Raw genomic sequence first — 222,411 nt, forward strand, 5'->3', positions numbered from 1 at the left:
TGGATGCCGCAACCAGATGCCACAGACCAGGCGGTTACACAATAGGCATTTATTTTCTCACAGTTCTGGAGATTCAGAGTCCAGGATCAAGGTGCGGACAGGTTTGGTCTCTGGTGCGGACTCTTGTTTCTTCCTGGCTGCAGACAGCCACCTCTCACTGTGTCCTCACACGACCTTTCTTCTGTGTGTGTGTGAGGAGAATGAGTGAGCTCTGGGTCTCCTCCTCTATTTCAAAGAACACCTGTGACGTCATTTAACGTTAATTACCTCCTTAAAGGCCCTGCCTGCAAATAAAGCCACATTGGGAGTTGGGGCTTCAACACAGGAATTTTGGAGAGGCACAGTTCAGTTCATCATACCCGTCAAGGCATTTGCCAGCTCATAGCAGCACTGGCTGGCCTGCTCGCAGTGTCTTTTAAAGCCAAAAGTTCTCAGCAGAAATGTGTGTGTATGTCTTATCCGTAGGCAGGAGCAGAAATGTTTCTAAAAGCACTGTTGTAATAGCCCCAACTTACAAATAATCCCTGCCTATTAACAATGTGATATAGAAGGAAATAACAGCCCACTCCAGTATACCTGCCCTGGGAAATCCCATGGACAGAGGAGCCTGGCGGGCTACAGCCCATGGGGTCAAAAAGAGTCAGACATGACTGAACAACAACCACTACTTCTATTAATGATGAAATAGATCTGTTATAGGATGTTTGCAAGTGGAACACTATATAGTGATGAAAAGCCTCACACAGATCACAGATAATCTCACAACCGTAATAGTGGGTTAAAAAAAAAAAGCTAAATACAAAAGAATACATACTATATTGATTCCATTTAAATTCAGAAATAAGCAAAACTAATCTATGATCTAAGAAATCTTGATAGCAGTTCCTGTGCAGAGTGGGTGGCTGGTGACCACGTGGTACAAAAAGGGGCTTCTAAGGTGCTGGCTGTATTTTTTTTTTTTTTTACCCAAGTTGGTTATATGGGTGTTTATGAAAATATACTGAGCCACATACACAGGATTTTTCACTTTTCTGAATATACATTATACTTCAACAAGTTAAGTTTTTTTTTTTTTTTCTTTTTTTTAATTTTATTAGTTGGAGGCCAATTACTTCACAACATTTCAGTGGGTTTTGTCATACATTGACACGAATCAGCCATAGAGTTACACGTATTCCCCATCCCGATCCCCCCTCCCACCTCCCTCTCCACCCGACTCCTCTGGGTCTTCCCAGTGCACCAGGCCCGAGCACTCGTCTCATGCATCTCACCTGGGCTAGTAATCTGTTTCACCATAGATAATATACATGCTGTTCTTTTGAAACATCCCACCCTCACCTTCTCCCACAGAGTTCAAAAGTCTGTTCTGTACATCTGTGTCTCTTTTTCTGTTTTGCATATAGGGTTATTGTTACCATCTTTCTAAATTCCATATATATGTGTTAGTATGCTGTAATGTTCTTTATCTTTCTGGCTTACTTCACTCTGTATAATGGGCTCCAGTTTCGTCCATCTAATTAGAACTGATTCAAATGCATTCCTTTTAACGGCTGAGTAATATTCCATGGTGTATATGTACCACAGCTTCCTTATCCATTCGTCTGCTGATGGGCATCTAGGTTGCTTCCATGTCCTGGCTATTATAAACAGTGCTGCGATGAACATTGGGGTGACGTGTCTCTTTCAGATCTGGTTTCCTGGGTGTGTATGCCCAGAAGTGGGATTGCTGGGTCATATGGCAGTTCTATTTCCGGTTTTTTAAGAAATCTCCACACTGTTTTCCATAGTGGCTACAAGTTAAGTTTTTAAAAAGAACACAGATTCTAAACCCGTGGTTCAGCCTCTTCATCGAATGACTTTGTTGCCCCAACTGCCATATGTTATCTTTGCTTGAGTTTATCCATTTTCAAAATGGGAAAAAGTAACCAAACTGACACTCAGGGCCCGTTTTTAAGGTTAAATGAGGTAATGTGTCTCAATGACTCAGCGCGGCGCCTGGCGCGCGATGAGTGTTCACAAGCGCTTGTTACTGTTTTCAGTGACGGAGTTCAGACTCTCACTTACTCCGCCGCCAGGACGGGCCTCGTCAGGAAAGGGTCAGGAAAAGTAAGCCCCTGGTTTCCTTTGGAAGAAAGAGCATGGGAGCCAGGGCCAAGGGCAGAGACTGGAGGGTTCTACCAAAGCTGTTTGTGAAAGCTGCCCTGGTTCACGGTGGAGAGGGGGAAGGAGGGTGGTGGGATTAGAGAGCGCACTTCCCTGGAACAACCATTTTATCGCTGACATCAAAGTGAGGCCTGTCGTCGGCGCGGGAGTCCCGGAAAAGTTTCTCGATGCCCGCAGAACCAGATCTCAAAACACTTCCATGTGCGGAGAGTCTAGTCGGGGGGGAGGGGCTTGATTGGGTGCTATATATTAGGATAGTTTTCAGCTGCTTCAGAGCGTTTGGGGCCAACACCTTCATTTGCGGTAATGAGTCGCATGAGAGCGCAGGAGGGCTGGTGGCGAGCCCATCCGCAGCTCTGCCGGCCGAGGAATAGACAAGCCAGGTTCCCAGAGACCTGTAAGTAATTCCTTTGTGAGACGGATGTTCAGAAAAGTGACTGTAAAAGTAGCACCTCCTTACCGTCCATATTTACTCCATATGTGTCTTGAAAACAGTTTATTTCATTTGCTGACTAAAAGTTGGACTTTTACTACATCAGCCCCACGGGGCCAAGGTTGGTGGGAAATTACTGAGAGGCCATTTCAAATGGGGGTAAGAAAATCAGTGGTGGCAATCCAGAAGTATATATACTCTTTGTTATCGAAGCCAAGCTACCAATGTGGATTTCAGACATGGGCTCCAGAAGCAATTAAGAGATTTGCTTCAGCAAATCAAATTTATTGTGATCAGGATATCATGGCAGACATTCTCAGGACAACCTGAAACTCACATTCTTTACTCAGGTCTAAAATCTCATACCAGAGTCCAAGGACTTAAAGTGTTTTTCAAGTCCAGGTAATAGATCTCATTCCATACATAATAAATTTTAGGTCTGGTAACTCCCGATCATCCATATTAATGAAGGCAAGGAGTAGTGTGAATAAATTAAAACAAATGATGGATCCAGAATCTTTTGTATGGGATGCTGGGGTGACGTTTACATTCACATTTTTTATACAGTTTGAGTGGAGGTTAGGTAAATTTACTGTGTGTTAAATAGGGACTCCTATGAACACTGTCTTTGAAGACACTGGAATGATGATAATAATACCATTTATGGTTAACTAATGATAACTGCTGTTTGGAGTGGGGCGGGTAGCCTGACTCAAAGTGTGGTCCCTGGACCAGTAGAGGCATCAATGTCACCTGGGAACTTGTTAGGAATTTGAGTGGAACACAGAGGTCTGTGGGGCTTCCCAGGTGGGACCAGTGACAAAGAACCTGCTTGCTGATACAGGAGACGTAAGAGACACGAGTTTGACCCCTGGGTCAGAGAGGTGCCCTGGAGAAGGGCATGGCAATCCACTCCAGTATTCTTGCCTGGAAGAATCCCATGGACAGAGGAGCCTGGCGGGCTACAGTCCATGGGGTTACAAGGAGTCAGACACGACTGAAACAACTTAGCATGCATGCACAGCAGTCTATGGATTGATGAACCAGCCCTCTGGGTGGTTCCAATGCAGTCTAAATGTTGAGACCCACTGTTGTAAGCTGCGTGAAGAGCTTTGGATTCCATCCTCTCTTAGAACCAGCCTTTGGATTTTTGGGGGTGCCAAAGAAGGCACATGTTGAAAACTAGCCCCCCACTCTGTCTCCTGTGGGGTGACTTCCCCTTAAGAAGCAGATTGGCTGGGCCACCCCTCCCACAGGGCTCCAGCCCTACCTTCCCACCCCCCTGCAGCCCACCCCCACCCCCTGCCGGTGGAGAGGAAATTGCTCATGAAAGGCCAGATTTCTGCGGGAGAAAACTCCTTTCCAGCAACCTAGGATGCTGCCGCCACTTAAGCTGACAGGCTTCTGACTCTCCAGCCCTGAGGTTCCCCTTCCTCCTCCTGCAGCTTCTTTCCACTCAGTCCAGATCTGCCTGCCAGCCCCACAGACGCATCCCACGTTGAAGGTGGCCGTTTTCTCTCCAGAATCCTCCAGTTTCTGTCTCTATCTCTGCTGGGCGTTTCAGTGACCTGTCCGGGTCCTCCCGGGGTACCACAGTGTCACCTCTCCCAAAGCAAAGCTCAAAGGCAGCAGAGATGCGCTGGGTGCCCCACAGCTTCTGTGGGCCCCGCAGGGCTAGTCTGGGCTGTGATTTTCATAATCTTTCCAGGCGCTGAGCCTGTAGGCACGGGTGAGGGAACCCCAGAGCCACCAACCTTGGAGCTGTTGCTTGAACAGGCATCGGCAGTGGTGTTACCAACAAGGAGGGAGACAGCAAGCAGAGCACTCTGCCCCTCCTGCACTGTGAGCACAGCCGAGGCGACACCCGGCCCTGCGAATCTCATCTGTTCTGTAGAGTAGCCTGCCTGCCTGCCTCCTCCCCCCGACCCCGGCTTGTGCAGGAATGGGAATAGTGCCTACCCCACAGGTTTGGGGTGAGATGAGTTAATTCAGGTGAGCAGCGCCTGAAAGTGAAAAGGTTCCTCGCTCAGTCTTGTCCTACTACTTTTTGTGACTCCATGGACTGTAGCCCGCCGGGCTTCTCTGTCCATGGGATTCTCCAGGTAAGAATACTGGAGTGGGTAACCATTCCCTTCTCCTGGAGATCTTCCTGACCCAAGGATCGAACCTGGGTCTCCTGCATCGTGGGCAGATTCTTTAATTCCTGAGCCACGAAGGAAGTCCCTCCTGCCCCCCTGGTAAACCCTCAATAGAGGTTAGCTTTCCTCTCCCCATATGTGTAAACATCAAACTAGATCAGTTTCTCAACCTCTGCACTACTGACGTTTTGGGCCAAATAATTGTGTGTGTGTGTAGGGGGTGCTGACCTGTGCACTGTAGTATTGAGCAGCACCTCTGACTTCTACCCACTAGATACCAGTAGCTTCCCCCAGTCTTGATGATCAAGAACGTCTCCAGACAGGGCAGATGAAAGCGGTTTAATGACAAGGCAGACGAGAACAGTTTCAGGCTGCATCTGTATGGATTGGCCCTCAGACGGGCAGCTCATATGCCTCTGGATGATGGAGTGACTATACTGACACATGTTAACCCAAACCACAAAGCCCTTGTCTTCAATGTCCCCGTCGTAAATGACATCGGATAAAACACGTCAATCATATTGGTCATTACATTGTTTCATTCCTATTGTAAAATGTGCTTTTATATATCTGATGATGATGTTACAGATACCAAAAAAATAAGATTCGTTATAATCTACATTTCTATTCACATCTGCCCACAGTCTGACGTTTTAGATTTCGCCTATTTTTTGTTTTTGTCAAAGACGCGTGCTGATTCTCATCTTTTACCCAAGCAAACCTCAGCTTTGCATCTGCCTGCCATGTGGCAGGGACTCTTTAGCCCCCCATCTACTCCAAACCCAAAGACTGCTCTTCCTTTGAGTAATCCTAGGGGAGTAAACAGGGTCATAGCCATCCCAGCAAGCCAGAGTACCGCCTGCCCTGTACGGTGACAGCCCTGGGCCGAGGACTGGAATCTCAGCAGCAGCAGCTGTCTTTCTGAGTTCCTAGAAATTTTTCTGAGTTCCTAGAAATTTTCCTTCATTGTTACTCTGGGTCTTGCACGTCCCATGTAGGTCTCCAACCTTTCAGAAACTGAGATAATATCAACATCAGGCCAGAAAATGAAACACAAGGCTCTTTGTGATCCGTTACCTGCTCTCCCTACAGGGAGAGTTACTCTAATTACCTTCCTCAGTGTCACATGTTACAAAAATCTAGGAGTGAATATTTGCAGAGATTGAGACAGGCATGGTTCTGATATCACAGATGTTGTAAGACCTTTTTCTTTTCAATAAAATCAGGGATGCAAGTACCACCCATGTGCTTCTTTTCTGTGTCTGCATCCCTTTGGCAGCTCTCTAATTAATCATGGCAGTCTACCCTGCTAAACCTGAATTCGGCCTCAGACCTACGGAGCTCAGACCGCCAGCCCCCACCAGCTGGGAGGCCAGGACCATGGTAGGGAGCTAGGATGCTGCAGTCACACTGCCTGCCTTCAAATCATGGCTCACCACCTACTAGCTGAATGATCTTGGGCAAATTATTTTGCCTCAATTTCCTCATCTGCAAAATGAGGTGAAAGTGGCTCAGTCGTGTCCAACTCTTTGTGAGCCCATGGACTATACAGTCCATGGAATTCTCCAGGCCAGAATACTGGAGCAGGTAGCCTTTCCCTTCTCCAGCGGATCTTCCCAACCCAGGGATCAAACCCAGGTCTCCCACATTACAGGCAGATAGATTATTTACCAGCTGAGCCACAAGGGAGGCCCAAGAATACTGGAGCAGGTAGCCTTTCCCTTCTCCAGTGGATCTTCCTGACCCAGGAACCAAACTGGGGTCTCCTACATTGCAGGCAGATTCTTTACCAACTGCGCTATCAGTGAGGTAAGAATATTCAATTCATGTGACCCACATACATGAGTACTCGATAAATATCAGCTCTCATTATAATTGATTGGAAGTGGCTTCCGTATGGAACCTATTTGCCTTTCCTGTATAATAACATATCTCCTCTTTCTGAATCAAATCCAGTTCAGCTGTGTGATTTGTTACCTGCACGCGGCAGCCTATAATACCGATAAAGCAAGGGTTTGATCTTAGTTGGAGCGGTAAGTTTAAATTGCCTCTCACTTCTATTCAGACACTCCCAAGTGTGTGCCTTGGTTACAGTGGAGACTGGGTCAGAGGGTGTGGTTGACTGAAAATAAAGCTGTTTCCACTCTTGGAAACAAACAGCTTCAAGTATTTTAACCCTAACCCTAATACTGGCTTAGGAGCGCTATCTTTGGATGTGAAAGAAATTCAGCACATGCCCATAATGTTGCTGGTCTTCCCATCCAGCATCCTGACATCCTCAGTTACTAGGTTTTATATATTTATATTCATATATATGTATTCATTTTCAGCTGTGTGCATTGAACTCCATATTAATGTCCCCCACGCAAGAATCTGATGACCTGCGTAAGAAAGAATTTGTGCCTGAAAGAATCTTTGGCTTATGTGCAAAGGAAAAAGTCTCCCCTGGAAAAATGCAGGCCTTACACATTTAACAGACCCTCATGTCCGCAGAAACAGTCATTGGCAATTAGGCGGCTGCCCAAAGATCAGAGGCAGGAGCCCGCACATGAAATAGAGGCGGCGTGCGGAGATCGCCGCCTTCTATCTCTGAGTTATGGGCGGCCCAGGCTGCTTTCCCCTGGGCCCAATCTACTCTGAGCTTTTCCTGCTGTGGACGGAGGCCCCAGGGACTTTTACGCACCCCAGTTTTCTTGCAGCTCGCTGATCCCTTTTCACATGAATGAAAACCGCCTTTGATTTTGAACACTCACGTCTGTTTTGTGTAACACTTAACTGATGTGCCAGAATCACTCTGTACCTTAAAGGGGGTCTCGCACTGGGTTATTAAAATCAGTCCTTCTGTGAAGAGTCACTTTGCTCACTTAAAGGATAACTGCCCTGGCTCTCTTAATGATGCTCATCTCGTTAAATCTGGATTAGGGAAAAGAGGGGCAAGCAGACCAGTGGCTGGAACACGGCCAGAGCCCATCGATGGTTTGGTCCGGCCACCAGAGAGGCTTCAGAGAGATAATATCTGCTGATCAGCTGATCTGGAGCCCTCTCTGCCTTTCAATCCTGCTCCTCTCTGGGAACCCTGCTTCAGAGCATTAATTGCAGTTAGAATCCTGGAAAGGGACTAGAGACCCTGAGCCAGTGGATCTGCTTCATTTGTTCAGGTGACATAATGGGCTGTTTCACTGTCTGTGGAATTCCCCACCCCTGGAGAGGTCCAAGAAGTTAAACCATCAGTTCATTCAACCAACATTCTCTGTTTCTTCTAAGTGGAGGGCTTTCTCCTAAGTTCTGGGAATATAGTCATGAGTTAGATTCTCAAACTGGGAGGGAAGACAGAGAAGATACATGCTTCCCCAGTGGCTCAGCGGTAAAGAATCTGCCTGTAATACAGGAGCCAAAGCAGACGCAGGCTTAATCCCTGGGTCAGGAAGATCCCCTGGAAGAAGGCTTGGCAACTCAGCCCAGTATTCCTGCCTGGAGAGGAGCCTGGCGGGCTACAGTCCGTAAAGTCGCAAGGAGTCAGACACAACTGAAGTGACTTAGCACACACTCATCCACAGAAACTATAACACAAGGAGGGAGGCTGCCCTTTACATACATAGCTTTGGCAAATTCAACTACATGCTCAGAGTTGGAAAAGAGAGGGAAGGGTAATATTGCAACAAGGCAGACAACTCCTCATCTGGATTAAATGAAACATAATCTGCCATCCCCTGTGCCCCTCACACTGGGTGAATCTCTGCTCTGGTGTGAGTTTCTAGAATTAAAATTGTAGGTGATTTTTTTTTTTTTTTTTGTACATTCTAGGCCCTGAATTTAAGATACTGTCTTATTAGATGGTCAACCAAAGAAATAGCCAGTTGTTCCAATGCTGAGGAGTCTATGTGGTCTTCAGGAGTAATTTTGACTTTTCTTCCCCCTTCTGTGCTCACTGTAGAAGCTAATTCCCTAGTGAGACTGGGTTCCTCCATCAGACCTCAAAGGGGGAAGCCGGCCTGTGACATCACAAAGTGGGATCTCCCAAGCAAGTTTCCCAGAGGATGAAACTCCCAGAGTGATTTTTGATGAGTGAATGGACATTGGCCAATGGAAGGACGGTCTAGTTGGGACTGGAGGTGAGAAGGAGGAGGAGGAAGAGGAGGGTGGGTGGAGAGAATAAGGAAGTAGAATTGATGTAGGAGGTGAGAGAGAGAAAACGGAATCAACAAGAAACTCAGGAGTAGGGACTTGGAAAGGCAGCTGGGTAGTGAGCCACAGGATGAGGAGTGGCTGGCAGAAAGCTAGTGGTGGGGGAAGTGGGTGATGATGTGTTTCACTGGGAATGTACTGAGCTGGGTGCCTATGGGCACCCAAGTCAGTGGCCCTTCCCGAGATAAGAGGCCAGGCTGCCAAAGTAGACCTGGAAGTCACTGGGGATCAATGTTTCCACTGACAGTGTACAAAGTTAGGTTAATTGGAATTTGGTTTTTAAGACTTTTATTTAATTTTGTGTGTGTGTGTTTTTGTTTTTTAATTTTTAAAAATTTTTTTCATTTATTTATATTAGTTGGAGGCTAATTACTTTACAATATTGTAGTGGTTTTTGCCATACATTGATATGAATCAGCCATGGATTTACATGTGTTCCCCATCCTGAACCCCCCCTCCCACCTCCCTCCCCATCCCATCCCTCTGGGTCATCCCAGTGCACCAGCCCTGAGCACTTGTCTCATGCATCCAACCTGGACTGGCGATCTGTTTCACAATTGATAATATACATGTTTCAATGCTATTCTCTCAGATCATCCCACCCTCGCCTTCTCCCACAGAGTCCAGAAGTCTGTTCTATACATCTATGACTCTTTCTGTCTTGCATATAGGGTTATCGTTACCATCTTTCTAAATTCCATGTATATGCGTTAATATACTGTATTGGTGTTATTCTTTCTGGCTTACTTCACTCTGTATAATGGGCTCCAGTTTCATCCACCTCATTAGAACTGATTCAAGTGTTTTATTTTTGATGACTGAGTACTATTCCATTGTGTATATGTACCACAACCTTCTTATCCATTCGTCTGCTGATGGGCATCTGGGTTGCTTCCATGTCCTTGCTATTATAAACAGTGCTGCGATGAACATTGGGGTACATGTGTCTCTTTCAGTTCTGGTTTCCTCGGTGTGTATGCCCAGGAGTGGGATTGCTGGGTCATATGGCAGTTCTACTTCCAGTTTTTTAAGGAATCTCCACACTGTTCTCCATAGTGGCTGTACTAGTTTGGTTTCCCACCAACAGTGTAAGAGGGTTCCCTTTTCTCCACACCCTCTCCAGCATTTATTGCTTGTAGACTTTTGGATAGCAGCCATCCTGACTGGCGTGTAATGGTACCTCATTGTGGTTTTATATTAAGTCTAGTTTCTATCGCTGTCTTCTCCACCTTATGTACTTCCTTCTCTAGGTAGCCATTTAAATGTTACACTTCTATTTATATATTTTTAACTGTATACATATATCCTCCTCCTTGAAAAACAGAAACAACTACATATACTTCTCCACCTTGACTTTTTCTCATTTAAAACTGTATCCATGAGACCTCTCCATGGTAGTGGATAGAATAAATGGGTCTCTGTGTAATCAGATATTACACACTACTTTGTAGGCTGCCTTTCATCACCTGATATCCCAGATGCCTCCTTCCCGCTTCCCCTCCTGCTCTGGAAATACAGTCAGATGCACACCACTTTGTGGGAGGATCCCCAAGACTACTTCTCAGGATTTCATTTTCATCCATCAGCTAACGACTACACATATGCAGCCCATCAGTTTTATGTCAAATAATACATAGAGTTTCAATACATTTTGTAAACAATAAAAACAATATTTTAAAATTATCTCCACTTGTTTTAAATCTGTGAAAGAGACGATATTTGCCTTTTTTTTTTAACCCAGATTTTATATGCAGCTTGATGATGAATGGCTGGAGACCTAGGTGAGGGTTTCCATCAGTTTTTTCTTTTCTCACTATTAATTTTTACTCAATTAGAAAATCCTAAGTCACAAGTCATAAGTGGTTCTGATAGGTAGTTCTGATATTCATTGTGGAAAGTGTTTCTATTGCCACCTTGAACCACCTCAGAACTCAGCAGCTTAAAGCAACAGTTTATTTCTCATGATTCTGTGGGTCAGGAATGTGTGCAGGGCTCAGCCAGGTGGTTCTTCAGCTCCCTGCCATGTCAGCAGGCATCTCTAGACTGTGTTCAGCTCTGTCTGGTCCAGGAAGGCCTCACTCACATGTTGGGGCCTCAGCTGGAGTGTTTGGAATGACTGACAGCCTTTCCCACCATGTGACTTCCCAGCAAGTGTCCAGACAGTTTACAAAGTCAGCTGGGCTCCAAGGCTGAGTGTTCCAAAGGGACAGCCCAGGTACTTCTCAAAGACAGCTTATTTGTTCATATCCCATTGGTCAAAACAAGTCACATAGCCAAGTCCAGAGTCAGTGTGGGAAGGACCACAAAGTGTGTGAACCCTAGGAGGCATAACCAGGAGCCACCCATGTAACAGTATACACAGGAGACTTTCTCGTTTCAGCCTCCTTTTAGCACTCTGTGAGACTAGCTTCCAAATGTTTCCTGCCCAACAGCTGGAAGGGTCACTGTTTCAACTTGGGATGTAGTGATCAGGGCACCCTTTGTGGCAATCTTAGGATTTCACCCTTGAAAATGTTTCCTTTCCTTTGCAGCACTGGGATGCGGCTTCTTTGTTTGTTTGTTTTATGCATGGCTTGTAGGGTCTACCAGGGATCAAACCCACGCCCCCTGTAGTGGGGGCACTGGAGATGCAGAGTCTTAACCACCACACTGCCAGGGAAGTCCCTGAATGTGCTTTTTTTTCATATAAAGATGCCCTGATTTATTCTGACGAGTCAAGAAAAAGGAAAGGGACTTCCCTGGTGGTCCAGTGGTTTAAGAATTCGCCTGCCACGCAGGGCACACGGGTTCTATCCCTGGTTCAGGATGATCCCATATGCCGACTGAGCCCATGTGCCACAACTACTGAAGCCCACGCCCCCTAGAGCCCCTGCTCTGCGACAAGAGAAGCCACCGCAGCGAGATGCCCAAATACGGCCACTAGAGAATAGTCCCTGCTCACTGCAGCTAGAGAAAGCCCATGCACATCAACAAAGACCCAGCACAGCCAAAAGAAAAAAAAAAAAGGGAGGGGAGGGGATTGGAAAAGATTCACACTTAGCATTTAAGTCATCTGCACCAGTTGTCCTTAAGAAGTCTTGATACCGGCTCCTCCTAGAAAAATTCACGGAATCCTAGCCCTGAAATGATAGGCTCTGGCTGCACAAAAATACTTCCTGTTTCACTGAGGTGCCCTTGAGCAAGACACCTGTAAATCATCAAAACAGTCCTTTCTGGCATTGTCAGCATCATGAAAAGTGTTTTATCTCATCCCTCACTTTAAAAACTCATAATAGTAATTACTCCCAGGGCAAGAGGATCAGGAATGGTTGTCAGAAGTCTTTAGCTTTGTCTGTCCTTTTTGGTTTTCTATAATCAGGGGCTATTTGTATAATTAAAGATCAAATTAACAGAGAAGAGGCAATTTGCATGAACACCTTCACCTCCACAGCCAGCACACTTCACTTTGGAAAAAGCCTGGTCTTGGGTTTATATTTCATATGGGTCCTGAGATTGAGCCCTATTCAGTTTTCACTCTTTCCCTCAATGCTGAGTCCAGATTCAGAAGCTTATTACACTGACTGTTTTCTGTAATTCCAGGACTGTGTGTTGGCTTTTATGGGCAACTCCTTGTTAGAGTATATTTCTCTTAACCTTTTTGTCACTTCTAGTCCCTGCATACCTTATCCTATCCACACCACCTCAGTTAGAACTAGCGATTAATCAAGTGGGTAAAACATCTTATTTCTTGTGTCAGTTTTCACTAATAAAAAAACCCACTTTCAATATGCAGTACATGTTTGTCTCTGTGTGTACTGCGATACACTGTGAGCAGGACCGTGATCTGTGATGTTTTATCCAGCTGTGTGCACATCCACACAAGGACTGGTTCATGTTATACATCACTGTTAATATCTACACCCTTCAGGTCATTTGAGAAAGGAAAGCCGCCAGATGATCACACCACTCTTTTTCAGAACATAATCTTTTTCTTTTTGACTGCATCCTGTGGCATGTGGGATCTTAGATCCTGACTAGGGATTGAACCCACGCCCTCCTGCATTGGAAGTATGGAGTCTTAACCACTGGACCACCAAGAAAGTCCTTCATGCACACCAAGAAAGTGCATGCAACGCTCAGTTGCTAAGTCGTGTCTGATTCTTTGCAACCCCGTGGACTGTAGCCTGCCAGCCCCTTCAAGCATAATCTTAATAGTGCAGTTGGTTTCAGGTAGAGTGACCTGTGCTGAGGGCAGTTGAGGAGGAACTGCAGCGTAAAGCTTCAGCAGGCCAGAGGACCTGGGTTTGAAACCCAGTTCTGCCACTTACTAGCTACACACATGGACCATTGGATAGGTGACCAAGGTCAACCAGTTAGTAGACCCCATTCTGAGAACTACTGCCTGAAGCATAACATAAAGAGTCCTTGGAACAGCTCATGGTGGTGAGGACTGAGGCTGAGTCCCCACAGTCATACACTTCTCAAAAGTGTTTGCAACCATGAAAACCTTTATTCATGTAAAGAAAGAATGCTTTTTGCAATCATTCTTACCTGGCCAGCAGGAAGAGAGGCCTCAAGAAAGAAGATACCAAAGATGATTTTTGGTGTAAACAGAAGTTAAAATTGGATATTTTGTGACCCAAAAGGCAAGAGCAATGATGTGTTCCCATTTCCCAAGTAAAGGTGCTAGACCCTCTCCACAGAATGTACTGAGATTATGAAACCATTCCATCAGTAGCAGGAATCATCCATGTCTAGCCTACAGAAGGAAGGGGTGGAAGAGGCCAGAAGGAGAGAGTTTCTTTGGAGAGAGGAAGTGGATTGTTGCATCATTTCCCCTTCCCCTCACCTATGAAAGCCAGTGAGATAGGGGATTCCTCCCTCCTGTCAACCCCAAAGAGAGGGACTTCAGAGGTACAATTTGGAGGCTTCACAGTGGTCCAGTCTGAATCCTGATACATGCCCAAGAAAGCAGAAAGTGAGAGACTGTGGCCTTGGGGCTGAGGGAGCAAAGGAGAGGGGCAGGGCTCTGCACTTTCACTGATGACAAGGACAAGGAAATGGTGAGTTTTCCCAAGGGCCAAGTGGACCTACAGGAGGAAGGCTGCCTAGTGATACTGTCACAGGGACGGCAGGCACGAGGACTGTTTCTAGAACTGAGGCACAGGCTTCCCTGGTGGCTCAGTGGTAAAGAATCCACCTGCCAAGGCAGGAGACATGGTTCGATTGTTGGTTGGGAAAGATCCCACATGCCACAGAGCAACTAAGCTTGTGCATCACGACTATTGACTCCATACTCTAGAGTCTGGGAACTGCAACTATTCAGCTCATACTACTAAAGACCGGTCACCCTAGAGCCCAACCTTCGCAACAAGAGAACCCATTGCAATGAAAAGCCCACGCATTGCAATGAAGAGTAACCCCCACTAGCCACAACTAGAGAAAAGTCCAAGCAGCAACGAAAACCAAAAATAATTAATTAAAAAAAGTTTTTAAAGGGTTGATGCAGCTCCGAGAGAGTCAGAGTAGGAAAGCATTAGGTAAAATTTGTTTTACTGCAAGTGAGGGCAAATTAACAATGGCAACACTTACACAACAAGGAAGTTAATTTCTATCAAGTAAGTATAAGCAAATGAGGGCTAATATGGTGGTTCCAAAATCATCAGGAGTCCAGGATACTTCTGTCTTGTTGCCTTGCTATACTCAATACATGCCTTGCACCAAAGGACCCAGCATGGCTATTCTGGCTCCATCCGTTACTTCTGCATTGCAGACAGCTGGAATAAAGGAGAAAAGCAGCCTTTTTGCATTTGAGAACAATTCCCAGAAATTGCAGATATGACTTTCATTTACAAATCATTGAATCGAACATGCTTATAGGCCACAGACAGCTACAAGGCAGGCTGGAAAATGATACTACTCCAAGATTCCATGTGCCCAGCTAGTTGGGGATCCTGAGTAAAAAGGGTAAAACTGATATTGGGAAATAATTGGTAGTCTCTATCACATTGGTAGACTGCCCATGATTAAGAATTGAGATGTAAGAGTCTAGGCATTTGAAAGGCATTACCCAGGTCAAAAAAAAAAATTGCAGGAAGCTTCCATCAAAAGCATTGCCAAGGGCTTCCCTGCTGGCTCGGGGGTAAAACAAAACATCTGCCTGCCAATGCAGGGGACATGGGCTCGATCCCTGATCTGGGAAGATCCCACATGCCATGGAGCAATTAAGTCCATGCCCCACAAGTATTGAGCCTGTGCTCTAGAACCTGGGAGTCACAGATACTGAAGCCCATGTACCCTAGAGCTCACGCTCTGCAACAAGAGAAGCCCTCACAATGAGGAGCCTGTGCACTGCAACTAGAGTAGCCCCTGTTCTCCACAACCAGAGGAAGACCCTCGCAGCAACAAAGACCCAGCACAGCCAAAAATAAATAACTTAAAAATAAAAAAGCATTGCCAAAAACATTCTCAAAAGCACTCCTCAGTGGGAGGAGAGGGTGGGATGATTTGAGAGAATAGCATTGAAACGTATGTGTTACCATACGTAAAACAGATGACCAGTGCAAGTCTGATGTATGATGCAGGGCACCTAGAGCCGGTGCTCTGAGACAACATAGAGGAATAGGGTAGTGAGGGAGGTGGGAAGGGGGTTCAGGATGGAGAGGACACATGTATACCTATGGCCAATTCACACTGATGTATGGCAAAAACCATCACAATATTATAAAATAATTAACTTCCAATTTAAAAAAAGTCTGAGTGCCAAAGAAATCGATGCTTTTAGACTGTGTTGCTGGAAAAGATTCTTGAGAGTCCCTTGGACTGTAAGGAGATCAAATCAGTTAATCCTAGAGGAAATCAACCCTGAATATTCAAATACCCAACAATTCTGCTCCTAGGTATACACCCAAAAGAACTGAAAACGTAACCACACAGAAACTTGTCTGTGAATGTTCCTAGCAGCATTATTAATAATAACTAAATATTCTGAACAACACAAATGTACATCAACTGATGAATGGACAAACAAAATATGGTATATATCCACAATGGAATATTGTTCAGCCACAAAAGAAAGAAAGTACTGATGAAATTTGAAAACATTATGCTAAGTGAAAAAAACAGACACAAAAGGCCATGTATTATATGACCCAATTTACATAAAATATCCAGAATAGGCAAATCCATAGAGATAGAATGTTGATTAGTGGTTGCCAGGGACTAGGGGGAGGAGAAAGTGGAGAGTGACAGCTATGGGTGTGGATTTTCTTTTTGAAGTGATGAAAATGTTCTGGAATTGGTTGTGATTCATTATAAAACTTTGTGAACATATTAGAAACCACTGAATTGGACACGTTAAGAGGGTAAATTTTATGGCATTTGAATTTTTAAAGTTTAATATATAATACTAGACAGGAAGTTATTAATCCTGCCTGAGGTTTCATCCAGAGCTGGGAAAAGAATGAGCCCACAGGCATATCTAAGGGGACAGTGGGAGAAAGAATTGTTCTTTAATTGTACTCAATAGAGCCCAGTCCTGTCAGTATAATGGTTACATCTGTGAGAGCTCATCTAGGATTCTTTGTATTAAACAGAAGTGATAAAAGTTTTTAAAAGATCACTTGTCATTAGATATTTCAAATTAAAACAATGAGATGCCACCACATACATATGGAATGGCAAAACTCCAAAAAAAACCTAAAACTACAAATTGCTGGTAAGGATGTGGAGCGGGAGGACTTCTCATTCATTGCTGGTAAAATTGCAAAATGGACAGCCACTTTGGATGACAGTTTGGCAGTTTCTAACAAAAGTATACATTGCCTTACCATATAATATAGCAATCATGAGGCTAAGAATTTATCTAACTGATTTGAAAACTTATGCACAAAGGAAAGTCTGTATAGGTATGTTTATAGCAGCTTTATTCATAATTCCCAGAAGAAGGGAAGCAATCAAGATGTCCTTCAAGTCAAACTATGGTACATACATACAATGGGATATTATTAAGCAATACAAAAGAGCAATCAAGCCACTAAAATATAAGGTTTAATCTTAATTTTATATGGCTAAGTGAAATTATCTGGAAAAGGCAAAACTTTGTAAAAATGAGATGGTAAAAATATCACTGATAGGTGATTGGAGATAAAGTAGGAGGTGGAATAGGGGATATGAAGCACAGATATTTTTAGGGTGGATAAATTATTATATGTGATACTGTAATTGTGAATACATGTGAATACATTGACATTAGGCACTTGTCAAAATACGTAGAACTTTATAGCATAAAGTGTGAACCTTAATGTGTACAAAGTTAAAACATTATATATGAGGTTAGATGTGATATAAATGTGACTAAACAATCTCCATTACAGATGAATGAAGCAACTTTATTGAAGGGAGTGGGTAGGAAAGGTACCGTCCCAAGTTACTTTGGAAATCAGTGGTTCGTAAGACCTAGGCCCCGTCCTCTAGCTGATAAAGTTGTTTCCTTTGGGGGTATAGGTTAACGATTTCAGTGCCACTATACAATACTGGAATTGAACAGTTAAGAAAATGATGGTATATGGTGAGAGCCAGATTTCTCACTGTTGGAGATGGAGGGGCAAGAGGAAGCCAGAAGGACCCTAAGGAGACATGATTACCAAATGTAATGTGTATTTTGGATGGGATTCTGAAATAAGAAAAGGACATTAATCAATACTGAAGAAATGTGGATAAAGGGCTGACTTTAGTTAATAATTATGAATCAATGTTGGTTCACTAGTTAACAAGTATATTATACCAGTGTGAGATGTTAACAAGGGAAAATGGTGTGTGGAGTTTATGAACTCTCTATGACCTTCGCAACTGTTGTATAAATTTTAATTCTTCTAAATAAAAAGTTTTTTTGGAAAAAGCATTGTAGAAAGTAAGAGTTCCTCAGAACTGTAATTAGAATGATCTAAACTGATATTTCGAAGAAGGTGATGGCAACCCACTCCAGTACTCTTGCCTGGAAAATCCCATGGACAGAGTAGCCTGGTAGGCTGCAGTCCATGGGGTCGCAAAGAGTTGGACATGACTGAGCAACTTCACTTTCACTTTATACTCTCATGCATTGGAGAAGGAAATGGCACCCCACTCTAGTGTTCTTGCCTGGAGAATCCCAGGGACGGGGGAGCCTGGTGGGCTGCCGTCTGTGGGGTCGCAGAGAGTCGGACACGACTGAAGCGACTTAGCAGCAGCAGCAGCAGCAGCAAACTGATGTTTACTCTATTTATGGCAGTATAACAATAAATGAAACAATATTGAATGCTAAAATTTTAAAGAATTAGAGAAAACATAATGAAATACAAACAAGCCATTATTAGGATGACTAAGAATGTTTAAATTTGACAATGTCAAGTGATGATCTGAAGATGTGGAGACACTGGAACTCTCATACTGATGGGACTGTAATATGCTACACATGCTTTGGGAAACTATTTAACACTTTTCTCATAAGTTAAACCTGCACCAATCCTATGGCCCAACAATTTAATTTCTAGATGTTTCCCCAAGAGATATAAAAGCATATACATACACAAAGACTTATTGTGAATGTTCGTACAAGTTTTACTCATACTTGCCCAAATCGGTGACTGACTAAACAAAGTGTGGTATTTTTATGTAATGGAATACTACTCAGAATTAAAAAGGAACAAACCTATTGTATATGCAACAAAGTGGATCAATATAAAAACCATTATACTGAGTGTAAGAAAGACTTGAGGAAAGTGAAATCTAATCTATAGTGCTAGAAAGCAGATCAGTGGTTGCTTAAGGCTGAGGATGGGAGGTAGAAACTGAAAAGGGACAAAAGGAAACAAATGATCACAATAAGACACAGGCAAAAAGTATTAAATGTGAGTAAATAAAGGCAATTTAGAATAAAGGGCAAACTGCACAATGCAGACCTTACATTTATGTTTATTTATACACCAATTATAATATTCTAATTCATAAAGCAAAAATATTTTAAAAATAGAGAAATAGAAGTAGGATACTTCTCTTTTAGCCTAAGAGATAAAGTTCACAAAATAATAAATAAGCTAAGTAAAACACATGCAACAAACTTAGAACTGTATACAACCAAAGCAAGTAATTGTTATTTTCTTAAGAATCATGCAACATATGACATTCTCTAGTCCTAATGCAATAAAACTAAAAATCAATAGCAAAACTAGGAGACAAAGAAAAACAAAAAAAAATCACCAACTGTTGAGTCAAAGAAAAAATCAAAGAAAAAATTAGAGAATATTGAAAAAATAACAGTAATGAAAATATATTTAAGCTGATGGTCTAGAGAGAAAAAAATAATATTTATAAATAATTTTAAACACTAATAATCTAACTCAAGAAATTAAAACAAAATAGAATAAATATAAGGGGAACAGAAGGAAAATCTAATTTAAAAATAGAATTTAATGTATTGGAAAGTGAAAAAGGTATAATTAATAAGTAAAAGGGGTTATTTAGAAAGAAAAAAACAAGAATCTAATCAAGGGGAAAAGGAGAAAGCATACATACACAAAAACACAAAATGTAAAGAAGAATGATAAAAGATAATCTTAGCGTGAACTAAAATAATTATGTCTAATTTGTTTGTTTCAAAATAAAATTATTTTCCAGGGAAGCATGAATGTCTAATATAAACTTTAGAAAAGAAAAAAAAATCTGATAAAATCACTAGATAGAAAAAAGTTAAATTTTAAAGATTTAGTCAGCTTTCACCAAAAAAAAAAAAAAAAGGCCCTCATGGTTTTCCAGGGGGAATTTAACTAAAATTTTAAGGAACTGCAATGCTTTAAATTTTCTTCTGGAAAATTAAAGAATATTGTTCTATAAATGTATGCATTGAGGTACTCTTTTTTTTCCCCCAGAGATAGCAACAATGGACAAAATACTCAAACACAAAATTAAACAAACATAACCAGATTAAAAGATGAATCAAATATGTCTTTGCACTGGGAAACAGGACAGTGATACATGAAATGCAAACCTCACCTAAAGAAACTGGGAAACTGGACTCAGACCCTGCCATGGCAGCCGAGAGTTTATCCTTTGCAGGGTTAACTGGGTCTAAACGTAATCATATGTAGTCAAAGTCATGCCCAGAAACCAGAGGCTGTACCAGGGCTCCCCCATCTGTGTCAGGAGACTGAAAAGTCATTGCCAACTGCTGCCTTACAAGGCTTGCATGAAGCTGTGGTCCTGGGCAGGCACAGCTTATAGCCAGGAATTAGACCAAGCTTTCCACCAACAGCTTGGCAGCAAATTTCCATTGCTTCAATATCACCATGGGTTAGGAACCCTGCATTGCTAAATAAGACCTGATTCAGGACCAAGACGATAGGGTAGAACCACTAGTCTGGCTGGCAAGAGAGTAGAGAAACGGGAGGGTGGGATAGGGAATGATGGCAAAACAGACATTTTCCAACATACAAAGACTAAAAGAGTGTGTTACCCATTAAATGTGTTCTTTGTCTGTGCTGTCCTTAGTCACTCAGTCATGTCCAACTCTTTGTAGCCCCGTAGACTGTAGACCGCTGTGGGGATTTTCCAGGCAAAATACTGGAGTGCGTTGCCCCTCCTTCAGGGGATCTTCCCAACCTAGGGATTGAACCCAGGTCTCCTGCACTGCACACAGATTCTTTACAGTCTGAGCTACCAGGGAAGCCCAAGGATACTGGAATGGGTAGCCTGGCCCTTCTCCAGGGGGGCTTCCCCACCCAGTAATCGAACCAGGGTGTCTTGTGTTGCAGGCAGATTCTTTACCACCTGAGCTACCTAACAAGAGGAAAGCTGTTCATTCAAGAAACAATGGTGAACATAGAAATTAATAAACGTGTGGATAAACTTAATTAACTCTAGACTATAAAAGTCATTAACATTCTGTGTATAGAAAAATGAAACATGGGAATCAATATTAGGTGGGGTTACATTCAATGGGCGGTTAGCATGTTAAGATTCTTGTTTTATCTGTGACTCTGGGATTTGTATAAGAAAATTGACTAAATATATTTGCTAAAACATCAAGGGCAACCATTATAAGAAGAGAAATACAATCAGCACAGAGGGAGGTAAAAGAATATAGAAAATCTTATTTGTTATGCCATAATAAATTACCACAAAGTCAGTAAGTTAAAACAATTGAGGTTTATTCTGTCTGGGTTCTTGAGGCCAGAAGTCCTCAATCAAGGTGTCAGTTGGGCCGTGCTTCTTCTGAAGTGTCTAGGAAAGAAAGCTTCCTTGCATCTTCCAGCTTCTTGTGGCTTTAGGAGTTCCTTTGGCTTGTGGCTACATAACTCCAACCTCTGCCTCCTTCACATGGCCTTCTCTTTTCTCTGTGTCTGTCCCCTGTATGTGTCTTATAAAGACACTTGTCATCAGATTTAGAGTGCCTCTGAATAATCCTGGTTGGTCTTATCTCAAGACTCTAAACTTGTTTATATCTGCAAAGATCCTTTGTCCAGAGGAGGTCACATTCACAGGCTATGAGGGTAAAGAAGTGGTCATGTCTTTTGGGAAGTCACCATTCAACCTACTATAAAGGTTAACATGTTCAGTCTCTCAATTGTGTGTGACTCTTTGTGACCCCATGGACTCAGCACGCCAGGCTTCCCTGTCCTTCACCATCTCCTGGAGCTTGCTCAAACTTATGTCCATGGAGTTGGTGATGCCATCCAACTGTCTCGTCCTCTGTCATCCCCATCTCTGTCTGCCTTCAATACTTCCCAGCATCAGGGTCTTTTCTAATAAGTTGGCTCTTCACATCAGGTGGCCAAGGTATTGGAGCTTCAGTTTCAGCATCAGTCCTTCCAGTGATCATTCAGGACTGATTTTCTTTAGGATTGACTGGTTGGATCTCCTTGCAGGCCAAGGGTCTCTCAAGAGTCTTCTCCAACAGCACAGTTCAGAAGCATCAATTCTTCGGCACTCAGCCTTCTTTTTGGTCCAGCTCTCACATCCATACACGACTACTGGAAAAACCATAGCTTTGACTAGACAGACCTTTGTTGGCAAAGTAATGTCTCTGCTTTTTAATATGCTGTGTAGGTTTGTCAGAAGTTAACTTACCTATTAACAAAAACGGAGACTATCAAATTGGATTTTTACAATATAGCTATACACATTTTACATTTATAATATAGCTATACACATATTACAAATCACATATAATGACCAAAAATCAAGGGATTTTTGTATCCTGGTTCCTGGTTCACCTCAGACCATTCATTCTTTGATGACTCATTTCAACTCTGTATCAGTTCCTCATCCTTCCATCGAAGTGAATCCTTAGTTTTTATGCAGGGACATTAATGCTCAGTTTAAAAACTAGAGTTTCCAACCTCCCTTGTAGCTAAGAATGGGCATGTAACAGTTCTGAGTGATAGGAGGTAAGCAGAAGCATATGGCAACTTACAGGAAACTTCTGTGGTTGTTAACCTCCAAAGATGGTCCCCAATAATTCTCCCTCTCCTGTATATACCACTCTTCACATCAAGAGGTGGAATGTGTCCATCCCCTTCTTTGGGCTTGTCCTGTGACTGTTTTGACCAGTAGAATGCAGAGAATGGACATTTAGGCACTTCAAAGCTTAGGTTTTAAGAGGATTTGAGCTTTCATTTTCTTCCTCTTCAGATATCCATGCTTGGAGTGATATTTTTTTAAGTGCTATTCATTTTTCAAAAACAGTTTAATTATCTGGCTGCATCAGATCTTGGTTGTGGCACGTGGGCCCTCTCATTGCTGTGCTAGGGTTTCTCTCTAGTCGTGCCCTGCGGCCTCAGTAGTTATTGTATGTGGGCTTAGTCGCCCCACTACAGCTTGTAGGATCTTAGTTCCCCGACGAGGGATCGAACCTGTGTTCCTTGCATTGAAAAAGGAATTCCTCACCACAAGCACTGGACCACCAGGGAAGTCCCTGGAATGATACATTTTGAATGCAACTTCCATGCCGTGAGGGACCCCAAGCAGCTGTGAGGAAAAATCCTCAAGGAGGAGAGTTGAGGCTTCAGATCATGGCCCCAGTGAGCTTCTAGATAAAAGCCAGTGGTTGGGGTCACCTTGGATCTGTCTTTTGTCCCTGAATGCTGGCCAAGAGCAGGTGAGGCAGAACTGAGGTAGTCTGCTCACAGAATCATGGTGTAGAATAACTTAATAAATTATTGCTGCATTAAGCCACTAAGTTTTGAGGTGGCTTGTTATGCTTCAGTAGAAAATAAAAAGACTTTCCTTAAATTATGGTTATCATCAAAAAGTTGGCAGTCTACAACTTGGAAAAGGACGGTGACAAGAACCCAACCATGCTGGCCCAGGGATCTCATACCTCCAACCTTCAGAACTGTGACAAATAAATTTCTGTTGTTTATAAGCCTATATATACATATATGGTTATCATATGCTCTTTGCCTCTGTTTTTTCCTGTAGCCTTCGTACATGTAGGAATATATACATGATAAACAGAGCTAAAGCATCCATGCTGGCTATGAGGTAATCTTAGGAATGTAGGTCATGCAAGAAAAAATAACTTGAAGTATCTCTACTTCATAAAAGAAGCTTCTGCCTTAAATAAGCCTCTCCATTCAAGTTGAACCTAATTCTAACTATATTGACTCATTCTTAGGCACTGCTCAAATGATAACTTTCGCACATCCCCTCAGATTTTTTCAATTTGCTTGTTCTTCTGTTTATTTTTAAACTCAATTTTATCAACTATACATGTGTATACAGTTTTAAAATCTGAATAATTTGGTAGTTACAGTCCCTCACAAGATGAAGGGTCGGTTTAGCCTCACTAATTCCTTCCTCTAAATCCTATTTCATAAAAACCAGGAGGAAATTGTGTGACTCCTAACATAAATGCATGAGAAATCTCTGGTTCTATAGGAAGTGTTCAGGTCCTGATGTGGGAGAAGTGAAAACCCAGAACGGAGCATGGCTGAGCCTCAGGGATGCAAACAGGGGCAAGTGGATTGCAGAGACTTTGAGATATACCTTCTGCTCTTCAACATTGTCCTGGGCAGGCTTTGCTCATCTCAACGCCGTGGTGAAGCAGGAAAAACAAACAAATAACCAGTGCATGCTGTCAGACTACCAACATAACATCAGAGTAGGCACTCCACCCAAGCTGTATGGTTAACAACTGGTTAATAATATGTGCAAACAGACTGGCTAACTCCTTAACATTCCTTGCTAGGGGAAGAGGGAGACATCAAGTCAAAGTCTGCATCCTGCAAGAATGGGTGCATGCTTCAGTCACGTCCAAGTCTTTGCAACCCTGCTGCTGCTAGGGACTGTCAAATCTACCAGAACCTTGACCTTAGACTCATAGCCCCAGACTGGGAAAAAATAAAATTCTGTTGTTTAAACGACCCAGTCAGTGGTATTTTGTTATGGCAGTCTGAGCTGACTAGTTTGGTGGGAAAAAAATGGTTAACTCTATTGAAAAGGAAAAAAAAAAAAAATATATATATATATATATATATATATATATATTATATATATAAAATGAACTGCAGATGGATTAAAATTTTGGATGGAATGATAAAAAGAGTAAACTAATGAAAGAGGAATAGAAACTTTATAATTTTGGAGAAGAAAAGATTTCTTAAATAAGATCATTAAAGCATAAACCACAGTGTGGGGGGAAAAAATGAAGTGACATCCCACAACTTGTGCTGAATTCCATTCATTAGAAATGAGTCAATAGGTCCAGCGCACACTCAAGGAGAGAATTACATGAGTGTCTGAATTCCAGAGGTGGGGATTTAAATGTTGCTTAACAGAACAGAAATAAGCAATCCACATGGGACAAAACGTTACCATCTAATCAATACAAGAAACGGTGCTGAGCCTCACTAGTTAAAACAGCAATTATTCACCATTTTTGCTCCCCATCTGGCTAAAAAAATTTTTTTAAGTGATAACATTTAGCACAAGCAAGGGCATGCATGTATTTTCATTCACAGGTGGTGGAAGTGTGAACTGTTAAACTTCTGAGGAAAGCAGTTCATCCAGGTCCTTCAAATATTAAATGACTAAGCACTCCTGTTCATGGCAATCTCTTTGATAGAGTACTTAAGTACCAGTACTTAACATAAGTGCAAGGAGGCCTGTTGTAACATTATTCATGATGGCAAAAAAATTACAGCAAAAAAACCCCAAACTGGAAACATCCCTAAAAACCTTCAATGAAAGAAACACCGGTGAAATTATAATACATCTGCACTATGAAATAATCTTACCCAGTTCATTTGCTTCTGTTTGAGCTTGGAGAAATGTGTAGAATCACGTATGCTAAACTATTAATATATATTATCAAAATAGAATTATGGGGGATGGAGAGTATTAATACATGCTTATATATTTAATTAATATAATTTATATTAATATATTGATTTATATATTTATATATAATATTATATATATTTATAAATATTAATTTATATATTTATATTCTATTTTTATATAATTTTATATATTTATTAAATATATTTAATTTAATTAATAATATTTAATACATGCTTATATATAATTTGAGTTTTTATTAAAAACATATTACTGTTGTTATTTGCTTTGTTGCTTAGTCACTAAGTCATGTCTGACTCTTTGTGACCCCCATGGACTATAACCTGCCAGGCTCCTCTGTCCATGGAATTTCCCAGCCAAGAACACTGGAGTGGGTTGCCAATTCCTTCTCTAGGGGATTTTTCTGACCCAGGAATCTAACCTGTGTCTCCTGCATTGATAGGAGGATTCTTTACCACTGAGCCACCGGGGAAGCCCTTTTGTTATTTAGCAAAGATGAAAACTCATTTTTAAAAAAGATAAATTTATATTTCCAGATGAATTAAAATTACTTTGGCATTTCTTTTAGGATTGAAGTGCATAAATTATTTTCTACCAATCACTTATACCTTTTTAAAGCTTTATGTAGTCCAAGGCTGACCTGTCTACTATATGTAGAAGGACCTCCCAAGAGTAAAACATTTCATGGTGGTAAATCAGTTCTTCTGATGAATAACAACAGGGAGAGATTTTTCAGGACTTGGGACGTGGGTCTTCTTTGCACCTGTCAAACCAAACCAAGCAACTGAGTTTTGAAGATTCTATCTTGAAAAATGGGTGGAGCACAAAGCTTTGTGCCATTCTCAGTGAATATCTTTTCTGACAAATGAACTGTTGATGGGAATCAAACAGGAGAGTGTTGGAGGTCATGTGCTCCAGCAAGGCAAAGACCTGGAGCAAAGGAATTCATGGACAAGATGTATGTTTTGTTAGTTGAGTAGAGGGCCCTTCCCACTACCCAGCGTGAAGTTATGCAAGGCTGATCCTCTTTTAAATGGTATGGTAGACACTATTGCCTCCCTACCCATTCCTCTCCTTCTTCCTTGGTAACTGAACACAGATTTGGCTCATGTGTCTGGTGTTTGTGTCTTTCAGAGGAAGATGGACCCCTTTCTAGCCCCAGGGGAGAGTTTTGGTTCATCTTAGCCTATTATGGTATTTATATTATTTGCCCTTTGTCTTTCATTGGTTAAGCAATAAACAGGCAAATCAATTGCCAATAGGACAGGAGGAAAAATCTTTGAAAATGTTTTTGAGAAAGTTTTCCTACTTTTAAGAAAAGACAAAGGAAGAGAGAGATCCTCTTTTCTCCTTCCTGTCTTGGCAAGAGGTTATTTATCTTATAATTCTCTTTATTGGCAGTTCATCCCTTTCTCTTTCCATTCCTTTCATACTTTCCACAATTAATGACAAATACCAAATCACAGACCCAGGAAGCTCAGAAAACATCAAGCAAAATTTAAAAATCAGAACAGAAAACCATGTCACACATAGGCATATCATACCCTAAATGCAGAAAACCAAGGACAAGGAAAAGTCTTGAAAAAAGTCAAAGGGGAAAATAAAAACACCTTACCTAGAGAGGAACAAGGAGAGGAATTACAATGACCTTCTCATCGATACCATGCAAATAAGAAGAGAATGAACTGATATATTTAAGGTTGGTTTTGCTTTTTTCTTTTAAAGAACACCAACTTGGAATTCTGTTTCTAACAAAATTATCCTTCAAAGTGAAGAAATAAAGACATTGTCTGACAGGCAAAAACTGAGGAAATTCATTGCAATAAATATAAAAAGAAGTTTTTCAGAGAAAAACAACAAAAAAAAAAATAAAAAACTTTGATCTGTGTATAAAATGTAAGAGCACTGGAGGAGGAAGAAATACAGGTAAAATCAAATCTTTTATTTTCCTTATTTTTAATTGATCTAAAAGCTCACAGTTATTTAAAGGAATAATGGTAACAATGTAATGTTAATGATACCATATGAATAAGTGAAATAAATGCCAGCAATGCATAAGAGATGGGCATGATCGGGATGGGGAATGCGTGTAACTATATGGCTGATTCATGTCAATGTATGACAAAACCCACTGAAATGTTGTGAAGTGATTGGCCTCCAACTAATAAAACAATATTTTAAAAAAAAAAAAAAAAAGAGATGGGCAGGAAGAATCGGGACTACTCTGTTTTAAGGTGAGCGATGGCCACCCACTCCAGTACTCTTGCCTGGAGAATCCCATGGAGGGAGGAGCCTGGTGGGCTACAGTCCATGGGGTTGCAAAGAGTTGGACACGACTGAGTGCCTTCACTTTCCCTTGTGGCTCAGCTGGTAAAGAATCTGCCTGTAATGTGGGAGACCTGGGTTCGATCCCTAGGTTGGGAAGATCCCCTGGAGAACCTGCACTGCGTGTTAAACAGAATAGTGTCATTTGAAGGTAGATTAGATTAGTTAGAAATGTATATTTAAAACTCTAGAGCAGTTTCCAAAAAAAAAAAATGTTTAAGGTATAATTTACTGAGAGAGGAGATAAAATGCTTAATTAAAACTTAAAAATGAAAGAAGGCAGAAAAAGAAGTTTCTGGCAATGAATAGAAAACGGTTACAAACGTATTAATGTTTGGTTGATGTCAACCCAAGTACATCAATGATCACTTTAATATAAATATTTAAACATACAAATTAAAAGACAGAGATTGCCACAGTATGTTAAAAACATGAGACTCAACTATATGTTGTCTGCCGAAACACACTTTAAACACTCTGATAGGTTAAAAATAGAGGGATAGAGAAAGATATAAGCACTGTGCTAACACTAATCAAAAGAAAGCTGGAATACTATTAATTTCAGGCAAAGCTAACTTCAGAATAATAGAAATTATTAGAAGGGTACAACTTAATAATAAAAAGATAAATTGTCTAAGAAGCTATAACAAATGAATAAAGGTATAACAAATGACAACTTATCCACAGATACCCTTCCCAAGGAAATTTAAAACAATTATTTGTACAATCCTTGAAAAACATGCCCTAATAACCAAATGCACCAAAAAATCTTAAATGACATTCACTAAGCACACTGTTAATAATAATATAAATATTCTGAAACTATCACACACACAAACAACTATAAAGAGCAGTGTCCAGTCATTCAGGGACTTGGGACCAAATGCGAGAGACAGACATAAAAGCTATTAATCATGAACGTGACAAGTAATGTAGGATGTGAATAAGATACTGGGGTAATAGCCAGGAGGAAACACAACTTTGCATAATAAGGTCAGGAAAAACTTCCTAGAGGAAGTAACAACTGAACCATTATTTTTCCTTCAGTTCAGTTGCTCAGTCGTGTCCGACTCTTTGCGACCCCATGAATCGCAGCACGCCGGGCCTCCCTATCCATCACCAACTCCCAGAGTTTGCTCAAACTCATTTCCATCGAGTCGGTGACGCCATCCAACCATCTCATCCTCTGTCGTCCCCTTCTCCTCCTGCCCCCAATCCCTCCCAGCATCAGGGTCTTTTCCAATGAGTCAACTCTTCGCATGAGGTGGCCAAAGTACTGGAGTTTCAGCTTCAGCATCAGTCCCTCCAATGAACACCCAGGACTGATCTCCTTTCGGATGGACTGGTTGGATCTCCTTGCAGTCCAAGGGAATCTTAAGAGTCTTCGCCAACACCACAGTTCAAAAGCATCAATTCTTCGGCACTCAGCTTTCTTCACCGTCCAACTCTCACATCCATACATGACCACTGGAAAAACCATAGCCTTGACCTGACGGACCTTTGTTCACAAAGTAATGTCTCTGCTTTTTAATGTACTGTCTAGGTTGGTCATAACTTCCCTTCCAAGGATTAAGTGTCTTTTAATTTCATGACTGCAGTCATCATCTGCAGTGATTTTGGAGCCCCCCAAAAATAAAGTCAGCCACTGTTTCCACTGTTTCCCCATCTATTTGCCATGAAGTGATGGGACCAGATGCCATGATCTTAGTTTTCTGAATGTTGAGCTTTAAGCCAACATTTTCACTCTCCTCTTTCACTTTCATCAAGAGGCTCTTTAGTTCTTCTTTGCTTTCTGCCATAAGGGTGGTGTCATCTGCATATCTGAGGTTAGTGATATTTCTCCCGGCAATCTTGATTCCAGCTTGTGCTTCATCCAGCCCAGCGTTTCTCATGATGTGCTCTGCATATAAGTTAAATAAGCAGGGTGACAATATACAGCCTTGAAGTACTCCTTTTCCTATTTGGAACCAGTCTGTTGTTCCATGTCCAGTTCTAACTGTTGCTTCCTGACATGCATATAGGTTTCTCAAGAGGCAGGTCAGGTGGTCTGGTTTTCCCATCTCTTTCAGAATTTTCCACAGTTTATTGTGATCCACACAGTCAACTTTAGCATAGTCAATAAAGCAGAAATAGATGTTTTTCTGGAACCCTCTTCCTTTTTCGATGATCCAGCGGATGTTGGCAATTTGATCTCTGGTTCCTCTGCCTTTTCTAAAACCAGCTTGAACATCTGGAAGTTCACAGTTCACATATTGCTGAAGCCTGGCTTGGAGAATTTTGAGCATTACTTTGCTAGTGTGTGAGATGAGTGCAATTGTGTGGTAGTTTGAGCATTGTTTGGCATTGCCTTTCTTTGGGACTGGAATGAAAACTGACCTTTTCCAGTCCTGTGGCCACTGCCGAGTTTTCCAAATTTGCTGGCATACTGAGTGCAGCACTTTCACAGCATCATCTTTCAGGATGTGAAATAGCTCAACTGGAATTCCATCACCTCCACTAACTTTGTTCATAGTGATGCTTTCTAAGGCCCACTTGACTTCACATTCCAGAATGTCTGGCTCTAGGTCAGTGATCACACCATCATGATTATCTGGGTCGTGAACATCTTTTTTGTACAGTTCTTCTGTGTATTCTTGCCACCTCTTCTTAATATCTTCTGCTTCTGTTAGGTCCATACCATTTCTGTCCTTTATCGAACCCATCTTTGCATGAAATGTTCCCTTGGTATCTCTAATTTTCTTGAAGAGATCTCTAGTATTTCCCATTCTATTGTTTTCCTCTATTTTTTGCATAGGTCGATGAGGAAAGCTTTCTTATCTCTCCTTACCATTCTTTGGAACTCTGCATTCAAATGGGAATATCTTTCCTTCTCTCCTTTGCTTTTCACTTCTGTTCTTTTCACAGCTATTTGTAAGGCCTCCTCAGAGAGCCATTTTGATTTTTTGCTTCTCTTTTCCATGTCAGGCTCTCTGTCTATCAGATCTAGTCCTTTAAATCTATTTCTCACTTCCACTGTATAATCATAAGGGATTTTATTTAGGTCATACCTGAATGGTCTAGTGGTTTCCCCTACTTTCTTCAATTTAAGTCTGAATTTGGCAATAAGGAGTTCATGATCTGAGCCACAGTCAGCTCCCGGTCTTGTTTTTGCTGACTGTATAGAGCTTCTCCATCTTTGGCTGCAAAGAATATAATCAGTCTGATTTCGGTCTTGACCATCTGGTGATGTCCATGTGTAGAGTCTTCTCTTGTGTTGTTGGAAGAGGGTGTTTGCTATGACCAGTACGTTCTCTTGGCAAAACTCTATTAGCCTTTGCCCTGCTTCATTCCGTACTCCAAGGCCAAATTTGCCTGTTACTCCAGGTGTTTCTTGACTTCCTACTTTTGCATTCCAGTCCCCTATAATGAAAAGGGCATCCCTTTTGGGTGTTAGTTCTAAAAGGTCTTGTAGGTCTTCATAGAACCGTTCAACTTTAGCTTCTTAAGCGTTACTGGTGGGGCATAGGCTTGGATTGCCATGATATTGAATGGTTTGCCAAACGAACAGAGATCATTCTGTCCTTTTTGAGATTGCATCCAAGTACTGCATTTCAGACTCTTTTATTGACTATGATGGCTACTCCATTTCTTCTAAGGGATTCCTGCCCACAGTAGTAGATATAATGGTCACCTGAGTTAAATTCACCCATTGCAGTCCATTTTAGTTCGCTGATTCCTAGAATGTCAGTGTTCACTCTTGCCATCTCCTGTTTGACCACTTTCAATTTGCCTTGATTTGTGGACCTAACATTCCAGGTTCCTATGCAATATTGCTCTTTACAGCATCAGACCTTGCTTCTATCACCAGTCACATCCACAACTGGGTGTTGTTTTTGCTTTGGCTCCATCCCTTCATTCTTTCTGGAGTTATTTCTCCACTGATTTCCAGTAGCATATTGGGCACCTACTGACTTGGGGAGTTCCTCTTTCACTATCCTATCATTTTGCCTTTTCATACTGTTCATAGGGTTCTCAAGGCAAGAATACTGAAGTATTCTATTTTTCCTTAGGGGTTGAAAAATATATTATTTAATTCTATCATTCCTGCTGCATGTATTAACTGGAATTCTCAATTAAAAATGTTTCCATCAACTGTTTTGTTGCCTTGAGATAGATTTCAGTATGGCAAAAACCACTACAATATTGTAAAGTAATTAGCCTCCAACTAATAAAAATAAATGAAAAAAGAAAGATAAAGATGAGATAGATTTCATATAGGAATATCAGGACAGATGTTTGACTTTCCCACTTTACTTACCAGTGTTTAAAATAGTAATTCTATTCCCTAGATTGCTCCAAAGGTTAATCTCTTAGGGTATTTTATTGTAGAAGTGTTATGACCTCATAACATTAACATATTTGATATGCTTCAACCCATTGTGGTGGTTTAGTCACTAATCGTGTCTGACTCTTGTGACTCTATGGACTGTAGCCTGCCAGGCTTCTCTGTCCATAGGATTTTCCAGGCAAGAATACTGGAGCGGGTTGCCATTTCCCTCTCCGGGGGATCTCCCCAACCCAGGTGTCAAACCCAGGTCACCTGCACTGCAGACAGATTCTTTACCGATTGAACTACCAGGGAAGCCTGCATCAACCCATTAAGTTATTATTTTCAAAGCTAAAATTGTCCCATTTTTAAGTTGGCCTCTGTACTTTTTGACATGACCCTTGTGTTTTTTCCCTGTCTTTTTTAAAAGTCTTTATTGAATTTGTTACAATATTGCTCCTGCTTTATATTTTGGTTTTTGACCCTAAGACATGTGGGATCTTAGGGACCAGGATCAAACCCACCCACTGCATTGGAGGACAAAGTTTTAATCACTGAACTGCCAAGGAAGTCCCAACCCTTGTGGTTTTCATAGCTTCCTTTCTCTTTGGCAGGAGCAAATGATCCAGGATCATCTTATGCATTTCTTGCCCCACACATGGAATCAATCGTTTCTCTAAGGAACTTTGGTTCCTTCAAAGGAAATGATATTTAGAGCATTTCGTAAGTTTTGTTTTTTTCCATTTATTTTTATTAGTTGGAGGCTAATTACTTTACAGTATTGTAGTGGGTTTTGTCATACATTGACATGAATCAGCCATGGATTTATATGTATTCCCCATCTCGATCCCCCCTCCCACCTCCCTCTCCACCCGATTCCTCTGGGTCTTCCCAGTGCACCAGGCCCGAGCACTTGTCTCACGCATCCAACCTGGGCTGGTGATCTGCTTCACCCTAGCTAATATACATGTTTCGATGCTGTTCTCTCAAAACATCCCACCCTCGCCTTCTCCCACAGAGTCCAAAAGTCTGTTCTGTACATCTGTGTCTCTTTTTCTGTTTTGCATATAGGGTTATCGTTACCATCTTTCTAAATTCCATATATATGCGTTAGTATACTCTATTGGTCTTTATCTTTCTGGCTTACTTCACTCTGTATAATGGGCTCCAGTTTCATCCACCTCATTAGAACTGATTCAAATGAATTCTTTTTAATGGCTGAGTAATATTCCATGGTGTATATGTACCACAGCTTCCTTATCCATTCGTCTGCTGATGGGCATCTAGGTTGCTTCCATGTCCTGGCTATTATAAACAGTGCTGTGATGAACATTGGGGTGCACGTGTCTCTTTCAGATCTGGTTTCCTCGGTGTGTATGCCCAGAAGTGGGATTGCTGGGTCATATGGCAGTTCTATTTCCGGTTTTTTAAGAAATCTCCACACTGTTCTCCATAGCGGCTGTACTAGTTTGCATTCCCACCAACTGTGTAAGAGGGTTCCCTTTTCTCCACACCCTCTCCAGCATTTATTGCTTGTAGACTTTTGGATAGCAGCCATTCTGACTGACGTGTAATGGTACCTCATTGTGGTATTGATTTGCATTTCTCTGATAATGAGTGATGTTGAGCATCTTTTCATGTGTTTGTTAGCCATCTGTATGTCTTCTTTGGAGAAATGTCTGTTTAGTTCCTTGGCCCATTTTTTGATTGGGTCATTTATTTTTCTGGAATTGAGCTGCAGGAGTTGCTTGTATATTTTTGAGATTAATCCTTTGTCTGTTGCTTCATTTGCTATTATTTTCTCCCAATCTGAGGGCTGTCTTTTCACCTTGGTTATAGTTTCCTTTGTTGTGCAAAAACTTTTAAGTTTCATTAGGTACTTTGTAAGTTTTTAAATGGCAGTCTCCTATGTCTAGTTTCCCTCTCTTTGAAAGCATTCTCCATCCTTTATGCTGTCTGATGATCTTTCTCTAATACAAATTGTGTCCCATACCTGATGATAATCATCCATGCTGCATCGTCCTCCACAATTTCAAGTCTCCGCCCCTTAGACTGGCACACAGGACCCTTGTTTTGGTCTGTCTTTGTGGTTTACTTTCTATCTACCTTTTTAACCTACTTTCCTGGTCACACTCTGTCTTCCAACCATGTCAAAGTATTTTGCAGCTTTCCAACTGAGATGTGCATTTTGTTTTTACAATTACATGCTTGTAACCATTTTCTATTCAGTGCCAGAAAATTCTATTTCTACCTTCTTTGGTTTTCATTGATCGTTTTCTGACTATCGATGACAACTGTAGGCAGAAATCAATTTAGCCCTCAGGTGATTCCAGAGACAGAGCTAGGGTGTCCCTTCCTCCCGTAGCAGCTACAGGCACCCTCCTTGTAGATTCCCAATCCCACTGTCTTATAGTTGTTCTTGACTCACCTTCGCTGAAAAAGACAATGTAAGATAAACACACTCTCACTGGATTACTTATCCCACCTTTGCAGAGGTGCATAGAAGGTACCCCAGCAGTGTTTGCTGAAGTGATTATTTACCTATGTCAATAACAACTGAATCATTAATAAACACAAGTTTGGGCTCATATCTTTACTACAAGATCCACGAAAACAGGGATATTGTTTATCATTTGTTTATCATCAGACCTCCTAACAGCATGTAAACTCCGGGAGGTGCAAGCGAAGGGAAGGGAAGGGAAGAAACTTGTCTATCCTGTTCATCTCTGAACCTCTACTTAGAACAAGACTGATTCTTCATGTATTGGCTGAAATAAAAAAAGAAAGATGGAAGGAAGAGTCAAGGGAGGGAGGGATGACGGCAAGGGAAGGGAAGGAAGAGTGAATCTTATTTAGCAGAGGTTTCTCTACTGAAGGTGCTCTGGGCCTAGAGCCACACATAATGCAACTCTAAGATATAAGTGTGCAATTGGAGATGTTGATAGAGGAGATATCATCTTGCAGATTTCATTTTTACAGTCAGTTGCACACAGGGACTTCCTGGTGATCCAGTGGCTAATATTCTGCACTCCTAATGCAGGGTGCTCAGGTTTGATCCCTGGTCAGGGAACTAGATCCCACTTGCTGCAACTGAGAGTTCACATGCCACAACTAAAGATCATGCATGCTGCAATGAAGATCAAAGATCCTGTGTGCTGCCACCAAATAAATAAACTAATTAAAAAAATAGCCACACAGGGCTCTGATTTACACTTAGAGCATTTCAGTTCTGTGCCAAGTATGAAGCTCATGTCCAGGGACTTCACTGCACGAGGCAGCTCCATTAACCTGTGCTCTAGCGAGTCTGTCACCAGCAACCAGTCAGACCAGTGGATGGACCATTCACAGGGATCAATAAATGCTGTCCAGAGAGAGGAAGGACAGCAGTGAGCAAGAGGGACAGAGTTCCTGCCCTCTTAAAGCTTGTGTTCTGGAGTGGAGAGGCATACAGTGAAGAAGGAAACAAAACCATTTTAGATGGGGGTAAGTTCTGCGGAGAAAGTGAAATCAGACAGGTAGTTACAATAAGGTGAGTGTTAGGACTGGGAAGTACGAGGCCCTGTGCAGACTGTAGCGGTGGAGGCAGAGCATCCCAGATGATCTCAGAGGGATCCGCCCTGCCCGTCCTCTTCTGTGCTGCTCCTTCCTACATTCCAGGGGCTTCAGCCGCCATCCGGGTTTACACAGCAGTGCCAACTCCGCTCTTGTGTGGGGCTGCCTGCTCTCATTGCTACTGGGCTGCTGGGAAATTTTACGAGCTCTTCAAGTCACCTCTCTGTTGCTGCCAGATCCTCCCTCCTCCTGCCACTCCCTCCCACAACTGGACAGTCTCTGTGAATTGTGTCAATAGCCCAAGTAGGAGACCTGGCCATCACTTCACCCTGACCCTCACTGGCACATCATCCAGTCAACACCAAGGCTGATAAATTCGACCTTCTCAGTGTCTCCTGAATTCAGTCATGCCTTCCTTCCCCTACTGCCATGCCCCTATTTCAGGCCGTCAGGATTCCCCCCACCCCACCCTCAGTGACCACCACCTCTAGCAGTCTCGTGTCACACTGTAGCCACACTGGTATCTGCAAAATATGAATGTAGAGCTGACTCTTTGGAAAAGACCCTGATGCTGGGAAAGATTGAGGGCATGAGGAGAAGGGGACCACAGAGGATGAGATGGTTGGATGGCATCACCGACTCAATGGACGTGAGTTTGAGCAAACTCCAGGAGATAGTGAAGGACAGAGAAGCCTGACGTGCTGCAGTCCATGTGCGATTTGGATGTGACTTAGTGACTAAACAGCAACAACAAGTCCTGTATGTTCAGATCCCTTCCAGGATGGGGTTAGCATGACCCTCCTGATCTGATTCCCCACCTATCTCCCAAAGAAATCACCTGTTCTTCCTTCCTTCCATTCTATGTGCAGCCACGCCAGGCTCCAACCCCCAAATATACCACACACCCTCCTCAATATATATACTCTCCTCAGTATATAACACCCTAAATCCCCTTGGCTGGCGAATCCAGTTCCTGACTTAGTCATCACTTCCTGGAGGAGGTTGCCTTGACACCCGCCTCTCGGGCTGAGCTTCACTCCCCACTCTTGGTTCCCACAGTACCCACACTCTCTCCACTGCCCCATCACCCATGTATTTATTTTGGAGGATAGGAGCTGCATCGCTCATTGTATTCACAGTGCCTGTCAAGGGCAAGGGAGCTCTACACTGCTCGCACATTGTCCTCCTCTCTAAAAGTGGGGGCAACAATAATACTTATATGTTAGCTGTATTGTGAGGGTTAAACAAGATAATGAGTAGAAAATACCTATCACAGTTAATACATAAAGAGTAAAGGATAGCTATTATTACTAGATGATGTTGCTCACACAATTTAAACAAGCATTGACGTTTGAAATGCATCCAGGAAAATGCATAAAATCACATGTGTACAGAGCTTAATGAATTTTCACAAATGAATGCACCCTTGTCATCAGCCCCCAGATAGCACTATTTTATTTTTTATGGAAGCATACTTGATTTACAATGATATGATAGTTTCAGGTGTACCACAAAGTGATTCAGTATTTGATGTTGTTTAGTCGCTCAGTCGTGTCCAACTCTTTGAGACCCCCATGGACCACAGCACGCCAGGCTTCCCTGTCCATCACCATCTCCTGGAGTTGGCTCAAACTCATGTCCATTGAGTTGGTGATGCTATCCAGCCATCTCATCCTCTGACGTCCCCTTCTTGTCCTGCCTTCAAACTTTCCCAGCATTGGGGTCTTTTCCAATGAGTCAGCTCTTCGCATCAGGTGGCCAAAGTATTGGAGCTTCAACTTCAACATCAGTCCTTCCTACAAACATTCAGGGTTGATTTCCTTTAGGGTTGACTTGCTTGATCTCCTTGCTGTTCAAAGGACTCTCAAGATTCTACTTTGTATATACTACTGTGTATCTGTTTATCCCAGGCTCCTAATATCCCTCACCCCCTCCCCCTTTTAGTAACCATAAGTTGGTTTTTTGTGAGTCCGTTTCTGTTTCTGATTGGTAAGTTCATTTGTATCTCTTTTTTAGATTCCGCATATAAGTGATATCATATAATATTTGTCTTTGACTGACTTCGTTTAGTATGATGATTTCTAGGTCCATCCATGTTTCTGCAAATAGGCATTATTTCATTATTTGTTATGGCTAGTACTTCATTGTGTGTATGTGCCACATTTTTTCATCCATTCATCTGTTGATGGATGTACAGGTTGCTTCCACCTCTTGGTTATTGTACATAGTGCTGCTATGAACACTGGGGTGCATGTGTCTTTTCAAATTAGTTTCCATCTTTTCAGGATATATGCCCAGGAGTAGGATTACTGGATCATATGTAACTCTATTTTTAGTTTTTTAAGGAACCTCCATAGTCACTACACCAATGTACATGACCACCAACAGCAGACAGCACTTTAAGGTTCAAAGGTTACCTTCTCAGAGAGGCCCTCCCTTATGTCTCGCCCCCTACATAGAACTCATCATCAGACATCCTAAAGAATTTAACTATATATTTTATACATTATCGATCTCACCTGACTCCAACATAAACTGCAGGAGAATAGGATTTTGAGGCGGGGGATCTATTTTGTTCACTGCTGTATCCTCAGCTCCTAGAACAGCGTGAGACACAGTAGGTGCGCATTCAGAATGAATGCATAAATGCTTATATTCATTTCTTTAAGATCCCTGGTGCTGCCGGCACTGTCCTATCTGAGAAACAGTGCCCTCCCAGGTTAGACAGCGCAGGGCAGGGACTGGCTGCTCCTAAACTGCCCAGGGCACACAGCCCATCCTGCGTGGTCCACCTATGAGTTCTTTATCCTCACTACTCCCTGGCGAGCCTGGTCCACCCCGCCCCAGTTCTGCGTGCCTAATAATTAAAATAATACTATCTACAGCCATCATAATAATCTGGTCCGCCTTTTAGACACTACCGGCCCGGCATCCCTCAAGGGTTCCCCCCCCCACCCGGACCTGAAGCACTCCGGGTCGTGGTGGTTCTGACACCTCCTCAATGCACCTGGTCAGTCTCCCAGCCAAGTGTTCTGCCTTCCGATGGGTCGCCCATCTGGCTGATGGAGAGTTTTATCATTCACCCCATTTCGTCGGGGGAGAAGCTGAGGCTGAGAAAGGACCCGGCCACTGGGATCTTCGGACTCCGAATCCCGCGGTCTTCGCCACCACGCCCACCCCGACCACGTGCGGTGATTCACCGCGGGCGCCTTTGGTTGGTTTCATACCCCTTTCCCCTTCACCAACCATCGCGGCCGGAAAGAATGTGCAGGTGCGGCTCTGGGCTCAGAGCAAATGGCTGAGAGCAGAGCTGCTGCAGAAGCAAACGCGTAAGGAACCAGGCGCTGGCGGGACCAAGAGGGGCCCCTCACACAGGGAGGTCAGGCACACTCCGAGCGCGCGAGGCTTGGCTGAGACCCGGGTGGTGGGAAGGAGCTGGTCCCGCGGGGTACGTGTTGGGGACGGGCAGATGGTGAGGAGGGGTCCACGCGGAAAGAACAGCAAGTACTCAGCCCCTTTTATATCCACTTCTTTGATCGACATTTCGGCCCCATTTTACAGACGAGGAAACAGAGGCCCATAAAGATGAAGACTTTTACCGAGTTGGGATTCGAACTCGGCTCCCTGAAATACACTAAGCTGAGGCTCTGTCCAGCCCGCATTCCCCGCCCCCTCCTCCCCGCACCGCGGCCTTAACTGGCACGTGCTGGCCCCTCGCGCTCCCCACCTCCCCGCACCGTCCCACTTAGCCCCGCTCGGGGAGGGCAGACTGGGGGTGGAGGCTCTCTCAGGGACCGCGGGAGCCGCCAGGGGCTTGGGGTCCCGGGTTAGCAACCCCTGGAGCCGGCGCGAGGGACCCCGCCGGCGCGCCCCGCCCCGCCCCTTGGGCGGCCGGCCGGCGCTGCCTCTGTCCATGGTCGGAGCGCCCGGGTAATCCGCCTTTCTCTCCGCCCGCCGAGGCCCATTCATATTCTAATCACAGCGCGGCCGGCCCGCGAACGCCCGGCCACTCTACCGGGGCCCGCGCAGACGCAGGCTGCCCCCCGCCCCACTTCCACTTCCAGCCCCCCACCCCCAGCTCCTCGCCACCCCCCCTTTTCTGCACTTTACACCCGGCAGAGGAGGGGGGTGCCTGGGAAAACCGCGTCCCCCCCTTCAGACGCCGAGGCTTCTCACCAACTTCGCGGCTGGCTGGGGGCGGGCGGGGCGGGGGAGGGAGGGAGGAAGGGCCGGAGACACAGACAGACTGACAGACAGGGTTACGGGAAGAGGCGGGGGCTGCGGGGGGTGTCCGAGAGACCAAGGGGGATAGAGACCGAGCAGGGTAGAGCCCCAGGGGGAGACAAAGAGATGAGGGAGCAGGGCTAGACAGAGAGGCCGGCAGCCCGGCCCGGGGAAGACGCGGGAAGAGAGGGGCAGAGGGACCGGGGAAGGAGACAGATATGCCCAGAAGACGGAAAGTTCTGGAGGGGATGAGTCAGCCCCCCCGCCCCCTCCCGGCCAAGCGGCCTGGTCGCCGCCCAGGTTGGGGATGGGGCGGGGGTCCTAGGGCCACCGTGCCCCCTTCCCTCCCCCCCCTCCGCTCTCCACCCTCCCCACGCGTGTCCGCGGATCCCCGTGGCTGGGACAAGACTTGCTTCATCCCCAAGGCTCCCACTGAAAATCTAACCCGGGGCCAAACCTGGGGCGGGGCCACAAGAGGAGAGGGAAAGGAGTGGGGCCCACTCGTGGCCGCGAAGGCGACTCCCCAGGCTCCTCGGGGTCCCCTGCCGCTGCCCCCCCCCTCACCCCCTTCTCATGCCTGCGCCGTGCCGGGCCGGATCGGGGGAGGGGTAGGCAGAGGGGGAGGGGGCCACATCTAAGCCAATTTTGATTTCGCCAGTAATGAGTGCCGGGCGAAGGCTGGAGAAGGCCTCTGGAACTTTAAATAAGAAAAACGTTGCTAATGCTATAATAGAAGGGGGAAGTCGGAGGGCTGGGATTGCGTCGCTCTGAGCCCCCCTTTTCGGAGGCGGCTTTTCTTATTCAAAACAGGCCCACAATGGGCTTCACAGTGCGCCTCGCCACGGCCCCATCTGACGAGCGGCCATTCATCAGGCCGGCTGGCCTATCAATGACATTGCTCCCATCGGGGCTCCTATAAAATGATGCTTTTTCCCATGAAACATCCGCAAACATTTTGACGGGTTTGGCTTTGCCCGGCTGGATTACTGAGTGTCCCCTCTCTGGCTCGCTCTTTCTCGCTCCCCCTTCGAGCTCTTTCCCTTCTCTCTCTCTCTCCTTTCTTCTTTCTCCTTCTGCCTTTTCCTTTCCTTCTTTCTATCCTTTCGTCCCTGCACTCTCTGCGTCTTCCCTTCTCTCCTTCCCCCCTTCCTCCCTGGGCAGCTCTAGCACAGGGGATCCCCAAACATCAGGATTTTTGGGGGGCGCCTGTGCTGTCCATGGGAAGAGCATGCATTGTGGGTTACTGGAGGAACCCGACATGGATTCCACAGGTTAGTCCTACTGGTGGGGGTTGGGGGTAGACATTGGGAGGGAAAGGAGAGGTAGAAGGGGAACTTCAGAAAGAGTCGCAAAAAGTTCAGAAGGGTCAACTTGACAGTGGAACCCCAGGAAGTAATGGAGCGTGCAGAAGTTCTCAATCCCGTGCGATGCGCGATGTGTGTAAGCGGATGCGTGGAAGTGTGTGTGTGTGTGTAAACGTGTGATTGTGTGTGTGTAAATGTGTGTGCGCGCGCTGTGAAGTGCGCTTTCGCTTGCCCTGGACATAAAGTTACGTAAAGATTCGCTGGCTCGCGGCGAGCTCGAGGTGCCACTTGCAGAAACTTTGCGAGCCGACCGCCCCCTCCCGGGTCCAGCTCCTCCCCCGGTTTGGGGGTCCCGGAATAGCGGTGCGTTCCGGGGCTGGTGGCTGGGGCCAGGAAGCCGAGCGGAACGCCCCAGAGGCGGGGGAGGGCGACGGCTCTGCACAGCGCCTGGGAGGTGGGGACAGAGGCTCCAACTGGTGGAGATGCGCAGCTGGAGGGAGTGGCAGAGGCGAGCCCGGTGGTCCTGTGGAATCCGCGCCCGGTCGGGAGGAGGGAGCCCCGGGCAGTCCGAAGCGCGGTGCAGCTTCCTTGTCCGGAAGGAGTACCTGACGATGCGTTCTGCTTGGGGACAGTAACTCTACGGAAGAGAACAGGATGCTGCGCGGCTGGCAAGGCCTGGCGTCTGGGTCTGCAAACTGATCGGCACTTTGGGGTCTGTTGGCTGGAGGCGCCAGGTTTGGGGGTCGCGGCTGTCCGTAACCACGGAGAAAGTAAGCCAAGGCATCTTTTACAACGAAAAAGCCCAGCGTCTCGGTTGTTTTTCCAGTAGAGCCTCGCAGCTCTAGTACGTTTGAGGAGCCGCCAAACTTCTAGATAAGAGTTGTGCTCCCTACGCCCCTTCCAGGTGGAAGAAATTCTCCGGAAGTTCACCTCCTCCCTCAGTCGCAAAGAGTTGGGCATGACTTAGCGACTGAACAAGGACAACCCTCAGTTGCAGTCTTCCAACCAGTGCACTCCTATCCCGGCCAGGTTGCAGCCTCGGAGTTTCTTGGAGAGGCAGAAACAGCAGTGAGCGCAGCCTGGGCCGAGACAGCAGCTAGACGCGATGCTTGGGAGAACGCCTACGAGCATCCGCTGCAGGACTTTGCCGCGCGGAGCAACAAGTGCCTTCCAGCCGCTGCCATCCTTAACACACGCGCCTCTTCCTGAGCAAATAAACAAACAACACTCGACGGCTTCCCCACCTCCACCTGCAGGCTGGAAATGAATGTGGACTGGGAGTAGGGGTCATTCGGGCATCGCCCCAGATGTTCTTCTTCCCATTCTTGCAGAAAGGTTTCAGCCCCTCCTAGCTTCTGCTGGGGCCCTGGTGGCCAAGATGCCCACCCCCCTCTGGCCAGGGGTATCTTTGATTTTCCAGGAAAATTGTCTATTTCTGATCTAAAGAGATCAAACCTCTCCTTTGCAGTCCCCGCCAAGTGGGTGTGGGCCCCCTGGGAGTGGGATGGGCTGACCCCGGCAGCCTTCCTTCCTACATACAATGACAAATGAAGGCAAGGAGAGCGGTTAGGGTTGGCTACGGAGTGCGGGGCCAGCCCTGACCGGGTTCTCTCCGCTGGCGGTAAAGAGGGAGCCCAGAGAGAGAAAAGATCCTTTCCCTCCATACTTCCATGAGAAGTATTTGTGCCACCATGCATGTCCTGAGCACCCCAACTTTAGAGATGAATACCCTTGAACAAAAGTAAACCCATGTCTGCATGGTTTGGGGTCAAGTGTTGATATTTGAAAGGGGTCCAAGCAGGACTTGGGGTGTCTGTGCGCCACACCAGCCACAGCCCAGCTGAGGGTTTTAGCAGCCCCCTCAACAGGACTGGAACTTGTCTGTGCGTCCTGGGAGAGCTGCGGGGTTGTGGAGGCCTTCTGTTTTCTGTTCTACCTTGTAGTCATGGAGACACCTTGTCACATTTACTTAATGCAGACACCCTCAACGGGTTCTGAAAACTTTTCTCCCATCCACCAAAGGGAAGGGCGTGGATGGCTAGATGGCCACCCTGAACTCAAAAAGTCCTGGGAAACGGCAGCGAGATGAAATGACACGAGGCGCACCAAGTGACATTCTCCTGCGGGTTTGCAAAACGAACGGCGAGGGAAGTGCAGCTGGCTCGGCGCGGTCCGGTCCAGAACCTTCCCTCACCTCGCTTCCAGAGAACTTAATCCCATTAGCTTTTCTTTGGAGTTTCCCTTGTTATGTAAAGGTTCCTTTCTTCCCGGCTAGCTGGGACCAGCGCTCCTTGAAGCAGTTTGATTCTGCTCCTTTAACGGCAGATTGTGCGCAAATCTAGGGCCCAACCACGAATATTATTGTTAATATTTCATTCCGAAAGGGCTGGCACAATCGATTAGCAGCAAGTGCTGAGGCGAACTCCGGAGCATCCCGGGACAGAGAGGCCGGTGGGCCAGGCCTCCGTCCCCTACTCTTAAGAGGAAAATTCCCGCAACGTGCCTCGGGCCCTGCAGGACCGTTTTGCAGGGGCCGGGGCTCTAGTGTTGCGCCCGGGGGCCACTTCAGCGTGACCTGCGGCAACGCGCCCCTTTGTCCCGCGCACGGAGCCGGTAATATATTCCTCGAGTTTTCCCCAAATACTCAGCAAGTGTAGGTCTAAGACAATGGCCCCGTCGGAGGAGGTTGGGGAGCCGCCGGCGCGCGCCCCTGGGCCCTGGGCTAGCCCGCCGCCGAGCGCCACAAAGCAGAGCCGCTCTCCCCGGAGCTCCGCGGCGCGGCCGAGCCCGGGGAGGCGGTGGGGGCCTCAGGCGCGCGCGTGGGGCCCGGGACGCGCCGTCCGGCCGGTGCGCTGGTGGCAGTGATATTGTTCCCGGCTCGCGCAGAAGTCCCGCACCGCGCAAAGCCTCGCGGATCCCGGGGTGGCCAGCCGTCCCCACGCGGGCCGCCGCCGCGCCGACGTGTTGGTGGCCTGTGGGTCCAATCCCGGCGGTCCTGCCAGGCGAGCGCGCTGAGTTACTCAAGGTGCCTGGAGATTCGAGAACGAGAGGGGGAAAGTAGGTCGAATTTTAGGCCACAGAGAACTTGTGCAAAGTGGGCCGGGGCCAGGTTGGTCGCCTACGCAACAGAAGAATTGTTTCTTGTTAAACGGGATGGCGCCTTAGCGACGGGCACTGATGAGCCCGACCTAGAGACGTCTGCCTCTACCCGCTTTTCCTCTACCCGGAACTCCAAAATCCAGAGCCGCCAACGCACCCCTAGAGCCTGCTTTGAGGCCCCTGGACCACAACGGCGGGAAGACACTCTGGTCTACAGGCTCCCGGCTCAAAACAAGGCCCGACCTGGCTCCGTGGGCCTGCAGGTGGGGATATTCAGTGATTTTGGCGTGGGGCAACGGGACAGAGAGCGCCCGGGTGGGACGAGGCTCTAGGCCTCCTCCATCCTCTCCCAGGCACGGCCCTAGGAAAGGAGCCGCCTTCTCTGGCCCTGGGACCCTGACTGCGGGCTTGGGGAACAAGGATCGGAGCTCTGAACTTGGCCCTCACGTCCAAACCGGACTATCTCGCCCTCCTTGGACCTGTGTGTGTGTCCCGTAAAGGAGGCATGCTCGCCCCACCCTCGCCAGCTGCCAAGTACCGGCGTCTGGGTTTGGCACCAGGATCCAGTAAGAGCCGCGCGGTCCCCAGGTCCCCAAGCCGTGTGGCTGCAGCAGTAGGCAGCACGGCGTGCCGCCGGGGATCCTGGAGTCCGGCTGGCGACTTGGTGCAAGTGGCCCAGGACAGCGCGCTTTCCCACCCGGCCTGCAGGGCCTGGAGACCCGGAGAAGTTTGCTGTGGCCGCCGCGCGGCTAGGCCCTGGGATTTCCATAGCTGCGCGCGCCCCCCTCCCCAGCGCGTCGCCATGGAGACTGCTGGAAGTTGGTGGTGGAAAACAGACCCAGCGCAAAGCAAAATATTATGAGTGCAGTTGGGGTGACTTCAGCGGGGCAGGGGACCGGAGGGCATGAGCGGGAGCCAGAGGCAGAGGCCGACAACAAAAGGCCGAGTACGCGGAGAGAGGAGTTCGCACGGGGCCTCCCTGCCGCTGTGTGAGACCCGGACCGTCCTGCTTCCCAGAGGCCCCGAGGTCTCTAATTTCTCTCCAGCAGCTACACCTTTTCTCATCCCGCTTGCGCCCCCACCCCGCCACCCCTCCTCCTCCGGGTTCTTGTCCAGCCTCCCTCCCCATCCCAAGGGTAGGCGCCAGCTGGGCAGTATGCCCGCCTCCCCCACGAGCCACAGGCTCTCCAACGTGAAAGGTTCTGGCATTTCTTCCCCAGGACCCGTGGGTCGCCCCGGATGAATTTCTCAGCCCCGCTTCTTAAATGGTATCCGAAACAGTGAGGGGTTAGAATAATGTGGGAAAGAGAAAAGCAGGAGGTGCCTGGTCAGAAATTTTGGAAGACTAGGACGGGTAGTAAAGAGAAGATTCTATGGATTTTTTTTACTCCTTGTGCAGTGGGGAAAGCTCCAGGTTATAATTCTGATTGAAGCACTTTGGGTAAATCTTTGAGCTTTTCCAAGATTAATGTTAATTGTCTGTAAAATGAAGGGCTAGACAGCTCCCAGACTGGGATTCTCTGACAAGTTAGACGGATCCTTCTCTACCATGGAGGCCAGGTTACCACTATCCCAACTGTGATCTACTGCACAATTAGGGAATCTCTCCTCAAACTAATAATATACTAAAATAGTTTTTACAAGTCATTTAGGATTTTAAGAGTCAAGAACCTTGGATAACCCCTTTTTAAAGGCCTATGCTTGCCTTTGTCAATTACACCTAAGGAGCATTCCTTAAGGCATTAGGTTTTATGGGGCTGTGCCCAGGGTCGATTTAAGAAACACTAAAATGCCTCTAAGTGGTGAAGGCACCATCACAGACCCTCACCTATGCTGGATAAGAAGACACACTGGCCCATGTGACGAGATGCTACCATCCAAAAAAAAAAACAAAACAAAACAAAACCAGACCTTACTCTCCATTGCTCAAGCTTTTAGGAAGAGATGAGGTTCCTCTCACACCTGGCCACTCCTGGTGATACATTCAGCAGAGGAGTCCTTCCCTTCTCTCCAGATTCTGTGGCCTCATCTGTAAATGAACAGACTGGATATAGAGACTGCCATGGTCTGAGAGTTTGTAGCTCATTTACAGGCCTGTGTGTCTGTGAACTCTGCCTGGGACTTGGTTTATAAAGTCGTTAGTTTATCACACACTGGGCCTCATAGACGCCCCACGAGAGGGGCATTTTTTGTGACCTGCATCAGACACAGGGTTTCTCTTCCATTTTCAACACAGCAAGGTAGTAATTCCAAGTCAAGCTGATGCTTGTGTTTGCCTGGTGTCCGTGCAAGAAAAAGGCTGAAAAGATATGGAACAGTGACATCACGAGTTGGATGCCAGAGAGTCAGGTCTCCACTTGCCTAGACCCCTGATTGCTTGCCCCCGCCTGTTGTACAGGCCTTTGGGGACACTCTTCAGCTGCCCCTGGGGCTCCACGGCTCTGCAGGATAGAAAGGTGTGTGTGTGTGTGTGTGTGTGTCGGGAGTGGGGGGTGGATCTCTGGTGTTGTTTCTTTCCCACTCAGTACGAGATACTTGCAGTTTTATCACGGTTAGGGGCGAGAGTAATGCAAAGATAATGTGGAGGTGTTGGGTAAAAGTAAAAAAAAAATACTTTGGATGAATTTATCAGAGTTTTTATTTTATTTTATTGAAATTTTAGTCTGTCTCACTCACTGAGCACCTGTTGGGTGGCAGAGCCTGGAGAGGAATAAGGCCAAAGTCCTCGCTGCTAAGGATTTGTTGATGAGGGAAGGTATGGGCATATTCAGAGTGGTGAGCGCTACAAGGGACGGAAAAAGAGAGTCCCCTTGGGGCCTGGAGGAACGCATGCTCTGTGTTGTTGACTGTCTACCATATGGCAGCCGTGTTTAGGGCATTTTCCCACGCATTAGCCATTTATGTGTGTGCTCAGTCGCTCAGTCGTGTCCAACTCTCTGCAACCCCATGGACTGTAGCCTGCCAGGCTCCTCTGTCCATGGAATTTTCCAGACAATACTGGAGTGAGTTGCCATCTCTTCCTCCAGGGCATCTTCCTAATTCAGGAGGTGAACCCATGTCTCTTGCATGGGTTGCCATCTCCTATTCCAGGGGATCTTCCCCACCCAGGGATTGAATCTGTGTCTCTTGCATCTCCTGCATTGGCAGGCGGATTCTTTACCACTAGGGCCACCTGGGAAGCCCTTGGCCACCTAAGGCTGATCACAGTTCTGTGTTGTCCCATTTTAGGATGAAAGAGTCTGGAACTTCCGCGGGGGTCACAACTAGTACCTGGCAGAGCTAGATCAGAGGCCAGGTTGGGAAAGCCCATTCCCTCTCTCCACCCAGGCTGTTTCAGCTGGACACTCATAGAGTGCTAGGCTGGTGGGGCTTGGTGATGACACCGGCCACCAGGTGGGATTGAATCCCACTTGGTGAGAAGGGAAATGCATGGATGAAAGTGAAAGCACAAAGAATGTTGTGCCCTTGCACTCCAGAGAAAACCTCTCGGAAGCTGTCATGTGATCTGGATTTGAAGAGGATTTTAGATGATGGCAGTGATAGAGAGCAGTGCATCAAAATGGTTGAGTATAGCCTTTGGGTAAATGTTAACTTGTTTCATTCCTCCATTCAAGAATTCTGTGTGTCTTCTATGTGCCTACCCTGCATTCTGCTAAATGCTGGGCTTAAAAAATGCCATCTCTGCTCCTCTGGAGCATACATTCTAGACAGACAAACAGATAAATACAAAAATAATCTCATCCAGTGATACATACTATGAAGAGAAAATGTTCTCTAGATGAATGAAGATAGAGCGTGGTGGTGGGTAGGTTGCTGCCTTTCACAGGGTGCCCTTCTGCCTCACGGAGCTGTGTGTCTTTGGTCTGGAAGCTTGATATTGCTGGGCTTCAGCTTACTTATGGAACTGATAGAATAGTTTGATAGGACTGTTGTGAGCGTGTGACGTGAAAGTGGTATTAGGTAGTATATATTCAATACTTACTATATGTCTTTGATAAGCATTTTAACTTAAATGCATTATCTAAGTAATGCTTACAATAATGCTATGAAGAAGAAACTATTATCACTCACAGTTTGAAGGAAGAAACTAACAGGCTCAAAACAAGAAAGTTTCTGAACTCTAGAAGCCAAGCTGAGACGCACCTTGACAGCATGGGAAGCAAGGTTGATCTTAATTGTGTGTGTTATAGTTTCCTGGGAAAGAATGCAAGTAATTCATCTAGCCTTTTGTTTTCATTTTTAAAGCTAATGGTTGTCAAATGCCTTTCATATGCCAGGCATGTACTAAGCACTTTAAATTCATTACTAGTTATATTTTAAAATATATATTAGGGGTACTATTATTATACACTCCATTTTATACATTGGAAAATGGAGGCAGATAAAGGATATCCTCGAAGTGGGTAAGTACCCTAACCAATAAGTATTCCACACTGTTGGTTACAAGGCTGTACTATCTTTTTCTTCTTTTTTGTTTTAGCAAGGGAGAGGGTTGTGTTGGACACGATGTCCAATGAAGTACATATCATTTTAGCAAAACATGCTATTATCTCTCCATAAGAAAGTGTAAGGATAGTCCTTTATACTGTGGAGACAAAATTTTAAATTATTGTTGGCAAAAATAGGGACAAAAAAAGGACATCTCTTGGAGAAGGAAATGGTAACCCACTCCAGTATTCTTGCCTGGATAAGTCCATGGACAGAGGAGCCTGGTGGGCTGTAGTTCATGGGGTTACATGACTGAGCATGCATGCCTGAGGGTCGAGGGAGATGGGTTGAGAGCAATAAACTGGTAGAACTAAAAAAAAGGGACATCTCTTTACTCCAGTTGTGAAATGCACTGTGGGGATTCATCTGAAGTTTAGTTATCATTCATTTTGTCTCTGTGAATGTCTAGGCTTCATTCATGCTCATATATAGACACAACCAAAATATACCAATGAGACAGAAGCCATTAAGTACTGTGATTATTTATGTAACCTTTTGGTAATTTAACAAATGATATATTGCAGCTAGAAGTCATTCACACATATGTGTGTTAATCCGTGACTTCAGGTGGATGTGGGTGTGACTTAATGAAAAGGACATGGGCTTTGGCATCAATAGACCAAGGTTGAAATCTCAGCTCAGTCACTTGCTCGCTGTGTGACCCGGGGAAAATGACCTAACTTCTCTAAGCCTTGCCTTCCTTATTTTTGTGTGAAAAATCCTCTCCTTACCTTCCAGTGTTCTTCAGAGGATATAAGTGCCCGGGGAGGGGGAGGTTGTTGGGTGAAATAGGTGAAGGGGATTAAGAAATACAAGCTCTGGCTATAAAATGAATAAGTCACAGGGATGTAGTCAATAATACTGTAATAATTTTGTATGCTGACAGATGGCTACTGGACTTGTCATGGTGATTGTGTGGGGATGTATATGATTGTCGGATCACTGTGTTGTACACTTGAAACTAACAATATTGTATGTCAAGTCTACTTCAATAAGAACAAAAAGAGGATATGATGAGATTGTGCACTTTAAGCTTGGCTCCTAGAAATTGCTCAGTAAGTGGCAGATCTTATTATTATTAAAAATAGCTATCTGGTCTTTCTCTGCTAAATTCTAGGTGTCTAGTTGGGAAAAGGGGATAAGAATCCTGAAAAAATTTAGATTGTTTCAGTATATCTAGATGTTTTCTGTACTAAGTGTGGTGCGTTGCTCAGCTGCTTCAGTTGTATCCAACTCTCTGCCACCCCATGGACTGTAGCCCACCAGGCTCCTCTGTCCATGGGATTCTCCAGGCAAGAATACTGGAGTGGGTTGCCATGTCCTCCTTCAGGCGATCTTCTCAACCCAGGGGTCGAACCCATGTCTCCTTCGTCTCCTCCATTGCAGGTGTATTCTTTACCACTGAGCTACTGGGGGAGCCACCCAATAGTCTCAATTCTCATGTCAGGATAAATAATTCTTTACTAAGAGGATTGGACTGAGGGATTCATGTTATTTTCATTTCTCTACCTTTTCCATGAACAAGGCATTTTCATGCTTCTGTTCGACATAGTTTTACCCTTGTGTTTTCCAGTTTGTTAAAGGAAGAGGAAAATGTGTCTTTGTAGAGGCAACACCTGTTGATGGGGATGTGACTCCTGGAAGAGAGTTGCATGGCTCTCGCAGAGCAGCCTCTGGTAGAGGTCCTTGCACAACCCCGATGCCCTCTCAGTTCTGGAAGGTGATGGCCTACGTTCTTCATCCACCCCCTCCATACTTGCAGGGATCACTCTTCTAAAGACTGAACCATTTTACACTTGGCTTTCAAGAAGTAAAGAATTCAGTTTCAAGTGAGCCTTTCTCTGAAACTCGTTTTAACAGGAAACCCGTTTAGTCCTTTTTGCCTTTCTTGCATGTTTTTCTACTGTGAGGAGAAAATGTCCATTTGTTCTCTTTCTGTTTTTACAACTTGATTTTATCTACCTTGTGGTTTTTTTAGTTTTTGAAATATTTAACAACTTTCTTTAAGAGAGAAAAAGATCACACAAAGCAGAAAAGAATGAAATTTGGCCCTTATGTTCTCACAGAGTCCAAATTTGGGCAACGAGGACTAGATTGACCTGTGCCAGTAGGTTATGTGGTCTCTGTTGTCAGTTCTGATCCTCAGAGCAGAAGTTCTTTAAAATAGGTGTATAGTTTCCGCTTTTGTGGTTGGTTAATCCTCAATGAAATATAAAAGCATAATTTGCCTCTGAGAAATCAAAAATCATTAGCAGACAGGTGAATCTGGATGTGTTGGGTTTATATTGTTGTGATTGTTTCGCTTTAATTTAAGGGGATAATGAGAAAGGCTTTGAAAAGGCTGCAACCCAGAGAAGGTTGTTTAGGGCTTAGTGTCCTGCGTGTTTTCTGACTACCGATTTGTGCTAAAGGTCAGCATTGTTTAGACGCAGCCTAAGTGAGATTGATGAATGCAGCAGGTTTTTATTTAACTGGAAAGGAGAATTACTACTTCATAAGCACTGATCCTCTGAATCCATCGTGTTGAAAGAAATGCACTATCAGTGAACACACAAGTGAACTACTCCTGAACTAGATTTTGGACTGTCATTTGAATAATTTTAAGAGTGATTAGTGATTGCTAATCATGCTGGCAACTAATTTTTGAGGCACAAGTGCATCTGGTGGAGAAACATGTCAACACGTTTGTTTTGAATCTTGTGACTGCTGTGAAGTCATTTCAAGCTAGTATTAGACTTTTGAAGAAGGAAGTGTGTCTTTGAATGTTACAATTACAAGATTTATAATTTTTCAAAAATGAGTGTGGGATATATTTTAGATATATTGATGATGTTCCACATCGTCTTTTTTTCCAGATGATTAGTCTAAATTAGTGTTCGTGCATGTACTGTATTTATAATTTGTGTACTGCTTCTAAATGCTCGTGGGTAAGTGAAATTCCTATTGAAGTTATTGGGGTCTTATAAAGTTCCAGAATTGGGCCCATGGCATAAACTCACATCTATTTATGATGGAATTGATTGATTAAACATTTTGACATGTTTCCTTTGTGGTGTTCAGTTTCATTGCTGATAAAAAAATCTAGAGTTGGGGGAGAATTTGGATGCCTCTTTAAGCTCTTTATCCGACCAAAAAAAAAAAAACCACTTATTTTATGTCATCCTTATGCAACTACTAAAATAGCTAAAATTTCTGTTTTTAGTTTTTTTTCTTTTACTTGATGACTTCTTTTACACAACTAAATAGTTTATACATAAAACATTATTAGGCATCATAAAAAATAAATAACTTTGGCTGAAAAAGCCTTGGGAATTTTACAAGGAAAAAGATTCCAGAGGGTTTGAGGCCCTCAGTTAAAATGTTCAAATTTTTAAACATTGGAGAGAAGATTTCTAAAGCATTGAGCTGTTGTTGTGAGAGAGCCTTTGGTCTCCATGAACTTTTATTTTCGACTCAGTGGGCAAAGTTTTTGAGGTTGCTGTGGTTTGGGTAGGGGACCTTTTCAGAAATGCCAGCCTTTTAGGAAAAAAAAAAAAAAAAGAAACAAACCCACAGCTTTTCTTCTAATCAAGGCTTGTTTTAAAGTTTGAAAACTTCGCTGTGATTAGAAGAATGAATTATTTCTCTGTTTCGTTGGGGTTTCCTCTGGGTGCCCAGGCTGAAGAGTGTTCTCCGCCTGGGTTACCTTGCAGGGCACCCCAGAGGCGCTGGGAGCCAGGAGGGCTGCCTGCCTGGATCTGGTCCCTGCCGCAGCATACCGGGCCATGAGCATCGCTCAGAGGCAGGCTGAGCCCTGAGCATAGCTGGGAAATCACACTGGGCAGAGGGGGTCCAGAGACATCCAAGAGATGAGGAACCTAAAGATAGCATTCCCAGTGGGTTTCTATTTTGTTTAAAGTTTTTCTTGGTATTGAAAGGTGATTTAAAAAGAAGAAAGGGAAAAAACACACAAAATCCATCTAATTGTACATAGTACCTGGAGACTATATATTGATACATAGATTATTTTCCGGAAGGGAAAGGGAATGAAGAGAGAAAGAAGGAAGAAAGAGACGGAGGAAAGGAGAAAAGTACAGTGAAACTATATTGATAATCAATGGCAGGCTGACCTAATGAGTTATTTTCAAAATTATTCATTGCTTTTTTAACAAAGAGACTCACTTTTTGAAATTGGATGACAGGTTAGTAATATTTATAGTATTTTCCAATCACTATGGGAAATGTTAATGCATGTTAACTCATTTAATTCTCATACCCACAACTTGTGGCATTAGTTACCCATCTTGTAGAAGAGGAAATTGAGGTGCAGAGAGCCCAGGTAACATCTCCAGGCCAAACGGCTAGTGGCAAATGAAGATTTGAACACTGATTTTTCTGATTTCAAAATCAGGCTGCCTCCTTGCCGCCTAAGACCAGGAGTTAGAAGGAGACCTAGAGGTGTCCATCCTAGCTCACCTGCTCTACTACATAAGGAAACTCAGGAGGTCCGGTCACCCCTGAACCTGGGGGAGACAGCAGCTCACTTTGCAGTTTCCTGGAGTGCACTGTATGGCTGTCCCTGGGCTTCCGGCTGCCATGGGCACCAGGACATGACTTTGGCCAAGGCTGCTGACTGCAGGCAGTCAGGGGCTCCTCCTGTGGGGGTGCCTTCATACCGTGTGTTCCTTTCATCTGAGTTCCACCTGGCACCACCGCTGGGAAGGTATTCCCCGCCTGCCAGTCACTCTGGCCAATTTGACATCTTCCATCATCACAAGCTTCACACCTGTTTACTCGCAGACTTCCTGCTTTTCCTTATAATGCATGTGTGCGTGCTCAGTCAAGGCCAACTCTGACTTCACCGGCTGCAGTCCACCCAGGCTCCTCTGTCCATAGTGTTTTCAGGCAAGAATATTGGAATGGGTTGCCATTTCATACTCCAGGGGATCTTCCCAAACCAGGAATTGAATCCGTGTCTCCTGCATTAGCAGGCAGATTCTTTATCACTGCTTGGTTCGCCATAAAAACCTTGGTTGCTAAAATAACAGCCAGCCCCTTCCATTGCATGGCAGGTTATTGTTTGCCATCACTGATATAATCATTAATTGCTCTGGCTCTGGAATCCCACAGGCTTATTAAGAACTGGATTTGCCATGGGCTAGATAATCTGAACTCAGCAAGTCACATGACTGCTCCGAACCTCAGTTTGCTTGTCAGTAAAGTGGGGCCATGCATAGCACCTACCTTATAGGGTGTTGTGAAGATTAAATGAATTAGTGCATATAAAGGCGTCTGCACAGGGCATTTGCATGTTGTAAAAGCTCAATAAAAAAAGGGGTTTTGAGGACTTGCTTCTCCTTGAGTCCCCGTAATAACTTCCAAGGCCCTCTCTCCACTCCCTGTCTCTGCCCTCCTCTCAAGACTGCACAGGAGAAGAAAACACTTTCTACAGCACTTCCGCTACGTTCAGTCTTTTCAACACATGACCTCCATACGCCTGTGATCTGGGTGGGATCATTCCCTTCCTGTACTTAGGGAAATTGCCACTCCGTGGGATTCAGTCATGTGCATTGGTTCATTTTTGTTGTTGCTGTTTAGCTGCTAAGCTGTGTCTGACTCTGCGACATTGTAGACTGTAGCCCACCAGGCTCCTCTGTCCATGGGATTCTCCAGGCAAGAATACTGGGGTGGGTTGCCATTTCCCTCTCCAGAGGATCTTCCTGACCCAGGAATCGAATCTGCATCTCCTGCATTGCTTCATACGGCAAGAGTATCCAAACTGAGGTTGTTATGCTACCAAAGCTAATTGCACTTTTTAAAGTCAGGCCATCTCCACGCCAATTAAAAACATGCAGTTGCAGGGAAGGGGCTGGGGGTTTCTCTTGTGCCTCAAGTTCTGACAGCCTTGACTTTGCCTCTCAGTGCTCTTACCCACGTGGGCCTACAGTGTACATACTTCCCATCCTCGTTTTCCCTGTTTCCTTGATGCTTCTTCCTTTCTCAAGATTTCCACCCATGTCATTCTTCTCTGTGTTTAGTGAAGTGCAAAGCACCTGCCAGAGTGTCTGACACAAGTCAGCACTTAATAAGTGTTTATTTAATATAGTTATCAACACCTGTTTCATATTGTGAGGAATGCTGCATCTCTTTGCTTGCCTTCTAGAAAGCCTGACTCAAGGCTCTGTGCATGCAAGTCCTTGACAGATTAACTGCAGATTCACGGAGCCCCTGTGAACCAGGCATGGAGGTGGTGCTTCATTCATTTCTTTTTTTCCCTTCCTCTTCTCTCCTCATTGATCTGCTCTTCTGTGCCAAGCACTGTCCTAAGAGTGGGGAATCAGGTACAGTCAGCTCTTAAGGAGCTTATACTTAGGAGCATATTAGTACTAAGTACTAATATTAAGTACTAAGCAGATTAGTACTAAGCACTAATATTCAGTTCAGTTCAGTCGCTCAGTCGTGTCAGACTCTTTGTAACCCCATGAATCGCAGCATGCCAGGCCTCCCTGTCCATCACCAACTCCTGGAGTTTACTCAAACTCAGGTCCAGTGAGTCGGTGATGCCATCCAGCCATCTCATCCTCTGTCGTCCCCTTCTCCTCCTGCCCCCAGTCCCTCCCAACATCAGGGTCTTTTCCAATGAGTCAACTCTTCGCATCAGGTGGCCAAAGTATTGGAGTTTCCACTTCAGCATCAGTCCTTCCAATGAACACCCAGGACTGATCTCCTTTAGGATGAACTGGTTGGATCTCCTTGCAGTCCAAGGGACTCTCAAGAGTCTTCTCTAACACCACAGTTCAAAAGCATCAATTTTGCGGCACTCAGCTTTCTTCACAGTGCAACACTCACATCCATATACGACCACTGGAAAAACCATAGCCTTGGCCAGACGGACCTTTGTTGGCAAAGTAATATCTCTGCTTTTTAATATGCTATCTAGGTTGGTCATAACTTTCCTTCCAAGGAGTAAGCATCTTTTAATTTCATGGCTGCAGTCACCATCCGCAGTGATTTTGGAGCCCCCAAAAATAAAGTCTGACACTGTTTCCACTGTCTCCTCATCTATTTCCCATGAAGTGATGGGGCCAGATGCCATGATCTTAGTTTTCTGAATGTTAAGCTTTAAGCCAACTTTTCCACCCTCCTCTTTCACTTTCATCAAGAGGCTTTTCAGTTCCTCTTCACTCTCTGCCATAAGGGTGGTGTCATCTGCATTATCTGAGGTTATTGATATTTCTCCCAGCAATCTTGATTCCAGCTTGTGCTTCTTCCAGCCCAGCGTTTCTCATGATGTAGTCTGCATATAAGTTAAATAAGCAGGGTGACAATATACAGCCTTGACATACTCCTTTTCCTATTTGGAACCAGTCTGTTGTTCCATGTCCAGTTCGTTAGGAGCATATTATTCTCTTAATCCTCGTAATAACCTCATGGGGTAGATATTTTTAATATAGGAAAAAAATTGAGGTCCATGAGGTTAAGTAATTTTCCCAGGGTTGTGGAGTTTACCTAGTCCTTTTTAAGGGGAGTGTTAGAATTAATGCCCTCCTGTCTTCCCAGGCCATGCACCAAGAGATCCAAGTATCAAACAGAATGATAACAGGAAGGAGCTAAAGAGTAATGCTGGGGAGGTGGGCCTGATATAAGAATTATACTATTGGTAGCTAAGACTTACATAGTGCTTATCATGGAAACACTCTATGTCTCACGGCACAAATCCCATGAGGTGCCATTATTACCACTCCCATTTTGCAGATTAAAAAAATTGAGGCTCAAGGAAGTGGAGTTGCTCACCCAAGGTAATCCAGTAAGACAGTCTGACTTGAACCTGGCAGTTGAGCTCACGGTCTGTGTCCTTAACTACTACAATGTTAATTCAAACGAACCAGAAAAGTGCCTCAGACATAAACAGATGCCTGGGACTCATGGTGGTTCCATGTGTCTATAACTTGCTCTGTGCCACCTGCTCTCCAGGTATGCTTTCCCCACTGCTAGAAGTGGAGAGAAAATGACATTTTTACAACCTGGTTATGCAATTATGTACATTAACTCCAGTGTTCTCAGGGATATTTTCAGAGCAGAGAGCTGCTTTTACATTGCGTTTACCTTTGACAGGGGATGGCACTGAACATCTTAGGTTTAGTTTTCTCTAGTCTCCAGAAACTGTTGGTGAATTCAGAATCTGTGAAATGTCGGCATTGGTGTATCCTTGGGCTTCCCTTGCTAATTCTTGTTATGTTGCAAATAATGACCTCTTAATTAATCTTTGCTCACTTCAGAGTTTTCTATATTGAGTTTCCCTAAAGCAAGAAGTGGTGGTAACATTTTTGAGCACATATTGTGTGTCTGGTATTATCTTAGTTAGACACAGCTTAGTGCTCACAATGAGACTTTAAGGTGTGTGATTATGGGTCTCATAAGATTGCCAGGAGAAATATCAACAACTTCAGATATGCCGATGGTACCACTCTAATGGCAAAAAGTAAAGAGGAACCAAAGTGCTGCTTCATGAGGGTGAAAAAGGAGAGTGAAAAAACTGGCTTAAAATTCAATATTCAAAAAATTAAGATTATGGCATTCAGGCCCATCACTTTGTGGCAAGTAGATGGGAAAAAGTGGAAGCAGGGACAGATTTTATTTTCTTGGGCTCTAAAATCACTGTGGATGGAGACTGCAGCCATGACATTAAAAGATGCTTGCTCCTTGAAAGGGAATCTATGACAAACCTAGACAGCATATTTAAAAGCAGAGATATCATATAGCTGACAAAGACCCATACAGTCAAAGCTATGGTTTTTCCAATACTCGTGTATGGATGTGAGAATTGAACCACAGAAAAGGCTGGACACTAAAGAATTGATGCTTTCAAGCTGTAGTGCTGGAGAAGACTCTTGAGAGTTCCCTGGACTGTAAGAAGATCAAACCAGTTAATCCTAAAGGAAATCAACCCTGAATATTCATTGGAAGGACTGATGCTGAGGCTGAAGCTCCAGTAATTTGGCCATCTGATGCAAAGAGCTGACTCATTAGAAAAAATCCTGATGCTGAGAAAGACTGAAGGCAAAAGGAGAAGGGGGCGGCATAGGATTAAATGGTTAGATAGCATAGCTGACTCAATAGACATGAATTTGAGCAAACTCCAGGAGATGGTGGAGGTCTGAGGAGCTTGGCATACTGCAGTCCATGGGGTCGCAGAGTTTCACATGACTTAGCAACTGAACAACAACAACAAAACATAGGTTAATGCTTAGGTTAGAGTTAGCTGGCTCAGTTGCTAGGCTGTGTGATCGTGGGCAAGTCATTGCTATGATGATGATGTTGACGAGGATGATGGTGCTTGCTTTGAGAGGCAGCATTCCAGGAGATGGTAATAGTGTCACCTTGGACTCACTCACATCATGCAGTGACCGAGACCCCAGCAGATCAAGAAGAGACATGAGACACCGTTGCTATGGCTAGGTCGGATGGGTGGATGCAGTTAGCTAGAAAGAGGACACATTTCTTATCTCTTTTCATCTCACTCATCTGTTCTGATTCAAGCCTTGAAGACTTAAACTCTTTAGCGGCCTCCTACTAGGGGGACATTAGGTGCCAGTTAGCCAGGGACAGTCCTGGTTCACATATAGCGTGTCAGTTGCTCAGTCGTGTCTGACTCTTTGTGACCTCATGGACTGTGTAGAAAGCCAGGCTCCTCTGTCCATGGAATTCTCTAGGCAAGAATACTAGAGTGGGTAGCCATTTCCTTCTCAAGAGGATCTTCCCGACCCAGGGATCAAAGCTGGGTCTCCTGCATTGCAGGCAGATTCTTTACTATCTGAGCCACCATGGAAGCACCTGGTTTATGTATATGGTCCCAGCAAAATCCTTACCAGCATTGCTTTTCAATATCAGAAGTGTCCAGGTTTAGATGATAAGAGGTATGGTCTCATGCTTCCCTTTCCCTCCCCCACTAAGACTGTGTTTAGTGGCCCCTGAAGGAGCTGCCCACAGAGCTGATTTGCTTCTGCCACACTCTGATCGAAAACTTTTAGAGGTTCTCAACCCTCTACTGAATAGAATCCAAACTCCTTAACCCAGCCTTGAGTATGAAGGCAGGGCTTTTATGTGCTCATACCCCATAGCATCTTACAGAGTGCTAGTTAAACAGGATAATCTCATTAAACACATGTTGAATTAATACCTGTTCTTGAACGTGTCATTTTCCTGCCAGCTCCAGGGCCTCTGCACATGCTGTTTCTTCTGCCATCCTCCCTCTCTTTACCTGGGGTCGTAATATGTGTCTTCTTACTATTCAGCTGCCAGTTTGATGCTACTTATTCTGAGAAGCTTCTCTGACTCTCATGGGTTAGACCAGACCTTTTTTTCCCCCCTCTCCCCTGGCTTTCTTTGTGAGATTATTGAATAGCTGACTCCTGCACTAAATGCTAACGTTCCGCAAAGACAGAAACAGTCTGTCTTCTTCCCTGCTATATTCCTACTGTCTAGCTCAGTGCCTGTAACAAGTTACCCCATAAAGAGTTGATAAACAGACAGTGGGATGTATGAATGTAAGGCCCCTCTCAGGCTGAGACTATCCTTTCTGAGCCAGTGCAGTTCATGTCACCTGATTAAACCCTGCAACAGAATCTTAGCACACTTGGAATACATATGAGGTTCTTACTCCGGCCAGCAAGTCCCTACAAACTTTGGGCGCATCCTAACTTCCTGACCTCATTTCCTCCGGCCTTCCCCCTTCTTCCCTCTCCCCTACCACGCCGGTTTCCCAGCTCTTCCTCACACCCTCGAGCCCCCTCCCGCCTCGGGCCTTTGCACCTCAACGTCACCTCCTCTGAAAGGCCCTCAGGGTCCCTGCCCCTTAAAACCGCACCCTCATCTATCTCTATCCTATTCTCTGGCTTCATTTCTTCATGACACTCTGTGCTCTAAGTCGTCTTGTTTATTGGTTTTCCTCCGTCTCCACCACAGATTATAAGCTCCCTGAGAACAGGGACCTTGCTGCATGTTCCCCACTAAAGCCTCAGAGCCTGGCAAACAGTCGGTGCCAAATCACTGTTTGGTGAGCCAGGGATGGAATGAGCGCAGGGCCAGGGTGGGGCTGCCCCTTGGAGGCAGAGACAAGGGCCCCTTCCTGGAACCCAGCGGCCCCTGGGGCAAGGCCTCTGGTGTTGCCATGGCAACCCACTGACCTAGGCGCCCCCACCCTGGAGAGGCCAGGGCTGCCTGCCTCCTGGGCCCACTTCCCGCACGAACCTGTGTGTCCCCACCGTGGGGAGCCCCGGGGGAGAGAGGAACGGGGCCGAGACAGAATGAGCCGGAGGAACGCACACCCTGGCCTGAGGGGAGACGGGAGCAGGCCCCGGCGGCGCGGGTCCACTGGTAATGACTGGGGTCAGGGGGAGGGGAGTGAGGGTGCGCCCTGGCACCCCCAGAGGGACCTGGGCCCCGTCCTCCCTGGGTAGCTCCACGTGTGGCCTGTCAGCTCTTTTATGTAGCATTTCTAAAGCTGTGCGTTCCTAAAATAGGCCCCAGCGCAGCGCCCCAAAAGACCGTTGATAGAGGATGAATGCCGCCTTCTATTAAAACCCGGTGACACTTTCTAAGTCAGGCGGCGTTTTCCTCAGGTATTGCATAAGTCAAGAACTCCCTGTTCTCACCCCGTTCCTCAGAAACAAAGCTCATCGTGTTATTCCCCCACTGCTTCAAAACCATGGCCGGCTCCCAGCTGCCTGCAGGCGTCTTGGCCTGGGAGAGGGGGCAGTGAGGCCTTTGCAGTCTGCTCCTAACGGAATCCCCTGCTTGTCCCCTACCATGCCTTGGGTCACGGGTCAGTGGGTTCTTCACCTTTCCCAGAGCCCATTTTGGGCCTTTGTCCGTGACGGTGGCCCTCTTCCCCAGAACACCCTTCTCTCCTCCTTGCTCTGGCAGATGCCGACCCCTTTAAGGGCCCGTTGAAATGCCCTCCCCCTCCCCTCTGTGAAGCAGCCCAGCTGAGCTGGAAGCCCCTTTTTGTCATCTAGACGTACTCCCGGTTCCCTGCTGGCCTAGCAAGGCGGGGTGCCGGGGTGACAGCCAACAGCACTGGGGTCAGACGTGTAGTGGTGACTTCACCTGGCTTGTCTGACACCCTCTTTCCTCCTTACACGTTGGAGCTGCTCAGGGCTCTGTTTCGGAACTGCTGTGAGGAGGAGAGGGAAAGCAGAGTGACCAGCCTGGGGCGGCACTCAGCAAAGGCTGTGTGTGTGTGCTCGGTCCCGCGGTTGTGTCTGACTCTTCGCAACAGAGCTCATCAGGCTCCTCTGTTCATGGGATTTTTCAGGCAAGAATACTGGAGTGGGTTGCCATTTCCTGCTTCAGGGAATATTCCAGACCCAGAGATCAAACCTGCGTCTCCTGGTGGATTCTTTACCACTGAGCCACCTGGAAAGCCCTCCATATGTGCTTGACTGTTCCCACCACGGCTGTGAGCACCTGGTGGATAGAGACCATGCTTCCCTCATTTTCCCACAAGCCCAGCATGCTAAGTGCTTCACCTGTGTCATTTCAGTTAATTTTTGGAGAAACCTGGGAGGCAGGACTTCAAAAAGGTTCAGGAGCCACCTCAATGTTACGTAGCTAGTAAGTGGAAGGACTGGGCTTTGAAAGCTAGTTTTTCTCACCACTGGCTCCACATTCTTCCTGGCCTACCTCTATCTTCTCTTTCATCTTGTACCGTCTCCCTGGGGTCACTCTGCATCAGCCATAGACAGGTTCCATAAACAGATCCCTCATGATCCACCTGTGATGGTCTCTGTGATCCCAGGTCTTAGAACCTCAGAAGTCCTCACTCTCTCACCATGTTCAGTCTCTGCTCCAGTGCTGTTTCTTCCCAGAGGTCTGAGGAAGGATTTCATTCCTGAGGAAGGATGCCCTGCCCACTGCTCCCTCTTGTTTCATTCACTTCATCACAGCCATCACTGCCAGCTCTGTGCTTGACACCACTCCAGGCTCTTGGGGACAAGGCACCAAACAAGATACTCAGGGTTGTTAGAATTTACATTTTTAAGAAGGAGGGAGATGTTGTTCAGTGACTCAGACGTGTCTGCCTCTTTGAGACCCCATGGACTGCAGCACACCAGGCTTCCCTGTCCTTCACCATCTCCTGGAGCTTGCTCAAACACATGTCCGTTGAGTCAATGATACCATCCAACCATCTCGTCCTCTGTTGTCCTCTGTCATCCCCTTCTCCTCCTGCCTTCAATCTTCTCCAGCATCAGGGTCTTTTTCAATGAGTCGGCTCTTTGTATCAGGTAACCACAGTATTGGAGCTTGAGTTTCAGCATCAGTCCCTCAAATAAATATACAGGGTTGATTTCCTTTAGGATTTACTGGTTTGATCTCCTTGCTGTCCAAGGGACTCTCAAGAGTCTTCTCCAGCACCACAGTTTGAAAGCATCAATTATTCGGTGCTCAGCCTTCTTTATGGTCCAACTCTCACATCTGTACATGACTATTGGAAAAATCATAGCTTTACTATGTAGACCTTTGTTGGCACAGTGATGTCTCTGGTTTTTAGTACACTGTCTAGATTTGTGATAACTTTCCTTCCAAGGAGCAGGCATCTTTTAATTTCATGGCTGCAGTCACCATCTGCAGTGATTTTGGAGCCCAATAAAATAAAATCTGTCACTGTTTCCATTGTTTCTCCCCTCTATTTGCCATGAAGTGATGGAATCAGATGACACGATCTTAATTTTTTGAATACTGGGTTTTAAGCTGAGTGAGGGAAATACATAAAAAGAATGCATAAGAAAACATCTTTTCAGGTCCTGAGACCCTCATCCATCAGAAATATCCTGCTGTAATATATTGGTTTCCTGTTAAATAGCTTTTGTCCATCTCTTCTTTTTAAAATTATTTTATTTTATTCTTTTTTTTTTTTGGCCACACCACCTGACATGTGGGATCTCAGTTCCCTGACCAGGGATCGAACCCTTGCCCTCTGTACTAGAAGTGTGGAGTCTTAACCACTGGACCACTGGGGAAGTCCCTATTCATTTCTTCTGTTAGAACTTTACACTGAAGACCTCTGACAAGTATTTGCAAAATGAATAGATGGATGGACGAGAGGGGAACAACTGGCCTGTGCCTGATCTTGGGTGGCCTTGGGTGCAGTGTCTTGAAGCAGGGTTCCCGGCCAGAGTTTGAAGTCAGGCCAGGACAGTGAGAGCACTGAATCCGAGCCTCTAGACCACCAAGGCCTGTGGCCAGTGACAAGGCCCTGGCCTATCCTAGAGATAGGAGTGAAACAAGTAACGTGTTTATTAGGAGGAAAAAGGGTACATGCAGACAGACACGCAGGTAGGCTCAGGGAGACAGAGTGGCGGTTTGAATTACTTTTATGGGCACTTCTGCTGGGTTTCCTTTGGCCAATCATCTTGCTTTGCCTGGTTCTAAGTCTGTATTGGGTGTATCTTAGGGTCCTCCTCTGTGTGTGTGCACATCTCTTAGCCAAGATGGATTCTGGGGAAGAGACCTAGGGGTAGGTTGGCATCACTTACTACGGGTGGTGCCCCTTCCCCTTTTTGACTTCCAAGAAGCCTTTCTGTGCGTGTGTAGTCAGGGAGGTCTCCTTGGCTTCGAGAATGAGGAATGTGTGGTCTTTTATCTTTTATCTGGGCAGGGTCCAGCCTCCTCCATGATCCTGCTGTTATGGAGTTTCTGTCCACAGGGGAGAAACTATTCAGCCTGGGGCCCATCTTTCTCCTGCCTCATGTCCAGGAGGATGCAGTGGAAAGAATAAGCATAAGCTTTGGAGCCTGAAGACGTGGGTTTGAATTCTGACTTTAACACCTTTGAACTGTGTGACCTTGGCCACACCACTGCCAACAGGCCACAGCTCTGTGCAGTTTCCTTATCTGTGCCTACGCACTCAGTCGCTTCAGTTGTGTCTGACTCTTCATGGCCCTATGGACTGTAGCCGGTCAGGCTCCTCTGTCCATGAGATTCTCCAGGCAAGAATACTGGAGTGGGTTGCCATGCCCTCCTCCAGGAGATCTTCCCAGCCCAGGAACTGAACTCACATAACCTTCGGCTACTGTGTTGCAGGCGAATTCTTTACCGCTGAGCCACTGAGGAAGCCATTCCTTATCTGTAACATGGTGTAAATTTCTGTCCCATGAGGTCGACTGTGAAGCTCAGATCAGGTTCTCCGTGTCAGGGTGCCCTGTAAACGTCAAGGATCATGTGCCTTTTGACAACCAACGTGGTCGGCTCCTCCTGCCAGGCCAATGTATGTTCGTGAAGCCCTGCTCTGAGTCTTGGACGGGCTTGGATGTGCCATGCCCCCAGTGCAACTACTTCCTCGTTGTTACTTGCTGCTTCTGCAAAGGGAAGCGAGATTTCCTCCTGGGAAGCCCAATAACCATTTAAGGCTCTGCTCAACCTCATTTTAGGAACTTGAGAAAGTCACTTCAAATTGGGGTTTCCAAATCTCTGATCTGAAGTGGGGAGGCATGAAGATTGGCCTCTAAGGAATATGGGTTACACTCCCTGTAAGATGAAAAATCTACGAGGCATCCTCCTTCCTGCCCATGATCCCAGATGAGTCAGGTGAAAGGATGCTTCGCAGCCCAGGAGCCTATGCTCACAGTCATCAGTAAATCCTGCTGGACACTTAGAGCAAGGCTCGTCCTTCTCAAAAGGTCAGATGGTTTTTATGGATCAAGTATGAGGCAGGTGGGAACAGGAGGTTATCCAAGTGTGAAACTGCTTCTCCAGTGTCCCAGAGCACAGCGCCAATACTGCTGTGCTGATCACAGTATGAGAACTTTTGTTTTTTCACAACAACAAATATAGATATTAAGGCATATCATATCATATTGTCCTGAGTTTTAATTTATGACTTTTGCACACATGTAAAAACTCACATAGTATCTGGCACATAGTAGGAACTTACTGTTGTTTTTCAAAAAAGTAATACATTCAACAACATATTTATTACACTATATCTGTGCAGCCAGGCACAGTGCCAGCTCAGGTGAACAAAAATGACAGGGTCTCAGCAATCATGAGCTGATGGAGGAGCATCTGCCTTGTTTTTTTGATGGCAACTAGAGGGCAGAAACCAGTCTTATTCATGTTTATATCAGACTCACTTGACTACAGCTTCTTGATCTACATGGGACAAAATACATTTTTGTTGAATTTTTATTTGGAAAATTGCCTTTGATGTGTTGTCCTTTTATGCTGCATGTGGTAGAAAAGAAAGCGATCAGGAAATTCTTTAGACGTGTGGATATGTCTCCTTACACAGTGTGCATTTTTTATATCATTCATGTCAATAACATAATGTTCATTGAGGCCAGTCTATAGGAAAAACTTTATACCAGGCACTAGTGGAGAGTCAAGAAAAATAAAATAAAATGGACTGTGTTCTTAAGATGTTTAGGTTCTAAACTGTGGAACCTGTTATGTAAAACAAAGGCTTGCAAAGAAACATGTAAATGAACTTAGCAAAAATTGTAATATATGTAGGTTGAGTTTTAGCACAAGTTGTAATACAAGGCAGACTGTGATCATTGTTGCAATACTGGCAATGTGTTCTGGAGACCATATGGGATATGGGATAAGGAGCGCTCAGAGCACACTTGGAGAGACAGCACTGTGGTTATGACCTGAGTGTGAATGCTAATCCTGCCTCTTACCAGCTGGATGGCTTTGGACAAGTCATCTAATCTTTCTGAGCCTTAATTTCCTGATCTCTAAAATGGGCTTATTGATAGAACCTATCTTATAGGGCTGTTATGAGGATTATGTATTATGGTGTACCAAATGCATTTACATAATGCTTGACCCATAAGAGCTCAGAATATGGTGGCCTTTGTTAAGCCACTTAATCTACAAATGAGGGCTTCCCAGGTGGCTCAGTGGTAAAGAATCCATTTGCCAACACTGAAAACACGGGAGAGGAGTGTTTGACCCCTGGGTTGGGAAGTTCCCTTAGAGGAAGGAATGGCAATCCGCTCCAGTATTCTCACCTGGAAAATCCCATGGACAGAGGAGCCTGGCAGGCTACAGTCCATGGGGTCACAAAGAGTGGGACATGACTGAGCACGCTCACACACAAACAATCTACAAATGTATAAGATAGATGAATGCAGTGTTTCATTAAATATTCAATATTCCTGTCATTCTGGTTGATTAATTCTTGATCTTTGTAAAACCATAACCCATTATCAATAGTTTTAAAGTATGTAATGCTTACTTCAGGTGATGAATAGAGGCCTTTCAGTCCTATGGAGCAACCTGACTTACGAGACACGAGCTGCAGTTGGCACTGTTAAGGGTCCCCCTAGGGAAGAAGACAAACCTCAAAAATCACCTGTGACTCCAAGGCCTGGGGCCTCTATAGATTTTTCAGAATGTTGCGTTCATACAGTCTGGAATGCACGACCTTTGAAGGCTCTGGAAACCCCCATGTCTAGAACAACAGAGGTGATGGTTCTGCCAGACCCGGCACTGCTTAGACCCCGTCTGAACCCTCAGCGCTCACCGAGCCCCACGTGTTCAAACAGACGTTGATTAAACAGAAGATGCCAGAAGCAGAAGAACTGAATGGCTAAAAAATAGAGGAACAGTTTCTCCCAAGAGAGTGCTGAAACAAGTGGGGTCCATTTTGATTAGAAAACAATGCATACATGTGGCTTCCTCCTATATCTGACATGTGCCTCAGAGACCAGACCTACTCTGCGCTGCTCCAGGGGGCAAAGCTGGGCAGCGGAGTGGATACACGCTTAAGCCATGGGTCAGAGGGGCCTGAGTGTGGGCAATGGATGGGGGAAAGGAGTACTTGGTGGGATTTCTTCTCTCTCCTCTCTCTCCCTCCTGTAACCTTGCTTTCATCTCTCTCCAGGGTTGGGGTTGGGCAGTGTGGGGGAGAGGGACTGCCCTCAGGACAGCTCTTTCTTGACTCGAACTCTTGTGGATGGTTGTTGCATCTCTTGACCCACCTAGTGACCAGAGCCAGCTCCTTTCCAGAATGTTGTGGTGAGCTCTTCAGAGAGGGTTCCCCCTCCAGTTGCTGGGGATTCTCACCTGCAAGAATAGGCCTTTTTTGCGGAATAACAACGATGATAACAAACCTGATTCTGGTACAGGCAAATGGGTGAGAGTGTTCCCTTTTACTGATGAAAGAGAGTGGCGGTGTATTTGTGAATGTGTGTGCCCACACGCGCGTGAGAGTGAGTAGGTGTGCATACCTAGCTAGGGAGAATAAGGGCTGGGCTCGAACAATAGAAATTGATTTTGGTGGTATGGTTAGGTGGAGGGAGGGACTGCAAATTTCATGGGATGCCATCTGATCTCAGCCACGGCTGTTGCCAGGGAAAATATGCCAGGACTTGAAAGGGTTAGAAGATCTGAGGAGAGACATTCTGGAGGATTCTGAAAAGAATTCTGGAGATTTGTATCCAGATGTGGTTTTGCATAAGATGTGATGACAAACACCCACCCTGTGTCATCACAGCTCCGAAATCCTTGCAAGCTGTTTGTTTCTACGTTGTGAATTTGCTGTCTGGAAGGGGGTAGCGTTTTAATGCTTTGAATCTCTCGCTGTTTGTTTCTAGGTTGTGAATTTGCTGTCTGGAAGGGGGTAGCGTTTTAATGCTTTGAATCTGTCGGCTACTCCCTGTTTCCTTAGAAATACCAGATTTCCATATCCTCTTAACAAGCTGGTGCCTGTTCCACTCCTTGGATATTTCTCTGCTACTTATTTACAATTTTGGAAGCAGCTTTTAAAAAAGCAGTTTGTTGAAACATACAATACCCACCAAACCCCAACATTTCTCTCTGCTGTTGGCACTTGCTTTCCCCTTGCTACATTGCTCAGGAGCCACTGTTAGCCTGGTTTCCTTTAACAATATGTTACTAAGTAATGAACTTTTCCTTGGCTCTTTGAATTATGAGGCGTCACATTACTCGATTAAGCTTCAGTTGCTCTCTAGGGAAACTGGAGATGAAAATCCTTACTTCAGAGAGTTGTGGTCAGAATTCAATGAAATATGTTAACATTAAAATAGGGGTTCAGTAAATGCCAGCTCCCGTATTATGAAGAAGGCAGCAGGCGACAGCACTGCTCAAAAGCACACATTCATAGGTGCAATCAGTTCTGCTCTAGTACTAATATGCATCCCCCCGAGTTACCACCATTCTACAGAACTGCACAACAAAAAGCGCAGCATTCACTGGAATGATAAACTAGGGGCAACAGCGCTTAAGAACTTTGTCAGCGACACATGGGGAAAAAGATAGGACCCTAATAAAAAGGATAGCACAGTTTTACACATGTTAAATGGCTAAGAGGCATATAGATACAATAAGTATGGCACTTGACCTTGAAAAAGACTTGAAATTTGCTTTTGGAAGTGGACTTTGGTAGGGCCCCAGCTTGTATTTTTTGTGAAATGGTGGAACATGGTCTATCTGGGCAGGTGTGGCTCACAACCCATGCCGTAAACTCAAGTAGCTGGTAGATGTTTGAGGTGTGAGCACGTGTGTCTTTTGCATATTCCTACAGGGCTCAGTTCAGCTATGTGCAGTTTTTACATTCACTTCATGTTTTCTAAGAATGAAATCAAGCATAAGCAAACAGAAAATTTGTGCTAGGCGCAAATGGTTCCCTAATGTATCACTTGCATTGAACACATTTGTGGTTTCAAAACAAACATTGTAGCAGAACTGATGTACTTAGCTGATGCTGTTGAAGGAATGAATGAATGAATAGTGGATGCTCTGGATCATAGAAAAAGCATTACGCTACCTTGTGGAAAGGACATTTGTAGTGTTTGGAATTGGATTTAAAAAAAAAAAAAAATCCTATGGTCTTTGGGTTTTAAAACTAATGGGGGGACTTCCCTGGTGGTCCAGTGGCTAAGATGCCGTGCTCCCAATGCAGGGGACCCGGGTTCCATCCCTGGTCAGGGAACTAGATCCCACACGACACAACTAAAACCTCACATGCCGCGATGAAGACTGAAGGTCCTGTGTGCCACAACTAAGACCCGGCAGAGCCAACTAAATAAATTTAAATAAATAAGATAATAGGTAACTATCACAGACCTTCTGAAGCCTCCTCCTGCAGTGACTTTCAGTCTGGGCTTTGAAGAGCCCCTGCAGGGGTCGCTGACAGAGTGGGGGTGGAGGAAGCTGCAAGTTCCCTGCCCTCGTCTTCAACCAGAACCCTCAAGGTTGTATCTGCTTTTCTTTTTGTTTTCTTTTGAATTAAGAGTTCTGTTGCTAATTCACAAGTCTCCAAACCATCAGTGATTCAGCTGACCAAATTTTGTTTTACAAACTAGTTCTCAGGAATGTATTAATATCTTCTTTTTGAAGAAAGTTAATCCTCAGTGGATACTCAGTTGGTACTAATACTCCAAAATTAATCGAATTTGGCCAAGAAATACTCAAGTGGGCTTTCGAATTACCGTTTTGCCTCCAAGCTACTCAGCAAAGTCTCATCAACAATGATGCATACTGGGCTTCATGTTGAGTCCAACTCCAGTCTGGGCAGATCTCAGATGAAAGTTGATGGGCATTTAAATCTAGTGCATTGATTATGTTCCTGTCTCTTTGCAAACACCAACAGTGTGATTTTCTTTATTTTTCATTTTTAGAGAGCTGGATTGAAAGATGTCTCAACGAAAGTGAAAACAAGCGTTATTCCAGCCACACATCTCTGGGGAATGTTTCTAATGATGAAAGTAAGTGCTTAAAACTCAGTCTTCCATGATGTCCTGGCTATGGACTGTGTTCTGATGAGGAATGGTGCTTCTGGAATGCTAGACTAGGGCATGTCACCCGAAACAAGAGGCTCTCCAGCCGTTTATGAAATACCCAAGCCTTCCTTATAATATCCTCCAGGAGGGAGTTTAGTGCATTCAGATGGATGTGGAAACTGAGGCCACAGCAAAAACTTGCTGTTTACACATTCTCATTGTCTGCGTCCCTAAAGACTCCATTTCAGTGACGCTCCAGTGGGAAAATGTGGACTTTGAATGGGAAAGGCCATTCTCTGTAGATATGGATTTAAAGGAGTGTGTCATGCGACTGTTGTTTTAAAGTCACAAATGTCTTTGGTGTTGGAAAGTAACAACTTCTCCTGCATCTTGAAATAGAGAATTGGAATTGATGGAAAGATATTAGCTGCTGTGTTTACTCCTTTCCCTGTGTTATGTCAGGCTAGGGCTTCTGGGTACCTTATATTAAGAGCAGACGACTACTTGGGACTTGTATTTGCCCCTAAAGCATTATAAAAAGGGGGCAGCTTATTATAAAGTCATTTCCAACAGGGACAGAATGTCTTTCTTAGTTGGTAAAGTGCATCTCCTTAGTTCAGTTTTCTCAAAGATTCAGGGAATCCTCAGGGAAGATTTAGCCGTACTGTTGTAGGTCACAGTAGTTTTCCTTTTTCATTGCTGCATAGTACTCCACTGTATGCCTCTATCACAGCATATGTATCGATTTAAATGTTGACGGATATTTAAACTGCTTCATTTTTGACTCTTTAAGCATCTCTGAACATTCTTTTTTAAAGTTTATTTTAATGTGGTAGAATATGCCTGATGTAAAATTGATCATTTTAACCATATTAAGTATATAATTCAGTGGCCTTAAGTACTCTCACTTCATTGTGCAACCATCACCACTATCCATCTCCAGAACTTTTTTCATCTCCCCAAACTAAAATTCTGTACCCATTAAGCAATAGTTCTCCATCCTCCTTTCCCCCTAGTCCCTATCAATTACTGCTCTATGTTCTGCTATTCTTTATGAATTTGACTAGCTGTAAGAATCTCATATAAGTGGAATCACATAGTATTTGTCCTTTTGTGACTGACTTATTTCACTTGGCATAATATTCATCCATGTTGTAGCATGTATCACAATTTCCTTCCTTTTTAAGGCTGAATGACATTCCACTCTATGTATATACACCACCTTTGTTTATCCATTCATCCATTGATGGACATCTGGGCTATTTCTATTTTTTCGCTATTGTGAATAATGCTGCTATACAGACAGGTGAGCAAATAACTGGTTGAGTTCTGCTTTCATTCCTTTTGGATATATAACCAGAAGTGAAATTGCTGGATCGTATGGTAATTCCATATTTACTATTTTGAGACACTGCTATAATTCCACAGTGGCTGCACCATTTTACATTTTCACCACCAATGTGCTAGAGTTCCAATTTCTCAACATTATTGCTAATATTTGTTATTTTCTGGTTTTTTTGGTAATAGTCGTTCTAATGTATAAGGTAGTATCTCATTGTGGTTTTGATTTGTAGTTTCCTAATGATTAGTGATGTTGAGCATCTTTTCATGTACTAAGGGACCATTTGTGTTATGTATACTTTGCAGTAAGTGCCTGTTCAAGTCTTTCAGCCATTTTTGAAACATAGAGCTTGTGAACTTTGAAAATTTAATTTGTTTATTTTTGGCCGTGCTGGGTCCTTGCTGCTGCAGGCAGGCTTTCTCTAGTTGCGGCCAGCGGGGGCTCTTCCCTGGTTGTGGTGCACAGGCTTCTCGCTGGGGTGTCTTCTCTTGTTGACGAGCATGTGGACTCTAGGTTGCACACGGGTTTCAGTAGCTGTGACCCAGGGACTCACTTCCCCTGGGACATATGGAATCTTCTGGAACCAAGGATCAAACCTGTGTACCCTGTGTTGGCAGGCGGATTCTCAACCACTGAACCACCAGGGAAGTCCTTTTGATCATTTTTTAAAAATCAGATAGTTTATTTCTGTGGTTGCTGAATTGTGGGAACTTCCCTAGTGATTAGTGATATTGAACAGTCTTTCATGTGCTTATTGATTATTTGTTTTATTCTTTGTAGAAATATCTATTTAAGTCTCTCAACTGCTAGTTCTTTATATATTTTGTATGTTAACCCCCTATCAGATATATGTGTTGCAAATATTTTTCTCCTGTTCTGTGGGTTGCATTTTACTCTGTTGATTTTGCTTTTTGATGCACAGTTTTCGATTTTAATGTAGTCTAGTTTATCTATTTTTTCTTTTTCTTAAATTTATTTATTTTTAATTGAAGGGTAATTGCTTTACAGTATTGCCTTGGTTTCTGTCAAACATCAATATGAACCAGCCATAGGTTTACCCATGTCCCCTCCCACTTGGGCATCTATTTTTTCTTTTATCTGTGCTTTGGTGTCCATATTCAAGAAATCATTGCCAAATCCAATGTCATGAAGGTTTTCCTTTGTTTTCTTCTGAAAGTTTTATAGTTTTAGCTCTTATGTATAGGCCTTTGATTCATTTCGAGTTAATTTTTGGTAACTTTTCACTTTTTTTCCCCTCAGTTTGCATCTTTTTAAAATTTCATGTACTTCTGCTCTTATCTCTAGGTTTTCCTCCCTTGCACTTTCTTTGAGTTCAATTTTTTGCCTTTTTCTGTTGTGAGACAGACACTTAGATCATTGATTTTTCAACTTTTTCTAAGCTAGGCATTTAAAGTTATAAAAATTCCTCTAAGTACTACTTAACTGTATCACATAATTTTTCTGGTGTCATACTTTCATTATTGTACAGCCAGACTTATTTTTTTAATTCCTATTGTGATTTGTTCTTTTACCCATGATTTATTTAGAAATCTATTGCTTAATTTCTAAAAACTTGGGGATTTCCTTGTTGCCTTTCTACTACTGATTGCTATTATAATTCCACCATGGTCACAGAACATATTCTGTATGACTCCAATGTTTAAAATTAGTAAGATTTGATTTTTGTCCAAACATATGTTCGATTTGGCAAATGCTCACATATGCTTGTAAGGAATGAATATTCTGCCATATTTGGATGGAATATCCTACAGGTATCGATTAGACCAGATTGGCTAATCATGTTTTTCGGATGTTCCATATCCCTATGGATTTTGATTTTGTCTCTAAGGTACTGAGAGATATTACAGGGTGATTACCTATCTTTTCAGTTTTGTTAATTCCTGTTTTACATGTTTTGAAGTATTCATTTCTTAGAAATTTAGGATTGTTGAATCCTCTTGTTGAAGTGATATCCCTCCTCATATTGGGTTTCCCAGGTAGCTCAGTAGTAAAGAATCCTCCTGCCAATTCGAGAGACACAGGAGACTTGGGTTCGATTCCTAGTTGGAAAAATCCCCTGGAGAAGGAAATGGCAATCCACTCCAATATTCTTGCCTGGAGACTCCTGGACAGGGAAGCCTGGCGGGCTATAGTCCATGGGGTCACAAAGGAGTCACACATGACTTAGAGACCAAACAACAGCATCTCCTCATGTCTAGTAATACTTATTGCCTTCATGTCTATTTTATCTGATGTTACTATAACTATGCCAGCTTTCTTTTTTATTGGGATTGTTGTGGTATATCTTTGCCTTTTTATTTTCAACCTTTCTGAATTCAATGTTAAGATTTTTAATATAGTTTTAAGAAACCAGTCAGATTATCTTTAACTAGAATAATTCAGATCATTTAAGTGTAATATAGTTACTTACATTGTTGAGCTTAAATCAGCAAACTTGCTATTTAGTTTTTATTTCTCCCATCTGACTTTATTTCTTTATTCCTCCCTTGTTCCTTTTTTATGGAGGGGGAGGGATTAACACAGTTATATTTTTTTAATTGTTTTTCTCTGCTAACTCTCCAATTAGATGTTCTTTTAGAGTGTTTCACTCAGGGATTACATTCTGCACCCTTCCTTTCATGTCTGCCTCACACAAATCCTTCCCCCACTTCAAATACAGGGCATAAACACTCCCACAGCTTGATCTAATTGAACACTTTTCCAGCATCTGTGCCATTGCTTTAGTGTATTTTACATCTACCTATGTTATAAGCCCTATAAGACATTTTTATCATTGTTTTACATATTAGTCAATATATAATGATATTTATTCACACACTGACCCTTTCCAGGGCTCTTCATCCTTGTCAGCAAGTCTGTGTTTCCATCTTGGATAACTTTTTTCTTTTCCTTCATAACTTAATTTATTTAGGCTGCAATGTGTGGCATGTGGAATCTTTGCAGGATCCTAGTTCCCTGACCTGGGATCAAACCCATGACCCCTGCATTGGGAGCACAGAGTCCTAACCAATGGACACCAGAGAAGCTCAGGGATCATTACTTCTTTAACCCAAAGAAATTCCTTTACTGTTTCTGGTAGGGACATATAGAGTAGTGTAGATCATGAAAACCATTGTTATTTCACCTTTATTTTTGAAAGATATTTTTGCTAAATAAAGAATTCTAGTTTGGTAAGATTTTTATTTCCCTTTCAACCCTTTAAAGTTTTCATTGCATGGTTCTCTGGTTTCTAAAAGTTAGTCATCAGACTTAATTTTACTCATTTGAATGCAGTGTGTCTTTTTGTCTCAGACAAAAAGATATCTGTCTTTAGTTTACAGCAGTTTGATTGTGATGTTCTATCCCAGGTTCAATCCCTGGTCCGGGAACTAGATCCTGCCTGCAGCAACTAAGATCTGGGACAGTCAAATAAGTAAATAAATATTTAAAACATTTCTTACCTCTTAAAATAAAAACTATCTCTTCTGTAGGTCCCTGCTCTCAAAGAATTCCCATTCCAGAAAGGAAGCTTAGGCACATGTTTGCATATTAGTAAGGCAAGGTTGTACGTGATAAATTCCACTGGAATTGTGCAGGGTGTTCTACTTTGCCATACCAGTTATGTTCCTGGACTCCAGTATGACCTCACTGGAAGCTTGTTAGAAATGCAGACTCTCAGGCCCACTCCAGACCGACTGAGGCACACTGCATTTTAACAAACCCCCAGGTGATTAGAATGCCTGCTAAAGTTTGGGATCAGTCACACAGTTGGAGAATGACTAGGGAAGGCATCTTGAAGGAAGCAGCATTTGCATTGGGTCTCCTAGGGTCCATGTGGTTCCTTTAAGTTAAGGACTGGGAGGAAAAAAGCCACAAGGCATGTTTTGGACTTGAAGAGTTTCCCACATGGTCTTAAGCAGAGAGATGGAAGGGGCGTGGGGACCAGGACTGGGGAGGAGAGTTTGGGCCATGTCGGTGAGGGACTTGGATTCTGACGAGGGGTTTGGAGCTGCGGTCACAGTGCCACTGCAGGGGCTGAGTGAGGGGTGTCAGACCCCAGTTTTCAGAAGGCGAGTTTGGTTCTCGGCAGGTGAATTGGAGCCAGGAAGACACTTCAGAGGCTCCCACCTGGTCCAGGTAAGGGGACGAGGCTGAAGCCCGGGGTGATATCAGTGGGACGGAGGTGATGGGGTGATGGGATGGGTCCAAAGAGCAGGAACCCAGTGGGATTCCTTGGGATTCCTGTTTCCCTCCATGGGAAACAGAACAAATGACTGCACAGTCCTGTAACCCTGATGGGCCCAAGTCTTCTAGGCTTTAGGTCATCACTTCCTTAATAGCTAAATCAAATGACTTCAGCCTCTGTCTTAGATCCTGGGCAGATATCTAGAGTTTTCCCTGTATCTCCAAAAGTTATCAGACTGTGTGTGTGAAAGTGTGTCAGTGTGTGTGTGTATGAGTGTGTGTCTGAGAGTGTGTGTGTGTGTATTAGTGACAGTCCATATGAAGTCCTGTTCCTTCTGCTCTTTGACAACTCCTAACACCTAACTGTCAGACCCTTCGGCAGCTCCCTCCTACCTGCCCGGCTGCAACATCCGCTTCCCTTACCCTTCCTAACCCTTCACCAGCTCATTATCCCGGGTACTGACAGATGGGTGGTGAAGGAGGCTGTTTATACCACGGGGACAGGAAGAGTTGGAATTCAACAGCACAGAGGCAGAGAACTGGGGTCACAGTGGGTCACCACTTGATTTGACTCGTCATTAACATTAAAATCCCATCGAATTCCAGGGCTAGAGAGGTGTAAGTTACTTTTCTCTCCCCTCACTCGGCATGTCTGGTTATCATCCAGTTTGGTATTTTCTCACTCCATAAGACAGGGTTGCAGAGAAATGTGGTTAAACTGGTCCACATTCCCATGGAGTTGTAAGCAAAAGCCCCCAGCCCCACCAACAGCAGAAAGGCTCTGGAACAGCTCCTAGAGCAAGGACAGGGGCTTAGAGCCAGAGGTCTGGGGTGGGAGGTATGCCACAGACAGTCCGCCTAGGATGGCTTTCAAAAACTGGATTGCCCGTGTGGGATGAACCCTGCAGTGTTAGTCCTGGCTGAACACCTAGGTGCAGCCCTGCAGGCAGGCTTAGGAGGCCCAGTGCTTAGGTTATGATTTAAGACAACCTCCAGCTCTTGCCCTTCCTCGGCCTCCATACTCATCATGGGCTGCCCTGTTTTTTGTTTTTTTTTTTTTTAATATTTTCTTGAACATGCCACATGGCATGTGGAATCTTAGTTCCCCAACCAGGGATCGAAACTTGCACTGGAAGCTCGGAGTCTTAACCACTGGACTGCTAGAGAAGTGTCCCTACAGATTGCCGCTTCTGCCCCCTGAGTGTCTATCTGTCCTCTCCTTGTGGAGAATCAGGTAGTTCCTCCTCTGTGCATGAAGCCCACTGCCAAGCCCTTCTGCACCTCCACTTACTCCCTCCACGGCTGTCAGTCCCTGAGGGGAAAGGAGTGTGTCTGATGGACTGGGCCTCACTTAATATAGAAGGCCTGGGGCATCAGAGGTGCTTGCTGAGTGCTTATTAAGTAGTGGGTTTTAGCAAAGCAAAATACTGTACAAAAAAAACAAAAAACAAAAAAATACTATACAGCCATGCTAGATTATGGTCTGTATGTGTAATTTACTTTCAGCTTTTGGCACTCCAGGACCATTTTAACTATTTGAAGAGGTTCTTCCTCCTGATATTCCCTCCCCAAAAGGATCTTTTAATTTGTTCAAAATTATAGTATTTTTGGATGGATAATTCACAATGATATGGATCTAAAATCAAAATGCCGTAATGGTACTACTGAGAAGTCTTGGTCCCTCCCTGGTTTTCCCTTCTAAGCTTCCTAATGGAAAGCATATTTGTTTATTGTGCGTTCTTCAAGCATTTCCAATGTTTATTGTATATGCTTCCAGCATTTGCTTTATGCAAACTAACATTCATATATGTGTTCTTTTTTTTTTGCCATTTTCTCTTTTCTTGCCACTTTCTTACACACAAAAAACAGCACCTTATATACACTTTGCTGTGACTAGCTTTTTTCACTATAAATCCTGGAGTGTAAGGATGGAGAGAGCATTCTCATTCTTTTCTTGGTTTTTGTCTCATTTTTCACAGCTGTGTAGTATTCCACTGTGGTGTCATTTAGCTAACTAAATGAGCCCTGGGCTGTTTGCAACACTTTTGCTGTTATAGCCAAGTTGCAGTGAACAGTCTTGTGTCTGGTCATTTCCCACGTGTGCACGAGTAGTGACAGTATCTGTTCACAGATGCGGGGCTACTGGATAAAGGACATGTAGGATTTCAGTGATTCTGTGAAATGTCTTTCCACATCGGAGGTGGTCATCATTTTGCATTCTCCCTGCAAGATAGGAGTCATCTGTTTCCCACAGCTTCACAGCAGAGTTTTGTGATTGCGGTTTGGATTTTTGCCAATCTGATAAGTGAGAAATGGCATTTTAGTGTACTACTCATTTTCATTGGAATCGATTATCGTTTCACATTTCAGGAACATTTGCATTTTCCACCAATCATGTATCTTGTATGTATCACGTGTCTTTTTCTTTTTGTTTTTTTAAAAATATTTATTTATTTATCTTTGGCTGTGCTGGGTCTTCGTTACTGCATGGGCTTTTTCTCTAGTTGTGAGCAGCGACCACTCTCTAGTTGCAGTGCTCAGGCTTCTCACTGCGGTGGCTTCTCTTGTTGCGGAGCACAGGCTCTAGAACTTGCAGCCTTCATTAGTTGCAGCTCCCAGGCTTTACAGGACAGGTTCAAGAATTGTGGCCCATGGGGTTAGCTCTTCGGTGGCATGTGGGATCTTCCCCCGTCAGGGATCGAACCTGTGTCTCCTGCATTGGCGAGCAGATTCTTCAAAACTGGGCCACCAAGGAAACCCTCTTTCTGGTTTTATTGGAGCACTTTCTAATAAAAGAGGAGGGAGGTGAGACTGTTGTCTGCGGTATGATTACAATTTTCCCGAGAGAGTGCTTACGGTGTGGGTTTTTTCCCCCCACATAGAGACTTTAGATTTTTCTCATGTAGTAAAATTTCTCAAAATTTTCTTGTATGGCTTTGGGCTTTGTATCAACATTAGAAAGGCTCTTTCCTGCTCCAAGATTATGAAGGAATTTACCCAGAGGAGGTGAAAGGAAGCAGGTGTGGGGCCCCCTCTGAGTGGTGCTGCCAACATCACAGTCTTGTTTGGGACTTAGCCCCATTCCCACGGGGAGAAGGGTTTGCTGCCAGGGGCTGATGCCCACTGCCAAAGGCCTAGTCCAGGCACCCTGATCATCAGCTGGTGCTCTTTGCAGGGACTGGAAGGGAAGTAGATAAGGGGGAACGAAATGTTTGGCAGCCCCATTTGTTCCCAACAGGTGAGGTCTGGCCAGGTGCAGCCTGATTAGTATAATGAAAGGAAATAGAATTAGAACTTTGAAGTGAAACTTGAGGCTTACATAAATTTGAACCTTTCCTGGGATTTGAAAAGAAGTAATTAATTTAGAAATGTTCTCCATCCATATTAAATGCTGCTACACCGGCTCTAGGCAAGAAATATTCTAAAATAGAGTTCCCAAATATTGTGAATTCAGCCAGCATAGAGGCAGAAGACAAATGATTAGGTAGATAATACGCTCCCTAAAAGTCTTTTGTTCAGTTCTACAGGTTTGAAGGCAGAATGAGGCTCATAAGTGTTGGGGTTCAGGGAGGTTGGGGTGTCCTTTAGCTTGGGTCCCTCTCCTGGCTTCACTGCTAAAATGTATGACTTAAGGTAAATCACTTCACCTCTCTGAGCCTGTTTCTTCCTCTGTAAAAGGGGATAGTAGTCATAATTAAACCTAACATTAGCTAAGCACTAAGAATGCTTCAAGTATTTGATGTTTCACATTCATTAAATTATTCACTGTCTCAGGAAGCTATGAAAATTAAATGCAGTAATGTGAAGAGCTTTGCCTAGTACCTGGCACGTTATAAGACCCCAGTGAACATTCCCTGATGAAAGTGAAAGTGTTATTTTCTCAGTTGTGTCCAACTCTGCGACTCCATGGACTGTAGCCTGCCAGCTCCCCTGCCCACGGAATTGTCCAGTAAAGAATACTGGATAGCCATTTGCTTCTCCAGGGGACCTTCACGACCCAAGGATCAAACCCACGTCTCCCACATTGCACGCATCAAACCCACGTCTCCCACATTGCACGCAGACTCTTTACCATCTGGGCCACCACGGAAGCAGTACTGTTATTTTATATGCTCACTGCAATCAGGTGGGTAGACTCAGCTTTTGATTGTGGTATTATCTTAGCCATTTATTCATTCCACAAATACCTTCCATGTGTGGGTATTAGAGATACCATGGCGATTGTGGTCTGTGCCCGCAGAGCTTACAAACCCCCAAGGCAGATGTGCTGGTCAGCATGTAGTGATCACACGCCGTGACAGGAGCTTTACTAGGGACCAGCCAGGGTGCTGTGGAGCCCAGGGGACAGAGTGGATAGCTGTCCAGGTGGCCGTGGATAAGTGCCACACCCAGGCCAGTGGGCAGGGCAGGGCAGGGCGGGTGCACACCGCTCTGGGGGGGCGACAACTGTAACTACCGGGGGCCCTTAGAGAGTGCGCGCGTTGTGCCGGGGGGGTTAGTTAGCTCTCACGGTTAGTGCTTAGAATCGTTATTACCCCTATTTTACAAATAAGGAAACTAAGGCACCAAAAGTCTGCAGTCACACAGCCAGCAAGTGACGGAGCCAGGATCTGAGCCTGGGCATTTGACTGCCAAGTTAATATTAGGACATAGATCCAGGAGGGGGAGTAGAGGCGCTCACCATTGGGAAATGGACCAGGATTCCCTGGATGGGGATATTAGGAATTAAAACTGCAAAGTGGGAGCAGAATAGAGGGGCAGAGAGAAGACCGGACACTGGGCAGTATCTCAGTGGGAGGAATTTTAAGCCGATGTTGCTCTCCGGCTTTGGTAGGACGAGTGGTGTGGGCCTGGAGAGTGGATGGCTCAATGTGGGCTGTGAATGGCTCCAGGAACCTTGTCGGCATGGAATTCTGCCTTACAGGGTGAATCTTATTTGGTTTGAAGCATTTCTGCCTGTTAAAATGAAGAGGTACTTGGTAAGGCTAATTCCAAAAGTCTCTATCAACCATGGCTATGTTCATTTTTCTAAAGCGTGCTCTCCTGTCCTCTTTGCCTAGCTGACCCCTGCTGCTCCTTCAGATCCCAAGCCTGGGCTTATACCCCGACTTGGTGCTGCCGTAGCTTCTTGGGTCTGCCTTCTCAGCTCTTGCCCAAGACTTACATTTTATTGGCTGACAGTTTGAGCTCAAGAGAGTAGAGACCATGTCTGTTTTTTCTCTCCCTTTAGCCCCTGGCATGGGGCTGGAACATACGCAATAAATATTTGATTAATGAGTGTATTTCCCAGCACTTCTGGGGAATTAGGATTGAGAGCCATCAGATAAGAGGATGATGCCTGAGTGTGACACGCACAGTCTTTGAGGAAAAGATGCTGGGAAAAGTCTTTGAGGAAAAGACCCCAGGGGTCTGGAGGGTAAGTGCCTGCAGAGGTTGGAGGCCTGTGTTTGATGACTGAGCCAAGGGTCTCTGTTGGCTCCAGGTAGACTAGTTCTTGTCTAAATGCTTTCAGTAGCCACCTGATGCCCATCATTGAGGGAAGTCCAGTCTCCATTCATGGGGTGCATGGCTTCCTACAAGTGTTTCAGTCAGTTCAGTCGCTCAATTGTGTCAGACTCTGCGACCCCATGGACTGCAGCATGCCAGGCCTCCCTGTCCATCACCAACTCCCAGAGTTTACTCAAACTCATGTCCATTGAGTCGGTGATGCCATCCAACCATCTCATCCTCTGTTGTCCCCTTCTCCTCCCACCTTCAATCTTTCCTATCGTCAGGGTCTTTTCAAATGAGTCATTTCTTTGCATCAGATGGCCAAAGTGTTTCAGCCTCATGCAAAGCTTGGTTTCCTTACTTATAAAAGGATATAAAACAACTTCTTAACACTGTTGGGAGGACCAAAATAAGAGAGCAAATGAAAAGTGGTGTACAGTGCCTGGTTTAAGTACTTAGCTGGTGAATGCTATCAGTATTTTTACAGTCCTCTTTTTAAATGTTTCTAGTATTTTTTTTATCATAGTTTGTGATATTTAATCCTCAAACAATCTTTGTGACATCAGTTATGATTTTCAAGTTTTAGGGGAGGGCCCTCCAACGTGAATGAGTCAAGCCACTCCTTAGGCTCTCACAGAGTTGAGGACAAAGTTGAAATTCAAACCCAGGTCTGCCTGCCCTCAAAGCCGATTCTTTTACCAGTGGTTAGTATTGGAAATGGGGCCTTAACAAAGTTTGGTTGGGGAAAAAACCTGATGCAATAGAGATAGGTAACCCCTGAATGGGCTTCCCAGGTGGCTCAGTGGTAAAGAATCTGCCTTCTACAGCACGAGACACAGGAGATGAGGGTTTGACCCGTTTTTCAGGAAGATCCTCTGGAATAGGAAATGGCAACCCATTCCAGTATTCTTGCCTGGAAAATTCCATGGACAGAGAAGCCTGGTGGGCTACAATCCATGGTGTTGCAAAGAGTCAAACAGGACTGCGCAACTGAACATACATGCATCCCCTGAACGGGAAGCCCTAGGGTATAATCCTGGTATGGGGAAATTTTCTGGCTCCAGACAATGGGCCATTTGCCTTTCCCCTCCCCCATGCCTTTGCTCATTCTGCTTGCCGTCCCCCCCAGAGCACCCCCTCCCTCAGCATCCCCCTCTCAAAATCTGACCTGTCCCTGTAAGGGTGACTGAGAGAGACAGTGTACAAGCCAGGATGTGTTATGTGACCGTCACTACCCTTAAGTTAGGTGTGTTGTGTGTGTGCACTTGGGTGTAAAAGAGAACACTGAAAAAAGACTGGTGGTAGATAGGATAAAGAGTTGACAACAGTGTGTCCTATTGAGAGGCACTTGGATTTCCAGAGATTTCCATTTTCCATGTATTTTCCAAATTAAAAAAAAAAAGTGTATTATTTTTGCAAACAGTAAACAAAGCTGTGTTTTAAATTCGGATCATCTCTTCAAGGTCAGCTCAAATGCCACTTCCTCTTTGGAGCTGTGCTGTCCCCTCCTGTGTTTGCCGTGCAGGGTCCCTATTAGTGCGGTTGTGTTTGCCCCCCCGTAAATTTTCCCGAGCAGAGAGGCATCCTCTCTTGCCTGCCTCCTGCAGCAGATTTCAGCTGAACAGAGACGCTCCAAGGCCTGTGAGCCAGAGCAGCCCAGGGCAGCCTTTGCCGTGCCGCTCCTGCACTGATATTTCCCGGCTCTTAGCTGAGTCCTGCTGTGAGTCTCTAGCTGTGGATTCTCACTGTGGTGGCCTCTCTTACGGCAGAACACGGGCTCATGGACTCACTAGCTGTGGTGCCCCATGGGCTCAGTTGCCCCATGGCACATGGGATCTCAGTTCCCAGGCCACGGGTCAAACCAGCGTCCCCCTCATTGCAACTCGATTCTTAACCACTGGACCACCAGGGAAGTCCCTGAGTTCCTCTCACTCAATCTTCCCTAGTACCTTTCAAGATAGGCATTACTATTATTACCGTCAGGTTAGAGACTAGAGGTTGTCTTAAAGCTTGGAGGGGATTACCAGATGTCATAGCACTTCTCCAGCGCCCTTGCATCCCTTCACCTCTTGACCAGGACCTTCAGCCACCTTGCTTCTCGGAAGGTGGCCTGATTTTTCAAGTGGCTGTAGTTTTATCCCCTCACCTTCTCCACCCTACCCTTGACTTTATCTCACCTTCCTTGACATCTGGTTCCCATCTTTGGCCCAGTCCAGGGTTTGGCTTACTTGTGGTTTCTCTTAGGAAGTCTTTCGTGATTGGCCCTGCTTTTTCAGGCCGTCTGGGTTGGCGATATCCTCTCTGCCTACCCATATCACAGCATTTATCACTTCTTATTGAACCTGATTTCTCTCGCTACTGTTTGTCTCTTTCCCCAACCAGACTCTAGGACAAGAGCTTAATTTCTTTATCCTCAGTGTCTAGTTGTCATACATTAGATATATAATGAATTTTTGTTGAATTAATTAACAGGATCCCTTCAATAGCCCTTTAAAATGATTAGGTTTACAAGTGAAGAAAAAATAAAGCCCAGAGGTTGAGGGGTTTTCTCAATCATGGCCAGGAAGGTTTTGAATTGATTTTAGAATATAGATCTTTTGTGACCCACGTTGACTGATGTGCTGAAATTTAAAGAAGCAGAGAAAAATAGCTACCCACTCCAGTATTCTTGGGCTTCCCTGGTGGCGCAGCTGGTAAAGAATCTGCCTACAATGTGGGAGACCTGGGTTCAATCCCTGGGTTGGGAAGATCCCCTGGAGAAGGGAAAGGCTACCCACTCCACTATTCTGGAGAATTCTGGAGAATTCCATGGACTATAGTCCATGGGGTCACAAGGAGTCAGACACAACTGAGTAACTTTCACTTTCAGAGAAAAAGTCCTGCCAATTCTAGGGGAAACAAAAATGTAAATCATGAGCCAGCACAAGCTGGACAGAGATATATTTAGGTTGTTTATATATTTTTCCTTGTTTAAAAAATGCAGTTGCTGTTGTTTTTTAACTTAGCCTTCCTTTCAGTTATTTACTTAGTGTAATTCTTAGGAGTTGAGTTGTGGGGCCAAGTGACTGAATATTTTAGATAACTGTCAATATTACTGCAAAATTACTTACCAAACTATTGTACCAGTTACCACTACCTTCAGAGAAATGTAACACTGTCAATTTGACCATTTGCACACTAGCATTGGGGATTATTATTTTTAAAATTTTTGTTCTCAGAGATATAAAGTTGTGCCTCATTATTTTCTTTTTAATTCTTTGTAAACAGTTGAGGTTGAGTATTGTTCTTTGCATCTACTTACCTACGTTCTTATGAGACTCATATGTTCATGTTCCTTTTTGTGCAATTTTTTTAAGATTGTTGAAGACATTTGTGGAAGGCAGACTCAACTATTTAATTAAGTGACAATGGGAGGCATTGGCTGGAGGGAACACAGAGATGAATAAGATACCATCCTGCTTTCTTCTTTTTTAAATTGAGATGTGATTGACATACAAAACACTATATAAAGTTCCAGGTGTATAATATAATAATTCAATGCTTGTATATATTACAAAATGATGACCCCAGTAATCTAGTTAACATCCATCATCATACATAGTTACATAATTTATTTTTCTTGTGATGAGAACTTTTAGGATTTACTCTCTTAGCAATGTTCAGAGAGTACTATTAATTATAGTCACCATGTTGTACGTGACATGCCCACAACTTACTTATTTTATAACTGAAAGTATGTACCTCTTGACTCCTTTTACCACTTTCACCCATCCCCTACCACAGCCCATGGCAACAACCAGTTTCTATCTGTTCTCTTTATTTACAAGTTTTTTGTTGTTCCACATATAAGTAAAATCATATATTTGTCTTTCTCTGACTTATTTCACTTAGTATAATGCTCTCAAGGTTCATTATTGTTGTTGCAAATTACAAAATTTCATTCTTTTTATGGCTGAATAATATTCATGTATCAGTTCAGTTCAGTTGCTCAGTCGTGTCCGACTCTTTGCAACCCCATAAACCGCAGCATGCCAGGCCTCCCTGTCCATCAGCAACTCCCGGAGTTTACCCAAACTCATCTCCATTGAGTCGGTGATGCCATCCAACCATCTCATCCTCTGTCATCCCCTTCTCCTCCTGCCCTCAATCTTTCCCACCATCAGGGTCTTTTCCAATGAGTCAGCTCTCCACATCGGGTGGCCAAAGTATTGGAGTTTCAGCTTCAGCATCAGTCCCTCCAATGAACACCCAGGACTGATCTCCTTTAGGATGGACTGGTTGGATCTCCTTGCAGTCCAAGGGACTCTCAAGAGTCTTCTCCAATATCACAGTTCAAAAGCATCAGTTCTTCGGTGCTCAGCTTTCTTTATAGTCCAACTCTCACATCCATACATGACTACTGGAAAAACCATAGCCTTGATGAGACGGACCTTTGTTTGCAAAGTAATGTCTCTGCTTTTTAATGTGCTGTCTAGGTTGGTCATAACTTTCCTTCCAAGGAGTAAGCATTTTTTAATTTCATGGCTGCAATCAGCATCTGTGGCGATTTTGGAGCCCAGAAAAATAAAGTCAGCCACTCTTTCCACTGTTTCCCCATCTTTTTTGCCATGAAGTGATGGGACCAGATGCCATGATCTTAGTTTTCTGAATGTTGAGTTTTAAGCCAACTTTTTCACTCTCTTCTTTCACTTTCATCAAGAGGCTCTTTAGTTCTTCCTCACTTTCTGCCATAAGGGTGGTGTCATCTGCTTATCTGAGGTTACTGATATTTCTCCCGGCAATCTTGATTCCAGCTTATGTTTCCTCCAGCCCAGCGTTTCTCATGATGTGTTCTGCATATGAGTTAAATAAGCAGGGTGACAATATACAGCCTTGATGTACTCCTTTTCCTCTTTGGAACTAGTCTGTTGTTCCATGGCCAGTTCTAACTGTTGCTTCCTGACCTGCATACAGGTTTCTCAAGAGGCAGGTCAGGTGGTCTGGTATTCCCCTCTATTGAAGAATTTTCCACAGTTTATTGTGATCCACGCAGTCAAAGGCTTTGGCATACTCAATAAAGCAGAAGTAGATGTTTTTCTGGAACTCTCTTGCTTTTTCGATAATCCAGCAGATGTTGGCAATTTGATCTCTGGTTCCTCTGCCTTTTCTAAAACCAGCTTGAATATCTGGAAGTTCACAGTTCATGTATTGCTAAAGCCTGGCTTGGAGAATTTTGAGCATTACTTTACGAGCATGTGAGATGAGTGCAATTATGCGGTAGTTTGAGCATTCCTTGTCATTACCTTTCTTTGGGATTGGAATGAAAACTAATCTTTTATAGTCCTGTGGCCACTGCTGAGTTCTCCAAATTTGCTGGCATATTGAGTACAGCACTTTCACAAAATCATCTTTTAGGATTTGAAATAGCTCAACTGGAATTCCATCACCTCCACTAGCTTTGTTCATAATGATGCTAGGTTCCTAAGGCTCACCTGACTTCACATTCTAGGATGTCCGGCTCTAGGTGAGTGTGAGTGGTCATACCTTCATGATTATCTGGGTCATGAAGATCTTTTTTTGTACCGTTCTGTGTATTTTTGCTACCTCTTCTTAATATCTTCTGCTTCTGTTAGGTCCATACCATTCTGTCCTTTATTGAGTACATCTTTGCATGAAATGTTCTTTGGTATCTCTAATTTTCTTGAAGAGATCTCTAGTCTTTCCCAGTCTAATGTTTTCCTCTATTTCTTTGCACTGATCACTGAGGAAGGCTTTCTTGTCTCTCCTTGCTATTTGGAACTCTGCATTCAAATAGGTATATCTTTCCTTCTCTCCTTTGCTTTTCACTTCTCCTCTTTTCACAGCTATTTGTAAGGCCTCCTTAGACAGCCATTTTGCTTTTTAGCATTTCTTTTTCTTGGGGATAGTTTTGTCCCTGTCTCCTGTACAATGTCACAAAGCTCCATCCATAGTTCATCAGGCTCTCTGTCTATCAGATCTAGTCCCTTAAATCTATTTCTCACTTCCACTGTATAGTCATAAGGGATTTGATTTAGGTCATACCTGAATGGTCTAGTGGTTTCCCCCACTTTCTTCAATTAAAGTTTGAATCTGTCAATAAGGAGTTCATGATCTGAGCCACAGTCCACTCCCAGTCTTGTTTTTGCTGACTGTATAGAGCTTCTCCATCTTTGGCTGCAAAGGATATAATCAATCTGATTTTGGTGTTGACCATCTGGTGATGTCCATGTGTAGAGTCTTCTCTGTGTTGTGAAATATTCATGTCTATATATATATATATATATATGTATAAACTATTTTTTATCTGTTCATCTGTGAGTGGGCGCTTAGATTGTTTCCATACCTTAGCTGTTGTAAATAGTGCTGCAGTAGATGTAGGACTGAAATATCTCGTCTTATTAGTGTTTTCATTTTCTTCAAATAAATACCGAGAATTGCTAGATCATGTGGTAGTTATATTTGAATTTTTTGATGAATCTACATACCGTTTTCGACAGTGGCTGCACCAATTTACATTCCTACCAGCAGTGCATGAGGATTCTCTTTTCTCCGCATCCTCACCATCACTTGTTATTTCTTGTCTTTTTGATAACAGTCATCCTAAAAAAATGTGAGGTGATCTCTCACCATGGATTTAATTTTCATTTCCCTGATGGTTAATGATGTTGAGAATCTTTTCAAGTACCTATTGATCGTATATATATCTCTTGGAAAAAAATGTCTATTCAGATCTTCTGCCCATTTTTGAATCAGATTGTTCAGGGGTTGTTGAGTTCTTTATATATTCTGAATATTAACTCCTTGTCAGACATATGATTTGCAAATATTTTCTTCCATTCGGTAGGCTGCCTTTTTTGTTGCTGCTATTTCTCTTTGCTGTGCAGAAGATTTTTAGTTTCATGTAATCTCACTTGTCTATTTTTGCTTTTGTTGCCTTTCCTTTGGTATCAAATCCAAAGAAACCACATTGCCAAGTCCTATGTCAAAGTGCTTATTGCCTATGTTTTCTTCTAGGATATTTATAGTTTTAGGTTTTACATTCAAGCCTTTGGTTGATTTTGAGTTAATTTTTTTTTATGGTGTAAGATGGTGGTGCAGTTTAATTCTTTTGCATATTGCTATCCAGTTTTCCCAACACCATTTACTGAAGAGACTGTCCTTTTGCCATTGTGTATTCTTAGCTCCTTTGTCACAAATTACTGACGGTGCCTGTGAGTTTATTTCTGGGCCCTCTGTTCTGTTCCATTTATCTGTATCTGTGTCTGCCACTGTTCTACTCTTTTTTTTTTTTTTTGTTCTACTCTTTTGATCACTATAACTTTGTAATTTGGTTTGAAATCAGGCATCCTTGCCTTCTTAAGTGGGATCTTCTTAAGCAAGGTACTCAAGTCAGAGAGATGAATGTGGATATGTGTAGAAATAATAGTGTTGTACATTTCAGACGGTTTTGGAGGCAGGGAAGTGAATAACCAATGAAAAGAGGTTTTATTAACTCAGAAAATTGTCTTATCTCACCAAACAAAGATGCAGGGATTTTTAGGGTTGGTTAATCAGAGGCCCAGCATGATATTCAGAGTCCCCAGGATTTCCCCTTGTCCTTGCTGACTTCCTTGGCATTGAATTTGTCCTCAGACTGCTCTTTTCCCAGTTGAAAGTTTGCTACCTCACTCCAGTTATCATGTCCACTCACAGCCATGTTCAAAAGTGGGCCAGGCCACTTGATCTCTCCTATTTCTTACCCTCTCCTCCCTCCCTCCCTTCCCCTTTCTCCGTCTTTTCTCCTTTCATTTCTTTTCTTTCTTTTCTTCCTTCCTTCCTCCCTCCCTCCCTCTCTCTCTCCCTCTTTCTTTCAAAAGCAGACTCCCCCCATCCCACAGTTTTGGAGACCAGAAATTTGAAATCAAGGCCCTTTTCCCTTTTTGTTAGGAAAAAAATAACTTTCCCAAAAGCACCACAGGGCTGCTTCTTAATCTGATAGTCCAGATCACCACGTCACACGCCCCACCTAATCCATCGTGGGTTAGTGGGTATAAAATTACCATGATAGATTTAAGTTGACCAACGTTCATGTCTCCAGGATTTGGAGGGGTGCAGTCTACTATTCAGTGGTGGAGATAGCTCTTCAAACTATAATGTATTATGTCAAATAAAAATACAAATTGATATAAGATTTTTCTGTAAAAGTCAGTTTCTCCTTTTTTTCTTGTTAAACTGTGATAAATCTGTTATGTTGAAAAAGCCAAAATGCCCTTGCTCTCAAAGCATCAACATTTGAGGACAATGTAGTCTTTTGAAACTTGGGAGAGCTGAAAGACCCGTGTGGTTTCCTACTGAAGTTCGCTCCTTTTTCTTTTAACAGATGAGGAAAAAGAAAATAACAGAGCATCCAAGCCCCACTCCACTCCTGCTACTCTGCAATGGTAAGTTCCATTCTGAGCAAGTTTTCTCTTGATGCGAAGCTCATATAACTGGTCTTCTTGCCAACAGTACAGCATATCAGTTGGAATGTCATAGTAACCTGACGCCCAATAGCCCATATGCAATCAATTTAATTTTCAGGTGTGTAAAAAATACTCAACTTAGATATAGCCTGGAGATTTAAATTTTCATATTTATTTTATTTGGGAGTAGACTTATTTTCCCAACATCAAAACACTGACAAGGACTGGATTCCACATGGATGTTATTGACTTCAATAGAATCTATTATTTTAATAAATGATGTTGCAGCCAATTATAGAGGCATAGGTCTGTTCTCCCTTACCAATGACCCCTCAATAAATTAATAGTTAATTGCAACTATACTACACTTGGGGGTTCCCTGGTGACTCAGAGAGTGAAGAATCCACTTGCAATGCAGGAGGTCTGGGTTCTGTCCCTGGGTCAGGAAGATCCCGTAGAGAAGGGAATGGCTACCGGCTCCAGTGTTCTTGCCTCGGAAATCCCATGGACGGAGGAGCTTGGTGGGCTACAGTCCATAGGGTCATGAAAGAGTTGGACATGACTGAGTGACTAACACTTCATACCATAATTATTTTTGACATTATAACGTGAACACAAATTATCTGCCTGAGTGGCTCTCCCTTTACTGTCTGGAATTCCTGGGCTTGATGTAACAGTTAATGATGTGGTTTAAGTGTTTGTACTCATGTTTGATACGTACAGGTAAATGCTCCTCTAAGAGCTGGACTTACAAATTATGTTGTAGCTTTGAACACCAAGGCTACAGGAACACTTGACACTCACCCCTCAGAGGATTTTGTCAGTTAAGGGCTATTACTGCTTCTAGCAGTGCAGTCCACAAAGGCAAAGGAAGTGAGGAATTAAGGGGAAGGAGAGAGAAAGGAATGAATCTCCTGTGTGCCAGGCTACATGTTAGGCACTTTGTACAAGTGTCTCATTTCATTCTTACAATTCTGTCAAACTGGGTATTGTTATGCCCATTTTACAGATGAGGAAAATAAAGCTTAGGCGGTTAAATCATTTACCCAAATATACACACAGCCATGAAGTGGCAGAGGCAGGAACCTGGCTGGTCCCTTTAATTGCAAAGCCTTTGCTTCAGAAAAAAAGGAAGAGAAAAATCAGGAAAGATGGAGAGACCAGATCAGAAAAGGAAGCAGATGGGCTTTAATGAGCAAATCATATTAGATTCTTTTGACTAATCCACCCACAGGTGAGAGGAAAACAATGTTGGGAGAAAGCATTCAGGAATGCAACTCAATCTTCTCCAACAAGAGTCTCAGTAGTCAGCTTGTTTTGCTGCAAGGATAGCAAAAGTTGCTTTCAAGAGCTCCATTTCCAGGCTTTTGGGCTGCTTCTTTCAATTTGTCCCTACATTCCTTTTCTCGCTGCATTTGCTGCTTTTTTGCTTTATTTAAAATTCTACGCTACTTCCCTCTTCAAATCTCTCCCCATACCCTTCTGCCCAAATTATGGCCACACAGATTCCCACAATGCCAGCACATTGAGTGAAGGATCAACATAAAAGACTTCGGGAGTGAGAGTTTCTAGAAATGCTAGAAATCAGCAGACACTCTTGGTTTAGTCATCTGAACACATTGTACATTTCAGAGTGAAAAATTTGAAAGGGACTAGAAGAAAATCACCTTGTTCACATCTGTTTTTCTGTGATCTTCTGACATTTGCCTGGCAACAGAGAGGCTGTCGATAGTGTAATCTCTTACATCAGACTGCGTGCATGCGTGTTAAGTTGCTTCAGTCATGTCCAACTCTTTGCACCTCTATGGACTGCAGCCCGCCAGGCTTCTCTGTCCATGGGATTCTCCAGGCATGAATACTGTAGTGGGTTGCCATGCCCTTCTCCAGGGGATCTTCCCAACCCGGGGATCAAACCCTCATCTTCTACATCTCCTTCACTGGCAGGGGGTTCTTTACCACTAGTTCCACCTGGGAAGACTGCCAGAAATTAACTCCCAGCTGTGCTTTTCCGTGTGACCTTGGGCAAGGTCGCTCACCTCTCTGTGCCTCAGTCTACTCGGCTGTAAAATGGGGATGGCAGTAGTATTTTCCTCATAATGTAGTCACAAAGAGAAAATGAGAGAGTATGAACAGTGTCTGGAGAAGAGTGGGTGCTGGATAAACCTTAGCGACTGTGGATCACTCAGCAGACATCTTCCTTCCAAGTCCCACAAGGACATCCTGGAATAGGGCTTTTCTCCTTCCTGATAAACTCATAGTCAGTTCTCCCACTGCACCTAAGTCTATACAAAATATTTATGTTTCTAAATAAAAGGTCCCATATGTCATTCCAGAAGAAATTTCATCTTCTAATTCACAAAGCCAGGCAGTGGATTTGTTTTTATGAAAAAGAAAAAAATCTGTTTTCAGAACCAAATCAGGTTTGAAAATTTGTAAAATTTAGTCTTATTGTTATCAAGAGGCATCAGGTTGTTGATACCTCAAATTTTCATATTTTTAAGATAGAATTTCAGTCCTTCACTAAATTAAGAAATATTAGCACCTACTGTTTTCTGGCCCCTATTCTAGGCTCTGAGAATGCAGTGGTGGGTAGGGCAGATCAAGAATAGGGGCTGATGAAAGAAAAATTTAGGTGACAATTTAAAAAATTATTAATTATAAATAAATAAACAAGGAATATATTAGATAGAGATAAGCTCAGAGTGAAGAATTAGAATTGGCTGAGGTGATAAGTGTCTCAGAGGCTATTTTAGGTTGAATAGTGAGGGAAAGCTTCCTTGAAGCGGTGACATCTAAGTGGACATTTATGTGACAAGAAGTCCTCACTACACCACGATAGTGTTAAAATCAGGGAAACGTCCTCAGTAGAGGGGATAGTGTGGGTCAGGTTCTCCCAGAGGCAGACCCTGAGCTGAACTATGCGTGCAGGTGGTTTATTAGGGTGCCCAGTATTGACACCACAGGGTGTAAGGAGAGTTATCGGGCTGCAAGGGGGGCTATGGCAGTGGCTTTGGTGATCCCACAGGGAGTTCTTAGCTGGGGTGGCCCGTCAGAGGTAAGCCCTTCAGAGACTAACTGAGGCGATGGATCCAGGCCTTTACTCCTGCACCTCACTCATCACGGCAGGTGGGCAGCCCCAGGAACAGGGCATACATTTGGGCGAGGCAGTTCCCTTCCAGTCCTGCTGAGGACGACGCCCCGGGCAAGCTTCAGCCTCAGCAGTCAATCTCTCAGCAGTGGGGAAGGAACCCAGGCATGCACCGATGGCCTGTTCACTCTCTCCAGGGTGGAGTAGGCGGAGCTTGTTTAGGGAGCTGCAGAAGGTGGTCTGTGTGATGGGAGCTTAGCCAGTAAGGAAGACAGTGACACTGATGAGATGGGATAAGGAGGCAGGGAGACTGTAAACAGCAGGGAAGAAGAAGCCGGACATTTCTTTAAATTTAGGGACAGCTGTTGTTCAGTCGCTAAGTTGTGTCCAACTCTTTGTGATCCCATGGACTGCAGCACGCCAGGCTTCCCTGTCCTTCACCATCTCCCAGAGCTTGCTCAAACTCATGTTCATCAAGTCAGTGATGCCATCCAACCATCTCATCCTCTGTTGTCCCCTTCTCCTCCTGCCTTCAATCTTTCCCAGTATCAGGGTCTTTTCCAACAAGTTGGCTCTTCACATCAGGTGGCCAAACTACTGGAGTTTCAGCTTCAGCATCAGTCATGCCAATGATTATTCAGGATGGATTCCTTTAGGATTGACTACTTTGATCTCCTTGCTATTCAAGGGACTCTCAAGAGTCTTCTCAAATAACACAGTTCAAAAGCATCAATTCTTCAGCACTCAGCCTTCTTTATGGTCCAACTCTCACATCCGTACATGACTACTGGAAAAACAATAGCTTTGATTATATAGACATTTATTTGTCAACAAAGTGATGTCTCTGCTTTTTAATATGCTGTCTAGGTTGGTCATAGCTTTTTTTCCAAGGAGCAAGTGTTGTTTAATTTCATGGCTGCAGCCACCGTCCACAGTGATTTTGGAGCCCAGAAAAATAAAGTCTGTCACTGTTTGCATTGATTCCCCACCTATTTGCCATGAAGTGATGGGACAGTCAAGCTCAAAACAATGGTGGAGGATATGTGACCTCTTACATCGAGTTCCACATGAGTAAATTGTTTTAGACTAGAGTTTCAGTATAAAACTTCATCTCTCAGAAGGAACTGAAGACACCCTCCATTTTACAAGGGAAAGTGGCATAGTTTATACTAGGTCCCCTTTCTGCTCTGGCTGCCAAGAAGTCTAGAGCTAAATCTGATGCTAAATTTTCAACCTCTTTCCTTTATCTAATTTTCTTCTCCTTTTTCTTATTTTGTTAGGTTTTTAGAAGAGGGCAGGATGCAAATAAATTCAACAGATACTCATTTGCATTTCAATTTTATTTTCTTTACACAAAATGCATTTCCTTATTGAAAAACAAAAACATTACAGATAAGGTTAAAGTCCTTTCTTCATGTAGTTCCTTCCCTTGTCCTCCAAAGCAACACTGTTACCAGTGAGAAATATGCGTGTGTGTGGATATTTGTGCATACATGCATACACGTGTGTGTATGTATGTATGTGTGTTTACTGTCCCTTACCTATGCATTTACATGCATATGTACTGATAGGATGGACTTTCCTGGCAGTTCAGATGGTAAAGAATCTGCCTGCAATGCAGGAGACCCGGGTTTGATCCCGGGGGTCAGGAAGATCCCCTGGAGGAGAGTATGGAAACCCACTCCAGTATTCTTGCCTGGGAAATCCCACGGACAGAGGAGCCTGGTGGGCTACAGTCCATGCAGTCACACAGAGTCTGACATGACTGAGCAACTAACACACATGTACTGATAGAAGTTTCTGAACTGTGTTTGTCATTTAGTATTTTCTCCTATATACAAGAATACAGACATATAACACCAAAAATATAGTTCTGCAGCCTGTCACACTGTCCTGATGCATAGCTGGCTTTCTTCCTCAGCTTGCTGTTCTTCCGCCTATCCTAAGCTATACCAGGTCAGTCACAAAGAACAGCCTCATTCTAATCACTATGCAGTTATTTCATGTAAGACCGAGGCAGAACTCCTTTCACCATTTCCCTCTTTTTTTGAAAAAATTATTTATTTGACTGCATGGGGTCTTAGTTGAGGCAGGCAGTTTCTTCCCGAGGATTCTTCTGTTGCAGCTCGGGCTTAGTTGCCCTGGGACATGTGGGATCTTAGTTTCCTGACCAGGGATCAGACAGACACCCACTGCACTGACAGGCAGAGTCTTAACCACTGGACCACCAGGGAAGTCCTGCGATATCCCTGTGGACATGCATTTAGCTGTGTCCAGATCTCACCTTCGCCATTACACGCAGAGCCCCAAAGAACATCTTCATACGTCCCCTCACACACTTGCTGAAGTGTTTCTTCTGCATGGGTATCAGGCAGTGGAAGTGTTGGATGCCACAGAAAATGTTAACAGGATTGCAAAATTGCCCACTCTAACAGCCTTACCATTTTATATACAGCCTCAGTTTATGCTTTAAAAAAAAAAAAGAACATTGCTCCACGACAGGGCATCTCATCCTTTGAGGCATCTACATCCTTCACATTGTCACCTTTCTCTAAGGGTATTGGGCAGGCCCAGGAAGGGACCCTGGCCTCACCATCCAGGTGGTAGCTGCTGGCCTGACACTGCCCAACTCTCCCGGGATGCTTGGCTTGTTTCTGATATTGGGTTAGGAGCCATCTGCTACTCTCGCCTTCCCCAGCCTGGCCGCAGCCCCCTCCCCACGGCCCCAGAGACCATCCCCGCTCTAAGCCAAGCTGCAGGAAATAAGCAGGGTCACGTGATCTGGAGGCACCCACCCCCACCCCAGCATCAAACAGGCAAATATTGTCAAATGCCTTCCGCCAAACACTTTCCAGCATCCTCGGTCATGAGGTTAGTCAAGCCCAACCCACTGGGGATGCGGAGCCCTGCTGGAATCCTGGCCACACAATAACCTCTATTCACAAGGAGGGTTTCAGCCGGGGAAGCAGCCCGTTCCACTGTCCCGGCCGGCTTGCCCAGCACATGTGCTCCTCCGCTGCTCCGCCCTCTTGCACACCTCCCCTGTGGCCGGTGTCACTCGGAGATTCTGTGTGCCATCAGAGTGGAGACACTTTCCCATCTGCAGTTTCCAGCGAAAGGAAGGCCCTTCCCCAAAGGAGGGGAATGGAAGACCACGCTGTCACTTGCATGGGAGACATTTTCCTTTCTTTTAAAAAATAAAAATTAGTCTTGGATGATTGCTAGGCTTTCAATAGCTCAAATCAAAATGAAACAAGATAAATTTGGTGTTTCTCTTTAAAATGTCCTCAGAGGCCAGAGGTAGAAAATCGGGCTGGGTACTGATCCAATGCTTTGGCCACCTGATGCAAAGAGCCAACTCATTGAAAAGACCCTGATGCTGGGAAAGATTGAGGGCAGGAGGAGAAGGGGACAACAGAGGATGAGATGGTTGGAGGGCATCACCGACTCAATGGACATGAGTTTGAGCAAGCTCTGGGAGATGGTGAAGGTTAGGGAAGCCAGGTGTGCAGCAGTCCATGGGGTCACAAATAGTCGGACACAACTAAGCGACTGAACAACAACAACAAAGCGTGACCTTATTTGCTTCCATAATATGAGTTAGACCACCTCTTTCCAGAAAGAGAGGCTAAACATTCTTAGCTGTGAATGTAACCGGAAGTGATAGTGGTGGCATCTAGCCCATGTGACAGCCCTGCTAGAAACCCTCACCTAGAGATGGAGCAAGATAAACAGGACAACGGGAAGGGAGTAACCGTCTCAGACAATGAGACGCTACGTTGTAGAGCTAGGTTCTTACTTTTAGAAAATATTTTATGCTGTGTGTGAAGGTATAAAATGGTAAAGCCTTTTGAGTGGGCAATTTTGCAATCCCGCAAATTAAAAACATGTTAATATATGCATCCACGCCTGGATACTGACATGGAGAGACACTTTCCCAGTTATGCAAGGGAGCATGTGTGATGTTCTCTGCAGTCCTGTTTGTAATGGTGAGGTGGAGGTGAGTAGACAGGGACTAGATGGAAAGGGAAGAGTGAAAGGGGTGGTTTATGGTAGAGGATGGTGCCAGAATCTGCTCTGCTGCCCGTCGGGGCCACCAGCACTCTGGCTGCCAGCCCCTAGCCTAGGCCCCAACAGATGGGTTAGCAACACCAAACTTGCGACACTCTCCTATTACACTGCCTGGTTTCTGTGGAAAAAAAAAAGACTTGATTAATCAAAAAATGAACAGAGCGATTTTGATGCCAGACCGTGGCTAATGCCAGGCCTTTCCGGAATACCAATTCGGTAGCTTGTAAGAGAGAAACGAGATTTGGATTAGATTACTCCAGATTCCGGTCCGGTTGAGTCGTTACAATAGCAGAAATAAATCCCTGATTCAGTCCATGGCTGAGCATTGACCAAACTAAACAGATTGAGCCAACACCCGTGGTGTGCCAGGCTTGCCCCAGCTGATGTCACCAGCTGAACTCCTTGGATCCCATGAATACTTGTAGAGGAGGCTGGACTGTTACACCTCTTTGAAGAAGAGGAAAACAAGGGAGATATTCCCAGTCTCACTCTACCCAAGTGGGGGAAATGCCTGACTCCTAAGTAGACCCTCAACCAAGGGAGGCGGGGCCAACCAAGGTCCTGGGAGAAATACCAGGGACCCACCTGAACTCGTGTTTGTCTGAAGACAGTTTAAGTGTTAGTCATTCAGTCATGTCCGACTCTTTGCAACCCCGTGGACTGTAGCCCGCCAGGCTACATGGGATTTTTCTAGGCAAGAATACTGGAATGAGTTGCCATTTCATTCTCCAGGGGATTTTCCCAACCCAGAGATCAAACCCAGATCTCCAGCATTGCAGGTGGATTCTTTACAATCTGAGGCACCAGGGAAGCCCGTGTTTGTCTACCCAACAGCAAATCTTGATTTTAATGATTCATTTAATAAAATAGATTTGGTGGGTTTTATTTGTTTGTTTTGACCTTTTGAGGAATCTGACTCAAGCCTACCCAGAGCCCACGTGAGCCACCATTTTGTACTTATTTATCATCTGGTGATTGTCCTTCCAACTTTTTGTGACCCCATGCAACATAGTCCATGGAATTCTCCAGGCCAGAATACTGGAGTGGTAGCCTTTCCCTTCTCCAGAGGATCTTCCAAACCCAGGGATTGAACCCAGGTCTCTGGCACTGCAGGCAGATTCTTTACCAACTGAGCCACAACGGAAGCTCCTTCCTCAGTGATCAATGCAAAGAAATAGAGGAAAACAATAAAATGGGAAAGACTAGAGATCTCTTCAAGAAAATTAGAGATGCCAAGGGAACATTTCATGCAAAGATGGACTCAATAAAGGACAGAAATGGTATGGACCTAACAGAAGCAGAAGATATTACGAAGAGGTGGCAAGAATACACAGAAGAACTGTACAAAAAAGATCTTCATGACGCAGATAATCACAATGGTGTGATCACTCACCTGGAGCCAGACATTCTGGAGTGTGAAGCCAAGTGGGCCTTAGGAAGCATCACTACTAACAAAGCTAGTGGAAGTGATGGAATTCCAGTTGAGCTATTTCAAATCCTAAAAGATGATTCTGTGAAAGTGCTGCACTCAATATGTCAGCAAATTTGGAAAACTCAGCAGTGGCCACAGGACTGGAAAAGGTCAGTTTTCATTCCAATCCTAAAGAAAGGCAATGCCAAAGAAAGTTCAAACTACTGCACAATTGCACTCATCTCACACTCTAGTAAAGTAATGCTCAAGATTCTCCAAGCCAGGCTTCTGCAATACGTGAACTATGTTTCAAGCTGGTTTTAGAAAAGGCAGAGGAACCAGAGATCAAATTGCTAGCATCCGATGGCTCATTGAAAAAGCAAGAGAGTTCCAGAAAAACATCTATTTCTGCTTTATTGACTATGCCAAAGCCTTTGACTGTGTGGATCACAACAAACTGTGGAAAGTTCTGAAAGAGATGGGAATACCAGACCACCTGACCTACCTCTTGAGAAACCTGTATGCATGTCAGGAAGCAACAGTTAGAACTGGAGATGAAACAACAGACTTGTTCCAAACAGGGAAAAGGAGTATGTCAAGGCTGTATATTGTCACCCTGTTTATTCAGCTTATATGCAGAGCACATCATGAGAAATGCTGGGCTGAAAGAAGCACAAGCTGGAATCAAGATTGCTGGGAGAAATATCAATAACCTCAGATATGCAGACGACACCACTCTTATGGCAGAAAGTGAAGAACTAAAGAGCCTCTTGATGAAAGTGAAAGAGGAGAGTGAAAATGTTGGCTTAAAGCTCAACATTCAGAAAACTAAGATCATGGCATCTGGTCCCATCATTTCATGGGAAATAGCTGGGGAAACAGGGGAAACAGTATCAGACTTTATTTTTCTGGGCTCCAAAATCACTGCAGATGCTGATTGCAGCCATGAAATTAAAAGACGCTTACTCCTTGGAAGGAAAGTTATAACCAACCTAGACAGCATATTAAAAAGTAGAGACTTTACTTTGTCAACAAAGGTCCGTCTAGACAAGGCTATGGTTTTTTCAGTAGTCATGTATGGATGTGAGAGTTGGACTATAAAGAAAGTTGAACCCTGAAGAATTGATGCTTTTGAACTGTGGTGTTGAAGAAGACTCTTGAGAGTCCCTTGGACTGCAAGACTGAACCAGTCCATCCTAATGGAGATCATTGCTGGGTGTTCATTGGAAGGACTGATGTTGAAGCTGAAACTCCAGTACTTTGGCCACCTGACTCGAAGAGCTGACTCATTTGAAAAGACCCTGATGCTGGGAAAGATTCAGGGCAGGAGGAGAAGGGGTCGATGGAAGATGAGATGGTTGGATGGCATCACCGACTCTAGGACATGAGTTTGGGTAAACTCCAGGAGTTGGTGATGGACAGGGAGGCCTGGCGTGCTGCAATCCATGAGGTTGCAAAGAGTCGAACACGACTGATCGACTGAACTGAACTGAACTGATTGTCCTTCCTGGGTTCCCACCTACCTTCTGAGAAACTGTTGGCTTCCTAAAAGCAGAATTTTGTGTCTCCTTGTTTACCGCTGTATTCTCCAGTGCCTGGCACATAGTAGGTGCTCAGTAGGTAAACAGTGACTTATTGAGTGGATGGATATCAGTCCCTAGCACAGAGTGAGACCTTTATAAGGGTCACCCCTGAGTTCATACTCCACGCATGCTTTTCCCAGTCTTGTGATTTGGGGCAAGTCACTTAACCTGCCATCTCTTCCTCCACGTCCTGGTGATAATGTTACCCATCTTGAGGGAATAGCGACAGCAAGTATGAGCATCTCTGGTACAGAGTAGGCACTTGCAAACATATATAAATCAAATCTGTTAATGTAAACAGGTTTCCCTTTGACCACCCAGGTGTTGAAGCTTTTGTAAAAAGTTTTTTGAGGGACTTTCCCTGACTGTGAGGCATGTGGGATTTAGGTCCCTGACCAGGGATCAAACCTGCATTTGCAGGGGGTTCGGGTTTGATCCCTGGTCAGGGACCTAAGATCCCACATGCCTCACAGTCAAAAAATAAACATAAAACAGAAACGATGTTGTAACAAACCCATTAAAGACTTTAAACATAGTCCACATTAAAAAAAAAAAACACACATTTTTTTTTTAAGTTTTTTGTTTTTTGGATCTGTGCAAAAGCTTGCTTTTCTTTCCCCCATCCCCATTCTCTTCCTCTTTCTTCCATCCGCTGTTTTACTGACATGTTCAGGGCACAGTGCTAGGAACTACGCTGACTAAATAGGATTGTGATTTGGTCCCAGTCTTCAAAGAGCTTTCAGTCTAAGATGTGAAGCGTTACGTGAATATTCCACAGTAACATAGTTACCCTCCATACCGATAGTTACCCTCTATTGAGTGACTGGCATATACCAGCCGGAGGGCTGAGGGCTGTGCATGGATTCTTGTTTTACCCTCACAGTAGCCTTGGGAGATGAGTATTGGATACCATTCCCTTCATTTTTACAGATGAAGGAAGTGAGAGTCTGAGGGTTCAGGTAACATACCTGAGACAGTAGCGCTTGTCAGTGATGGAGGCGCATCCACGCTCAGCGATCCCTGAGGTAATACTGCTTTCTCTTAATGAAGCTGTGAGAGCCATGAAAAGATGGGAAGAGCTCTGGAAACCCCCAGGAGGCAGTGAGAGCTTTGGGAGCGGACGGTGCAGCTCCTCAAGTAAGATGCTTTCTACAGACATAACTCAGCACTCTACATGTTATCGAATGAATGAATGTGTGAATTTGTCAAGCAAGAAGTTAGTGTTTAGCAGATGGGGCTGTGTGGGAATTAAACATGGCTTTGTGGAAGAGAAATTTCAACTGAGCGTTGAAGAGTGAGGCCCAGAAGAAGGGGTCCCCTCCGGTGGTGGGAAGGCCAGGGAACGTGCATAGTAGGGTGGAATGTGGCAAGGTGTGTTTGAGGAGTGGCAGACAGTCCAGGGGTCTGGAGAGAAGTGTCTATGTAGGGGAGTGAGGCCAGAGAAGCTGGAGACAGAGAAGTGGTTAGGGGTCGGAGAGGAGGAGCTGTGGGTGTCGAGGCAAGGAGTTTGGACTTGTGTGAGAGACGGAGAGGAGCCACTGAAGGGATTAGACTATTGTCTGGCTCTGAGTGCTTGATCCATTTATTTTTCCCACATATTTCACAGTCTCAGATCTCTCTGAAAACCTCAGTAATAAATTATGATGTTTAGCAAGTTAACAAAAAAGGATCGTGGCATCTTTTTGTTGTTCAGTTATTAAGTTGTGTCCAACTCTCTGTCACCCCATCTACTGCAGGACACCAGGCTTCTCTGTCCTCCGCTATCTCCCAGAGTTTGCTTAAGCTCATGTCCAGTGAGTCGGTGATGCCATCCAACCATGTCATCCTCCGTCATCCTGTTGTCTTTACTTTTGGTAAAATAGAAGGAAAAAGTTTCTGTCCCAGACACGTCTACAAGGACTTGAGAAGTGGAGGCTGGACTGAAAGCTCATGTGAATATACAAGAAAAATAGGTTTAAAATGAGCAGAGGGAGAAATTATGCTACAAGCTGAGACATCTGCTCTTCATTGTAAAGTGCTAATACGAAGTTTCCAGTGCGTGCCCTCAGATGCTGTGTGCTGAAACTTAGTGAGGAGGCCTTTTGACAATGTATACTGCAGATAATGACTTGTGTTGGAGAGTGGATTGAGGTCATTATCCCTCCATAATAGGATAGGCTCAATTCAAATATGATCAAGTTGTTAAATAGAAGATCAGAAAATGGAAGAAGTAGAATGTTTCTGTGATCATTAAAGAAAAAAAAATTCCAGGTATTGTTCACCACACCCGACTAATGATGTCCTGTAGAAGTGAGGAGGAAAAGGGGAAATTTCATCAGATATGAAGAGATATAATTAACTGCCTTTCTTTCTGCCATGCCCTGGGCAGGGAAACTGGCATTCCAATTAGCAACTTCGGTACATGCACGGACCTTCTGCAGTTTGCGAGGAGGTTTGGGGAATGGTGTCATGATGCTATTACTGTAGAAAATCATCAAGCATCAAAGTCGCCCTTAATGCCAATTACATCTCTTCGCTCCTAGACTTATTAAAATGCTTCATAGTCATAAGCCACCTAGATACCTTGAGGCGAAGAAGCTCCAGTAAGGAAAACAAAACGTGGATAAGAATGTGGTTATTTTAGAAGGCTGTGGTCTTTGGCAGGTAGCTGCTTCATTAGCTTAGCCTGTGTGAACTGTGACTTACACTCATATGATTCAAACTGTTTGTCGTAGCTATGGTTTCAGTTAATGATGTGTATTTTAAACTTGATCTCATATTTAATCCTGATTCCATGAATGACCAGATTTAGTGAGCACACAAGCCACATAAACAACAAATAGAAATTGAGGCACAGGGGCTTAGGTCTTCCCTGGTGGCTCAGAGGTAAAGAATACCCTTGCAATGCAGGGGACACAGGAAACAAGGGTTCAATCCCTGGGTTGAGAAGATCCCTTGGAAAAGGGAATGGCAGCCCACTCCAGTATTCTTGCCTGGAGAATCCCATGAATGGAGCAGCCTGGTAGGCTACAGTCCATAGGATCACAGAATTGGATATGAATGAAGTGACTTAGCACAGGGGGTTAAGTGAAGTAACCAGTGAGTAGGGGAGCAGGAATTTACCTGGGAGTCCATGCCCTTAAGCACCACATTTGGAAGCACTATCCTCCCCCTGCCCCGCCACCCCGCCATTACTTGCCTGCTGCTGCTGCTAAGTTGCTTCAGTTGTGTCCGACTCTGTGTGACCCCATAGACGGCAGCCCACCAGGCTCCCCTGTCCCTGGGATTCTCCAGGCAAGAACACTGGAGTGGGTTGCCATTTCCTTCTCCAATGCATGAAAGTGAAAAGTGAAAGTGAAGTTGCTCAGTCGTGTCCGACTCTTAGCGACCCCATAGACTGCAGGCCACCAGGCTCCTCCGTCCATGGGATTTTCCAGGCAAGAGTACCGGAGTGGGGTGCCATTGCCTTCTCCAATACTTGCCTAGTTGGCATTTATTAATCTTGGGGTTGGAGCCCCCTTCCACTTATTCAGCCCAGTTAAACTTGAGAGCTTCCCAGGGTGCTCTCACCCTCCTCACATCTGGCATGAGACCCACATGCTACGTGTTATCTCTGCCCCTTCAGCCTCTCCTTCAGTCCACACTCCATCATTCCCTGCCCCAACTATTACAGTCACTCCAACCTGATCTCCTTTGTTCACTCACGCATTTGACAGGCACTAGTGTCAGCCACCATGTGCCAGGCCTCATTAGTCCCCCTTGTCCAACCATCACAGAGGTACTAGGTGAGTTTTCCAGAGAATAAATTCCATCACGGCACTCCCATGCTTTGAAAGGTTAAGCTTCCTCTAATTTTAAAGATCATATGCTTTTTAGAAGATGAATTCCAAATGGTTTAAAGTGCATGTTTGTTGAATGTGTCTACAGATTTTTCTTGCTGAAATTAATTTTAGGAAATCATTAGCAAAGATAAGCAAAAAGTGGTATTTCCCTGCTCTGGGTAGCTGGTTATGCACAAGGTTCCAACTGCCCAGGTTGTTCTTGTGTATGCATTAGACTGGCAAATGTCCCACAACACAGTGGCCAAAAGAGTTGAAGTAAAGTTTTCTAAGGAAATCCCTTAATGGAACTCTCAATAGTCTAAGATGAAAATTATGACACCTGATTGGGTTGTTTTGGTTTTTTTTACCCTTCTTTTGTTCTCAATCTATTGCTGGCAAATACAACATGCTAAATTTTCAATTAATGCTAGTTAATACTGTTGATTACATTTTAAATTGAAGTACAGTTGATTTACAATATTGTGTTAGTTTCTGGTATACAGCAAAGTAATTCAGTTAAACATATATATTTGTTTTCATATTCTCTTTTATTATGGTTTATTACAGGATATTGAATATAGTTCCCTGTAATATACAGTAGGACCTTGTTGTTTGTATGTTTTATATATAATAGTTGGTATTTGCTAATCCCAAATACCTATTTATCCCTTCCCCAACCCTTTCCCCCTTGGTAACCATAAAATTGTTTTCTGTGCCCGTGAATCTGTTTCTGCTTTGTGAATAAGTTCATCTGTATTGTATTTTAGATTCCACATAAGTGATATCTATGGTATTAGTCTTTTTCTGACTTACTTTACTTAGTATAATATTATAATCCCTAGGTCCATCCATGTTGCTGCAAATGGCATTATGTCATTCTTTTTTATGGCTGAGTGTATTCCATTGTATTTGATAACATTATTATTATTCCTACAGCATTCTATAAACACCTGGGTCTTCCTGCCTCTGAATATTTTTTTTCAGTTCTCTCGGTACCACTCCGTTGCCTTCTGAAAGTAAAACTATCATAGTAACTTATTTTTTTAAATATTTATTTTGGTTTTGGCCGCACTGGGTCTTTGTTGCTACTCATGGACTTTCTTTAGTTGTGGCAAGTGAGGGATGTTCTATGGTTGTTGTGTGAGGGCTTATCATTTTGGTGGCTTCTCTTGTTGCAGAGCACGGGCTCTAGGGCGTGTGGGCTTCAGTAGTGGAGAACCGTGGGCTCAGAAGTTGCAGCTCACGGGCTCCAGAGCATAGGTTCATTAGTTGTGGTGCACAGTTGCCCTGTGGCAAGTGGATGTTCCTGGACCTGGGATCAAACGGTACCCTTTGCATTGCAAGGTGGATTCTTAACCCCTGGACTATGAGGGAAGCCCTGACAGTTGAGGTTTTATTCTATCTGTTTCATGCCCAGACGTTGGAGGTCCATGCTTGGAGCCGGTACTTCAGCAGGTCACCGAGGATGCAGGCTTCCTCTTGCTTCTTGCAACCCAATCTTTATCCTGTGGCTTTTATCCTCAGAGTGGCTGGTCTACATCCGGGCCCTGCTGCTGGCTGTGGGCACCCGTGAGCAGCCACTCGGGGCTCACCAGCACAGCTCCAGAGCAGAGCCGGTTGCCTCTTGCTGACAGCGCACCCCGCCCACGGCTGGCTGTGCCCTTGCAGTTGGTCCCATTCACCCTGATAGCTCAGCTGGTAAAGAACCTGCCTGCAGTTCAGGAGACCCCAGTTCGATTCCTGGGTTGGGAAAATCCCCTAGAGAAGGGAAAAGCTACCCACTCCAGTATTCTGGCCTGGAGAATTCCATGGACTATACAGTCCATGGGGCTGCAAAGAGTTGGACACAACTGAGTGACTTTCACTTCACCGTGAGGCTGCTACTGGTATCATCTGCCCCGGTGTACTTCTTTGCCCCAAGTTCGAGGTCCTGGGTGCTCCCAGAGGGCCTGATGGCAGAGGGGTTGTCTCTCGAAGCAACACCATTCTCATAGTAACTCTTCAGCTCTGGAGGTTGCTAACTCTTATGCCAAGCCATATTCTCTTATGTGGCATTCAGGGATTTTCCATGCCCCCTCTCCCACAGTTCTCTCCTTGTAGATGCTGCTTTACACACCCCATTCTCTACTCAGACCAGTGTCTCCATCATCCAAGGCTTGTGCCACATCGGTCTCTTATCCTTGCTATTCTCCTTGCCTGGAACCCCCTCCATCTACCATGGCAGAATACCACAGTGGCTCAGAGTGTGAAAAACTCTCCTATGTACTAGCTGCATGACCATAGGGAGATGAATTTCACCCTATGAGCCTCAGTTTCCTCATCTAAAATATGGGCATAACACTTCCATCATATGGTTATTGAGAGATAATCCATACCCAGTGCCTGGCACCTAACAAGAGCTCAACAGATGATACTGTTTGTTGTTGTTACAAAGATGGAACCATAATCATCTGCTCCCACCTTCACAGTAATTTCTATTTTCCCACCTTCCTCTGTACTTGTGGTTGGGAATTTGTAGTACTTAAATATTCTTATTTCTGTGTGTTATTCTCCCTCAAATAAACTGCAAAGTAAAGTAGGGCATAGATTGTGTCTTATGTCAACACAGGAGCCTACAGGAGGCAGACAGGGAACAGAAAATAGATTGGGTGTAAGAAAAATAGTGAGGAGGGAGGACTCTGGCCAACCCCAGGGTACATGTAACTCTGGCCAATTGTTGTCATGCGGGAATATGGGTTGAGTGCTGCCAGAGCTCAGCCTTTTCAAAAGAAGCCAGAAATCCAGCTTCTTATGTGAAATGTCCTGAATTTTAAAAGTTGGGCCAACACTGTTCAGGCCAAACAAAGAATGTTTGTGAGACCCCACTTTGTGAAAGCTGCATTTTTCAGATGATCCCCATGAGTTTGTGCATAAGCTGGTTGTTTGGACCTTTGAACTTCACTTTTCCAGGGAGACGATACTGTGAATGGCATTGGCAGACGGGTTCTTTATCACTAGTGCCTCCTCAGAAGCCCCTTTATCCACTGTCCACATTCATCAGTTCTCCAAGTACAAACAAGAACCATCCTGTGCACCATGGCATCCCCCGCGCCTGGTGGGTGATAAGAGATCAACAAATATTTGCTGAAGGAATGTGTGACTGAAACAATCTATCCAGCAAACATTTACTCAGCACCTGCTGTGTACCCAGAAGTCTGCTGGACTTTAAAAATGCAGAAGTGACTCAGACACCACCCCAGCCTCAAGGAATTAGGTTGCCTAGAAGGGATTGCATCAACTATTTCCTGGAACACTTCTAAAAATTGTCAGGCGTTACTCAGCGTTCCCCTTCCCGGAAGAAGGGAGAGTGGGTGAGATGGATGACCTGGGACCGGTCGGTCAGCACAGGCGTCTTCACTTGTCCACGCGTCCCTTGGGTTGTTTGGCTGTCTGCGTCATCCACGCACTTGGAATATGAAATGATTGAACTGATTTTTCTCTCAACCACATGTTGCAATGAGCCAAAGGACCACTGCCCTTTCAAGTGGGCACCTTGGGAGACCGTGTCCTCATTCCTCTTCAGTTACGACAGCGCTGAACCACTTCTTTGGCAAGTGCCCTCAGAGAAAGTTAGAAGCCACTTGAGGACATTTGTTTCATTGCTTTAGCATCATGCCTTATTTCTGACCCCCTAGAAAAAATCACTGGGAGAAAAGGGTATTCCAGTCACTTAAGCCCTCAAACTTGGTTCCAAGTGACTTGGGATTGTTTCCTAAAATTCAATTCACCATCAAAGGGGAAATATTTTCTGTTGGTGAGTTTATTGAACAGTGTGTGCCTCATGCTCTGATGGCAGCTGGGCTCAAGAGAACTCCCCAAATTGTCATGTGCCCCAGCAGTTTTGTTGAAAAAGAGGTTTAACCTTCCAGTGTGTCCATGACAAAGGAGGCTGATTCTTTTGGATGCTTACATTCTTGCTTTATTTCAATAATGAAAACTTTTATATTTAGACTTAGCCAACTGGATTCAGTTTAGATGATCCCAATTTTGTTGGCAATATCCAAAGCATCATAGTCAGGAGCTGGTCAAATATATGCCTTTTCCTCTCCATCAGGTCTGATCAGGGTGTGACCTCAGTCACATAAATGTCATAGAGCTTCTTCACAGGCTGTTTTTATTTTTATTTTTTAACTTTTTATTTTGTACTGAAAAGTGAAAGTGTTAGTCACTCAGTGGTATCTGACTCTCTGCAACCCAATGGACTGTAGCCCTTCAGGGTCCTCTATCCATGGAATTCTCCAGGCAAGAATATTAGAGTGGGTTGCCATTCCCTTCTCCAGGGGATCTTCCCGACCCAGGGGTTGAACCTGGGTGTCCCGCATTGCAGGCAGATTCTTTACCTTCTGACCCACGAGGGAAGCCCCATCTGGGAATGAACAGCAAATTAACAAACAATGTTGTGATAGTTTCTGGTGAAAGTGAAGGGACTCAGCCATGCATATACTTGTATTCATTCTCCTCCCAAAGAAAGGCAATGCCAACAAATGTTCAAACTACCACATTAATGCTCAAAATTCTCCAAGTGAGGCTTCAACAGTACATGAACCGAGAATATCCAGATGTTCAACTTGGATTTAGAAAAGGCAGAGGAATCAGAGATCAAATTGCCAACATCTGTTGAATCATAGAAAAAGCAATAGAGTTTCAGAAAAACATCTATTTCTGCTTTATTGACTACACCAAAGCCTTTGACTGTGTGGATCACAACAAACTGTGGAAAATCTTTCAAGAGATGGGAATACCAGACCACCTTACCTACCTGCCTCCTGAGAAATCTGTATGCAAGTCAAGAAGGAACAGTTAGAACAGACATGGAACAACAGACTGGTTCCAAATTGGGAAAAGTATATCAAGGCTGTATATTGTCACCTTGCTTATTTAACTTATATGCAGAGTACATCATGCAAAATGCCATGGATGAATGGCAAAATGCTGGATGAAACACAAGCTGAAATCAAGATTTCAGGGAGAAATATCAATAACCTCAGATATGCAGATGACACCATCCTTATGGCAATAAGAAAAGAGGAACTAAATAGCCTCTTGATGAAAGTAAAAGAGGAGAGTGAAAAAGCTGGCTAAAAATTCAACATTCAAAAGATGAAGATCATGGCATCTGGTCCCATCACTTCATGGCAAATAGATGGGAAACAATGGAAACAGTGAGAGACTTTATTTTCTTGGGCTCCAAAATCACTGCAGATGGTGACTGCAGCCATGAAATTAAAAGACGCTTGCTCCTTGGAAGAAAAGCTATGACTAACCCAGACAGCATATTAAAATCAGAGACATTATTTTGCCAACAAAAGTCCATATAGTCAAAGCTATGGTTTTTCTAGTAGTCATGTATGGATGTAAGAGTTGGACCATAAAGAAAGCTGAGTGTTGAAGAATTGATGCTTTTGAGCTGTGATGTTGGAGAAGACTCTTGAGAGTCCCTTGGACTCCTCCCTTGGAGGAGATCCAACCAGTCCATCCTAAAGGAGATCAGTCCTGAATATTCATTGGAAGGACTGAAGCTCAAGCTGAAGCTCCAACACTGTGACCACCTGATGTGAAGAACTGACTCACTGGAAAAGACCCTGATGCTGGGCAAGATTGAAGGCAGGAGAAGGGGATGACAGAGGATGAGATTGTTGGATGGCATCACTGACTCAATGGACATGAGTTTGAGCAAGCTCCAGGAATTGGTGATGGGCAGGGAAGCCTGGCATCCTGCAGTCCATGGGGTCACAGAGTAGGACATGATTTAGGCCTGAACTGAACTGAACTGATTCTCCTCCAAACTCCCCTCCCATCCAGGCTGCCACATAACATTGAGTAAAGTTTCCTGTGCTACATAGTAGGTCCTTGTTTATTCATTTTAAATATAGCAGTGTGTACATGTCCATTCCCAACTCCCTAACTATTCCTATCCCTCATCCTTCCTGCTGGCAACCATAAACTTGTTCTCGAAGTCTTCACAGCCTGTTTAATTTTTTGCTTGTTGGTCTTGACATTCACAGTGAACACCAATGTGCTCTTGTCTTCTGTTTTCTTCATGGTTGACTTAGTGAGGGGGAACTTGATGATTGGATGTCTATGTTTTGGTGTTTGGGTTAAAGAGGGAAAAAAAAAAAACTGTCTAGTTTACTCTTATGTCCCCAGTATCTAGCACAAATTCTGGACATGTGAGTGTTCAAAAATGTTTTATGGAGAGGGAGCATGGATGATAATGAAGTCCAACACCTACTAAGTGCTCACCACATGCCAAGCCCCATGCTGGTTTTTGTCACATGTTACAATCTGATCAACAATCAGAGGTAATAGTCTGGCAGTTACAGTTGATACCTCCAGAAAGCAACTGAGGGCTGAGGTGAAATAGCTTGCCCAAGGTCACCAAGCCAGCAAGTGCCAAAGCCAGAATTTGAACCCAGGTGGAAATTCCCTGGGCTTCTCTGGTGGCTCAGACAGTAAAGAATCTGCCCACAGAGTGGTACCCTGAACCCCTAACCCATAGTCATTAAGAAGGTGATGGGTATGGAATCATATGATATAACCTCAGTGCAGCAGGGAAGGTGAGTCTAAAGGAAACAAGCAGTTTAGCCCCCTGCCGTGGTCACAAAACCTCCCTCAGTGAGCAGGTCAGAGCCTCTTGAGCTTCCCAGCCTGTCGTGGGGTGTTCGTTTTCCCTGGCTGTCTCACTCTGCTGCTCTCATTAGCCAAGAAGTGCCAAGATATTGACACCTATTAGAGACAGCTACCCAGTGGGTAGCTTGGGTAAAGGTCGGGGGGCACCTGCAAGATTCTGGATCGTTGCTTGGAGTTGGGGGGAGCCTGATTCACCCAGAATGCAGTCAGCTCAGTGACCCCGCAGAGGAAAGGGATTAGGAGTTTGCGCTGGGAAAGTGACCTGAGGTAGTACCCAAAGCGGCCAGGAGTCTGATCCTGCCAACTCCGTGCCCGACCTTAGGCAGGTGGCTTTGTCTTCCTGAGTCTCAGTGTTTCCATCTGTAGTAGAAGAGTTATTTTTCAGGCCTGCCCAGCTCTGGAGAAAGACTAGAAAGAACAGGTCCTTCTTGCTTGGGTTCTCTTATCAAGCGTTTATTTCCCCAGGCTGGAGGAGAACTACGAGATTGCAGAAGGAGTGTGCATCCCCCGCAGCGCCCTCTACATGCATTACCTGGATTTCTGTGAGAAGAATGATACCCAGCCTGTTAATGCTGCCAGCTTTGGGAAGGTGAGTCCATCCTCACCCACTTTATTCCTTTTCTTCCCCTTCTCAGTAACGGATACGTAGTTCTTAACCATGTTTTAAATAATTCATTTTTTTTTTAGGTTACCAAAGTAAATACTTTGGTTACTTTGCCATTAAAATGTCAAACAATTGTTAACAAAGTGGTACCAAACCAAATGCCAAAGCAGAGTAATACCAAAGGTTAAAGTTTTCAAACAACTCAGACATGTTGTAAAATAAAAGTGAATGTCTACCTTGAGTTTCCTCAGTACTTAATTTGCAAACAGTAACTTCTTTTCTCTGAGAGGTAGTTCTTGAACTGGAAAGTATGTTGTGTGGATGTCAGTGGGACAGGCTTGGGTTAGCAACGCGAGAGACTTGGAGAAACTGTGAAGGGGCCTTGCATCATCAGCGTGGAAGTCTGGGAGTCCTCAGCTGGAGGTAGTACGATTTGTACCATCACTGCAGCCCTGACTGTTCTCTATCCACTAATGATGAAAATACATTCCACACGTTTTCTGTAGTTATCTCTACAGAAAATCATTACCACTGAACGTTCATATTCAGCAGGCCAAGGCAGGCAGCTGGAACTTTCTTTAAGGTTCACTTCATTGTACAGTAGAAACTAACACAACACTAAAAAACAATTGTAAAAAAAATAAAAATAAAAATAGTTGTATTCCAATGGGGAAAAAAAAGACTCATCATGTTTATTTGATAGATTAAAACCTAGATATTTTACATCCTGAAAGCGCTCAATTTCAGTCAATACGTCTAAACTCTTTCTCCTTTTATTAGCTTTTTTTTTACTATGCATAATTTTTTTTCTGCATCTGCCAACAAAAAACAGGCAGTCTTGTCCTGCACCATTATTCCTTACCAGTGTTCTGAGTGTGAGTGTAGTGGACTGAAACAACAAGAAGATGTTTAAGTTTCAGAAATTTCCTTTTCAGATCCCCAACAGATATTTCATGAGTGAGAGAAAAAAAACCAAAAACAGAGCAATGTTAGGCCTGAAGCTACCACCCCGGAGAGTCTGAAACCAAGTGCCTGAGAACTGGCTTCACTCAAAAGATGTGAAGATGCTCAGTGGTGATTTAGGGAGGGAAAAATGTTTGTGTGATGGATTAATGCTGGTTCTCCAAAGTGAAAAGAACTTTTTTTTTTAAAAAAGTCAATGAAAAAACAGCTTTTGCCCATTCATTTATTCATTGGGCAGTATTGACTGAGACACGCTGTGTGGCAAGCATTATGGCAGGCAGTGGACTTAAAGGGAACCTGATCTGGGTCCCCCTGTGGAGAGGTTCCCAGTCCAAGGAGGGAGACTGTGAGCCCTCGGCAGTGGGAGAAGGAAGAATCCAGACGGAGAGCATTCCTGTTCTGTGGTCCTGCAACATTCTCTCGGATTCACACGTGCCCTGGCAGAGACTGCGATGGGGAGTCCAGATAAAGCCTCTCAGACAGGAAGACAGGTTGGATGAACCAAACGACCAAGAATCCTAGCTCTCCTGGACTTATCACATAACCTTTCTGAGCCTCAGTCCTGTCAGCTCTTAAATGGGAATTAACCCCTGAATTCTTCCCAGGGATGTTGCAAGATACACAGGAGAGAATGGCGGTGGCTGATATAACCTGCTGTGGTCTCAGTCATCAGGTTGCTCAGATATTTAGTAACACCTACCATGTGCATTACAACTGTCATTCTTATGAATTCTCCATGAGATACTTGTGGACAGATACAAGCAGCCACTGGTTAACTTAGGTTCTGAAACAAAAACAAACCAAAAAAATTCAGCATTTCTAGAAACTCCAATTTGCCTGTATAAGGACCTTCTCTCCCTTTTTCTCTCAAATACTTTTGTAACTCTATTGTCAGCTCAGGGTTTCCTTGACCTTGTGATCTAGGTAAAATCGATTTATCTCTGACCTCTTCCTCCTAGCACCTCCTAGACCACCTCCGCCTAGCATTCCAAGTCTTAAATCTGCCCCCAGGATTTCAACAAGTCCTAGGGTGTTTGCATCCTTAAGTTAAGTTCAGTTTAGTTCAGTCACTCAGTCATGTCTGACTCTCCCATGGACCCCAGCATGCCAGGCCTCCCTGTCCATCACTAGCTCCCGGAATTTACACAAACTCACCTCCATTCAGTCGGTAATGCCATCCAACCATCTCATCCTCTGTTGTCCCCTTTTCCTCATGCCTTCAGTTTTTCCCAGCAGCAGGGTCTTTTCAAATGAGTCAGTTCTTCCCATCAGGTGGTCAAAGTATTGGAGTTTCAGCTTCAGCATCAGTCCTTCCAATGAATATTCAAGACTGATTTCCTTTAGAATGGACTGGTTGGATCTCCTTGCAGTCCAAGGGACTCTCAAGAGTCTTCTCCAACACCACAGTTCAAAAGCATCAATTCTTCAGCACTCAGCTTTCTTTATAGCCCAGCTCTCTCATCCATATATGACTACTGGAAAAACCATAACTTTGGCTATATGCACCTTTGAGGGCAAAGTAATGTCTCTGCTTTTTAATCTGCTCTCTAGGTTGGTCATAACTTCCTTCCAAGGAAGGAAGTTTTTAATTTTAATTTTAAACTTTTAATTTTAATTTTAAACTTTTAATTTTAAAACTTTTAATTTCATTGCTGCAATCACCATCTGCAGTGATTTTGGAGCCCCCAAAAATAAAGTCAGCCACGGTTTCCACTGTTTCCCCATCTATTTCCCATGAAGTGATGGGACCAGATGCCATGATCTTAGCTTTCTGAATGTTGAGCTTTAAGCCAAATTTTTTAATCTCTTCTTTCACTTTCATTTAGAGGCCCTTTAATTCTTCATTTCTGCCATAAGAGTGGTGTCATCTGCATGTCTGAGGTTATTGATATTTCTCCTGGCAATCTTGATTCCAGCTTGTGCTTCTTCCAGCCCAGCATTTCTCATGATGTACTCTGCATGTAAGTTAAATAAGCAGGGTGACAATATACAGCCTTAACGTACTCCTTTTCCTATTTGGAACTAGGCTGTTGTTCCATGTCCAGTTCTAACTCTTGCTTCCTGACCTGCATACAGGTTTCTCAAGAGGCAGGTCAGGTGGTCTGGTATTCCCATCTCTTTCAGAATTTTCCAGTTTATTGTAATCCACACAATCAAAGGCTTTGGCATAGTCAATAAAGCAGAAGTAGATGTTTTTCTGGAACTCTCTTGCTCTTTCTATGATCCATTGGATGTTAGCAATTTGATCTCTCATTCCTCTGCCTTTTCTAAAACCAGCTTGAACATCTGGAAGTTCACAGTTCACGTATTGCTAAAGCCTGGCTTGGAGAATTTTGAGCATCACTTTACTAGCGTGTGAGATGAGTGCAGTCGTGTGGTAGTTTGAGCGTTCTTTAGGGTCACCTTGACTTGGGACTCCTCCCTCTATATATACCACCTCTCTCTACACCTGTGCTCTTCAGTACAGTAGCCACTGGCCACATACAGTTGTTTATCTTAAAATTAAAATTCAGTTCCTCAGACACACAGTAGTCACATGTAACTGGAGGCTACCATATTGGACACTGCCAACAGAACATTCCCATCTGCACAGCAAGTTCTGTTGGACAGCCCTATTCTGTACCATCATGAGCTAGGGATGGCACTCAGGGTCTTCTTTGCTTTGCACAAAGCAGCCCACAGAAAGCATCTGTGATCCTAACAGACTGAAGTTTGCAGTGGTGGTTTACACCCCAAACATCGTCCCATGGAACAGATGTTGCCATCTCAGAATGCTCCCTGCTCCTCCTTCTGCCAGTTCCCCAAAGCTGATCCCAGCCCTCTCTACTGCTGCATCCTTCCTCCTAGAGCTCCTCCTTCTGTTCCCTTCACTCTCTCCTTTCTTGGGATGACCTCCACCAAATTTCCTCTGCTCTCCAACCCTTAGTTCCTGGTGACATCTATACCCACAGGTCTCATTTATTCCAAATGGCTTTTCAAAGTATTTTTCCAGTAGTGAGTTTCCTCTCTAAGAATTACAGTGCCAGCTGCTTTCAGAATAGTCATTTAAAAAAGCATCCAAATGCCATCTTCTCTTCAGTCCCAAAGCAGGGAAATACTCTAATAGAATTAGAAGCATAGATGAAAAATGCTCTCTGCAGCTGCCTTGCCATCGATTTCAAGTGCAGTGGGAAGGAGGGCTGTCCTTCCAGCCACAGAGAAGAAGGTGCCTGCTGAGGGTTTTTGCATTAAGTTTCTTGAATTGAAATCCCAGACACATTTGCCCTTCCTGAAGGCTCCGAGCAAGCTGCAGCTGCCATCTCCTAGAGAGAAAGGGACTAGTTGTTCTGAAAATCCTTGGAGGGGAATCGTGGACAGTCTTCCTTTGAGCAGTTCTGTCTGAATGTATGATTCATCTCTGAACTTTTAGCTCAGAACAAGCAAAATTCACTATTTTGGCTTAGATTTTATTTTATTTTATTTTTTTTTTTTTCAGCTTAGATTTTAGAGAAAAATTAAACTGGTGGTCATCTTCCCATCTGATTCGTAAGTGGGCTGAAATGAAACAGGCATTGGTAGTGAAGCTCTCCCAAAGTCATCTGGCTGAGATCCTGTTCTCGATAAAGTGGACGGCAACAATTGCTTTGCTGCAAGTGAGATCTGAAATTGAAATTCTCTCTCCAACACTGTGGCCAAGCTCCAAAAGCACTGGCTTCCAGTAATGTTGTATTGACTTTGGGTGCCAGAACTAATTTAGGAATTGCAGAGAATGCTTAGGCTGCTAGCTGGACTAGTCTTGTGCTTGCTTTTGCTGTTAACTAGGGTCATGAAAGGTCACCCAACTTGGAGACACTTAACTTTTCTGAGCTCCTGTTTCCTTACCTTTCCTTGGAAGCATCCCTCACCAAAATACTGTGTGGATAAAATGAGGCTGTCCTATGAGAACACTTTTTAAAACTAAAATTCTCTACCAAGGGGAAGACATCACTATCTAGAATTGGCTCCATTCTACTCTGTCTCCTCTGTTTTATTGTGCTCTATTTTTTACTTATCACTGTCTGAACTATTTTATATATGTATGATGTTACTAGTATATATAGTTATCTATACTGTACTATAGTTATCTATGTATAGTTATCTATACTGTATTATACTGTGTGAACTCAGTCATGCACATCTCCTTGTGACTCCATGGACTATAGCCCACCAGGTTCCTCTGACCATGGAATTCTCTAGGCAAGAATATTGGAGTTGAGTGCCGTTTCCTATTCCACAGGATCTTCAGGACCCAGGGATCAAACCCACATCTCTTGCATTTCCTGAATTGGCAGGCAGATTCTTTATCAGTAGTGCCACCTGTATTGGATACAATATATATATTGTATGCAATATATAATTACATATAGTTAATGTATATATATATATATTATATCTATCTATATATAAGTTGCTTATGTTTTGTCTGTCTCTTAGAACGGAAACTCTATGAGGACTTCTTTGTTCGCCATGCATGCCTAACCCCCTGGAATAGTGCCTGGCACATAGTAGGTCTTCAGATATTTGAAGACTGAATGATTTATATTATTGCTATTCACCAAGAACACTATAAATCATTTGACATGTGGGAGTTTGTTTAACCCATATGGTCACCATATGAAATTGGCATTGTACCCACTTTCCATTACCCCGCTTGCCAAGTAAGGATAAACTCATTGAGGTACCAGTGGAAACCAATCGTATTTTCACTGACTTTGAAGAGTTGCCTTCAGAGTCCTCTGTCATCCTTCCTATTCTGCTCTCTGACAATCTCACAGGGAAATCCTGCATCCAACCATGACATCAGGCCATGATAAGCCATCATATCAGCCCTGGATGGATTATTAAAACTCATTCTCAGCTATGAAAAAGCCCGTGCATGCGTGCTAAGTCACTTCAGTTTTGTCTGACTCTTGGCGACCCTATGGGCAGTAGCCTCCAGGCTCCTCTGTCCGTGGGATTCTCCAGGCAAGAATACTGGAGTGGGTTGCCATGCCCTCCTCCAGGGGATCTTCCCAACCCAGGGATCAAACCCAAGTGTCTTCTCCTGCGTTGGTAGGTGGGTTCTTTACCATTAGCGCCCACCTGGGTTCTCTCCAATTTAAAACTTCCATCTGACTTCCATGGAAGTAAGAGTCTCCCCCTGTCTATGCCTCAGAGTATGCTCTGTGCAAGGGGAGGGGGAGTTTTTTTCTTTCCTATTCTGACTCCTCCAGGGTTGGAGGAGGCGTCAGTGGGGCAGGGTGGCTAGAGGAAAGCAGCGGGAGTCACTTCTCCCAGTCGGTGCTCTCCAAAGGCTCCTCCCAGCTACCAGGGTGCTCTGCTTGGATCGCCATCCGTGTGCTGTGGGCAGGCGTCCGGCAGTGTGTTTGCGGGCACCTCCTGTGGGTCCCCCTCCACTGGCTGCAGGGCGGTGCTCTCCAGCTGACCTCCACTGCCCATCACTCCTGCTCCTCCCCTGAGGATTGACCCTGTGGCTCTGGCCTCGTGCTGGAGGGTTTTGCGCACCTCGTGTTGCACTCTTATTCTCAGAGACACCCAGATGAGTTCCCACAAGTGTAATGAGTGTGGAACAGGCCAAATGTGCAAACAGAAAATGGCTTTGCTTTGCTTCTCAACAGTGTTCTACTCAAACTGCCTTCCTGGACCCCTGATGGTTTTGTGGCAGGTTGAATAGCTTTTTGGTTATCGACTGAGAGAACAAGCCTCTTTTCAATAATGTAGATGCTCTTGTAGACACGAAAGTCCAGTCCAGTGCTCCAGTTAAAACTGCAGTCTCTCGTTTACTTCAGGACTCCTTCCGCCCACCCCACCCCATGAGTGGCCAGTTGATGGGGGCTGGAAACCTGAAGTGGGGGCGGGGAGGGGAATGGTCTGACTTTCTGCTCGTCCCTGACCTTTCCTTCCTGCTGCTGGTGCTTCCAGGCTTGCCAGGGTGAGAAAAAACACTTCTAAAGGGATAGCCCTAGTGCTCCAGCAGAGGCAGGGAAATAAATATTGAGAGAACAACAGAACTGTCAATTGAAACAAACGCAAGGTAATAGGGCTCAGAATTGGCCTATACCTGACATCATACTCAGTCAAATTACCCAATCTTATTAAAGACAATTCTTTTTAACAGATATTAGAAGTATCTGGCTGGGGGTATGTTAGTCGGGGAGTCGTGTCCGACTCTTTGCAATCATGTCCAACTGTAGCCCGCCAGGCTCTTCTGTCCAAATGGAATTCTCCAGGCAAGAATACTGGAGCGAGTTGTCATTCTCTTCTCCAGGGGATCTTCCCAACCCAGGGATCAAATCTGGGTCTCCTGCATAGCAGGCAGATTCATTATCACTGAGCCACCAGGGAAGCCCTAGAACTGTCTAGCAATGTATAATTATAAATACAGCATTCATGGACGTTTAATGAAATTAATAAAATAGCAAACACTTACATCAGTTCAGTTCAGTCACTCATTCATGTCTGACTCTTTGTGATCCCATGGACTGCAGCACGCCAGGCCTCCCTGTCCATCACCAACTCCCGGAGTTTACTCACACTCAATTCCATCGAGTCAGTGATGCCATCCAACCATCTCATCCTCTGTTGTCCCCTTCTCCTCCCACCTTCAATCTTTCCCAGAATCAGGGTCTTTTCAAATGAGTCAGTTCTTCACATCAGGTGGTCAAAATATTGGAGTTTCAGCTTCAGCATCAGTCCTTCCAATGAATATTCAGAACTGATTTCCTTTAGGATGGACTGGATGAATCTCCTTGCAGTCCAAGGGACTCTCAAGAGTCTTCTCCAACACCACAGTTCAAAAGCATCAATTCTTTGGCACTCAGCCTTCTTTATAGTCCGACTCTCTCATCCATACATGACTACTGGAAAAACCATAACTTTGACTTCGTGGACCTTTGTGGGCAAAGTAATGTCTCTGCTTTTTAATGTGCTGCCTAGGTTGGTCATAACTTTTCTTCCAAAGAGCAATTGTCTTTTAATTGTATGGGTGCAGCAGTGATTTTGGAGCGCCCCCCCCCCCCAAATAAAGTCAGTCACTGTTTCCACTGTTTCCCCATCTATTTGCCATGAAGTGATGGGACCAGATGCCATGATCTTAATTTTCTGAATGTTGAGTTTTAAGCCAACTTTTCCACTCTCCTCTCACATTCATCAAGAGGCTCTTTAGTTCTTCTTCACTTTCTGCCATAAGGGTGGTGTCATCTGCATATCTGAGGTTATTGATATTTCTCCCGGCAATCTTGATTCCAGCTTGTGCTTCTTCCAGCCCAGCATTTCTCATGATATACTCTGCATATAAGTTAAATAAACAGGGTGAAAATATGCAGCCTTGATGTACTCCTTCCCTGATTGGGAAACAGTCTGTTGTTCTATGCCAGTTCTAACCGTTGCTTCTTGACCTGCATACATATTTCTCAGGAGGCAGGTCAAGTGGTCTGGTGTTCCCATCTCTTGAAGAATTTTCCACAGTTTGTTGTAATCCACACAGTCAAAGGCTTTGGCATAGTCAATAAAGCAGAAGTAGATGTTTTTCTAGAACTCTCTTGCTTTTTCTATGATCCAGCAGATGTTCACAATTTGATCTCTGGTTCCTCTGCCTTTTCTAAATCCAGCTTGAACATTTGGAATTTCATGGTTCATGTACTGTTGAAGCCTGGCTTGGAGAGTTTTGAACATTACTTTGCTAGTGTGTGAGATGAGTACAATTGTGCAGCAGTTTGAGAATTCTTTGGCATTGCCTCTTTGGGATTGAAATGAAAATTGACCTTTTCCAGTCCTGTAGCCATTGCTGAGTTCTCCAAATTTGCTGACATGTTGAGTGTAGCACGTTTTAACAGTATCATCTTTTAGGATTTGAAATAGCCCAACTGGAATTCCATCACCTTCGCTAGCTTTGTTCATAGTGATGCTTCCTAAGGACCACTTGACTTTACATTCCAGGATGTCTGATTAGGTGAGTGATCACAGCATCGTGATTATCTGGGTCGTGAAGATCTTTTTTGTACAGTTCTTCTGTGTATTCTTGCGACCTTTTCTTAATATCTTCTGCTTCTGTTCGGTCCCTACCATTTCTGTCCTTTATTGAGCCCACCTTTGCATGAAATGTTCCGTTGGTATCTCTAATTTTCTTGAAGAGATCTCTAGTCTTTCCCATTCTATTGTTTTCCTCTTATTTCTTTGCATTGATCACTGAGGAAGGCTTTCTTATCTCTCCTTACCATTCTTTGGAAATCTGCATTCAAATGGGTATACCTTTCCTTTTCTCCTTTGCCTTTCCTGTCTCTTCTTTTCACAGCTGTTTGTAAGGCCTCCTCAGACAACCATTTGCCTTTTTGCAATTTTTTTCCTTGGGGGTGGTCTTGATCTCTGCCTCCTGTACCATGTCCCGAACCTCCATCCATAGTTCTTCAGGCATTCTGTCTATCAGATCTAATCCCTTGAATCTATTTGTCACTTCTACTGTATAGTCCTAAGGGATTTGATTTAGGTCATACCTGAATGGTTTAGTGGCTTTCCCTACTCTCTTCAATTTAAGTCTGAATTTGGCAATAAAGAGGTCATGATCTGAGCCATAGTCATTTTCCGATCTTGTTTTTGCTGACTGTATAGAGCTTCTCCATCTTTGGCTTCAAGGAATATAATCAATCTGATTTCAGTATTGACCATCTGATGATGTCCATGTGTAGAGTCTTCTCTTGTGTTGTTGGAGGAGGGTGTTTGCTATGACCAGTGCATTCTCTGGCTTCCATAAGCCTCTTATCCTTCTTCACCAGAGAGCAGACTGAAAACCACAATCACGGAAAACTAACCAATCTGATCACATGGCAGCCTTGTCTAACTCAATGAAACTGTGAGCCATGCTGTGTAGGGCCACCCAAGACAGATGGGTCATGGTGGAGAGTTCTGACAAAATGTGACCCACTGGAGAAGGGAATGGCAAACCACTTCAGTATTCTTGCCTTGAGAACCCCATGAACAGTATGAAAAGGCAAAATGATAGGATACTGAAAGAGGAACTCCCCAGGTCGGTAGGTGCCCAATATGCTACTGGAGATCAGTGGAGAACTAACTCCAGAAAGAATGAAGAGATGGAGCTGAAGCAAAAACCACACCCAGCTGTGGATATGACTGGTGATGGAAGTAAAGTCCGAAGCTGTAAAGAGCAATATTGCATAGGAACCTGGAATGTTAGGTCCATGAATCAAGGCAAATTGGTAGTGCAAACAGGAGATGACATGAGTGAACATCAACATTTTAGGAATCAATGAACTAAAATGGACTGGAATGGGTGAATTTAACTCAGATGACCATTATATCTACTACTGTGGGCAAGAATCCCTTAGAAGAAATGAAGTAGCCATCATAGTCAACAAAAGAGTCCAAAATGCAGTACTTGGATGCAGTCTCAAAAATGACAGAATGATCTCTGTTCATTTCCAAAGCAAACCATTCAATATCACAGTAATCCAAGTCTATGCCCCAACCAATAATGCTGAAGAAGCTGAAGTTGAATGGTTCTATGAAGACCTACAAGACCTTCTAGAACTAACACCCAAAAAAGATGTCCTTTCATTACAGGGGACGGGAATGCAAGAGAAGGAAGTCAAGAGATACCTGGAGTAACAGACATATCTGGCCTTGGAATACAGAATGAAGCAGGGCAAAGGCTAACAGAGTTTTGCCAAGAGAATGCACTGCTCATAGCAAGCACCCTCTTCCAACACCTACATGGGACCTTCTACGTATCTAACCCTGTTCTAAGCACTTTACATATGTCAACCTTGTCTAATCCCCCAAACAGCTCTGTGAGGTGGTAACTGTTATTTTCCCCATTTCATAGACGGGTAAACTGAGTCCCAGAGAGGTTAGGTAACTCACCCAAGGTCAAAAAGCCTGTAAGTAGATCTGTGATTCAGAATGTGAACCTGAGATGTCTGGTTCCAAAATCCATGTACTTAACCGTCTCCTTTACATAGAGCAAGTTATTTTGGGGGTTAGGGTCAGTATAGAGGCAGGTTTTGCCTAAACAATTGTCCTTTAGACTTTGGTGTCATCATTAGCAGTCACCTGGACACTTCCACGTGATCAAATTTGGGAGTGAAGTCTCAGCCTCTCTATCTCTCAGCAGTTAAGCATGCTGATCACTGCAATTGAGATATTCCCCTTTCAGCTCTTCCCCTCAGGGTGTTCCAGGCACTGGAAACCCCTGCCAGTATTTCCCAGCCCGCCTCCCCCTCAACCCGTGGGCTCACCCATTTATTAGGAGTGCACTTATCTCAGGAGATGGGCAAGAGGTTGGGAGTCCTCTGGGTGTGTGCACGTGAGAAACCGCAAAACAAGATGACAGGTGTGCCCTTGAGCTGTGAGCACCCAGGATGGGAGGGACGGGCAGAGGAGGAAACTCTCACCTCCTCAGGGGGTGGGTGAGGGGCAGTCTGAGAACCAGGTTAGTCCAGAAGACCTCTCGGTACCCAGTAATGCCTTCTCCCAGCCCACAGCCTTGTGAGATGGAAGGCGGAAGTGGGTGTTTCCGTTTCACCAAATGCTTCTTTCTCCTGCTCTTCTACTGGTCTTTTGCGTGCTAAGTCACTTCAGTCGTGTCCGATTCTTTGCAACCCTATGGACTGTAGCCTGCCAGGCTCGTCTGTCCATGGGATTCTCCAGACAAGGATATTGGAGTGGTTTGCCATGCCCTTCTCCAGGAGATCTTCCTGACCCAGGGATCAAACCCTCATCTCTTAATGTCTACCTGCCTTGGCAGGCGGGTTCTTTACCATTAGCCCTACTGGTCTTTTAGAAGTTCTGTAAACTCTACCCAGGCCACTCTGCTTTCTGAGGTGGCCCACACTCTTGTCTGCCAAATGTGTTTCCTTCTAAATAAATCCACTTCTTACCTAGCAAAGAAAAAAATTCCATCCATAAGACATCCCTGGTTGTCCAGTGGTTCAGAATCCACCTTTCAGAGCAGGGGATGTGTGTTTGATCCCTAGTCAGGGAACTAAGCCCACGGCCCACACACTGCCAGCAAAGAGCCCCCTTCCTGGAGCCAAGACCCATTGCAACCCTCAAACAGAACAACAACAACAAAAAGCTCTACCTGTGCAGAGATGCAAGCTGGGTTTAGCAAGAGTTAAGCTTTTCCAGAGAGAAAAAGTGGGCCTCCGATTTCTGGCTAAGAGAACATCTCTAACTGGAATGCGTTCCAGGCACTTTTAGCATTCATTCCAGTGGAGGCTGAAATGCAAAAGAATGTCTTCTTCCTCAAACTTCTCTTGAGGGCCTGCCATGTGCAATAGGTGAGGAGTTCCCAATAATGCTAGTTTTCTGAGCCTTGAATGTGAGGGTCTATCACCCTTATTCTCTGTGTGACCCTGAACAGGCCCCATTTCCCTCTCTGAACCTCAGTCCCTTCATCTATCACAGGGGGAAGTTAGTCTACAAATGTGTAAAGATCTTTACCATGTAAGCTGGAGACACTTTTCAACTAGGAATCATGATGACAGTAACACTGACTCTTCTGCCAAGCACTGGGTCAAGCCCTCTGCATGTATTACCTCATTTAATCCTCCTACAGCTCTGTGAACTAGGTGCCTTCTTTGTTCCCATTTAAAGATGAAATAGTTGCCTCTAGGGCCACTGGAGCCTTGCCTATGAGGTAAATCCTGGGTAGAAATCAGAAGGTGTGTCAGTTAGGAATGGTGTTGGGTTGTGGTTAAAAGATGCCCCTCTTCATTCCCAAACAAGGACTTAAATACATTAGCGGTTTTACTTTTCTTCTCATAGAGTAAATCTAAAAGAAAATAACCTATGCTTATATAACAGCTCTCCAGTAGCATCAGGGAGCTACCTGGACTACCCCTCTCTCTGTGCTCTGCCATCCCTAGCAGATGGCTTCTAATTTCTAGGTCCCCTCATGCTCCAAAGTGGCTGCCTGACAACAAAGCCTATGTTCCAGGCCACTGCTGCTACTGCTAAGTCACTTCAGTTGTGTCTGACTCTGTGTGACCCCATAGACGGCAGCCCACCAGGCTCCTCCATCCCTGGGATTCTCCAGGCAAGAACACTGGAGTGGGTTGCCATCTCCTTCTCCAAAGCATGAAAGTGAGAAGTGAAAGTGAAGTCACTCAGTCGTATCCAACTCTTAGCGACCCCATGGATCGCAGCCCACCAGGCTCCTCTGTCCGTGGGATTTTCCAGGCAAGAGGACTGGAGTGGGGTGCCATTGCCTTCTCAAATATTCCTGGCAAGAAGCATGAAAAAAGGGTGTAGGGAGAGAAAGGTCAAAGCTTCAGCCAAGTCAGCTCTCTTTAGGAGCTTTCCCAGAGCCCCTCCCAGTGGTTTCCCTTTTGTCTCACTGGCTGCCGTGGACGATCAGGGAGGCGGGAAAATGTAGTCCATCGTCTCCTGGAATAAAAAATTAGAGTTTGATTAGAGAGGGAAGGGGGTAGACATTTAGCCATTTTATCCATATATGAGCTTTTCAGAAATCCACAAAGCCCTTTTCTTTTCAAAAGAAAAAAAAAGTGCTGTAATTGACATTTAGTATTATATTAGTTTTAGGTGTACAACACAGTGATTTGATATACGTATGTATTTCAAAGTGATCGACATAATCAATTTAGTTGACATCCACCACTACACAAAGGTACAACTTTCTTTCTTGTGATGAGAATTTTTTAAAATTCATAGTTAGCATGAGAAATTTGCTTGTTTATTTTTGGCTGTGCTGGGTCTTCCTTGCTGCACGTGGGCTTTCTCTAGCTGTAGGGAGTGCCTTCTCTAGGCTACTCTCTAGCTGTGGTACGTGGGCTTCTCATGGCAGTGGCTCCTCTTCTTGCACGGGTTCTAGAGTGCAGCCTCAGTAGTTGTGGTGCACTGATTTAATTGCTCCACGGCATGTGGGATCTCCCCAGACCAGGGATCGAACCTGTGTCCCCTGCATTGGCAGCAGGATACTTAACCACTGGACCACCAGAGAAGTTCCATGAGAACTTTTAAGATCGGCTCTCCTCACAACTTTCAAACATACAACACAGTATTTTTAACTCCAGTCAGCATGCTGTATGTGACAACCCAGAACTTATTTATCTAATAAATGGAAGCATGCACCTTTTGATCACCTTCACCCGTTTCTCCCCCATGTGTCCTTTTTTTGTGTCACAACTAGGAAATGGACCCCAGAATCCTGAGAGCGGGTAGGGTGCACTCTCAAATGTGGAGCCCACGGGATCCAATGTAGGTGGCAACAGGTCACCAGCTTAGACTGTGTGCGGGTAACATGATTTATGGTCCACGGTTTGTTGAACTTATCAGGAAGAGGCTGATCCACCAATAGGCAACTGGACACCTGTGACTACAGGGTAATTTGGATACATGCAGAGGCCCTTTGGCCTCGCAAATACCCCTCTCCACTCCCCACCCCCCCCCCAAGGGCTTGATGACTTCTCAAAATCCTTGATTCCTTTCATTTAAGGCCTTTCGTTTGTCCTGCAACTATGACAGAGCAGGATAATTCATTAATACTTACCAGTTACTAACACTTCAATACAAATAAGTTTAATCTATTAAAGGAACTTAAGAGATCTGTTGGTGAGACCTTCTCATCTTCCAGACCAGAACACTAAAAGTCAGAGGGATTGAGTGAGTTTCCTAAAGTCATACATGTGGCGGCAGGGCTGGATCTGAGCAGGTGGGGGGCCATCACTGGGTGTCTGCTATGGCAGGAACCCCCATTAGAGGTGGGAAGACTGGAGGAAGGAGATCTGGGGCAGCAGACGCACTTGTATGAATTGAATTTATCTATATCCTGCCTCTTCCCCATGATGCTTGAGGTACTTGGAAATCCGGGCTGTGGGTAGCTCTTACTTGACTGTATGGCTCTTTTCTTCCTGCCATCCTTGCTCGAGCAATGCAAAGCACAAACGAACAACAATGTTCTGGGACCTGTGCTTCTGTCAGCCACATAAACGGGGAACACAGATGAGGCTGAAGATTCCTCTCGTTCTAAGTGACGGCCCTCCTCCTTGAGTCCTCACAATCTGCCCCGACCCCAGGTCGCTCGCACACCTGTGGAGGGGCACAGACACAGACAACAGGACTCATGAGGAATCTTTAGGATTCTTCAGGGATGGTCTTTTTTTCAACTTGCAGAGGAAAAAAATTAAGCACATGGATAGTTTCCTTCTACTTCAATTTCTTTTTTTTTTCTACTTCAATTTCTTGCATATGTTTTTCTTAACCTTACTGCTATAGTGTGTCCATATTAGAATGTCTAATTTCACACCAGATTCCACATTTTGCTATTTCAGGAGTCTTTGCTGACATGCAGCCTGAAAGTTCAGAAATCAAGTTGTATGGGTTTGAATCCCAGCTCCACCGTTTACCTGCTGCATGAACTCAGGAGATTTCTTGATAGCTCTGAGCCTCAGTTTCCTCCTCTGTCAAATGGTTCTGACCACCTGAGGACTGTTGAGATAATGACTGTTAAAAGGGCTGCCTTACCACAGTGCCTGGTAAATATAAACCGTCAATGTGCTTCAGCTATAATTGTGATTTCAGTTTCTTTTTTTTTTTTTTTTTTTTTTTTTAGACACAACATTTTATTAATTTTAGCTGTACAACATAATATTTGCAATATATATATTGTAAAATGATCACAGTAATTTTAGTTAACATCCATCATCACAGTTCCAATTTTTTTCTTGTGATAAGAACTTTTCAGAGCTACTCTTTTAGCAACTTTCTTTCTTTTTTTTTTTTTTTAGGGCTGATCAACATTTAATGACTTTCTGTTTGGCTGACTATTATCCATTGCTGATTCAGAGACTAGTTAAAAGTCTTTATCTCCCACTGATTTTTCTTTTTTTTTTTTTTTTAATATTATTTTATTAGTTGGAGGCCAATCATTTTACAACATTTCAGTGGGTCTTGTCATACATTGACATGAATCAGCCATATAGTTACACGTATTCCCCATCCCGATCCCCCCATGATTTCAGTTTACCTTTGCAACATTTTATGACTTTAATACATCACGCTTTTAATATACCATCAGCAACATATCAGTGTTTCAGCCCTTCTAGATGCTCTTCCTTCTGAACAGTTTTGAGAACAATTGTTCTAAAAATTTCTTACATTGCACACATGCTACCTTCACCACCCTCACCCTCTCTTATTATCGTCTTCAGAATTATTCCATTTTTGACTTAACCTTATCTTATGTAACTCACCTCATTCTAGCTAAGTCAGTGTATGATGAGTGTTTCCTTTCACCCTCACACACATGACACATCATCCCATCAGCCTAAGGACAATGTTGGACTCACATATGGATTTTTGGACTTCCTGGAATTGTTATCCACAGTACTTATCAAGGGGCGACAGATTGTTAGATTGTTACCTTTGTAGCCCTGGGAGTTTTCTTGGAATTCTTCACCAGTCTGTATGCATGATTTGAAATTCCATTTCTGTCTCATTGCTCTAGATGTTTAAGTTTCTTGTAATTTTTTGAAATTTCTTCTGTGGAGTTTCCTGTGGAACCTGCAGCAGGATAGAACCTCCCTCAACCTCCAGTGCCTGGTACCCAAATGTGCTACTTCTCCCCACATTGTTAAATGCATAGAGTTATAACAGTAAAATTACCCTGGCAAACACCCATTTGAAGGTGGTAGCATTGAGGTAAAGTGTTAAGGAAAACTTATTCATACTACCAGGCTTGACTATTTTTTCTTCTCTGAAAAAGGGACAAGGTCTATTGTCAACAAAGAGAATGTATATCCCGCTTTCGGATGTCAAGTTGTGACAATTAGAATCCCTTTTAACTAATTTCTTCCCCTAATCCTTTTTCTTTCTTGTTCAAAAAATTGTTGTGTGTTTTATGAGAAGGCCTGAGACTTCTACAATACGTGGTTGTAAATGAACAGCTTGTCATTGTACTGAATTTATAATTTCGTACTATTTGAAAAGGCCCTTTTCTTTTCCCACACCGAAATGACCTCTGAAATAAGATGGGCAGCTCTTGTTTTAAAACTGTCTCCCGCAGACTTGATTCTTTGTACACATGAATTTGTCTCCATCGGACTCTGGGGGCATCTCCACTTCACTGCACTGGGACTTCCGGATTAGCTCTTGTCGGTGGCAAATCTTTGCTTACTGAGGTGGATTGAATTTGGGGGAATAACCCAAAGCCTTTTCTCAGCGCATCCTGATGACTCAGTGTGGAGATCAACCTGGATCGGGACCATATGACTTGGGGTCAAAATCAAATAAGGCCTGTTTGTAGAGTCATGAGGCCGAGTGGCTTCCGTATGCAGCCCTGAAGGTGTCTCTTGAGGGGATGCTCAGAGGACACTGAAGGTCTCATGCAGTTAGTGGATGCCTTGCTGGCTCCCTTGGGTGTCAGCAAAAGTGATGAACAGAAGACACCGTGGAACTGGATCCCTGCTTCTTCTACTTGCTGGTGTCTGTGAGTCCAGGCAGCCTGTGTCACCATAAAGCCCCATCTCTCATCTGTGGAATGGGAACCATCATGTTCTCCTCCAGTGTGGTTTTTAGGATTAAATTTAGTGCTGAAAGTAAAATACTTCATCTAGTGTGTGGGTGTCAGTTCCTCCTCTCACTCTTCCCCTTCCTTATCTTAAAGGAGGCCCAGGGTTCAAAGATGCCATTTCAGGAACATTTGCCCCAAACTCGCTCATATTTCTTAAAAGACCACACCCACATGTCAAGAGACGCTGTGTGCTGAGTTCCTTCTACCTGAAGCGATGTGTTGTATGGGGTGAAGAACAGCCCGTGGAGGAGATAACCCAACCACCTCCTAAGAAAAGTTTCCAGCAGCCCCCAGAGAGACAGCTCTCCAGAGCTTCTCCGCTTCCCACCCCCGGCCTGGGGAGCCCCCTGCCCTGCCTGCCCAGGCTGAAAGAGCGAAGGGTGGGATTCCCGAGTAATTAAAGGGAATTTGGAAGACTGGGATGTCGCGGAATGTTAGATCAGTAGCTAGAACAGCATGTGGTGTTCTTTAGGCAGGCTTCATTGAATCCATACAAAAAAAGAAAGAGGGGCTGCCTGCCGTCTGCTCATTTATCAAACAGCGAAGCTCGACTCTCACTGCTTCACAAAAGTGTTTGACTGTTTGCTGAGCCTTGCTCCAGAAATTAAAAGCTGAACAGCCTTAGCGGAGCTGAACCAACCCTGCATTTTGAGACTCCAACTAAATTGTGTTGGGCTTTCAGATTCCGGGGCCAGTTGATTATTTGGTGAAAGGAAAGGAGAATAATTTGTAATTTTCAGCCCATAAGAAACACTTAAAAAAAAAAAAGCAAACTCCCTTCCCCACAGGTTTTTGTTGCGGCTGGAGGGAGGAGGTGCTGTCGGCAACAGCTTTCTTTGCTCAGAGTGGGAAAAGTCTTGACCTCCAGTGGGGCAGAGAGCGATGTGCTGCAGCGGGGCCTCCGCCCATCCCCCACCCCCCACTGCTAACAGACTTCCTCTCCTCTTCCTGCTTTATTTGAAAGGACCTTTCTCTCTTTTTGGAGAAGAGGATTTGGCCGTCAGATATTTTTAGAGAAAAAGCATTTTCACAAACGGAACTAAAGATGCTAATAGTGCGGCTATATGGCTTTGGATACTGTTGTTTAGTCACTGAGCCATGTCCGATTCTTTTGTGACCCCCCCCACCCCCAACAGACTGTAGCCCTGCTAGGCTTCTCTGTCCATGGGATTTCCCAGGCAAGAATACTAGAGTGGGTTGTCACTTCCTTCTCCAGGGGATCTTCCCGACCCAAGGAGAGAGCCTGCTTCTCCTGCATTGGCAGACGGATTCTTTACCACTGAGCCAAGATACCACAAAAGCCTGAAAACTGGGTTAACTGAGAATCCTCTGAAGATCTATCAAAATATGGAAAGATACAGTGCTACCTCTGCCAATGAAGAGAATGTGCTAGAAAAGGATGATGGCTCGTGGAAGACATCATGAGGGAGGCAGAGATGTTTTAGCAGAGGTGACCCTCCCCAGCACCTCTTCACCTGTCCAGCCAGTGAAATTCCACTGAGGTGGATCCTCTAGCCTCCAGGTTCCTCCTCCTCCTGGCTGACAAACCTCTAGGTCACTCTCTAACTTCTCGGACCCTGCTATAAGCCTGAAAGACAGGTCGAAGAAGTGTTATTATCCTCATCTGATAGATGAAAAAACCTGATGTTCAAATGGAAGAAAGAGACATAGGTCATTTTTTTTTTTTTAGCTCTTCAATTTAGCACATTTTTAAAAAGTGGGGTATAGCAGAAACTAAAGTAATTTTACTTGATCAAAAAAAAAAAAGTGGTAATATCCTTCAATACTTCATGGGATGAGGAGAGGAGGAAGATGAGAGATGAGCCAGAATGAAGGAAGGAACTGGTGGGTTTGGACTTGTCTGGAGGCTTCACTGAGAAGTAGTTAAGGTGAGGTGTGCCTGGCAGCAGGGGCAAAAGGAGACAGTTACAGCAACCCAGGTGTGAGATCATGGCTGGTAAAGATGGAGATACAGGTTATGTTGACGACAGAGGGAGAGTGGAACTTGGTCCCAGGCTGGAAGCAGTAGGTGCAGCAGTTTGGAGACAGAAGAGCGCTTACCTGGTCAGGGAATCAGGAAAGTTGTGATGGAGGCATACGGTGTATGTGGGGTAGTGGGTTTGAGGGCACAGTGGTGAGGAGGAAGAGACAGGTGCAGGTGGAATATACTGAGGTACGGAGCCCAAAAGCTGTGAAGCAGTCAGAGAACTCAACTACATGCAGTAGGCTGATCTGGATGGAGCATGGGGCTCATGACAGGTAGTTTAAAGAGAAACGATGGCAGGAAAAGGTGGTACTGCACAGGGGGGTTGAGCTCCTGGTGAAGGAGCCTATGGCCACAGAGAATTGTCGGAGTCCACTGAGTAGACAGGTATTGACCGGCGTTGTCCCCCGCAGGTAAATTCACTTCAGTTCACTTCAGTTGCTCAGTTGTATCCAACTCTTTGTGACCCCATGGACTGCAGCATGCCAGGCTTCCCTGTCCATCACCAATTCCTGGAGCTTGCTCAAACTTAATTAAGTCCACTGACTCGGTGGTGCCACCCAACTATCTCATCCTCTGTCGTCCCCTTCTCCTCCTGCCTTCAGTCTTGCCCAGCATCAGGGTCTTTTCCAGTGAGTCAGTTCTTCACATCAGGTGGCCCAAGGATTGGAGTTTCAGCTTCAACATCAGTCCTTCCAATGAATATTCAGGACTAATTTCCTTTACGATTGACCGGTTGGATCTCCTTGCTGTCCAAGGGACTCTCAAGAGTCTTTTCCAACACCACAGTTCAAAAGCATCAATTATTCAGCATTTAGCTTACTTTATGGTCCAACTCTCACATCCATACATGACTACTGGAAAAACCATAGATTTGACTACATGGACCTTTGTGAGCAAAGTAATGTCTCTGCTTTTTAATATGCTGTCTAGGTTAGTCATAGCTTTTCTCCCAAGGAGTAAGCATCTTTTAATTTCATGGCTGCAGTCACCATCTGCAGTGATTTTGGAGCCCAAGAAAATAAAGTCTCTCACTGTTTCCATTGTTTCCCCATCTACTTGCCATGAAGTGATGGAACCGGATGCTATGATCTTAGCTTTTTGAATGTTGAGTTTTCAAGCCAGCTTTTTTCACTCTCCTCTTTCATTTTCTTTTTTTTTTTTTCCCTCTTTCATTTTCATCAAGAGGCTCTTTAGTTCTTCTTCACTTTCTGTCATAAGGGTGGTGTCATCTGCATATCTGAGGTTATTGATATTTCTCCTGACAATCTTGATTCCAGCTTGTGCTTCATTCAGTCCAGCATTTCATATGATGTACTCTGCATATAAGTTAAATAAACAGAGTGACAATATATAGTACTCCTGTATGTGACAATTGATGTACTCCTTTGCCCATTTGGAACCAGTCTGTTGGTCCATGTCCGGTTCTAACTGTTGCTTCTTGACCTTCACGTAGATTTCTAAGGAGACAGATAAGGTGGTCTGGTATTCCCATCACTTGAAGAATTTTCCACAGTTTGCTGTGATCCACACAGTCAAAGGCTTTGGCATAGTCAATAAAGCAGAAGTAGATGTTTTTCTTGAACTCTCTTGCTTTTTCTATGATCCAATGGATGTTGGCAATTTGATCTCTGGTTCCTCTGTCTTTTCTAAATCCAGCTTGAACATTTGAAAGTTCTCGGTTCATGGACTGTTGAACACTGGCTTGGAGAATTTTGAGCATTACTTTGCTAGTGTGTGAGATGAGTGCAATTGTGTGGTAGTTTGAACATTCTTTGGCATTGCCCTTCTTTGGGATTGGAATGAAAACTGACCTTTTCCAGTCCTGGGGCCACTGCTGAGTTTCCCAAATTTGCTGGCATATTGAGTGCAACATTTTAACAGCATCATCTTTTAGGATTTGAAATAGCTCAGCCTGAATTCCATCACCTCCACTAGCTTTGTTCATAGTGATGCTTCCTAAGACCCACTTGTCCACACTCCAGGTTGTCTAGCTCTAGGTGAGTGATCACACCATCCTGGTTACCTGGGCCATGAAGATCTTTTTTGTACAGTTCTTCTGTATATTCTTGCCATCTCTTCTTAATATCTTCTGCTTCTGTTAGGTCCATTATGTTTCTGTCCTTTTTTGTACCCATCTTTGCATGAAATTGTTCCCTTGGTATCTCTAATTTTCTTAAAGAGATCTCTAGTCTTTTTCCCATTCTATTGTTTTCCTCTATTTCTTTGCCTTGATCACTGAAGAAGGCTTTCTTATCTCTCCTTGCTATTCTTTGGAATTCTATACTCAGATGGGAATATCTTTCCTTTTCTCCTTTGCCTTTTGCTTCTCGTATTTTCTCAGCTATTCATAAGGCCTCCTCAGACACCCATTTGCCTTTCTGCTTTTCTATTTCTTGGGGATGGTATTGATCACTGCCTCCTGTACAATGTCATGAACCTCTGACCATAATCCAAATGCTCCTGGGGACCTGTTTAATCCAAATGGAAGGACTTTTTACTTTGTTAGTATTTTCATCAAGCAGAAGGAGTGTTTAGTCGCTGGATTTCCTCTCTACTGGCTGTGGGTAGATTCAACCCGGGAGGAGACCACAGTCTGCCTGCTGATGCCAGTCCTCTCCAAAGTTTCCCACCTTTCCCGCCTTTTAGGGGGCGGTGCTCTCAGATGGTGCTCATAGCAGAGGCCACCAGAACATTTCCAAGAGAGTCAGAGTTGGGGGGAACTGAAGAAAGAAACCTTCCTGGCAGTATAGATGGGAACAAGAAATCATTTCCTTCCTCCAACACACCTGCATGAACAAATGCAGGAATATGACATAAAAGAAAGACAAGATTCTGTGAAAAGAAGGCATGCGGGGCTTTGGGGCACTCTCATTCATCCAGAGGGAACCGTACTCTGTGGTTGAGTGTTGTACCAGACTAGGTGCGTTCACATCCCAGGTCTGCACCTTGTGAGCTGCGTGGCTTTGTGTGGGTTACTTAGCCTCTCCACGCTCCAGTTTACTCATCTGTACAGAGGAAATAGCAAAGGAACCTGGCTTGTAATGACTGACTGAGATAATATGTACAGAGTGATGGGCACAGTGCCTGAGCTACGACTTGCCTGTGTGCTTAACCAACTCACTTCCGTGTCCTACTGCTTCCCAGCTTACTAGGAAAAGAGAGGCAGGGGGCATCTAAGGGTTCATGAGTAGGGCCCCAGGGGAAGTGGGGGAGGCTCAGAGAAAGAGGAGCTCCTTGGGGCGACTGGGGAAAAAGATGGGTTTGGCATTCCAGACAGAGGAATCAGCATGTCCCTGAAGCTCAGGGAGCACATTGGGGAAAAGGCCAGATTTGAGGCTGGGAGCTGGGCTAGGGGAGGTCACAGAGGGCATGCTGGGCTAGCCTGTGGATGCTGGCATTTTCTCCAGTGTGGGTAGCGAGGAGGCGCCCACTGTTTTCTACAAGGAAATGAAGTGATCGCACTTGGCTTTTAGAAAGATCCTGCTGGTGGGGCAGCAAATGCGGAGACGGGGCAGCAATCCTGGAGACAGGGAAGCCAGTTAGGAAGTTGGGTCTGTGGTCCAGGTGAAAGATCACAGGAGCTGTAGCTGTAGCAGGGCCTCAAAAGAAGTGGCTGAAATCGACTGGATGTCTTGGGCAGAACCAACAGGAGAGGGGTTGTGCAGTGCTGGGGAGAGAGTGGTCTGTCCTGCTTCGCTAGGTGACTCAGCGAAGGGTGACGCTGATCTCAGTGATGGTGAAACTGTGTGTACTGTTGTTGTTGTTTAGTCCCTAAGTGATGTCTGATTCTTTTGCAACCCCATTGACTGTAGCCCACCAGACTCCTCTGTCCATGGGACTTCCCAGGTAAGAATACTGGAGTGGGTTGCCATTCTCTTCTCCAGGGGATCTTCCCGACCCAGAGATTGAACCTGCATTTCCTATATTGACAGGTAGATTCTTTACCACTGAGCCACCAGGGAAAAGTGAAAGTGAAAGTCACTCAGTTGTGTCCGAATCCTTGCAACCCCATGGAATTCTCCAGGCCAGAACACTAGAGTGGGTAGCCTTTCCCTTCTCCAGGGGATCTTCTCAACCCAGGGATCGAACCCAGATTTCACACAGTGCAGGCAGATTCTTTACCAGCTGAGCTACCTGGTAAGCCCAGGAATACTGGAATCAGTAGCCTATCCCTTCTCCAGGAAATCAACGTAGTACTCAAACCAGGGTCTCCTGCATTGCAGGCAGATTCTTTACCAGCTGATTCACCAGGGAAGCCCTCAATATCTACACATATTTCAAAAGGAGTAAATAAAACCCACTGGCTCTGGAGGAAATTATAAGTTAAATTGATTGTGAATTTATAGTTCCTGTTCCATGACTTGATAGTTCCTCAAGAACCTAATGCAAAAAATCACATACACAACTGGTTATACGTTTTCTTGCCACACAAAGGCAGGACAAGAACAGGGCCTCCTGAAGGCCTGTTCTCATTTCCCTATGCCTCCAGGCATGTCTCCGAACCAGAATCTAGGGGCCGAGAGCCAGGCACTGCTGTTTGCTTGTGGACATTATGTTACACACCATTTGGATAAACATTTAAAAAGATTTCACGATTCTGCCCATTCTCTTAAATCAAGTAAGAATCAAGCCTATCAGTCAAAAAAAACAAAAAACAAAAAAACTACATATTGTCTGTAGGGAGTGATCTATTTTTTCAAAAGAAAAACAACCAGTATAACATTCTTATAGATTTTTTATGCTTCCTTCAAGAATATCTTGAACTTCCTTGTCAATTCAGAATATTTCTAGGAAGAAAAATTCTTTTCTATTTCCCAAAAAGAGTTGATTTTGTATACAACGTATTATACAAAAATCTTTTATTCTCCCCACCATCCTGCTACCCTGACAAATATCCATTTTTATGTTTTCATTCCTATATTTGTACAAAAATTAACTACAACCCTAGCATAAAGTTTGATGCCTGCTGTTTCAGTTAACATTATGTCATAAGCATTTTCTGTGTCATAGCATAGATTTTGTTACCATAATATTCTTTTGGGTGGATATGCAATCATTTATTTAGCCAGTTCCCTGTCATTGTACATTTCCATTGTTTCCAGTTTTCCACTCTCATTATTTGCCCTGCACAGAGCTTTCCCTTATTTTAGCTTTTTTCCTTGAAATTAGTAGAATAAAAAGAATGAATATTTTGATATTTATTGGTAAAAATGCTTCTCAGAAGGCTTGTTCTAATAACCAATGTCATCAGCAATCTATGAGCTTTTTAGTTCTACCACACCCTTGACAGGACTCGGTATCATTGTTTTCAAATTGTCTGCTAATATCAGAGCATTTTTAAACACGGCATCTTACTGTTGTGCCCATTGCATAGAAAAATTTCCCAGACTGAAAAATAAAAAATCTCTGCTTTTCCTAAGCAACTGATATGCATTTATCTTATGGGTGGGCTTCCATGGTGGCTCAGCGGTAACGAATCCACCTACCAATAAAGGAGACCTGAGTTCGATCCCTGAGTCAGGAAGACCCCTTGAAGGAGGGCATGGTAGCCCACTCCAGTTTTCTTGCCTGGGAAATTCGATGGACAGAGGAGCCTGGCAGACTATAGTCCATGAAATAAAAAAAGAGTCAAACCTGTAGCTACTAAACAACAACATCTTATGTATACTGGACTAACTAACTTGACTGTATCTACTTTCTTTGCTTGAGTACATAGAAAACTCAGAACCCAGATCACAGCCCACTTTTAACTAATGTGAAGAACATGTGCATCTGTCTTTATCCTCCCTATACTTTTCTCTCCATCTCTGCTGGCATGTCTATAGCTGCTCTGTATTGTACCCTAGGAACAGCTGCTTCACATCTTGGCTCTGAAACCAGTCATGTGGTGAAGGTCTGGAGGGCATCCTGGGCCAGAGTTAATATAAGTGACCCAAGGAGATGAGGCCACCAAACCTTGGTGTGGTCTTAGGCTGCATGAGAAACAAAGTGTCATGGGGTCAAACCATGCTTAGTGCTACATTTCCCTGGGTGGCAAAAATTGAGATATAGTTGGGCAAACTCGGGGGAATGGTGAGGGAGAAAGAAGCCAGGTGTGCTACAGTCCTTGGGGTCCCAAGGAGTCAGATTGATTTGGCGACTGAACAACAACAAAAATAGTTTATTTATAATACTGTGTTAGTATTAGGTGTCCAGTAAAGTGATTCAGATATGTTTGTGTATATATATATATATATATATATATATATATATATAATATGTATTTTCAGATTATTCTCCATTATAGTTTATTCAATTCATTTCAGTTCAGTCCCTCAGTCATGTCCTACTCTTTGCATCCACTGACTGCAGCATGCCAGGCTTGCCTGTCCATCGCCAACTCCTGAAGCTTGCTCAAACTCATCTCCATTGAGTCGGTGAAGCCATCCAATCATCTCATCCTCTGTCGTCCCCTTCTCCTCCCACCTTCAATCTTTCCCAGAATCAGAGTCTTTTCAAATGAGTCAGTTCTTTGATTCAGGTGGTCAAAGTATTGGAGCTTCAGCATCAGTTCTTCCAATGAATATTCAGGACTGATTTCCTCTAGAACTGATTGGTTGGATCTCCTTGCAGTCCAAGGGACTCTCAAGAGTCTTCTCCAACACCACACTTCTCCAACTTCTCCAACACCACATACAAATCCAACTTCTCCAACACCACAGTTCACAGTTATAGTTTATTATAAGATATTAAATAAAGTTTCTTGTGTTATACAGTAAATCCTTGCTATTTAGCTATTTTATGTATGATACTACACATCTGTTCATCCCATATTCCTAATTTATGCCTCCCCATTCCAAACCATACATTTGTTTTCAATCTTAGTTTCTGTAATGTAAATAAGTTCATTTGTACTGTTTTCAGATTCCACTTATAGGTAATATCATATGATATTGTATAACATTTGTCTTTGATTCACTTCATTTAGTACAATAATCTCTAAGTCCATCCATGTTGTTGCACATGGCAGTATTTCATTCTTTTTCATAACTGAGTAATATCCCATTGTATATACACTATATCTTCTTAAATCAATCATCTGTGTCAATCATCTGTGGGTGGGTGCTTGTGTTGTTTCCGTGTCTTTGCTAATGTAAATACTGCTGCTATGAACATTGAAGTGCGTGTATCTTTTTGAATCAGGGGTTTCATATTTTGGGAATGTATGGGTCACAACAATTTGAGAGAGATGTAGACAAAGTGAGAAGCTCACATCCTTGGTTTACAGGAGTTGAGATTAAAGAAACCAGGGATGTGTTGTCTCAAAAGTGACACCCTTAAAGAATTCAGAGAATTACTGCATCGCTTTGTTCTGTATCATCACTACAAGATAACCTCTTAGAAGCCCTTTTTCTTACTTCCAAAAGTGGTATCATGATGTTATCTTATTAGATTCTCTAACTATCCTTGTGAGGATTTCAGCTTTTATCATCCCTTTTCAAATAAAGAATTGCTGTGCCATCCATTCTCTACCCTGGAGACAGCAGCTTCCTGATATACAGAAATAATCAACCTTCATGCTGTCTATTCCAGATTTTCAATTTCTCTCTAATTTCTCCACTTCTTTCCACCCTGCTGATGCCGATTCAGTTGGGGCCACCAAGATCTATCCCTCTGATGAGGGAAGAACTACAGAAGACCCCGAGTCCTCAGATGCTGGGAGGAGGAGACTAAGGCACCGAGAGGTTAGATAGTGAGTCCAGGTTCACATAGGACCACAGTAAATGTTTGTTGAATGAATGAGCAAATCAATCAATGAGTGAATCAATGTAGGTGGAAGAGGGTGTGAGTGGACCAACAGACATGAATGAAAAGATGCTCATAGTTCATGCCCTGCTAGTGGAAAACCAGCAACATCTCTCATGAAGGACAGTGTGCAGACTTGCTCTCTCTGACCATGCTTGCCTGCACGATATTGTATTAGAAGGGAAAATGAAAGTGTTAGTTGCTCAATCTTGTCCGACTCTTTGGAATTTTCCAAGCAAGAATTTCAGTATTCTTGCCAAGAGAATTCCATGGACAGAGGAGTCTGGCAGGTTGCAGTCCATGGGGTCACAAAGAGTCAGGTATGACTGAGTAACTAACACTTTCACTTTCAAGCAAGAATACTGGAATGGGTTGCCATTCCCTTCTCCAGGAGATCTTCCTGACCCAGAGATCGAACCTGGGCCTCCTGCATTACAGGCAGATTCTTTACCGCTGAGCCAGCCAGGAAGGGAGTTAAAAGAATGTGGCTAGACTTAAAAGCCCCTGGAAATGAAACAGAATGAATGAACCATCAAGATAATCACTGGTAATAATGAATAATGTTTATTGTTCACTTACTAAGTGCCAGGCACTCTTGCAAATTATTTATATGTTTATGTTTTAGATTTTCACAAAGATTTTCTGTGGGGTTATTATCATTTCAATTTTATAAATGAGGAAGCTGAGTTATTTGAATGTTAAATAACTTGCCAGAGGGCCCTAGATAACAAATGGCTGAGCTCTGATCTATTCCAGGCAATCTAACTCCAAAATCTTTGCTCAGAACCCCTTCACAATCCTGCCTGTTCACAAACGTCATTGCTCTAAACACCAAGAAAGATGCGAATTGGTTGTGTTTTCACCTTGGCAGATGGCCCCTCCTCCTAGATTTCTGGCAAATCCTTGTAGTTGTCCTAGGCAGCAGCAATTTGCATTGTCCACTAGGCAAATGAGCAAAGGAGGTTCTCCAGACTCCCGGAGTTGGGCTTCATGCCTTCATTCAACAAACACAGATTGAGCTCTCTTTGCCTGTGGCCTGAGCAGGTCCCTGCCCTCAAGGAGCTTGTACTCAAGTGGAAGGAGATGTAAGATAAGTACTCAGAGGATAAGAGCTCAAGACAACTTCAGAGAGTTCAAAATGAGAGAAAAGAGGAAAGCAGGGTCTCATGATGGGGGTGGAAGGTGTCTGCTTGTGTTACTCTGCAACTGCTGGGCAGAGACGGCATAGGCAGAAGGACCTGGTCCAGAGGCCCGAATGTTGTAGGAGAAGGAGCTAATATTGTGAGGATCTGGGTAAAATGGGGTATTCAAGGCAAGAAGAATCTCAAGAAATGGGGAATCTCAAGGCACAAGCTGGAATCAAGATTGCCAGGAGAAATATCAATAACCTCATATACACAGATGACACCACCCGTATGGCAGAAAGCAAAGAAGAACTAAAGAGCCTCTTGATGAAAGTGAAAGAGGAGAGTGAAAAAAGCTGGCTTGAAAAACCATTCAGAAAACTAAGATCATGGCATCTGGTCTCATCACTTCATGGCAAATAGAAGGGGAAACAGTGGAAACAGTGAGAGACTTTATTTTCTTAGGCTCCAAAATCACTGCAGATGGTGACTGCAGCCATGAAATTAAAAGATGCTTACTCCTTGGAAGAAAAGCTATGACCAACCTAGAGAGCATATTAAAAAGTAGAGACATTACTTTGCCCACAAAGGTCCATGTAGTCAAATCTATGGTTTTTCTAGTAGTCATGTATGGATGTGAGAATTAAACTATAAAGAAAGTTGAGCACTGAAGAATTGATGCTTTTGAACTGTGGTGTTGGAGAAGACTCTTGAGAGTTCCTTGGATTGCAAGGAGATCCAACCAGTCCATCATAAAGGAAATCAGCCCTGAATATTCATTGGAAGTACTGATGCTGAAGCTGAAACCACAATACTTTGACCACCTGATGTGAAGAACTGACTCATTCGAAAAGACCCTGGTTCTGGGAAAGATTGAAGGTGGGAGGAGAAGGGGATGACAGAGGATGAGATTGTTGGATGGCATCACCAACTCGATGGACCTGAGTTTGAGTAAGCTTCAGGAGTTGGTGATGGACAGGGAAGCCTGGCTTGCTGCAGTCCATGATATTGCAGAGAGTCAGACATGACTAAGAGACTGAACTGAACTGGGTGAAATTGTATTCCAGCCAGAAGGAACTGCAGTACCAGGGCCCCCAATGGGGAGAAAGCCTGCCATGTTTCAGAAATAAGGGGGAAAAAAAGAAATTCAGTGTGACTGGGATCCAGTGAGAGTCAGAAGAGAGGAAGGCCAGGAGGTAAACCCAAGCTACAGAGGCTGAGGTGGGGGTTGGTTCAGGTGCATTGGAAGCCATCCTTGGAGGGCTGTAAACAGTGGAGAGACAGACTCAGAGTCAATGTGTACACTGCCTTCGTTGTGAGCAGGAAGGGAAGCCCAGAGCAGCCAAGTGAGACCCTCTCAGGGTCCAGAGCCCCTGCATCACTCAGGTGGTCTCTTCCTGACCCCCCCGACACCTGTGGTCTTCTCAGGGGGCCTGTCAGACTCCCTCATTGCAACCCAGGGTCCACGTTTTCCTCCAGCCCAGGGTCCACGTTTTTCTCTGTTCTTTAGATTGCTGTTTGTAAACCCCATCACTGTACTCCCAGCCTTTTCCAATGGGTAACTGATTCTTGTGTTGACTTGCAGATCATAAGGCAGCAGTTTCCTCAGTTAACCACCAGGAGACTCGGGACCCGCGGACAGTCAAAGTAAGTACCGACGGCCTTTCCACCTGCAGAGCGCGCGTCCATGGGCCTCCAGAGACCCAAACTCCGGGCCTCTCATCCTGAGCTCAGTCTGGGGAGAAGTCTGTGCCTGGTGGGAGTGGCCCCCTCTCCCAGGAGCCCTAACAGAGATGCTGTCCAAAGACCAGCTGCTTTAAGGAATCCGACTTGATGCCACCCTGCCTGTAGGTGTTTATGTGAAGTAGTTTTAGCATCTTCTAAAAGAGCACCTTGTGGTCTTTTGACCAGTTTCCAGGTTACTTGGATTGTTTTGACCAGCAAACTCTGTACTCTCACAGAATCCAGTCAGCCAGAGAAGCAACACATACCAATCCCTGCAAGGGAGATGGGCCAAAAGATGCTGTGGTGCCCAGGCATCCTGCTTCCCAGTCACCCATCCTGTCAACCAACCCTCCAATATTTGCTTCTCATTTTTTGCTGTCAGATAATGGTGCTAAGTGCTGGGGACACATGAGCAGACAGGTCCCTGCATTCCTGGATGGAGCAAATATTCTCCAGGGGAAGACACATATACAAAAATATCATTAGATTGTGAAGGGGGTTGCCCTAGGGAATAACAAAAGGGTGGCCTGGTCTAGAAAGGGTAGCCTAGGAAGGCCTTACTAAGGAGGTGACCCGAGGAGTGATAAGGCTGTGCAGACGTCTGTCTCCCAGGTGAGAGTCAATGGGAAGGGAATCTCTGCCTATCCTAACCAGGCTTCACGAAAATCTAGATTTATAAAGGCTCATTTCAAAGGGTATTTCAAAATACTATTGGAAGTGACTAGGTGTTCCGTGAAGAAGGTCTGTTGACCATGAAAGTTTGGTAAGCTCTGAACTAAACAGGTTCCTTTATGCAGGATTTGTCAGAACCTTTATTATGCTAATTATACCTGGTGACTCCCGTAGGTATCATGCAGCATTTCTAAACACTTTGACCATGTTGGGTGGCAGATCAACACACACTGACTTTTAAAATAATGAAACTTTTTATTAAAACACAACAACCACATATAGGACTTGTAAGACTTGTCACTTAAAGTGCTTCAGAAGCAGCGTTTCCAATATTGTCCCCCTCATCCCAGCCCCCAGCTATCCCTGGGCAGCACATTCCTACCCTCCGAGGGTAGGTTTAACTTTGGAGCCAAGTTGGATAAACAATGTGGAAAGTAGATGATCAAACTAGGGAAACCCTTTTTAGTAAAGGTCTGAAAATCAAATGAGACTAATTTTTTTTTGAATGTGGCTCAGAAGTTCTGGGGGCAATTTTCAAAGAGAAAAATTTTGAACAAGGGGTATTTTGGAATAAATTTCTAATAATTTTTCAGGGTGACTCCTCTGAAGAACAAATTTCATTCATACTGAAGAATTCAAGTATTTGTTTAAAATGAGTTTTCAGCCCTGGTAAGAGTATGGAGTAGAAAACCCAGATTCTTTCTTTCTTGTTTGCTGGTGAGCACGTGGTTGGCACACAAGGGCAATTCAATCTACAGATAAGTGGATGGTTGGAAGGCTATTGAATGAATGGAAAGGAATTATTTTTTTCTCCAGCCCATGGTCTTTTTAGCATCACTGGCTCCAATACATTGCTGCACATTTCTGAGATAAAAGAGTTTAAGTAGATAGTAATGATAGATACATGGTAAAATAGGCAATAAAAATAGTAAAGATAGAAGAGAAAATTTTCCCATCCTACATAAACTTGGAGAAAGTTTCATTCTGTCTACATGTAAGAGCCTGCTTTTGTTTTATGTTTTCTTTTTCTTTGACCTAGAGGTTGGCAAATGGGGCAATATCTTTAAAACTTCAGTTTCATTGTATCCCCTCCATATGCATCCTCCAAGGTTGGTCACACCTCCAACCAACTGAAAGGTAATAAGAAGCTCTAGTCTCCAACAGGGCACTTGGCCTTATAGAGACAGTCATGTCTGACTCTTTGCAATCCTATAGACTATAACCTACCAGGCTCTTCTGTCCTTGGGATTCTCTAGGGAGGAATACTGAGTAGGTTGCCATGCCCTCCTCCAGGGTATCTTCCCAACCCAGGGATCAAACCCGAGTCTCCTGTGGCTCCTGCATTGCAGGCAGATTCCTTACCACTGAGCCACCAGGGAAGCCCCTTATAGCGAAGATCCCTCAGCAAATTTACCTGGACAGACTAAATGGGTGGGGGGTGGTGTGCTGGTGGAGAGTGTGTTGACCTGAAATAAAAAACTTACAGACCTGAAATAAAAACTTGGGAAGTGATCAGAGCACTAGCGTCACTAGCTTCACTACAGTTGGCAATTCTAGCAGTGTACTCTGAAAAATCAAGAAGTGGTCTGATCTTAATACGCTATTACCATCCTGAGCTTAAGAAAGAATAAGGGTGGACTTTGTAAAGTTAGGGAGGCGTGTCATAACTACCTTCCCACCTGGAAGGGCTCCCAGAGCAAACGGAACTCCCCCACCCCACCCACCAAAGGAGTGCCTTCCAGGTGGAAAGGCAGTTATGACAGTTGGCAAGTAGAAGGCACAGAAGATAGAAATCAGCTCAACATAAGGAAGAACTTTCTGGTCACTATACTGACCTAAAATGAACTGGCCTGCCTTTGGAGGGTCCGAGTTCTTCATCCCAGCAGGCATTCAGATAGAGGCGGGATGCCCACTCAGCAGAAGTATCACAGAATGGTATCCGGAGTGGAGGGGGCTTTGGGGGGTGGGGGAAGGTTACCTGTTTGCTCAGCTCTCCCCTCCCCGGGAAGGCTGTCCCAGAACTCACAGTGTTTTCTCCTTTGGTTATTTCCTGGCTATCACCACCAAGTCGCTACTAGTAGAAAAGAGTAGTTAACACATTATACAGCACTTCTGAAATCGAGGTCCAGAATTACTTACATTAATATTGTCATGTGATTGCACAAAATGACCCTGGACCTGCTAAATGAGAATCTCTGGGGGTGGGACCTGGGAGTCTGTATTTTAATATGTTTTCTAGGTGATTCTTCTCATTAGTAAAGTTTGAGAATCACTGGCTTAGTGGTGAAAAGCACCTTTAGAGGTTCAAATCCTGCCTCTACTGCTTACTCACTGGATAATCTTGGATGTCTTAAGTTCTCTGGGTCTTAGTTTCCTAGTCTGTAATATGGGGATATTAATCAGTTCCAGCCTCCCAGGGGTTTTGTGAGATGAAATCAGGTAATGTGTGTAAAGCACTTAGCACCTTGTTAGCGAGTGCATTACAAATAGAAGATAACGATAGTCTCATCGAGCCAGGACTGTCCTGCAGGGCCACACCCAGCAGGCTTGTGGATCCCAGAGGGATGTGCACGAAAATTGTCTGTGGTTTGTCTCAGTGCTGATTCCAGGGCCCCAGCCCCTGTTCTGGGAAGGGGCCTTAGAATCTGTATTTTTATTATGTTCCATAAGAGGGTCTGACAAACATCAAGTTTGTAACTGTGTTTCCTTAGTGCAGCACAGTGGCTCTCTGGTCAGACCGACCCACTTCCTCCCCTAAACAGCTGTATGGCCTTGAGCAAATTACTTAAGCTTTCTTGCCTCCAATTCTCATCTGTAGAAAGGTTATAATAATCTCCACTTCATAGCATTATTTTACAAATAACTGTAGGGAAAGCATTTGCCAAAGTGCCTAGCACACCATGAGTGCTGGATAGATCGTCGCTAAAATCCAAGCAAAATGCAGCCTCATTAGTGTTAATTGAAAACATTACTATTATTAAGCCCTTCCTGAGTTAATAAGAGGCTCTGGTCTTTGTTTTCCATTCAGTGTCAACTGAAACACTGAATTTATCTTTTTAGATACAGTTGTTTAAGACTGCTATTTATTGATTAAGAAAAACATAGGCCAAATGAATTTTTGTTGTTGGTACAGTTGGCAGCCATGAACACCCTCGTCTTCTTGGGTCTTTGCAGAGGGGGACATTCAGACGCTGTGCCTCTGATACAAGAGATTAAGTACAAATGGAAATTTTTTCATCCCACTTTCTGCTTTGCAAAGTATTTGACTTAACATTGTCTGTAGGAGGCAATTCTGGTTATTTTTACCTGTCTGATTGACGGCTGGCAACATGGAACTTTGTTTTAATTCTAGATTTCTAAGATGTTGAGCCTGACAAGGAAGTTAACTGTTTTAGTTCAGGGAGGATGGGTCCAAGCCATCATTGGCCTTGGGCTCCAGTGGCTTAAGATCCCCCAGTTGATAAGGGTACACGTGGGTTTCTCTCTCTCTCTTTTTTTACGGCCCAGGTACCATTACTATGGCATCGCAGTGAAGGAAAGCTCCCAATATTATGATGTGATGTATTCCAAGAAAGGAGCTGCCTGGGTGAGCGAGACAGGCAAGAAAGAAGTGAGCAAGCAGACAGTGGCGTATTCACCCCGGTCCAAACTTGGAACACTGCTGCCAGAATTTCCGAATGTCAAAGATCTAAATCTACCGGCCAGTCTGCCAGAGGAGAAGGTGAGCACACCTGCAGGACTGCTGGAGTGGGTGGGTTCTCTCTCTCTCTCACAAACACACCACACTCACACACACCACACACACGCACCACACACACACACCACACTCACACACATCACACACACCACACACCACACTCTCACACACCACACACACGCACCACACACATACACCACACTCTCACACACCACACACATGCACCACACACATACACCACACTCTCACACACCACACCCACACACACCACACACATACACACCACACACACCACACTCACACACACCACACACACACCACACACACATACACCACACTCACACACACCACACACATGCACCACACACATACACACCACACACACCACACTCACACACACCACACACATACCACACACATACACCACACACACACCACACTCACACACACCACACCTACACACATCACACACACACCACACACACACCACACCCACACCACACACACACCACACTCTCACATACCACACTCACACACACCACACTCTCACACACCACACACACCACACTCACACTCACCACACACACCATGCTCTCACACACCACACCCGCACACACCACACACATACACCACAATCACACACACCACACCCACACACACCACACATACACCACACTCACACACACTACATACACCACGCTCTCACACACCACACCCACACACACCACACTCTCACACCACACACACACACACCACACACACACACATCACACCCACACCACACTCACACACACCACACTCACACACCACACACACCACGCTCTCACACACCACACCCGCACACACCACACACACACACATCACACCCACACCACACTCACACACACCACACTCACACACCACACTCACACACACCACACACACACACCACACACATACACCACAGTCACACACACCACACACACACACACCACACACACACCACACTCACACACACCACACTCACACACCACACTCACACACACCACACACACACACCACACACATACACCACAGTCACACACACCACACACACACACACCACACACACACCACACTCACACACACCACACTCACACACCACACTCACACACACCACACACACACACCACACACATACACCACAGTCACACACACCACACACACACACACCACACACACACCACACTCACACACACCACACTCACACACCACACTCACACACACCACACACACACACCACACACATACACCACAGTCACACACACCACACACACACACACCACACACACACCACACTCACACACACCACACACACCACACTCACACACACCACACACACCACACTCACACACATACACCACAGTCACACACACCACACACACACACACCACACACACACCACACTCACACACACCACACTCACACACCACACTCACACACACCACACACACACACCACACACATACACCACAGTCACACACACCACACACACACACACCACACACACACCACACTCACACACACCACACACACCACGCTCACACACACCACACACACCACGCTCTCACACACCACACACACCACGCTCTCACACACCACACCCACACACACCACACTCACACACCACAATCACACACCCCATTCACACACATACCACATTCACATGCACCACACTCATCTTCAACACACACACACACACCACACACACAATACTCACACACACCACACACACACACACCACACTCACACACCACACTCACACACACCACACACACACACCACACACATACACCACAGTCACACACACCACACACACACACACCACACACACACCACACTCACACACACCACACTCACACACCACACTCACACACACCACACACACACACCACACACATACACCACAGTCACACACACCACACACACACACACCACACACACACCACACTCACACACACCACACTCACACACCACACTCACACACACCACACACACACACCACACACATACACCACAGTCACACACACCACACACACACACACCACACACACACCACACTCACACACACCACACTCACACACCACACTCACACACACCACACACACACACCACACACATACACCACAGTCACACACACCACACACACACACACCACACACACACCACACTCACACACACCACACACACCACACTCACACACACCACACACACCACACTCACACACATACACCACAGTCACACACACCACACACACACACACCACACACACACCACACTCACACACACCACACTCACACACCACACTCACACACACCACACACACACACCACACACATACACCACAGTCACACACACCACACACACACACACCACACACACACCACACTCACACACACCACACACACCACACTCACACACACCACACACACCACGCTCACACACACCACACACACCACGCTCTCACACACCACACACACCACGCTCTCACACACCACACCCACACACACCACACTCACACACCACAATCACACACCCCATTCACACACATACCACATTCACATGCACCACACTCATCTTCAACACACACACACACACCACACACACAATACTCACACACACCACACACACACACACCACACTCACACACACCACACTCATACACACTTTTATTGCAATATAGTGAGTTTAAAAGTACAAGGACAGAAATCTGAATCAAGTTGGTCTGTTAGTTGTGACAAAGGTAGCTTCCCAAAGCAAGATGTCAACAGTAGAGGCGATGGGGTGTGAGGTATACAGAGCCTGCCTGAACTACCTTCATAACTGTTCTGCAAACCCAATCCTACTCTAAAATAAAATGTTTACCCTCTCCCTATCCAGCTTGTCTACCTACCCACCCATCTACAATGCTGCACTGGTCTCATCTCACAAGGGGAGGGCCCCCTCCTCTGCATAGCTCTTTCACAGGATTAAGTTTATTTTCCCAAGTGCTGCAGAGGATGTGGTGACATCGCACTCCCACAGAGAAAGAAGATTTTAAAGGTGGTGGTGATTCAGATAGTTTGGGCCATGGTATTGGGGAGAAATAATTGGAAACACCAATTTGGAGACTCTCTCCTGGGTGACATCATCCTGTGATTTTTTTTTTATGGGAGTATAGTTGCTTTATAATGTGTTTCTGAAGTGAATCAGTTATATGCACACATATATCCCCTGTTGTTTTTTTATTTTCTTCCTGTTTAGGCCATCATAGAAGCATTAAGTAGAGTTCCCTCTGCTATACAGCCTAATGCATCTATCTTGATGCGGCCCAGGGTACCAGTAGGTGTTGAGTTTCTACATATCATACTGGAATGCAGTGATGAACGAGACTTGATTTCTGCTGTCAGGAAGCTTACAGTCAAGCCAGGGAGACAGATGCTTATACAGTCAAACTAAGTTTGTATGAAACGTATATCTATGTTCTCAAACAAAAAGAATAAATAAATCCTTATTTTCTCAAATTTGCTTTTTATTCTCAGCACACTTCCTGCACCATCGCTTTAAAATTCTTGGGAAAGTGAAGCTAGAGATGCAATTCTTTTGCTAAGCAGATTCCAGAGAATTCCCAAATGTCTTTTTTGTGATTTTGGCAAAAGTACCTCTTCTTATAGATATAGGCTGGATGTTAACTTTTCAGTATCTCAGCTGATGAGAATTTAATCCAGTAGGCCTTACTGAACTCTATCTACAATGTGCCAGACACTGCACTAAATGCTTGATACACAAGCATGAATAATGTGCTATTTTTATTAGTATTTTCCCCAAATCCACAGTAGGGGTAGACATGGAGCAGAGAGAGAAACCTGTGCTTTCTCTACAACAGGGTGAGTGCTCTGAGAAACACTCGGGTACTATGGAGCACAGAGGAGGGAGCAGAGGGTCAGAGGGCCCCACCTAAGGAAAATGAGTTTCACTGGGACCTTACAGGATGCATTCCCTCAACAGAGAATAAATGACTTGAAATTCCAAGGGCAGCAGTAGTGTGTATTAATGCATGCTTTTATTGTTGATCCTTCCCCACCCCCACAGGTTTCTACCTTTATTATGATGTACAGAACACACTGTCAGAGAATACTGGACACTGTAATAAGAGCCAACTTTGATGAGGTAGGTCAATAAGTGTTAGGCTGTGAATGCTCTGCATGAAAATATTATATTACAATAACACTAGCTTTGACTAGTTTCCAGGTCTCTAGAAGCCCTTGATGTACATTAGCTCTCTGAATCCTCAGTGATCCCAGGAAGCAAGCACTATCATTACCCCCATTTTATAGATTTTCTGTGTGGGCAGTAGCTGGCATGGCTTTTTCCCTGTTCTAATGAGTGAACTACTTCCTGCCCAGTTGGCCTGCTGGGAACCCACTTTTGTCAAGGTATCGTTATGCCAGAATTATACATTCAGAAAAACTAGAGGAAAGCTTGTCTATATTTCGGGTTTAAGCTTTTCCTGAGGCTTGTCTGCTTCAGTGCATTTGGAGCTGATTAACCTTCCGTTCTCAAGTTCTGGTCCCTGTGTCCATCTAACACTGCCCATAGGGCCATCTTTGAATACAAACAGTGTAAGGATTTACTTTTGATTTTAAAATATTATAGTTAAAGAATGGAGAGAAATGAGAGGATAGAAGCACTGGTTATATAAACAGAGGCAATAAAATATTCTTGTCTAAAATGCCATCCAAAAGAACTTTCCAAAAGGATGGCAGGAAACCACACATTTCACCCCATAACGTGAGGCCGTTTTGTTTAAAGAAAATGCCTTTCAGACAAAAACAAACACAAATAAAACCACCTGGGATCAGATGTGGACATGAATCTGAGGGAAGATAACCTAGACTCTGGGCTTCCTGGATAGCTCAGCTGGTAAAGAATCTGCCTGCAATGCTAGAGACCGCAGTTTGATTCCTGGGTGGGGAAGTTCCCCTGGAGAAGGGATAGGCTACCCACTCTCGTATTCTTGGGCTTCTCTGGTGGCTCAGATGTTAAAGAATCCGCCCACAATGCAGGAGACCTGGATCCAATCCCTGGGTCGGGAAGATTCCCTAGAGGAGGGCATGGCAACCCACTCCAGTATTCTTGGCTGGAGAATCCCCATGGACAGGGGAGCCTGGGGGCCTACAGCCCACAGGGTCACAGAGAGTTGGACATGACAGAGTGACTGAGCAGAGCACAGCCTAAGCTCTAGAGGGGCTGCAAGAATTGTTGTTATTGGTGAAAAAATGCATGAGGTTTCCTTTTGTAGAGGGGGGTGGTTCATGTGCTGTTGGAGATGGAGGGGACAGGATGAGGTAAGGCAGTGAAGACTTGTTGAGCTGGTGTCTGTGCTGAGCTTGTTGAGCTGGTGTCTGTGCTGAGCTTGCTGAGCTGGTATCTGTGTGGCTCCTTGTACTGTTCCCTCTGGAGCCTGCTCAGCAGTGGTACCCCCACATATGAGCTGTCACTTGGTTCATAGACACAGCTCCAGAAGAGGCAGCCATGTGTTGATAGAGTAGGACTCTTCCTCCTGCTCTTGACTTTCATCCACTAGGTTTTTAAATCTCCCAAATTCCTTCTGTGACCATTTAAGTGGAATTTTTTGTCTTATAGAAAGAAAGCTCATTGCTTTCTCTCATACTGTGGTTTGGCTATGCCTTACATATCAAAGAACCCTGAGATCTGGGCAAATCACGACTCATGATTGATTAAGACAACACTGGCTTCTGTAACTCACAAGCCCCAAGTCTCAACACAATTTGACAAGACATGTCACAATCCAATGTGGACACCCTTGGTTGGATGGCTGGTTGCTGGGGGTGGTTCAGGGACCCAGGCTCCTCCTCCCTTATGGCCGTACCCTGCCCTAGAGTCTTGGCATCGTTTTTGTTCAGCTGATGGATCCGAGAAAAAGATAACAGGAAAGACTCGTTGAACTCGTTGGCCCAGAGATAAGATGCATCACTTTTGTCCATATTCCATTGGCAAGAGCAGGTCTCATGGCACTCCCCCCACTCACCTCTGCTTCTTGAGGTAAGGGGAGCTGGGAAGTGTGGCTCGTTCTCTGCGCAGCAGCTTATTTACTAGAGGAGATCTAGTGGTCCCTCTCTGCCACAAGTACTCACAACAAAACTGGTGATAGTCTTCCCTTAACATTCTTATCAATACGTACTCATTGTCTGCCTTCCCTGGCTTCCATTTCTTAACTCTGACATTTATTGGGCATCTAATGACATACACTGCAAGATTCCAGGAATGGGGTGATAAGATAAGCCTCGAAGGAGAAAAAGTCATGCATACCAGTCACTCTGGAGAAGAGAATGGCAACCCACTCTAGTATTCCTGCCTGGAAAATTCCATGGACAGAGGAACCTGGCAGGCTACAGCCCATGGAGTCACAAAGAGTTGGACACCACTGAGAAACTAACATACACCAGCAGTTAGGATGCAGAATATATGGTGAGAGGTCCAGAAACCTTGTGAGGGCTTGAGTGTTCCTGTGGGAGAAGGGCCAGACTGGGAGCTCAGGCTTGGATTCAACACGTGGCTCAATTCCTCATCCTAAGAATGAAGATAAAAATACCATCCCGCCTATCCAGTTCACAGGATTGTTGGAAGGAGGAGATGAGACAATGCCTGGTAAAAGGTCATACAAATGCTTGCTTTTATCAGATATGTTAATCAGAGAGTTAAGGGAGGTCACACAGTTGGTTAGATCTTTGTCACCTAACACTGCTGGTCCAGTATTCTTACCACCCCACTGGCAGGGGTATTTGGTCGCTGTTTTTGAGGTGGTTGATGAAAATGTGGTTGATTCTACCCAAACACAAAAAGAATGAAGGGGGATATTTTACCTCTGAAGAGAATGGCTTTCTCTCCAACAGCTGAGAAAAGTCATCGGTAAATAGATGGTGGATGTCTCTGGTACATTTCGATGATGTTTGTTTCAGATCTTCAAGATCTTTAATATCCATTGAGGTCACAATGTATGCTAGTATCACAGTCTTAACTTACCTTGTTTCCTTGTTCATTGTTTGTCTCCTGCCACCAGAACAGAAGCCCTTGAGGGCAGGGATCTTGTTTACTACTGTATCCAGTCAGCTATACTCTCAGGCTCTCAGTAAATATTTCTTGAGTGGGTGAGTAGATGAATTGATGGATGATGGATGGATGGAAAACCTCCACAGACTTACAGCATTATCAGGAAAGTGCAAAGAAGCCAAGTCTGCATGTAGGGGACTTCCTGTAAAGCCTTCTCCTAACCACATTGCACAAAGAATTGTAAACTCAGATAGCCCTGTGTCTGAGTCTCAAATCCACCACTTAACAGCCTGTGACCTTGAGAAAGGCACTTAACCTCTGTGAGCCTCAGTTTCTTTTGCTGTAAAATGGGGGTAATAGCTATATCTACCTCATAGTAAAATTGTGATAATTATATGAAAATTATGTAGATTAAAGTATCTAATTTCAAACTGAGAGCATAATAACTACTAGCTATTGTTTTGTCAAGTTCCTTTTAACACTATAGCAATTAAGTACCCATGACTGGAAATCATCAGATGTGTTTCCACAAGATGCCAATATACCAGGAATAAAGTAAGTATGGACATGGAAAAGAAATAGAAAACTTACCTAGGAACTTACTTAAGGAAATCACCTTCTGATACTTTATTGAGCAGAGAGGGAAAAGGCTGAGAATTCAAGGGACTAAAGTAGATAATCCAGAAAACTTGTTTTAAATAATCATTTTCAATCATTTACCTGTGATTCTTTCACCATTTTTGCTTGCAAGGAGTAAGGAGAACTTTTTCTGTCTAATTATGTTTCCATTTGTTAAATGCCTTCATGATGCTTGGCATTTTATAAATAATCTTATTTTGTCCTACTAATAGGTAAACAACATCTCCCTCTTGTTAAAGCTGATAACTCTCTTATTTACATAATTATATAGTCCCGAGCTCCAGATTCAACTGACTTGCCATCTAACATACATGGCCTAATCGGAGCTCTGACTTTCCACCCTAAATCTGTTTTTCCCAAGTCTTAGATAGCCACTACCACACACCCAACTGCTCAAGCCGCAAACCTCAGTTTTTCACATCTAGTTTATCAGCATGTCCTGTTGGCTCCACCTCCTGATAAGAACACCGTGTCTGTTCATTCCACACCTAACTTCCAAGTATCAGCCCTTGAGCTTTGCGGTGTTTTCCCTCCTTCTGAGGAACCAGCCCATCGGACGCTGTTGTTGTTCAGTAGCCCAGTCATGTCCGGCAGACATTAAATGCTCTTAAATGCAGAGGGGCAAGAGAGGTTGAAACTTGATAACACGGCCTCTACAAATGCTCCTCCAGTGACAGAACTGACGGCGGCTCTCAGTGCCAGGCAGACTTGAAAAAGACAGATGGCTGCTCGTGCGAGTGATCTTCGACAGATTTGTTTTAATGTACACAGTCGCTGATGCTTTCCAGAATTTCTGCTGGAAACTGACTCATAAAAAGAGAGTAGGGCTACATGCAAGGAGAACTTAGAAAAACAAATGAATTCAGAATCTATCAAATATTAGGAATCAACGGGGCAGTGCTTCTTATTCAAAGTTGGAAGGGCAGGCAGGGAGGTCCAGGACCTGGCCAGAGGCCAATATCCTGGGATGACATGGGATCTGGGGACAGCAGAGGGTTGTCTGGAGGGTGAGTACCTTGTCTAAGAGATGTGGCCATCTCCAGGCCCATGTCAGCGCATGGCCGTCCAGTGTCCCAATGACAACAAGAGCCTTGATAGGTGAGCAGAGCCACCATGGGGATCCTGGCTGGGTGATGCTCAGAAACTTAGGCGACAGTGTCTCAAGTGTTTATGGCAGTACAGTGATTTCTCGGGGCTTCCCAGTGGCACTAGTGGTAAAGAACTCATTTGCCAATGCAGGAGACATAAGAGATGTGGGTTTGATCCCTGGGTTGGGAAGATCCCCTGGAGGAGGGCATGGCAACCCATTCCAGTACTCTTACCTGGAGAGGACAGAGGAGCCTGGCGGGCTATAGTCTGTAGGGTCGCAAAGAGTCAGACATGACTGAAGTGACTTAGCACATGTGCATGCACTGATTTCTTGTGCCTGGAAGTGGTAGTGCCTCCATAATATAGTAATAGTAATAGAATTTAACCTTTACTAGGCATTTACTATGTGCCAACCACTATAATAAGTACTTTTGTAGGAATCTTTATCAAAATCTAGTTAATACTATTTTAATTCCAATTTCACTGATAAAGAAACTGGGCAGAGAGATATTACCCCTCTAGTTGGTAGTGGGGACTTAAAGGCAGTCTTCACTCATCTGATTTTTTGTTGTTGTTGATTTTAATTTTCAATCTGGTTGAAAACTTTTCCATATTTTCACTATCATGGAATTAACAGAACTGTGACTTGAGTTTTACAATGTACAAACCTGACCTCATTCACCTTGATCATGTTTTTGGCAATTAACCATTTTCCCTCTAGGAAGTCAGGGGACATGCTTTTCTCTCTGTTCCTCATCCACCAAGCCTCCCATCCAGTGTTTACACTGAGAAGTCCAGCCAGGTCATGGACATCAGGACAGTCTGTCCACCTGAGGCTGAGCTGATATCACCAGGCTGGGGTCAAAGGTAACCTGTAAAGAGGAAAGCAAGACCCCACTCCTGATAAGGGCTTGAAGGACATCTGCAGGTTCTCAGGGTGCGGCCAGAAAGCTGGGAGGCAGGTGACAGTCCAGGAGAGCCATAGCTCTCAGGAATAGGATAGAAGTCCAGTTACCAAGAAAAGAGCAAAGTAGCCACAAGATTGATTTATGGAAAGACAGGCAGACTTGTGCTCTATCCATCCATTCCCTGACTTGCTGTCTGGCTTTGGACAAATAAGTTAATCTCTACAAAATGGGAGCAGCAATCCTTAGCTGTAGTATCAACTGAGATTAGTTTCTGCAGTATCAACTGTGCTTAGTTTCTGAGGTATGGTAGCACTCAATAAATACATAATGCTGACACCAATAATTATACCAGCTCCAAAGTGTTAGCTTCAAGTACTGAATTACTTCCTGATTCGGATCAAGACTGACTTATGGAACCAGGAATATAGGCAGTGCTGTGCATGGGGTTCAGGAGTGCCCATCCTTGGTGGAAAGAATGATACTGGGTCTAGGAACCAAGTCCGGCTTATAAGAATTCACAGCAATTCAGTTATTTCTCCCCTAACCTTAAGATGAGTCGTTCCTCAATGTTAGTTGCATCTGACTCTTTGTGACCCTGTGGACTGTAGCCCTCCAGGCTTCTTTGCCCCTGGAACTCTCCGAGTAGGAACGTGAAATGGTGTGCTGTGATCAGTTGCTCAGTTGTGTCCGTCTCTTTGTGACCTTGTGGACTGCAGACCGCCAGGCTCCTCTGTTCATGGGGATTCATCAGGCAAGAATACTGGAATGAGTTGCCACACCTTCCTCCAGGGGATCTTCCCAACCCAGTGATGGAAGCCAGGTCTCTCACATTGCAGGTGGATTCTTTACCAACTGAGTCACCAGGGAAGCCCAGAGTGGGCAGCCTATCCCTTCTCCAGGGGGCCTCTCCAACCCAGGGGTCAAACCTGGGTCTTTACGTTGCAGGTGGATTATTTATGGTCTGAGCCGCCAGGGAAGCCCCTTGAAAATGTTATTATACGCACTGAGTAAACATCTTCAACTCTGTCCCTTCACTCCCTTTGTCTTGTCCCACCCCTCCACCCCCTACCCTGCTCTCTCACTGACCTCCAACTCACACCCTGGAAGACAGAGGTGTAGGGGCCTGCTATCCTGGTATTTATAATAGTAATTCCATTTTGAGTGCCTACTAGATTTCTGTTCTGTGCTAGTGGTTAGAGTTGTGGGTTGGGGTGTTGTCATAGTTTACTGTCCAGATGTCACCATCTAGCATCCCATAATAACACCAGCCAGCCAAGGCTGCACCAAAGGCTCTTTGAGAAAATGGTAAACTCTGGATACAAAGAGGCCCTTGCAGTTTATCAATTTTGGGAGCACATGTGCATCAGAAGACTTCAGTTTGTGGCACCTGCTCTCTTTCCTTCTAGACAAATTCCTTTTACGAGCAGCTCATACACTGTTCTCTTCCTTTCCAGGACTCTTTGGAACCCCCAGGGCACCGACAGACTCAAAGAGTCGTTCTAGTGCTTGCTCCAAGCTTTTTAGAAGCCATGTCCCACTTTGCCTTTCTTAACCTTTTTACGCAGACCCCAGCAAGCATGAAGGGGCCAGTGGGGTGACAAGCTACTCCTCTCTCCCAGGGCAGAGCAGACCCCAGGCTGCCAAGGCCAATTGCTCCTCCCACAGGGGGTATGCACACCGATGGCCAGGATCAGGACTCGGGATGGGAGAACCTTCCAAAGCTCCTAATCCACCCCAGGCTGAGACAGTCTCTGCGTCTGCAGGGGGAGCAGAGAAGAGCACTGTGGACTGGAGTGGCCTTGGCCAAGTCCCCAGGCTCTGCTGGGAGGGCCTGGTGTAACCTCACGGTTCTTCTCCTCTCTGTGGGTCGATACAGGTTCAAAGTTTCCTTCTGCACTTTTGGCAAGGAATGCCGCCCCACATGCTGCCTGTGCTGGGCTCCTCCACGGTGGTGAACATCGTCGGCGTGTGCGACTCTATCCTCTACAAGGCTATCTCCGGAGTGCTGATGCCCACCGTGCTGCAGGCGCTACCTGACAGGTGGGCACGCTTTTTCTCCTAGCCCTGTGTGGCAGGTCCTCGGCCACTTCTCAGTTATGGAAAGTAACTGTGCGTTCTTTGGGGTCCTCCCTTGTAAAGATCATTAATTTTGTTGTTGCTGTTCAGTTGCTGTCATGTCTCACTCTTTGCAGCCTCATGGGCTGCAGCACACCAGGCTCCCCTGTCCTCCAGTAGCTCCCTGAGTTTGCTCAAGTTCATGTCCATTGAGTCAGTAATGCTATCTAACCATCTCATCCTCTGCCGCCCCCTTCTCCTTTTGCCTTCAATCTTTCCCAGCATCAGGGTCTTTTCCAATGAGTCAGTTCTTTGCATCAGGTGGCCAAAGTATTGGAGCTTCAGTTTCAGCATCAGACCTTCCAGTTAATATTCAGGGTTGATTTCTTTTAGGATTGATTAGTTTGATCTCCTTGCTGTCCAAGGGACTCTCAAGAATCTCCTCCAGCACCACAATTTGAAAGCATCAGTTCTTTAGCCCTCAGCCTTCTTTACGGTCCAACTCTAATGTCTGTACATGACTACTGGAAAAATCACAGCTTTGACTGTACAGACCTTTGTCAGTAAAATGATCTCTCTGCTTCTTACTACACCATCTAGGTTTGTCATAGTTTTTCTTCCAGGGAGCAAGTCTTTTAATGTCATGGCTGCAGTCACCACCTGCAGTGACTTTAGAGCCTCCCCCCCTAAAAAAATATCTGTCATTACTTCCACTTTTTCCTCTTCTATTTGTCATGAAGTGATGGGACCAGAGGTCCTGATCTTAGTCTTCTGAATGTTGAGTTGTAAGACAGCTTTTCCACTCTCCTTTCCCTCTCATCAAGAGGATTTTCAGTTCCTTTTCGCTTTCTGCCACTAGACTGGTATCATCTGCATATCTGAGATTGTTGATATTTCTCCTGGCAATCTTGATTCCAGCTGGTGAGTCATCCAGTCTAGCATTTAGCATGATGTACTCTGCATAGAAGTTAAATAAGCAGGGTGACAATATACAGCCTTGACATACTCCTTTCCCAATTTTGAACCAGTCCCTTGTTTCATGTCTGGTTCTAACTGTTGCTTCTTGACCTGCATATAGGTTTCTCAGGAGACAGGTCAGGTGGTCTGGTATTTCCCATCTCTTTAAAAATTTTCCACAGTTTGGATCCACACAGTCAAAGGCTTTAGCATAGTCAATGAAGCAGAACTGGACTTTAAATTTTAAAGTATAAGACATTAAATTTTATTTATATTTTTAAATATAAGTAAAGAAGTTTAATATTTTAAACCACTTGAACCTTTCAAAAATCTCCTACGGTCCAGTGGTTGGGACTTCACTCTCCAGGACAGTGGATGTGGGAGCTTCCCTGGTGGGGGAGATAAGACCCCACTTGCCATGCAGCCTGAAAACAAAAAACATAAAACAGAAGCAATATGGTAACACTTTCAACAAAGACTTTAAAAACTGGTCCATATTAAAAAAAAAAAGTCTTAAAAAACAAATACAAAACATTTAAAAAGTTAAGAATGTATGACATGATACACAGCGAAACGTCTCTGTTCTACTCTTCTTCCCGACACCCAGGTCCCTGCCCACAAAACATCAAATATAAACATTTCCTTGGGGTGGGGGGGCAATCCAGATCTGCTATTAACATGTACCCAGTGCATGACATATACTTTTTATTTTTTTAATTTAATTTTATTTTTAATTGGAGAATAATTACTTTACAATATAGTGATGGTTTCTGTCATATATCAACATGAGTCAGCCACAGGGATACATACCCACGTCCTCTCCCTCTTAAACTTCCCTCCCACCTCCCACTCCCCATCCCACCCCTCTCGGTTGTCACAGAGCACCGGCTCTGGGTTCCTGCATCATACAGCAAATTCCCCCTGACTGTCTGTTTTACAACTGGTAACGTATATGTTCCAGTACTACTCTCTCAAGTCTTCCCACCTTCTCCTTCCCCCACTGTGAACAGTCTGTTCTTTATGTCTGTGGCTCCTTTGCTGCCCTGCGAATAAGTTCATCTGTACCATCTTTCTAGATTCCATGTATATGCGTTCATATACAGTATTTGTTTTTCTCTTTCTGACTGACTTCACTCTGTATGGGCTTCCCTTGTGGTTCAACTGGTAAAGATCCGCTTGCAACGTGGGAGACCGGAGTTCAATCCTTGGGTTGGGAAGATCCCTGGAGAAGCGAAAGGCTACCCACTCCAATATTCTTGCTTGGAATTCCATGGACAGTCCATGGGGTCTCAAAAAGTCAGACATGACTGAGCAACCTTCACGCACTTCACTCTGTATAATAGGCTCTAGTGACACCCTGTATATGCTGTTTTCTACCTTGTTTCTAAAAGGAACAAGTCTTGAAGATTGTGTTGGACACCTTCTGTGCCCCGGTAGAGGAAGGCTCCGCTGTCTTCTGTGCCGCCTTCTGCCCTGGGAGGTGCAGCGGGGGAGGGTGGATGGTGTGGAGCCCCCAGTGGGGCTTCTTTTCCTTGTGGCTTCCAGCTCAGATCAGCCAGTGTGAGGGCTGGGGGCCAGAAGGAGGGAGAAGAGTGAAGCCAGGAGACGGCCTCTCTGCCTCCCTCCCCGTGAGGTCACCGCTTGTTGGCCACGTCTTCCTGGGGCTCTGCGCCCGTTCAGGTAGTCTCTCTCTTCCTCCCTCCACACTGTCCTTCGGGTGTGAGGTGGGTGACAACCTGCTGGCCCTAAACCCAGGTTGCTGCAGTCAGCCTTATGGGTTCACCTATGCCTATCCATGCCTTTATGACTTGTCCCTTATAAATAAACTCCACTATTTTGAGTGGCATCTGTTTCCTGCTGGGACTGTTACAGAGAGCATTCTACATCCGCCTATAATGAGGTTTGTTTTTTTCTTCTTTTTTAACACCTGCATATTGTACCTTTGTGTTGAGTTGAATTCGTTGTCTTGATGTTCCCTGTCTTGTCCCACTACTGTACAGGACTGTGATGAATAATGTTCTCAGGACATTCTCCTATACGGTGCAGTTTGTTAGTTTCCTAGGGCTGCAGTAACAAAAAGTACCACAAACTGGGTGGTCTGAAAAAAAACAAATATATTGCCTCACAGTTCTGGAGGCTGGAAGTCTGACATCAGGGTGCTGTCAGGGTTGGTTCCTTGGGCGTCCCAGGTGGTGCTCGTGGTAAAGAACCCCCCTGACAATGCAGGAGACATAAGAGATGCAGGTTCGATCCATGGGTCAGGAAGATCCCCCTGGAGGAGGGCGTGGCTACCCACGGCAGTATTCTTGACCAGAAAATCCCACGGACAGAGGAGCCTGGCAGGCTGCAATCCATGGGGTTGCAGAGTTGGACACGACTGAAGCGACTTGGTGCACAGGGTTGGTTCCTTGCAGAGACCGAGAGGAGATCTGTCCCACACCTCTCTCCCAGCTTCTGGTGGCTGCTATTGGTCCTGGGCATTCCTTGGTTTGCAGCTGCACTGCTCATCTCTGCCTCCATCTTCACACCTCTGCCTTCACCCCCACTCTATGTCTCGCTGTCTCTTGTCATCGGCATTGGATTTAGGGCCCACCCAGTTAATCCAAGGTTTCATCTCAAGATCCTTAATTTAATCACATCTCTAAAAACCCTTGTATCAAATAAGGTCAACTTAATGGGTTCCAGTGGACTTATTTTGGGGGAAACAACCCATCATCCTACTGCACAGAGTATACAAGATCAATTCCTAAAGGGCTCAATTCCTAGTTCAAAGCCTATGTGACTTAAACTTTTCTCAGTGAAGTTTTAATTTGCATTTATCTTATTATGAATGGCGTTGAATATCCCTTCATGCCTTTAAGAGTGATTTTTATTTCTTTCCTGTGAACTCTCTGCTCTTAATCTTTGACTGTTTTTCTATTTGGTAGTTGATGTTTTTCTCATTGATTTTTAAGAGCATTTTAATTTTTAGGGATATTAACCATTTATCTGTAATAAGAGTTGCAAATATTTTGTCATTTTGTTCTTTTATTTTTGCCATACAGAAAATGTATTCGCATAGTTGAGTTTATCAGCCCTTGTTTTTATGGCTTCTGGATTTTGTATCATTGTTTTTTAGACCTCTTCCCCACCTCAATTACAATACAATTTTCCCATGGCTTATCCCACAAAACTTATTGTTTAATTTTGTACCTTTGAACTTTTGTTCAATTTATAATTCATCCTTGTGTAAGATGTAAATTATTCCTTTTTCCCCCAGTAGTTCTTCTTATCCCAATACATATGTTAATTATTCTATCTTCTCTTCACAGATTTAAGGTGCCTCCTATTTTATGTAGTAAATGTTATACATATTGGTACTATTTCTAGCCTTCCTAGCCTATACCATTTATATTGCTGCATATTCATGTTCTGTGCTTCCCAGGTGGTGCTAGTGGTAAAGAACCCAGCTGCCAATGCAGGAGACAAAAGAGACGTGGGTTCAGTTTCTGGGTTGAGAAGATTCCCCTGGAGGAGGGCAACCCACTCCAGTATTCTTGCCTGGAGAGTCCCATGGACAGAGGAGACTGGCAGGCTATAGTCTATGGAGTCACAAAGAGTTGGACACGACTGAAGCGACTTAGTACGCACCCACCCATATTCATGTTTCAGGGTCACGCTATCTTTAAGCTCTGTGCTTTAAAATGTATTTTAATATTTGATAGGCTAGCTCCTCACACTTTCTTTTGTAGAATTTTCCTCTTATTGTCAACACAATGGCATGGTGGTTTTAAGTGTTTGTGTGTGCATGTATGTACATATTGAATATATATACATATTTAAAACTTTTCAGTTAGAAATGCATACTCTGTTTTTAGGGGTGAAATGATACAACATCTTGAATTTGCTTAAAACCCTCTAGAAAAGAAAGAGTAGCATATTGCAAATCAAACCAGCAAAATGTCTCTAATTATTGATGCTAGGTCATGGGTATTTGGAGGTTTAAAGTTTTTCATAATAAAAGTGTTAAAAGCAAAACTTAACAGAAAGTAGAGTGCCCACTGAAATAGAGAACACAAGAAAAGAACCGAGTCTGATGGGGAAATGATGAATTCTGTTTGAACGTGTTTAATTTGATGAATCTTTGAGGGCTTTGAAATGGCGGTGTCTGGAGTTCTGAAGTCATCTGCTCTGAAGATATGAAAGTGAGTGCAGATGGTGACTGAAGCTGCAGGCATGGAGAAACTATCTAGGGAAGGAATACAGCATGACAAGAGAAGGCTAAGGACTAGACTTGGAAGAACTGGAAGACGTAATGGCCAAATAGAGGGGACTAAGCTTTGATCTGGTCCCATCACTTCATGGGAAATAGATGGAGAAACGGTGGAAACAATGTCAGACTTTATGTTTTTGGGCTCCAAAATCACTGCAGATGGTAATTGCAGCCATGAAATTAAAAGACGCTTACTCCTTGGAAGGAAAGTTATGACCAACCTAGATAGCACATTAAAAAGCAGAGATATGGAGGAGGAAATGGCAACCCACTCCAGTACTCTTGCCTGGAGAATCCCATGGACAGAGGAGCCTGGCGGGTTACAGTCCATGGGGTCGCTAAGACTCGGACATGACTGAGTGAGCACAAATACACAAAATAAATTCACACCACCTGTCGTTGTCCTTAAAGGTCAAAAAAAAAAAAAAAAAAAAAAGCAGAGATATTACTTTGCCAACAAAGGTCCATCTAGTCAAGGCTGTGGTTTTTCCAGTGGTCATGTATGAATGTGAGAGCTGGACTGTGAAGAAAGCTGGGTGCCGAAAAATTGATGCTTTTGAACTGTGGTGTTGGTGACGACCCTTGAGAGTCCCTTGGACAGCAAGGAGATCCAACCAGTCCATCCTAAAGGAGATCAGTCATGGGTGTTCGTTGGAAGGACTGATGCTAAAGCTGAAGACTCCAATACTTTGGCCACCTGATGCGAAGAGTTGACTCATTGGAAAAGACCTTGATGCTGGGAGGGATTGGGGGCAGGAGGAGAAGGGGACGACAGAGGATGAGATGGCTGGATGGCATCATTGACTCGATGGGCATGAGTTTGAGTAAACTCTGGGAGTTGGTGATGGACAGGGAGGCTTGGTGTGCTGCGATTCATGGGGTCGCAAAGAGTCAGACACGACTGAGCAACTGAACTGAACTGAAGATTTGTGACTGAGGAGAAAGAAGATGGAGGGGTCACAGATACCAAGGGAAGCAAAGGTTTCCGAAAGGAGGAAGGACTCACAGAATTGAATGCTGTCAGATGTTACAAATCAGAAACAACACGAATCAGAATGAATCCATGGCGTTTGTGTCATGGATGGAGGTTGCTGCCTGGGTGGGACCTGTGGGTAGGTGGAGGGACAGGAGTGAGGTGAGAAGTAAATAGGAGGTGAAGAAGAAGAGACAGAGTCTAAACAACTGAAGAAGTATGTCTGAGAAGTGGAAGAAAGAGGGCAATAGCTTGAGGAGACAGAATGATGAAAGAAGAGGGGTTTTTGTTTTTAAGATGAGATTCTTGAACCCATTAAAACACCAAGAGAAATGATGGAGAGGGAGGAAAATGTGAATAATCAAGAGAAGGGGCAGTCAGAAGTGGAAGGTTCCTGAGAAGGCAGGAGGGGAAGAGATGGGGCTGGCTCCTTGATTCCATCAGGAAGGCTGACTTCTTTGGGGGTTTGTTTTCCCTGAGAGGTAGGAGGTGATGCCACCTGCTGGTGGACAGGGTGGGGCGGGGGCAATGTTGGGAGATTGGAAGCATGAGGGGCACCGAGAATGTTGGAGTAAGTCACAGAACAGGAAAGAGTGAGCGAGCAGAGAAACACAGGACTTTCCAGCTTGGGGGAAGAATCAGAGGGAGACTGAATGAGGGCAGGTAGGTGGTGTTGGTGGAAGGCAAGGATGATGTGGGTGGTCAGCAGAGGGAGAAGTCCTTGTGGCCGGCTTGGCTAAGGAGGATCCCACAGAGGACACCAAACCCAGCGTTAAGAGTGGATTCTTTTGATGGCAAGAGCCTGAAAATGATGCTCATTTTCTCCTCAATGGCGAATTCCCATCTCAGATTGCAAGCAACTGCCCCCTCAGCCCTTCACCACTCTGACCCCCCTCCCACCTCCTGCCCCTAAACAGTCCTTGACTTTCCAAATAGGACATGGTTTCAAGGTCTGTGTCAGTATTGTCTTTGTCGGTTTAAAAATGCACGGTTGCTTCCCAGTTCCTGCCAAGAGGAAGCATCTGAGCAAGCCCAAGCCCAGCTGGGTGTGCAGGCGTGGCGGTAAGCGGCAGACAGGGTTCCTGCCCTGCTGAGGGGCTTGGACAAGACTGGGCAGCCCGAAGAGGAGACTGCAAATTGCAAATGGTGCTCTCAGGCCCACGACCCACTCTCAACACCCCTCCCACAAGCCTCTTCCAAACTGTGAAGGATGGAGTCTCACTCGCAGAGTCCTAGACGCCGCCAAGCCTTGCGGCGGGCTTTTCCCCACCTGTGTACGTCTGTCTCCTCGTCCACCGGCGTGAGCACCGCCGCATGCTCTGTCTGCGCCCTTCTCAGACCCACTACCTCTCCTCAGGGCTTGGGCTGCCCGCACTGTCCCTGAGGTTGCTGCTTTCAGTGACTCCTAATGGTTGCAGTCAAAACACCACCAGAGATCCTGAGGCTCTGTAGGGCCCCGCAGGGAGGCCTGTGGCCTGTACTGTGGGGAACACATGAGGCCCTTTGTTGCTGTTGTTGTTTAGTTGCTAACTTGTGTCTGACTCTCTTGCAGCCCCCATGGACTGTAGCCTACCTGCCAGGCTCCTCTGTCCATGGGATTTCCCAGGCAAGAATGCTGGAATGGGTCGTCATTTCCTTCTGCCCGAAATCTTCCCTACCCAGGGATCGAACCCATGTCTCCTGCATTGGCAGGTGAATTCTTTAACCACTGAGCCACCTGGGAAGCCCTCAAGGCGCCTACCATGTGTCATTTGTCTTTCTAGCTTGACTCAGGTGATCCGGAAGTTTGCTAAGCAGCTGGATGAGTGGCTAAAAGTGGCTCTCCATGACCTCCCAGAAAATTTGCGAAACATCAAGTTTGAATGTAAGTACTCAGTTTGGAAGCAGAGGGGAAGGGAGGGTAACATTTTAGTACCAAGTATTTTACACAGGTTGTTAATAAAATAACAATTAGAGCTAACAATTTACTGGTGCCTACAAAGCACTGAGTACTATGCTTAGCAGTTTCCATGCATTAATTTAGTTAATCCTTACAAAATGTTTATTACGGGTGGCACACCTCTCCTTTACAGAAAATGAAACAGGCTCAGAGACGAAGTCAGCGGCAGAGGCAGGTCTGTCTGTCTGACATCCACGTTTCTGCTGTCACCGCCACACTTTTTATTCTAGTTAATCCTCACTCACTCGCTGATGTAGAAAACAATATCTCTCTTCTGCTGATGAGGCTCAGAGAGGCAAAGAAAGTTCCCCAAAGCTACACAGCCACATAGCTGGTAATTAGGGGCCAGAAGTTGAACTCACATCTTTCTGACCCTAAAACTGAGATTTCCCTGAAGCTCCTGCCCACAAAATGGGGCTAACAGAAGACAAAAAACAGCTTCAGGGGTCCACATATTTAGTTCTCTGCCTAAGGGGAAAGCAAAATTTATATTTCTCACAGGGTACTGAGACTGTGGATCTTTTCTCTGACAAGCGTCACCACTCAGTCCACGAGCATTCATTTTGCCCGAGAAAACTGGGCCAGTTTCTCTGGCTCACTGTGTCCGTACTTGTGGGAAGTCTCACGTGCCGTTAAGTAAAGATGAAATGATTTTAAGCAAAACAAAGTTTTGAGATATATGTTTCTTAGAGCCCCATTTGAATACAGATTGCCATTCTTGCCCGAAATAAGTGCCAGCAAGAAAAATGAAGGAGATCAAATTACCCTCTCTCCACAGGCAAAGGGGGCCCTTTCAGACTCCCTTTGAGGCCGCCTGCCGTGCCCATCACCTATTGATAAAGCCCGCTTTATTTCACGGCTCTCAGTTCTTTTCTTTTCACGAGCACTAAATTCCACATCACAAAGTTAAAGAAAAAGTAATTAAGGAGAAGGATTAACGATTGATCGCCCTGGAAAATTAGAAGTTCGTCTGTCCCCCCACCCCACCCACCTACCCCTCATTCCTCCACCCCACGCCCTATTTTTCCAACCAAGCTGGCTCTGAGCACAAATTGGAATAATCCCAGGGAAATTTCTGATTGTTTCTTGACCAGTTCAGAAATTAATGAGAAGAATGCCCCGTGCCCATTTTAATCACGCTGGCAAAACAAACCTGGCGAAAGTCTGAAGCCAGGAGGTTTGTCGCACCTGCCACCTGTCCGTGCCTGGAGGCACCCACTCTCCCCAGGGAGCCTTGGGGGTGCACTTGGAGAACTTACAAGGAGTAGAGACATACACCCCTCCAGAGGACTCTGTAAGGACGAAGATCTCGGACTGGCATGTGGCTTCTCCGCTTCAAAATCTACAGATCACCCCACTTCAAAGCATCAGCCTGTTATGTTAGCAGAGGACCCAGTCATCAAAACACACCAATAGGGCATGGAGACCGTTGGTTGAAAACGACAGATTGTGAATACAAAGCCATATTCAAGGTGCTGCCCAGGGTTCCATCCTAGAAGCAACCCTGCTCAATCAAGGTTTCCTAGTAGATACACTACTTTTTAAAGGGCCTTCTTCAAAGCTTCCACTCGATTCCTGCAATTATTTATGGGGAGAAGAGATTGAACTTGCAATTAGCGAAATGAAAGACAAGTAAATAATCGCTTTTACTCACGGCTGATTGACGCCACAATTTCTCACACCTGCCAGTGTGGAGTGCAGGCAACTTTGAAATATGTACCCCAAATATCGCCATCTTAGGACATAGCTGTCCAAATGGGAGAACAAAAGAGCAGATGCAGGGTCTCACCAGTGGGTAATAGAAAATAGTGTTGGATCATGAAACAAGGTTAGGCAAATAAGGAAGCTACTTTTGAAAATCGCTCCAGGAAAATCCCAGGTCAGACCATAAAGCATGCAAGTATTTCACACTCACTCTTTTCTTCTTGCAGTGTCAAGAAGATTTTCCCAAATCCTGAGACGGCAAACATCACTAAATCACCTTTGCCAGGTAGCTGTCCTGTGTTATACGTTCTAACTACTGCTAAGTCATTGCAACTGAGGGGCAAATCCATGGGAAACTCTGGAGAGGCTCCGTCGGGATGTGGCTGTTTAATAGTACACTCTCATGGGACTTCTCTGGCGGTCCAGGGATTAAGACTTCACCCCCTCCACCCCAATGCAGGGGGTCCAGGTTCTATCCCTGGATTGGGAGCTATGGTCTCACATCCCTTGTGACCAAAAAACCAAAACATGAAACAGAGGCAATATTGTAACAAGTTCAATAGAGACTTTAAAAATGATTCCACATCCAAAAAAGTCTTTTAAAAAACACTAGTACACTCTCACTATTATCTTGAATTTCTACAGATGAGGAATTGAAATGTCAGCCCATCACTAAATAGTTTCAGCCAACATAGAAAATGACGTCATTTGTCCATTAACCCTTCAGATACTCTAGGTCCGCAAGCTTGTGTTTTGCTTGAGTACGTCGGGGTTTCTCAGCCACTGTTGCCTTTTGGGGCTGGGTGATTCTTTACTGTGGGGAGTTGTTTTGTGTGTTGTAGATGTTTAGTAGCATCCCTGGCCTCTATTTACTCAATGCCAGTAAGGCCACCCACCCCCAAATACCACTTCAGTTGCGATAGTCAAGAATGCCTTCCTTCACTATTGCCAAATGTAACCTGGGGTGGGGTGCAGAATCACCCCAATTTTGCTTTTGCCCCAGATTTCTGTTCTTTTTAGCATGGAAGTGATATGTACTTACTACTAAAAAAATAAAACTAATAAAAGTATATATAGTAAAAATTAGAAGATCCCACTATAGTTCTATAGTTCTAACTGAAGGCATAAATCTTTGCATTTCTGTTCATTTTGCACCTCAAGGAAGTGAATCTAAGTCTGTTAAGGCAGACCAAAACATTCATTAAAATATGAATGACCTTAAAGCAGAGGGGACAAACTGGTGGCTACAGGTCAAATCTGGCCCTCAGATGTCTGGTGTTATTTTTGTTGAACTGGCATAGGTTCAAAAATATTTTTTCATTTAGTCACTAACTGTTGAAACTAGGAGATGACAACTAAACACCCATATTTTCTGTAGAAAACTTTTAAGACCTGCAACTCCAGAACTAATTTGCCCAGGGTAGCAAGCAGCTAGATGGGCTGAGCTTCTTCATCATCACCCCCACTTCCTCTTACGCTTGGCCCACCTCACTCCTGAGTGTCACCCGTCTGTCTTGTTTATGTGTTCGGGTCTGTAACCTCTCCCTTACACTGTTGGTTTCTGGTTACGCAAGGTGGTGATGGGGGTCTCTAGTTGGAGTGTCCTGAAGGAAGGCTCCAGGCCAGGAAGCAGAAAGTATAAAATTACCCCCCTCACCCACCCCACACACACACCTCACTGTTCCAGCCCTGCCCCTGGAATAAAATGGCACAAGGGTGATTTGGAGATCAGAGGGAGATCCTCCACACTCACGCGGTCACAGAGGCCACTCCCGGGCACTGTTCCGGGGTAGGGTAGAGCCTCACAGATGAATGGGATTCAGGAAATAAGATGAATATTAACAAAGTAAACACTGCCAGGGTTAGTTTTCAAATCCTACCTCTCTCCATCAAAAGGTTTTAGGACTCAACATAAAAGTCTGAGGGTTCCATTAATATCACTAAATACATAACATCTACACATAAAGATCAAAAGTTTCTTGTTAAATGTTTTGTGCTAAATTCCTATTGCATAAATGTGTATCTTTTTAAACAAAAACAATAATGCTTTTATAAAACCAAAATTAGCAATTTGATAGAAGCAAACATTTCCAGCCCTTAAGGATGGTAAATTCTAGTTCATGGAAAGTCATATTCATCATGGGTATTGAGTCTTGGGAATTGTCATTTTTGTCTTTGTAGCTTACATATTTATTAAATATAAAATATTTTAATGTATGTATAAAATTAATTGATTTGAGATATTCTTTAAAAAGGGAAAAAAAGAAACATTGTCATATTTCTGAGGGTGACTGTCTTCTGGTTCTTTTCCCCAGCTTGGAAGAGCCAATCTTAGGGTCATATCAGGGAAATAGATATGGTTTTAGGACATAGAACTAGACATTTGGGAAGTGTGGAAAGGCTTGACCCTTTAATGTACTGTGTAGTAAAAGCATCTACTTGCATGCCCACAACAGCCTACATGCTCAAGTGCACACGCAGACACACTCTCTCCACTTTTCACACAGACAGTACATAAGTTAATCAGCAATTGCTACCTTTCCCATCTTCACTGGACAGCCACCAGACACATTCCTGGACCAGCCAAAAGATCAGGATTAGTGAGGGGGATGAAACATCATGTAACATCTCAGCTAATATCCTGGCGAGCTTTCCTAAACATACACAAAGCAAGTCAGACTTAACAACATCTGAGCAAATGCCCACCCCTACCCCCGCCCCCAGATACTTAAAACTAAGAGCCAAATATTCAGGCCCTTCTGGATACACTAAGGAGGCAACTTGTCATTCATATCTCAGCCATTCATCCCACAAAACCCTTTGAAGTGCCTACTGTGTGTACCAGACACTTATGCTTATTATATGCCAGACACTTGGCCTCAGCAGGAAAAAAAAAACAAAACCCACCAAAATAATGAAAAGTGATAAGTGTTGTGAAGGAAAGTGAGTGGAAATAGAGAATAACCAAGCATTTTAGATCCTATTCAGATGATGTGGCTAGAGAAGGCCTCTGCATGGGCGCTGCCCTTCACTTGGAGCATGCATGATGGCCAGGAGGCCAGGGCAGGGTGAGAGGAGAACGTTCCAGCACGTGGAGCAGTCAGAGCAAAGGCCCCTGAGGTGTCAGTGCCCTCCCAATGGGGCCCTTACTCCCTAAACTGTGCACCTTGCAAACACCACCCCAAGGAATATCCAACAGTAGCCCTCCTAACGAGATGCATACTATTATATCTCTATTTTAGAGGTCAGGAAACTGAAATTAATCTCCTTGCCTGCCTCTGATCAATCAGCTGGTCAGCAGCAAGGTCAGGATTTGAACTCAGTATGTTTGAATCCAGAATCTGAAATTCCCATATTCAGTTGTCCTCATTATCATTAGAAATCAACCCAACTCTCCTTTCATGTATTCATATATTCTGGCTGCCTATGGCCTGCAAAGCGTTCTACACTGATATGAGGAAGATTTTACCTGTGCTCAGACAGTCTGCATGTTAAAGGGACTGTCAGTATTTACATCTGATTGGAAATTCACGAGCATTAGGAGACTTAAAAGGTCCACGTGTCTTTGAAATCTTGTTTTATTAAATACATTTTTGAAAACATGCAAGGAAAGGAAATGATTCTGGAAATGTTTTTCTTTGCTTTTATCAATATTGTTCCAACTTGCTAGTCCCAACTATTGCTCCGAGTATTGTTCCAGCTCTCAAATTTAAATTCTACTATGAGGATTGCTGGGGAAGCCACAGATTAAACACACATACACTCATATTCATACTTACATTAACAAACCACTCAGCTGTAAGGTATAGTTTTCCTTCTATCTCAATTATTTATCTTTGTTTTAGTCATTATAGTCACATAAAAACCAAAAAACAAAAACAAAAAGGTAGACCATAAACTGCTTCAGAATGTATTTAGATGAAAAATACACCTTGTAGCATTTCTGAGGCTGAACTCTATCATAGTCCCAAGGGTAGTGGGACCTTTCCAAAATCTGAGCCTGTCAATCCTCAGGTGCTACAGACATGGGTTGTTAAACACAGAGCTCTCACCAACAAGCTCCCATCAGGAGGCTGACAGATCTCTGGGCCTCATCCCACTGTTCCACCAGGTCAAGACCAAAGCTGGGGTGGGAAGGTCGGGGGGAGGAGTGGTGGGGAATAGCAGGTTTGTTCTGGCCTAGGCCACCGCGGGGTAGTTTCTTATAAACAGAGACATGAGGAGAGAGCCACAGAAAACAGTATACAGATCTTCCAAGTTACAGACTCTTCTTCTGAGTTTTCTTGAATTTCAAAGCACTTTGCAAAGCACCATGAGCAGATTCATTAAAAAGAACTGAAAGGAAATAAAGGGAAGGGTTTGAACCTAACAACCCATGAGCTAATGAGTTGATTGGATTGGATTTCCAGGCATCTCGAACAGTGATCCACAGTGCAGACATCACGTTCCAAATGCTGGAAGACTGGAGGAATGTGGACCTCAACAGCATTACCAAGCAAACCCTTTACACCATGGAGGACACTCGTGATGAGCACCGGAAGCTCATCATCCAGTGTAAGATGCTCCACCAGGGCGTGTGTCTTTCTATTTGTTGAAAAAGAAAGAGTATGTTGGTAAACAAAGTGGCATTCCCACCCTGTCCTTCTCCCTGGGATCCCATCCCTCCTGTTCCAGTTAAAGGGGTTGGCCCAGGTGGAGGAGCTGGTTGATTTACAAGGACATGGGTCCACACTGCTGGGGAAAATGGGCTCTGGGATATCGGGCAGGACGCAACGTCAGGCAGAAGGCCCCACACAGGACCCTCGGTGCCAGCTGCCATTCCCTGGGTGGCATCAACAAATGAGGAACAAAGCTTGCCACCTCTCGGCGTACGTCAGCCTGGAGGCGCTGGATGTGCTGCCTGCTCTTCCGTGGAGAGTCACGGGGGTCAGCCCACCTATTGGCAGATGGACCTGTCAATCACAGTAGATGCCCAAGAAGGAAGTGGATGGTGACTTACTTCTGTGAACTTGTGGCCCCTGTGGACAAAGCCTGGGAGACTATTGCTCCAGATATTATCCTGATATGGTCAGGTTGCTGTTCTTAGCAGCAGAGGACACAGGAGGACTACAGAACACCACTATCCTAAACATATCTGTGCTTTTCCCTCAACAGCGCATCGCAGCCTCTGCCTGGGAAATCCCCTAGGCCAGAGTCTGTTGACTTCTTGCTTCCTTTGTTCAGCTGGCCCTGCTCATGCCTTGGGGGTTAGGGGCTGGGGAAGCGAGCATGAGGACAGAGGGTGAGTCTGCATTAGCTCTCAGGCAGCTTCCTGGAGGAAGGGGATATGGCAGCTTGGGAAGACCCAAGACCTTCACGGTGACATCACTCGGGAAGCTGCAGAGTGGGGTTCCCCTGAGAAGAGGGGCCAGCTCTCCTGAGAGCCCCCAGCCCCTTCAGTTTCCACTATACCCCCTCAACACTGTTGTATTGCAGGAAGACTTTCTGCCTCCAACCTAAGTAGATCATGTTTATAAACAGAGTTCTCAAAGGTGCTCCTATTAGAGACCTCTTTTCAGAAGAAAACGGAGCAGCTGAAACATTGGGCCACATCCCTCAAGTTTCTTTCCTGGTGACCCCCGAGCTCCTCTCAGGCTCATATTTCTTCCTCTGCAACAGCTTCCAGCCTGCTTTCCCCTGTTGAGAAAGTTAGAGGTGGTCACTAAAATCATAATTCAGCTGATAGACTGCCTAGTTTATGCCAGGTCCTGTGTCATGAGGGAAGATTCACTTATCACCCCCGTATCACAGATGAGCAAACTGAGCCTCCCCGAGCCGGTGAACCTTGCCAAAGGTAGCAGAGCTGAACCTGGATCCCAGGTCTAGTCTCCATGCACTACCACGCCCTAGTGCATGCCAGAGCAGTGGGCAAGCTTCCGATGCTCCAGGACCATTCCAAGTTTTTACAGTCATGCTCCCTGTTTTTCCTTCTAGAAGGCAATGGAGAGCATGACTGTGAGCACCCTAACAGTGCTAGCTGTACCCATGATGGTCGTGCCCCCAGGGCCTCACACAGGGCCAGGTGTGGAGGAGGGGCCCAGCAAAGTTTGTGGAGAACCGAACAGAGGGGTGAAAGCCCAGAGTGGTCCAGCTTCCTGGTTCTGCTCACCATTCCTAGCAGCATTGGACTCAGCTCTCTTCTCCTCTCGCCAGCTTTCGTGGGGGAAGGAACTGTGACCCAGACTCGTAAGGAAACATACAATCACCACTGCTTGTTTTGGGGCCAGGCGCTGAGCCTCTGCTGGAGCAGCATGCAGGTCACTACTGCCTCTCCTGGAAAGAAACTGCTGGGCCTTTTTCTTCTTGTTTTCTTCCCTGGAGGAGGGCACAGCAACCCACTCCAGGATTCTTGCCTGGAGAAGCCCATGGACAGAGGAGCCTGGCGGGCTACAGTCCGTAGGTTCACACAGAGTCAGACAGGACTGAAGCGACTTAGCACGCGTACGCGCTTCTTGTTTTTTCAGGGTAGGGGCAGAATGTTGCCTTTGAATCTTTGTGTTCTTCTAGAGGAAGGGAGTCGTAATGAAGTTTAGGTCAAGCCACCTGGTACTTACTGAATGCCTGTCCTGGGTCGAACACTGGGCTAGATGCTAAGCAGAGAGCAGTGAATAAGATAGACGCTGCCCTTCCCACACAGAGCTTAGCGCTAATGGCAAATCAGAAGTCAAACAAGTAATCTCCAAATGGTTGCTTGTGTGCATGCTAAATCACTTCAGTCGTGTCTGACTCTCTGCAACCCTGTGGACTGTAGCCCACCAGGCTCCTCTGTCCATGGGATTCTCCAGGCAAGAATACTGGAGTGGGTTGCCATGCCCTCCTCCAGAGGATCTTCCCAACCCAGGGGTTGAATCCATGTCTTTTATGTCTCCTGCATTGGCAGGCAGGCTCTTTACCACTAGTGCTATCTGGGAAGCCCTTCCAAATGGATGAGTTTTACCAAATGGAACATACTAAGTGATGCAGTGACAGGATGAGGGGGATTGAGGAAGCCTGAAGGCAGATGGCCTGGCACATGGGTGTCACCCTTGCTCCTTCCAGACAGCTGGGAAATCAGTCCCTGAACACAGTGAGCTGGACCAAGGGCCAGTCTGAGAAGGACCAGGGGCAACTGTGAACTGCACTCTTCTTCGCTTACAACCAATTGACAAGTCTTCAGATTCTTGCTTGAGGGGGTTACCATGATGTCCATGATGTAGATGCTGGCTGGGGATGCTCATTTACCTTCAATTAAAAAGTGTACATAAGGATTTGAGCGTACTGATTAGAAGGAGTGTTAAGTGGTACTGTGGTGAGAACATGGGGTTGGGATGCCTGACAGACCTTAAGTCAAACGTTGGCTCTGGTAGACTCTGGCTACCAGGTCTGTAAAATGGGGATAATACAAAGGGATTAAATGGGACAATGTGTGCCTTGCTCTTGGCACATAGCGTAGAGCTAGTGTAGTGAAGAGGCTGCAAGGCAAGTGCTCGAGTCCCACTGTGTTTGAAACTTGCCTCTAACCAGAGGTGAAACCTTTGGAAAGTCACTCATCTCTGAGTGCCTCTGTTTCCTCACTTGTCAAAGAGGGAGGTAATAAACAGTACCTCCCTCTGGGGGCCATTCATCCTTCCAACAAACATTTGAGCAGCTACGAAGTATCAGGCACTGTCCTCAGCTCTGGCCTTGTGACATTCACATACATGCTGGAGGTTGTCTCAGGTTAGAGGGTGTCCATATGACACATTTTAGGGCAGTACCTGGCATGTGGCAAGCACTCAGTAAGTGTTGGCAGTTAACACTTTCACTGCAACCACGATCATTATCATCACAGCATCATTGATTGAAGCACAGTAGCTCGGGCACACAGACCGTGCCAGGAAGGGGGACGTGCCACCAAGGAGAAAGTGGCGCCAGGTCCTGTTCTGCCATCACCTCACCCTCTGACTCTGAGGGGGTCATTTGACCTCTTAGACATAGACATGAGACATCCTCATCTCTAAAATGACACAGATCAACGAAACGGGTTCGGAAAGCCTTTTCTCGGTCTCAAGAATTTGACTTTGGGTCCTGCAAGCCGACCTCTTGCAGAAGCTATCACAAGTAAAGAAGAGCCAATTGGTCAGTCCTAGAAAATGGAACAACAAAAATTGCTTAGACAAATGAAAACTGTAAGAATGTGTGGTTCCTGAATTATGGCTTGATTTATCGAGCCCCACAAACAAAAATACACAAACACATAATAAAACAAGATGTTTTTGATTGGAGATCATCACAGCAATGTCTCTACTTTCTACAGTGCTTCAGTGATTACAAAATCCTTCTAGATTCAGTTGTTTGACTCGTGCCTGAAGACAGGTTGTGAAGTGATACAATTATCCTCCTGTTAGTAATGTGGAAACTGAAGGCACAGAGATTGCTCCCTCTACTCCACAGATATTTATTAAGCATCTACTACATGTCAAGCACTAAGAAGCTGATTCAGCTACTTGGCCAATACCATCATGGTTCAGAAATATTTGAATAATCAAATGTGCCAAGAGAGTGCAACAGAGAGTATTAGCATGTGTCTGCCTGTTTGCACAAGCAAGCACTTGCTGGATAAGAGCTATGTCACAGGGAATGCACCAGCTAATAAAGATATCAGACAAAGAGGTGGCAAGGGGAGACACCCATGCACACCCCTAACTATAGCAAAGGGCTTTTTTGTGATATAGTGAAGGTAAGAATACAAATAATTAAGGGCTATGAAAATATAGAGGAAGAATGATCAACTCTGCTGACAAGGGGCATAGGAGGGTAAATAGAATTTCACAGGAAGAGCCATTTCCGCTGTTTTGTGATAGACTAAACAATCCAAGCAGAGGTTTGCAGGAATGACAAGTAAGCTGGGGGTGGCCATGGTTGAAAGTGTTCCTAGGCATGGAAGATGAGCCTGGAAAGGTAAATTGGGGTGTATTCTCTAAATCCTTGAATGTGTCTCTGTTTAAACCCAACTACATGGCGTGGGGGGCTCTCCTTTGTTTGACAGTGTATCAGGAATTTGACCACCTCCTGGAGGAGCAGTCTCCCATCGAGTCTTACATCGAGTGGCTGGACACCATGGTGGACCGGTGTGTTGTGAAGGTGGGTCAGCTGTGCGGAAGGTCCCTACCCTGGATGGCAGTCCATCACTCGTGTTGGTGGCACTTGGGTCACCAGCAGCAAGCTCGCTGAGTGTTTCCTCGGTGGCCTCAGAGCCCTAGGGATCCAAGGCAAAACTTGGGCCTCCCCTTAGGAGGTAGGCGGCATAGAGAATCAAAGGAGGCAAGATTCTGAGGCTCCCTCCCCTGGTTCAACCAGGCCCGGATCTCTTTTTTCTGTTGTACACATTTAATCTTGACTTAAGATTTCCTTTCTTAGAGTGTACTTCTGCTGCTAAAAATAAAAAGTAAAAAACCACCATTCCATGACATTGAACTTAGAGACCCATAAACCTTCTTGTCATATTTTATAAGAAAGAATAATCAGTGAAGATCACATCAACCATTCTTAAAGCTGTTCACTCTCTCTTAGGTGGCTGCCAAGAGACAAGGATCCCTGAAGAAGGTGGCCCAGCAGTTTCTCTTGATGTGGTCCTGTTTTGGCACAAGGGTGATCCGGGACATGACCTTGCACAGTGCCCCCAGCTTCGGTAAGTCCACCCCAGCCCCCTCCAAGCCAAAAATGTCTTCACTGGGCTCCATGGATCAAGTCCATCTCTCCAGAGTTAGGCATGCTCTTGTTGTCTCTAAGACCATAAGGACATTACCCAGAAACATCCTCTGTTCTGGGGGACATGATGTTAGGACTTTCGGGGAGAAAGATGGCAGTGCATGCTAAAGGAGAAGTATTTATATCTGAAGATGAGAGGCAGGCACACACTACCATTTGAGTTTAAAGAGGAATAAATAGCAGTGGCTGTGCGCCCCTTTTTCTGGAAGCCCCAGTCATGGCTACTTTTATATAGGGCTATTTTGACAAATTTCATAGTGTGGATATGCCAGGACTGGGCACATGAAGAAGTCCCTGAGTCCAAACATTTGCAAATGGCTTAATTGACAGGCCAGCGGTGGGTAGACAAGTTTCTTTGATGACGTGCCCTAGGCTGATGCCTCGTGAAGGACTTCTGCATTCATTTTCCCCTTTGCTTTACTGATCCCTTGGGTTTGCACCACCTCCAGGAGACAGCCCTACCCCAAGTCCTTGTCTTCTGTTTTCCAATGTTAACAGGACTTGAAATTTCTGCCCAGAGGTGCTTCTAATAGTGTCTGTGGGCAGGAACCTAATCACTAACTTGAGGGGAATATTATGTTTCATTAGAAAGAATGGCAAAGGGACGGAGTTCAGGGCATCATTAAACAGGTGACATAGGACTTCTAGGCATCATCCAGACATTTGAAATCTCAGAAACGCTCTGGCCTTCAATTTTCTAGGCATTTCAGCAAAGGGCTCTTGGTAAATTTTCAGGGTAATTGCCTTGTTCTCTGTTCAAACTTTGCAAGTAGAAATGTGATTTTTGCTTCTCATTATCTCCAATTAAGTCAATCAGCTCTGGGCTTTGCTCTGGGTTTAATCTGACACTTTTCCATCTAGTTTTTTATGGACTTGTATTTTCCAGTTGTGCTATACAACGTGGTGAATATGTGTTGAAACAAAGAATGCACTATTTTTTCTAAACAGTTCAGTCCGTGAAAGACTGTGTTTACCCAATTGGAGAAGTGTTTTGTTGTGGGTTTCTTTATCTCAGCATTGGGAAGTTCTCTGGACCTGCCTGCACCGTGGCTACAGACGGACATTCTCTTTGAGCTGTGTATGGAAATGCTCTCATGACCGCTACCTGTGCAGTGACATCAGACACGGCATTTTGATGACTTCCAGTTCAGCATAGTTAGTGTTAGCACATGTTCCCTCTGGCTCTGGGAAAACCATTTGTGCATAACTGCTTTCAGTTAAGCCAATAGGTAAAAAATACTCGAGATTTTTTCATTGCTTTAGAATTAAAGAATGAACGATGCCACACAAATAAATATGTACACATCTACAAAGCAAGCATCCTCTCCTTGTTTTAGATCTTATGCTTCAATTTGCTGATTCTTGAACTGACTATATTATCAAATACCCTTCACTAGATAGGGAACATAGTTGATGTTGTAATAGTCTTTGTTTGTATTTACTAAGTTAACAGTCGATGTTATGGACAGTAGAACAATGAGAGTTCAGTGAATAAGTACTAAGAAATACTATTCCTTAAAATGTGTTTGTTTCTTTTTGAACCACACACTATTCTAGGATACACCAGAAACTCAGGCAAATGGCAAAGAATGGTCACAAAACTTTTAGAAATGGAAAGAAAAAAGATATGAACCCAATTTCACTTTTACAGTATTTTTCAACCCTGAACAGATGGAAATAATACCTGTCTCCAAGTCCGTTTAGCAAGCTCTCTGAAATGGTCCTGCTCATCCGACTCATTGTTGAGTTTTGCAGCTTGGGGTGACAGGCAAGTTGAAAGAATTTGCGGCAGACAAAAGCCCAGCTCCCCCTTTCTGCCTGTATATGTCAAAGACACAGTTGGTGGTTGTGTTTGGGTCATGTGTTCCCTGTATAAAAACAGCTAATTAGGAAAAAGAGCCCTCTGTTCCCTGGCCCCACCCCCAACCGCAGGGGCCAGCTCTATATATCTTATAACTCCCACACGATCCTGGCCCTGTGAATGGTGCGGGCGTTTGTGTGTCTGCGTAGCAGGCTGACCGTCACAATGATCGTGTGGAATATCACAGTGATCCCGCAGGGACTCTATCACCTCTTCCCAGAAGAGCCTCTTTCAAAGGTGGTTGACTCCTTTCTTCTCCTTAATTCCTTTTCACTCTTTTCTCCCTAATTCCTTTTCACTGAAAGAGCCTATGCTGTGGACTAAAGTAGCCAGACTTTCTGTCTTTGCTGCAAGCAGCACTTTCTAGCAAAATTAGTCAGCAAAGGTAGGGTGGTGGGCAATGAACTTTTCATCCTAACGGAGCTGAGGAAATTAGAGACTCTATTTAAACAACAACAACAACAAGGCATTTGCAGTTGACTGCCCTGAGTTCAGCTCCTAGGACACCTGGCTCCCGAGGCAGTGCAGGTGTCTTTACCCTTCACTCTGGGTTTTCACCAGATGCCCCTGTTTTCACTGGGAACATCCAGAAGGCAAACATAGTTCCCGGAAGTGCTTCAGCATCAAATGGTGTGGAAGCTGCCTTGGATTTGAAGGCTAAAGGGGTGGGGTTACATATCATTTCCCAAGTTTTCACCTCTCTACACACTTCTGTTCTGGCCTAGAGTCAAAGCTCACCCACTCAGGCAGGGCAGGGGAAGCCACGTGGGAGCAGCTCCCAGGCCAAGTGACTGTGACGGATGGAGCCTCCAGACTGCCTTCTCAAGGTTTAGATGTCCTGGCCTGTCTCTCTTACCCAGAACCACCTAAACTGCAGAATCTTGACCTTCAAAATGTCACTCACAACCCCGCCGAGCACCAGGAGACAGGACTTGCTTTCCCTGTATTAGGGAGAAAAAGCAGAAACCCAGGAGGAGACGGGGCCCCAGGATGTACGCAAACTGAGCTGAGTTCCCTCGCTCAGGGTTTGATCCCACGCTAGGGCCACACTGCTGAGGCTGCTTCTAACTTTCTTCAGCCAAAGAGCAATAAGAAAAACAAAGTAATGTTTATTCAGGGCCTAGTATACACTAGACACAACATTAGGCACCTTCTCAATTGAATTCTCACAACTTATGAGGTCCACTAGTAGCACCCTCGATATAACAGACAAGGAAGCTATGATAGAACAGGAAGCAAAAGCAGGATAATGCTACTTTTTTGGACAAATATATAGGAAGCACACAGTACCATTTAATTCTCACATTAACTCTGCCAGGCAGACAATAATTGATATCTTTTTTTACTGAGATGGAGACTTGTCTTGCCCAAAATCAATATGTTAAGTGGCAGAGCACTGTTTCAAAATCAAATCTGCCTTGCCACAAAAGCCATGCTTTCTCAATTACCACAGTTAAGACAAATATCCTGGGCTCAGATGCATGGCACAAAAAAAACTAGATAAACTGTTTACCACTCATTGATGGTTTTCTAAAGCCATATTGATGGAATAAAAAAAAGTTTAAGCTATGAGAGAAAAGAACAATAATTAGATGATCATGAGTAATAAGAGATGCCAGAAGACAAGTGTTGAGAACAAAGAACTGTCAACCATTATTGAAAAGTAAGGGCAAAGCAAAGATATTTTCAGTTATACAAAAACTCAGAGAACTGTGGCACCCGTAGAACTTCACTTAAAAAAATTAAAGGGTGCATTTCAATAAGAAGAAAAATAAAACTGTCACTAAGTTCTGGGATGCAAGAAACAGCAATGTTCTAGTTATTGTTGTTTACCAAAAGTGTAGCAATTTAAAACAATATTATGCCTACAGATTCGATGGGTCAGGAATGTGAATGGGATCCAGCAGGGACGGCTGGTCGCTGTTCCATGATGTCTGGGACCTCAGGGTCCAGCAGGGATGGCTGGCCTCTGTTCTGTGATATCTGGGACCTCAGGTGGGAGGACTCAAAAGCTGGAGCTCACCCAGCTGGAGGCTGGAATCCTCTGGAATCCTCAGGTGCCTGGTGCCTGGGCTGGGATGACTTGCAGCCTAGGACAGCCGATTGGGGTGCACTCAAATGGCCTCTCTGTGTGGCTCACTTTCCTCACAGCACGGTGGCCTCTGAACAGTTGAACTTCTCTCGTGGAGGCTCAGGCCCCCGAACGAGTGTGCCAAGGAGGGAGCGGCAATGCCTCTCATGGTGCAGTCTCAGAAGTGAAAGTGTCACTACCCCTGCTCTTGTATCAAAGCAGTCACAAACCTACCAAGACTGAAGCACGTGCATAGACCACCCCCCTCCCCACCTTGCACGACACACACAGTTCTCCCAGGAAGGCTTATTAAAGAATTTGGGGGCCTTCTTTAAGATGAAAGAAATTTTAAACTATATAAGCAAATTTAAGTAACTTTTGGTTGTAATTTAAAAACTAACTTTTGTTGTGTGTTTCAAAAAGGTAAAATCAAACTCTAGGAAACAATAAAACACAGGGAAGTGGGGAGAGACTTTCAGGAATAGTTAGAGCATGCTGAAGGTCTTTGTCTTGAAATACTATATAACTTTAGATTTTGTTGAAAAGAATGTGTAGTTTGGACTTAATAGATGTGTAGGATGTAGAATCATCACTAGAAGAATAGAATCATAATTTGCCAAAGAAAAATGGAAAAATGTGAAAACTTAACTGGCAAGAATTGAGAAGATAAAGGAAGTTTAGAAAAAAATATAGTAAACTCAAAACATGAAATAGGATGCTAGAAATAAGATCAACTAATAATCACAGTAAATAAAAAGATCTTTTCCCTCAAAAAAATCAGGCATAAATTGTAACTTTTACTAAACCTTTAAGAACATAAAATCCTTAGTTTATGAAAATTAATATGAAAATCAGTGTTTTAGAGAATAAAAGAAAAGAAGGAAAGCTATATAGTTAATTTTATGAAGCTGATATAATCTCAGCTTCAAAAACTTAGAAGAGCTGTAGATGAAAAGGAAATTATGACTCAACCACACATAAATATAGATGAAAATATTCTGAATAAAATACTAGCAGATCAAATCCAGGGCAAATTTTTTAAAAATCATGGTTGATGAGTCTGATGCCAAGAATTCAAGTATGATTCTAAGTCAGAAAATTACTCATTACCATACATTACAAATTAAAGTTCTTCCCTGTTAAAAGAGAAAAATATGAACATCTATAGATACAGAGGAAAAAATGTATTTGATACAATTCAGCTCTCAAGTATAATTTTTTAAAACTCTTGGCAAACTAGGAACAGAAGGGAATTCATTTAATATGTTAAAGAGTATTTTAAAAACCTGCAGGAAAAAAAAAAGGAACTGAAAAAAATAAAAATAAAAACCTGCAGAAAACAATGTACTAAGTGGTGGAACTTTAGAAGTTTTCCCATTTCAGTCATGAATAAGAAACAAATGCCTTTTAATACTGTTTCTGATAGCTATGTACTGGAACTGCTAGCAAATGCAATAAGAAAAGGAAATGACGTGTAAGAATCAGAAAGGAAAACACAAAATTTTCTTTATTTATAGGTGTCATGGTGGCTGACAAAAAATAATCTACAAACTAATAGAACAAATAAGAATTCAGGCAGGTTACTGACTTCAATTTCTAAAAAATCCTTAGCACTCTTACCATTAAATAGAAAATAGCTATCTCTATGTATCAGTCTATATGTCCATATCTATATATTGCATTCATAATAGCAACAGAAAGGTGTCCATAAAATAATTCTAACAAAAATTATTTTAAGGCTTTCAAGGGAAAAATTTTAAAGTATTATTGACATGTACCCTGTTCATGTTTGGAAAAGAATATGTGATAAATCACTTTAAATACAATCTTTGAAGAAAATACCCTAATAGAAAAATGGGCAAAGAATATGAATAGATAGTTCACAGAAAAATAAATTCAAATGGCAATAATCATATAAAAAAGAGATTGCACCTCTCTAAAAATTAGGGTACTGCAACTTATAAAGACAGTAACATTTCACACACTTCAGATGGCAAATACTGTGTTGCCTACACTACCAGTAAGGATATGGAAAATATTAGTGAGTAGTTTGGCACTGCCCATAAGACTTAAGAATGCAGGTGCTCTTAGACCCAGAGATTCTACCTCTGGTCCTAAACACAAGGCAACAGGTACAAAACAAAACAAGAAAAGATTCATTAGAGCCAGTTTCCAATAGTCAAAAATGTAAATAACCTAAATTCCATCAACAGGAGACTGGACAAATAAATCGTGCTATAGTTACACAATGGCCATGGCCATTAAACGAGAGCAACGTGTCTTAGTGTGGAGAGATCTTAAAAAACCCAAGGTATCAAGTGCAGGTTGCAGAATGCTCTGTAAAATATGGCACCATTTCTATCAAGTTTGAAAATAAAAAACAATATCATTTGCTTTTGTGGATATATAAATGTATGTAGAAATGTGTTTGAACAATAAATGGCAGATTTGAGACAGCGATTAAATAAGGGCATGCTATGTCAGGGTAGGCTATGTCAGATCCTGTTAAGGAAGAGAACACTGGGGCTTCATTTTTATCTTCAATTTAAAAAATTCAAATATGTGAAATGTTAAAGTTTTATAAAGCTTGGTATTGAGTACACTGGGTGTTCATTTTAAAATTCTCTCTCTTTTTTGGAGAGGCCTTCCTGTGCAGCATGAGAGATCTTAGTTCCCCAACCAGGGCTCGAACCCAAGCTCCCTGCCATAGGAAGTGCAGAATCCTAACCCCTGACTGCCAAGGAATTCTCATAAAATTATTTATACTTTTCCGTATGTTTGAAATTTTTCAGAAGGAAAAAGCAGTGCTTTGATTCTATAAGATGCCATTAACTATGTCATCATATAACAACAATAATCTTTTGTCTGTATCCTAATACCTTTTTCCATAACAGACTCCAATGCTCAATAGCTCTGTAACTTTAGGCAAGTGCTTTAAAATCCTCTGAACCTTCATTTCCCTATGTGTTAACTGAAGATAATATCTTCTTCACAGTGTTGTTGGAAAATTAAAAGGGCTTAGCACAGTGCATATGGTAAGTGGTCAGTGCTTGCTCATTTGATTCATTTGTCTAACAAATAACCATGGAGCCTCCACTGTGCCTGACATGGTTCTAGACACCAAGTATAGAACAGTGACCGGGAGGGGGAAGGGAGGTAAAAAGACATAAAATTCCCTCCTTTTATGGAACTTACAATCTAGTGTAGGGAGGCACTACACTAAAGATAAATAAGTTCAGTCTATAGAATAGCAGATGGTGTTAAGTGCTAAGGGAAGAAATAAAGCAGGAATGTTAGCTATAATTGCCTCTGTCCTGTCTGTCTTTGATGCTTCTTTCCATCTCCCTCCCCTCTTCTTCTTCCTCTCATCAGTCTTTCTGAATCTCCTTCTTTGCTTTCCTCCCTTCTATTTGAACTGCTCCCATGATCATGACACTGAACTGCTTGTTGCCTAATAATCTTAAGGATGGATTTCTGCTCACCAAGGACACTGTAGCTTTTGTGGAGTCAGTGACTGAGCTTGAAATTTCCTTTGGACTCAAGGCACTTATCACAGTGTTGAGTGAGCAGCAATAGCTCTACAAACTTTCTTTGTTTGAAGGATGATTGAAATTACCAGACCAATTGGGTAGCTGATCAGAGTCATTAGGAGGAGAGCTTGAACCCCCAAATCAACACTTCCCCTGGAGTACTGGCCTCCAAGCCCAGCTCTGATATCTTCTAAGAGGGTGATCTTAGTGTCTTCACTTCATCAGATCTTGTTTCTTTATCTACTAGACAGGAGTATTGTGTAGATGATCCGAGGTGCCTGTCTGTGCTAAAACTACTAAATCCATTTTTATTATCTAGGGTTTTCCATTCTAATTTGGTTTCATAATGTCTTTCTCTCTATCTATCCCTGTTGACTTAGAGCCACATCTCAGCAAATACTTCTTCATTGTGGAGACCCCTTGGAACTTTTTGGTATATGCTGCTGTCTTTTGACTTCTTTGACTCTGTGAATGGAACAGTCATCCCATAGGACTTAGAAGGTTAAAATGTTCTAATCTTAGAACATTAATAGCAAAAGGGACCTTAGCCACTGTTTGTTAAACTTTTCCTCCTTATGGCACTTCTGTAAAATAGAGTTGACTGTTCCCCTCACAGAGAACCTTATTGCATGAATCAGCTTCAGAATCAGTCAGACTTGGGTTCAAATCCCATGTCTGACACTTAATAACTGTGTGACATTGGACAGTTAACTTTACCCATCTGAGCCTCAATTTCCTCCTTTGTAGAAGGAGGGTATCACTCATCCCAAATGGTTGTGATGAGGATTAATGCAGTAGTAAATCTCCAGCATTTAACCCAGTGACTGCCACAGGCAAGAGCTCAGTAAATAGTTGGTTTTGTTTCTAACATTTCCAAGGAGCAACTCATCCAAGTCTTACTAAGTCTTACTAAGTAGCAGAGCTGGAGTTCAACCTGGGCGGTTTGATCCAGCCCCACGCAGTTACCCACCATGCTCTGCCTATGGCTCACAGGACTCATTCCGGGGAAGTGGATGGAAAGTTTAGTTGTGGAAGTCTGCATCTCACAATGACTCAAAAACACCTGAACATTCTGAATTCCAAATGGGGTCAAAGAACAGACACAGCACCCTGGGAATGGAGGAAGAATGGGGACCAAGTTCAGGATGGGGGACATGATCCTGGAGTTCTGTGGAGGGACTGGAGTAGATGTGCATGGCATGGGGGCATCTGAGGGCCTCAGAGTTAAGCCAGGAATCTTATTCTGTAGCATTTCTGGACCAAAAGAATCAATCTACCTGAACTGAAAGGTATTGTGTGTGTGTGTGTGTGTGTGTGTGTGTGTGTGTGCACACATACAAAGAAACCAGGTACAACTAAAAAGGAGAAAATAAATTCCACCTAAGAGGAACCATTCTAAAGCCCCCAACTGGCCCTTATCAACTTATTTCTGAGACCTGTAAAAGCATAACACCCAGCTCACATGGCCCTCCTGAGGACCAAATTCTTTAATCTTCCCATCTGTGCTATGAGGAAACTGAACCGTATGGATCTGTAGGGGAAAGGGGAACAGAGTTTTGGAGCCAGACCAACCTGAGACCAATCCCTGCTTAATTCCAATGGAGAGGCTCATTTCCTCATCCATGAGAGTATAATGGACTTCCCAGGTGGCTCAGATGGTAAAGAATCCACCTGCAATGCTGGAGACCTGGGTTCGATCCCTGGGTTGGGATGATTCCCTGGAAGAGGGCATGGCAACCCACTCCAGTATTCTTGCCTAGAGAATCCCCATGAGCAGGAGAGCCTGGTGGGCTGCAGTCCATGGGGTCATAAAGAGTCGGACATGACTGAGTGACTAAGCACAGCACAGTTCAGTTCAGTTCAGTTCAGTCTCTCAGTCGTGTTCGACTCTCTGCAACCACATGAACTGCAGCACACTAGACCTCCCTGTCCATCACCAACTCCCGGAGTCCAAACCCATGTCCATTGAGTCGGTGATGCCATCCAACCATCTCATCCTCTGTCGTCCCCCTCTCCTCCTGCCCTCAATCTTTCCCAGCATCGGGGTCTTTCCAAATGAGGATAATGCCACCACCTATCTCACAGTTTGTTGAAAGAATGAACTCTCTGTTAAGTGCTTACCAATGTCCTTGGCATATAGTGAGCATTCAATAAATGTGTGATGATAGTCATAGTGGTGTTGATGATGATGATCAGATCATGAGATAAACAATGCTGGGGAGTCTCAGAAGGCCTCTAAAAAAATCAAGGGAAATGGGGAGAAGATGTCAGTGAGAAGTGTTGGACACTTCACAGGACAGCAGGATATCCATGTGGGGATGTCCCTTTGAGAGGTGGAAACACGGGACTAGAGATGAGGGCTTGGCCCCTCTCTCTCACCACAGACATGGAGTACCCACCTACATGTGGACCCATGCCCATGGAGGCAGCACAACATGCAAGAAAAGAGGGTTTTGAAGTAATGTTTGCTGTTATCTTGAACAACTTGACTTTGCAAAACAGAAATAAAAGTACGTACTTTTACAAGGTGGTTATAGAAATTGAATTACTGAATATATTTTGAGCACAAACACTGACACTTTGGAAAAATCTTTCAAAATGATTGTTCATATCCCTTTTTATGAAATAATCTACTCTAAGTTTAAGATGAAGACTACTACTTGAGGATACCAAATCTTTTCAAGCAATACCCAAAAGGTAAGCATCATGTGGTAAACAGAGTCTCAGAAACACTCAAGGAAATAATTCATTTGTTGCTAACTTAGAACATCGATTATGCTCCTAGAATTATGTCACATACATTGGTAGACACCAGTGAGTTAGAAGACAAAGTCCCTGCTGTGGATATCCTTACAGTCTAGTCAGGGGAAGAAGAAGCTTGTGGAACAGAGGAAAATGCAAGACACTGTGTCCAGAAATGCTGAACAAAGTGAAGAGTGCCTGGACAAGGATGAGGACAGTGTGAGTGGAAGAGCTCAAATGCATTTTGACAGATGGCTCAATAGGTGCCATTTTTTATGACATCCTATTAATAAATTGAGCAAGGAAGAGTTCAGTTCAGTTCACTCAGTCGTGTCCAACTCTTTGAGACCCTATGGATTGTAGCACGCCAGGCTTCCCTGTCCAACTTCCCACCAACTCCCGGAGCTTACTCAAACTCATGTCCATCAAGTTGGTGATGCCATCCAACCATCTCATCCTCTGTCGTCCCCTTCTCCTCCCGCCTTCAATCTTTCCCAGCAACAGGGTCTTTTCCAGTGAGTCAGTTCTTCACATCATGTGGCCAAAGTATTGGAGTTTCAGCTTCAGCATCAGTCCTTCTAGTGAATAGTCAGGACCGATTTCCTTTAGGATGGACTGGTTGGATCTTCTTGCAGTCCAAGGGACTTTCAAGAGTCTTCTCCAACACTTAGCCTTATGCTAAACCCCAGGCTAGGAGAGGAGAGGGCAAAGGAGAGCAACCTCTGGCAACAAGGTGATTCGTACCTGAGCGGGAATGAGGGTCTGGGCCAGGTGGTCAGAGCACCGCTCAACGTGTGGTCAACCAAACCAGAGGGCACCGCTGAGCTGAGGTGGCTTACCTTTCACTTGGATCTCCTCTCACCAGGGTCTTTTCATCTGATTCACTTGATGTTTGATGACTACGTGCTGTACCTGTTAGAATCGCTGCACTGCCAGGAGCGGGCCAACGAGCTCATGCGGGCCATGAAGGGAGAAGGAAGCACGGGTAAGCGGCGCTTCACTGGGGCGCGCCCTCCTTCTCACACTGACTTGTGTCCTTACGTCTGTACTCTGCGTTTCCTCAGCTCCACACCCCAGAGAGTTTAGTTCTGGTGAACAGGTCAGACGGTGGGAAACCAACACTGTCTTCTCCTTCTTGAGAGTGGGCATGTGTGTACGCAGGAATTCCCACCATGCTGACGGGAAACCATCAAAGATTTTAATCAGAGGAGAGACACGATAGGAGCTTCCCGGGTGGTATTAGTGGTAAAGAACCTGCCTACCAGTGCAGGAGATGCAAGAGACGTGGGTTGGATCCCTGGGTCGGGTAGATCCCCTGGAGGAAGAAATGGCAACCCAGTCCAGTGTTCTTGCCTGGAGAATCCCATGGACAGAGGAGCCTTTTTAAAAGTCCCTTGAGGGTAACTTGCCTTGACCTTTGGCTCTAAGAATCCACCCTTCTTCCCACAGCAGAAGTCCAAGAAGAGATAATCCTGACAGAGGCTGCCCCGCCAACCCCTTCCCCTGTGCCGTCCTTTTCTCCAGCAAAGTCTGCCGCGTCGGTGGAAGTGCCGCCCCCCTCCTCCCCTGTCAGCAATCCCTCGCCCGAGTACACCGGCCTCAGCTCTACAGGTAATGACCGTCCATCCAAGGCTCTGAGCGGGGAGATGATGTGTAAAGCCAGAGCTCCACGGAGAAACACTCTCCCTCCAGCGCCCTCCCAGAACAGTGCCAACATCTGAGTATCCTCCTGGATTTATCCATGTATTTGTCTGCTCACATTCCTGATGCTTCTGTTTTCAAGTTGGCAGATTAAGTACATCTCCAGATTCCCCCACCAAAAAAGAGAAACTAAGTCACTGACATGATTGAAATGATATTAAACATAGAACACAGACATTCTGGGAAACGAGAAAGGGTTCTCCATGAACCAGAAACTGAGATGTATCTCTGGAAAGTGGGGAAACAGGAAGCTATATGATAAGCTGTGGCAGTACTAAGGTAGGTGGGGCAGTAAGCAAGGTTCAAGCTGATGCTGTGGGTCCCCAAGGAAGGGGAGAGTCCATCTAGCTGTGGAGGCCTCACAAGGGAGGCGGTTTGAGCTGACACTTGATTTTAACTGATAAGGTATTACAGAAGGTCGTCTGGGCAGTGGACAGTGTATGCAAACGCACAGGGGCGGGAAGTATGGGACCCTTTCAGGGAATGGTAAACTGGCTAAAATATGGGCGGTCATGAAGGCATGTTATAAGCCTGGGAAGGTAAATTCGAGTCCCATCCCATAGGATCTTGCATGCCAAGACAACGATTGAAAATGGAAGAAATGTTACAAGGATAATCATAGCTAGTTGCTAATATCTAAGTGTTACTTTACCATGAGCAAAGGACCCTCAGCATAATTGTTTCACTCGATTACAAGGTAACTATTGTCCCATTTTCTGAAGGAGGAAAAGTAAAGGGTGGAGAAGAGTTAAATTCCCGGTCCCTGGCAAGCAACAGAGTCAGCAGTTGCCATAAACAAATTTATTCATTCGGTCATTCAGCAAATGTCCTAGCTCTCAAGACTTGTGGAAATGATATATTGCATGTGGAATATGCACTAAGTGTGAGGTAATACATAATACTGAATAGAGTGCGTGTGTGTATGGGTGTGTGTTTGTGCGCACCTCCAGGTTTTCTCACGTGGTTAGAAACATGGGGATTAGATGAGGTAAGAAAAGCCAAAGTGCTTGGTTAGCAGTGCAGTGCTATCTAGACAGAAGGGATTACTGTTCGGATTGCCTATGAGGGCTGTGGCCAAGCGTGCTGTAGGAGTTCAGAGGGAAGAGCAGACCCTGTCCATCCCACCAGGACCCGGGGCAGGCACGAGGGAAGTCTTCGGGAGGGGGTGAGACTCAAAGGCAGCCTCGAAAGATAAGAAGGACTCAGCAAGAAGTGAGCGCACAGGAATGACAGGCAGAGGCAACTTTCTGCTGGATGGGCCTGGGTGAGGGTGGGGCAGGCGAAGAGACCAGCCTGTGGAGTGGAGAGCTTGGTCAGTCTGTGAGAATCGTTCATTATCTTTCCCTTTTTGTTTCTAAAATATTTACTTGGCTGTGTAAGGCCTTAGTTGTGGCATGCGGGACCTTGGTTAAGGTGCACGGACGCTCCCGTCGTGATTTGTGGGCTCAGTAGTTATGGCACCTGGGCTCTCTAGTTGTGGCGAGTGGGCCTAATTGCTCTGCAGCATGTGGGATCTTAGTTCCCTGACCAGGGGTCAAACCTGCCTCCCCGGCAATGCAAAGTGGATTCTTAACCACTGGACCACCAGGGAAGTCCCTCATTATCTTTTCCACCCAAACCTGCTCTTCCATTCTGCCAATTGCCCAAGTACCAAATCTGAGAATCAGCTCTCCTCTCCCTCAACTCCTCCTGGATTAGATAGGGTAGGCTAAGCCACTGTAACAGACCCGAACATGGCTGGAGTTAACACGATGGGAATCTGTTTCACACAGGGTGTCTAGTCAGAAAGGAGGCTGTCTTTAATACAACCATTTGGAAATGCATGTTCCTTCAGTGTGGGGCTCCACCATACCCCAGGGCATTGCTTCTCAAAGTGTGGTCCATAGACCAGTGGTATAAGCATCACCTTGGAACTTTTTGGAAATGCTTGTTATCAGAGCCCATCACAGACCTACTGAATCAGAAAGTCTGGGTGGTGACTTTCCTGGTGGTCCAGTGGCTAAGAGTCCATGCTTCCAATGCAGGGGGCCCAGGTTTGATCCCTGGCCAGGGAACTAGATCCCAAACACCACAATGAAGATCAAAGATCCCAAGTGCTGCAACTAAGACCTGGATCAGCCAAGTAAATAAATAGTTGTTTTTTTTTTTTTAAAGAAACTCTAGGGTGGGGCCCAGCCATTTGCTCAAGAAGCCTCCAGGTGATGGTGAGGCTGACTAGTTTGAGGACCACTGGGCTTGGGCTTTGTTAAGTCTGCAACCAGCTGAGAGAAATGGAAAGTGGATCTGAAGAAGGAAAAACTCACTCACAGAAGTCCTGGCCTGAAGGCGGCACGTGCCACTTCCACTTACATTCTCTCAGGGAGGACTTTGTCACATGGCCTCATGCACCTGCACACAGAGGTGGGGAATGTGGACAGGGAGGCCCCAGGTGGGAGGAGGGACAGATTTGGGGGAGACAGTTGGCATTCGCCTCCACATCTCCTACCGCCAGTTGTTCTAACCCAGATGTTGACCCATCATTCCTTCCAGCCCACTGCTGCCACCAGGTTCAGGCCTTCCCCACCCCTCATGGGCATCCACAGTGACTCTGGAGCTGGGTTCCCTCCAGGTTAGAATCTTGCTCCAGATCCTCATAGCATTGGCTTAGTTACATTGCAGTTCCAATTAAAATACACTGGGAACAAAAGTATGTGTTTGTGAAGATCAAATATGATAAGACTGTCATATTTAGGTAGGTTCTGTCTTTTATCTGTTCATTCAGTCACATGTCCATTTATCTATTCATTTATCCAATAGATACAGTGGGTATTCAACAGATATTTTTGGGGGCTCCAAAATCGCTGCAGATGGTGATTGCAGCCATGAAATTAAAAGACACTTACTCCTTGGAAGGAAAGTTATGACCAACCTAGATAGCATACTAAAAAGCAGAGACAGTACTTTGTCAACAAGGGTCCGTCTAGTCAAGGTTATGGTTTTTCCAGTGGTCATGTATGGATGTGAGAGTTGAACTATAAAGAAAGCTGAGTGCTGAAGAATTGATGCTTTTGAACTGTGGTGTTGGAGAAGACTCTTGAGAGTCCCTTGGACTGCAAGGAAATCCAAACAGTCCATCCTAAAGGAGATCAGTCTTGGGTGTTATTGGAAGGACTGATGTTGAAGCTGAAACTCCAGTATTTTGGCCACCTGATGTGAAGAGCTGACTCATTTGAAAAGACCCTGATGCTGGGAAAGATTGAGGGCGGGAGGAAAAGGGGACGGCAGAGGATGAGATGGTTGGATGGCATCACCAACTCAGTGGACATGAGTTGGGTAAACTCCGGGAGTTGGTGATGGACAGGGAGGCCTGGCGTGCTGCAGTTCATGGGGTCGCAAAGAGTCAGACACGACTGAGCGACTGAACTGAACTGAACTGATCCAATAGATATTTCTCAAGTGGCTTCTGTGAGCTAAACACTTCAGAAGTTGGCGACACAAACAGGTGAACTGTGGTGCCTGCCCCTGGGAGTTTACTGTTAGACGTCAGGGTTCTGATGGGGCGTCCCCTGGTAACTCAGCTAGTAAAGAATTGGCCTGCAATGCAGGGGACCCTGATTCAATTCCTGGGTCGGAAAGCCCCCCTGGAGAAGGGATAGGCTCCCCATTCCAGTATTCTTGGGCTTCCCTGGTGGCTCAGACAGTAAAAAATCCACCTGCAGTGCTGGAGAGAGACCTGCATTGGGATCCCTGGGTTGGGAAGATGCCCCAGAGGAGGGCATGGCAACCCACTCCAGTATTCTTGCCTGGAGAATCCCCATGGACAGAGGAGCCTGGCGGGCTACAGTCCATGGGGTCATAAAGAGCTGGGCAGGACTGAGGAACTAAGTACAGCACAGGGTTCTGAAGAGCAAGACAGTAGTTATAACGGAACGACTGCTGAATTGGAAGCAAGGTAAAGAGTTACGAATCACAAAGCGGGGCCTCCAGCCTGTATGTGAAGGGCCTGGGGAGCCTAATAATGAGAGAAAAGGTATTCCAAGCAAAGGCTTGGAGGCAAGAGACAGCATGTCCTTTTCAGGGAACTTCAAGTATTAATATGCATCCCAGGAGACTTTTGTTTAATTCTTTCCCAAATGTTTCCAGAGCCAGAGCTACTCAGGAAATGAGCAGATACTTAAAGCCTATAAGGGGCCTGCCCTCTTTTCCACATTGCCGGGGACAGAAAACGTGCTAGCCATCCCAGTGGCGCTTCGTCAGGGACAGTTCAGGAGACTGGGTTCTTCAGAGCAGTGATGGAAAGCAGGGTTGTCCATAACTGGCATTAGATGGAGCAATGGTTTCACTTTGGGTCCAGAGCTTGAGACAGTCCTCGTCTTCAGTGGAAATTTAGATGTGAGCATCGCCACATTTATTTACGTATGTGTGTGCTCAGTCATGTCCAACTCTTTGCGACCCTAGGGACTGTAGCCCACCAGGTTCCTCTGTCCACAGGATTTCCCAGGCAAGAATACTGGAGTGGGTTGCCATTTCCTTCTCCAGGGTATCTTACCCACTCAGGGTTTGAACGCACGTCTCTTGTGTCTCTTGCGCCTCCTCCATTGCAGGCGGATTCTTTACAGCTGAGTCACAGGGGAAGCCCTTATTTACGTAGATGCACCTCAAATCACATTTCATTTTCTACTTTGAGGACGAAGAATTTGTCTCCCTCCCACCTCCCTCCCATTTTCCCCTCCACAGTGGGTTGTTGTAGTTCCTGCTTAGAAGGTTCAGAAAGAAAAGTTGTGCAGAAAAGAACAACTTTATCCACTGAAAATAAAAAGGGATGAGAACTCGAGCACTGTTCAAGCTCTGCTGCTGCTCAGGGGTTCTTTGGAGGCTGGAATCAGGGGTCTCCTGCCTCACTCAGGAAGGGCAGTGAGAGCACCTAGAAGCCACTTACCTGAATGATCCTGCCAGTGCACACCCCTCCCCCCCCACCCCCCCCACTGCCTGGCAGACAAGCACATCAGTCAGCCAGTGATAACATCCATACTTCTAAAATCAACAGGGAAATTATGCAAATGGAACAGCTGTGCATTATGAAGCAGAAACAAATTGAGTGGAATCTTTTGGTCAACCTAGCAACAGATCAAACAAGAAGACTCCAAGGCAGTAAGGGGAAGGAGGAGTGTGAAGGAAAGACTTCTAGGATCTCATCATCTTTCTCAGCCAGCTCGCAAGTCTGCCGCTGGCTTTCTTTGTACTAATGTGGAGGCCTCGAGGTATGGCAGGTGTGATAGTCAAAGGCACAGGAATATCATAAATATGTTGAGAGATTTCTGTGCAATGTGTTCAGGCGTCGTAAAAGTAGCTTCTTAGAAACACAAATGTAAAACAGGTTCTCCTCAGATGACTGTAACCTTTGAAGATTTTGGCACATTCCAGCTTTGTTCTCAGATATCTCCAGGGGGCATTAAAAATGTCATCCTGTATAAAACTATCTGTAATATTTTTCTCAAGTACTACTTTTGAAATACTCCATTGCTAAATTGGACTGGACCTTGGCATGCATTGTGGCTCATGGTCTTGGAAGAACCACAGGCATAATTTCCTAACAACATGTATGTTTTTATAGATACTATAATATAAAGCACGAGTTGTCCATGGTATACACCTGGATATTAGGAAATCTGTTACAGTAGGCTTAAATTTAGGAATTTGTGTATTTTTTGAACAATATTGTACATTGGAAAGCAATTATTAGAAATCTTTTAAAATGCATTTGTCATGTTTTTTTTTAAACTCAGCATATGGTTTTCATGCTCAGTTAATTTTTATTTCTATCTTTAAATTATTGCTTGATTTATATACTATTACTTTCCAAAAAGTGGTTAACAATTTAAAAAAAAGCAAAACCATTTTGTTTTTAAAAGGACCCAAACCAGGAAGCAAGAAGTAGTAAAAAAAAAATTAAACAAAACAACTCTTGGCTGAAATAGCTTATTAACATCTTAAATGAAATTTTGTGTGATTCAGTGACTCTGTTGGACTTCCAGCACTCTGAATATCATTGCTCAGATGAGGTACATATTATCAAGTTCAGCTCCTTGCGTGTTAGAGCCAGTCAGGTGTTTGCAGGTCTTCCACAAAGCAGCATCTCATGGTTGATGGACACTTCCTCCTTTTCTCAGTTGTGAAAAAGAGAACAGTATTATGTCTGCTTGGTGAGCACAAAGAGAACATTAATTCATTGCACATAACCTTTGGGGGATCCTTTGATACAAGGAATACAAAGTAGTGTGAGAATGAGCTATGACTCACTAGGAAAGCCACATCCCATCTATATGTGTATGTAGTGGTCTGTCCATCCCTATACGGATTTCTAAATATGCTTTTTAGAAAGATTTATTTATGTATGTATTTCTGGCTGTACTGGGTTTTCATTGCTGTGCCCCGGCCTTCTCTAGTTGCGGCAAGCAGGGACTGCTCCTCCTCGCAGTGCACAGGCTTCTCATTGTGGTGGCTTCTCTTGTTGCAGCTCGTGGACTCTACAGAGCACAGGCTCAGTAGTTACGGCACACAGGCTTAGGTGCTCCGTGGCGTGTGGACCAGAGATGGTCCTGTGACGGACCTCCTGGGCCAGAGATGGAACCTGTGTCCCCTGCACTGGCAGGTGGATGCCCAACCACTAGACCACCAGAGAAGCCCTAAATATGTTTTAAGATGGTATTTATTCATTGTTTCTAAAAGTCAGAGGAAAAAGGAAAGGCATATCAGGCACCTTGAATTGCACCTGATGCACGGCCAGTTTTGACTGGGTATGTCAGAGTCTATGGCAATGCCTTGAGAGACTGCATAAAGGGTTCCATTTTAACAGATTTCCACAAGGCAGAATCAAGCCCATTTATCCTTTTTTTCCCTCCTGATGTTGGTGGCATGCCAGCTCCCTCATGACCCAGCAAGGTTCAGAAACCTTAACTTACTTTAAGGAAAACTGGCACGTCTCCTCCTGAGGAGCATGGCAGGTGGTTCCAAACTGAGCAGCCCACTTAACATGACACTGGGCTGCAATTCTTGAATGTTTTTAAAAGCAAAATGTTAAGATCCCACTCTCTCCAGGTCAGGCCACCAAAGGATTCTAAGAGCTCGTTTATGATGTCATTTTAAGTATGCCCTCTTTCAGCAATGACAATAAAAGTTAACTATTAAACTCATGTTTTCAACTTCCCATCATGGGTTCCCTACAACACAAAACCAGCAAATTAAATCACTGAGATGCTAGGATGCCTAAAGAAGTAGAGGCAAATTCCTCATAAATAGCCCTAACTGTAGAACATCTGGCCTGCCCAGCTGCATTTTCTCTGCATCCGTTGAGGATGTAACAAAGATAACTGGCCCCTAGTCTTTCCAAATAACAAAAGCTCAGTAATATATTCTGAGAGAAGCCAAAGTGAGTGAGAGCTGGTGGTCACCGCAGCCCCGCCACAGAGCCGCATGACTCACTCACAGAACTCAGAACGGTCCCTGCCAGTGAATTCCTCCTCTTCCATCCCTGTTGTTTCCTTTTCTCTAAAGCAACAGGATTAGGAAACAGAAGCTGGCATTGAAAATAGATTGTTTAATCTGCCCCTGACTTCATACCACCGAGGTCTTGGCTTCATGTTGGGATCTTTAGATTTGTTCATTCATTCATTTGGTCATTCACTCAGTCACAAGTAATTCCGTGTCTAATCTGTGCCATGTCCTAGGGTACAAAAGTGAAGGAAAAAAAAAAAACAGGTGCAGTTGCTGTCCTCATGATACTTATATTCTAGTGGGTAAGAGAGTCAATATGGAAGTTAAGCAGCAGGTAACTATATAATTTCAAACAGTCGTAAGTGCTATGGGGGCATCATCTTAGTTGGGTGGTCAGAGGAGGCCTCTCTGAAGATGTGACATTTGTCTGAGACCTGAAGTATCACAAGGGGCTAGCCACATAAAGACTGGGGAGAAGAAAAGATCACTTTAGGTAGTGGAGAACAGCACGTGTACCGGTTTGAGGCACAAAAGCGCCTGGCATAATGAGGACTGACTGATGGGTATAAATGAGGGGGAGGGTGCAGGATAGGAAGCTGCAGAGATGCAGAGGGGCCAGGTCATGAACCAACTTATCTCTCTGGGAGCTGATTCATTTGCTGCCCCTGATCAGTTTTGTCAGTCTCATTTAGGCCATGGAACTATTGGTAATGTGTAATTCAAACAGATGAGCTTTTCAACTTAGAAAATATTCTCCTTAAGCACAACTACCTTTAGGATAGATGGATGATAGCCAGTGGGGGTGGAGCTAGATGTAAAATCTTTCTCTTCTCAGTTTTGAATGTTATGGGAAATGTTTGTTTAGTATCAAATACTCTCAAGCAATCCTGTCCAAATAGAACTTTCTGTGATGATGGGAACTCTTTTTATTTTAACCTGAGCTTTCCAAAACAGTAGACGCCGGTTATTTGGGGCCACTGAGTAACTGAATGCAGTCAGCGCAATGAAGGAACTGAATTTTTAACTGTATTTAATTTTAGTGAATTTAAATTCATACTGGCTATTGTATAGGGCAGGCAACTCTAGAATCTAGATGTACTTCTAGGAGCTTATTTCTCAGGAGGGTACTAAGAAAGGCTTTAAAAGTGAAAAGTCAAAGTGAAGTTGCTTAGTAGTGTCCGACTCTTTGCCACCCCATGGACTGTAGCCTACCAGGCTCCTCCATCCATGGGATTTTCCAGGCAAGAGTACTGGACTGGGTTGCCATTTCCTTCTCCAGGAGATCTTCCTGACCCAGGGATTGAACCCAGGTCTCCCGCATTGTAGGCAGATGCTTTACCATCTGAGCCACCAGGGAAGCCTCAAGAAAGGCTTAGGTTGGCCCAAAACCTGAGCAACATCTATGATGGTTCATAGAATCCTTGTGGGGAAAAGGTTCATATGATTTAGTCTAAGACCTGAAGGGAGGGTATGACCAGATAGACTAGGAAGCAGTTTAAATGTTCACAAGTCTTTACCGGAGTCACAGCTTGTGATCTGTAATGGCCCCGAACATGTAAAACGCATGATAGGAGGTAGTGTTTCCTAGAGGCTTGCTGCTCAAAGTGTGTTCCGTGGACCAAGAGCATTGTCATCATTTCAGTTCAGTTGCTCAGTCATGTCCGACTCTGCAACCCCATGGACTGCAGCACATCAGGCTTCCCTGTCCATCACCAACTCCTGGAGCTTGCTCAAACTCATGTTCATCGAGTTGGTGATGCCATTCAACCTTCTCATCCTCTGTCATCCCCCCTTCTCCTCCTGCCTTCAATCTTTCCCCAGCATCAGGGTCTTTTCCAGTGAGTCAAAAATATTGGAGTTTCAGCTTTAGCATCAGTCCTTCCAATGAATATTCAGGACTGATTTCCTTTAGGACTGACTGATTTGATCTCCTTGCAGTCCAAGGGATCACTTAGATGCTTGTCATCAGTTAGAAGCTTGTTATATATGCAGAATCGATGGCTCAACTCCCAGTCTCCCAACCAAATCAGATTTGCATTTTAACAAGATCTCCAGTGATCCAAATGCACATGCAAGTGTGAGAAGCAATTGTTACTTTTGGGATCAGATCCCCCTCTGCCACTCACCTGACCAAGTTTTGGGCCTCAACTTTCTCACCTGAAAAAGGCGGTAATACTGCTTTCTTCAAAAGGTTGTTGTGATGATTCAGTGAGTCAATATATAAAAAGAAACTAATGTGAGGCCTGGTCTATGTTGGATGATCATTCATTCATTCATTAACAAATTCATTATTGATTTCCTATTTTCTTCTAAGCATTCTCCCTGTCCTGAGGCACCCCCTTTTTAAAGCAACCCCTTTCAAGAAAAAAAAAAAAACATATATAAAAAACTCAGGGAAGAAGAGTGTTTTATTGAGGATGGGAAGGAAGGAAAGCATTCCTCTCCAGTAGTCACAATATTATCACATGGACAACAACTATCATTACAGCATTCTCAAATCCTATAGGATCTTTAGAGGATTCTCAAAGATCAAGGACGTTCATCACTATTCTCAGACTTTTAGAGGTGGTGGACCGGGGAGGGGAGAAGAAGAGAAAGATGCGGAAATTAGACAAACAGGGAAGGTTCGTTATTGTTTTACCAACAAATAAAAAGCATTAGAGCTGTCTTAGAAATGAGACCCAAACTGTTAACTGCGCAGATTTTCTTTTATTAGTTTCCTTAGGAAGCAGCAGCAATTCTCACTGGAGGTCCCACCAGTAGGAAAGGGAATGCAAGGGGTGTTCTTTTCTGCTCCCTAGGCAGAGAGGGTTTCTCACCCAAGCCAGTAGGTGTTAATCTGCTTAAGCCTGCCTGAGTGGATCTGTTAGCTTGCTGGCACATGGCCATTTAGGGGTTTTGTTTCCCAGACCACAGGAGCCCATTTTTCCAAGAGTTCCACTAGCTTTTTGTTTGATAACGTCTATTTCTAGCAGCATTTACTCCTTCAACAACAAATTCAATGGAACAAAAATTTACTGAACACCTACTATTTGGCAGACCCTCTGTTGGGGATACAGAGATGAATAAGGAGCAGTTGCCATGCTCCAGAAACTCACACAAAAGTAACTTCTGCATTCTCTCAGGTGATGGCTATTCTCACTGCGTCTTCCTACTGCTTGAGGGTGGGTGGGGGCAGAAAATCCTTTGGCGTCCTTGGTTGCCCCTCTTAAATACCCACTGACCTCGCTGTGCTCTCCTGAGGGCCCCGGGGCTTGAAGGGTTAATTATTTGCTTGCTGTGACTGGTTCATTGTTTGCCCAAACTTCTCAACCCCTCCAATTCCATTTCTAATTGTGAAATTTGCTTAATATATCTTAATAATGCTTTTCTTTTCACAGAGGCAATATACATTCTTTATAGAAAAATACAGATAAACCAAAAGAAGATAGAATATTAAAACCGTTCTCAGCAATAACCTGTTTTTAATAAAAAGGGTACTTAAAATTATAAGTTATATAATTTTTTATGAAGTTCAAAATATAGAGGAGAGCAGTCACCCATAATCCAATCATCTGAGACACAGGCATTTTGTTTTCATTTTTTTCCTTCCAGTCTTCTTGCATTTATTATAAATGACAGCTAGCATACAGCCTGCTAAAGTCATTATCTTTGTGGGGGGAAATATGGTATGGATGTCTAAACGAGAAAGGGGTACTTTTAGCTGTACTGGTGGATAAGGATTTTGTGATTTTGCAGAAAGACATAAGTTTAGAAGTTTACCCACTGTTAGTTAAGTCACTGTTGCTATTCAAACATTTCATCCCTAATGACAGAATCTGACCCAAGAAACTTATCTTCTTTGGAATCTGAAATGGGAAATAAAGAAATGTTTACTTTAATAAAGTCTGACTTCCCCAGTGGTCCAGTAGTGAAGACACCATGCTCCCAATGCAGGGAACCAGATCAGGGAATTAAGATCCCACAGATGGCATGAAGCGGCCAAAAAAAAAAAAAAGAAGTCTGATAGAAGAATACCTGAGTTCATAAGAGTGCTTGAATAACATTAAAAGCCTACCACGTGCCAGGCTCTTTGACATATATTATCTCAGTTAATTCTCATTACAGTCATATAAGATAGGTGTATCTATTCCTAATTTACAGATGATGAAATAAAGGGATATAAAATTTAAGAGGCTAGCTCAAGATCTGACAACCAGTGCGTGGCAGAACTAGGACCTGGAGCAAAGAGACATTATGGTAGAATTCCACTTTTAAATGAAAACCTTTCCTTTATCTTCCCAGAAGAATTTCAAGATAAAAATGGTCTGCTGCAGAAAGTACAAGATTGGAGGACCAAACCTTTCTCTTTTCAGTTCAGTTCAGTTCAGTCGCTCAGTCATGTCTGACTCTTTGCGGCCCCATGAACCATAGCACGCCAGGCCTCCCTGTCCATCACCAGCTCCCAGAGTTTACCCAAACTCATGTCATTGAGTCGGTGATGCCATCTAACCATCTCATCCCCTGTTGTCCCCTTCTCCTCCTGCCCTCTTTCCCATCAGGTTCTTTTCAAATGAGACAGCTCTTTGCATCAGGTGGCCAAAATACTGGAGTTTCAGCTTTAACATCAGTCCTTCCAGTGAACACCCAGGACCGATTTCCCTTAGGATGGACTGGTTGGATCTCCTTGCAGTCCAAGGGACTCTCAAGGGTCGTCTCCAACACCACAGTTCTAAAGCATCAATTCTTCTGTGCTCAGCTTTCTTTATAGTCCAACTCTCACATCCATATGTGACCACTGGAAAAACCATAGCCTTGACTAGACGGACCTTTGTTGGCAAAGTAATGTCTCTGCTTTTTAATATGCTGTCTAGGTTGGTCATAACTTTCCTTCCAAGGAGTAAGCATCTTTTAATTCCATGGCTGCAATCACCATCTGCAGTGATTTACTTCGCCTTAAAAATGACCTCTGTTTAACAAGTTCTTTAGTCTTCCATGTGCCTAAAAGGAGGTGTCTAATCCTATTCCCAGTACCTTTCAAAATCGGTTTAATCATTTCTATTGTATCAACATTCTAACACTTATCAGAAATTAAGTTGATGAATTTATTATCACTATTAGTGATTTCTTAAATTACCCTTTTTTATTCTCACCATCTCATAAAGTTCCTAAGCCTCTTGAAGGTTTTAAATTTTGTCAGGTTCTTTCCCCAATCCCTAGCACTTTCAAGGTATCCAATTAAAAAGCAAATTAATGGAATTAATAGTATGTTTGGACTAGGTCAACATTAAGGTCACTGTCTAATAATCTTCAAAAAGACTTGGGTAGGTGGAGCCCAATAATCTCCTTACGTTTGTTTAAAGCAATTTGTTGGATCCTTAACACCTGTTGAGTTTAGTGTTGAGAAGTTATTTGGAGAGCCCATTGAAGCTACATCGCCCGAGCTTTTTTTGTCCTCTCTCCGCTCTTCGATCTTTTTTTCTTCTTGTTTTCCCTTTTTCTTTTTAAAAAATTTGTTTATTTTAATTGAAGGCTAATTACTTTACAGTATTGTAGTGGTTTTTGCCATACAGTGACATGAATCAGCCATGGGTGTACATGTGTCCCCCATCCTGAACCCCCCTCCCACCTCCCTCCCTATCTCATCCCTCAGGGTTGTCCCAGTATACTAGCTTTGAGTGCCCTGTTTCGTGTATCAAATTTGGACTGGTGATCTATTTCACATATGGTAATATACATGTTTCAGTGCTATTCTCTCAAATCATCCCACCCTCACCTTCTCTCACAGAGTCCAAAAGTCTGTTCTTTATATCTGTGTCTCTTTTGCTATCCCACATATAGGGTCATCGTTACCATCTTTCTAAATTCCATATATATGCATTAATATACTGTATTGGTGTTTTTCTTTCTGACTTACTTTACTCTGTATAATAGGCTCCAGTTTCATCCACCTCATTAGAACTGATTCAAATGCATTCTTTTTAATAGCTGAGTAATAGTCCATTGTGTGTATGTACCACAACTTTCTTATCCATTCATCTGCTGGTGGACATCTAGGTTGCTCCCACATACTAGCTATTGTAAACAGTGCTGTGATAAACACTGGAGTACGTGTGTCTCTTTCAATTCTGGTTTCCTCAGTTTGTATGCCCAGCAGCTGGATTGCTGGGTCATATGGCAGTTCTATTTCCATTTTTTTAAGGAATCTCCACACTGTTCTCCGTAGTGGCTGTACTAGTTTGCATTCCCACCAACAGTGTAAGAGGGTTCCCTTTTCTCTGCACCCTCTCCAGCATTTATTGTTTGTAGACATATTGATAGCAGCCATTCTGATCAGCATGAGATGGTACCTCATTGTGGTTTTGATTTGAATTTCTCTGATAATGAGTGATGTTGAGCATCTTTTCACATGTTTGTTAGCCATCTGTTATTTCTTCTTTGGAGAGATGTCTGCTTAGTTCTTTGGCCCATTTTTTTATTTTTCTGGTGTTTAGCTGCATGAGCTGCTTGTATATTTTTTAGATCAATTCTTTGTCAGTTGTTTTGTTTGTTATTATTTTCTCCCATTCTGAAGGCTGTCTTTTCACCTTAAAGTCTGCTTTATTGTACAAAAACTTTTAAGTTTAATTAGGTCCCATTTGTTTATTTTTGCTTTTATTTCCAATATTCTGGGAGGTGGGTCATACAGGATCCTGCTGTGATTTATGTCAGAGAGTGTTTTGCCTATGTATTCCTCTAGGGGTTTTATAGTTTCTGGTCTTACATTTAGATCTTTAATCCATTTTGAGTTTATTTTTGTGTATGGTGTTAGAAAATGTTCTAGTTTCATTCTTTTACAGATGGTTGACCAGTTTTCCCAGCACCACTTGTTAAAGAGATTGTCTTTTCTCCATTGTATATTCTTGCCTCCTTTGTCAAAGATAAGGTGTCCATAGGTGCGTGGATTTATCTCTGGGCTTCCTGTTTTGTTCCATTGATCTATGTTTCTGTCTTTGTGCCAGTACCATGCTGTCTTGATGACTGTAGCTTTGTAATATAGTCTGAAGTCAGGCAGGTTGATTCCTCCAGTTCCATTCTTCTTTCTCAAGAGTGCTTTGGCTATTCAAGGTTTTTTGTATTTCCATACAAATTGTGAAATTATTTGTTCTAGTTCTGTGAAAAATACCATTGGTAGCTTGATAGGGAGTGCATTGAATCTATAGATTGCTTTGGGTAGTATACTCATTTTCACTGTATTGATTCTTCCAATCCATGAATATGGTATATTTCTCCATCTATTTGTGTCATCTTTGATTTCTTTCATCAGTATTTTATAGTTTTTGATATATAGGTCTTTTGTTTCTTTAGGCAGATTTATTCCTAAGTATTTTATTCTTTTTGTCACAATGGTGAATGGAATTGTTTCCTTAATTTCTCTTTCTTTCTTCTCATTGTTACTGTATAGGAATGCAAGGGATTTTGGTGTATTAATTTTATATCCTGCAACTTTACTATAGTCATTGACTAGCTTTAGTAATTTTCTGGTGGTGTCTTTAGGGTTTTCTATGTAGAGGACCATGTCATCTGCAAACAGTGAGAGTTTTACTTCTTCTTTTCCAATCTGGATTCCTTTTATTTCTTTTTCTTCTCTGATAGCTATAGCTAGAACTTCCAAAACTATGTTGAATAGTAGTGGTGAGAGTGGGCACCCTTATCTTGTTCCTGACATTAGGGGAAATGCTTTCAATTTTTCACCATTGAGGGTAATGTTTGCTGTGGGTTTATCATATATGGCTTTTATTACATTGAGGTACATTCCTTCTATGCCTGCTTTCTGGAAGATTTTTTATCATAAGTGGATGTTGAATTTTGTCAAAGTCTTTCTCTGCATCTATTGAGATAATCATATGGTTTTTATCTTTCAATTTGTTAATGTGGAAGAAATAGAAAATCTTAACAGACCCATCACAAGTATGGAAATCTAAACTGTAATAAAAAATCTTCCAACAAACAAAAGCCCAGGACCAGATGGCTTCACAGGTTTCACAATTTTTCTACCAAAATTTAGAGAAGAGCTAGCACCTATTCTACTCAAAGTCTTCCAGGAAATTGCAGAGGAAGGTAAACTGCCAAACTCATTCCATGAGGCCACCATCACCCTAATACCAAAATCAGACAAAGATGACACAAAAAAAGAAAACTACAGGCCAATATCACTGATGAACATAGACGCAAAAATTTTCAACAAAATTCTAGCAAACAGAATCCAACAACATATTAAAAAGATCATATATCATGACCAAGTGGGCTTTATCCCAGGGATGCAAGGATTCTCCTTTTTCTTCTTTTAAAATTTTCATTGAAAACCCTTTGGCCACCAGTCTCTGTACTAAGCACCGGGGACCCATTGGTGGGCAATATAGGCAAGGCCCCTACTCTCATGTAGCTGACAGTCTGGTGGGGAGGGAGATCAGACACTAATTCAATCATACTCATGAATGGCTGTAAGGTTACAAATAGTAGTAGGCATAATCATGCTGTATGGGACCTGACTTAATGGGATCTGGGTTTAGGAGACAGCTTCTTCATATTAAAATATGAAGAATGAGTGGGTACTTAGGGAAGACTGAGGGTTCCAGGCAGTGGAAATGACTGTGCAAAGGCCTTGTGGTGCTGGGAATTGTGGTACTCTGGAAAAATGAAAGAAATCTATGGTGGCTGGATCAGAGGTACAAAAGCAGGGAGTGAGGGATGCTTCTGGTGAGGTCAGCAAGAACCATGACACAGGATGTGTAAAGATTCTGGCTTTCAGCTAGAAAGCAGTGGGAAACTACTAGCATGCTAGGGAAAAACGGGGGGAGTGAGAACTGCTGGTAATGATGCATCTTCGCTTATCTCTGCAGGAGCGATGCAGTCGTACACATGGTCTCTAACGTACACGGTGACAACAGCGGCAGGGTCCCCGGCTGAAAACTCTCAACAGCTGCCCTGTATGCGGAGCACGCACGTGCCTTCCTCTTCGGTCACACACAGGATACCAGTTTATCCCCACAGAGAGGAGCACGGGTAGGCAGCTTTCCTGGGATGTCGTCTTACTTTTGCTCTGAAAGGGCAGGGTTTACTCAGCAGTGGTTTCCGCAGAGGACAAGAAGGACTTGCCCTTTTTTGTGGTCTGCCCACACCTCGTACGACTATCTCACGCAGTCCCCTCAACAACCAGATGAGGTGGGCAGGTGACCCACTTGACAGATGAAGAAACTAAGGCTGGACTAAGTTCACTTCCTCAGGCCACATGGCTGCTAAGGGTGGGGCTGATTGAGATTCTGTCTGCCTCCTTTAGGAAGGAAAATGGAAAAGTCCCTTTCACCAGCTCCCCTGGGTGGCTACTTAAAAGGCGTATAACATACAGCTTCATGGTGGGTCCAAGTCTCCATCAGCAGGGTCTTCCCCACCCAAGGTTGGGGGTCCCCGGAGGGCAGCGCTTACTCATGGGGTTCAACTCCAAGTGGGTCCCAAAGGTGATTTGGACCCTGAATAAAGAAATCGTTTGTTTTGCCCATGTTTTCCCCCAAATCTGTAGTAGTGTTACTGGGATGAATAAGTTACAAATCCCCTTAAAAGGGTAACCTGAATTGTAGCAGCTTTTTGCCATTTTGCATTGTCTTTATGAAAAGACCTTCCTCCTCCAGAGTCTACTGTGCACTGATCTGAGAAACACTGATGATGTTATAAAGGGCCCTCCTTCTCAAGAAGGTGAGACCCGGCTCTGAGGGCACCGTGAGCCTCACAAACCAGGTTCCAACAGACCAGCTGTGGGAGACACAGGAGGGGAGGGAGGAGGACCACTCAGGTCCCTTCCACACAGTAACTGAGACCTGACTGTGGGCATACTTGGAGTTAATTCCAAAGGCTCAGGTGCCCCTGCGGTCAGTGGGACAGCCATTATTGTCTCAGGGGACCCCTGAGAGTATTTCCCCCACACATTCAAAATCGGCTTAGCATTGTTTCAGAGAGCTTTCAATTCTGCAGAAATGACAGAATATAGACACTCACGTGGTCATACACCAGCATCTTTGATGTAAAGATGTTATTAAAAATAGTGGTAACAGTATTCTATGTTTCCAAAACAGTGTCCTATGTTTATAAAGTGTCTGCACATATACAACTCTCAGAGAAGCCAGGTGCATTTTTTACAGATGTGAGAAACAAGGATGCAAGTAGCCCAGGGCCCTACAGCTAGGGAGCTGGTGGAGCCAGGCTTAGAACCGGAGGCTGACTCCTGGCTGGGCTGGCCATGGTGTTTTCCCCAGGAGAGAGCACAGAGAAACACACTTCATCCTTCCCCAAGATGGAGAAGCAGAGGCCTGAGCAAAACAAAAACATAAGTCCCGAAGTAATTTCTTTTTTTCCTATTTGACTTCAGGCTATAATGTGGGGCTTTTTACCACAACAGGAGACGAGGTCTCCATCACTAATGATGTTTTGCTCAGGGCTGGTTTTCATTCCCTGCGCACTCGCTGGGCGGTGAGGGAGGTATGCTGAGGCGAAAAGGAAGAGCCACCTGGGGGTTTGACACTATCATAACAAAGCCACAGAGCGGAGACGGTAGAAAACAAAAAGAAAAACAAAAATGAAAAACAGAAAGAAAGAAAAGGAAGGAAGAGGAAAAGGAGTAGATGAGGTTTTTTTTAAAGGTGTCAAACTGCTTTGTTCTCCCTGCCATTACTCACAATATTCCACGCGCCTCCTGCGTTTTAGATACACGGGCAGCTATAACTATGGGAGCTATGGCAACCAGCATCCTGCCCCGATGCAGAGCCAGTACCCAGCGCTCCCACATGACACGGCCATCTCAGGACCGCTGCACTACCCCCCGTACCACAGGAGCTCCGCGCAGGTGAGTCGGGGGTTCTGCCTGCCTTGCCCAGGCCTTGGTGAGCTTGGCGCCAGGTCTAGTCAACACAGTTAACAAGCACCTTCTGCATGTTGTGCGTGCAACCTCTGTGCCTCCAAGGGAAGGCTGGTCTTTTCCTCATGCCACTTCGTCCCTCCCATGGCTGCCCACAGTGGGTGCTCAGTCAGCGTAACCCCGACTTCTTTCACGGACATGGGTACCGACCGCGTGCCTCTAGTTCTGTCCTCCCTGTGACCTCTCTCCTGGGAGCCAGTCAGCAACGAGATCTGTTACCCTTTCTTCGGGCAGCCACCTTCAGGCTGGATCTTTTGTCTCCTCTCCCATCGCCCCCTCCTGGTGCAGTCAGACCTTCATCAAGGGCTGTCAGGACGGTCATCTTGCATCATCCTAACTGGTCTCTCAGTTTCACGTCTGTTCCTGTTCAGTCCAGCAGCCCAACCACAGACTCTTAGTAGAAGAGTCTTCCTGAAATGGAACCCTAACACATCATTCTCAGGCCTTTGGCTCTTCACTGTCTCACAAGCCACGCTGATCCTCTGTGGCCTTGGTGAATGGGGACAGCGGCTACTGCTGTTACACCAGTGTTAGGCGCTCTACATGCCTCAGATGCTTTGCTGTCTACTGGCCCCAAACACAAGTGGTCACCAATTACATCCAGTTCTGCATCCTTGGTGTCTCTGGACCCTCACCATCCTTGCCTCAGATCAGGTCTTTATCCAACTTAGACGATGACCAAAGCCTTCCTGTCTGTCTGTCTCTGTGTCGGTAACTTGTCCCATCCTTGGTCCATCCTCAGTACTGCAGCTGTGAGAATCTTTTGGGTAAAACAAAACAAAACAAAAACCTGGCCACAACACTCTTCCTCTTTTGCGTATCGTCGCTTTGAGGGTCAAGTTCAATTCCTTAGCACGTCTCTCAAGACTCAGGACCACCTGGGCTCTGCCTGCCTTTCTGGCCTACCAGCCACACCCCACCTTTGTCCCTCCATGCCAGCTCACGTGCAGCTCCCTCGGGTCTTTGCAGATGCTGTTGCCTCAGACCGGGAGTCTCTTCCTCAACCTCTTCTGCTTGTTGCTCAAGACAAGCATCCCATTTGCTGACACTGCCCTCGTCCTTCGTCCAGAACCATGTTAGGTGACATTCCTCTGTACTCAAATGGTGTGTTGGGCCTTCCTCTATTGGTACACTTCTCATCACTGACTTTCCTGATACCCGCAAGAGATCCCAAAACTTCTTGAAGGCAGAAATTAAGTCTAGGATCCTCGGGTCACTGCACTCATCAAAAAGAAAAGCTAACTGTTACTGAACGCTGTCCTGTGCCAAGCACCTTCCACATCCCCATGGTAACCCTTGCAGCAAGGAAGTGAGGGTAACTTGGTTGAGGACTTAACCCTGGGCAGCGTGACCCCAGTCGTATAGGCTCCTAAGCCCTCGCCTCTGTCACCATTCAGAGAGAGCACGCGCTGCTTAATTTAACAGAGGAGTGAACAGGAGGTGGGTCAGCAGAGACAACTGTGGTGTGAGGCAAGCAGGGTGGCAGCCGAGTTAGGTCTGGGAGACATGATGAGAGTTCAGCCTAGGAAAGAGCTTCTGCAGCACTGCTGAGACCAGGAAGTAGAGAGGGGACCGGCAGAGCAGAGAGGCTGCCAAGGAAGCACGTGTAGGAGTCTTAGAACAGAGGTGGCAAGACGTGAGCTGAAGTGGAGGCTGCAATGACATCAGCTGTCAGCACAGACTTGCCTCCGAGGGAGGGCACCGAGCAGAGTGTATCCACAATACACGGGCACTTGGGGCAAACAGGCGTCTGTTTTGATTTCTATCCGCAATCCCAGGGGAGCCCTGGGATAATCCCCAGACAAGCCAAGAAGTTGATTCCTCTAAACCATCACCTGGGGCATTATTATAGGTCTCCATCTGCGTCACACAGAGACACCCGCTCCCTAGGTCCTGCTTCTCTTGGAACCAGAGTCTGTGCTCCCCATGGTGATCCCCTAAATGACAAAGAGCTGCCGCCATAGACTGGGTCACACTTTCACAGTATAAGCAGCCCATCCATCCATCCATTCATTCATTCCCCCATGACCGTTGAGTACCTACTATGTGGCAAGCACTGCCCTAGCCTGTGAGAATATAGGGAGAAGGAGATGGAGGCAAGCCTGCTTTGAGAGAGCTTCCACTCCAGTAGGAGACTCTGCTGAGACCAAGCTGAGATCCCAAGCCACAACTGCTGGCATTATCTTCCCCCTTTCTTCACCCCCTCATCTCTCCTCATGAAACTTCTGGAGCTGGTTTTTCTGGGTATTAAATTTTTAAAGCCTTTTGCGATAAAAAGAAGCCACGGGCTCCTAAATGCCCATGCAGCCCCCCAGTGGTCCAAGACAGGCCGCAGCATCCACTCTGGAAACCACAATGGTCCCCAGCTGGAGCACCATCATCTAATCACTCATCCTAATTGGAAAGTTGAGGACTAAACAAACACCCATGGAGGAGCCGCTGAACCCAGGCTGGGTGTGGGATGCCACAGGGTCCTGCAGCCCCTTCACCACCATGTTCTGTGACTCTTAGGTCCTTTCACAACCTCTGACCCCCACCACATACTCACACCCTACACTTTATGGTTAATGCCTCCGTCTCAATTTGTAAAGTGGGGTGGAGAGACGTTTAGTTACACCACATCTCTGCCCAGGTTGATGGATGAGGCTGGGGTTTCTCCTGGGGAAGGTACTATCTAGTACTATCTAAATCCTTGCTTTTATTTTTCATTCACTTTGATGCACTGTTGAGGTACTTTGAAATACATAGGCTCACTCAAATCTCAGAGCAGCCTCCCAAAGAAGGCATTTTTCCCACTTTTTAAAGATGAGGAAAACCTCAGAAGGTAACTTGCCCCAGGTCATGCATCCAGTAAGTAACCACGCAGATTCAAAGGCAAATTTTCCGAATCTCAACCCCAAGCCCATGGCACTGAACTCTACAGGGTGTATGTTTTGGAAGGCAGGAGGTAAATTCAAGGTTACTGCAGCTATTCTCAATAAGTTTCAGGTTCCCAAAGAGAAAAAACACACACGAAGATACTGTATTTCTTTCCTTTCCTGGTACTGTGATTTAAGGTTGAGCACACAGGGGAAAATCTACTGTTGGGCTAATTAGTTTCAGCTTCCCAGAGCAGAGGTCAAGCCATTCCAATCCTGAATACCAAATATCACACTTCATTATAGCAGACTCAGCGGGGAAAAGATTAGTCTGAAGTGAAGAAAAACCATAATGATAAAATATGGTTAAAGAATGCAATTGGTCATTAACACAAGACACTACTTTCTGCAAATAAATGCCTACCAGGTTAGTCTTAAAGAACTAATACAACATTTTTGTGAAGTCCAGTAATTGCAGACATCCCAGCATTTATGTACTCAAAATAATGTGAAGTCATTTGTTTTTTGAACTATGGTACCATGTGCCCTTGTTTCTACTATTCATTTGTACAAGACATGCTTTCTTCATGAGTACTACAAAGGTAAACCTCCACTCCTGCTTGAATGCTCATAATTTCTCAATTAGCAAGTCCAGATGGATGAGGCTGCACAGGGAAAGGTTTGAATTATTCCAGAAAAATACCCTTCTTGCTGCTATGCTGCACTTGTCCCAGATCAAAGTAAGTGAACATGGAACAGTATCAGCTGCCCCTTCCCAGGCTCCCCATCCTCATGCCCAACCAGAAAGAAAACAAACACGGAAAACAAACCTGTCAGCAGCCATGAATGTGAACTGGGCTCTTGAGCTCAAAAGCCATTAGGCCAACCATAAGCAAACTGGCTAGAAAGACACTTAGAGTGAACCAGAAAATTGTTGCTCATTTCTCAGCTGTGTGGCCAAGACCCAGCCTCGCCAGCTGGTCACACAGCTCTCACAGTGTCTCCCGTGGGCCACGTCCAGTGGGTCCTTGATCTCAGAGGCACAGTGATTGCTACAGTTTGCTTAGCATGCTCCACTTTGGGGTAGCATCCTGGGCCAAAGGTGAGTAAAAATAGAAAAACAGATTTTCTCTGACTGTAGAGCCAGGCTTCCTGAGTTCAAATCTCAGCTCGGCCTCTGATTAACTCAGTGCCTCAATCTCCTCATCTGAAAAATGGGAATAATTCTAGTACTTATTTCATAGGGTTGTTGTGAGGATTGAGTGATTTAATAAAGGTTAGGACAGGGGCTGGCTCAGAGTTAACACCATCTGTGTATATTATTATAATTATTCTTTGTAACACCACAGTTATTACTATTTTTTGTAATTGTAGAATTATTATCTGTCTCCCTCCACTATACTAGCCCTGTGAAGGCAAGGGGGTCTAGGTCCTTCCCCTTCTGACCAATATATTCCCAGGACCCGAAACACACCTCCTGGCACTTGGTTGGACCTCAGTATACAATGGTCAGTGAATGAAGGGATGAATGGATCCTTACTCTCAGTTCTCTCATGTGTAAAATGAGAGGTGGGATCAGATGGTCAATCACTTAAGGCTCTTCCTATCATTAGTGGACCACGATCCTATGACTCGAGGAAGAAGAATATTCATAATTGCAACTATGTTTTGAAAACTTACTGTGTGGAAGCTCTGGGGCTTCTCAGGTGGCACTAGTGATGAAGAACCCACCTGCCAATGCAGAAGACATGAGATATGGGCTCAATCTCTGGGTTGGGAAGATCCCCTGGAGGAGGGCATGGCAACCCACTCCAGCTTCTTGCCTGGAGAATCCCATGGACAGAGGAGTCTAGCTGGCTACAGTCCATGGAGTCGCAAAGAGTCAGACATGACTGAAGTGACTTAGCACGCACAGACACACTGTGTGGAAGCCCTAAGTATTTCACATGTACTAACTCAGTTAATCTTGACCCAAAACACTCAGCAGATGTGGACCGTCTGGCACAGATTTGGGGGGAGCTGTGTCCTGGGTGGGGGATGCCTATTGGCAGGACTTTGGGCAGTGAGAGCCGCCTTTCATGGGAAAACAGGGAGCCACCTTTCACCCATTCTCCAGTAAAGCCCTGTTTGGTGAAGGTCAGGGATAAAGGGCTCATTCTTCTCTCTCCACGTGCAGGAAAGTCAGCGCTTGGTGTGAGAAGTCACTTCTCAAAATAGCACTTCCTAATATGGTTCCAAAGAGGTTCGGGGTCAGTCTCAGCAGAGACGGACTCACACCCTGGTCCCTTGAGGGAACCTTTGCCCACTTGTGCACACACACACCCACACAAGCCCACAGGCACCCCTCACACACCTCCCACAGGGTGGGGACCGGAGACTCACCTCCATTTTCCCATCAATAGCTACAGTCCTTGATCTGACCTAGAAAAGGGTAACTTCCAGTTAGGGCCTTCAACAAAAAGCACTTTTATCCTGGACAGAGCTCTGGGGGACCCCAGGGTTTGTGCCCAGCATCTGGAGGAGCCCTGTGAACCCGGATGTGAAGTGTGAGAGGTGAGGCGGGTGCTTCAGTCCCACCGGACTGAAGAGCAACTTCACTGGTGTCTTTAATGGCAGGGCCGGGCAGCGGGCACTCCAGCCTCTCAGCTTTCAATGGTCTCTTCACCAAGGGGAAGACGAGGCACTGACTCATTCGCAATTAGCTGACCTAACGGGACAGAATTTTCCAGGCCGGATCCTGTGGTAACAGAATTTTATTGTCACACTAGAGATATTTTGAGCCCGTCTCATTTCCAGGCAATTACTCTTTTGAGCCTGTGACACAACCCCTGGGCACAGCTGCATTGAGGGGCCTTGATTTGGCACAAAAGCCACACTCTCTTGGGTTCTGTGGGGAGGAGGCTGCGAGTCCACGTGGTGATACAGTCCCTATGCAGGCCAGGCAAGCGAGGCGCCTCTCAGGAGCATCAGGCTGAGGCCTGGTTGGAGTTGCCAGACCCTTTAGTCTGCAGGGGGAGGAAGGTACTTAACGGCAGAGGGACAGATTCAAGTTTAATGCGCTGTGTTCCAAGGGAGAGTCTTCCTGTCTGAATTCTCTGGACTTCAGTTGTGTGGTGGCTCCTGCCTTGTTTGGGCCAAACTGACGTGGGGGGAAAGTGCTCGTCCAGGCCTGGGCTCCCCCGCCAGCTCATCCACTAGCTCACCATGGGCCCCGCACCTCATCCTGGTTGGATCCTAGCTGTCTCATCAGTGCAACGTGGGGTCGGAGTACATGATCCCTGAGGTTATTTCTAGTGGTAACAACCTAGGGTTCATTCACTGAATAGTTATGTGGCACCTGCTAGGTACCAGCCATCATTCTAGATGTTAGGAACACGGTGGGGAAGACAACACCGCCCCACCAGGAGTTTAGGAACATAAGCCAGTGGGAAGAGATAGCTGACAAGCAGGATGCTAAGATCCTGCCCTGAAAGGTGAGGGTGGGGCACTTAGCTTGGAGAGACAGGATGTCCAGAAAAGTCTCTTTGAGGCGGTGACATTTGAGCTGAGACCTGAAGAATGATGAAAGGGCAAGCAGAGAAGGGGCTTGGGGGGAGGGGTGGGAGAGATGTGCTCCAGGCGGAGGGAGCAGGTGGAACAAAATACTCTGAAATGGGAACCAGCCTGGCATGCCTGAGGGTCAGAGAGGAGGTCTCTGTGCCAGGGAGGGGACATGTATCCGAGGAGTTTACTAGAGAGGCTATTGGGAGGGGGGAGCAAACTTTTGGGAAAAATTAAAGACCATTTTGTAATAATATGCTTTAATATTACCTGTTTAATAGCTGGGGGCTCATCATCTTGGTCAGGACCCAGTCTTATCATGGTCTCTTTGGGGTTCAGAGGGACTGCCCCCCCTCCCCCACACACACAGCTGCTTTGGGGAGTATGAAAGCCTCTGGAGGCTCCCCATGGTCTCCTTGGCAACAGCCCTGGGTGCCTCCTCTCCCCAGAGCTCCAGATACCTACCACCTCCGCCCTTCTCACTCTTTTCCTACCTGTTCTTCTGACTGTGTAAGGCAAGCTGTCTGTCCTGTGGAGGACCAAGCCCTCACTACCGGACCTTGGAGCCCTCCTTAGGCTTGACCGGTGAATAGCTGGTTCTCTTTGCCTGCTTTGGGCCTAACAGCCTTCCCCCACTGCCCCTCAGGCTCCCACTCAAAAGGCGGAGAACAGTTCACTTGGCCCCCTCGACGAAAGGGAGCAGCCATTGCTGTCATAACCCCTTCTCCTGGCTTGTCTAGGCTTCAGTCTGTCTGTCTCCCTCACAGGAGGCAGCCTCCCACCTAATCCCTCGGGGCTCCACTCTCCAACTGTCAGGGAAGACAGATGGGAGAACAGAAGACTTTGCACATTCGCAGGCAGACTCTCTCCCTACTCGCTGCCCTTGCCATCCTGGCTGACTGGCTCCTGTTCATGTTGGCGTGGCCCTTAGCACAGCAAGGAAATCTTTGTGTTGACCAGCCTGCAAACGGAGAGCTCTAGCAAAGGGAGCCCAGAACTCCTCCCCTTCCTCCCCTCTGATCTACTAAAAGCAGCTCGTTTGCATAGCTGTCTTGGAAACTGAAGAGAATGTAAACGAAGCAGCACTTTGGGGCACTCCTCTTATTTCTGATTCTTTCTAGAACTGTTTCCCCTCTTCTGGTAGCTATTCACACCTTTTCTCCTGACCTGCACAAAAGCAACTTCCTCCCCTCCCAGGGGCTTAACTCCTTCCACATTCATACCAAGGCCAATAACTCACCATCCTATCTTCTAGGACTTCAGTGAATGTGAACCCAAAAGAGATGTTCTCTAAATGATAGGCACTAATGATAACCTTCTGTGCTGTTGACTTGCTTCCTCTTCAAAAACCTGCTTTTATGCTGCAGTTCATAATTCAATTCCAAAATGCTATTTTTAATGAGGTCGTTGTGTTTTTCTTGGCAGTATTGTTCTCTTGGGTTGATGGAGTGGGACCTATCACAGCTCCATAAATGATAAAATGATACAGCTCAAACCCATCCATCCATCCATCCATGTCTATTTGGACATTCTGTGACTCAGGTACACATGCACTCACTCTCTTTCTCTCTCTCTCCTGTATTCCCAGTGGGGTTATTCCTTCTTTGGGGTCTGACTTCCCCAAACATTGCAGATGAAGAGCACAAACTCTGTATGATTGGTTGAATGAATATCAGCCCAGCTCTGGCTATGAAATGTTTTGCCCTTCTCCTGCTGGATGCTTCCTAGACCAAGAGTCAGTCTTGCAGAATCTCATTGATGACTTCCCACCAACTTTCATTAACAGAGTCTTAAGAATTTAATGTAAACTGTGAACATGAGTGATACTGTGTATGTGCAACTTCAAGCTAATTTTAACTTTGTGGAATTTCTTTCCCCTCAACAAGTACCCTTTTAATAGCCCCACTTCCCGGATGGAACCTTGTCTGATGAGCAGTACTCCCAGACTGCATCCTACCCCAGTCACCCCCCGATGGCCAGAGGTGCCCACAGCCAACACGTGCTACACAAGCCCGTCCGTGCATTCCACGAGGTATGGAAACTCTAGTGACATGTACACACCCCTGACCACGCGCAGGAATTCTGAGTACGAGCACATACAACACTTTCCTGGCTTTGCTTACATCAACGGAGAGGCCTCCACAGGATGGGCTAAGTGACTGCTTTCATAGGAATTCATATTTAATATTAATAATAATTAATAATAATAATAATAAACCCATCACCCACCCACCCCCAGAAGACTTTATCTCTCTACATCGTAACTCCTGGACTATTCCTAGGCATCCACTTTCCTAATGAACATGAGGCTGGGTTTCAGTGCGGGATGAATAAACTTTAGTTCTGAAACGGGGCTCACTAAGAGTCAGTGAGATTGGGCTCCCGTAGCCAAGCCAGACTTGACTGTACAGAGCACTATCTCGGGCAGGCCGACCCGTGACATTTCCCTCTGTTCCATGACTTCACAACCACTCCCAGTAAACCACTTACTTTCCTGTTGACAAAAACTCTTTAGTCTTGAAGGATGGATACTAGAGACAGAATCTTGGCACTCTTGGATGGGCACATAATTGACCAAGAGCATTCACCTTTCCATCTGGCTGTCATCTTACTGTACAACGAACAGCCTTCAGAAGTGTCTTAAACATCCCAACTTGCTGGTGGTGTCAGCACTGCTTCCTGGAACACCAGGGCTAAATGGAGGTGTCCAGAAACCATAGAGTCCCTGTTACACTCACACTGTCACCGTCCCTGCCTGGAACGTAAGCACTGTTGAAAGGGAAGGAAGAGGGCTGTTCTGTATGCCTTAAGTAGATTGAGGTTTGTAGGGGACCGGTTCTTCTACATACAAGTATTTGTCTTAAGTTTGCACAATGGCTAGTGTCAGCAAAAGGCAGAAGAGGGTTTTCTAAAGTTCTGTGAGAATGCGGACTTATGGCATTTAGTATCACACTCAGCTCTGCTGTATTAACTTTGTGAACCTGAACGGACCAAACTTGTAACTTACCAAGCACCAAGTGTGAAGACGACTTTCACGGTTCCTTCATAAGACTATAATAATTTCCGACACTTTGATAGAAAAAATTCAAAGCTGTGCCTTTGAGCCTATACTATACTGTGTATGTGTGGAAATAAAAAAAAATGTATTGTACTTTTGGAAAATTTTTTCATAGGCATTTTTCTGTCAGATTTGTAGCAATTTGTGAGGTTTGTTAGAGATTAACATAGGTTTTCTTTCTGTATTATAAAAAACACCAAGAAATTATGGTGGACCTATTACCCTATGGGTAAGAAATAAATGGAAATATGACATCGGATGTTTTAGCAATTGTTCTGTAAATAAAATCTTTGATCACACCACTCAGTGTGATAATCATGTCTACAGCTAAAATGGAAATAGTTATATCTGTACAGTTGTGCAAGATATGAATGGTTTCACACTCAAATAAAAAGTATTGGAATGACCTTTCTTTTTGTTCATTTAGCATTTGATATGACCTCTCTGTGTGTGTGCGCATATGTGTTTTTTTTGTGTGTGTAATATATATGACATTCTAAATACCTAGGGTGTAAGAAGGCAAAACAAAAATAAATGGTCTTCTATGGTTGTGCTTATCCAGTTCCTTGTGATCTTGTCATTATTAAAATGTGGATAGGCCACACACATAGTCCTTAAAAAAATGACTTAGCACCTACAACCTGATTGTAAGAACCAGTCCTACATACAAGGATTGACCTGAAGTTTTCATGATGGCTAGTGTCAGCAAAGGGCAGAGCCTTTCAGCTCTTACAGAGGATATTATTCTTCAATGCCAGCATCATTAGGAGGTCCCCTGACACTCAGTTCATTATGCTTTAATGATCACTAGGTGTAAAGATATTTTGAGCACAGTGGTTTAAATGCTAATAAACATTTGAAATAGGACAGTAATATTATTAAATAGTTAATAAATATCAACAGATTTTTTTCCCCAGAATTGCATTTTGATTCTAGGGCTGGAAAATGAGGCAAAATGATTAAATGTTTTGCCCAAATATTAAAGAATCTAGGATCTATGAGAAATTCAGAGCCATAGATTTCCAGAAATGGCAGTACTGACTATTTTAACTAAAAGGCATGAGAATTTGACAACTCGATTTGCATTTTAAAAGGTTTATTTTTAAAACCAGGCTCTTACTTGCTATTACATAACATACATACACCTGAAAATGCTTTGGGGATTAAAATTGTACATTTTATATAGTATCCCCTTTAAAAAAATTAGCTGTGTTTTCTAACAAAAGAAAGCAGATGTTGGATTTCACTCTCTGATGGTAATTAGTTTGATCTTTCAGCCAAGGTCCACTAGTTGGCTTTATCTGAGGAAAATAAGGGAGAGGAAGGATGAAATTTCATATTTAGTCAGTGAAAATAAGCCTGAGAATAACCAGACCTATTGCTCTCTTTACAATCCAAAGCTCATGCTCCAGAAATGAATGGGTGTAGTAAGTCTGACTTTTGACCTACTAAGCACAAAAAATTAAGCAGTTGCCAAATTCTCTGGCCAGGTAGCATCAGTACATAATATTGAAATAAACGACACCCGTGTACACAAGTAATAACCACAAGCTCTTTAAATGCACAGATATTTAGGCAAAAATAGTCACAACCAACAAGGGCCTGAATCCCAGAAAATACAGTGATTGCCCCAAGAACTTTGCAGAGGAAAGAACGTGTTCAAACACAGCCAAGAACCGAGAGTCATCAGCACCGCAGGAAGAAGGCAGCTTCAGGTGAGGCAAGTGGCCGCTGAGCATTTCTCTCCAGACCACAAGGTACCCATCTCTTGGGAGATGAACGGACTGCCTGTGTTCCCAATTGTTCTAACGCTTCCACTTCAGAACATAGAGGGATGTGAGTAAGAAAAGATGATAACTGCTCTGGGTTCATGACTCAGCTGCACCTTCCCTCCCTCTTGACAGTTCCTAGCCAGTCACCAAGATGGGAATGGGCAAGGTCGGCTGCTGGGAGTGGGGCCAGCCACTTGTCAGAGGAAGATCAGAGAAGTCTTGGCAATAAAGCGACCCTCCCCTCTTCAGGACACTCTCTGAAAAGGACTCTGCCAGCTTGAAACTAGCTGAAGTCATGAACGGCAGCCAGGATGGCTCACCCACGTCGCAGGCCTGTGGAGTCCAGGCATCCATCCTGCTGAGCCCTTGTCAGGCCTCTAGCATAGCCCAGGTCTGGGAAGAAAGGGGAACTGTGGCCCCTCGGAGACCACAGCCTGGTTACAGACCAATCAAAAATGTGCATCATCAAATAAACCCAACCTCACTGGAGAGAGGGCCTGAAATCATGGAAAGGTGACCTTGGAGGAGTCACCTCCCCACTCTGGGGCTTGAGCAGGCCTGCTCTATGACTATGACATCCTGAATTACAGTCTGTGTGCTGATGGACCAGGGCGGGCAGATCTGGGTGAGGAGGGTGGACAGCTTAGGGAAAAACAAAGAACAGACTGGCAGCTGGGCAGTGATTCAGGGAGGCAGCCACGAGAGAGAAGGCGATGGCTCCACCAGCTGGTGCTAAAGAAATGGCCTGAGGTTCACGTCCACGAGCTAAGCCCATATCCCTGCAGCACCATCATCAAGCAACACCCCTTCCTCGTATCTGACCCCACTCTCTCTTTCACGACTCCACTGAGGCAGTAGTCTCCTGCTATCTCCCCCACCCTGCAGATCTGTCCTATTTGCTTTAATGTGATGTCAATCAAAATGAAGCAAATCTGGAGAAGTAAAGACTAAAAACGAACAGGCTATTTGTCCTAGCTTTTCATGCCTCTTAAAGGCAGAATGGAAAGATTGAAAAAAATTAAATCCTAGGAAAGGGCTAAACACTCCCTTTATCACATGGGGAAGAGTGTGGGGGTGGGGCAGCTGTAGAACTCCTAAACTCAGAGTTCAGACTTGGTCAAGGGCCTGAAGTATGCAAATCATCATTATCATAAGCTTAAAGGAAAAATAGATGGATGTCCTCATTGGCTTCGAAGTGAGATAGAACCAAGATTAAATCTTGGTTCCACCAGAGATGATGTAGAAGGGGCATTCCTACTCTAAGTAGGATTAAACGTCATCTGTTCTAACTGCCCATTAGCATTACTCTATCAACTTTGTAAAACTAGGGATGTGTAGGCTTCACCCACAGTCAATAACTGACATGGAATGTGTTGGGGAAATCTTTTAAGCTCTCCAGATGATTCTAATATGCAGCCCAGGTTAAGAAACATGACCTTTGCCATCTTGAAGTTCTAAGATCCAGGGACTGCTCTCCCCTGAACAGGTACCTCGAGTTTCCTTTTCATAAGGTTCCGGTCTGTGAGAGTGGCAGACACCAATCATCCACACTGTTTATAGTCTCCCCAGCTGACAAACCTCTCCCTGACAGCACTGTTTTGTTTGCCCTTCAGCCCAGCCCACCTCCCTACCACTCTGCCGCCTGCCCTCCTAACCTGGACCGTCTCTGCTTCGGTTCCTTGGCAGCCTCCCAAGCTAAGCCAGCCCTTGTGGTTTCCTCTACTTCCAAGGAGGTCAGAACCTTTTGTGCTTCATCAGCCTCCTCCCTGAAGCTCTTCCTCCATCCCTCCTCCTGCATCTCGACTCCCCCCGCCCCGCCAGCCCTCTCACCCCCATATTTTGCTGCTACTGGTGTAGGTGGGACGGAAGATGTAGGCTCAAGAGTTGAGAAAAGAGCTGTTGCTAGGAAAGGAGTGTGGGTGAAGAGAGAGGGTGGGCGAGAGAAATAGGGCTCCCCAGTTTTATTCCTCCCTTTGTCATCATAAATGCCTCCAGAGCTAAAACCAGTTGTTTTAAGAACTATTATGAAAAATAATAAGGTCTGACCATGACAGCAGGGGTGAGAGAATCAGCTTCAGAACAGATGCAGTGCTGATCCTTGATATTTATAACAGTCTCCTGATAGATGGGAAAGCCACTGAGAGAAGTTTCTAAAAGTGAATTCTCCAAGAACTACCAAATGGTGCCCTGACCAGAGACAGTATCCAAAACATCCTGGCCTGTGCTACACCTTTTGCAAACAAGAACCTGCCAAATGTCTTCTTAAGGACTGAAATGTAATTACAACAGAAGGCCAAGTTTTAAATGAGGAGACACACTTCCTTCTTCTCACACTGAGCAACGCATGGTCCATTCCTGAACCAGCTCTAGAGGTTCCTGTTCCTGGGGGGTCTGCAACATGCCAGCCCCACCAGAAGCATCTTTCCCACTTCTTATAACCTCCTTGAGATGTCAGTGGTGTAGTCATTTCTGTTTACAGGTGGAGAGACAGAGGCTATGACCGGTTTAGTGTCCTGCCAGAGTCAGGAGGTACAAACTGCACTGTTCCACTCCAAAATGTTTTTTCTGCTACAGCACCCTGCCTTCTTCCTCCTTCCCACTTTTGTTTCCACGCCATCCCGCCCCCATTCCTCTCTCCTAAGTGGCTTTGCAGTTTATAAATCAACCTTGACCGTGGTAAGAGAACCTGCTGGGGTTGAAGAGAGTTTCAGAAGTTCTGGGAAATTTCTGTGTGTTCAATGAAGGCAGCTTCTAAGCTGCACCAGCTCTTTCTCCCACACCCAAGGTGGCATCCACTCACTCTAAGTTCACAGCAGACACTAGCTTCCCTCCATTGCTTCCCAGGGTATATACAAACCAATACATTATCAAGAATCAAGACTTGGTCATTCTACAGAGAAACAAGAACAAAAGAAAATCAATAATAATGTAAAAAAAAAAAAGCAGGGCACAGGAGGATTTTTATTACTAGGTCAAAAAAAAAAGCTCTGCAGGGGAGATGCAATGAGCCAAGCATTCACTAGAATGAAGTCATTGGAGGGGGTGGAGGAGGGGTGCTGGCTACCTCTTGCTGGTCAGGTCACTACCCTTTGACAGCAGTGGCCTCTGACCTCAACAACCCTACAATTCTGTTTGGACTGACCCTGAAACCCATGAGAGTCAGATGTAGGCAGTGCCCCAAAGTTGAGATAAAGCTGACTAATATGGGAAAAGCTCCCGGTATGTGCCCCCAGCTGAAAGGAGCTGGCAGTTCTTTGGCGGGAGATGCAATTTATTCTGTCCTCCTCCTTTCAGGGAAATGCTAATCCTTCATAGGCAACTGGAGGGGAAGACTTAAAAGTGGTGATGATGAATGACAATAATCCTTTGTCCACTGCCACCTCCTCCTAGGGCTGAACCTTAAGAGTTTAATCAAATGTTGGTAAGTAAATTAATGCTTTACTGCATTAAGAATTAAAAAGGAAGTGGCGGGAAGAAGGGTTGTGAGAAGGTATTTCCTCTGATACATGACTCTCAAAAGCTTAATTACAAAGACAGTGGTATAGAGTGTGTGTGTGCGCACATGTATGTGTAGTGTTTTAGCCTCCTTATTTACATATACATACATACGACAGTCACTATCCCCAAACTCTTTTGTCAAAGCATATCAGTGTTAAAGACATTAACTTCAAGGTTTAAAGATCAAAGCGATATGTTAAAATTACTTTTCTATTGTTAAAAACATCAACAACGACAAAAACTCAAGCATTTGTGCACCAATAGTAATAACATGACCTTTATCCTCACATCTTCCAGCATCACTGTGAGGGAGGTTGCATTTTTCATTCCAGTTCAGCTAACATCTGAGTGGCTACTCCATGCCAGGACTGCTGTGCTGGTCACTCGGACAGCCATCTCCTTTAACCCTTATGACATCCTGCAAAGTAGGTGTTATCATGTTCGTCACAGTTGAGAAAATCAATGTTCAGAGAAGCCAAGTAGCATCTTTTGGCTTTCAAGTTTTTCTCTGAGATACAAAAAACTGGTTGCCAGAATGGTTTTAAGGAATTTGACAAATGATGGGCTACTGAGACTCATGCAGTGAATTGGGACTAAACACCAGGTTTTCCGATTCCCAGTCCAGCTCTTTCACCACATTACAGCACTGCCACCCAAAGTGATGGGTTTTCCCAAGAGGTGTTTGGATGGGAGTCCAAGCCAGCGAGATGGAAATAGGTCTGACCCACATTCCAGCTCTTGGATAAATAAAAACTCCTAAAGGGCAGAGCCCATTTCGCGTGCTTAATTGGAGAACCCCACTGTGGACAGTCAATCAGTATTAAACAACTACAGGTACATTTGCCAAGGACTAACAGCATGGGCTCAATTTTAGCAATTAAAATACTGCAGAGGAATATTACAGAGGAATCTCATACAGGTACTGAAAGGCTGGATCAAGTAATCATAAATTTCTAAGAGTTTAAAAAGAAACCTCTGAAGTCACCTAATTAAACTCTAATTTTATAAATAAGATCCAGAGAAATTAAAATAACACACACAAGGGTTTGGCACCAGTCAGCAACAGACCTTTTCCTGTCTCCCAGTTCTATTTATGTCATATGGTATTGTGAGGTAGTTTTCAGGAATGGAACATGTTGTAAGCTGAAACTGGACTGGCTGGTTATATAGAGTCATAAGTGATAATGACGGATTTAATTATTCCTTATCCCACTCGACCAACTGACCTCTAAATCTCCCTTGCTGGCTTTCAAATTCAGCTAAGTTGGTTTTCATTTCTGAATAAGTGTTTCATTAGTTCTAGCCTCTTGAACTTCTCTCTCAGCATTTCCCCCATCTGCTAGCCCTCTAAGCTCTCTGTAGTATTCTCTATATAGTTCTCCAAGAAGGCGTCTCTGATTACTCTTCTTCCCATAATGTTTATCTTGCTTTGATTTGCATAATATTTACATTCAATTTGTTCCTTCCTAACAGTAGAAAAGATCTCCCAACTGCCTGGATGCTTCTTATATTCCCAAAGAACAGGATCAATTGATTCTACTTGTTTTTATTTTTTATGGTACTT

General features: G+C 44.5%; 1 protein-coding gene and 1 non-coding gene across 3 annotated transcripts; one reads left to right on the plus strand and one right to left on the minus strand.

Annotated features, from left to right (window-relative positions):
- Positions 1 to 59,816: 59,816 nt before the first annotated feature.
- On the plus strand, positions 59,817 to 215,394 carry RFX4 (regulatory factor X4). 2 transcript variants are annotated; one of them, XM_065938421.1, is made up of 18 exons: positions 59,817 to 59,886; positions 69,159 to 69,245; positions 88,637 to 88,697; positions 109,806 to 109,929; positions 139,953 to 140,014; positions 144,272 to 144,485; positions 148,551 to 148,628; positions 156,045 to 156,208; positions 164,169 to 164,269; positions 166,276 to 166,334; positions 170,458 to 170,602; positions 175,095 to 175,189; positions 175,619 to 175,736; positions 186,886 to 187,005; positions 187,470 to 187,631; positions 204,056 to 204,218; positions 205,911 to 206,049; positions 214,406 to 215,394. In XM_065938421.1, the coding sequence occupies exons 1-18, from the start codon at positions 59,817 to 59,819 to the stop codon at positions 214,676 to 214,678; spliced, it is 2,235 nt and encodes a 744-aa protein (XP_065794493.1). In that variant the 3' UTR covers positions 214,679 to 215,394. The 2 variants fall into 2 exon arrangements, with proteins under 2 accessions (XP_065794493.1, XP_065794494.1); XM_065938422.1 differs by lacking the exons at positions 59,817 to 59,886; positions 69,159 to 69,245; positions 88,637 to 88,697; positions 109,806 to 109,929; positions 139,953 to 140,014 and adding an exon at positions 142,605 to 142,699.
- On the minus strand, positions 137,641 to 137,711 carry TRNAY-GUA (transfer RNA tyrosine (anticodon GUA)). The gene has a single exon. It is a non-coding gene; the product is annotated as a tRNA-Tyr (tRNA).
- Positions 215,395 to 222,411: the final 7,017 nt, after the last annotated feature.

This window comes from Muntiacus reevesi, chromosome 1 (assembly GCF_963930625.1).
Source record: "Muntiacus reevesi chromosome 1, mMunRee1.1, whole genome shotgun sequence".
Taxonomy (NCBI): domain Eukaryota; kingdom Metazoa; phylum Chordata; class Mammalia; order Artiodactyla; family Cervidae; genus Muntiacus; species Muntiacus reevesi.

What these genes read in the sequence shown, in the direction of transcription:
- RFX4 (XM_065938421.1), top strand. Translation starts at nt 59,817, where the DNA reads ATGAGCCGGAGGAACGCACACCCTGGCCTGAGGGGAGACGGGAGCAGG. An exon ending in GAAGGGAGAAGGAAGCACGG is followed by an intron (nt 187,006 to 187,469) that starts GTAAGCGGCGCT and finishes TTCTTCCCACAG; the next exon opens with CAGAAGTCCAAGAAGAGATA. An exon ending in CACCGGCCTCAGCTCTACAG is followed by an intron (nt 187,632 to 204,055) that starts GTAATGACCGTC and finishes TTATCTCTGCAG; the next exon opens with GAGCGATGCAGTCGTACACA.